Source organism: Parambassis ranga, chromosome 9 (genome assembly GCF_900634625.1).
Source record: "Parambassis ranga chromosome 9, fParRan2.1, whole genome shotgun sequence".
In the NCBI taxonomy this organism is placed as follows: Eukaryota; Metazoa; Chordata; class Actinopteri; family Ambassidae; genus Parambassis; species Parambassis ranga.
In genome coordinates this window covers 6,780,624-7,020,902 of record NC_041030.1, presented here as the reverse complement: position 1 = coordinate 7,020,902, position 240,279 = coordinate 6,780,624, and the positions used below count along the sequence as shown (strand labels likewise).

General features: G+C 41.2%; 11 protein-coding genes, 2 long non-coding RNA genes and 1 pseudogene across 19 annotated transcripts; 2 read left to right on the top strand and 12 right to left on the bottom strand.

Moving 5' to 3' along the window:
* Positions 1 to 9,072: 9,072 nt before the first annotated feature.
* Positions 9,073 to 87,278, bottom strand: cacna1ba (calcium channel, voltage-dependent, N type, alpha 1B subunit, a). The gene is made up of 51 exons (XM_028415224.1): positions 86,423 to 87,278; positions 83,984 to 84,089; positions 82,243 to 82,382; positions 64,675 to 64,766; positions 64,316 to 64,468; positions 63,498 to 63,685; positions 57,545 to 57,648; positions 52,673 to 52,788; positions 52,472 to 52,558; positions 51,322 to 51,409; positions 49,576 to 49,814; positions 48,999 to 49,111; positions 48,773 to 48,885; positions 48,478 to 48,609; positions 47,518 to 47,590; positions 47,327 to 47,444; positions 47,094 to 47,161; positions 46,257 to 46,363; positions 44,675 to 44,740; positions 41,650 to 42,435; positions 40,965 to 41,152; positions 40,762 to 40,882; positions 40,241 to 40,370; positions 40,025 to 40,084; positions 38,911 to 39,017; positions 38,415 to 38,426; positions 35,861 to 35,881; positions 31,621 to 31,717; positions 31,025 to 31,185; positions 30,767 to 30,904; positions 30,478 to 30,679; positions 30,169 to 30,333; positions 29,883 to 29,993; positions 29,721 to 29,804; positions 29,193 to 29,198; positions 27,896 to 28,012; positions 27,639 to 27,704; positions 27,429 to 27,520; positions 26,426 to 26,576; positions 25,853 to 25,980; positions 24,562 to 24,658; positions 22,661 to 22,766; positions 21,590 to 21,697; positions 20,196 to 20,311; positions 19,416 to 19,597; positions 18,861 to 18,996; positions 18,320 to 18,439; positions 16,285 to 16,323; positions 15,775 to 16,015; positions 14,950 to 15,167; positions 9,073 to 14,478 (listed from the first exon to the last, which is right to left on the bottom strand). Exons 1-51 carry the CDS (start codon positions 86,680 to 86,682, stop codon positions 13,924 to 13,926), a joined length of 7,224 nt encoding a protein of 2,407 aa, XP_028271025.1. The 5' UTR covers positions 86,683 to 87,278; the 3' UTR covers positions 9,073 to 13,923.
* Positions 87,279 to 89,978: 2,700 nt separating this feature from the next.
* ehmt1a (euchromatic histone-lysine N-methyltransferase 1a) lies at positions 89,979 to 101,102 on the bottom strand. The gene is made up of 23 exons (XM_028414906.1): positions 101,056 to 101,102; positions 99,871 to 100,238; positions 99,399 to 99,495; positions 98,870 to 98,952; positions 97,995 to 98,214; positions 97,725 to 97,870; positions 97,234 to 97,377; positions 96,499 to 96,806; positions 96,331 to 96,414; positions 96,134 to 96,222; positions 95,954 to 96,060; positions 95,255 to 95,377; positions 94,440 to 94,541; positions 94,229 to 94,333; positions 93,164 to 93,318; positions 92,828 to 92,995; positions 92,557 to 92,701; positions 92,302 to 92,379; positions 92,106 to 92,221; positions 91,591 to 91,677; positions 91,404 to 91,482; positions 90,565 to 90,740; positions 89,979 to 90,474 (listed from the first exon to the last, which is right to left on the bottom strand). The coding sequence occupies exons 2-23, from the start codon at positions 100,234 to 100,236 to the stop codon at positions 90,378 to 90,380; spliced, it is 3,075 nt and encodes a 1,024-aa protein (XP_028270707.1). The 5' UTR covers positions 100,237 to 100,238; positions 101,056 to 101,102; the 3' UTR covers positions 89,979 to 90,377.
* A 740-nt stretch (positions 101,103 to 101,842) lies between these two features.
* On the bottom strand, positions 101,843 to 110,063 carry arrdc1a (arrestin domain containing 1a). The gene is made up of 8 exons (XM_028414656.1): positions 109,902 to 110,063; positions 107,583 to 107,693; positions 107,241 to 107,291; positions 104,788 to 104,942; positions 104,461 to 104,643; positions 104,105 to 104,281; positions 103,461 to 103,992; positions 101,843 to 102,774 (listed from the first exon to the last, which is right to left on the bottom strand). Exons 1-8 carry the CDS (start codon positions 110,017 to 110,019, stop codon positions 102,737 to 102,739), a joined length of 1,365 nt encoding a protein of 454 aa, XP_028270457.1. The 5' UTR covers positions 110,020 to 110,063; the 3' UTR covers positions 101,843 to 102,736.
* A 1,434-nt stretch (positions 110,064 to 111,497) lies between these two features.
* LOC114441130 (P2Y purinoceptor 2) lies at positions 111,498 to 113,328 on the bottom strand. Its single transcript, XM_028413918.1, has 2 exons — positions 113,311 to 113,328; positions 111,498 to 112,524 (listed from the first exon to the last, which is right to left on the bottom strand). Exon 2 carries the CDS (start codon positions 112,506 to 112,508, stop codon positions 111,498 to 111,500), a length of 1,011 nt encoding a protein of 336 aa, XP_028269719.1. The 5' UTR covers positions 112,509 to 112,524; positions 113,311 to 113,328.
* A 3,057-nt stretch (positions 113,329 to 116,385) lies between these two features.
* Positions 116,386 to 121,895, bottom strand: nelfb (negative elongation factor complex member B). The gene is made up of 13 exons (XM_028414449.1): positions 121,612 to 121,895; positions 120,638 to 120,798; positions 120,458 to 120,557; positions 120,028 to 120,258; positions 119,688 to 119,873; positions 119,479 to 119,591; positions 119,301 to 119,403; positions 118,584 to 118,679; positions 118,258 to 118,400; positions 117,759 to 117,865; positions 117,525 to 117,666; positions 117,274 to 117,382; positions 116,386 to 116,749 (listed from the first exon to the last, which is right to left on the bottom strand). Exons 1-13 carry the CDS (start codon positions 121,711 to 121,713, stop codon positions 116,585 to 116,587), a joined length of 1,758 nt encoding a protein of 585 aa, XP_028270250.1. The 5' UTR covers positions 121,714 to 121,895; the 3' UTR covers positions 116,386 to 116,584.
* Positions 121,896 to 123,247: 1,352 nt separating this feature from the next.
* On the bottom strand, positions 123,248 to 128,622 carry LOC114442008 (ectonucleoside triphosphate diphosphohydrolase 2-like). Its single transcript, XM_028415242.1, has 9 exons — positions 128,418 to 128,622; positions 127,501 to 127,618; positions 126,612 to 126,762; positions 126,315 to 126,474; positions 125,588 to 125,815; positions 125,050 to 125,322; positions 124,093 to 124,212; positions 123,833 to 123,967; positions 123,248 to 123,741 (listed from the first exon to the last, which is right to left on the bottom strand). Exons 1-9 carry the CDS (start codon positions 128,532 to 128,534, stop codon positions 123,535 to 123,537), a joined length of 1,509 nt encoding a protein of 502 aa, XP_028271043.1. The 5' UTR covers positions 128,535 to 128,622; the 3' UTR covers positions 123,248 to 123,534.
* Positions 128,623 to 132,663: 4,041 nt separating this feature from the next.
* LOC114441754 (uncharacterized) lies at positions 132,664 to 133,746 on the bottom strand. The gene is made up of 3 exons (XR_003671277.1): positions 133,700 to 133,746; positions 133,465 to 133,589; positions 132,664 to 132,720 (listed from the first exon to the last, which is right to left on the bottom strand). It is a non-coding gene; the product is annotated as an uncharacterized LOC114441754 (long non-coding RNA).
* Positions 133,743 to 134,547, bottom strand: LOC114441755 (uncharacterized). The gene is made up of 3 exons (XR_003671278.1): positions 134,479 to 134,547; positions 133,888 to 133,975; positions 133,743 to 133,784 (listed from the first exon to the last, which is right to left on the bottom strand). It is a non-coding gene; the product is annotated as an uncharacterized LOC114441755 (long non-coding RNA).
* Positions 134,548 to 146,860: 12,313 nt separating this feature from the next.
* LOC114441129 (golgin subfamily A member 1-like) lies at positions 146,861 to 154,721 on the bottom strand (annotated as a pseudogene).
* Positions 154,722 to 165,498: 10,777 nt separating this feature from the next.
* Positions 165,499 to 172,182, bottom strand: LOC114441126 (golgin subfamily A member 1-like). Its single transcript, XM_028413914.1, is given in 18 exon segments — positions 165,499 to 166,222; positions 166,706 to 166,792; positions 166,889 to 167,113; positions 167,336 to 167,395; positions 167,549 to 167,707; positions 167,831 to 167,991; positions 168,147 to 168,240; positions 168,440 to 168,529; positions 168,699 to 168,773; positions 169,164 to 169,490; positions 169,769 to 169,864; positions 170,027 to 170,152; positions 170,255 to 170,338; positions 170,425 to 170,536; positions 170,629 to 170,786; positions 170,991 to 171,113; positions 172,026 to 172,058; positions 172,141 to 172,182. Coding segments are annotated over 18 exon segments (2,133 nt in total). The 3' UTR covers positions 165,499 to 166,141.
* An 11,357-nt stretch (positions 172,183 to 183,539) lies between these two features.
* LOC114440746 (golgin subfamily A member 1) lies at positions 183,540 to 196,945 on the bottom strand. 5 transcript variants are annotated; one of them, XM_028413225.1, is made up of 24 exons: positions 196,769 to 196,945; positions 195,778 to 196,078; positions 193,995 to 194,085; positions 192,823 to 192,897; positions 191,204 to 191,301; positions 191,089 to 191,121; positions 190,096 to 190,224; positions 189,737 to 189,906; positions 189,533 to 189,644; positions 189,363 to 189,446; positions 189,135 to 189,260; positions 188,877 to 188,972; positions 188,503 to 188,598; positions 188,298 to 188,393; positions 188,028 to 188,168; positions 187,619 to 187,693; positions 187,360 to 187,449; positions 187,100 to 187,202; positions 186,784 to 186,944; positions 186,502 to 186,660; positions 186,289 to 186,339; positions 185,842 to 186,066; positions 185,659 to 185,745; positions 183,540 to 185,175 (listed from the first exon to the last, which is right to left on the bottom strand). In XM_028413225.1, exons 2-24 carry the CDS (start codon positions 195,904 to 195,906, stop codon positions 185,095 to 185,097), a joined length of 2,508 nt encoding a protein of 835 aa, XP_028269026.1. In that variant the 5' UTR covers positions 195,907 to 196,078; positions 196,769 to 196,945; the 3' UTR covers positions 183,540 to 185,094. The 5 variants fall into 5 exon arrangements, with proteins under 5 accessions (XP_028269026.1, XP_028269027.1, XP_028269028.1 ...); XM_028413226.1 differs by having other exon boundaries at positions 186,289 to 186,336; XM_028413224.1 differs by having other exon boundaries at positions 183,995 to 185,175; positions 186,289 to 186,348.
* Positions 196,946 to 198,326: 1,381 nt separating this feature from the next.
* Positions 198,327 to 203,602, bottom strand: LOC114441544 (serine/threonine-protein phosphatase 6 catalytic subunit). 3 transcript variants are annotated; one of them, XM_028414521.1, is made up of 8 exons: positions 203,584 to 203,602; positions 203,035 to 203,142; positions 201,336 to 201,431; positions 201,173 to 201,238; positions 200,938 to 201,079; positions 200,447 to 200,526; positions 200,152 to 200,361; positions 198,327 to 199,209 (listed from the first exon to the last, which is right to left on the bottom strand). In XM_028414521.1, exons 2-8 carry the CDS (start codon positions 203,107 to 203,109, stop codon positions 198,961 to 198,963), a joined length of 918 nt encoding a protein of 305 aa, XP_028270322.1. In that variant the 5' UTR covers positions 203,110 to 203,142; positions 203,584 to 203,602; the 3' UTR covers positions 198,327 to 198,960. The 3 variants fall into 3 exon arrangements, with proteins under 3 accessions (XP_028270322.1, XP_028270324.1, XP_028270323.1); XM_028414523.1 differs by lacking the exon at positions 203,584 to 203,602 and adding an exon at positions 203,224 to 203,353; XM_028414522.1 differs by lacking the exon at positions 203,584 to 203,602 and having other exon boundaries at positions 203,035 to 203,292.
* Positions 203,603 to 204,534: 932 nt separating this feature from the next.
* On the top strand, positions 204,535 to 227,861 carry si:ch211-158d24.2 (multiple epidermal growth factor-like domains protein 9). Its single transcript, XM_028415208.1, has 6 exons — positions 204,535 to 205,210; positions 208,523 to 208,727; positions 216,486 to 216,625; positions 219,876 to 220,025; positions 224,708 to 224,977; positions 225,934 to 227,861. The coding sequence occupies exons 1-6, from the start codon at positions 204,646 to 204,648 to the stop codon at positions 226,476 to 226,478; spliced, it is 1,875 nt and encodes a 624-aa protein (XP_028271009.1). The 5' UTR covers positions 204,535 to 204,645; the 3' UTR covers positions 226,479 to 227,861.
* Positions 227,862 to 229,219: 1,358 nt separating this feature from the next.
* Positions 229,220 to 233,198, top strand: LOC114442093 (lymphotoxin-alpha-like). The gene is made up of 4 exons (XM_028415378.1): positions 229,220 to 229,889; positions 231,338 to 231,368; positions 231,475 to 231,531; positions 231,856 to 233,198. Exons 1-4 carry the CDS (start codon positions 229,695 to 229,697, stop codon positions 232,272 to 232,274), a joined length of 702 nt encoding a protein of 233 aa, XP_028271179.1. The 5' UTR covers positions 229,220 to 229,694; the 3' UTR covers positions 232,275 to 233,198.
* The last annotated feature ends 7,081 nt before the right edge of the window (positions 233,199 to 240,279 follow it).

Here is a 240,279-nt window from a genome sequence, read left to right as displayed (position 1 = left end):
TAATATGCACAGTCTACAGTGAGGGAGAAGGAGACAGAAACAAAGAACATGTTTTTCCAAAGTAAGGTGAACAGTCTTGAATAAAATACTTTATTCATCACACACGCTGGGAAATTTGATGCATGCAGGTGGAATACAGGGCATCTTGACTCCATGTGTTGAGATAATTCTGACTTAACTCTTTACACAGTTTCAGAGAAACATTCTACTTTTCCTCCTGCCTCAGAGGAGATTCAGACTGAACACATGAGGGGATACCTTGCCGTCTTCAATGCTGATACTTTTATTTAACTTTGATCTGAGCAGTGCACCTTAGGTTCTGCATTATTGGCACCTGCTGCTCAGTACATCCTGCCTATTTGCTACAAGTGTTCAACATACTGTACTGTATATCTGCTGGTACAAGACTGCTCAATTTTGAGGCCTGGGGGCCAAATGTGGCCTGCTTTTCCTTTGGCCCACCATGTCTATTGAAAAGTATTTATTTTGCCCCTGTACTGTGTCTACCTTGCATCAATGGCCAAACACAAGATAAAGATAGTGAGAAAAAATACTTTACAATAAATATAATTATAATAGGATATTTTGCTGATAAGTTCATATACCAATAAAGATTTAAGTGCCCCATCGAATGCATACATTGGAATGCCTAAGAAATACAGACCCTGGGTGCATTGTTTCCAAATCGATGGACGTTTTTCAACAATGCTGAGCCACCTGACCCTTATTAACACCCCTTTAGAAGTGCAAGAGAATATCATTCCATATGAAATAGGACAACATTTACACATAATTAATGGCTTAACAGTGAAACAAATACTACTTCATTGCAGGTTGTTGGGGGGAGGGCTATGTGCGGGGAGGAAGGGGTGAAGTTGAATTAGGTTTATTAACGATGGATATGGTGTTTTTAATGCAACTGCATTTCCTCAGTAACTAATGTAATGGCTGTTTCGGCAATTAAAAAATATTCCAAAATACAGTGACTTCTTTGTTCGGCCAACAGGATGGCCTTTAGCCTTTAGCCTAGATACAGGCAAATAAGCTTTCACTTTCACATTCTCCACATTCTCTGGCTTCAAGGACAGTGACCCCAAAATATTTTCTCATTTCCCTCCCCACAAGAATAATATTGAGACCTGTTACAGCAACCCAACACTTAATAGTATTAGCCTGAAACATTAGATATGACCCAATGGCCTACTTACTTCAGTAACACAATAATACTGGTAGGAATCTCCTTTACATTTTAAATTACCTGCACATTTCAGAAAAAGATGTAGTACACTGATCCTGTTCCTGCTTTGCTTCTCCATCCAGGAAATTCTGACAAAACAGAGGAACCTTGTTTGAGGCTTCTCCCGACTGTCATCTAGTTACTGTATCCTCAATAATAAAGGTTACTTTTAAACTGAGCACGGGTCCAAGCATTCTGGGCTAATTTTCTTTAGTTGAATGTGTTTGTTTTAAAATTTGTGAGACATACAAATCTGTACATTTATAAAATGATTTAACGTATGGGTACGTTAGATAATGCTCACATCAACTCAGAATATGTTTGGTAGACAGGCTTGCCCAAGTAATTATAAACAGCTCCTTTTACCACAGCCATCTCTAGATTTTGCTTGGAATGAATATAAAACTTCCAGTGAGCAGCAGTTTTACAGATGCCTTGTAAATGAGAGGTCAGAAGTGATTCACTTGCAAATTGGAGCTGAAAACTACAGTAACTCAAATAACCACTCTTGATAACTATTGACCAGAGAGGTAACTGAGCTTGTCTGCTGTTGAACACAGCAAGTTTTATTCATGTTACCTAAAATCTAAATTTAATGATGAAAACTGGACAGTTAGAGATAAATTGTAGCCTTGGTCCATATTTACGTGGGTTAAGATTTGGCAAACAATACTATGGACCTAAACCTTCCTTGGGACAGGCAGCGCAAAAGTACCAACTGCAGAAATGGCATGAAAGCCATTTGAATGTTGCAGCAGATAGAACTGCGAGATTGGGAATGATGGCACACACAGCTTTGCAATTCTGTGGGAAAATGTGCCTGCATATTTCAGCCTTGGTGCATTCCAAGTCTGTGAATCTGCCCAGAGTTTCATTGCATCTGGTGTTTGGTTCCAGTGTGCCGCTTCACCCAGTTAAGAATCATTTTAAATGTTATAACATGTTTGTCTGCTGTTGGGCTCTTGGAAAATTCCTCTCATATCAAATTGAACACTGGTACTATGCATTGTTTGCTGGATTAAAATGGTTTGCATGAGCCATGAGTTGAAATCTTATCACAGGCCATTCTACCTCATACTTCTCAGCCATAATAAAAAGAAGACTGGCTGGCGTCAGTGTGAGTGATGGGGTCAGTCTGGTCAGGCTGAGTGCTGACTGATGGGATCACAGGTAACCTATACAGTAGGAAGAAGCACATTCCTGTCTGTATGGGATACAAGACACTCCACACATGTATGTACCGTGACTGCTTAAGATCTGACTAACAGGAAAAGTGATAACAGATCCTCCCCAATGCACACATTTTAGGATATTTTAAAGCAACTGCTGAATTTCAGCACTTCTTATGATGAGCTAGGGTCAGCTTTCAAGGCTGAGAGGTGATGACAATTACTAGTACAAACTGTAAAAATAACAAATGAGGTCCTTTTTACAGTTTTAATGATGTAAAATAATTGGAAACTTTGATTCTGCAGTTGCTATTAAATTCAGAATGGATTTTCACCTAGTGCTACTGTGTATGTGTTTTTTGACAAATGGAAGTGGCAAGTATATTTGTGTGCTAACTGCAATAGCAATACAATACATACAGGTCTGAGCCATAACCTCATATACTGTGACTTCAGGTGCTTTGGAGAGGCGCTTATGTCAGGAAATGTTAAGAGTAATTAAACTACATTTATTAGATGTGACACCATATCCAAAATAACTGTGTTGTTAATGTTGATTTTACAATTTGAAGACCTTCAACTATTATAGGCAGGGAAGATTTTGAAAACTCAGTGAGTCAGCCAGATTTCGAAAGTAACCACACGCCCCTTTCTCCCGGAGCTCACCCCGAAGCTACGCCTCCAATCACATGGACGCACATTACCTGAAGACGAGCTGCGGTCTGTGACTTCGGCCATCATGCACGTACCTCTCTGGTGCACAGAGCAGGAAGAGAGTGACAACCAGCCAATACTCTGCTCAGGGTCGTCTTGGAGGATTGGCTGATGTTTTTAGCATTTTATAGCTTCCACGGATGATTAATATTCTTTGTTTTAATACGAAACTGTCTAACTAATTGGTTGCTATAGGATTGTAAAGAGAAGTTAACAAGTTAATTTAACAAAAAGTGCATCAGAATGAAATCTCCTACCCTACCTTTAAAGGTAGGTAGCATAAAATGTAGTATCTAGGTCAAATAGAGGAGACAAAAGGAATACAGGGTGGATGATTCTCAGTGTCAAGGAAGGATTATTTATAGAATGCTGTGTCATTAAATCCCAAAAAAACTGTTGAGCTTTGATTTCTTCATTTAGAGAATTTTCAGGGATGTTTGCGTCATTCATGAGGCCAACTAATTAAGTTTACATACATTTATTGTGACTGATCACATTCCCTTAGAACAACAGTGGTAACATAACTCATTACCCAGACCTAGGAATCATCCTACCAAGACACCATCTTAGTCAATACTAAAACTGTGATGGCCCTGGACAACTTTGGTGTGGGGCCAATTGCTGGCTTCCTTTATTTCAGCCCGATTTAAAAAAAAAAACAAAACAGAACAAAAACCCATAAAACAAAAGTACTGTTAGATGGGTTAAAATTAAATTAAATTACTAGGTATCATTGCAGGTTTTACAGACAGCCGAGTAAACTCCACCAAACCCAACTAGCATACTCTTCCACAAATTCCTTGTCTTACTGAAAGCCTACACTCTGTGACACTGATTGTTATGGTAGCATTAAACATTAAGAGAAATTATGTGTCACCTTGTTAAAGCCCCTCATGACTTTTACAGGGGTCAACTTGCAATGCTGTCAAGGAGCTGACCCTGGTATAGGAGTGTGTTAAGATGAGTTTTCAAGACTGGCTGCAAAAGCTGAGGTGCTGGGATCTCAGCTGGCTACAACCTGCTCAGAGCCAAACACTGCAGCAATGCCAATCATCAGGAGAGCAATCAGGCAAAGATCAAGGTCAGGTTGCCATGGGAGGGAGAAGACAACATAAAGCCCTCCTGATGCTATCAGCTCAGGTTTCAAAGACTGTAACTAAACACGTCGCTAAATAAAGGTCAGTCATGTTTAATGTATACAAGGTGTCCCGCAGCAAAGACAGGATATCCTCTTATTTTCAAAGTGGCTGACCGTGATTATAGACTTTGTATACTGGCCCAAAGATTGCTTCTCAGTTAAGATCAGAGCAGAACTGTAGATGAAGTAAATCTCTAGAGATTAAAGGACTCAGGGAAGCTCAGGTCTCCATGATTCTCTGAACTCACAAGTGTTAAATTAAGTCAGAAGATAAAGGACTGCTTAGAAATACTGGATGTTTGGAAAACATTGTTAACTTTTCCAACTAGTGTGACTTTAGGAGGCAAAGTTAGTGCGTATCAATAGAGTCAATCACTTAGTTTAAACTGAAATCTCTGAGCAATCCAGTGTTTTGATGTGATCACAAAGCTAATACCATTCAGCCTCACACAGAGCCACCACACAAAAGTACCAAACCACATCACAGCTGCAAAAGTTATATTAGCTGCAACAGAACAGCAAATTCTAAAACGGACAATAAAAGCTGTTACACATGTCAACAGCCAGAGTACTGCAGCAAAAGCCAGGATATAAAATTGTGATGTTTTGAGACATTTCTGATTGTAAAATGCACTTTATAAATAAAATTGAGTTGGACATAAAGCTGACTTCACAACGGCATAGTCTGTTTTTACAATTGTGTCACAGCCTTTGCTGTTGTGTTGTACTTTGTTGCTTTGCAAGGCATTTTGGATATGCAGTAAACGTAAGATGAAAATGATCTTTACATTACCAACTACTGTTCTGGTTGCAGTGTGACAGAGCCTTGCTGTAGGCTCTCCATCCTGTTCAACATAAAGACAAAGAGGAGGGTATTTTTTTTCCTAGTGCCAAAACTGTCACATTCTCATACAGCCACTGTGTAAGCAAAGGAAAGTGGTAAACCTTTCTCATCTGCAAAGAGATTACTCAAGGGGAATCTAAAGCTAAGTGAGCTACCCTGCTAAATTTGGTGGCATTTCAATTTTCTCTGTGTGTGTTAAGTCAGAGGTGGTCAGACCTTGTTTTTTTTTGACAAAGTGGCAACAAGCTGGCACAGTTATCACTTCCACCGGCCTCAAGTGAGCTACATATTTCACTTCACACAAATTTGCCAGATTAGGATGGTGGAGTGTGTGCCAAAGCCTATCCATTTGGTATTATTAAGCACAAGAGGTCTCTGTCAGCTTAAAGCCCTATTCAGCACCTTGGGTCAGCCCGTTGTTGTTCTTGGATGTCTCCAAACCTCGGCCTGTGGGCCTTAACTGAAAGCTTTGAGTGAAGTTCCCGCCTCATGTTTGGAAAGCCAATTCACTGACGTCAGGGTGGAGACCAGAAAACAGTGATAGAATGAAGGTTTAAATTAAGACTAGCACAAAACAAAGAAGCTCTCTTATGAGAAAACCGTTATCCAGCTCCATTAAACTTCTGTACCTATCACCCATCTGTTAAACATGTCACAAAAAAATGTATTTCCCATTCTTTATTTTTTTTCCCCTCACCTGAGGTTTTATTTACATCTGTTAATTCTTTTCTGAATCTTTTGCAAAGCTTGTACCAAACTGCAGTACGTCTAAAACGAAAAGTGCAACTACCACGTGAAGCGTACCAAACCGCAAACGCTTTGTCCAGTGGCAATAGTTTGTGCTTTGTATGCTGTGTCACAGATAGCCAGCATTACATGCTGCTGGCTTTAAAGATTAATTGATTTTAGGCAAAAATTATGTCAGTCTAGTCTAAACTAGACTATGTACAAAAAAACTGGAAAAAAGGGCTGTGTAATCCGTTTTTTGAAAAATAGAGGGACTGTGAGCTCATTTGCAAAACAAGGTAAAGGATAATCTTGGTGGTGTTATGTACAAACTGTACTGTCCTATGTATGACAGTAAATGATGCTGTCAGGGTTTTACAGAGCCACGACTCAAGATCCTAACAGTCTGAAACCTGCAGATGTGTTTAGTCAACACAGATTGTCCAAACACACAATTAGCAGAAAGACAAATTGTGCTGTACATTCTGCTTGTGCAGGCCAGCTATGGAAGCTGGGCGACTAATTACTGGCCGGCCGTTACTCAGCACTCAGTGCAGACTTGGACAGGTGCCCTGGCTGTCGGTGAGATGTACAGCAGGCACTTTGATGTGACATGAGAGGCGAACACAGAACCTGCAGATCAGCTTTCTGCCCAGCATGCATCATCAGATACAACACAGCTGAAAACGCCACACTGTCTGCATGTCATACATCAAAAGAAGGAATTCCCTCAGGAGGAGATAGCTCTGTTCATTATTTAATAAGCCTTAGAAAGATACTGCACTCATACTCAGCTGTATTCAGCAGGGGCAGAGTGCCATGAGCCCTGCTAGGCTGCTAGAGAGATGCCAAAGGGAGACTACCCGACATAGCAACAGTCTTTCAAAGTTGAACTATAAGTGACATGGTCATCAATACTTCACCTAATCATGGAATTGTGGAGTCACACTCCACACTCCAAACAAAATACTTTTAACTCGTAAAATGAGTTGTTTTCCATAAAGTTGTCACAGCATTTAAGGTATAACCCCATTGAATATTGAGCTGTAAAGTCAAACAAAATGTCATGTTATAGGAAATTGAATGGGCAAACAAAAAATGAAATTCTGATGATATATGTATGTATATGTATGACGGAGGTAGTAGGCCACATGCATACATGAGGACAGTACAAAACACATCTACCATAAAACTGATGCAACAATGTGTAAGCAACCATTTACTGCAGCTTCTTTTTCTCCAGTGATTTCTAAACTTTAAGTTGAGCCCCTCCAAAGGATGCTTTGCCGTTTGCTATAGTTGCTCAGTGTCAGTCAGGGGAGGAGCCAATGTTGCATTCCTTTAACACTTCTAATTCCTTATGTGTTACTTCCATTACAGGAATGTGCATATATTTGTGCATACAACTGTTACTGAATATTGTCAAAAATCTTATATCATGGGAGGATGCATGACATTGCACTATGCTAGCATAACTAATTTTTGCAAAAAGAATTGCAAAGAACAACAGTAGTTTGGTGTTAAACACAAGGTACAAATATTTAACATGGTATCAGATTGTGAATAGACAAGTGTAATCGCAGAGTATTGCAGTATCAGATGTACTTCATAACTGTAGTTCAAATCAACTTTTTAAGTACACAGCATACACTACGTACTTACATGCTTTTTTTTACTCTGTCAGATTATTGAAATTGTGTTTCAGAAAATTACAATTTTGGAGAAAACCTGATGCACCGTCTTCGGTCTTCTTATGAAATACACATGTTTAGGTGTCAAGTGGACCGCATGGAGCTTTAACGTTGCAACAGCGGCTCTCAGTGGAAGAGCCCGGTACTACAGGCCGGCGTCACTGCAGCTACACATTTTCTATTTAGTGAAGATTGAAGGAAGGCGTCTGGACTTGTAGAGTTTTCTCTATTGAGAGATTTTAGAGGATCTTAGAGAAAATGACTAAAATGTCTTCAAAACAAACTGGAAATAATTAACAGCAGAAATTATTAGTGAATGTGAGCTAAAATAGTCATAAAATAGCAGCGTTTCCCTTCAGGGCACTTTACAATTTGAAGCTGAATTTTAAGTACAGAGTGCTAATTAAAGGCTACTAGCTAGCTAACTAATTAGCTATTGAGTAACGTGTGGTATTCGGATATATAATTTATATTTGTATAGGTCTCTCCTCAGTGGATTTTTGTAATGATTTTATAGGCTTTATAGACTTTCTTACCTGTCCGCTGAAACCACCATGTGTCTCCATCTAATGGCATCACGTCCTCAACATGACCGAGAAGAACATAAACCAACAAAAAGTGTATTTTGAGAATTGTTAACATATCCAGACTTATATATTTCTTCCCAAAGGCAGCCAAAAAATCAAACTTCTTCTTCAAGTAATCAATTTACCCGCCAGGACTGTGTGATAGTTGATAAATGAACACCCGGGGGTTACATTCCCATCACAGGTGATGCACCGACTGCTTTTATCCAGAACTGCCAAGCTAGCAAGACTTCAGCGGACCACTTCCTGTCAGGACTTTCAAAATAAAACTAATACGGGACGTTCGTTTATAGCAACAAAACTGGATAAAAAGGAAATGTTTAATTTTCCTGTCATTTTCACTGTCAGTCACAAGTACAAGTTGAACAAATGACTTGAAAGAGAATGATTTAAATAGCTATACAAAATATTTCATATTTCATCAATCAGTATTATAACTTGGATTATTTAAAAAGATCTATCAAGACTGTTTTCTGTATTTTATAACACTAAAAAAATTGAAGACAGTATTTAAGCAGAAATATGAGTTTTTTGTATATTTTCTGCTTGTACAACAAGATAGTATTGATTTTCTCAGGTCACTTTTGCAAAACCTATGAAGGAGTTCCAACATGTGCTGAGCACATGTGGGCTTCTTTTCTCTCACTCTGGTTCATCTTTCCCCTCATATCAACATACATATCACAAACCACATATGAGCTGGGCTTTGGTTAGGATATTGTACAGACCATGTCATCATGACTCCATCACTCTGGCAAATGGTCAAACCTTACTGAACCTGAAGTCTGAGCTGAAGTCTGGATGACGGAACTATGGGTGGTAAAATAAAAAACACATTTGCATATTTTGGGATTAATTACTGCTGCACTCTAGATAAAACCGTTTCATTCTTTTTTTTATTTCAAGGAACTTTGCTTCATACAAAATGTTTAATGTAGAAACAACTGCAGAATTCAAAGTCTGGCCAAGAAACATAAAATCAGGCAAACAAACATTTCACTGAATCCCAAGACCCAAACAAAAGAAATGTTCCAGCTCTGCTGCACTGGGTGGAACTACCAACAATGTTCAATACTGTTTTAATAGAAATTTGTCTTTTCAACAAACCCCACAGTTTATATCAAATATTAAAAATCAACAACAAAAGAACACATGGTATCTAAAAGTACTAAGTTCTCTACATGCACATACATTGTTAGAACATGCAAACATTTGTATTTTCTCAGGAAAAGCCACGTCTATGCTGCAGATGGTACGCAGGAACAAAGAGTTTGGATCACTTTAAATGTGCGGTGGCTGATTGGTCCAGACTTCGGCACAGATACAATTCCCTCAATGCAATACAGAGGCCGCATAATTAAAGAAGGTAGCCTATTCTTTTTTCTTTCTTTTTTTTTTGCCATAGTGTGGTAAAACTGTTATGGATGTATCTATATGTAACTAAGAATATGTAACTGTCGCCTCCTCCCTCGTCAGCCACGGGATTTCCATTTGACATCGTCAAAGTGGGTAAATGTTATGCATGCAAATATATAAAGTTGCGGTAGACCTAAATATTCTGCTTCCTGTTTACACTTTGTGCCTTTATGCATTTTAAGTCTTTTTGCTTGCAAGTTTTTTATTTTGTTTTGTTGTTTTTTTTTTTTAGAAAACATTTGGTCACAGTCATGCTGAAGCCTGAATGTGAGGAGACCAGCATGGAAAGCTACAGAACAGGTGGAGAAGTGGGTTTGACTTGTTGCATAGCCCTACTCGCTTTTCTTCAGCTTGTGTCCAGCCCCTGTAGTGTGTGTCTGTGTGTGTGTTTACAAAAGGCCCCTGTTCCTGCCACACAACAACTGAGAGGTCTCAAAGAGAATCCCTCACAAACACCTTCTAGCCAATATTTCCCCCATAATGTAAAAGCACAGCAATAGATCGACGATCTGTCAAGCAAGTTGCATATAACAAATATTGTTTGTGTGTAAATCAGTATACAGATCCAGTTCAGAGCAGTTCCAGGCTTCAACAGATTCTACAGAAACAAATAACATAAATATCTGCAAAATGTCCTTCTGTCAATTGGAAGCAGAGGTCAGAGAGGCAGCAGGGCACGGACCACTTAAAGGAAAACTCCACCCTCTACATCTGTGGTGTTCTGTGTATTTCCAGGGTTGTGATTTAAAGCAGTGGATGCAGCTGAACACAGTCTTTCTGCTCTCACATAGTTTTACATGTTTTCAAAGGCATGAGGGGGGGGGGGGGGGGGGTAAACATTAAAACATGTGTGTGTGGATCTATTAGCTGAGTCCCAGCTCCTGCTATTAGCTAGTATATAGACTAATACAGTAGTTATGAATGAATGTCAAATGCCTAATGTGCAACTTGTATTTTGAACGTCTGTTTACCAGTAAAATGAGTTTAGGTGGTAGTTTTACTGCCATTCCTTATGTTGGCACATCACAATACAATTTTAAATTAGTAGTTAAATTATCTCGAGCTAAGGTTCTCTCACCAGCTGGGTGAACACCAGACCAATATTGGTGTTTTGGATGTTTTTGTCAAGGACAGAACTATGTCAGAAATGTATTGAAAATCTGTGGATGATTATTGATTATTTATTAATGTCTCCCACTTGAGGAGTTGAAGCAGTGATTTGATGATGCATACCAACAGCATCTTGTTCTTATGCACTATAGCCAACATATTCCATGATACTGATTTATCCATAAAAGGCTGATATATCAGCCAATAATATCAGTTGGGCTCCAGTGGCCAGAGTGTAATCGCTGCTACTTGTTTTGTACAGTCATGCTGGTTAACTTTAAAGTTTTCATTCTCATTATAACAGCAGTTTTTTTTCCATTTTAGCATAGGACTAGTTTCCATTGTGCTACATGAAATAGGAACTGGAACACAGGCAGTAATGCTGTTGTACTGTGATTCAGCTGATGTGGGTAAAGAAGTCACTTTACTGTAAACTAGCAATTCTGATTTTAAAAATGAATGCTGCTGCCGTGGATCAGTAGCCGCTGCAAATATCTTGGCATGACATTACAATATCCATTTTTTTGCCAGTTATTGTGAATGGATTTAAAGAAAAAACGTACACACACACACACAAAGAGGGTCCGGTCTAACCACAGAAACTGCACTTTTTTGCCCACACACCCTTTTTACACTCAGGTCAGAGCTGGCTGGCTCACACAATGACATCCTTACAAAAAAAAGCAAAATAAATAAATAAATAAAAATAAAAAAAGTTTTTTTGCTGCAGGTAGCTGACCACATCTAAAAACATGCACATGTATTACTGGCATTAACGTACAGTACTGTAAATGGACTGATATATTTATGCAGTTAAATGCTCGCATAGGTTTCCACAATGTTGATCCTTGTTCCCCCACCCAAAAGATTTGTTTGTTTGTTTGTTTTTCAAAAACAACAAAAATAATCTACTTTCATCAGGTCATATCTCTACTCCTGTTTACTGTAGGTATTGTCTCTGCTTGCAGATAAGGCTTTCTGTACAACATGTTTTCCTGCAGAGCTACATACAGAATGAATCAAACATCTACTCACGTCGTGGATGCATTAGAAAACAGTTGACATTGCATCTTTTTTTTTCTACAGTATATCTAAAAGGATAGGCACTTTGTCTTAAAACATCGCAAAGAAGTCTGTAAGAAATATTAGACCTGAAACGATGGCAAACCGTAAGCAGTTCACATAAAACACACCTTTTTCAATGTCATACAAAAAAATGCACACAATGAAAAGAGAACATCTATAGGAAACTTTATAGAAAACAAATCATTTTTCACTAACATGCAACGCTTCGTTCTTAAAGCTGTAGTGCAGAGCTGTGGTCTTCCATGTGTTACATGAGCACTGAGGACACGTGGGACTACAACGGGTCGCACACTGTGGTGTTAGAGCTGTGTAGCCATTTACTCTCCCTAAATAACTGATTATTTTCAAGGCTCATAGGTTGGAAGACTCTTAGCTCATAGGATGGTGGTGGTGAGTTTGACCACAATGTAAAGATTATCTGAAATTGAGACTTTTTCAGTCTGCCATTGTAATTTGGACAGCTAAAAGCCCGGCTTCCAAGCCAGCTGTAGTGTTAAGTTGTTTTAATGTCATGTTAATGGCAGCACTTTAGTAGAATTGACCAGTGTTGTGATGTTAATATTGATAATCACCAGCTATGACCATTGTTGCAAATGCTAGTAGCAGGTTTTAATAAATATTGTGTGAACTTGTTTGAAAAGAGTCTTGGATGTTTAGTCATTAGTCCTGCACTACAGCTTTAAAACCTCCCAGAAGCGCTCATTGGACGAAACAATCAGTGCTGACTGTGACAGCGCGCCAGCGGTTTCACTGACACTGAGGGAATGTCATAAAAGATTAGGCATCATCATGGAATGGTAGAGTCCTAAACTAAAGAACAACACAGCTGTTTGTACAGTGTCATAAAGTCTGAGGTTTTCCCAACAATTTAATCTTCATTTGACCTGCTTATCGTTCTCCTCCCACGACTTAGAGTGCATCACCTTTCCTTTAAACTGCCACACTAACACCCAAGCTTTAGCTTTGAACGGAAGGCTTATTAGAAACAGTATGTTGTGCTGTAATAGTAATGTAGACTAAGATCAGATGATTGCTGACCCTCTGGTGTCGGCATATAAAAGAAAAACGGCCTTTGCCTCTCGAAGCAGTGCTGTGCTGTGTAGTGTAAAAAAGGTGTGCATCACTGTAGCAATTAAACCACAATAAACAGTTTTCACATAAGGCATGCCAATTTATTCCCATGGTACATCATGGGTTATAAAAGTTGTAAAAAGTTAGAACCTAGCTTAAACTGTCAGAATCCCAAAAACTAAATGCTTTCCAAAAATCTCCACATAAACCACTTGCAACCAACAGTCTTGTGACAAAGGTTCTGTGATTGCACACCTGCAGACTTTATAAAGCTGATGTTGAAAGGTGGTTTGATAGGGTTGTAAAAAATTGTAAGTGATAATGCTGATACCATGTGGAGCCAAATTTGTTTCCACTATTGGTAACAGCTGTGGGTTCTTAGAAAAAAACAATCTGAAGATATCTGTCTTTCTGACTGTGTTATTAGTGGGGCAAGACTTTACGGCTGGCAGATGGTTGGGATTCTGAGGGTTAAAGCTGCACTAACACATTTTAAGTTTTTAGCATGCCCTTGGCATACAGAGCATTTTATCACCTTTTAGCCCATTTGTTTTGGTTTGGTATATTTTTTATGTTTTGTTTCGGTCTCATGGGTCTGATCTACCTTATGTTCAGGCAACTTTCTGTGCACTACCTGATGGCAGCATGCAGAGTAGCCGGTGAGCACTGCGGTGAATTAAACAGCTACAGTGTGTAAAATGCCAGATGTTTCAAAACAAAGCTGAGTGGACATACATGAATCCTAATGTTGCTTTGCTGGATCCATCCACCCTAAGAGTCTTGTTTGTAAGAAGCAATCATGTGAAGTGTTGTGAGATGCCGTTCGAGGGTCAGTGTGGTAGTGTCAACAAAGCACTGCAGTCGAAACATACCAGTAACATTCAGTAAGACATCTGACATTGGCAAGAACCTTACTCTCTCTTTTCATAATGCTACGTGCTCTTTGATAAAGAGGATACTTTTTTTCTTCACACCTAGTTTACCTTGTTCAGATGTCCTCCCTGACCTTTTCTCTCCATTAGAATACAGCATTAAACATACACAGTGACAATGTAAACTAAAGCCTTCAAAGAAGATGATAAAACTCATCACAATTCCTCAAAAATGCATTAAAAAGGTTGGTTTAAAGCCATGCTAGCACCATTCATCCTCTTCTGCCTCCTGGTAATACCTGGGTACCCTGACGCCAGAGCCTGGGCTGGTGCTGCCCCTGAAGCTTAAGTGGTACCCATTGGGCACACCAAGGTTCTGCTGTGGAGCAGGAAGCAGGGCTCCCATCATGCGAGGCAGTGCAGTCCGAGATGAGCGTCTGGCACAGGGGCTGGGAGACAGCGACGCAGCATCCTGGAAGACATCCAGCTGGTCCCGGAGGCTGCCATAGGGGCTGTCCAGGGCCTCACCGTGGCCCCGGGCCAGAAAGGGCTCGGAGCTGATACGAGTGACGGGGTAAGGGAATTGGCGCGAGTCGCTGTGACGGAGGGCGTTGTGCTCCGATAGGCCACGGCTCATCCGACCAGGACTCAGAGATGCCTGGCTGGAAACAAAGTGCACAGGGGAGGAATTGGCAGTCTTGTAAGCCACCCCTGGCCGCGGGGTGAGGGGGGTCTGGGGGAGCTGCCGACGTCCACGGCTTGGCGTACTAGAACTGGAGCTCAGTGCCACTGGGCTGCCTTTAACCCAACCACTGCCCTAGATGAAAATTGGACAAGCAATTTGAAACGGTAGAACAATGAGGAAAACATGTCAAAGAGAAAAGGGAAAGGGAGGAAAACAGGGACAGGGCCGTCCGAGGGAGGAAAAGGAAGGAAAGACACCAAAATGTGATATGTGATAACACAAAACATGACAGACAACACAGAAAGACAGAACGATGAGAGGGAAGGCAACAATGGACAGACCAGATGGGAGGAAAATGATGAAAAGAGAAAGTGGGAAAAGAAGTGAAAGGCCATGAGAGACTGCATTTAAAGGCTGACAGAGGAGAATGTTGTAGTAAGAGCATGCAGAGAGATCACAGTGACAGTCTGTTCTGTGCTGGAGTAAAGCTGCAATGCTCTATCAGTCATCTCACTGTGTCCAACAATGCTCAATTTACCTGTCAATATATGATATTTATAGAAATGACTGACTAGCTGTTTCTACACCTCCATACGGTCCCACCTGCTTGTTGCTGGTTTCCTGCCCCTCGCTGGGGGAGGCGGCACAGCTGGCGGTGGCAGATTTGGTGTGGCAGTGTTCCCGGCTGCAGTAACGATCACAGGAATAGTATCGCTGCTTGTCCGCAGAGGAATGGTGATGCTTCCTCTCGTGGGAGCGTCCGCGGTCATGTGCTCGCTCTTTTGGGGCAGCTGGGTCCAGCGCTGGCTCTCCCGGAGCACCTGTGGAGGAGGGAAATATTGCAATGTGAGAGGGGGTGGTGGTGCCAACAACTGTAGTTCCTCATGTGGCCACTTGAGGCTGGCTTCAAAGGGGAGTCAATCCTCATGTTAAATGGGAATGCTAAAATGTCCAACTAACAACTTTATTTTTAACCTGCTCATCTTAGTTTCATCACTTTATTTATTTATGTTGACTATAAAAAACTATGGTTCCACAAATATTGCCCCTCCTTTGTTGCACAGATGAGAGAAGGCTGCAGATGCATCCAGACCTACGGTTTGAAGGTTTTTTTTCCTCCTCTGCTGACATATTTGTCTCTTCACAGCCCACAGGTGCCTATAAATTTGTGGGTCGTTGGCTGTTCATGCCTGTCAGTCTCTTTTATCTGAGTAATAAGGAGCATGTGTATTGGGCTGCAGTCTCACCGGCAAAACGGAGCACACTGATTTCTATCTGCGGGTTGGCCATGATTCATGCTTTAATACATTTTAGAAAACAAGAGTCTCTGTCCACTTTTACTTTCTTTCATACATTAATGTATCTCCTTTGTGGCACAATACAAAAAAGAGTATGCTTTCTACACGGTCTGTATAAGTGCTCACTGACCTGCCGGGCTGGCAGGCTGACCACCCGGAGGTGTATCCAAAGACCTCTGTCTCTTCTCTCTGTCTCTGTCTTTATCTCTGTCTTTGTCTCTGCGGTGATGGCAGCGGTGGTGGTGGTGGTGATGGTGGGGTCGGTCCTGGTTGGGTTTCTCCAGGGTGTAGTCCTTCAGATTGACCTCCTGGTGTCGCTGTGGAGCCACAGTGGAGGCAGAGCGCTTCATCGGACTGGCATCAGGGACAGACTGCAGGAGCAGGGAGAAGCACTCACTGACATTCACATCAAGTAGTTTTCATACTGCAAGCTCCAGCATAATATGATCATTTCATACATGTATATAGGTATGGTGTTGGACTGTCCGACCTAATCCATGCTAAGACCTGGGTCTGTGGTAGTATTTTGGCTAACCTTATTTACCCCTCTACTTATATCAAAGACAATCTTAGCTACTTCTAGATAAATAGATGTATAAAAGGTTATAACAGTAATAAATGTGTCACAGTGTGTACGTACAGCTAGATGTGTCCCCGGAGACTGGCGTGAGTGGCTCCGCTGTGAGGCAGGGGGGTGGACAAAAAGGAAATGGGGATAAAGGATAACAGAGAAAGAGATGAGCAAGAACAGCAAAAGCTACAGTTACTGGTGAAAAGAGACACTTCCTGCCAAACTGTTTTTGGAATGGTGTTCTTCACTCTTCCTCTTGATCTGCTGCAGATGCAAACAGGTGCTCTGCTGGAAGAATGTTTGTTGCCTCTGGTTTCTGCATTATATTTTATTAAACCCTCGGGACTCCAAACTCATTTTTGGGCAGAACTGTTTGTCATATGTTGCACTCGAAACCTTGTAGCTTCTCTCTATGATGATTTTTCTTAAGAGTATGCATTTTAAACAGGCTTGTGGATTTATGGGTCAGCAGGAGGTAGTACAGACATGATCATCTCCCTCTCTCTCCTCCTGTGTGAGGCATTTCTCTAAGAACACATCAGCAGCTCCTTCTGTTCTCACCTGCCAGACCTGTAATCTGCACACAGCGTACCCAGGAAATTAAAATGGGGCTCTGCACATACTGTATTAAAAGGTGGTGAAACTGCAAATTCAGGATCTAATGTTCCATATCAGCTGAGTGTGGCCTTTGAAAGAAGGCCAGGCTCCCTGAGGTTTCCCATGTCACTGCAGCACAAAGAAGGACCTTAAACAGCAGAACAGGTCTTAACAGATCAGGTCATCTCCTGATCCTAGCAAAGCCGAGCTCAAATTAAGGAGGAGAAAAGCAATCCAGAAAGAGTGAAAGATAAAGTGCTGCAACAGAGTCCTGGAGGCCCCAGAGTTCAGACTGCGCCATGCAGTTTCCATCACACACCACCGGCAGCAGGCTATTTCCAAAAGGCCAGCATTAATTAAATTGGCTGAAGGATTTCCTGCCCTCCGTTCCAAAAGGTGACAAAAATAAGATAGCAAGTCAACAAGGCAACCGTCCGCCCCCGTTCCTTGCATCCTTTCATTAATCCCTCTCTCTAGATTCTCCCTCATTCACACTAACACAATTACGGCCTTCCTCTTCCAGTGAATCTCGGGCCCAAACCCATTTGGAGCCACTATCATCTTTTCGGTTGGCAGCAGGAGAAAAACAATACTGGACAAACAGCTGGCGGCCGGCCAGGGCATAATCAGATTACTGTAGTCTTCTCCTCTGCTGTGAGAGCAGGATCAACAACAGCTCTTCCCACTGGGCTGTGAGAGGAATGCACTTTAATGCATTAAATCGATCAAAATCAACATCACTCAGGAAATGAGGTGCTTCTTATATTTCTTAGAATCTGGTGAAAGATTTATTTAGAGCTCTTCAGCCTATCACTGAATGAATAGTAAGTCCTCCATGCAGTCTCAACACACATGTTCTATGGCATTTTGGGATGCACGTATGTGTGGAATCATACTGTCCAACCAATCCAACCAACATAGCTGAGGTATATTACTATACCTACCTCTACCAGGACAGCAATTACACACTAAATCTAATGATTTAATATGATAATTTAGACTAAGACTCCCATAGCATATCTTCAAATTCCAATTTTCAATTTTTAACGTCTATATTAGCTTGACTGAAAGACCACACCACAAAATGTAACATCATATGTGGGTGATCCAAGTGTTGCTGTTTCCTCTATGCAGAGGATATACTTTTATTTATTGGGTGAATTTTGTGATCGGTAAAGCCAAATATGGCAGCTATGGTGCTAGCTCAGACGATAAGCCAGTTAAATAAACCATAATTTCAAATAGTTTGTAATGTATTATTTTTCAACAATTGCGTTTCTTATACTTAAGCTTCAAAAGATTTTGTAACTGTTTCTGTAGTTACAGTTATCTGCCTTTGGGTGGCAGTGCAAACTAGGATTTACGTGACAAAAACCGGTGGAAAACACTTTTGCATTTGTACTTTAGTTTAGTCAGTGGGAAAGATATTACTGTAGGCATTTACTGATGAATTTATGCTTTAAGTATACAGCGCTAGCCAGATGCAGAACGTCAGCACAGCCGATACCTGCAGCCCGGCGTTGAGGCGAGGCATGGAAGCAGCTCTGCCCTGATTCTCCAGCCCTGAGCCAGGGATGGCAATTGTACTGCTGACACTGGTCTCCATCTTCCTCATCTCTACTGACTCCTGGACATACACAACCACAAAAGTCTTTAGTTTAATTGTGTAGTAACACACACATTTACTCACCCATTTTCAAATTAATTAATTAATTACTTGATTCATTTAGTGCTCACATAATAGCCACCATTAACAATTAAGTCCTGGAAAAAAACACAAACTGGTTGGACACTGTGCAATAATATGATCCCATGTTCTTTCTTTTACAGTTCTAATAGTACAGTACAGTTTTTTTTATTAATATTGTTGTCAATGGTTGATGTCAATGAAATGTTTCCTAAAGTAAGTAAACCTGCAAAGAAGAGAAAGGATTATGGAGCTTTTAATAATCAGAATTCCTTTATTTATCCCTGAGAGGAGATTCTTTAAAGGTTCCACATATACATATTGGCACATATACATATATATACATATATTTGCAGCGTACCTGAATGACGGCCGTGTCTGGTGAATCCTCTGAGGGGCCCCTGGACATGATTCTTTTAGTCTTAGCCCGGGGCACATCCTTGGGTTTCTCCATCACCCAGGAAGATGATGCCTTGATACTGTGATCATGACCTGGCCTGTGTGTGAATTAGTGTAATTCATTTTCATTATAATTCTGCAGATGACAGAATAGATTAACATCCTTTCATGGTGTGTCCAGACTGTGTGTGACAACGCACACTGACCTGTAATTATAATACTGGTTATTTTTAAAAGTTCTTCTTTCACATCTGCAGAATTTTTAAGTTATCACCAGCATCAGTCAAATAAATAGAGACGTAGGTATATTTTTGCCTCACACCATATTGATATATGGCTACGGTGTATATAATATGATGTACCAATACGACTATCTAGGGTCATCCTGGGACATTAGAGCAACTAGCTCACATCCCAGGGTTGGAGCTGCATTTCTGAATAATCTGAGCAATATCTCCTGCTTTCCATTCATGGAAACAAGATCATAACTTTAGATTTAACTTCCTGTTGAACTTACAGCGTGCCTCCATTGTTGAGGGAGTTGGAGCTAGGTCTGGTCTGTGGCTGGGACTTGCCATGAGATTTGGGCTGAGGCTGAAGCATGCTGGGAGGCTCCACACTGTTTAGCATCATGGGCAGGTCTTTCTCCTGCATGTGAGTCAGAGGCAGCAATGGCTTAAACAGAGCCCCGACCTTGCACTGTGGAGGAGAGACGGATGCCAACATGCTGAAGACGTTCAGAGGCAGCAGGCAGAATATTGTTGGACCCAGGTCTGACAGCGGGGGGCTCTGTGCCACCCAGGTGTGGAGACTTGGGGCAGAATATTCTTTTTTTGCAGTCATGCTTTTATGTGGTACATATGTGTGTTTCTGTGTGAGTGTGGGTGCAGAAAAAAACATGCACCTGTAAACGATGTGCAAGGTTGCTAATAACCACCTGCCAGCAGCCAAATGCAGGTTCATTGTTGACTGTGTCTGGTAAGTGTGCCTTTAAAACAAGGAACCATTCCAGAGGAGCTTTTACATTGAACATACTAACTGGGAAAGCAGTGGATGGCTTTTGTAAATCACCAGTGAATAACAAGTGGATACAAAAGCATCATACTTTTATGTGTGTATGCATGCAGGCATACAGTCAGAGTACCTTTCTGTGTGCAAGCATAACGTACTGTATGTGAGCACATGCATGAAGGTTTGCACCAATAACTGCATCCAATGTGTGTGTTTGTATGTGTTTGTATGTGTGTGTGTGTGTGTGTGTGTGTGTGTGCAGGCATGTGTGGTGTGGATGTTGTACCTGGGAGCCCGACACACTCTGCTGCTGCTGCTGCTGCAGCCTTCTTGCTCGATTTTGCTTATAATAGTCGAAGATCATCAGAGCCGCATAAACCTTCCCTACTGTCAGCTCATTGGCTGAGAAGGGGAGGAGAGAAGAAATGATGTGAGCGAGGGGGGAGGACAAAACAGGAAAAAAGCTGACTCATTCCTCCCTCACTGATCTATCACCATTGTCCTGCTCTTCTCCCTAATGGTTTAGTTTAAATAAAAGAAACTTCTCAGAGCGATTTGATTCATTTACAGAAAGTAATTAAAATAGATTTTTAAGGTAAACAAAGCAAGTGTCACTCTGAGCCTGCACTGACTGGAAATGCATTTACAATATGTGGTGAACACTTCTGATCAGAAGGTGGCAGCAACAACAAAGCTCACATCTGCGCAGTTAGCTTTGTTCAGTGCACACACTCAAGTGGACTAACACACATGTACCCACCTGTCCTTTGAATTTATCATTTTAATATCATAACAAAACATTATTTGATGACGCTTTTTTAACTTCTACTTCCTACAAAGCTCAATACCTCAGCCAAATAATAAGCTAATAACAAATAATAAACCAAACCAAATCTTCAGCTGGGTTTAAAATGCATCTTTACAAAACTGTAAAACAGGGATTGAATTCATATTTGGTTCCTTCAGAAAGTATAACTAAAACGTCAATGATAAATCAAATGTCATACAAAACAGTTTGTACTTGAAAGATCATGAAAATAATTCAGTGACTTTTGAAAAGTCTGCAGAGTTAAAAATGGTTTGTAAAGGCTGTAGCAAACGTCAGAGGGCTAACAGCAGATCTGCTGCTGTTCATCACAGCAAGAGAAAAACAGGTGAAATTAATAACATAGGTCTATTAAGTGTCACAGCATGCACTATAATTGCAGGTCCTCCATAAACCATCAGGCTTTTTCTGCTGTAATACATCAAATTACCTGCTGTGAAAAAGGCCAAAAGACATTATCAGCTTGTCAGAGCCATCCGTACTGAACATCACATTTTGAATTAAGGCATCAAGAGACTAAATATTAGAGTAAAGTGGTCCTTTTATCAATGTCCTACACTATTTAGTTTAGTATTAGTGTTGTTATTATTAAGTATATATAGCTATTTGTTGCGGTTACCTTGCTAGAAAAATGAATAGAATGTGCAGCAGTTATGAGTATGCATAATGGCTGCTCTGTCTATGCTAGATCTGTATTGAAGCTCATTGAAATCAAAGTCTTAATTCTGCAATTCTTAGATGACGTTCAGGATGACGTTCTCTCATTTAAACACAAGTGTCCACTGCTGCCTCAAAGTACGCATGTCAAAAATTCACAAAAAATGTTTTAACAGTAGCAGAAAGGCGATGCTTACGTTTATGCGGCGTCACCAGCAGGTCCATTGTCTTCTGAGAGAGGTTTGGCCACACTGTGGACAACTCCTTCTTTAACTCAGCGTCAGATAACCGCTGCGCTACCATCCCTAAAAATCCAGAGAGACACCAACTGCTTCATTAAAGCAAATAGGTCAAATGCCAATCACAGCACGGTATAAAAGGAGAGAAATAACTTTCAGCTAGTTCATTTCTAGTTTTATAACACAAAGCAATGCATGAGTTGTTCCTCATTAAAAGTGCAGCCAAGAGAGAGGATCCAGCACAGCACAGAGCCTCCTAATGAGTCCAAATGGGAGTCAATTTGCTCACTTCTAGCTCTGAGAACAATAAATAGCAGCTGACACACGGAACACATCTGTCAGCAGGTTTTACATATAGCAACACTGCAGCAGGTTAGAGTAAGACATCTGTTCAGGTTCATTTTTAAGGTACAGAATCAGCTGTTTATTTTTCTAACTACATAAGCTGTATGTATTGTAATGTCTTTTGCACATACATGCACTTTAGATCACTTTTGTGTGTGGTTCTGCGTGCATTTTATTTCGTTTTTATCTGCACCTGTTCTGTATTTTTGTTAGTAAAACTGCACACAGAGACCTCATCTCCATCACCTGTGTGTTGTGATCTGCACCAATGGGTTGCCATGGTGACGGTACCTGCAGCATTCTGTCAGACTGAAATTTTGGGTCTGAGCCCTTTACTAATGACTGCTAACTGAACCCAAACTCCTAGTGTCAAATTTTGTGGACTGTACTGCACAATCTCTGCTTTTGTGTTCCAAGTGAAAATGTGAACACAGGTGTAGGGTCAGTTCAGGTTTTCTGATTTCAGGTTGTACAACAGTGAACATGGCAGCCAGTGGTGAGGCTTCTAGCCCATGGGGTAGAAAAAACTGTGACAATGGACACTGCCTTATTTTACTGAATAAATATTCTTCATCCAAAGTAAATGAGTTGGTGTCTGGTTACTTGATTCCTGTTTTATGTGAAAGTACAGAACACATTTCATTCAGTGCTGTTTGTTATCTCCTGTTATAATGGCATTCTGACCTGAGGCAAGTTTGATCTCCAGGGCTGTGCGAATCAGCGCCATCAGGGTGGACGTGAAGTGAACCGTATTGTCATCAGCGATGGGCATGTTCATTTTGACGAGGCGCTGAAGAAAGGGTTAGGTGACAGACAAGATGTTAGATCAGCGAGTGGCAGTGAATCAGCCGACCAGACGATACAGTCCACCCAGAGAAATCAATCTGTGTGCTGCTGTAATCCAGCCCCTTTCGATGGATTCACTTTCTTTGAAAGGTTTGGTTTTGTGCATGTTTGGCCATATTGATAGAATGTTACTGAGACTCAGTTCAGCACACAAAAAGCCTTCTCTTACAAATACATACAGAGGAGACAAACTGGACATTCACATTCACTGCTACTGGCTACAGTATGCACTACGCTGCAAGTCAAAGTGCACTGGTGCAAGACTGACATTGACCGAAAAAAAGGTGAGAGAAGGCATGTAACGCATAACCATGGAGGTGCCTCAACAGTCACAGGAGCTCGACTCTGTGGTTGCCATCCTAACAATCGTCAACTTGGAGTTATGAAGCACAGTATGCTCTAAATGTACAGCACATGGTAGCTAGCAATAAAGAGTGTCCATTCCACCAAGCTTGGACAGCCTTAGCAGGAAGACTTGGTTCATATAGGACTAATGGTGCCACAATGTGCATACAGAATGCTGTGGGATTATTGCTGTAAGAGTTGAGCTCCCCGGAACACAAAAAGCATTCACCTACATGTGCTATCAGTGGCAGTGCAGAGAGTAAGAGACACCAGAGTCAAAATGAGACGGGAATGAAGAGCTGAGGGGCAAACACATAAACACACACCAGACACACACACCCTAATTTGCACGTGATAACATGCCTACCAAGCACACATACACTCAACCACAAGCTGCACATTCATTTGAAAAAAAAAACAGCTAGATAACAGAAACACAAAGGCTCCACCATAGATTACAATAAGGCAAATGATAATTTACATCTGGTGTTCTTTTCTTGATGCTGCTAACACTGAGCTGTTTTCATTCTGTGTTAGTACTAGCCTCCCCAGCAGCCATCTACTAAACTGTGCCTAAGTTTCTGATAGCCCAAAAAAGTATAACTTTACTTGTGTATAGCTCAATCACAAAATATTACAGATGAGAATTAAACTTAATGTTTGTTTGATTTAGTAAAGAATTAATAATAATTCCCAATTGTCCTTTTTTATGACTCAAACAAAGAACGCCTGTCAGCTCATGATCTTATTATAATGTGCATTAACAAATCAATAGCAGGTGGAAATTGTACATAATAAATAAATAAAATCTCAGTTTCATTTTTTTGGTCAAAGCTGTGCAGCACCTACATTCTAACAGATGCACAATCAAACACACACACACAAACCAATATTTCCCACAGTGGATAGATTGAGATGATATGAGAGGAAGAATGAAAAGGAATGAGCAGCAGAGACAGATTCACAAAGTGAAAAGCACATATAGAAAGTATTTCTCCCACAGAGAAGCAACAAAAGCTACACACACCTAAACACACTCAGAAAACTCTCCCATACACACATATAACACACTGCTCCACAAAATAAAACCCAAGCTAGGGTTTACCATTCAAAGGAGATAGTGACATATGGGAGCAAATTTCCTCCGTAAACATTATGTAAGACTTCTTAGTTAAGCTCTGTTATTATCAGTAGTGATGGGTATTAGCCCACACAAGCAGCTATGCTCAACCAAACAGTAAATATGAGGTAGGGGCTTACACCAAAAATATCAGAACAAAACAAAGTAAAGAAACAAGGGAGCACTGCAGAGCACAGACATTGGCTTGGGTTCACGCCAATGGGAGAAAGGTAGTCGAGCACAGGGAAGAAGGTTGAGGAAGAGGAGGGTCTACCTTGTAGGCGACTCTTGGCGGACATTTCTTTCCCAAACCTAAGGGTGGGGACATGTGGAGCAGCATCTGATACATATCGAGGTACTTGATACGGCCACTTCACAGGGTAGGAAATCAAAAATAAACAGAACGCAAATAGATAAGGATGGGGAGAAGGAGGAGAGAAACAAAGGGAAGAAATCAACCAAACAGGAGAACAATGGAAAGGAAAAACAGAAATCTGTGTTAATAGATTTCCTAGAGTGAGATGTAAGGTGGATGCCATCCTCGGCCGCTGTGCCGGGGCGCGGGGATGCATCACTGTGGAGCTCAGGAACCCTGAGAGGAAACATGGGATGGAAAAGAGTGAGTCTGGTGGAAAAGGGAGGGGGGAGGGGGGTGAGAAGAGGGGAGGATGAGTTGACTCAACACGCAGGATGCTGATGGGAGGGAAGAGAAATGACAGCATTGTAACAGGGATGTCTGCCTCGGCATGCTCACAGACATCCCACTGGTACTTCAACCAGGGTGCACAGAGACAAAGGTTTCAATGCCAGCCCGAGCTCTTCAGTGGGGCTTTTTTGCTCATGCGCTTGCTTTCTTCAGAAAAAATAAAATGAAATAAAATAAAATGTAATCGCATTCTGCTTTTGAGCTGATCTGGATGTAGTGATCAGATTTCCTTCAGGACCTCTCAGGCTTTAATCTGATAGAATGGGAAGTGTCTGCTGTCTAAACATTACAGACAGGAGAAAGCGGCATGGCAGACGGCATGTTGGGGCAATGCCGTGGCTTTGAAAGCTTTGTTTCCACTCCGGCATCATCAACCAAAGCCAGACAGTTTGGAGGGGCGGGTGCTAGTGTAAAGGCGATTTCATTGGTGCACAGCCATTCAGTTAAAAGTCTCTTGGCATAGAGGTACACAAAGCACCCTAGTGACGGAAATGTCTGGTATTTGCAAACCTTGTATGCTACCCTATTAGGGCAGTTCTTTCCTAAGCCAAGGGGGGGTGAGATAACGCGTAACAAATTGTACATATCCTTATAGGAAATCCGTCCGCTGCGGAAAAGAACAAGCACATAAATAAACAAATGTTCAGGACAGCTTCATGTATAACAATAATCATCAGTGGGCTGACTGCATACAACAAGGTTTAGAAGAGAGGCCTGCATATCAGGCCTCGCTCAGTCACCTGAGTCACAAACGGGAAAGAGGAGAGGGTTAGGCTGTCTATCCTACCCCCCCTACACACACACACACACTTTACTGTGTATGCTATTCTCTGGTGCCCTGAGGGAGACATGAACATACCACGCAGCTGGGTCGTACTCTGCCCAAACCCGGATAAACTCATCGAGGTGATGAGGCCCCAAGATGGAGGAGTCTCTGGTGAGGTACTCAAAGTTATCCATAATGACAGCCACAAACAAGTTCAGCATCTGGAACAGGGACATAATATGGTGATTTAGTCAGCGTGGCAGGTGGAGCCATTTAGTGTCATGTTGTCATCATTTGAATTAATACAATAAGTACCATGATGATAAAAATGCCAGATTTAATTATCCTATGAATAAATCAAAGAATAAATGGAAGAACAAACAGAATTGTCTGACGTTGAAATTTACTATGGTTCCTGAATGCACCTGTATATTTGCAGCAGTGAACAGCAGCAACCAAGGAGGTATTACTGTGGTGACGGACTAGTTGAGCAAGCATTGTGTTTGGCTAGATAAGTTGTTTACAGTTACCTGCAGCAGTTCACCTTTTAGTCATTCATTTATTGTGTCACTTTTGCAGGTGCAGAAAAAAACATTAATAACATGAATATATTTTTTAAAAGCTCTAATAATAATAAAAATAATTTAGGTGTGTTTAAGTACTGACCAGGAAGGAGCAGAGGAAGATAAAGGAGACAAAGTAGAAGTAGGCAAAATCACTGCCACACTCCTTCCCGTGGGTCCCCGATTTCTCGTCACAGGCTCGGTGACTCAGACATGACAACATGATCTCATGCCAGGCCTCCCCAGTTGCACTCCTGATAAAAACACACACAGACAAACAGAGGAGCTTTGATTGTAGAAACACAGGCTGCTATAGCCTCAGTTTAGCCTCTTAAACATGAAACACAGAGAGCTACTTTCATTATGAAATGATCATTCTGAATACACTTCGGTGACCTCGATGATAAAAAAACTTGATTATGTGGTAAGCATCAGCTAAAATAATACGTTCAAGAGTAAACAAATCAAAGCAACTTTGTTTTATTAAGACGTTTTAACCAGATCCAGATTAGATTATTAATCTAATTTACAAAAATGAAAGGATGACTGAGAATCCACCAACCTTTGGATCAACACTCATTTTTATTCAGTCATCGTTTTAGTATTTGGAGGTCATAATAATAATAATCTATTGTATTAAATGATGTAATGAGGCCAAAGCCAAACCTTACATCATGTCACTGATTGTTCAAATTAGAGTCTCTGGTGACTTGAGTCAACATCTCTGCTATTTTAAGCTACTTTGTGCTTCTTAACCTAGTTTCAGAACAGACTGTTGGGCTTTTTAATCAATTTGTCTATTTGCTCTGTTTCTATTGGCCTGATTGGAGACACGTGGGTCAGTGTTTACATAAATCTCCTGCAGCCTGAGCGGAGTTCCTCTCTGCTGTGCACCTTTATTTGTTTTCTGCCATGCATACACACACCTTCACTATTGCTGCATGCTTTTTCTGTGTTGTTAAAAAGCAATCATAGGTCTTTATTGTTGCAGCTCACTCTTTTTCACAGTTTTTGTGCCAGGTTGTGACCTCACTATTTGACAGCTGAGCTATGCATCAGCCAATTACAGAAGACTGTCAGTATTTGTTGAGAGTTCAAACAAGTACCTGAACAGCAGCATGAGAGCCTGGAGGAACGTGCGGAAGTTGTTGTGGTGATTGATAGCTGTGTCCTCATTTAACTCAATATTGCCAAACACCTACAGCAGAGACACAGTCAAAGAAATTCATGTATTTTGTCTTGCAAATGTGCAGTTTAATGTTTTTCCATTCAATGGCTAATTGCTAACTCTATGACCACAGAAAAAAGCCAAGCACCTGCATCCCAATGATGGCATAAATGAAGAACAGCATGGCAATCAGCAGGCAGACATAAGGCAGGGCCTAGAGGGAACAATAGGAAACCATAACACACTTAATTATTAATATCCGCTCTGAATTATTCCAGGCAAAGTGTTTGTGTTTGTGTGTGCAGGGAGTTGCAGTACGTGGTTAGGTGAGCACATGAAAGCAAACCTGTGTGAAGTGTAGGCTTTGATGATATTCCACATGTGTGTGTGAGTGTGTGTTATCACCTTAAAGGACTGGATAAAGGTCCAAAGCAGGATACGGATGGTGTAGCCCTGCCGCAGCAGCTTGATGAGCCGAGCGGCTCTAAAGAGCCTCAGGAAGCTCAGGTTCAGTAGCCGGTCCTGTTAGTCACAGAGGGGACATGGAGCTCTTAACAAACAAGTACCTTCACTGATACACACATCTGATGAAAGGCACTGCAGCTGGCTACCAATAATCAGCTGGAGATAACAAACATACTTGTCCAAAAACATACAAGGCCCGGGAAGGTGTTTGTGCCTTCTTCTTGTATTTATACATGTAAAATATGTGTAAAGTTTGTGAGATCATAAAATGACACACGCAAACATACTTTATACATTGACAAGATAACAGAGTACACTAACTTACTGTATGAAACAGTCTTTTCCTACATGCTAGATGTGTTGATCATGTTGGTTGTAGGTAGCCAGTTACAACCGTCCGACTCAGGGGAGGTATATCGACTCAGAGGTTATAGTATATTGATCTTAAACTCAAACTGACCAGGATCCACTTGTTCCACATGTTCCAACACATTCTGCAGTACGTCGCGCACATAAACACCTTGCACATTGCATATGTGTCCATGTACAGACAGCTTTCACAACCTGGGCTTTGGAGAGGCTTTTTCCAAGATGAAAACAAGCTGCAGTTCCCAAATACAGGCTCAGAAAGTTTGTTTTCCTACTTCAGACTGAACTGTACTGCTTGCTTAAGCAAACTGTGGTTGTCATGTAGTGAGGGTCAAGCACTATCAAGCATAAGATCAATTTTTAACCAGAATCTACCGGTATATATCATTTCTGTGAAAAGTTTTGGAGACATATTTTTACTGTTCTTACAGCTTTATTGACACATGGCACCTTTCAGCTTCAACAATGACTAAGTTAAAACAGAAATGTTGTTTCCAAATGAAACTCTTTAATAAATGTTCTTATAAGTGTTGTGAGTCATTAGGATTGAGCTGCCTGTTTTATGGAACATAAGGTAACCATTAAAAGACAAGCTGAAAGTGTTTAGTGTGTAACAGCCATTTTTTTACATGATGCATGTTACAATGCATTATATTGATCTTTTATTTGACAGAGGCTCCTGTTGGAGAGCATTTAACCAATCGACCACATACCATTTAAATGTATGCATTAGTTTTCAAAGCAATTCTAAACATCAAAACTGAGCACCTTGTGAGTTTAATTTTTTTCATTTCTGTATTATGTGTTCACACTGAGGAGAACACATAATAATGTATTAAATAAAACACAGCAACATAAAGTCACTCACCGTAGTCTAGTGATGTTTAGGACCAGGGCATGGCAACACCGGTGACGACAATCAACAACAAATGCACAGGAAGAGAGACACAAAAAGAGAGAAAGAGAGAGAGCAGTGGAGAAGAAAGAGGAAGGTAGGAGAGGTGAGACAACAGGAACATTTATATTGCACAACATAAACCACTACACACATAAATCCATCAACAGCTTCTTCACAATACACACATGTAGAGAGGAATCAACAGTAAAACACATAAAGCAGAGCAGAATGTTGCTCCACAGATTGATGATTACTCTCTGAGGTGCATTCAAGGAAGCTCCCGTGTCATTCTCTGTGATAAATCCATCCTATCAATCCTCCCCTCCCTTCTATGCTGAATCCATCAAGCTGCCTGGATCACTGCCATGTGACTGTCTTTGCTGATGCGGCTAATTGGCTTGTTTGCACAAAATCCGGTGTACAGACTGCCTCAACTCATTACCATGACAGCAGTGTGGTATGGATGTAGGTGGAGTGGGTGGAGAAGCGTGCTCTTACATTGATTTCGGTCACCAAAATATCAGTGATGCTGCCCAAAACCGTCACAAAGTCAAACACGTTCCAGGCATCCTTCAGGTAGTTCTGAGAAACAACAGTTGGATTTATTAGCTGTCACTCATTTTTCAGGAGCTTCACTGTTGCTGTGGGACTGATACACACCAGTGGACCAAAAGCAATGATCTTCAGGATACACTCCAGAGAAAAGAGGGTGGTGAACACTATGTTGAGGTACTTCAGCATTGCTTCATAGAAGTCTGGAGCACCATGGAACTGTAAGACAGGGATAACATCACCTTTACTTTGCACATTTTTCAGTATATACTTCATCTGTTGATAAGAATTATCTCAGATGATATATACCACTGTGAAACAACATAACAGAGACTGATGGAGTACCATTACTGGTTACATAAAATAATTCTGTACCTTATCAATGTGGCCTTACCTTCATCATGAGTACCACAGTGTTGAGTGCGATCATGATCATGATGGAGTACTCAAACGGAGCAGAGACTACAAACTTCCACATCCTGTACTGGAAAGACTGTGTGTTCTCAGGCATGTAGCGCGTCAAAGGTTTGGCGTTTATGGCAAAGTCAATACAAGCCCTCTGTAATACACACACAGAGGCCTCAGCTTCACTGTCTTTGCTATTTGAATGAAACTGTTTTCATATTAACACAAGCTGTAGACACATTTAGACATTTTTACTGCACCACATGACCAGAGAGATGCTGGTAACAGTGTGCTCTACCTCGTTCTTTTCCAGGCTGCACTCAGACAGGGCCTTGTCTCCCTGCTCCTGGAAGGTGATGATGATCAGAGCGACAAAGATGTTGACAAAGAAGAAAGGGAAGACCACAAAATAAACCACGTAGAAGATGGACATTTCTATCCGGTAGCCTGGACTGGGACCCTGGTCCTCAAAGGTGGCATCTACAGAGTGCTTCAAAACTCTGCACAAAGAGAGAGAGAGAGCAGGCAGGGGGTCAGAAACAGCCACATTTCTACTCCAACACCAACATCAGGTCAGCTGGACTTACGTTGGCCAGCCCTCCCCGGTAGAAACGGTGAAGAGGGTCAGAAAGGCCCATAACACGTTGTCATAATGGAACTCGTATTTCTTCCACTCTCTGGGCATAGCGGCTACCTCATCTTTGTCATAGTCCAGGAATTGTCCTCTAAAAGACAACGAGATCAGAGCACAGCTGTGTGAGGCTTGGCAGGAAGTGTATTTGTGGGTTTCCATGTACAAAAGGTTCTGCAATAAGAAATAGTGATGATGTGGTATTTAGACTAACTTGCAGTCCTTCTCCAGGCCTTTGGACTCGTCTGTGCAATAGAAGAACTTTCCCTTGAAGAGCTGGACTGCGATGACGGCGAAGATGAACATGAAGAGGATGTAAACGATGAGGATGTTTAAGACATTCTTCAAAGAGTTGACCACACAGTCAAACACCGCCTGGGAAAACACAAAAACAGACTCATTTTACTGGAATCTTCCAGTCCTCCTAAAGTATTCTCACTGTTAATGCTGGGAGAATTCGTTATGGAAAGATGCTACTGAATGTAATTAAAGGAATTAAAACAGATGGATTATACTCTCTCAAACAGTGACCTGTTTATGGGTGAATAAAAATACTGCTGCTGTGATATGTTCAGCACACCATGGTCATGCTTTCTATCACTACTTGATATTATGGTTTAGTTTATGTCTTGTTGAAAGATTTATTCAGAGAAGCCTGTTAACACTGTTATGATCTGCAGCAGGTTGGAAACCATGTACAGGAAAGCCTGCAACTGCATGGTACTGCAGCACTACAAATCCCAACTTCTGACTGCTAATCAGGCTAAATGAATGAAAATAAACCAGGAGACAGGAGCACAGGAGTGGAACCTTAAGTTTTGGCAGACGCTTGATGGTCTTGAGAGGCCTGAGAACTCGGAGAACCCTCAGTGACTTGATGGTGCTGATGTCTTTGCCTTTGGTCCCCCTGTGGATAGCAAACACAGTTAGAGCACATAGATATTAATGTACAACAACATACAACTAAATGTAAATGATTGAGAAGACTCGTTGGGCAGGATGTGAATCAGCTGAGCTTAGATCAGCTGCATTGAACAGGCATTGGGAAATAGGTCTCCCTGAGAAAGCTGCAGTTTGTTGGACATAGTCTTATGGGGTTTTGTATCTGACGTTCATACAGTAGGCCATAGTGGTCAGAGCATCAACACTAGAGTTAAGCTGGACTGACGTCAGAAGTTGATAATATCAGCAGGGTCTACACTCATCGCCATCATCAAAGAGAATTTGACCCAGCATCGCTGGATAGGATTTCAATGGGGGAAAAAGATGATGAGGAGTTTAGATAACCAAGGGAACATCATCCTCTCACTCACATTGCTGTCTCTGGATTACATGGAATTTGGAAAGTTGTTCAAATTAAAGCAACTGCTACAACTTTGCTTGAGTTGCAAGAATATATTTCACCTGTCATTTTGAAAAGCTTTTTTAGATTTACCTGAATGACCTGACAATCATAGTTTAGAAATATCTTACTGCACATTAGTAGGAGTAGAATCTTGTCATATTTGTGTAACACAGAGCTGGGGTCAGGCAGTGGTTAGCCTGGACAACATACAGTATGTACTGGAAGCTGATTTCATTTTCCCAGTTATGTTGGGGAGTGGTGTGTGTGTGTGTGTTTGTACTCTACTCGTAATGTTTCTGATCAGGCCTAAAAATCTGGGGTGAATCTTGAGACAGTGATGAATTTAAGTTTTTGAATTTAAGTACAGTAACATGTTCTACTGTCTACTGTCATCTAAGACTAAATTAAACTACTGTATATTTTCAGAAATAGATATTTTCTCAGAGTATGAGGGTTGATGTAACATTGTGACTATGTGAACCTGCAGGAGGATGGTTAGTTTTCACTGCAGTAAACAAGAAGGATCAAAGCTTAGAGTCCTGTGTTAGTGACAACATGTATTGCATAAATTAGGGTTGTCACAGTCGTATTGCTAATCACTTATTTTGTTGTTCATCATAGATAACTCTTTGCACAGAATGTTCCTCTGCACCTGAACTGTTTGTGTGTGTTCAAATGCCAAATAAAACCCCTTCTTGAATCTTGATTCTTTCAGTCTTTACGTTAAACTAGGCTGACCATGCTGCTCCTCTGGCTCTGCAGTAAACACACAAATATGAGACTGATATTGATCTCCTCATTGCAATCACAGAAAAACTTTGTATACTAGCCAAACCACTTTATGCGGTGACATATCAGCCATTCGTTACAGCACTGACTCCCCTGCTAGGGCACACTTTTACTTTATCTGCCAAATCTGTCTCTACTGTTATTTACCAGAGAATCAGATTGACTTGATCACACAAAAAGAACAGGGAATCTGTTAACTCTAAAGACCATTGTAAAAGAATGGCCTAAAACAGAAACAGGTATTGTACCGTATTTACATTGTAATGTGTACAGGATGAAGGGAACACATTTTAGAACACTTACTAGATATGTTGCACTCGATCTACCCAAGCAGCACAAACCCCACAATATAGACAACCCCACACAGCAACATGCATCTCCCAACAATTCAGTGTGTGTCATGTAATCCTGGTTTACATGAACAAGTTTAGTCTATAATATCTGTTGGAACTCATGCAATACAAACATGTTAGTTAATGCAAAGAAAGTCTCTCCTCGCCTGATGACTCCAACACATGCAAATGTGGTCACACTTTAAGACTGTGCGTTAATCCACAAGATGTCTTGTCTTGAGTGGACATCTCTGTGATTAAAATCTCAGGAAACTAAACAGAAATGTGTATTTCAGCACACACAACACACAAGAAGGTAAATGCGTATTCATTGCATGGTCATTGTTTGAAGCTGCTTTCTGTTGGGTTTTTCTTCCGCAGTAGAGTTTCTGGCATCTAAGCATTAGTCTCTTTTTTAATAACCTGACACACCAGATTCCAAAGGTGACATCTCAGAAGTTGTCCCTACCAACTGTTTGAAAAAGCCTACTTTCAAATAATACCTTGTGATCAGAGGAAGTACCTCTTTATCACATCCTTTATAACTTCAACCAATCAAACACACCAGTGACTTTATGTCTTTACAAACAAATCCAGTTTCACTTGACATGCATATGCATTACAGCTGCTTCTAGCACAGAACATACAGTAGGTGCAGATACAGCATTGCTTTGCTTGTTTTTTCTGTCCTCCTCAAGACTCCTGAAAGAATACAGCTGTATCAGAGATCATCTTATTAAACTGAATAATAAAACAAGGAACTCCATTTAACTTTTACCCCACAGACCATCCTCAGTTGAAAAACATACATTCTGCATGTGACAGTGATTTTTCTAATGTAGCGTCCTCAAAGAATAATTAATGTGAGAAGGTCAGAATCTTTCCACAGGCTCTGCTAAAACCTTTAAAGAACCTCCACAGCTGTGGGGTGAGACACAGCATGGCACCTCCTTAATATCAGGATGTCTTTCTCTAAAGCCTTATGAGGTCCCTTCATTCTTATCACAATAACATGCAATACCTTCCATGCTCTGATGCACATTAGTCTAGCATGCGTTTACAGTGGCAGAGGGCCAGAGGGGTTTTTAGACACTCACACAGTTACAATGAGGGCAAAATTTTCTGATAGCTTTCAAAGAATACCCCTCAGCAACCAGTTTTAGTGAGGGGGAGAAAAGTAAGACTGAACTCATTAAAGGTGCTAAAAAGTGACAAAACTCTGTTTGAGGCTAAGGGGGATCGTAAAGGTTTAACTGATAATGAGGACATCTGGCTCAGATGTGGCTGAGGTCACAATATTTTCCTGGAAGGAGAACAGTGGGCTGAACTGTCAAAGACTGTCTGCTCTATTTTTAACCACCATTTCACTTTGTCCCGCAGAGATAATCGCAGCAAGCTAGCTGCATTACAAAATAATTTAAAGGTTCAGATTCTTTTCTAACAGACTGAACATTAAGGCGGGGGAAAGACCCACTGATCCTACAGTAAGATCAAACACACACTGGACATCCTTACCCATTTTATGTCCAAAATATTTTCTATTCAAATGCATCCTCTCAGCCAAATTTTTAAATAAAATAATATATTTTTATTTTTATTTTTTTTTAACAGTTGGGCAGTTGTGACTTCACTAGGGTGATCTGTGCATTTTCCACTGCAGAAACAAGGAGATGGTATAGTTTACAGGAAACAGCCTCTTAATAAACCCTGCCGGTCCGTTTCAATATCTGTTTACTAGACTCATAAGGCAACGTAATTGTCCACTTCATCCTGGTTGTTGTTGTTAAGATGTCTTAACTGATGTCTCAAATAACCATTAGTTCCTGTAGTGGGAACATGTTTATGAAAAAAGCATTGTGTTCCTGTAGTTGCAGGATGCAGCTTTTGCAGTGGAAAAACACCTTCTGTCTAAACATACTAAAATCTTTTTTTAAAAAGCCTTACTTGAGAATACATTATTTTTTAGCACAGTGACTGGTTGCAGTTACAGTGTCACTGCTGGTGTCCTGTCCGCCATTCAAACAGAAAGACCCAGCTTTTTATGTCAATAAGTGGCACTTCCTCCTAATCCACTAATTCATAACACAGTGGCCGTCTTTTTTAAGGGTTTCACTTAACATTACTAAATTCTATACTCACCATAATATATTTATATAGTACTCAGGTAAACAGATATGGGGATATTCATAAAAATGGTACAAGTTTAAGTTGTCTTTAAATTAAATGATTAACTCCAAGTTGGATGCATACTTTATAAATGTATTGTTATCATATACATCATTTACATAGGTTATTACCTAAAAAATGCCAATATAGCACGTTGGAATGAAAGTGTTAACACTATCTGTGGGTTTGCTAGGCAGAGGCAGGTTTCAATTGAAAGCTCTCAGACAAAGTTTACTGTCATTAAAAAGGTATGGTAGGCCGGTGAGATCACTAGAAGATGGGTTTTAATATTTTATAAACAATGATGAGATGATCTTAGCAGAAGGGGGAAAATGGTAGTCAGAGAAGGTTGGATATAGGGTGGGGGTGGGGGTGGGGTTGAGGACAGGGGTTGGGGTTGCATAGGGGGGTTCCCCACCTGGTCACACCTTGTTGCGATCTACTTGGGGGAAAACAGTGGTAAAACAAGGTACAGCACATTTATGGATGCTTCACACACACAAACAAAATAAAGCATATGTTTGCATCAAAAAACAAATGACTTAGTCTCTACTAATGAACACGGGTGTAAAATTACTATATATATACACATATATATGTACTGTATATAAATATTTTGGTTGGTAGCAGACAACTAGATCCCAATTAAGACAAGGCTTCACAAAGGATGTAATTTTTGAAGTTAGACTGTCAATAATCTGTAATTACAACAGGCAGTTGCTCAGCCTTTGTTTTATCTGTAAGTGTAAGCTGCTACAACCAAAACATCAAATAAAAAGAGCAAATGCCAGCAAAAAAGGCCTATTTTTTATATAACAATACTAATAATTACAATAAAACAAATCATACCAGCCCTGAAAACAGGTTATCACTAGCATCTGAAGCTGACATTGAAAGGCACTGTTGCAGCTTGCTGCATCGCGTGTGAAATGCACCAAAAGGCTGCAGTCTGACACTCGAGTGGTTCCAGTAGGCGAGATGACAAGTTCACAGATTTTGGCTTTGATGGGGATGCTGTGGATTGCTGTCCTAGCTGCAGGCAGTTGATCAAATGACTAGCAGGCGGAACAAGCTTTAGATTCATGCATGGTGTGTGAGTACCAACTGTCAATCAAATGAGATTTAAATGTGTGGGAAATAACGTGTAATTTATAATCAAATGAAGATATATGTGTACAAGAGTCCAATATTAAACAAATCTGACACTATAAAATCAATATTCATAATTAAACTACAAAGTATTTTAGAGCAGAAAACATGTAGCTTATTGTAAGAGCCTAACTGTTCGATTTTTGGGACTGATAAGCAACATATTCCGATCAGGTTATTATAACCCCAGATTTTTATGTCAGTAAGTAGCATCTAACAATCTGCAAGATTTCTGAAGCCCTTAAGCGCTGTGTGATAAAAGTAGCAACCAAATAATGACATTTTTTGATTATATATCTAACGCTTTTATTTATGTCTTTCTATCTCTATAGTAGAATTACTTGGGTAAAGTAAAGTAGCACAAGGTTGCAACTGTTGATATTAATCTGGTAAACTCATATTATCAGACAAGGACTGATTCATTTAATATTGGACATTAAGTCTATTACAAAATGCACTCAGCAACCAGCGTGTGTAAAGAAATATGTCCCCATTTATGGTATTACACTGAGTAATACATACACAGGTTGAGCATGGTGGTGTAAATGGAAATGATGTGACAGTAAGGTCATAGGGCAGTCATTAGTAAACACCTATAGCTTACAGCACACATCATACAGTCTATCTAATGCATGCTTGGATCACAGAGGAGATGAGTCCTGCTCATGCCCCTCCAGCAGCAGCTTGCTCATTATTTTAGGCTCACTGCTGCATTAATAATAAAGATTGTGAAACGGATGGTATCATTCAAGTCCAAGCAGAGCTGAGGTGAAATGCTGATGAAAAACTCCCCAATTGAGAGGCTGATGGGCTTTGAAGATGATCAACACGCAGGAGACATGTCCCTCTGTGACAGAGGAGGACATGGAGGAAAGGACCTTTCCCAACATGAGGGTCTAGTATAGGAAGGTCTGTGATGGATGAGGAAATGAGAGTGCGTCCTGCACACAACGGTATGCACTGCAAAAATCACCCATCCAGCCACCACAACCTAATGCAAACTAAATGAAAGTAAAGTAAATTGAATTTGTATAATTTCATTTTACGGTGCTTTGAGAAAATATCACCCGCTCTTGTTGTTTTTTTCTGTTTTGTTGCATTACAAATTGCTTTTTTTCTTTTTCTACGTATTTGATCTAAACTGTCAAAACAAAATAGTTCAAAATGAAGTCAAATGACATAAAAAAAAAAAAAAAAAACACTGAGAAAAATTGAAAATGCGACGCCAAGCAGCATCATTAAGACAAAGGAGCTTTCCTAACAGGTCACAGACAAACTTGTATAGTAGTACAGATCAGGGCGGGGTTACAAAAAATACCCCAAACTTTACCCCAAAGCATTAAAGGTAGGGTACGAGATTTTGAAAACTCAGTGAGAGTCAGCCAGATTTTGATAGTAAACACACGCCCCTTTCTCTCGGAGCTCACCCCGAAGCCATGCCTCCCAATCACATGGACGCGCATTACCTGAAGACGAGCTGCGGTCTGTGACTTCGGCCATCATGCATGTACCTCTCTGGTGCGGATCTGTATCTGTTAATAGGACCACTATAATCTTTCTTTATAGAAAACTATGGATTATTTTTTTCAAATATCTAAAAGATAAATTTCATTTCCTTGTAAGGCAACAAAACTTTCACTAGGCAGTGAACTTAACAGAAACGAGATATACTCCTCGCCTTGGATACTTTTTTAGAAGAAAGACTCAATACGTGAGGAAATTACTTTTGTTTTTGCAGTGAAAGCCATGTATGTTGTCACATACGCACACAAACAGAGGAAAAGCACAGATAGGCATGATGAGAGAGGTAGAGGAGGCATTACCCAATGAAGCTCCTTTAAAACCGATGCGGGAACAGAAACAGGGAGAGGATCTTGTCAAAAAAAAATGCTGCACAACACTACAACACACGATCTTTAAAATGTCCAGTTCTGTTAAAGTTTTACACCACTCATCTGATGTCCTCTTCCTTATAATAGCTAAGCACAAATTCTCATTCACACACATCTGAAAGTAAAAGAAATTATGCTGCAAAATAAAATCAAAGATGTCATTAATGTGTCAGACATATAAAAACGCATACAGACAAATGAATACAAATACCAGCCTTCAGTCATTTGCATAATGCATGCTCAACCATCCAGGCCGTCAACATGGGTGCCATTAAAAGGGAGCGGATGCTGGAATTTAGGATACACTGTTTCAATCTGTTACACTAAAATCCTGTTATGGTCTAAACAGCTCTACAGTTCATACAACAACATACCGGCTGTAGATGTCTTATTTTAAGACAGAAAGGAAGGAGGTGTTAAAACTTACGAAAATGCAAAAGCCACCAGCGCCCCACTGACCACTATGAAGTCCAGGATGTTCCACAGGTCTCTGAAGTAGGATCCAGGATGGAGCAGCAGGCCCAGGTCCACCATCTAAATCATCATCAGATTTATTTCAGTTTACTTTGTGGTTTAATGTTTAGTTTTAAGTGATTTAATTCTGTTTATTTGAATGTATGTAACACCTCTCTATCACTGTATAAAGGATACAATGTGTGTTAGGTTATAGAAGCAGCTTCATATGACAAAAAGTGGGATTTGAATAAAGGCACAGTAATGTAGCCTGATATGCTGAGTGCACCATGGTGGTCACAATGAGGTGAGCTCCTGGCACTGACTGCCTCAGTCTCCTCTTCACATTCATCACTTAAGTACTTTCAGTAAGTAGACAATGTAATGAGTCAGCAACTCACTTATGATTCTGATCATAATAAAATACATAGTCATCACAGTTTAACCCTCAGAATACCAAAACCACTGGCAGACTTTCAGCCAGCTGTACAAACAGGAAGAAGTTAGGCACTTTCCATGGTCCTTAAATTCATCATGTATCTTATACAGTTCCATTGAAAACATTAAAAAAACTACTTCATTCTACATATCGCAATAGAAAAAGAATTATAACTAGAAAACCATTGCTCACTAGCAACCAGCCGTTTTTGGCTGATCTGCAGGATTTTTACAGTTGCTTTGTTAGAGGCTTTAAGAATGCAAATAGTTAAATAACATGGACTATGCTGTTTCTGTATAGGTGACTTTGTATTCCAGTCTACACTGAGCCCACAGTGACTAACAATGTGGGGCCAGATTGTTTGCACCACACAACCATCTGGAATGTCACCTCAGGAAACTGTTCAGAAAGAGACCAGCACTTTCAAAAGAATACATATGGGGTGCTTGAATGCACCATCTGCCAGTCATCATCTATTCAACCAATCGGAACAAGAATCTTTAAAGATTAGTCATCATCGCACCTGAAACATGTCCATTACTGGGAGTAACAGTACACCAACTATTGAAGTAAACTCAAAATATGATAGGAGCAAACAGCAGTCAGGAACAGTTCAGAGGGTTTAAAGGGCTATAGTGTAAGACCTCACCTTAATCACCATTTCAAAAGTGAAAACACCAGTGAATGCGTAATCCAGATATTTAAGCACCTGCAGGAGACAGACGAGATAAGGATGACACAGCAGAGCAGACAGTCTATGTATTAACACCTGATGATGCTGAAAAGACACTGGTACGAGAAAGCAGGTCTGTGATAAGTTCTGACTGTGTTCACGTGTGAACTTTGGGTGCATTGTGTGTCTCACGTTGTTGCGCGGGGCATTTGTCCAGACCGGGTCCTCTGCTGCCAGAGCAATGCTGCTCATAGCAATGACGACCAGGATAGACATCTCAAAATAACGCAGAGTCACAATGTAGTGACACAACCGCCTCACCCTGGGGAGAGAGAGACACAGGCAGCCAGTCAGCAACAAGGACTAAAACACTCAGGACGACTTCAGCTTGGGTCTTAAAGCTTGGGTGGATAATTAACATGCTATTTCTGATACATGTGAAGATCCAAATGAGCAATGAATAGGACACAAATTCACACCAATGGTTGTTGGAATAAGATTCTATGGTCTGTGGAGAATTTCCTGTAAAAAAACAGCTGTGGGAGACTTCACAGAAGCTTTGTTCATTGGGAACTTGAGATAAAACTCCAAACCAGGCTGCATACCTATAATCACTGCATGAGTGATTATAGGTATTCCCTGGACCCTTAACCTGACATCTGTAGTCTGACTGTTGGACATTCAGGTGAATTAGGGATCCAGAGGTAACTCACGGATTAGCCAGTCCAAAGATGAACATCGAACTGTAAGGCGGGATGGGTTTGGGTCCACTTTGAACCAGATCCTCCAGGTTCTTTTCATTCATCGGCATTGTTTCGCAGTCAATGCTGTTCACTGGAAAGACAGACATTCGGACAGTCATCATCTCAGAAACCGATGCTATATGTGCATTTTGTAGGCCTGTGTTGGTACTGACATTGAATGAGGGTGGTGTCTCCAGGCGGGGAGGTGATAGTCACAGGGGGGATCTGGATGGAGGGCTGGCCAGTTCGTCTTACATTCCTCTGGTTGTCCGAGTCCTCTGGCCGGTCAGGGGGCCAGCTGGTCCCTCCAGAGCCCTGCTGGGGGGAGATGGCTAAAGACTCCCCCTCTGAGTCTCCAACCCTGTCAGAGCAGCAAAGGCACCATCTTTGACAGTAATCTCAAATAATATCTCATGCCGCTAGCCTGAGGGGTAAACAACGATTGTGCTACTTGAAGTAGCAGAAACAGTTCCACTGTCAGTAACAGTTAGGGTAAGTTGTGCATCAGTAAGAACACAGCAGGTCATGGTGATCTAGGTCAGTGTTTCCCAACCTTTTTTGAGCCATGCCACATATTTTACATGTACGGCACACTGGTTGAGAAGCACTGACCTAGGTGATCCTTTAAGGTCTTTAAGCAGCCTGATGATACATGTTTTGCACTCCATTTAGTGTGCTCCTGTTTTATAAACCCCTCTTGCAGACCAACCTCAAAGTTTTATCAAATCCAATGAATACAGAGACGAAGAAAAACACTATTACTACTACTGCTTTCATAAATAAACAGTGATATTAAACAAATGTGAAAATCTGAACCAGACCCTAAATCTATACTTAATTATGAACTCCTGTTTTTACCTGTGACTGTGAGTCTTCTCTCTGTCATTGGATTCCTCTCCCTCTACGGTGGACTGCCCCCTGGATCCATGAGTGCGATGTCTCCTCCTGTCTCCGTTGGCACCACTCTCCCCTCTGGAATTCCTGTCCCCATCCCTGTTAGATGAATGTCCCTCTCTGTGGCGGGATCTCCGCTCTCCCCTCCCACCACTGTTTACTGTCCCATTGCCCCCTCGAGACTGCCGGTGTGAATGATGATGCCGGTGTTCTTTCTCACTTGTGACCCCGCCACCTCCACTGTCATCCACTGAGCTCTGATGGTGATGCTTCCTGCCTCCCTCTCGGCTGTGGGACCTCTCGCTCTTCCCCTCTTTGCCCCTGCTGCCGTCGTGGTCTTTGGAGCGGCTGTGATGGACGTGGTGTCTACCTTCCTTACCGGTGTCACCGTTATCATTGGTCTCGTCTTTTGTTCTGGCCCGGTCTCTGTCTCGGTGGCGGTGGTGCCGTCGAGGCTGGGAGGGAGGGGGAGGGTCAGCGCCAGTCTCTGCCTCCTCTGGCGTGCATGTCTTGTGGTGGTGGTGTTGGTGCACCCCGAGTAAAGGCCCATCACGAGGCTCGACAACCAGTGGTCGGTCCAGGTGAGTCTTCATGTCAGGCCGGATGTGGAGGGCTGAGGTCAGACGGAGACGCTCCTCAGGCTCCAGCTCGTTGTACAGGGCCTCGCAGCTTGCACGGTTCTGCCTCCTCAGCTGGTTGGCCCTCTGCTCCCACACCGACATCATCTTCACTGACTTCTGCTGCTCCTTACTAAAAAAAAAAACAGGAAGAAGAAGCAGACAAATCATAGCCATTGGAACATTAACATAACAACACAAAATATGGTGTGAGCGATTTTCTGAAGCCTCCACTTTGATGTCAGTGCCACAGTTTTATTAATATATAAGCATTTCCGATGGATACACTGACAGGCATGGTTTCCTTTGTGACACATTCAGTATGTATGTACCTTCACAGCACATAACACCAGCAGTATATTTCTTTTTACATCTCATGATGACACGTAGTCCCTACATGCTGAATGATGACCAGGGTGCAATGGAGCATTTCAACACAGCAACTGCTGATTCCATTTATCACAGTGTACTGTGGAGAGCTCCTTCATGAATATGCCTGTACAGAGGCCAAGCATGGCTACATTACCATGCTCTGACATGCTGCAGTTTGCTGCCAATGTCTGTGTGTGACGCAGTACTCTGAAATGGCTGAAGGCATGCACCTTTGACAGAGTGTGAAAAAACACACTCTCATTTCTTTATTCTTCTTTCTACAAATCAAATCCTGAGTTAGATGAACATGGCACTGGATTTACTGAATGAACAAGAAAACCTGTATAACATGACAAAATGTGAGGCAGTTCTGTTCTTATTATGGAGTCTTGCTTTTACAATGTAAACAATGACAACATGATTATGTATATTTTTGTTCAGCATCACTGCTGCCACCTTGCTAGCAGGCAGTTGAGTTTTTACCTCAGGTATTGATGGACTGGGGTGCAGACATAACTCCTACAAACACATAAAGGGAGCGACATTGAAACAAACACAGTGAGAGAGGGAACTTCAAGGGACAGAAACAGGTTACAGACAAAAGCACAGAGGGTGTAAATAAGCTTCAGAACAGTAACAGGCAGGAGGAACAAAAAATTATACAAAAAAAGCTAAAAGAAATAGTTATTGCTGAAAAGGCAGGGACATAATGGAAACAGGAGACAGAGATCCTCAGCACTGAACTCACAGTTGTGTTACTACAGGCCATATTTCCCAATATTTCAGAGGTATGTTAATATTCCTCAGAGAGTTATACAGCTCACCAAGTGTAGTGTGTTACTACTGTGTATATGCACCTGCTAATGAAATGCTAATGTGATTTTTTTTTACTAAGTCTGCTTTGGGTCAGTCTAAATAAAGATCAGTTTAATTATTAAAACAGTACCCGTCAAACAACAGTGAAAGTCAATCCTGCTTTAAAAATGCAGCATGATCTGATATGAGACAGTGAGACTCATCTCGCTTGCTGGCAATAAAGCCTGAATAACAAGCTCTTAGTACAGTAGCTGTCACTTAATAGGTGCTACAATAATTGGGGATGTAGTCTGTTGACTTGCAAGGAATCCAGTGTTGGTGTCAACACTATCAGCCAAAATCAGCTTATTATCAACACATCCTCGCAACATTCGCTAGAAATGACGCATAGCTACATTTACACCTGACGGCCACCTGATAGCAATGATTGAAATCTTCAAAGCCACGTTTTGTACTGTGGCATAAAGAGGAAGTGGAGCGACATCTCTGCTCTTTGTTGCATTGTTTTATTTTGATAGTCCTCTTTCTTTTTGTCTCATGGTTTGCATTACTTCCTTTTCCTTTCCCCTGTTGAGTCAAACAGAAGCTCATTTTCTCTTATTTTCAGGGGCTGATTACTCTATATTTCATAAAAAATAGTAAACTAAAGTGATAATGAAACATGTCAATGTACATTTAGGAAAAAAACTGCATTATTCTCAGTCAATACAAAGAATGACAAAAACAAAAACTCCTCAGCAGCTGTTTGTCCTTCATCTGTATGACTCATGATCATTCAAATGCTTTGGAAAAGAGTCACACCTGTTAAAAATACATTGGTCACACATGCACAATATAAACAGTGATCTGTTGTATCTGGAAATCTACAGAAGAGGAGGTGCAGTCACTGAAAAGAAATCAGTCAGACAGAAAGCTGTTGATCACCAGATACCATGATTGATGGCACACACACACAAACACACACACGACAATTCTTCAAAAAATCTTCATAAATAACAAACAATAAAAGCAGAACACACATAGTATCAAAAACACACACACACACAGCTCAGAGCACAGAGGAATCAACACACAACAGAATGATGCACTGTACGAATGGCACCAGAAGAAGACAGTGTTCAGTAACAGGGTGAGACAGGCAATGGGAAGGATTTCAAAATTGTAACAGAGAGGTAATAACTCACAGTGAGTTAACGCTGCAGATGGATGAGCTGCTAGAGTGCGCGTTACCTCGACTGCGTGTTAGAAAACTGCACATGCACAAAACAAAAATGGGGAGGGGGGGAAACATCATATAGGATGAAGTCAGAGAAAACAGCCAGACACCAATCAACATTTCTCTGTCTTCTCCCTTCATATTTCAATTCAATGGCCAAGCAAAGATCAGAAAGCCTGAACCAGAGAGGAAAGGGACCATTTACTGCCATAGCAACAGCACTAAAATCCATAAATAAGCAATATTTCACTACAACTAGCGGAGTGAAAAGCAAATGAAATTTTACACATACTGGAAGAGTTGCTCTGACAGAATAATGTTGTGGGTGGAGCTGTTTGACATCAGCACCATAAACACAGCGGACCACAGCAGCAAGTAATGCCACGTATTTACACAGGATATACTGGCCAATCACGTCACTTCAAACTAATTCAGATATGAACTTAACTACATTTAAAATTCAATCTGTACGGTTTTTGTTGAAAAATGATAAATAACTAATGATTATTGATGAGACTGAACTTAATGACTTGGGAAGAGCAGCATTGGTTGCTCAGTATGAGACACATGTGGTGTTGCATTGAATATATAGGATATATAACCTGGAAAAAGATCCAGGACTTTGTTGTGTAAAAACTTATACTCTTATATTCTTATACTCTTATAATCTAAAAAATTAAAGTGGGCAACCTGATTTTTTTTTACTGTAAAGTGACTAAATGTGAATTTAAACCAAAAAAATCAACAGTGTTTTTTCATTATATTTCCAGTTTAAGGTATTGGTTGTGATTTTGCTTTATGATGCATTTATAAAGTCACATTACTCGAACTCTGCCTGTCCACCGTGTATAAGCCACACAAACCCCCTTTTTTCCAGTTTGCCTTAGTGTAGTTGCCAAAACGTCTTCGTTCATTCCTCTGATTCAGCCCCACCACAGGCATTATTCATAACTTCAGAGCAGCATCACAGAGTGTTACAGGAAACGGATCAGTACCTTCAGGTGTTTGTTTTGTTTGTATATAAAAACTATAAAAGGCAGTAACAATACAGCACCTATTAAATCTGAATCTACCTGCTTGAATGAGTGAACCAATAAAATGATTTTAATATGCTACTGTTCATCCATTATAACACAAGCTACATGTTTGTAGTGCTGTGCTGGCATGTCTAAATTATAATAGGGTAAACTATCTGGCATTAAGCAGCACTTCTTACAGCAGCGGTCATTTCAGAGTGTGTGAGATGAACTTTCACTAAGGAGGTTAGTCAACATTATTTGTGTTTTCTGGGAAAAGTGACACAAGAGCTAAAGCCTGTGCAGACCATGCAGTGAATGAAGTACCCTTACACTGATTTTTTGTGTGCTTAGCTGGTTTGTATCAATGAATAGGCAATAGGGCAATGAATAGTGGTGCCACTTTGTGGTGCATACAGGTGAACTGCAGTAAAAAAACTCCCTGTGTGGCTTATTTTATAATTATTGGTCATCAATCAAGTACAAAAAGAGCTCTGACTAAGCTAGGACAAACATTAAAGGAGACTGACTTACGCTGTAATGGAAATGTTAGCGGCCGATATGGGGCTGACCTCCTTTACCTCCTTGGCCTTCTGGAGAGCAAGCTTCTTATTGATGGCCTCCTCTTGCTCCTCTTCATCCTGGACAGTTGGTACAAAAAAAGCATACATGCATGCAAACGTACATTCAACACTAGTACACTGTAAAAATCTGACCATATCCAAGATGTGAACATATATTACTCAATAATATATCCTGCATAGGCTGTTTCACATGTGCTGACCATTTTCTTGAACTGTATTAGTTAGAGGAATACTGCACCAAGTGTAATTAGTGATTTAAATCGGTAATCTGATACAGAAGTGTAAATCATGCACTAAATTTGGAGGCCTCATTTTGTACTAATGGCTTCGATATCTTGCTCTTTCATTTTGAGATCAGTGTTTGTTAATTGAGATGAAACTTTCATCACTATGATACATAATTATGAGGCATTTCTTCTTTAAAACAGGCACTTTTATATGTGTTGGTCTCAGCCTCAGCGTTGATTACTGACTATCAGACATTGGGAATACTGTATGTGTCAGTCCATTTTTCAGAGGGAGCACTGTTTGTGTTTATGAACTGACTGAGCCATCTTTACAGTAGTGACCAACTTATCATTGTATGTGGAGCTATCAGATGTGTTAATATCTCACAGGTGGTGGTGACACATGTTGGACCCTACGGTGTCATTTCGTGCCAATATTTACTGCCTCGTGAGGAAAAAGCTGTGTGGTGCTGGACTTAAGGTAAAGGATTTGATGGATGCTGTGGGTGAGACTGCCTCCATCTCCTATTGTTAACTCAAACCATGAAGAAATACTGTACCTTAGTGAGCTCCTGGGCATTTGCGAGGTTATCGACAGCAATGGCCAGGAACACATTCAAAAGCGTGTCTGATTATTTGTGGTGTCAGGAAAAAAAAAACATCAAAAGATTGATAAACACAGAATCAATATTTATAGTTGGAGCTGTTCTTCAAGTCAACCGTAAATTTCTACGCAGTGCTGCTGCCCAGCAGCAACAAGGGAGGATTGACGGGGATCAATGAGGCAGGATACAGTTTCCAAAGAGAGTGAGAACGATGAAATAAATGGAGGAGAACATTCCCCCGTGCACACCTCCCTGGGATTCAATGCCGTGGTACATGACTGCGTTCCAGTCCTCCCCTGTTAGGATCTGCGGGGGAGACAGAGTCCACTTCACCAGCAGAACAGGGACAAAAACAAAGCATAATGGAGCTGACCTTTACCTGGAAGACGGTGAGAATGGCTGCTGGGAATGTGTCAAAGTTGGTTGTCGGCGTTTCGTCTTCAAAATTAAACCTGCAGGGAGAAAACAGTCTTTAAATGTAATCAAGCTCCAAAGACACAGCACGGTCACCCGCACGCAGTCCTCCACCTCCTGCTGGATAGATCACCGGTCCTCTCCATTAGGCCCTTGCACATTACTCCAGCACAATACATGCCATTAGATCTGAGCTGTCTGGGACTGTGTGACCTTATGGCTGATCCCTGGCTGTTTATTCTTCTCAAATGGATGAGACGTGCTAATGCTGACATTTTGTATCTCTGTCTGTCTGCTGGGACCTAATTACATCTCCCCCAAAGTAAGAAATGCAGATAGAGAATTGTTTTATGCCAACTTGAAATCCAGGAGAACTTTTCTTAAGTCTGGATCTCATTAAAAGAAAACAGCAGAAAGCAGGGAGAGCTTCGGGAGCCTGTGAAATGCTCTCATCAAATTCTGCTTTTCCCCTTTTCCTTTAACTGAGGTGTTGTTATATTTTTACACTTGAGTGTTAACATATGAAGCCGTTTTATATGATGGTGGATTACAGCAATACAGCAAAACAGCAAAACAGCAATACGCCATTAGGAGGGTTCGTAACATTCTGAAAAAAAGAATTGTTTTTATTATAGTATAACTAATAAATATATAAATATGTATGATAAAATACACATTAAGCTATAAAATCATGATGAAAAAACGTGAAACTAGCTGGTGGATGTTTTTTTTTTGGCAGGTAAATGGAGCCTTCATTTGCCAGCGTGGTCAGCATGAAGGGATAGTAAACACACTCTTTTTTAAAAGGTATGTAGTTTGCTGGTTCAAAATGATTTTCCATTTTTGAGAACTCCCTGTGGTCCCTGCACCTCTGATCTCATCTGCTGCATCACGACATCTGCCACCTGAAACAGAAATTACTCACTGGCCACCGAACAGCTGCATGCCCAGCAGAGCGAAGACCACAATGAAGAGGAAGAGCAAGAACAACAGGCTGATGATAGACTTCATGGAGTTCAGCAGGGATACCACCAAGTTTCTCAAAGAGTTCCAGTACCTGCACACACAGACATGCTGTATAAGCATATGGTCTCTACAGTACTGCTTACTTTTGATTTTTTTATAAAGACGTTATTACAGAAAGACTGATAGAGTGAGGTAATGTATGTAATTAAAATAAAAATGAAGGCATAGCATTGGTCACATTACTGATAACTCACTTGGTGACTTTGAAGATCCTGAGCAGCCGTAGCGCTCGCAGGACGCTGATTCCGAATGAGGCCCCAGGTTTAATGGCAGCCCAGATCACCTCAAAAATACTGCCAATAATCACCTGTGAATTATTGTTATTATCTGTTATTACCATGCTAGCAACAGCATGTGTCCTGTTCTAAACAGACCTGTGGATAGACAACTCCCAACTCCCAACTGAACAGTACCACTCACCCCAAAGTCAAAGCAGTTGAATGAAGAGTGGAAGTAGTTCTGGGGGCCAAGGCCATACATCTTCATGGACATCTCTGCCAGGAACAGGCCCAGGAACACAAACTCGGCCAGGTCTGTCCAGGGAGGAAGAGAAAACACACAGATCATTGCACTGGGTTTAAACATGCTTCCCTGCTGCCTGTGCATCTGGGCCAACAGCAAACAAGGCAGAGAAAGAGAGCTATTGTTGGAGAAAATAATGCTGTACTCTCCCACAGTGGAGATGTGAGACGTATGTTTGCTCACATGGTATGCACTGCTACCTGTATAATGCTGGCACATGTGTTCCTTATTTTCCTCTTTCTATCTATAGGACAGATCAGCGTTTTATTTTGTTCTGAGCAGAGAACAGACTGCATGTTTTTATAGACATGACTGAATGTGTATAATATTTTCCACTATCCAGTGATGATAGCAACGTAAAGCAAAAGGTGTACATTTTCCCAGTGGTTAAAGAGATACAGTCGGCCTGAAGGCCCATTTTTACGGCCAAGCATTCAACAGATGGCCCTAAAACTTTGAAGGGATTTGTACTCACACAATGCATAGGTGAGCCACTCAGGCTGGTCATAGTGCACTATAGCTACACACAGCGTGTTGAGGCCAACGAGACACAGCACGGTCCAGTAGAAGCTTTGGGATTTGACCAGGCGGCGGATGGTGAAGCGAATCCTCTTCTCTTTCCTCCTGAAGTAAGATGAGTTCTCGTTCTTGCTCTTCACGCTGCCCCGGGCAAACGGCGACCCTGGGGGGGCAGTTGGAACAAAACATACAAAACTGCAATAAAGTTATCCAGTCTCAAACTGAGATCAGGTGTAGTCACCTTACGCCTGGGTCCAGCAGTGATTCTGACAGCACATCAGAAAAGACTTTGGCACTCATCCAAAGTGAGCACAGATTAACTAAAAGTACTGGGAAGAACCATAGGGACAAATGGACTGAACATGATATAAGCTTCTGACGAGCTGTGATGTAACTAAAGTCAAGCTGTTGGCTCTTTTAGATCATAATGCCATGCTCTTCATCCCTCCCCCCTCCTGCTTCCATTTAGCCTGTGCTATATTAAACCTTCTGTAACTTAAATTAAGCCCAAATGTCAAGTGGGACTGGACACCAATGGAGGGAGAAAAATGGTTCCATTACAATTTCATTACTACCACTGGAAGACTAGTGGGCTAATCATTTCCTGCTCTATTTTAATCCAGACCTCTGACTCATACTGTATCACCTGAAGACACTATCATACTATCTATGTTTCTACAGAACATTTCACCACTATTTTTTCTGTTTTTTACACCTAATTTATTCATCAAAACAATAGCTACACCTGGATTCTCACAACATTTATTTGATGGAAGGATCGACTGTAAGATGGTACTAATCACTACAGTGCAAATTTGATCAAACTAAAATTTTAGTACTTTTTTCATTTGTAAAATTGCCCAAGGTTAAGGGTGTCCATGCTTTTAGGAAGTATTCTTTCTATAGATTCTTTTCTTAATCGTGCAGTTATTTATTATATGATTCACTTTACAGTCAACATAAGTCTTTCCAAGTAGATAAGAATAGATGGACGTCAGATAAACGAATCTAAAAAATAAATAGATCTTCCTCTAGCTGGGCTGTGGCTGCTGTGTTCTGTGAGGTCAATAACAAGGCCTCAGTGACTGGGCTTCCACATTCCACACAGTGATTCTCACTGAAAAACTGCCATTCTGACACCTCAGAAAGTGAGACCGTCTGAGGAGTCATCACAAGTAACACATAAATGTGAAGGTGGTTCCCAGAACATGAAGATGAAAAGCATTTTCTCCTGTACAAAATGATGTTTGTATGCATGGGTTCTGTAATATTTATTTATTGATAACAATGTAAAGTATGTACTTTTTAACCTTTCATAGTAAACGTAGAAAATTCTGCCACCAGAGCAAGCTTGGTGCATAGCAGCAGCCAGGTTAAAACAAAAATTAATCAGAAGTTAGCTGATTTTAATCATGCAGGTTTCTTCTGATTTGTAGAATAGAGTTTGTAGAAACTGTAAAAATGCAAATATTTTAATACATGAGGAGTGATTTGTTCATGTTAATGCTGCTGATGAAATTTTTAAAGACATTTGTAATTTACCTTTAGAAACCAAGTTTGTTTAACTCAAAACTAACAAAATGATGCAACACTATAAGAGCACATATTGTGCCACTAGCAATGTGCCACAATCAGCCACACAATCAAACAGAAGCAGGTTGAGATGTGTAAAGATATGGAAGAAGTGTCACAGTTATTGAACTCACCAACAGAGGAGATGTCAGTGAAGTGGTCCTCCCCTTCCTCTGCATTGATGAGGTCATTCTTACTCTTCTTGGCCCTTTTTAGCACTGCAAATACAATATGGAAAAGGAAAATCATTACATAAATCAAATCTTAAAGCAGCTCCTATTCTTTGTGTTTGGAGTGAATTTCCTGTTCATTCAAACATACGGAGCAGAAATAAATCTTCAGTAAATTGGTACAGTCCAGGTTTTTCTGTGAGAGCTTTAAAAAACAATAAAACAGTGAAGAGCTGGAGAGCTGTGTGAAGGGCCCCTGTACTCCCACGCTGTCTCTGAACTCACGGTGAGCCTCCCTCTGTGTACTTCATTTTAATCTCATTACCCCCTCACCCCGGCACCCATAATCGCTGTGACTGTTACCCTAGGTGAGGCTGCAGACGAGAGCCACTATGGCCTTGAGAAGTGTGTGTGAGTAAAACACGCACACACACCTCAGGAGGGGATGCCGGTGGAAATTATCTGTATCAGCCACCTACTGATAACGCAGTTAGGGAGCTGCCAGATGGTGGTAGGTACAGACGAAGCCAGACATACAGACAGTAACACACAGTTTAAAAAAAAGTCACACTTCAATGACATATAAGTACATATCAATAGACACACACGGATCAAAATGAATGGAAAGCCACTTTGACAGAAGGTTATATATAATTGTATGTGGGAACAGAAGACAACAAGACAACAAGCACCACTATCAGGCCAGACTAATGTCATGTCACACTGGCCTCTTCCTAGTGTCAGTAGGCTGCCAGTATGGAAACGATGTGTCAAACATTAATGTTGCTTTTGTTTCTACTTGGTGTCATTTGCTGATAAAGTCCATCAGAAAATGTGATTCCTGACCTGCTGTAAGTCACCAATCTTTCATTTCCTGACATGGGACTGCAGTACAAATGATGTACAATGACATCAACAAAACCATCCAATTGCAATCACCAATATGACCTCATGTTTAGAAATAAAAAAGTGAACAGAACAGGTACTAAAAGGTAACACAGCCATTTTCTTTTCTAATAAACAAAAGATGTAGAGACTAGAGTAGTCAGTCTTTTTTAACCACTTTTTGTTTTACTTTTCACAGCTGATCATAAACATGGCATTCCTCACCAGAGTTGTTGTGTTTCCTTTTGTACCACGCACCATCCAGAGATTTCTCTTCTGCATTCTTATCTTCCTCAGCCAGCATCACCTCCTCTGCAACACAAACACAGGGCCACACTTTCAAATTAAAGCAGTCATAACTACATCAGATCTCTGTAATATGACATACAATAAATTTATTCAATATTTTGTGTGTGTGTGTCTGACCTGCTTTGCAGATCCACTCCAGGTACCCTGTTAACTCTCTCTCTATTTGCTGTTGCCTGCGGAGCTTGAGGAATTCTTGCCTCTTCTCCACACGCTCTCTCTCCTTCGCAAATTCCCTGTAGAACCCACGTAATCACACACACACACACACACAAAGAGACAAGAAGAGGTTATTAGATCTGACAAGTCGACACAGACCAGGAGCACTCCACTGTTGACAGGTACACAGCAAGCTGGCTTCCAGCAGGTGAGTTAGAGATGTTGTCCTCCCAGTGTGGGAGAGCTGAAGTTGAGGCCTGAGTCCGAGCCAGTACAACTGAGAATGTTGATACTAATAAGTGACCAAACATCCTCTAATCTGATGAAGGTGAGGACATCGGTTTGTCCACCACCTGACATTTGAAAGATCATGAGGTTATTGAGATCACTCTTTTATCAGGTCTCTCATCTATCTTTTACACATGTTAAATGCATGTTTAGCAGCACATTAGTATGTGACACTGATGGCAACACTGAACCACACCCTCCTAAGGTCACACAGTCAGTGACAAGAGGCAGGAGAGCCTCAGGGGTCGGCTGTCACAGTTTACATTGTGTCTGTTCCTGCTCCTAAACAGGTGAGTTTTATAAAAAGTTCACCTACGTGCTATACTGGGATGATGTCAAACAAATAAAACTCACATTAAAATTGCACCCCTGTACAGCTGTCATATCATATTGTCGTACAGCTGGACATTTTACCATGGAGGTCTATGGGAATTGACTCCCTTTTGGAGCCAGGCTCAAGTGGCCATTGGAAGAAGTGCATTTTCTTTTTAAATCTGACAACTCAGGCAATAAAACCAGACGTGCTTTTTTCTTCTTCTTCTTCGAATCAAACACATACTTTTACTATTCTTCCCTCACATCACCTCTGTGTGCTGTTCATAATGTGAAGGCATAGAAAACCAAACAAATATAACTGGGCTGTACACATATGGTACATTCATATCAAATGCATCACTGACACACTGTGTATTTGTAAGCATATCAAATGTTATCTTTGTCATAGAATAATACATTTCTTTGTACTGTTTTTGCCTTATACTCATTTGTTAAAGCTGATAATGTTGACTGTATTGCCTCGCCAGTGTAACGGTTAGGGTTATGTCATGCTAATTTAAAAGAGCTGAGAGAGAAATGAGATATGCAGGAGATGAGGCAGAGAAAGGGAGGGGGAATAAGTGAAGAAAAAGAGAGGTGGAGGAAGGCAGAGAGACCTTTAAGGAAATACAGAGAGGGAGAGAGAGGAAGACAGACTACTGAAATAACAGAGTGAGGGATCTCCAGTCCACCCCCACTGCTCAGTGATTGGTGTGTCTCCCACACAGCAGAGGGGGAAGCTCTATCCTGCATTGCAGTGGCTGTCTGCCTGCCTTCCTGAGGGTGTGTGTGTGTGTGTGTGTGTGCGTGTTTGTGTACGTGTCTGCCAGTGTGTCTAAATCTAATTTTGTGGATGCATTTCTTTCTCTCTATAATGTGTGTGCAGTCCAGCCATGTGTTGGCTGCAGAAGTGTACAGTATGTGTGTGCATACAGGGGTATGTTGTAGCAGAAAGGATTTTCCAGTGTCGCAAATTGCAGTGTACAGACAAACATGCTGTACATACTGATAAATATGTCAGCACAACAAAAACATTACAATACTACATTAGGTAGTTACAAGCTACTGCAAACACACACACACTTCTCTCCCACAGAAACAGGCAGGTGCATTAAAAGATAAAGAAGATTCTGACCAAAATGCTGCACAGTTGCATCTATTCTTCTTCTATGTAAGATAAAAGTGTTGCACTATTATACATGACAAGTGAAAGTACACACCTACTTCCTGCAACACCCCAGTGTCTGAGCTACAGGTGACGAAAAAAAGGGCACAAGAAAAAATGTCTGAGAGCCACGAGCGGCACAAAAGTGATATTGATCTTGGATTATCTTCTTAAGCTGAACAAGGAAGATAACACACCATCAGTTATATAGAGGAGGGTTATTAAATGGAAACTTTTGTTCCAGATTTTTGTTGGTAGGTGTAAATAAACAATGTCTCCTCTCCCTCCATGCAACCTGATTACACAGCTCCCAATTCTGCAACTTGTAATGAAAAAATCCTTATCATGGACTTCATAGTTTAAGGCCAGACTTTCATGGCTAATCATATAAACAATGATAATGGAAGTGCTTGAAGGCAACGAAGAAGTGTTAAAGTTCCAGTAGTGTCCACTTGAGGCTGAAAGTGAGTCAGTCTCCATAGATACCCAATTGAAAATGCAAATAAACATGTTTGCAGGCTTGTAAAGAATCGTATCATTAACTCATCTCATCTTTAGCAAATTATTAAGGCATAAAGGGTTTTGAGTTATGAAGGTTTTAAGCTAAAAAAACACTTTTTTGGATAACATCATCCCAGTGCAAAGCTGAGCAGGAACATGTGGGCAACACCCCCAAAAAAATCAAATCAGTGAGATATTAACGAGTTGATTTCCACCTGGAACCCACAGAAAGTTGTTGTAGCAAGTATCCAGATGTAAGAATCACTGTCAACTGGATTAAATGAAAACTGATACTGTGGGTTTAAACTTTGATCACAGTCATATCTCATCTCAGCCCGCCCACGCTGGTGGGATAAAAGCTGAGTGAATAGCCCTGACCTCCCCTGGGGGCCTGCAGCCTCTCGACCCTGCATGTATCTGCTCTCCTGCCTTCTCTGAAGCACAGATCGTGCCCTTTAAACAATGACATGGCCCCCGCACAGCCCTGCCAGACAGCATCAGTGACCTTCCACCTCCCCAGTAACTGTAAAACCATCTGACGACTTCTGTGGAGAAAGAGCAGGAAACAAGCAGGACACAATACAGAGGGGGCGGTTAAAGGCTAGCAGCACTCTAGAGCTTTCTCCTTGTTTGTACATGAGACAATAAAGTGATATGTATGATAACACACTAGTACACTGTCAGTGGCTGAATTTAGATCACAGGGGCTTAAATTAGTGGCAAAATAAATAAATAAACCTCATTGGAGACACGCCAGCAAGAGAAACCAAAAAAAGCCAATAATATAAACTCAGTGAAGTGAAAAGGAGTTTGACAAATTGTAAACTATTTGTTTTTGTTGCACAGTTGATTACGGTACTTTTCTGTGCTGCCAAGATGAAGCCAGCGATAGTAACATTTAAAACTGCTCCTCAGAAACCAAAGAGTGATTTCCAACCAAGCACTACAGCCTTAATAAAGAAAACTATGTTCAGGTTTTGTCTTGAGTTTTTGTATAAATCTACATCATGAGGCCTCCATAAGACTCATAAAACAAGCTGAGATTTAATTGTTCGACGAGCCCTATTATGTAATACCAAAATAAACAAAAGCTTTAGCTCACATTAAAAAAACTATGAGGATAATGACTGACATCAAAATGTCTGCAAGGTGAAATGAACACAATAACAATAATGGTCCGCTGAGCTGACTCTGCATTTCAGCATTCACTGAAGTCATCAAACTTTGGTCCCGGCGGTACCCGGTTAATTGCAGTCAAAAATTAAGCAAACAATATGAAAAGTTGAGACTAATTATGCATTTCTGCAAGTAGCTGCAGGAACTAATATTGGACATGTTCTACAAATTACATTGAGTCTTTGAGGAACAGTCTGTCTCACATTTTGACTTCGAAAAGAAGCACAGAGGGAGGAAAGAGATTTCACACCAGCACAGAAACATCACCTTATCAACCAGGGCAGAGCAGCCAGGTGGAACTGAGGCATATTCAAAAGTTAATGACTTTAATATTAAACAACAGGAGAGCGAAACATAAATAGAACCCTGTGTGCACCCGTTCGTCTGAATGAGTCTGATCAAAGCTTTAAGAAAATACACAGTCTCAGCAGCAGTGATGTGCTTAAGCCGGTTAATCTGATGTAACATTTCAGAAGAATCTTGAAATTCAAATTTGGATAAACTCTCCCGAACACCCTCACCACCTCACCCTTGTTTACTGGTGTCCTACATATGTGTGTACATCAGTCTCATGGCCATCTGCAGTTTTAATGCTGGATGAAAATCAACATCTACATACAAATTACCTGAACATGTGCACAGTGGTTAAAGCTGAACCTTAAAACACGTTTGTCTCCATCCACCCTTCCCTGTCGAACCAAACAACATTTCTATCTCAGGTTTGTTGTATGCATAATATGATGTTGCTCCTGAGTAGAGGATAGGGAGACTATTGCAAAGACAGATGATAATAACTGCAAAGCAATATTACAAAAGAGGCAATAAAAACACAGCCATCTCCCACGGTGCTCTCTCTAATGGTGATGACACACTTGCAACTCTGCTCATTGTGTTGCTTTATAAATGAGGGTGTGCATTCCACAGACTTACACTGGCAGGTTCTGAACACCATGTACAGTGAAAGAGCCTTCATGATGTGGCTGACTTGTATAATCTAGTGAATTTATGTTTTAATAAAACCTCATAAATATTATATTGGTGCAGCCACAGATGTGAAATTCACCTAAATTAGTAAATGCGACAGAAGTGCACACTGTGGAGGAAGGGAACATCTCTAAACTCAATAGATTTCTGTATTTCTGATGTGTGTTTTGGATGAAGAAATATTGTGTTTACAGTATGTTGAACTGTTTTGAACAGCCTGTGATATCCTTCAGCACAGTGTGGTGATAGTCTGCTGTAGTGCTCTACAGATTCACCCTGACAAACAGCTGAAGATAAAGACAGATAAAGAGCAAAGTACAGTTTTTCAGCTTTATCTCCAGAAAGGTTTTGTTTGACAGTGGGTTACAATAAGAAAGCATGTTGTGAACACAGCTTACACTCACCCTGACAGCACGCCCAGCACCAGGTTGAGCATGAAGAAGGAACCGATGATGATGAGGGGGATGAAGTACAGCCAATTCCACGTGTTCCCTGAGGCATCGTTGGCCTGAACACATAAACACACAGAGACAAAGAGCAGGACTGGTAATGCTGTTGTGTTGGAGCAGTGAAGGAACATTGCCATTTTAAATCTTTATTTTGTTTCTTATCAACAAATTGTCTGACATGCAGCAGTTAGCTACAGCATTTCATGCCACCTTTGTAAGAAAATATGTGTATAACAGGCTGTCATCACGAACCAAACAAACCAAAAATTGGTCTAAGCACACATGGTTTAGCTGAAATCACATAGCTCCTGAGACTGGCAAGAAATATCTGAGTGCACCTGACACCAATCTCCCTAGAATCCTAATGCTGTACAAGGGTAATGTACATAAGTTTTGTCATTGGAGCGTGAGTGTGAGCCTCTCTATGGACGTCCTTGAGAGCCCTGGTAAAGTAAAGCATTACTATTTATGGATTTTGTAATGTGTTCTAGAGCCAGTACTGTGATTCTCTGGATGTTTGTTGTTTTGTCAGGATGTGGATTGTCACTGCTGTTGCACTCAGAAATACATCAATCAAAAACCAATAATCTAAGGTTTAAATTAATATGTGATATGCCACATGTTGTGTAACTGTAGATAGAACTTAATTCCAACTTCACTTAAAAGAGCTCATAGATGGGACAACGTCATTTGACTGTGACACGATGCTAACAGTTTAAGCTGGGTTTTTTTACAAATCACAAGACTGCCTGGAGGTTAAAAATCCCACCGGCTCATGCTGTCCATTTAACTTCCACCCTTCTACTGTATGTTTATAGAATATCTTTGAGTGCTCACATTATTATACTGGGACTTTAATTTGATCGCAGGATTATCTTGTGATGCACTCATTTACCGAAATCCATTTGATGCCGCCCTCTTATTCAGTAGCGTCTGTTTAACTCTCATTTTGCAGCCATACATTGCTCATTGTTTTTTTTTTTTAATCACAAAAAGGAACACGGTACTGCCATTCTCCATCCACACAATGGTGGTGTTATGCAGCTTAATTAGAGGGTAAGCTGACACGAGAACATATGACAAGAGAGAAAGAAACGTTGAAAAAAGATTTACAAAGAACCATGAAATGCTTTCACGCTTCACATCTTCTGAACTAGCAAGGTATGATGTGAACAACAGAAGCTGGTCTGTTTTCATTAAATCGACGCTGCAGTCACCCTGCTACCACACTCCCAATTAGTAGCACAGAAGATATTAGAGCTGAGTGACAAATGCAAGGTGCAAGTACATCGACAAAACAGCTGCTCATCTATGTACTCTAGTTCCAATATATGGTAGGTTGGGCTAGGTCAGACAGCAAATATCCCCGCATTGAAGATCCCTGATGCAGTTAGCACAATAGCCATTAACATTGTCCATAAGCATGGTAGCAGAAAACAGAGGGCATAGTGCCACCTCTACCTGGCAGAGCCATGATCATAACAGATTGTGGAGCCATCTGAACACAATCTGTTCAGTCTTCTTCATGTATCCTACAGAAAGTTGCCTGAATCATTACACTCTATGTGTCTACTGAACTTCCACGAACATCACCATCAGTCAGTCAGAGGATGAATATGTCCACCTACAGGTTTGTGACATCTACACTGATGGAGTCCTCAGAGAGTAAATAGAATGTCTGTACTGATAGTATACCTTTACTCTCCTGCACAGTAATAATAGATCACGTACATCTACTTATATAATCTATCATTTCTTTGGCATTGAGTGCATTTTATATATTTGAATGGCCAGCCAACAATTTGTAAGAATGATGAGGAGCCACGACAAGAGTTTGTAGTAGCGCTGAATGACAAGTGGTTCTGAATGCTCTGCACTGTATCTTGTTGCTTTTCTCTGGCTACCTTGTAAACATCCATCTCCCCTGAGCGCTATCTGATAGCATCTGAAAGCCTGCTTGCTGTTTACAGGTGAGTGGATTCTGTGTCACTGGAGGGGGGCTCATGCAACTGACCCTAACTAGACCTGACAAGCACTGGAAAAGGCTGGTGAAGCCAAGTGCCCACTCTTGTGTTAACTGGAGATATACATCAGCAGCTCCCATCTAATTTTTGGACTTTTATGTGATGTGGTAGTTAGGCTACATACAGTACAATCAAGCCTTAACCTCCAGGGACACACTGCAGCTTTTCTACTGTCTTTAAAGGCAGTAATAAATCATGTGAAAAAGGAAGCCAACAGGAGCAACAGCTTGTGTTTTGTCTGCGTCTAAACAGTTACTATGGAAACCATTACATCAAACCAACCATCAAACTGTTGGTACAGTTTACCGGATGGGTTATTCACACCAAGTCGACTGCACTGGAGTACATGCCTTTCTCAAGATTTTGTAATGATGAATTAGTGTAGACTCCTCTCTGTCCTTGATTTACATGTTCAGAGAGCCCGCACTCGACATAAAAGGCGGCAGTGCCTGTCAGAAACCTGAGTTAATAGCTGAGAGGTCTTAGGGTTCTCCTAATGAGGAATTGACAGTCTGACTCTTGCCCTCCATCCCTATCAGAGTCACAGCTTTGGCAGAGACAGACGAGAGCCTTGCCTGGCTATGATGGATGGCCACTCTCATGAAGAGGACGCAGCATGGTCCCAGAGAGGCAGGAAATGAGACAGCCGTCACTCCTCCCTTGACAATTCAATCAGCAAATCCACCAATCATATTCAGTCAAAACAGCAACCCAGGCCCATGCGGTCTGTACACATTACCAGTCTGTCAGCGATCCAGAGGACAGGAAAAGCTGTCTAATGAAGGATGAAGGAGTGATCTTAACCCCCGACCCTTATGGAGCATACGGACTAATTCTGGATTAACACCTTGGTCTAATGGTGACTATTCATCATGTGAATGAAGACAGAAAAGGCCTTAAATCTTGAAGATGTTTAGAATTAGACAAAACCTGACCAGCACATAGACATAGCCTCCCTGAGGAATTTAACAATGTGTTTTCTTCACATTGTCAGTCTGTGATCATTACACTTATCTCTTTTTTATTTCTGCAATCTATGTCCACACTTTATTAAAAGCACTGAGTTATCATGTATAAGCAGCCCACATCATCACCTAGGATACATCGGATGACCTGTGAACACTGTTTTTAACATGACAGATGTGGCTGTGTGTAAAGACTAAACTGTTATGGCCAGACCACTATGTTAAAGCATCAAGACTGAGGCTTGTGGGTGTGTAACAAGCCTGAACCTTAGTGGGTTACTTTGTAACCTGCAGGAATAAGGTCACTATAAGGAACTATGCAGTCAGGCTAGACCCAAACATTCAGCCATTTGCGTCAGGCAAAGAAGATAAGTGTAGGCAACATCCCTACACTGATCTTCACACTGTGAGGCTGTAACAGCAAAGACTTCATGCTGAAGATCTCGGCTTTGTGGGAATAACTGACGATAAAGAGTGCAGCATGTGCGGTTTAAAACTGGGCTACCACAGGAAAGAAAAGTCACCTCAATGCTGTAGCAGACTGTTGTTGTTTGAAAGTGCTGTGTGAGGATATATTTACTCAGATGTCTGTGGTTCAGCTGCAGTGACTGAACTCATTTTATCCATTATTTAAGAAGATAAGAACATACTAAACAATACAAATGTGCATCACATCTCTGCATTGCATCTACAACAAAACAGCATTAACAAAACTACATGTAGTATAATGATGTACTGTCCAGTGCAGTCCTCATCAGTTATGACAGCCATGCTGAGGGCAATTGCAAGTCATTATCAAGTTGTTATCACCAGAAAAGCTTTGTTATCTCAACATCACACAATGAATGAACTTGTGATCTCAGGGTGTCCGAGTGGCGTGAGAAACAATTTCTAGAACTGCCATTGTCAGCCAATGTAAAATGAAAACAGAACACAGAGACCTAAACTAACAAAACCAAAGCTTTAGGTCAGCAACATAAAGCAGCTCTATTCCATCAAGTATATGAGCTATGGTTGTATTAAGGAGAAACTGGATTACAACATGATGCCTTGTTCATTTCAAAGAAAGCAGCTTAGTGGCACATATGCCAAGAAATGCTTCCAAGCATCCTCCATGGGATGCCCACATGGCCATGCAGCATGAAGATTAACAACCTTCTGCGTTAAGAAAGTGGAATAATACACAGATTTATACATTTATACATTGAACTTGCTTACAGTGATTCTTTTTCCAGTGATTACGCATAGGGAAAAAGCACTTTGGGTTGTTTACCCCAATGTGAAGCACTATTCCTGGAAACTTGGACTGCGGTTCATCTGTGTCATTTTGTTGTGTCCACTTGTTTATATTGGCATATTTCATGATATGTGACAGTCAGCATGTACTTTTTTTGCTCTGCTTCTTGCCCTAAAGGGTAAAACATAAAGAGTTGATTTGTACTCCTGCTGTTCTGTTGTCCATATTCCTGTGTCCGGTGCTACTGCACAGAGCTACACTGGGGAAACAATTATCTGACATCAAAAAAGCAACACTGCCATTTCTTGCTCTCAGCAACCACACTGCTATTGATTGCTTTAGTCTCTCCACTCCCTCCCTGACTCTGTGTTTGTTTTCCACTTTCAGGGAAAGTCACACTCCTAAATACACATTCTTCCCCCCTGCTTAATAATTTAACCTATTGAATAATTGTTTCTTCGTCATGATATAATTCGGACTCTTATGCAAATGGGGAGAACAGTGATTTGTTTCATGCCAGCAGCAGAGCTGTGGTCGTAATGGGAACTGTGGCTGCGTGTGAGTCATCCTCCACAGGCTCTTATTCGCATCTAATCATCCCCCTGAGGAAGGCCTGGGTTGGGGGGTGGAGTAGGAGAAGCACAATGCAGGACAGACTCGTCTGTACATCTACATTAGCAGACTGCTTTTTAACTCCTGTGGCTGGGTAGTACACTAAATATTTAACAACAATGAAATTCTAGTCACCAAAAAGCACAAAATGTAACCATTACATTTCAGTAGTGAAAGAAGATAACATAGGGTCGGACGGGCAGTTATGAGGCTTACCTTGTAACTATCATTGTTTCACATTGAACACAGACAAATCTATGGCTGCACTATAACACTGATATTTTTACTTGGTATAGCAGTTACTGTAGTTTACCCGTAGTAACATTCACATTAATCCCCAGAATAGCTGGACTTTGAATACTGTACCTGAATGCATCATGTTTCTATATGTATTTTGTAGAACATGTGGTTCTGCTGGAAAATACAACCAGATCTAAGCTAAAACAAAACTGCTTTATTTTATTTTTTCAAAATAAAGAATAAAAAAAACAACACACACATGACAAAAAATCAACATGTCTTTCGCTGATCTGCTGGCTTTCTACAGTTGATGAGCACAGAGAATCAAAAACTGGCATGCAGAAGCTTTAAAGTTTTTTTAATATGACTTTTTAACTGTGTTAGAAGACAAACACATTTTGAGTTCTAAAACTTCCAACAAAAATGGGATCCAGGTATTTTTGTTTAGGAAGACTCACTGTTGTGTTGTGTTTTATGTCAATCTGGGGATTGGATGAACCATCTGTCAGTCAATGTCAAAGCACTACCAATTCTCCACCGACACTTTTTGTTGTCTTTGTGAAAAAATAATGTACACTGCTGTCACCACAGGTTTTTGTCACATCCAAAACACACACACAGCTGCAAATACTTCCACAGAGGATGTGAATTGGTTACAAGCATTTTGATTGAACCCTGCCTTGTGAGGTAAGTCATTTGCCATCAACTACCATCCACGTCCAACAAATGTTTCTATGGTGAAACGGAAAGTTCTTTTTATGCAATCAGAGAAACGCCCATTAAGTGATCACAAAACTTCTGAAAGCACCAAACTAATCAAGGTGACTCACATTGTAGAGGATCTCCACCCATCCCTCCATGGTGATGCACTGGAAAACGGTGAGGATAGCAAACAAGATGTTGTCAAAATTGGTGATGCCAAAGTTGGGTCCAATCCAGTACTCCTTACAATCAGTGCCGTTGGCGCAGGTCCTCGCCGGAGCCTCATGGCCACAGGGGAAATCTGCTGCCTGCTCACCTACAACCACAAACACACACAAAAAACACAGAAACATGCAGAAGTATTTTTAGACTGGGCTGAGGATGTATTATGTAAGGGTCCCTCTTATGCCAAAGAGATAGAAAAAAAGAGGTCACTATGTGCATAATGTATAGCTTCAACTTTTACTATCATTTACTATGGCAACAGATTACATTAGACACAGTGATGATGATTACAGTTAAACAATAATAATTCTGCAGGGAGGAATCCATCATCACCAGAATTTTGCTTCACTTTGTTCTGATGCATTATTACTCAACTTATCCACAACAGCTGAACAATGGCTATAAGTTAAATAGGGTGACTGTCGATGTAGCATTGTTTTTAATCCACCAGATAAAAACATGAAATTCTGCCATTCTAGTGACCATTCAAGCTGAAAATCTCAAACATTTTCATAAACTAAAAAACTTTCAATATTTTTATTTTCCAGAACAAAAGGAAATTCTTACAGAAAACATCTGAGTTTTAAATAAATCCCAATGTCAGTAATGTTCTTCTATCTGATCACTGATAAAAGTTTGATGATAATAATACTAACACCATAAATGAGACTTTAAAGGGAAGCGTCTTCTCCAGTGTTGCCACACATCACAAAAAGTTTACCTGTGTCTGTTCTAAAGCAGGTGCGATGGAACTTTCCCATGTAGAAGTCGAGGCCAATAATAGCGAACATGAGGATGGCAAAGAAGAGCAACAGGCCGATCTGCAGCAGAGGTACCATGGCTTTCATAATGGACTTTAATACCACCTGAAGACCTGAGGACAGACAGGAAGAACTTAACACCTTGGCTGATCATACATGTGAAAGTGTCAGGGGAAAACATTTGAAAATCGAAGGCATTTTTTTTAAAGATAAGGTTAGCCTAGCTTAGTTGTGACTCTGTGACTTTCTCAACTGTATTTGGGGAGCAGCGCTGAGCATATAAGCTAAGTTGTTTTGTTAAAATGTGCAGGTTACTCACTTGGAATCCCAGAGACCAGTTTAAGTGGCCGCAGTACTCTCACCGCCCTCAGTGTTCTCAGGTCGAAGTCAGCCCCCACAGTGGCCAGGATCCTGCACACACAACAAAAGACTCCTTCATTTTTTGCACTTTATTGTTTGTTAGATGTGAACTTACTAACATATGCTTTATACCAGCCTGTTGGCTGTAGTTACAGTCTCAGGTAAGTCTCAAGCTTTGTGCAGTTTATTCCTTTTGATCTAGCGGATTCTCTCAACCTCTGATGGATGAAGTTCTCCAAACGGACTCTACAGGGCCTGTTTGTTTAAAACAGGGATGCCCAATTTAGGGCCCACAGAGCACATTTGTTTTTGCCCACCATTTGAAGAGCTAAATATCATCTTATCTATAAAACATACAAATGCATAGAGCCAATACCAGCCCCTCACTGCTGCAGCAGTGTGCATCAGTCAGGGAGCACAACATGCAGAATAGCAATGATCCCCACATGGCAGTGTGTTGGTATGCTGTGCAGCAGGAAGGAGGGCAGCACAGCAAGGACAGGAGTTCTAAGTGGAAATACAAATCATTCACAGAAGAACTTCTAAACCAAACACTGCAGTCTGTGTGAGACTGTGAGTTCAGTGACACTAACAGAGCATAGTGAATTCCTTCCTGTCTGGCAGTGAAAGCCAGTGAAATTTCCCCTTATTTACAGCCTGTAGAGAATAAAACGGCTCATTAACAAGTCACAAGTATTAAGACATGCATTAGTGACCATACTATAAATACTAAGGCTGAATTATGCTTACTTAGATCAACTCTGCCACAAAAAAAGATTAATTAAAACAAGTAACAACTAGTAAACAAGCTTTAAAATAAATATTATTGTTACATTTACTTTATTGCTGCCATTCACACAATCCTTTTTCCCCAGGTAAAACTTCTTGTAACTTCTCTTCAAGTAAAAATAATAAATTGCCAGTGCAACAGATGTAGTTTAATAGAAAACGCTAAAAGTGAACTAACACTATACACAGTACACACTGTGCTATGACAATCTGCTTCAGACCTTTATGTAATATGTTGCAGAGACACGAATTAGCAAGCAAACCTGCTAGCTGCAGCTTGTCCCTCACATGATACCATCATCACAAATCATGTAAATTATATTGCATCACCACAAATCACTGTATGCTGTATTCTCACATACTTTTATACAGAGGATCTCTAAAGTCAGGTGTGTGGGGAAGCAGAAAAAGACCAAAGTACGAATGCAAAAAAAAGAATGTGATGGAAGCAGTAAATGGAAGTTAGAGTTCCCTCTGCAACAGGGAAAGTAAATGAGAGAGTAATAGAGTAGTTGCTTCAAAAAGGAATAAAAAAGATGATGTTAAGGTGAGGGAAGATCCAACAAAAGATGCATATTGGTGGGAGAAACAAGGGCAAATAGAGATTGAGGTAAGGGATTAATAATGAAGAGGTGCAGGGATGGATCCGGCATTAATATACTGCTCCTGAGCTTGAGTTTGTCCAATCAGAGTCCTCTGCTTTGCCTTCAGCTCTTGCTGCTGCTGCTGCTGGCCCACAGGGAGCCACCAGCACCTCTACACTGGCACTCAGTGTTTACAACCACAGATGGCCAGCTATACATCTCACACTTACACACTGACACTTTCACAGGCACACTGCATGGACTACAAAACACTGCAACAGTATCCTTCACCATCAAATACACATTCACACATATTGGTGATGTGGAAAAATCACCACTGTGCTACGTGTTGTGTGAAACAAGGTTACAGGCCGTGTGATATTTTAACAAAGCATCTTAAAAATATTTTAGGGGTCTAAACAGCAACACAGGGACCAACATAATCCTTCCTATTTTATATGTGCTGCCATGTGTTTGCTTGTTTGCAAACAGCAGCATGTTGGAATGAGAGGCCTTTCTGAAAGTCACAGCCTCCTTTGTCTCTGCAGTTAATTATTCCAAGCTGAAGGCTCGTCCCGCTGGATCACCACTAACTGCAGAAGCAGAATGAGCAGAGGGAATATCCTGCTCTCATACAATACATGTGCAGGTGTAGGCTACAGAATACAACTGAGTGAAAAATAAATCACAGACCGTATCTGCACAGAGCAAATGATCCCAGCAGACTGTGTCTCCTCCTTTTCCAGCAGCCATGTGTTTATCTACACTCAGCAGTCAGCACATCCTCCTCAGTTGCTGACATGACGGACAGGCACGACATGAAGAAACAAAGATTTTAGATCCAACATCACATAAAAAGGACGCCGACTTACAAGTGACTGACAGCACTTATACTGAAGTGGAAAAACAGCAATGAATGGCAGGGTAGCCTGAGTGGAAGCATAGATGTGGCCAATACCCAACCTGTGAGAAAACTAGTTTATTGACATAAACAAAACTATTTAGTTGGGTTTTTGGTCAATTTGCCATACTTTAAATAGCTATCTGTTTTTACTCCACAAAACAGTATTTCATACTTGCATTGTAGATTTCAAAGTGTCAGTCATACTAGAGAGAGAGGGGACGATCCCACTTGTCATCAACAGAAACCAAAGGTCACTTGGTGTGACCTGTACAATCACACACAATGATAAAAGAGACAAAGTGGCGGCAGATAATGGAACACATCCTCATTTAATATTGCAGAGAGAAAGGTTGCAACTGACTGCTGTATAATTTATTAACTTTATCTCAGTCACTGAGTCACACATCCACAGGCTGGCTGAGCTGTGCCTATGACAGGCTACTGTGGACTCAGATGACACCGTCCTATAAAGCTTCACACTCCTACTTTAATATGCACTAGTGCGCTCCTAAGAGCATATATTGAAGTGGGGTTAAATGGCAACCTAGTGTGACTAGGATTAGTATGCTAGCTTAGCATACTAGCCTACCCCCCTTTAATGTATATACATTTTTTTAACCAATTAGTTCTTTAGAGCTAAAATTAATGATGATTATGTAGAAGAATATGGAGCAATAGAGGTGTGAAAAATAAAATTTATATCACATACATATATCCCAACCTCTCACCTCTAATCAATACTTATCAATCATTTCTCAGACTTGTATGTGTAACATAAACATAAATCCTTTACAAAACATAACTCCATGGATAATGTTATTATAACCATTTCACACTGTGGGTAAGTAAATCTTCTCTTTGTGTAAAGTGTTAAGAGGCTTTAGCTGTGACATCAGAGCTGAAATATTTGCTCTGGGGTGCTGAGCTGCTTCATCACCAACAGTGTCTATTATACCACTTCCAGCGAGCGTCTGCATCCTTCACACTCCATTAAAGATGCTTTTTAGTGGGCTTCACCTGCTGAATGTTTTGATACACACAACACTGCTGTGCTGGCATACAAATGCTAAATATGCGACTCGTTGATTTCATTTGCCAGTTTGTCCAACAAGTCATTCAACATGAATTACAAGGACTATTATTTGCATTCCTGGGGTGGTTCACTGACTCTGTAATTATGGATGTGTAGGAAAACACTCACTTATTCACTCACACACACACACATACCTATCTGGCCCTGAATTCAGTGATGCAGACAGGCAGTGTATATTCAGATAACTGTCTCACTGTGTCTGTGGAAAAGAACATTACACACGCAGCCAGCGTCCTCCTGCACAAACCCAACCTGGAAGCCCCATTAGCTGCAGGCTGCACCAGGCAAAGTGGAAAACAGCCAATTATGTGAGGAGACATTGGTCTCTGCGTGCATGAGGCACACAGAGTATGTTTGTAGGCATGCACATTTCTGTCAACACACCGTATCTGCTATCACCTGATTATTTTTAAAACAACTTTGTTAACAGTATGTCGCAGCTAAGAGGATAAAACAGAATATGAATAAGAACCCCAGGAAGCTTCACCATTGCATGAGATCTTGCACAATGGCAGCACTGGTGCGAACATCCCATTCCATGAAGCAAGTTGAAGGATGAGTGCAACTGAGCAAAGAGCTTCTTCTTCCTCTTACTGTTTAATTCATGACTTGACCGTAGATACTGAGCATCTCCTTAGGATTCTACTACAGAGTGCAGAGAGTGAAAAGACATGTGGAACGAGAATGTGATCATCAGTCCTGCAGTCATGTCTGTGTGTGGAGATTCTGTGAGAAAATGGAGCTAACAATGTATAAAAACGGGTCAATGTTATCTATGAATATTTTGGCAATTTAATTGAAAATATGCTCAGAGTGCAGTGAAATGTTAATCCATTATTAACAGATGTCTGGATTTATGAATAACAGTAAATAAAGGGAAGTGAAAGCTCTGTTTTATTCTATTCTGTTTGACTATGAGTTTAGTTAATCATGACTGGAACGGGTTGGTCAGTAGTTTACAAAAATGACATGCATGTGTACAGCAGTACACTTTTACTGAATTAAATATTCGCTGCTGCTGTTGCCTTCTGACAACTATCACTGAATGGGTGATGAAGGATGCATAAAAACCTGATGAATCTCAGCTCTAAAATGTGTTACTTAACATTTCTGAGCACCTTCTAAGGATTACTGTTATTAACATCAGAGATACAAAAAGTGGATTGGGGCAGTGAGGGGTAGGGGGCATGATGGTGTATGATGAGGGACAACCATAGAACAGTGTAGCAACATGGGACATTGAAAGTGCTGCAGCCAGGTTTAATACTGATGACTCTCTCCATCTAAAGGACCTGTGGCACCAACACTGCATGGATCACCATGTTGCCTGCACCCAGAAGTCAGAGGTATGTGCTAGCATCTACACAAAGGCATCCACCGAACACTGCAGACAAGGAGGACAGAGCAGATCATGTGTCCAGGGTTAAAGCATGCACCAGGGTTATTGCAGGTTTCAGTAAGTTACATTTAAGACCTTTTTAAGACCTTTCAAGACCATTGTGAATGAAATTTTAGACCAACACTACGCATTACCCGAAACAAGATGCTGCAAATATCAGTACAACTGTTTTATAATTGAGTGAAGAATCCAAAGTACCTCCGATTTTGATGTCTCAGTGGAACCAAATGTAGCTTGAAGGTCGTTAGTCGAAGTGGTAGTGACACTGTGCTGGAGTGCGGAGGGACCAGGCGCTAACAAAGGTGAGGGCGGCGCGGGTGATATACAAAACTGGGTGATAGTTTGAGCCCACTGAAGGCTTTTTACCGCAAGCTGGTGTTTGTGCTTTCACACCCAAGGTCCCTAACTGAAGGGCCTCTTGCAAGGTTTACAACGAGCTTGCTGGTTGCAAGGAACCGCTTGCAACAAGCGGCGAAAATCACTGTTATCAAGCCAAGCCTCATTGAAAACACACATCCCCATGTTTTTTACGACAAGAAGGCGAAGTGACTGAACACACAGGCATTTGTAGTGCCACGTTCCAACAACGGTATCCAAGCCCCTCAGAAAGAGAGACAATGCAAAAGCAGCTTTTGATTGCAGCGTTTTACTTTATTAAAAAAAATTTAAAAAAGTAAAAATTAAGACTTGACCAGATTAAATTTAAGACCTTTGGGTGAAAAAATCTGGTCATTTTAAAACTTTTTAAGGCCTTAAATTTAAAGTTTTCAATTTCAGACAGCCGTCTGACTTAAATATTGCTCTTGGTACTCTTAAGTTTTACATCATCACACTCTGGAAGACAATGAATTATTAGAGGTTCTCAGGTGTATTTTCCCTTGATTGGGTGTGATGATCTTTCTGACATGTCTTTGCCTCACATCTCTCTCTGCCCTGCTAAGAGAATGCTTCTAGGAAACGTCTAGCACACAAACAATGCTAACAGTACAAAAAGTGACCTACATTGTACAGCACCTCACCAAATCATTTTTAAATCCAAGTTAATAACAGTAATATTCAAGATCTGTCAACATTGCTGTCAATTCCTGCCCCCTTCCTATCAGTCTCTATCTCTTAGTGCTTTGTTTTTGTTTGTTTGTTTACAACCACGGAAAAAAAATCCCAGTTCGGCTGAAACCTGCGATTCATTCAGGCTGATGTAGTGTTGTGATTTCACCCGAGCTGAAACATCATGCTGCATTCCGACTGACCCCGAAATTTTATATTCTATTGAATATTCATGACAGCACCATACTTGGACTTGGCTCTAGACCAAGATTTAAAAAAAAAAAAACATCCCGGAGCAGCAGGAAGGAGAGTGAGGGCCTAAGGTTCCAACTGGGTGACAAATCAGATTAAGGGTGCGTTTGTAGCTTTGGTCTGACTGCGCTTATCTTTCATGCCCTGAATATTCCTCTAGCATTTGGTAGAAAGAGGAGGAAAGTGATTGCGAAAAAGAGAGAAAGTGGAGATGAGGGATGATGAAAGATATAGTGGAGGTTAAGAAATGCAAGCTCAGTCTGAGAACTAGGAGACAGACAGCTCTGAGTACAGGGCTGGTTGAGATATGTGACTTAAATTTTGTGTTTTTGCCTTGATCACAAAATCACGACATGTGTTTCCTCTGCTGTCTCCAGCCGTAGCAGTGAAAATAATGCCCGTCTAGCTAGTTGACAGCATGTTAATAATGGAGACAGCAGCAACAAGATAAGACCGAATAAAACTCACAGTACTACAGTGAAATATTTACCATGCTCTCAGATTCTCTACAACACATACAATCAATACGTATGAGCATAAATGAAGACTTTTTGGTTGATGTCTTGCCTTGAATTAGCTTGGCATCAAAAAAATGCTCAAACGCAAATTAGTCTCAGTCCTGTGCTCTGACAGAGAAGTCTGATTCCTAAGCTTGGCTTGAGTTAAAGTAGAAAGGACAAAATGTATTTTTAAATATATCTGTGAATGCTAATATTTTGAATGCTGATTGAAAATGAAAGGTTTTCTAGCTGCGAGGACAGACTGGACACAATAATATTTCTCTATGCATTAATGAGTAATAGAATAAGAAGAAGACAGAAACACTAGCAGACAACAGGAGAAAAAGGAAAAAGGAGATGTGACGCATTTCTTTTAGGCCTGTACTATGTAAGATTCTGCATTACTCACAACACTCCAAACATTAATGCATAGAGAAATACGCTGGCCTGGCAAAATACATGAAGTAACAGCCTGAGGCCCATGCAACAGACCTAAGGCTGTTTATGTTGAGTAGGCTCTAACTTGGTGAAACATTTGGTATGTGTAACATGTAAGTTAGGCCTCAAAACTCTCCAGCAATGTTTGTTTTTATCTTTTTATTCATGTCAGGGAGCAGGTTGCGAAACGAGAATGACCGTCGATAAATACTGCCAATGCTTGAAATTATGTTAGTTAATGAAGTATAATCTGAGACAAATGTATGCGTGTATTGGACCTTGTTATTGATCAACCTGCATTGTTCTGTTTAATGTGTCCTACAGGTGGCAGTAAAAACATTTGTTTTCCATCATCAAGTAATTACTTCTAACTGTAGAAGCTACCTCAGAAAAAAAATGCTCACGCTGGGTGGTAACTTTTACGCTGATGTCTTTTCTGCTGTAAGACAAATTCATTCTCATGCATGTCCCTGTGGGACTTGTATAGTAGCCTGATGATGCTGATAAAACAGCGAAGCTGACAGAGGAGTGGAGCGGCAGATGAAAAGACGAGAAGAACAGGGAGGACAAGAAGGATGCAAAGTCAAAGAGATGGAGAGACGAAGAAGGCGGGGAGGGAGAGGTGCTTGGAGAGGGTAAGCCACAGGAAAGACGACTGAGGTGTCGCCATAGAAACAAAGGAGGCTCCACTGATCTCATTAGAGACAAACAGCCAAGAGACCAGCCCTGGCTCAGACAGAGACAGAGAGAGAGAGAGAACAGACCCTGTTTCTTTACACATATTCACATCTCTGCATGTATAATACAGGCTTATTCAAACAATTTTGGTTCTTGTGCAACAATAAATTAGAATTTGTTTTTGTTTTTTAATGAATACTTTAAATGTTAACTCCAGTATTAAACTGGAAAGGAAAGGCAAAATGTGTCTATTTCTTTCCATTTCAGAAAACCAGATGGAACACTGCTAAAGACACAAATGGAAACACTTCATACCCTTCAAGTGTTGAATGTTGATACATAGGAAGGAAAGTCCTACAGGAAAATAATATGTAAACTGAACTATTAAAAGATTGCATCCTTTTGCAATATTTCTGTAACCAACTACTATGCCCTGCTATTCCCCATTACACCCCTGAAATCCAAAAACAATGGCATGGATGTGGAGAAGTGCTGTTTCTTTGCTTGCTTTGATCCTGAAGTAACCAGCTGGTTTCATTCCTCATTTAGATCTACAACAGATCCCAGAAGGTTTACTTCTGCTCTAAACACTCTATGTAGGCCTAGGCCTGTACCTCTAATGGCTGTTTTCCTTAGAAGGACTTGGGGATCATAACCACATATTCTGGAATTGCCCCAAACTACAGACATTTTGGAGAAATGTAGGAGGAAGTGGAAAAATGGTTGAGATACCCCTGGACCCTGTATTGTTTTTTTACTGGAAAGAACACCTAAACAAAATATTACCAAAACTCACCAAAGTTATATTCTACATATCCTGCTGATGATTGCAAGAAAAATCATTACCATTAGCTGGAGGCACCCTGACCCTCCTATGATAGCTCAATGGTTACAATATGATAAACATGTCCAAACAATGGAAAATATGACTGCCATGTTACAGTTAAAACTACCCTTATTTATTAAAAGATGGACTCCCACATTGATTAAGATGTATTACACCTGATATTCCTCTGTACCTGCATGATTGTTAATAACATAACAAGCCCGCAATCAAGGTGATTTTGTTTTGTGTTGTTTGTGTCTTCTTCCTTTATTTTTCTGTCACCTTATGGCTGGTATGTAATTGCCTGTAAGCAATAGTGTTAAAAAAACACAACAACAAACTGCTTCACTGTTGGAATTGGTTTTAAAAAGAATCCTGCAGGCTTGTGTGATTGCTTTGTTAAGCTCACCTGACTTGAGTGCAGAGTCAAACTGCTTTCATAGCAGCTGTGATCCCTCCTTTTTTTGTCTTTTTCCAAGTGCATGTGTGTTTGCATGTGTGTACTCCGACGCACATGTAAGCAATTCCCCTGCAGTCTCTTTGTTAACACACTTGGTTAAGGTGCCGTCTGTAGTTAAAAAAACATTCAAACTCTGTGTACTATGACCTCAAACACACAACTGAAGTAAACAAGAGAATCCATGGTAACAAATGAATCTCAGGCAAAGGTTTCACAGATGATGAATACTACTTTTGCTACTTTATCTCCTGCTCTCCTTGATATTATTGTTTAGATTGTGCTGGTACAATAAATGGAGACTAGAGCTTCTATGCGATGGACAGTAAGTGCAAATCAATGTTTTGAGTTCAGTCAGAGCTTGGGGCCAAAGCCAGTATTCATGTAATGGACATCAGCTTAACATAATGACAGTCCATGCTCAATAAACTACACTCATCACTGTCTGGCATCTAGACAAAGACATAACATGGCTGAATGGGGCAAAATAACCAATTCTAGAAAATGCCTATTCAAGATTTGCAATTTGGGTGTGGCTCTCAGCCAGAATACATTAGAGGCGCAGGTTCATTTGATCCCTCTGTATATAGACACAGCCATTCAGGCTTTGCAGCTACAAGCTGATTCTACCAGCATGCTTTTTCCTCTTGTGTAAGCAAGGCACCATGCAGAGATACATGGCTCGTAGCTGAGAGGAGACAGTAGCGCCTGCGGGGTCCTGACCCTCCCTGACAACCAGATCTCAGATCAATCAGCTCCCTGTAGGAGGTGGTGTTCGTGATGAAGGAGACACCTCCCAGACCATCGATCGGCAGCCTTAGACACATCAGTCCAAACAAAAAACAAAAAAACACAGTGCAGAGGTTGTCTGTCTGCCCCTGTCTCATTCAGCACCTCATCACTTTTCCTGGTAACTGGGCTGAGGCCGGTTCTTCCCCTCACAGTAATGAGGCGACACAGTGAGGCCCCATGTGCTGAGAAGGTCTAAAGTTCAATCGGCATTGGCTTTCTGCAGCTCATTTGTTAGTCACCGCATCTGTGAGGCAGACAGTGGGGTTTCAAACACAGTGACTGATGACCCTCTGGTTCATCAGTCCCCTAAAAATAAGACACATAGCGCTACAGACACCAGGATCTTCTCAATCAGTGGATTTCAACATTTTGGACAGGTCGAAGTATCCATCCATTTTCTTAAATTCTGTACTCCTCTTGTATACCTCTGTGTGCACACAGTAGTTGAAAACCCTACAAGAAAATATATGAGCATGGTCACAGAACCTTATTTGTTATCCCTAATTTGAAGTCTCCTAAAAAATATTTATAAAAACATTGAAGATTTTATGAATCATTTTCAGACTACGAACAATCCACATATGATTTATGTCCTGTGGCAGTCTCATGCCTCCTCACAGTTTATTGGTTGGTGGAGGTAGAGGTGGTGTCGAGGCAATGCTCACTCATTCACTCTGCTCATTTCCCAGCATATTCCTCCACTTCCTGAGAATAAAAGTCCATTTAAACAAATGGCTTGGAGAGTCACGTACAACATGGCTGCCAGTCAAGCACCTCAATCCCCTGCAGGCCTCTTTACCACTACACTGAGCACAGCAAATGTGGGCAGAGTTTCAGTACACTACAGTTTGACAGATGTAGGCTCTGGGAAGCTGATACCATTTATTTTAGGAGTGAACCTGCAAACAGCTGACATTTTCAGTGTCATTAAATCTAGCTTTTCTACCAAGAAATCCTCCTTCTGAAACTATACAAAGAGGTTTTATCACAACATTTAGGGTCTAACTAAAAAGCCTGAAAAGTGAAAAACACAACATCATGTGGGCGGTGGATACAACTTGGTTAGGTTTAGACATTAAAAATTGTGCATGGCCAAACAGTAAATGTCAATATGTCAATATGGGCAAATGTTTATAAAATACTGGTATCAGCCCCAAAAATCCAACATTAGCAGGGCTCAAATACAAAACGAAACATAGGCTGTCTGTGGACAGGGAGAGAGACAGATCAGGGAGATATGCATCCTGACATCTGACTGACATTACCTACTGGTTCCAGTATTTCAAAACGCAAGGTAATCACTATTCTAGCTAACTGTGTCATTATGACACTTTATTTATAGTAGGATGTACAACATGCCTCAAGTGAAGTGTAGTGTAGCATGTGCAGTGCTTATGAAAGAGACCAAAATGCACTCTCTAATCGGGCTAATTCATCCACAGTGAAACCTAATCAATTATTCAGTTATTTGTTCCAGGCCTTCTCTTCAGAGGGAGGCTGATTAGAGAGGTGCTCACTGTACCAATACCACGGTCTGGCTGCTCACAGAGATCTGTGGCAGCCTGCCTGCATTAGCCCCGACCACAGAGCCATTATCATCGCTGATAAACCCTCTCTGTATCGCTGAAGACACAGCACCTGATTGGCAGGCTGTGCACATTCAGTCACAGGTGAGCTGAAAATACACTTAAATAAACTACTATTAAACTAGATTACCTATATTTATACTTTATATTTAACAAATCAGTGATCTGTTAAATGAACTATTTTCTCATTTAAAAGTAAAATACACAGTATGGTAATATTTCCTATCTGTACCATCTGTAAACTGGAGGTGTACTCTGATGCTCTTGCCTTAGTTAAATCCAGAAGATCAGGATCTGATTCCTCTACAGTGCCTGATGTCAGGAGGCAGGGGAGCAGTTCAGTTTGTGAGGAAGTGAAGGGAATGCTAAGGCTGTCTGGGCTCAGTGAGTCCATTCGACATGGAAATACATGGACTACACTTCAGCAGTGGGATTTTAAGTCTGCTGCATCTTTGTTTGGGTTCTGGACATGAATATTCAGTTGCCTTGACTCGTGCTGCAGAAATGCAGCTGTGTGCTATAAAATTCACAGTGGTGGCTGGTGTGTTAAGATCATATTAGGTGTCAATACTTATTTTCCAGGATGACACATAGCTCTTTTTTTTCTTTTTTACTATTTTTCTTATTTGCAAGGACTCAAAAAGATCCGCATTTTCTTGGATGTGTGAGAACCCAGGAGCCACATAAGAAGCTACACACACAGCTTTATCAAAAGTGTCAAGCAGCGCAGCCTGAAGCCAAGTATAGCCTCATATTCCGATCAGTATGCCTTCCATCGTCTAGTTGTAAACAAACATCTTCTCCCTCTCTTAGCTTAAAATGCAGATCGTGCTCACACAAGGCATACCACCACCACCACCACCTTCACAAAGATCAAGAGATGTAAATAAAGCACTGGAGCTTATTCTAAATATGAATGCATGCTTCCTGACATTCCACATATTTTACATTATTTTTGGAGCTTCAATTTTAAGCAAATGATCAAAAGATATTGATTCCTGGTCTCTTGTGCTTTACTGTACTTTCAACAGAATCCAGCTACAAGCCTGTGTTTTCTCTTTGGGTTTCCTTCCTCTCTACAAAGGGTCTGCTGCTACACACTGTTACTACTGTTAGCACCGTGAGCCTGTTTGCCAAACACAGAGAGCCAGCAGTCCCTGGTATTGGTTCAGGGGGAAGTGTGGAGGCTGCTGAGAGACAGCCAGGATCCTCTGCTGATCACAAGACATTTACACAGCAAACACACAAACTGGCTCTCATCATAATCACACCAATATGCCTGCTGCTGACACTGTGCCAGTCCACAGTCCATCCAAGACTAAAGTGATTAAAGAAAAAGAATGGGAGAGGTTTAACACCTATTTGTTTTTTATTTCTTCTAACAAAACATGTTTTAACCCAAAAATATGTACATATGTACTGTAGAGGTGCTGAAAGAACTGTAAACACTGGACCTGAGGCACCTTCAAGGGGGTGCTGAGGGGGGGCAGCTCCTCAGAAGGAGTGCCCTCCTGTCATTCCCTTTTTCCCTTTTGGCTACAAGCAATTGTTTTTCTGTTGCATATTGATATTATGCTAAAATAGAGACAAACCACTAAACCCTTGTACTTAATATGTGGCATGAAAGAAAGCTTACCCATGCATTGAGTTTTCATATTCATAAGTCTGTCTGACACCGCTGGGACTTCAGCTGAATGTATGAGGCTAAAATGATCAGCACACCATAAGAATACATCTAGGCAAGGAATTAATATAACAAACAAATGTAACTATAATCAGACTCTGGGGCACTGGTAATAAAAGCACAATCAGCATCTTTTTTCTAGCTGCTAGCTTGGCAGCTGTGAATGTCATGCTTTTAGCCTGGATTATTAAGGTATGTACAGTATTTCAGTACATGTGAGATATGATCTCCAAGTCAAGGCAGAAATATCTTAAAGCATATTCTACAGGAAGTCAACATAGCAAGTGATGAATTAAAATAAACTGAACATGGAGAAGCAGCTGTTAATTAATCACTTCATCCCAGCCACATGATCTGCATGAGACTCAACCCCCACTACATTCAAATGAGGCAAAAAATGCTGAGTTGTGGATTTCAGGTTTAAATGCTGGAGAATGGCCTGATTGGAATGATGTGTAGAAGGCTGAGACAGTCAAAACCTAGTACAGCTATGATGTATTCATTGGAATTATGCAAAAGAAGAGCATTGATATTTCTATATTTTTATCATCATATGTATTCATTCATAATTCCACAAACATGTTTCTAATGTCTTGTAATCAATGCTGTATTCCTTCTGTGAGCATTTATATACACTTGAAAAATGAAAATGGCACTGTTATGCCATGCTGTGTTCTCCTAACATGCGTGGGGAGGGCATGCTATTCTATAGGAACAAGCTGCTGCAGAGATCCAAGGGCTTTGATCCAGCCAGCTATAAAGAGCAGTCCTGAAGTGAATCTATTCCCTCTGTGCTCAGCTCAATACACTATTGATCTAGGTAGAAGCACGGGGGAGGCAGATATATGCTCTTATTAGCAACACCCTACATCTTATTGGAACATGGTAGAAGCCGGGCTTGGCCTACAGGACCTGAATCCAGGCTCTTCCGTTTGTGCAGCCCACCGAATGACCTGATTAGCAGCTCATGAAAGATGGCTCAGAGAGCAAACACATGTGATGTGTTCTGGGATCGATTGATAGCATGTTCAAAATGGTGATGGCATAAGAATGAGACGGCTCACAAGTCTGTGGGGCAGACTTACTGTCGAAACATAAAGTGATGAGCGCCCATAAGGAGAACAGCTTCAAAGATTCAGGCTGTCTATTGATTTTTCATTATTTGATAATTAGCTGCAAGCTTGTCTCACCCTGTTTCTCACTGAGCTACAGTGCAGCCTGACAGCAGATGTTGTGTAAAACATCGGAAGAAAATAAAGAAGAAGCAGGGACACCACTTTGTCTCAGCCTCAGACAAATAAGGAGCATGACTGACTATTTCTCCCTGGTCCTGTTACCATGCCCTGACTGCCACCCTCTCCTCTTAGGTGTATAAATAACTGCTGATGCCCTGCAGAGTTCACCTCGCTCTCTTGAGATTCATTGAAAGGCATTCTGGGAAACACATTAATACACAAACTAAAGTAGACGAAAGGCAGACAGAAATAAATGGATGAGACTGAACTAAACGAAATAAACAATAAAGGTCATGTGACCAACCAAGGTAGTTACAACATCATTGGAATACTTAACATTAATGGAGTAGAATACCTTAAGGCTGTAAATTGTAGTCTTTCTTTATTGTAATGTAATGACTTAAAATGATCCCTAAACATTATATGAAATTATGTATAAACCTCTTTATACTATAAAGCAAACATAACCCAAGGAACTGATCCACCTCTATCAGTAACTAGAAACTGATTAAATGTAAACACCACACCACCACTAAGCTTTAGAAAACTCTACATTTCTGCTATGGCACAAGAACAATTAAGCCAAACGGAGTTGTTGGATGACGTCTGTAATAGACACTAGATACTACCTCTTCCTCTATTGTTGGAGTGACAGTAACAAGGCTCCAAAAATCAAGCCCACAGACCATAATATAAAGTCCAACTTTACAGCAGGTTTGGTCTCTGGAGATAATTTTGCCTTTCATGACAACTATACAGCATATAATATGATTATATTTCTTCTTATCTTATAATTAAGATCATGTTCGCTTTGAGTGATAAGCGGATGAGCCGTCTGACAGTGTTATAACAATCCAGCCATACATTACAGTTTAACCCTGGTTGCTATGTAACATTAAACTGTAAGTGTTCACATTACAAACAGCTGTCCATGAGTTGAATGCTGATAATGAGTGCGTCACTGTTAATGGCTAATTGTTATGGCTTTCTACATAGCACATCCTGCAGGAAATTGATACCATCATGAAGCAGTGATTTGTCAGCATGCGTATCCATGCATGTTTAAATACGTCAGCTGCATGCACTCTGTATAAGCGATACAGTATCTACCCAGACAACATGGCTTAGCCCGTCAGTGTAGCAAGCCACTGATAAAATGACCAGGCCGCTGCTGTAATGGCCTCTATCCCCCACCTGGCCCTACAATTACAGATATCATGTCAGCCTGCTCAGCTTCAATTCAATCAGGCCCTGCTTAGGCCATCCAGACACACACCCATACTCACACACACACACACACTGGACAGGCTCTGGCTCTTCCAAGCTGTCAATAACCATCACCTCTATTTATATAGAAATATAGGCTACACAGATGAGTAAAGGCACCCCTGTTTGTTTCATCTATCTTTTACACAGCAGGTTGCTCCAATGCAGTACAAACACATCACTATGCTGGATGTTTTACTCTACAAGCAGCAACAAATCCAGCTAAATAAGGAAGGAGAGGTAGCTACTTATTTATCTGCTATCTATGAAGAGCTTACTCCCAAGATACCCAAGATATTTTTGAGGAACCAACCAAAATGTTTAACTAAACATTACATGTAGAGGACAAAAATGTAGATGGAAGTTTTAAAATTATTATTTTAGGAAAAAAAAAAAAAAACTGTATCAATCCACATCTGGTGTTTGAAAATTCCTAGCAGCAGGATTTTGTGTGTGGAATTGATTTATCTACCTTTGTGTGTTTATGAAGGAACATGTCGCCCCGGCAGGACTGGATTATTGCAATGATTTAATGGTTTTTGCACAACAACAGCGCTGTGTGGCTCTGAGAAAATATCACTCATCAATCTTGAGTGAACTGATCCATCGCTCCCTTATACTGAAAATGTATCAAACTGTATGTGATATATATGTTTTGTATCAAATGTAATAAAACTTACAAAAAACATTGGTCCTACAACAAATCCCTGTAGATATATGTGAAGATGTACAGCAAAACCAGACTCACCCCCCCCCCCCCCCCCCACTACTTCCCGTTGTTTTCAGCCAACAGGAACAAAGGCTCAGTGACTTCCTGTCACTTCCAGTGGGAGGGGTGGAGGAGTTGATGAGCGGTTTGGGAATTGGCAGAGGCTCTGTTTATTGCAGTGAGGTTCCCGACACAAGTGTGAGATGGTCCAAATAAATCTAGGTATTATTATGTAAGAGAGGCCAGGCTGCTCCCCGGTGGGACCGGCAGGCACCCGGGGACTTTCACCAGCGTAACAGCATCCTCTGTCACTAGCCCCAACACTGCAGATCTCCACCCCCACCCCCCAACACCAGGAGCACTATTCCCATATTAGCTTTCTTATCCAACACCAAGGGATCCTTTCTGTTTACAACACATGTTTGCAGTTAGGATTTGTAAACTAAGGTTAGTCTGACAAATACACTAAATTTGGCAATATATTAAAAACATAGTAGATCAATTAAAATAAAGTTTGTGACTTGATTACACATATCAAGTTAACTGGTACAAGACCAACGGGAAGTGAACACAAAATATAAAATAGCCAGACACATTGGTGCAATGGTTGTTTAGTTAACTACTATGTCAGCACAAGGGGGCTTAAATTGTATTTAGCTGACGCTGACACAGCAACTCCACCAACCTGCCCTAAATATAAGTGAAGTATTTGGTGCTATGACTGAGAAATGTGAACTAAGATCAAGACTTTTTGGTCAACATATATTCAACTGGATCAGCAAACTCCAAAATGACATGGACATGTCAATCTTCATCTTCATGTTCAATATCAGCAAAAAGCGCAACCTTTCTCAACATATTAATCCTTTCAAGGCATCATCATTCACATATTAGTTGTTACACCAGTGTTTTACCAGTAGCCCGAGTAACTCAACTGTAGCCAAACTAACTCAAACTGTCTTTCTAAATGACACACAAAGAATTCCTTGAAATTCTTCTTCGTTTCTGCACCCTGAACACTGACTTCCTGTGGTTTCTCTGAACGCCTAATGCAGACAATGCCACCTCACTGAGGGTCTGTTTATTCACACAGGAAGAAAACACCCTGCCATCTGGAATGGCTCGACTCTACTGATCATTAAAAATGCAACACGCACACACACACACACACACACGCACACACACACACATGCACACAGCAAAGCTCTCCCCTCCCCTTGTTAATTGCTGCTGCCCATCAGCTCTGTCAGTTAGCAGCTGTACAAGCCATTAGGCCAGTGCTACTCACCCTGTTAGGACCACCACAAAGTCCATTACATTCCAGCCATTACGCAGGTAGGAGCCTTTGTGAAAGGCAAAGCCCAGGGCAATGATCTTGATGCCAGCCTCGAAACAAAATATTCCAATAAAGTAGGGCTCTGTGTCATCCTGTTAGGAAAAAGGAGAGCAAAGTAAGAGAGGATTTCTTAGAATTACAGACTTTTAGCCTTATTCATAAAAACAGGTCAGTTGCTATCATGCGATTAAATGTTAATTTCAGTATCAGCCTGAAAAGCCATCACTTAGGTTCATGTGTCCTACAGCTAAAGAAACACTGTGAGTCCAGTATATAATTCATTTTGATTTCTTCACAGCATAATTAGTTAACATGAGATTTTGCACCATTTCATCAGCATCAGCAGGAAAGACAGGTCTGACATCATATTTACCCCTCTGTGATGGTTAAACTAAATATAAATATTGGTTCAATACACCAAATATTACAATATATATTAAAAAAGAAGGTCATGCTCAGCAGGAGTAAACCACATTGACATGTAAAGACACATTATCACTTAAATGTAACCATAAAACAACTCCTGAGAACTAGCGTAGTAAAAATAAATATTCAGAATAAAATATGATAAACTATCAATATCTGCTTATTTTCTGTCAAACATTTTAGTATCAGTGTTTAACTTTAGTCAGGGTTTAAATACCACTTATTTTAATATTGCAGGTTTTACATTGGCACTGACAATATTCTGACATGATTGTGGTCCTTTATGTTTTTGGCTTTGAAAATCTGTTTCATTAATATAACATTAGTCATTAGTCAATCAGCAGAAAATTCAGTAGCAACTGTTTGGGTAATCAATAAATCCTTTAAGTTATATTGCCAGCAAGCCAAATGTTAGGATTTGTTGCTTAAATTACAGGGCTTCGGGCTTGTATTTATAAGATAATAAATGTGGCATGATGGCCAATTGAAAGATTACATTGGTGTAATAAAATTATTATTTCCAGATTTATTGATAATAAGAACGGTATTAGCTGCAGCCTTTGCACACTTGCCCCATTCTCCAAGACATGCAGACTCATTTTTTGTCTTCAAATCGATCTTTATGGCGAGATAGTGGCTGGGTAAGGACAGAAAAGCTGTATATGAGATTTGATAATTCAGTGACACAGACCTGATCATTTCATCATGAACTCTGTGGTATGTCTGTCAGACAGAGGTTTTAAACCATCTCATGGAGTGGATCAATGAAAGCAGGCAGCTGGGAGGCTCCTTGCCTTGGGGAGTGACATTTCATTCTTAAAACAGCCCTGCCCCTGCCACCGCCAACACTTTGATTGGACAGAAGGGCTCACAGCACGCTTGCTTCTTTAATGGGAAGACTTAACGAGAGCTAGTGTAGGGGGAGGGCACAGCAGGGGTAAACTGAGGTAATGATACACGGAAGGTATCAAAGGCGGCTCTGCAGGGTTCTGCTTAACCTGCAACGCGGACAAGGAGTCAACCCTATTTGATGCAGAGGAACATATGCAATGTAGTATAGCTTTGTCTGTAAAACTGGTGCTGAAAGGTTCAAATGCATGTGCACATGGACAGAAAAAAAGAGGACAGGCTGGGTAGCAGCAGTCAGAGAGGCTGAAAACAAGCAGAACCAGGAGGCAAATCTAGAATCACTCACAGAGAGATCTCAGCCAGAGCAGAACACATCATCATCATCATCATCATCATCATCATCTCCATTCATACTTACCAAACGCTCTGACATCGGAGTTTTGTCTGAGGCCGGTAGGTGTTGCTCCAAGGCCAGCACGATGCAGTTTGCTATAATGGTGGCCAGGATCATGTACTCAAATGGAGTGAGACTGTTAAGGAAGACTTGTGGAAAAAGGCATTCACAGACACTGTGCAAAACAACAACAGCACTTCCTCTCTTTTGGCCAGATTGGCGTCAGTGTTGGCTTTTGGCTGGTATCTCTCAACAAAAGAGCAGAACAAAGCTTCTTTCTGCCATACCAAAGAAATCAATGATAGTCAACAGAGCAGAACATAAAACACACAGCAGCCCCACATCCTACATTCAAGGGAACATTTGTGTGGAAAATTACACAATATCTCAAAACAGTGTAAATTAATTAATTAAATAATTAGAATTAAAATAATAATAATATGAATATTAATTACAATGTACAATAAGATATAAGATACAGAGCAGTTCAATAATACATGATATTGTATCAATTTTAAGGAAAATTGTCGGCTGTTGCAGTCATTAGCTTTGGCCCGTCTCAGTTACATTTTGTTATATGATATTATTATTATAGTATCTTATCTGCAAATGAATGCTAACATTACACGGAAGCTATGTTTACTACTGCCAGGGCTTTTTATAAGGCAGTTTTTCTGTTTATTATCTCCAAGTCAGTTGAGAAACATCATCTTTCTTCTGTTTTTTCCCTAAATTGTCGAGGTGAAGATGTGTAGATTTTCACTAACTCTGACCTCATAATCCAAGATGGCTGCCGCACACACCAACATATGTTATGTTATGTTATGACATATGACAGTTTGGGTATTAATTTCTCATCAAATCAGGCTTACACAAACATCCATGTACACTGCTAAGGTCATCTTGGTTTACTGACTTGCAATGCAACTTTAGCTAAGGTGTGATGGGAGATTCCCATCTCTCACCTCCACCCTCCACTGTAAATGAGACGCGGCTAAAAGTATTCACCCCCCACCCCCCACCCTGCCTCATTAACGCCGTCTTCTGTCAAACCTCACAGCCTTGATTTATAATGCAGACTTCCTGTTTAATTTTTTACTGCCACAGGACCAGACTCAGAAATGCTGATGACACCACCAGGAAGATTTTTTTAGGAACACTCCCATAGAAGTTGTTGCAAAGCTGTGAACTGAACCTAATGTGTACATTTGTTGGCGTGGCCCAGTAAAGCACAGTATAATCACCGTTCCTTATTGATGAGAGCCTCATCAATATGGAGCATTTCTGCAGTACTGAATCAGAGTTTCAGTTGCAGGAATTACACACAGATTCACACAGATTAGTGGGCGTTCCTTTTCCGATGCACTGCAATCTTGTTGTGTCATCGGCACTACCATCCCAACACCCCCTCAGGACTGCTACAGCTCTACCTGCAGGAGGGCTTCCCCAGGAGCCACTGGGCTTCCAGCTGCTTGGGGGCCACAATACATCATCCTGCAGTGGAGCCATAATTGCTCCGCATCAGGATAAAGGGCTCAGTAATGCACTGCGACATCAAAGCATGATAAATGTTTGCTCAGCACCAAGAGTAGCCAACCGGTCACTTAAGCAACGGAGGCCATTACACAACTTAATGTGAATTAATTGCAACACCTATAAACACTCATTAACATATAAAGCTGTTCAGTCTGTGACTCTTCCTCAGAAAGTATCTAAATCTGTGGCAGTGAGGAGTCATTGCAAGCTCAACAGGTGGCACTCATTCACTGCAAAACTATTAGAAATGCACCAGCAGCTGGCAGCATTTTATTGCTTGTTTTGTTGTTTTGTTTGGTGTCACACCCATGCAGGCTGCCTCCGCCTTACAGCTGGGGGGGGGGCTGTTGCTGGGAGTTCAGCACCCTGGACAGCACCATCTGCAGAGAGCAGCCAAACCTAAACATCATCTTCCAGCCTCACCTCCAAAGACCTCAATACATCATAACACCAGATAACACCAGAAGTTTCATAAGCCTCAACATAAACAACAGAACTTTCTCTAACAGAACAGTTGTGTACTTTAACGCATGTCAGAACAGCAAAGAACTCATTACTCTGCCTCCCAAAAATATAATCACTAATCAATTAAAGTGTTCTCATGTGTAAAAACAAGTATCCTTAAGATTTCCTTGTCTGCATGTTCCTTTTATGAGACAACCTAGCTTCCTTTTGTGGCACAGCCTGCTGCCCTGCCCTCTGAGGCTGTGGAAGCATCAATAGGACAATTTGAATGGAAATTTACATTTGGAGTATTATTGATTTATACTGTAAATGCCGAATTAGAGACCATAGTGTATTTGCAGATCATGCATCATAATGTAGATGTATGGTTCTTTCTGCTATAAAGCAAGGGACCTTAAACAGCTATATATTTCTATGGAGCTCGGCGTGGTGGCGGGCAGGAAGCCTGGACTGTAAGGATATGGCCATTCGGTGATCTTTTTGGCATATTTCCGTATAATATTATCCTCGCTGAAGATGAACAGAGAGCGGTTAACGGTGAGGCAGTTCTGTTTGACTGGAATAGGGTTGTAAATAGCCATGGTCCTGGCTCTCTGGGCCATCGTCTGCTTGTACATCCTCTGGACCCCCGGAGGCCCCGGCGGCCGGCTGGCCCCTCTGGCCGGACCCGCGGGACAACTGCCTCCATATCGGCTGGACAGTTCGTCTTCAAAGCGAGCCATTGTGGGATAGCACGGATCTTGTTGGAGAAACCAAAACTGACAGCAGAAAAGAAATGAAGAAGCATCACAACACACACTGTCGTCCCGTCCCCACGCAGGTCCTTCAGGTGCGTGAATCGGCCACGAACAGGAGAGTCAAACATTCACAAAAGAATCAGGATGAGGGGGGGGGCTTTTTCTCATCAGCCTGCCAGCTCCGCGCCGCTGCCGTGTCCCATGCTGTCACTGTCCCCGCCAGGAAATTGTTGCTGGAAGTTTAGACGGTCTCGTTACATGATGCATCATTTTCTCGAGTGTTCCTCCTTCGGTTGACTGGCCCGGTCCTCAGAGGCGGCTGCAATAGGCTGCTGCTACAAGTCCATGCCGAAGGACGCGCCTTCAAAACAGCCTGCACAGAAAAACAGCCACTTCAAGACGATTCAGCTCAGCACAGAGAACAGCCGCCACAGTGAGCAGTCAAGACGTGTTTTCCTCCAGAAAACCTCCGCGAACCAAAGCATTTTCTTCCCCCAGCAGACTCGTGCACGTCGCGAGTTTAACGCCGAATGTCTGTTCTTAAAAACACGAGAGAAAACAACAGTTTCTTTAAGTCATTCCTCGCGGAGAAATCACGGCCGCGCTGTTTGGTTTCCACGAACTCTCCGTCAATGTGACTGTGGAGACACCACTTTCCCCACCGCTCCTAGTCTACAGAGCTGCACGTGACCGACAAGACGCCAGCCAGTGGCTCCACCTGGACCAGCCCTGTTTCCATAGCAACAGAGGAGAGAGAGAGGGGAGAGGGAGAGAGACAGACTTCCGCAATCACTTTTATAAACGACACAAAACATTTCACAACATTTTGACGATAAGCCATGACTTACTAAATATCGGTGTGCTGAAATAAATATACAGATATGTATTAAAACCAAGTGTCAAATTTCCAGATCAAAATTAACAAGCTTCACATTATGTTGGTGAAGATTCTCAGTCATGCAGGTCATTTTCATTCAAAAGGTTGAAACGAGACAACTGGACTTGTAGAGTCTTCTTGAAGATGCTTCGCTGCTCCTCCGAGTGGACACTTATCAAAGCCACAAACTGAAGAAAAAGGAAAACAAACAGCAGAGGAAGAATATTATCTTCCCATATGTGTCAGGAGCATCAGAGAAACTCTGACAACCACAACATCCCGGTACATTTTTAACCGATGACAACACTGAGACAGAAACCAGTACACCCAGAGGACATAACTCCTAGGGAAAAACAAAGTAACGTCATACTGCAGTGAGAAATGCTCCGACCTGCACATTGGCAAGGCAAAACAACCACTCCACAGAAGAATGGCTCATCACAGGAGAGCCACCTCCTCAGGACAAGACTCAGCTGTTCCACACCTCAAAGAGAAAGGACACTCCTTTGAGGACAACACTGTTCACATCTTAGACAGAGAGGACAGATGGTTTAAAAAAGGAGTCAAGGAAGCATCTTGGTCTCAGACATCATCTTTCTACCACATACAATGCAGCTTCCATCCACTCCCAGGAAGTTTCACTCCAACATTAATTCTTAAACCCTAACTGCAGCTCCTATCTCCCTCACAATCGATTATATTTTGAGTTTTGCAAACTCTCAAATGACTGCTTAAAGAAACTAATAGGAAGCATTTAAGGGGAAAAAACATTTTTTAAACATATGTATCCCAACATATTTCTACAAAATAGTGTAATTTCAAGTTCATCATGTTAAAGATGTGGAATTGCCGCCAAGTTAGAAAAGAGGTTGTGTCATTTATGTAGCTCTTGATGGAGCTGAGATGAGAGTTTGCCTCAAACAGATGGCTCTGGAGTCCAAACTGTTGGGTTCTTTAGAAAGACAGTTGTGCCTTTAGAAAGGCAAAAGATTGTCCTTTGAAATGGTGTACAAATGATCCCTGTCAGAGCAAAGGTGCAGGCACTAGAACAGGATAGATTTTCTTCAGGGGTCTGCTGAGGAGTGATATCACCCACACTGTAAAATAACAGTAAAGTACTGGCAGCAGAGACGCCAGCACTTTACCGTTACTTTACTGTACTCATACTGTTGAGTACACAGTGAGTTAACACTCTTTTCAGTGATTAATTTACAGTAACATGGGAGTTAACATGGGAGCAGTGAAGAGTCTGTGGCTGGGGTGAGTGGGGTCACTGAGTGGGGTTTTCTGACCTTTCCTGAGGCAGCGTGTGTTGAAGATGGTTTGCAGGGAGGGGAGATGACAGCCGGTATTGCGCTCTGCTGTCTTCACCTCTCGTCCGAGAGACTTGTGGTCTGCAGCAGAGCAGCTGCTGTACTAGGAGGTGATGGAGCCTGTCAGGGCTCTCCCTATGATGCCCCTGTAGAAGAGGGCAGAGGTGCTCAGTCCAAACCTCCTCAGTCTCCTGAGGAAATAAAGAATTCTATGTGCTGTCTTTGCCACTGAGGTGAGTCCAAACCGTTTAGTTCTCAGCTTTAAATGTTGCACCGTTAGAAAGCCGATGGATATTCCTTCAAAACTACAAACACCCATGTCCTAGAAAAGCTGAACAATTTGGTAGTTGAACGTTTTTAGCACAAATATGCCAAGTTAAAAAGTGCTGAAGAACGTACAGAGGAATAAAATTATGGTACAAGAACAAACACTAAGCTATAACAACAAATAAAATAAAATTTAAATTTGCTGCAGAAATGTACAAGAATTTTGACCAATAATTAACTGGTTAAACTTACATAACCACATTTAACATACATTAAATCAGTTTTCTTTGAAGATTAGATGACTTTCTGAAATTAAAACTAATGATATGAGATGCCCTCTGTATTGTGCTTGAAAATACATTGCTGTGAATCATTGAATGACTGGATTGCACTGGACCCACGGCAGTTTTAGTTTAGGTTTTCAGTTAGAAAGTAAGACTACATTTAAGCTCTGAATTGTGACCTGTAATTTCATTATAGCTGTTCTACAGTTTATTTGTAAAAAATGCATAAAATAAACATTTTGTGAAAAGAAAAAAAAACACTCAAACAATTACTATTAAGTGATAGACTTACCTGTTCACTTAGAAGGAACTTTGTACATACCAATTCCAGAGTATTAAGAAATTTAATGTTGACTTCTCTCTACTTCCAGCCATGATCGTGCTTTTCACAGTACTGCAGGATTCTAATTGCAGTAAACAAACAGTCCACAGTGGCAGGATTTAAAAAAAATTCCCTGTAAACAGACTCATCACCCAACATGAAAGAAGTGGTCTCTTTTGACATAGTTGTGATTTTCATATTAAAAACAGGATGAAAAACAGCTTTAAAATATTTTTTTAATAAAGTAGACAACATAAAAAGTATGTTCATAGAAGAGATCCAACTACCAAAAACACTGCTATTAATCCATACTATTATCCTACTATAAGGCTTAGAAGTGAAAAAAAAAAATCAGTGAATGTTAAAATCTTCTGTTAACAATTCACCTCATTATTGGCTTGTTAAAACTAGTTCAAGTCATTCTGACAAACAGTTCTTCATACAGAGCAGTATCCTCATCAGGTTGTATAAATACATTGTATGTTTATCTTTTTTTGCTTAGAATTCAGACGATAACCAGAAAATCCCAACGTTTAAGTAGTCAACGCCTCACTCTTATTTGTTCAGGAGGCACCATTTCTGATGTGCGCAGAGAGAAAGAGGTCATTCGTTAGCTTCTATCTACCAACAGCTGAGTGCCGACATGTGAGAGACCCACACTGGCAGCTGAAGTACTTGCTCTTCACCCTCCAGTAGTGATCGCCATAGTCAAACCTAGTGAGGAAGTGGCACAAGACCGTTGATGTTAGCTATCTAAACGACAGCAGACAAATTGACCCCCCCCCCCCCACCCACACGACTCACCCGATCTGGTCTCCAGCTTTGATGGTTCTGCTGGAGAAGAAAGCTATCCTGGGGAAGCGTAGGTCCTGGTGCATGGTGAACACCTTCACAGCCAGCAGGTTGGGCTCACACAGGTGGTTGATGAAACGGCCGATGTTGCCATAGAGTCTTGAGTCAATGCAGTGGACATCTCCCACCTGAAAATAAACCAAAGGAGGCGCAGTCACACTGTGCTAATGTGTCCTCCCCCTGCCAACATGTTTGTTTTCAACCTTTTTCATGGTCTGACTGCTTATGTTTTTGACCTTGTCAGACTTTTATTGATTAACTTTTTTTTTTACTGATTCCCCACTTTTAAATACACTTTAGTATGTCACAGATTAGGCATCAAACATTCTTGAGTGGGAATAAGGTAAATATATATATATATATATATATATATATATATATATATATATATATATATATATATATATATATATATATATATATATATATATATATATATATATATGTTGTATATATGTTACTCACAATCTGTCTTCTGACAGACTGTGAGTAACACTACAGCACCACCTCCTGACACATTTAAGGGTCTGTTGGAGTGTGTATGAAAAGCAAATCCAACTCCAGAATAAGAAAGCAGTCTGTTCCACAAATCTAAAAATTGCAACAACAATTACACAATTGTTACAAACAATTACAAACAAACATCAGAAATCTTATCATTTATTTTATGGTTGGAAGAATGTCGCAATAACTTGGTTGGATTAAAAGGTCAGACAGCACACTGTTAGTGTTATTTCATCCAATGGGACGCTTCTCATCTGGCTGAAAACTGATGTGAACTTATTCATTACCTTATTATCAAGGGTGAAGAGGAAAGAGTCGTTCTCCCTTTTGTCGGCCTCTGCATCAGTGATGATTTCCCCTACATACCTGTGGAAGCATCAAGGGGAGGGAAAGAGCTCAGAGCAGCTCTTCTTCAATAATTCATGCTGTAAAACACTGAATTCAGTTGTTTCTCTTATAAGGGCCTCTCCTCACTCGCAAATGAATGTTCCTTGAGGGATATCCTGCATCGCCCTCACTCCCCAGCCCATCTTCTGTGTCCTGAAGAGCTGCAGCCGCACTCTGAAACAAACAAGGCAGAGATCTCATTCAACAGCACAGAGCAGCACAATCCTTAAAGGTTACTGTTATTCTTTGTGAATTATAACAGCTCACCTATTGAAGAGTGCTTCACAAAATCTTAATGTGTGTATGTGTTTTCTATTTATTGTACTAGCCACTATAGAACGATTCTTAGATATACACCACAGCTGAGGTATAGCAGAAAATCAGGTCTCTCCCTGCTCTTATTTTAGCCAATCAAAAACACTTACAATGTGCAGCCATGTTGAAGTCATAATATGCTGATTTAGGTCACAGAATGTCTAAACTAAAAAAAAATATCTAGATGAAGTAGCTTTAGGGAGGTACAGTATGTTTTGGACTAGCACCTTATCAATCAGTCAGTGAGGTGAGGAGCTGAATGCAGCATATTAAAAAACCTGTCTCACCTTAGTCCGTTCTGGACCACCCGGTTCTTGCAGCTCCTCCAGCAGGAGCAGGCGTGGTTACACTCAAATAGCACTGGTGGCTCTCGCTGGCAGAAGTCCAGTGGTAGCCGACCGTCCTGTGAGTACACACACAATATTTTACACCATCTTCCAGGATGTGGCACCAAATGAAACGATCAATGTGTGTGTTACTTACACTATCATACCAACATCGCAGACTGAGCTGACCACACATGCATGTACTGGATGAGCAGTCATCTCTACAGTTGCAGTGCTGTGTGACACAATCACTGAGCTGTTAGCAGCATGGTATTACGACATCTTCATTTTCAACATAAGATTATTGTATTATTTTAGTACAATACTGTAATATATTAGCCTCAGTGGAAAACAGCGATCTGTATGGAGCAGTTAAAATAAATGTATATTTTACAGAGTTCTGTTTTCTCACCTGCAGGTGGGTGATGTCCTTGTCTATGGTCAGTGGGGAGGTGACACAGCTGTCTGGTACGTATTTAAAGTTTTCAGGGCACGGCTCACTGTCCACTCCATTAACACAGGTGATGGGAACTGCTTCATAGCCCCGAGAAATGTCCCTAAGAGAGACGAGGCAGTATATTTTTTTAAAGTCTGATTTAAATATCAAAGGGGAAAATGAACCACAGCTCACCAGTCAAGCTAATAAAGCTTTAATTCAGAAACAAAGCAATATAATGGTCTACCTGCTGAGCACTCTTTCTCCGTGACTATCCCGTCCTCTCCTAGCATCTGTTAGCTTCTTGTTGGTGTTGAGGGCTGTCCATACCTTGGAACCACAGACACAGCAGTCCAGAGGCGTCTCTCCCTCTTTGTTCTTATGAGTGACATCAGCTCCACGAGACAGGAACAACCTGTGAACGGAAAACGTTTGACTTACAGGTGTAGAGCAACAAAATCTGTAGTCAATATGCTGTCAAAAGTCAAAGTCATGCTATAAAATCTAGACTTAGTTATCTGTATTTAACATCAGCTGCAAACTGTGGAACCCTGTGACCGTTGGTCCTGGATTTCACACTTACATTACACACTCCAGGTGGTTTTCTCTAGCAGCAACATGAAGTGGTGAGTCGCCATGAACATTGACAGCGTTCAGGTCACATCGAGCCTCCAGCAGAGCCTGGGCGATATCATCACACCCTGACAGAGCGGCCCAGTGCAGACACACATTCTCCTCCTGAACAAGAAGCAGATCAGAGGTCAAAGCTGACACGGTGCTCTGACTGCTGCAATTGAATAGGTCAGGCTCCCACACAAAGTGATGCATCAGCCACAAATATGATGACCAAATGAGTGATGTACTCAGTATGTAAAAGTAACTTGTTGAGTCACAGTCAGATTTTTGCACAGTGCTCACTGTCACCCTGTGTGTGTGAGCATAAGAGACTTGTATGATAGAAAAGGACAGGAGAAGCAGAATGAAAAAAAGATATCTAAGAAAGTATTTGATGCTAGCAAAGGACACAACAGACAGGTGTTGTTAAAATTCTTTCTCGCTCTGAAGCACTTGTTTCTGTGTTCCCTAAAATATCTCCACTAACACTGCCTGAATGAAATAGTAGTGGAAACAACTCAAAACACTGGGGTGTTATGTGACACCGGATGAAAGCCTGAACTTGCAAATAACTGCTCCTCAAATTCAAAATCCTATACTTCCCTCTGTTGAACAATGGGGTTCCGAGGGTTAAGAACTTAGTAAACCCAATGTAAAATACCTCCTTCAGCCATCATTGAGAGCACTCGCAAAACATTCCTGTTTTGTAATCTGAGCACAATAATACTACCTTTATTTGTATACATTTTTTGTAGTACTTTCATTGATGTGCTCTTTAAAAACACCTCTCAGAAGCAGTTAGCAGTTACTTTAACTTATATTTAATATTTAAGACTGTCCCTGAAGAAGTAATTATGGGTTCTCACTCCTCAAAAAGCACACACTGGTTTTCCTCTGCACTCTGCATACATTTCAGCTAAAAAATTGTGCTTCCCTTGAGGTCACACTTGGCAAAACTGTGTTCTGGTCTGTGAAAGATTGTGTGTATATGTGAAGCAGCAGTAAAATTCAGCACTGTGTCCTGTGCACTGACCTTGTCTCTGATGTTAACATCAGCCCCTTTGGACAGCAGCAGGTGGACCAGCTCCTTGTGCTTGTACTCAGTGGCCCAGGTGATGGGAGTCCACCCACCGTCATCCTGCACAGACACAAGCTGAGAAGCTTGAGTGAGAAGATTCACACGCACAACTTCTTACCCATACCACATAAAGCGACAGTTAGTAAATGAGGCCATGTGTTTTTACCTGACAGTTTATGTATTTGGATGCCTTGGAGAGCAGGTGATGGACGATGTCATAATGTCCCAGTTTAGCTGCCAGATGCAGAGAGGTGAAACCCATGATATCCTGGGATGACAACATGATTCACATTGAACAACACTGCACTGCTGCCACTGCTGTCAGTCTAAAAGAAAGTTTGCTTGGTTCCTGTTCTCTAAGAGTTGAAGTCCTGGGTTTAACAGGGCCTTGGAGAAAACATAACGAAGTCCAGAAATGTTCTGTATCTCTCCTTCTCCTCTCTAGAGCACAGTTGAGCTTTGAGGTTAATTAAATTTAATGAAAGTCTCCATTCCCTGCAGAGCAACCACATGCTTATGAGGACTCTTTATACCCCCTCCCTTCACTTCTAATGCCTGACATACAGAATGCTGCTCTAATCAAAGATACTCTGATCACTTATAGTCTGACACCTTACCTTTCCTACATTGTAGGATAGATTAAATTTTAAATAAAGCCCTGCATTGTTGTTTTCGACCCCAAAGTGACTGAAAAAAACTGTTGTGATGTCTTTGTCACCCAGTCACCACTTTTTATTATTAGCTGTCAGTCCTGTCAGGCCAGTCAGGGGTGTTGGTTGTGTCATCATGTCATGGTAAAGGCATAATATTTGTGACATGAACAGGAAGTAAAAACGATAATGTTGGTAATGATGTACAAAAGACTGAGTTGAATCTGCAGTGTTGATATCAGAGCATATGATTGATGAAGAAGCAGAATTTGACATGAGCACACATACGACCAATGGGACAAGTGGTCTGAGTGAATGTGTGCTGACCAACCTTGTGGCTGATTGATGCTCCAGCCCTGAGCAGGTACTTCACTGTCTCCAGATGGTTATTTTCACAGGCTGCCATCAGCGGTGTTCGCTGCTCCTCATCAAACATGTCCAGGTTGGCACCAGCCTGTGCGAATCCAAACATCATTAACTCACATACAAACACAGGATTTCTAAATAATATAGTCAGTGCAAAAAAGGTTTAAAATTAAAATTAAGAATGCACTGCAGAAAGCTGCCCACTCTCCTTCAGTCCATGTCAACCAGCTGGGCTCAGACTGAGCGTGAGATGGCCAGCTCCGAATCTGCAGCCACATTTGTTCATTTTATCTGTATGCTGCAAGTGAATCTGGCCTATCAGACTATGTGATGGTATTACACATGGTCAATGGTCAAATCTGCTTCTTTTTGATGTTTTTGACCATCTCTCTTGAGTTTCAGTTCTTTTCCAAATTCTTTCCCACATGATAAAATTTCATAATCTGCCCATCCACTACAAATTGTGTCAATATTATTTATATATTATTATTATTTATATTATATTTGCATCTTTTTATTTTAGTTAATCCATCTTTGTCATCTTTGTATAAACAGAAAATGAGAAAGGGACACAGAGACAAACATACACACTTACAGACAGAGTTAGATTGTTGTCATATATGAATGTATAAACTGCCTATATATATCAGCACACTCTGCTCACCTGCACGAGCATGTGGCAGATCTCCTGGTGACCCTCGGCAGCTGCTGCATGAAGTGGGGTGCGTTTGTTCTGGCCCTCCATCAAGAAGTTAGGATCCTTCCCATCAACTGTAAGTCAGAAACTTAGTTCTTACACAGGTTCTAAAATGCATAACCTGATTTGTGTACCTTATGTACTTACCTAGAAGATGAATGACTTTCTGAAGGTCTCCCTGCTTTGCAGAGATGTACAGCTGTCTGGTGGGGTACTTCACTTTCTTTGGTGTAAGGCTACAAAAAAAAAATCTTAATCAATTATTTAAAGTAAAGTGCACACGGTAGTCCCACACTGCAATTTTGTGGCAAAGGGAAGTCAAAATATTTAGTAGTAAACCTTACTTTTCATCATCCAGTGCCATCAGGATGCTCTCCAGTGACTCTTTAGGAAGTCTTTCTCCAGCATTCACTGGCTCACCAATTAACCTGAACAGAGATAGCAAGTAAGATTTCTGTCTGACCCAAGTCTGATGTGCAGTGGCCCCAAGAGCTGCAGTGGTGTTGTGGTACCTGCTCGGGCTCTCATCTCTGCCTCTTTGTGGCTCACTGGTTTTCTTCGCTCTGAGCACCTGTGGAACAGCAGGAGTGGTCGGCACTGATGGCAATGTGGCTACAGTGAGCATGCCAGGCAGTGAGGGCCCAGGGTTCGACCTTGGTACAGAAGGCGATGGATCAGCTTTAGGCACTGTGACCTCCTTTGCCCTGCTGGCATCCTCTCCACAGTGGGGGCAAAACCTGCGGTCCTTCAAGATGGAGGCACAGTCACGGTGAAAGCGGTGGGAGATGCTGTCATAAGGCCTGCACTCCATGAAGGTGCCCTGTAGAACATGGCCGCAGACACACAGCAACAGGGAGAAGAGACAAGAATTGCTTAAAAATTCCAAAGACATAGTTAGTGACATTTTCTTCTCCTCAGGATGGAGATAAAACAAGAGACATTTGAAGCAGCAATCCTAGACCTTTGGTTGAACTGCCAACAAGGGAGGAAATTAGCAACAAGGAAAACACATAGGGTCCGAAAGAGGACACGAAGAGAGCAAGGAGACATAAAAGGCAGAAGAGAAGGAAATAAAGGCTTTTACAGTATTTGTCTACCCCAAACTAAATTTCTACAGATAAAATCACACCAATTACACTAAACATGATATTCTACAGTGAGTATGAAAAACCACAATACCATACAATATAGCAGTGATATGGGGCCTCAATGTGTCTACAGAAACAGTATACCAAATGACCCCTCACCGCTCTGCAGAAGAGTCCACAGCCTGGGCAGCACTGGTGCTTGACCATGCCAGCACGGTGGTCCTCACACAGAACCAGCAGATTCACTGTATTGGAGGGTCGCATCATTTCCTGCTTCATCACTCGCCTCTGGCAACGACTTAGCTAAACAGACAAACAGACAAGCAAAAAACAACAGTTACCACACTGTGTGTCCGCGCAAAGCAGTAAGGTTGTGGTTCTAAAAAGTTCAGACCATAGATAGACCATAAGAATCATACACATAGAAGACGTTAAACAATGTGTAGTCCCAGCCTGGACTACAGTAAATGTAGAACGTGTGTAGACAGTTTGTGAAGCAGACATGACATGAATTGTATCTTTTAATTTCACTGAGCTTGTGTAGCGTCTACCCAATACAGCAGACTGTGTAAAGGTTAATATATACGTATGTATAGGAGCTTAATGGATTTCTTGTATAAACTCCTTGTTTTCCTGAATTAAGCCTTTACCATTCCATCTGTGCTTTCCATTGCCATGCAGGTCTGATCTACTGCAGTCAGGCTCCCTCTGCTGTTAGGAGTCTCCATGCGGCAGCAGCACAGTGGTAACTCCTCAGCCAGGTCTGTTTCTGTCACCTCAGCATCTGCTGCTACACCTGTACACACACATCACAGCAAGACTGACCAGTTCCACTCATAAAATGTATTTTTAGAAGAAAAAGTAAACACAGTCACTTCAGAATAAATCTTTTAAAGCCACAACAGTGATTTTTTTTCTACCTGACAGAGGAGGTGAGAACAGCTCCTGCTGGGCTTTCAAGTCCAGGCACTCCAGGGCCAGCTCTGTGTATTCAACGTGGCTGCCTTCTCCAAATTCCACCTGCTCCACTAGTGATACATTTCTGACAGCTGTCGGTTCTACAGCTTTTGCAGTCTCTGGAAGGATCTCTGTTTTGCCATCAGCTCGGTTTTTCTCTAACCTGGCTTTGGCCTCCTCTTTCTAAAAGAATAAAGGAACATTTGTTGACACACTAATTTGAGAGGTATCTACAGTTATCACTTTGTGGTGCATGCGCTGCTGGTGCCGATGCAGCAAGTGACTTGCATGGACATGGACACACACACATCCTAGTTTATGCTAGGCATGGAGGCCACTATGCTGTTGCATAAGGTGTATAAGGGGCCTTCAGTTGGCGAATTCAAACCAGTTCAGGTGCGTCAGGTCTTAAAAATGAATGGTTCTATTCTGGTGGATCAGTAGCAGTTAGATCAAATAACAGTTATATCCCTGGGTCCAGCAAAGCACAGCAGTAGATTCTCAGATGCACAGTAACTCAGTACAGTGTAGTTGACATTTTGCAGTGTTGCTGCTCTGTTAGCTTGATCTGCTGACGGTGTGCTTGTGAACGTTCCACTGTTGCAGCATTGGTTAAAACTGTCCCTGTATTTTAAAACCGTCTGTATATCCAACATATCCATAGTTTACTGCCAAGCACACGGATCATGACAGATCAAGAAAGGTCAGAAAAGAATTGTTTTATTTTGGATTCTCAATTGAAATGTAGGAACAAATGATGCTCAGACATTACATGAAGGCAGAGATGCTATATGTACCGTTTAAACTAGATATCACTCGGTACAATACATGGACCCACCTTCTCCTGCTGTTTCATGGTCTTGACTTTCTTTTTGGGGACCAAGTTATACATTCCCATCTTCCTCTTCTTTCTCTTCACAGCTGGAAAAAGCACAAAAATGGAGACCAAAGCTGATCACCTTGACAACCTAGAAACTTCTTTGTTAAAGTTTATAAAAGAGCACAAACTTTAATTAATTTGGCTCAACTTAATGTACTTTTAATACAAAGCCACTGTCAATGAGAAACGTGCTTTCAATTCTTTTCTTTCTTTCATTTATTCATTCAAACAGCAATCCCAGAAATGATTTACTGCAGCAAAAACTATATCCAAGCAAAGAAATAAATACTAAACATTTTGTATAGGGTGTGGAAGATATTACTAAACCGTCCCTGAGTGTAATTACAGAGACAAATTAAACACAATGGGATCATTATTGGTTTTGATGAAGCTGATGCTTGTTTCACATTCTCACTATTTCTGCAAAACTCTGATCTGTACAAGTTTGCCTCAAACAAAAATGTTTGAAAAGAATGGACCGACTTACCCCTCTCTTTGCCTTTGTGGTGGACAACTGTGTTAGATGCTGGTTCAGACCTCAGTGGTTCTGTCAGGGCTGACTTTGGTGGCTTCTTGCCAGCAGGCTTTGAAGGTAAAGAGAGAGCAACATTCCTCATTATGTTGACTGAGAATGGTGGAGACAAGAAGCAAGTTATTACACTCATTCCATATAACTTCACACTTCTGTTTTACAGTTGTATGAGGTTTTATGATTTTTCTATTCATATCAGTCATAGTTATACACACTACATTCAACAGACAGAATGAGGAACTCATTTGTCCCTCAGGCTGTACGGCTCTTCAACTCCTCCCTGTGAGCAGGACCTGAGCCACGTGTTACACCACCTACATATCCTCTTGATATGCTGTATATTGTTTATACAGTACTTTATCTATCTATCTATCTATCTATCTATCTATCTATCTATCTATCTATCTATCTATCTAAATCAGTTTACCTTGACAACAGGTAGACTTCCTTGTGCTTTTTCTGCTGCTGCCTTTGCAGAGTTTAAACTGGGACTTTGTCTCTCTGCGGCAGGAGCAGCAGGTCTTTCTCTGACAGATGCAGCAGTTAAAAATCCCGGCTTCCCCAGCAACAGGCAGCCAGATGATAACGGTTTTCCAGGAGCGGCTCCTGGTTGTTTGTTGCGTAAAGCTGCTTCACCACTGACTATAGGAGAGCTGTGAAATGGAGTTATCGTAACTCTGGGCTTCAGACCACTCTGTGCTGCTTGTCCCTTGGAACCCATTGGTGTGCTAGAAGCAGGACTGGAGGGTTTTCTGCCTTGTACAGATCCCTCAAGGGCTCGGCTGTGATCCATTTCTGCACAGACAGAGCTAAGGGTTAAAGCAGGTTAAATTATGGCAGCCTCAACAATAACTGAGGAGTTTAAAAACAGCAAGTCAAACATACACACTAAGCTCTTGCAACCCTACTCCTAATTTTGTTATGTTGTATTAAAAAAAAGTACATATACATACATTTAAAAATGCATCAATTATCTCACGCAGTGATGTTAAATTTTACAAACGTTTATAATAAGACATTGGTAGCATGACTGACAGGTAAGTATCTACAGGCCATATAAGACCTCCACAGAATCCTTTATAACACTTTATGTTGTCTTTATGTATTTCTTTTATCTTTTAAGACTCTTGTAAACACCCGGATGTAATAACATCACCACCAACAAAAATCTTAAACCAATGTTATAACAATACAAAAAGAGTCGTCGATAAATCAGGCAGCGGGAGTGCTGCATTGTTTTGATTCGGCGCAATCTGGGAAACAAGTCATATGAAGTTTTTTATTCCAGGGGACGTAGCCTAACAGTTTCCCCTCCGTGTGGTTAGAGGGAGTCTTAGAGGTAGATGGCTACCGACCGGTGGGTTTTTTCAATTTTTACCGTTTAACTGTCTTTACTATTTACCATTTAATTAACTTTTAGAGAAGTCAACAGTTAGCTATGTGAATATGCTAATGTACAAAGAACACAAACTGCGTTTAAGGCGGAAGAAAAGCGGTGGAGCAGCAGTTTAAAGCCGAGTCAGACAAGCAGGAGAGCGCTGAAAGGTTATAAACACCCGAGTTAAAGCAAGGTTGTAATGGAAAAAGTTATAGCAAGAGACTTTCATCCTACCAGCAGCAGTCGGTGTAGCTGTATCTGATCCAAGCTGAGGAGGGACAGGAAGATGGAGTCTGCACTTCCGCATAAGCACGTGATGCACGGTGCGCGCGACTTTCGGTCCTGCATGTTTGGGACTACAGACTGTCCGACAGAAGACTACCTGAAGACCACCTGCACATGTTACATCAGTGACCAAATTCAACCAGCGAGAATCATACGGTTAAAAAAGAGAGAGAAAACCAGGCAGTATTTCTGCTGGTTAAATAAAGGAAAGACGAACAAAAGAACTGTGTTTGTTCTTTGTCCTGAACCTGTTGTAGCCTGTTTATTGTCAATGATTTTACCTGTAAAAATATTTATATTTTCTTCCCTGTGGACAACATGTATTGCGTTGATACAGTGCTAAGGTGTGCATATTTAGTTTTATAATTTGTCTATACACATAATTCTTTAAGTCAGAAACCTACTTGTTACTCCAGTGCTTGATCAACAACACATTTGCTCACTTGCAATTAAAATTGGGTTAGGGTTAGCTTGTAAAAGCTCTGATGTTTTTTTGGTACCTTTTTATTAATTCACTTTAGTCTCTTATCTTTGTGCGATTGTACGGACAGCTACAGTAGATTTTTTTTTAAATCATTATCACGTTATAACATGATACTGAAAAACTATTTATACTGTGGCAGTTCAGCACTTCCGTATGACTGAAACGTAAACTATAACATGACTTAAAAGTACAAGTATGGTCAGTGAAATGCAGCCCAGTTGGTGCCAACACACACACAATCTCACACTGCCAAATATGACAACACATTTATTAGAATCCAAACAACAGTTTGAAGAAAAATAAATAAACACCATGTCTTTCTGCCAGTTCAATGATCAAAAATATGAAAAGTCACTCACAAATCACTATGATTAGGATAGATCGTGTGAACTACAAGAAGAATTAAAAGCTCTAAATTACAAATGCTAAACTAGATGTGAAGAGAGTCAACCAATAAACACTGTACAGAGGAAAACACTGAGTACACACTGCCATTTCTCTGAGAGAAGAGTACACAAGGACTGGATTGATGATGATTATTATGAAACTGATATCTGATAACTATTTACAACATGTTTCAAAACAAACCATTAGGAACTAGAAAAGCTGTCTCTGCTATAAAGGCTTGTATTTGTATAATTTGTATAAACATCAGACTAGATATTAGATGATATGGTTTACTTCACACTGGAACAAAACTGTCAAACTTGACATCACAGATGCCATCTAAGAACAATAATACACAACTAAAATGTGACTCCTGTTAATGGTTCAAAAACACTAGTAAAATCCTTTCCTTTCATTCAAAGTGCTAAAGATATACAAAAAAAAAGCTGCAGCTGGTTTGAAAGAATGTCTCCATTAGATTTGGGTGGGTACTTAATCACTGGCAGCAGGATTCAGGTTCAATTCCCTTTTACAATCAAAACATATATCTTCTTCCAAAGTAAAACTTCACTAGTTTATATTCACTCTCCTCTGTGTTTTCTAGTGTCTTTCCTCCATGTTGGTTTCAACTATTAAAATGGCAGGACTCTTATTTTGAAAATGCTTCAACATGGTACATGAATTGCACATTTACACTTCTACATTTTGACTGATATCAGTGAACTGATCCTCATCCTGGCTTCTGCTTCTTCATCTGCCTCATGTGTTGCAGCTCTCATCATAAGAAGGGGGAGCCTCTGTAAGACAGACACATAGTTAGGACTGAAAGGGTTAAGCCAACTAGAATACAACATAGTTAATGGCTGTATTTGAAGCCAACTATCAGGGAGACATTAGGTTAATTTAGGAGAAGTGGGGGAAGGGCTGTTGGATGAACGGATATGTCCTAGTACCATATATGATCTAGAAACCAGCCAACATGAAAAATTCAGGTTTCAACCTGTAGAGGGCAGTCAGTGTACATACTTATGACACAACATGTAGAATTCAATACTTTGTATTTGAGCTCAAATGGTTTATGAGTTCAGTTGAGTGTTTAAAGGGTGGGTGTGATACTGGTTGTTTTTGACTGTACACTCACAATTTTGCAATGTTGAATTTTTGGTGGAAAATAAAAGATTTATAAAAGATCTGAATTTTTGTGGGAGATGGACACTGACCAGAGACTTAAATTTGATCAGTTTGGAGATTTTCAACCAGAAGTGCTTGGAGTGGCTGCTCAAAAAGTAATACTGCAATTTTTTAAAGGTGGCTGTGCATGCTCTCTAATTGGAAACATTAAAACAGATCCAAAAATAACACAGAAGAAAAATGCTAATCGTCCTAAAATGTGACTGGAACTAAAACTGTATTTTATCAAAAGACTAAAACAAATTACAGCATCATCAAGTGCCAAAGTACAGAGTAAGTGTGTGTGACCCACCGTGTGGATAAGCAGAGGTATCATAGTTTGGAGGCAGGATCAGTGGTGCTGAGCTGGCATTATTCAAAGGAGGGTACAGCCCCGTCGCTCCAGCTGACCCAGTGAATGGGGGCCCAGTGGGTACAGGACTGGGCCCGTTCTGCTGCTGGCTCTGGGAGAAAAAGAGGCCTGGAGCATAGCTGAATGCGTTGGGAGACACGAGCTGAGACTGCCGCTTGTTAGGGAAGTCGTCGTTCACCTGTGTCCCACCCTCTGCGCCCGGGTGGTACTCAGCTGGGGGAGCGCTGGGGGAATTGTGGAAGGACGTCCTGGAGCGAGGGGCAGGCCGAGGAGCAGGTTTTGGTGCAGGGCGAGGGGGAAGCGTGGGCGTGGTGGTGGTGGCGGAGGCGTCTGGGGTAGTGGCTGGTGTATCTGGTGTATCTTCAGTGGAAAGAGGAGCTGCTTTTTTGGAAGGTTGCTGTTTTTTGTCTAGTGAGATGTTTCCAATGTGGATGGGTAAAGTCAGCGTAACGTCAGGAGATTTCAGACTGACCTTCATCAGAGCAAAACTGAACGTTGGTTAAATTTGCTTGAATGTACATAAATGACCAAGAATTCTGTAGTAACTGTATTATGTATATATAATATTGTTAATATTAACTTACTTTGATATAGTAATCAATTTTTATGAGGTCACAGCCAGTGAGAGCGGACTGAGGTAGAGCAGGAACAATGATCTGCTCCTTCCACTCCACCTCCTTGCCAGCCTTCACCACGCCTCCCTCCACTTCTGCTATTGTCTTCACATCATGGGTTGGCTTCTTCGTCTCATAGGTCACTCTCTAAAACACACACGGATATGGGGGATTCATAAATTGGACTGAATAGGAGGTATGTTTGGGTAAATCCCTATTATACATTACACCATCTCTAGCTGCAGTTTAGGCTGCTTGTCTTGTGTGTTTAGCCTCGGCTATAATTGGTGTATTCTTTGTGAGTTTTTGAGGGGGGTACCCCTGACCTGCATCAGGCTGGCTGCCATGTTGCCTGTTGTCTTCCCTGATTGGTTGTGGATGTTGGCCGTAACCTGAATGACCTGGCCTGGTGTGTAACCCTTCAGGTCAGTGCGGGCCTTCAGGACCACCGTGCCTGTTTTCATCAGCATGTAGGTAAACTGCTGCGTCACTGCAGATGAGCAGGGGCCCTGTATGGAGCAGAGAAAGTTGGTATGTGTTTTTTAACTCCACTGAATGACATATTGGTCTAATCATTCAAGGACTGACCACACACACACACACACACACACACACACACACAAACACACAAACACACAAGTATAATGTCTCACCCAAATATCTGGCAGTTCATTCAGGTTGAGAAGGCTGAGCATGTAGAAAGGCTTCTCGGTGCTGTAGTCCTTAGAAAACCGTGGCGTGTCAATAAAAGCCCGCACTCTATAAATGATCCGACCATAGTTGCCTTCAAAAGATGTTGGAGCCGTGGCTGTGGGACAAAATAAAAACATGTATTAGTTTCTTCACACAACAACAAACATATTTTAAAAAGTAGCTTAACATTACAGGCTTCAGTTTCTTTGATCTGATTTTTTATTTTCCTTTTTTTAAATATTCCAAAAATAAATGGCCACTTCTAGTTTTATATAAATGTGAAAACAAGATCCCTGATAAAGCTGCCACACAAGCTACAAATGACAGATTTGGATTCACTAGAGTGAAAAGACCGGTTGAGCTGGTTTTGAGTTTCTGTGTTCCAGGCTTCAGCCAAGAAATGTGACCTCTAGGAGATAAGTGGCTTAAACAAAGACTAAACAATGGATCAAGAGTATATCAAAACATCCTCTGCAAAAGCAGAGGATGAGACCTAAACTATATTTTACATGTAACAGAATGTCTAATTAAAACTACAAATAAAAAAATAATTACAAAAACATGTCCAAGAAGATTAGCCTGGTTTAACTGTCTAACTATCTTTACTTTGGAATTTGCTGACGTCATTAAGGAGTGCTCTCACAATCACACATCTTACAACGTCACCTGCTGACATCACTGTGGACATAAGCAGGTGATGGTGACAAATCGAGATCTTGAGGAGAATCTCATGCACGCAAACCCTCTCTATTATATACTGGTACATGCTCGATCAAAAACAACAGCCTTGTTGTAGCTTTCTGTAGATGCAAAGAGAAACAGTGTCCTTAAGCTGTTGAGTGCGGTGTCTGATTATCTAATGCCTGCTGAGAAGCGTCAGCATTATTTGAAGGAACTTGATACTTGTGAACATATGTTAGAGGGTTAATGACACATATATGCATGAACAGTGTCTGTTAAGAATGGGTTGGTTGGACTGGTGAATACACCTTTTCTGGATGCATATGACTTCCTGAAAAATCAGTGTATTCCACTTCTCTTGAATTCAGGCTACAACTCAGGTCGGTCAGCATAACAATATATTCATTTCATTAAACCCTGAGATGTGGGAGCACTCTGACATCAGAGGACAAGTATGTTGGGGTGAACAAAGCACCAGTTCATCTGGAGGAAACGGGGCACTCTGGATATCATATCAGTAATAACCCTGCACTGCACAGAAAAACTGTGCACACAATCTACATTATGTAAGGCAGGTGAAGTGTGGGTGTGTGTGTTTACAACACATTCACTGCCTACCTTTGTTTTCTCAGGCTTTCACAGACATGTTTTAAAAAAAGTGACACTATACATCTGATAAAGTCTATAGAACATTTATAGAACATTTCCCATTTAGAAACACACAGTATTGCTGTCACATAGTTTTGCGTCCACCTGATGAATGCAAGCCAAATACCTACTCTCCACTTTAGCTCTACTGTATGTTGGTTTCAACCAGCTCCACATAAACACTCTAAATGTGTCTGGCAGTGGGTTTATCATATCAATGATTAATCTACTAACAACAGTAACCTAGTGTCCTAGTCATGTCATCTATCAGCAGTAAAACCAAAACATGAGGCCAAAAGAGTCCAAAATGTTCTTTAGTGATGAGAGAAATAACAAAATTAGGAATAAATCTCAAAACCTGCCTATTTAAATATATTAAAGCTCTAGTAATGAAGTCCTCAAAGTGATATCAACTGAGTAAAAGAGCAAAGGAAATGCTGTCAATCGGCTACAGTACAGACTAGTTACCATGGTAAATGACTCAAAGTTGATGTAAACTCTGTCTGGGACTGAAAATCTTTTCAGAATATTTTTTCTGTGTTATCTCTGTGTTTAACTGGTGCCTTTGTTCACCTGTGGTGATAAAAAAAACACTGGCAGGACAGCTAATGGAGAGCAAAGACAACATCCCAAACTAGCCTCACACTAGCCTGAATGGCAGCGCAACTGCTAACTGATAAATGCAACATATCACACAGGTTGCAGTGATGGCTACTTATCACAGCCATCACTTTGTAGCAGATCACTGTTGAGATAAATGACAGGCAGACATACGGATAATCCTTTGCTTCACATGATGTGCCTGAGAGGTAAACTCTGCAGTGTTTTTCGGTTGTCAAGAGCACAGTGATTACATTCTAAAATACAAAAGATGACCAGTATAAGTAGAAAATCACTGCAGTAAGTCCCAGTTATTAACGGGATGACAGTCGCATCCTCACTGCTGCTGAACCACAGCAGAATCAGCGTTAACAGCAACATGCCAGAGCATGTCTGTCAGACACAGAAATATCAGGACAAAACACACTCAAACAGGAAAGAATGTGCAGTGACAAGTGCTCATCCCATCACTCCACGCTGCTACCTGGTATGAGAAACTTGAAGGGAAACGTGTGCTCTCCCTGTTTCACAGTTCCTGTATGGGACACAGAGCATAGATAACATCAGTGGAAACAGTAACAATCACCCTCCTGTTTCCCTTCAGGGCTGCGGTGGAAAATCAGAACCTTCATTTCATTGCAGTGTTCACAATTCACCTCACAAGTTCATTTTCCATCATGAACAAATGAATATGGTTCCATTGTTACAAAGTCTGTAAAAACGTCGGAGGAAAACCAGCTCACAAGGAAGTGAGTATGAGCTTCTATCTGTGATCTGTGCTGGTTAAACAGTTTGGATCTGATCTGTAAAATTTTCAGCAGCATACCTTTATCTGCAACAGAGATGGTGCTGTTGAAGTACTGCTCCTCCATTGTCCATGTTGTGTCATTTACCTTGCTGGTGATGCCACAGAAACCATTGCAGCTTACTTTGACGGCTGAGAAAAAGAAAAGACAAACATGGGCGAGCGGTTTAAGCCACAGAGGCCTTTGTTAGCACCAAGTAAGTAAGTTATGTAATAGAGTTGGTAAAGTCAGCTCCTGCATGGGTGTGAACACTGTTCAGAAGAAGGCATGAGTTAGGGTGTGCCTTCTAATTCAGAAAAACAAAGTGATTTCAATTGCAAAAAAATGTTACTCTAAACCTAAAGAAACAGGACATTATATTATAAAGCTTCTTATCATACCGTTCAATCAGAATAAAAAACAAAGGACTGCACTGTGATTATCAGTGCAAGTCAAAGAGTAATCCCTAGAATAAATCCAAAAGACATATCCTCATAATTTCATATAAAGTATAGATAAATGAGGAAAAAGGCCTGACTGGTGCACAACAACGTTGTTTCAAAATTTCAAGCCATATAAACAACTGCACTTAAATTATTTAAACATTCTGTTTATTTCATTCTACCTTATAATTGGATTTAGTTTAGTGTTTTATTCCTCTGATATAATCAATATATTTGTGAAATACTACAGCTTTAGATCTATTGTTCATTTACAGAATACTACAATGTTTAATGTATCGCAGCACAAAAACTCTTCATACAGATCACGCAGGTGGGGTGTTTGATTTGACTAACTATCAATTGCTCTTGTTTTCAGCATTGTAAAACAAGTAGCATCAACATTAGCATACTGCTAAGAACTTTTGGACTGTTTACTGAACCAGCGTGGTCTGCATTTAACAATACAACAAATCAAATCTGGATGGGATAAAATGATGAACTCATTTTATCCCATCCAGGCTACATGCAGGAACTCCTGGTCTGACCAGCTTTACATAAAAAGGAATGTAAACAGACAGGAGGTCCTGCAAGCATTCAGACACTCCCAAACACAGGGAGGAGGGTGCTTAGGTTCCAACACATGCACAGTGTCATTTTGAGTCTTTGTTAGAGTTACATTGTAATTGTTGTTGTATGATTTTAGAACAAAGAAAAAAAGGTGAACATTTGTCTTCTGTGCACTTTCTCTTTTCTTCAAACTGCTTTGCGTGTTAATGTGTTCTTTAAACTTGCTCTTATCTCTCCCATTCGACACAATGAAACCTTTGAGATCTTGAATATCAAAAGAAAAACCGTGTTGCTCTGAAGTGGTCTCACTTTCTCAGTTCCAAGTTGCTTTTTTTGCCAGCTTTCACTTTGTGTGTCAAACTTCAAAGATACACAAGTTGGAACAATCAAACCTGTCCTCACATTCTGCATTCATGTGATCTGAGAACGATCAGATGACAACATTTTATTTGTATTTAAACTTTTTATATCCGGCTTGATAAGAAGCTCATACAATCCGATACCCGATCATTGAATCAATTTAACAGCTGCTTTTCCCTGTCTCACATTAGAGTGAATTCATTCTCTCAGAGCTCCTTTGTTCTAGTTAAGGGCCACAGTCAACACCTGTCAGCCATCTGATACAAGATGTCTGACAAGTTTCAAACATACCCAACAACCTTCACAAGGACAACTCACAACAGAAAACCACCAACACAATGGACCCCACATAACCATCAGGCATTGGTGGTGCTTAATGTTTTTTCCTTATTTAAGTTCCCAGTAATCCAACTTCTTGAATACTCCACGATGTGTCAGACTTTAAATTCACATTGCTCTCAAGAAGACTTCACTACACTGGATCGGTTGATGTCTTGTACTTGCACTGTGGTGGTTTTGGATTGCTATTTTAATCGCCACAGATAACCTGACCAACCACAAATACACACGCTTTAATAATAACACATATTAAATACTTAAATTCCCTAATATTTTCAGATGTTGGTTGTTAAAATATTATTTATTTATATATATATATTTATATTATTTATTTATAAATTCAGTAGAAAGTATTGACCAGTGAAAGCCTTTCTTCTGGATAAGACCCTGTGTTTAACATCCCATTACTACTTTAAATCCTTTAAATGAATCAATTTTAGAACATCTTAGAAGATTATGTGAGTGTAGGTGCTGTGGCAATGACTAAAAAGCCCATTTCTATCACAGAATGCCACAAACTGACATTATAAGCAGCTGTGAAAACAAATAGGTCATTTCCAAACTGCTCCTAACGTAGTTTTACTTCCGTGTTAGGCGGCGACGCTGTTGTTTTTCCCACCAGGTGTGGGAATGTTAGCGGCTGTTTCCTACCTTTACACTGCAGAGCCTGGGCCAGTTTGACGGTGACTGTGCCGGTGATGGACTCTCCCGGACTGTACACCACTTTGTTATTGTCAAACGCGATATCGAACGCCTGGAGCTTCCCCATGTTCACCTCCGACCGGAGCCTGGAGATCACCTGTGCGCGCGAGCAGCGACATGCGCTTTTAGCACCTCCTGTCCCCGCCCCTTTCCGTGACGCCACGAGCTCGACTAATAGGTGAGGGCTGGTTCGGATCGGATTTATGGCTCCTCAGGTTTGTTTATTAATTAAATTATTTTGTTATCAAAAATAATCTAAAATTATTTGTGAAACTAATTACTAGTTTACAAATGTTTAGTATTTGTATGGTTTATTATACTCAACAGAGTTCTTTAGTTTGCCTAGCCCTTTCGTTACTGTTACCGACCCCTTTTTTAACCCTTCAAAACCTGTATGTTACAATGTCCAAATTTATATCAGAAATAAACATGTTTGTGATTTTGATTGTAATTTGTATTTTATAAATAATTTTAACTTTATGACTTCTTTCCCTAAAAATCAAAGTCAAATTTCTACATTGCAGATGGATTATCCTTGTTGTTGTGTGGATGACAGAATATAGATTTTTAATGTAGACTACATTATTGTCAATTAATGGTTAAGATAAATGTCAGAATTTCTGTCACTAAGATATGTTGGGGTAATTATATGAAAATATATATATTTGTGGTGTTTGGAAGATGCAATTTGACATAAACACAAGCAGTCACTGTTTTCCTTGTTGTATTTATACTTCTTTTACACATTACATTGTGTTTGTAGGCATATGTTCATGTGGATCATCAGTAATTTAGAACATTTTATTAACAATGAGGCAGCAAATCCAAAAGGCATTTAAGCAAAGATATTGCAACAGCACAGTAGAACTGGAATTATTTGATGCCATAAATAATTAGCTGGAGTTTTGCTAACCTAAAAGTCATCCATACATTTTTCAATTAGCTTAGTCCTTCAGGATTGCCATAGCAACAGGGGAAGCTAAGATGCCCAATCCTCCCTGTCTCCAGCAACCATTTTAGGTGCCTCTAGGGGGATCCTCAACTGCTCCAAGGCCAGATAGGAGGTTGTAATCTCTCTAGTCTGTGGTGCCCAGCGGTGCATCATTATCAGGTGCCTGAAACAACTCAACAGGCTCAAATCTGTGTGAAGGAGCCTTATCTGGATTGTAAAAAATTCCACCCAACCTCAGGTAGTAATGTTGTGAAGTGGGGACTGATTCCATCTTTTATTAACCACATTGTGACTTTGGTTTGTTAATCAATGGTTGTTTGGGAAAAGACTTATCTGGTTTGATATCATCTGACCTATTCTGCTCTACCAATCTACTCTGATGTGAACATATAATTACGCAGCAAACTCCCCAACTTTTGCTCCCACCCTGATCACCACATCCCCTAGAGGGTGAACACTGTGCCAGTTTGTTTTATTGATTGAAGTTAGAGTGTCCATGGAGTTAATAGTTCAATAGGTACAGTGCCAGTCTGTAGAGCCTGCAGGGAAGCCTTCACTCTGCATTCCCATGCTTTGGATGGTCAGCTCCAGTGTTACTGATTAGCAGTCACTTCTGATTCACTCCTATTCACAACATCTACCTTCCCAAACCTGAGTGACGAAAACGCATCTCGAAAATTTTGTGAACCAAAACAGTACAGTAGTGGATCCAGGCAGCTGTTCACCCCTGCTAGAATCAAGCAAGCGTAATACGCCGTCTCCAGATGCAGGAGAACCTGGCATTGCTCAGGGTAGTATTTTTTTACTATGACTGCAACGGTTCGTATCAGATTCAGAGGCAGGAAGCACACACCGAAGATCACCAGGCACATGCCTATCATCCTCTGAGATTTTACTTTGACCCTAAGACCTTTGGCTGTGCTGACATTGATGTGTGTTAAGGTGTTTGCCAGACAGCCATAGCAAACAGCAGACACAAAGAAAGGGAGCAGAAACCCAAAGATGAAAAGGATGAAGTTTATGATGAAGTAGGAGTCTACCAAGTTGCTCTGGTGGATGCTGAGACACTGATTATGTGTCCCTTCTTTAGTTGGAGGAAGCATAAAAGCAAAGATGAGAGACTGGATCAGCAGAAGACCCCAAACTCCTGCACAGAGCTTCTTCACAAACTCTTTCTGTTTCATGCAGCAGCTCTGGTTGAAATGTACCACAGCCACATATCGATGGATGCTGATCAGAGTGAGGAATATGGTGCTACCGTAGAAGTGTGAACTCAACAGGGCAATCTTGACTTGACACAGGAAGCGACCAAAGGGCCAATGGTTACCCATGGCAAAGTACACAGCCATCATGGGGGTGACCGGAGTGGCGATGGCATCACTGAGGGCCAGGTGGAACTGCAGCATGGTTCCACTGGTCCAGCAAAGGGACCTGCAACAGAACACCCATAGGCTAAAGGCATTAAGGAGGAAGCCAATGAAGAAGACGAGGCACAGGAGGACAGTGATGGACACGGGCTGGGTCTCTCCCAGGCATGACACTGAGATGTTGCTGCTGTTCCCCAGCTGTGAAGAAAATCCCTCCGCTGTCATGTTCTCCAGCATGCTCGGCTTTTTTTACCTGGGGGAGACAAAAGATATGTGTTTTATTACACTTACAAAGTAAAATCAATTAGGAGTCTAAATATTTCCCGAAATGCCTTGTATGTCTCTTTTCCAACCTTGTTGGTCACTTTAAACCCCTTCCTGTATTTGTAGGATGCAATGTGTCTTATTGTAGCTATAATTAATACACATCAGTCTCTATCTCCACGCTTCCTCAAATATAAGGTTTTCTGACATTTCACTGTGGTAAGACTAATGAGGAACACTGAAACCACTACGCCACCAAGAGTTTTTCTAAAAAAAAAATCCCTACATATATATCTATTTTTTATTTTGCCGTCCTTCCATATGTTCTAAAAATAACAACATAGATATCTCTTTATGTTGCTATTTTTAATCTTTTCATCTATTATTCACTTAGAATGTACTTTTTATACCTTAGATGAGTCGATCAACTACATGCTGCTTCAATAATCAAAGAAAAATAACAACAGGAAAAGAACACCAGTTGTGTCAGAATCATTTTTATAATATAAAATAATATACATATTTCTAAATCTACAACCTTTTTCAAATTATTTCCAAGTTTACAAGAAAATCTGACATTTTTTGTGATCTTAAATCTAACTGTCCAGTTTAGCTGTATTTATGTTTACAGTTCCTGCCATACACACAAACCTATACACAACCCCAAGCTTAAACAAACACATAACACATACGTATAAATACATATAAAAAGCTTGAGTAAATTTATTTATCGACTAATTGACATATGACTGTTATTCTTTTTTTAAGCCCTTACCAGACCTGAAGCTATCCTCAGTGCTATGAGCGGAGTACCACACTGCCTCTTTCACACTGTCTACATGTGGAGCTGCCAGGGGAGGAGTTACCCACAGAGGTCTACAGACATCCTCTTTTTCAGTTTTAGTGCTCTCACCGTAGTTTCTCACTGTCTGGATCTGCACAGAGGTGCTGCTCTCTGCATGCTGCATGTTGAGGGTGTGCATTCTGATGCTCTTATGATAATCATGTTTTCATTCTGGTTCAGCTGTGTTCATATTGGCATTTTTTTTACATAAAACAAAATTAATTTGTGGTATAAACATTAAAAAAAATCCCCTGTGGCTCAAAAAGCATTCTTCTGTGTCCTTCCTGTTTTGTTTTACTGTATGTTCTGCATGGTTGTCTGAAGCCTGTCAGGGAGACTCTGAATGGCTGTTTAGCTTAATGAAACATTGTGCAACAACAGAACCAGGTCATTTTTTTTGAGCTCCAAGTGGTCTGGGGGTTCCCCTCTTCAAGAACAAGTGTTTTGGGGGGAGCCTTACTAACCAAGTGCTATAAAAAGTGATACAAGGTGTTAGTTTCACAGCTGCAGTTCCTGTTTTGTCATTTTATGAAATCTCTCATTGGAATGCTAATCGGGAGATCCTTCAACTACATAATCCATCCCTGTAAAATAAAATACAATCGTAGATACAATCACATGTTCTCATTGATTACACATCAAATAATGAAAAAACATACGAGACCTGAGTTATTTAATATTTATATGTTCTGTATCTTCTATTTGTATGCAAGTATGAATTTCTCAATTCCCTTTTTTAAATGTTTTTTCTCTCTTACTATAACAAAATATAATGATGCTGCTATAGTTTAATGATGAGTTTTTTTTACTTATAATTTAAAATCATATCATTATATTTTTATATTTTAATATTTAAGGTATTTATTCAGTGCTCTTATTTTATTATATCAATTTAGTTTTGGGGAATTTGTTAAATAACTGATGGAATATTTTGGCTTTTTAAAACGAATATTCTTGGTTTTTTCATGTTTCTCAGTACCTTACCTTGGCTGTATTGCATCACATTCCAACATTTGCTGCAGCAAATAATTACAAAAAAATGTTTTTGTTCATGATGTTAAAAGGGACAAATGAAAACAAAGATTTGTGGTATTTAAAAATATTTAACACATATTAATTAACATGAAGTGAGTTGTATAGGTTGTGCATCAGACGGTTAATTTTGACTCACTCTTGGATCACATTCTCTTCAGCCAAAAAAAACTAAATTACTGTTCTTAGTATTGCTGAGGAACTGAAAAATTAACAGCTAAACAATGCAGTGCTAGTCTTAGATGCAGTGTGCACACTGTATTAATATAACTACAGTGGAAACACAGAGGTGTTATTTTTTTAAATATGATAAAAAGCCCCCAAAAGTATTTGGGACCTAAAAAGGTAAGACGTTCCTATAACACTGAATACTGATTTGCCATTATCATCATGCACTGACTGAAGATGTACAGAGGGAATGCTTTCTGTGGTGATATGAATAAAAATCTTCTGTATCGGGGTGTATTTTGGGTGTTGTTTGTTTTGGCAAATTTTAAAAGTATATACCAACAATTGTTTGTAACACAGCACAGACGGCACTCATTAGGGTGATATTCACCTAAAATAAACTTTTGTTTTAGGTTTGATATCTTAATGTTGCTTGACACACACAACACTGTTACAACACTCTCAGAAACTGTCCTCAAAAGGTTCAAGTCAAATCTTTAAGACAAGAAGTTCTTTGTTTTGATTGGTAACTGGAGTCTCAGACTGAACTGATGTGTCACACGGGGTACCACAAGAGTCTATCTTGGGTCCCCTTTTGTTTCTTTCTATCCTTCCATAAAACCAGATACTCAATATCACATACACCAGGTGGTTGTGGACCTTCTTCATGAACAGAGACAAGACTGAGCATGAACCATGCGAGAGCCCTATTGAAATTGAAATGAATTATACTTGATTGTTGCTGCGGCCACGGTATTGCGATTTTTACCCCCTGAATGTCAATTTGGCACAAAATTGTCCCCCAATGAAAATCGTGACTTCACACTGCCACATGCAGCAGGCGTGGCCGCATGGCTCTGCAGCGCCCCCTAAAGTGTGAAAATATTCACCACAACTGCTACAGACTTGAAACTTGGTACACTGATGTATCGCCTCGTGACAAGAAAAAAAGCCTCTTGGACGAAAATTCCACGATGTACAGGAAGTCTGCCATTTTGAAAAACCACGCTCCATTTTGTACTCCCCGCACTTTTGCAAACTTCCCCTATAGGGGAATTGCTTGATATGGCAGAAAATTGGTGCACTTGCCCTTAAGGGGTTAGGGACCAAAAGTTATAAAAAACACAGCACTTTGTCATATGGTCTGGCTGTGGCGCCGCCACTAAATTGACATTTCGCCAACACACAGGAAATAGATTTGTTTGTGACTCTATCTCCCACATACTTCATCCTATGTGGATGAAACACAAAGACAGCGGCAGCTCAAATATTAACTCCCTCTCTCTAAAAACTCCAAAAATCTTAGTGTCAGACTTAAATGTCTACAGCTATTACTATAATCTGCTTTTACCATCTAAAAAACATCACCAGAATCACAATAATAAATGTCAATGCAATGACAAAGACTCTTCTAGATTGTGGCAATAGTCTGCTCATGGGGTTATACGACAGCTTCAGTACAGGCAGAATGCTGCTGCTCAGAGGCTTTCCAAAACATAAAAATATGACCTCATTACTCCAGTTATAAAATTTCTTCACTACCTCCCTGTCTCTCAGAGAATTAACATCACATCAGCTGAAGCTGTCAGTACTGAGCACTGAACTTTTTTACACTACAGATGTGGCTTCAAGGGGAAATGCCCACTGTGCCATAAATGTCAGTTCTTCTCATCTAGCAGCCGTGTTTTGCAATGCTTGCTCAACATGTGTCACATCATGCAGTAAAAGCCGTGAGTATTTGTAAATAATTATTTATTTACAGTGTCCCTGCATTACTGACAGTTCAATAATACACAGACAGCCCAGTTACATATGAAAATACTGTATATGCAACAACACACAGTTTAGAAAAAACATTTTTTTTTCGCTTTTGTTTTTTGAGAATATCACCAGCAGCCAGACTACAGTGTCACAGCTGGAAGACAAACATCTAAAGAAACTAAAAAAAATAATCATACAGCTAACAGAAACATCCAGTCTTTATGAGCTGTATTTACAGTCTGTCTCAGACAGGCGCGACTGGGGTAGAGGGGGTGGCGGTGGCGGGCATAGTCACTGGGTGCAGCCCCAGGTCAAGAGATGGAGCTTCATCAGGCGGCGGAGGGCTCTTTTTCTGGGCCTCCAGCTTCTCCATCAGCTGGGTGTGCAACTCCTTCAGTGGCTCACTGCACTGTGGTCACAGCATCAAACAAAGCATCAGCACATCATCACCACAAAGCTTTAAACTAAGGGCACATTGTACTCTGTGTTGGCAATTTTCTATAACTTTGTGCTAGTTATTCAGCATTGTGTAAATGTTTTAGGATCTACAGCAACAATTTTGGTCAACAGTGGGTTACCACAAGCCCGTTGTTTCATTATCAACATAGCCTGCTTCAGACTAAACTTAAGTGTCATTTTATGTGCAGATTGTTCTTACGTTGCGGTGCACAAATTAAAATCAGGAACTGGAAATATGGCTTCGATGTATAAAACAAGAGTGTAAGAGAAACAGATAAAAAGAGAAGCTAACTGTGGCAGGGTGTATTTAGGCCAAAAGAAGACAGAGAAGACAACAGACATCAAGTAGGATTTTGTTGATGATCCAAACTGTGTACATAATAAAGTGTCTAAAAAAGGTGTCATTTTGAACATTCTGACTCTACATCCGCTGTTCATTTCAAAGCACAAACTCAACGTAGGACTGCAGCCAACCTGTTTAGGAGGTTCAAGAGTTTTCATCAAGGTTTCCATGTAGGATGGCAGCACTTTGTGGTGTAGGTGCACTAACATCCGCAGGGTGTGTCTGTGTACGTTTTCTTTGCTGGAAAATATTCAGAGAGAAACTGAACTCAGAGGGGTCCTTTTCGGTCCATCTTGTTTTTATTAATACTATCTAAAATACACTCCCTTAAGTATGGACATCTTCTTACCCCATACAACAAGCTCAGATTGAATCCACCTACCTGGAGAAAGAAGTAAGGAGGAAGCCATCAAAGACCACTGAACAAAACTCTTCTGATCCAAACTCGTCAGAGAGCAGGGTGAGGTGCCCGGTCAGCAGGTGCAGGAAAATGTCACTGAAAGCCATGTCATTGTAGGTCTCCACTGTGGGAGATACAAACAGGTGCAAACCACCTTAAAGTGACAGTTACACAAAAACTGTCTTAAAATTATTAACATTATGTTGCAACACTCACCCAGGGCGGGTATTAACCTCTGCAAGGCGTTCTTGTTCCTCAGTTTAGCAATGTGGAGGACGTAGTAGAGACCCATTTCACAGGCCACCCTGTTCTCCTGCAGGTATCTGAGGGGGAGCAAGCAGTCCTTAAATAGAGGAACACTGAAAATGGGTTCAGGTTGTTGATGAAGTTGTAAATTTGTTCTGTAAACTTCTCAGATTGCACTGATCTGCATTTTAGTGTTCAGTGACAAACAAAATAACATCCTCTACTTAATTTCAGAAATTATGTCTCTCTCACTTGTGTGTGTGTGAATTAGTGTATTGCCTGCAGATGTTGCCTCTTTCCTCTAGATAAGTCTAGATATTTTATCATGAACATTTGTTCATTATTTGTTGTACACTTCGACATAGAATCCTCCCACCATTGTTTTGTTACCTGTTAACCCTGATAAGCTGATCAAAGACTTCATGTCATGCCGGCCTCTGCATCCATGCCACTCTCTGCAGTGTCTTACCTGTTGAAGGCATCTGGCAGGGTGGTGGGATATGTTAGTGAGCTTTTTTCTTCACTGGGAAGCTTCTGTTCCACCATGAATGTGTGATCATCTACAACCACTGACATCATCGCTGGCAGGAAGCGAGTCACCACCTCCAAATCCTGAGATTACAAGAGACCAGAACTGTTTTGGTGTGTACCTTTTGATTTTTCATCTCTATTTCAACAACCAGATTTACAATAAAGATTTATTCAGATCTAACAACAATAGGAAAAAAGCTGACTTTACTTTAAACCATTTTCACAGACACTGGTTTTGAGCTGGGTGTATATGAGGTGACCCACCAAACGAGGCTCTTTAAAGACCTGGCTGTCAATCATGTCCCATGCTCCTTGACCCAGTGACAACATCCTCAGCAGCAGCATCAGGTCTGGACTGTCCTGTTTGCACACACAAATACAACCACATGAGAAGAAAATACATTCAATGAATCTTTATTTAAATATTTGTATCCATAACAAAAATAACATAAAAAAAACATACAAATAAAATGCATTATATTTTTAAACAGTCTAGTCTTAGATCAGGTCTAGGGGACACTCAGAATTCAAGGACCAATCTAGGTATCCTGGCATCTTGAGAACAGTTCTATTTGTGTGGGACTGGTTTTACTGGTTTTATCTAGTTGAACAATGTTCCTTTACAGTAACACTATTTGATCACTGCTCGTACTTTAATGTGCCCTCTGAGGGTTTTTCTGCATGTTAACACTCATCCTTTTTTGCATCAATGCCTTCTGTGCTGCAGCACTGCCCCCAGCTGTTAATCTGTAAAAACAGCACTGTGATGCAGCAGCCCTCTCACCAAGCACCTAAACCACTTGTAAATATTTGTATAGGTTTTCTATCCAAAGGCATTTTTTTTACATTTTCATTTATTTCTTTTTTGGGTTTTATTGGCAATAAATGTGAAAATCAAAACCGATGACTGTGAGTATGTGGGAGGATCCCGTCACAAGCACCCTGTCAACATTATTGTATGTTGTGCACACTCTGGCTTACTCTGGGTAAGGCATCCTGACTCAGCAGCTCCTGCAGGTTCTTCATAATACTCAACACCAGGGTGTTACAGGCAAATGGATCACACAGGATCATAGACAGGTCCCTGTAATGCAAATAAATAAATTCATCTGATATCAACAACTCTGCTGATTAATTAAACTACTTTATTTTCTGTTACCCGAGCACTTGCTCCTGTCCTTTCTTCACCCCATCCAGGAATCCTTGCAGTTCTCTAGCTCGCTTGCCGTCTACAAACTTCTCCCGGATGCAGGCATCTAAACACCATGTGAACTGTCACAGCACATAGGGAGGCAAAAAGGAAAAAAGCTGTAAGAAAAAGCTAGGACATGGAAACTAAAAGGACATTGTGATTGTTTGCTTCCTCACCTTATGGCACGGGTCCACAGAGCAGATCTCACTGATATCCAGGTCGTGCAGAGACATCAGCAGCTCCGCTCTCAGAGTGCAGTAGTGGACGTTCCGCGTGCGCAGGAAGAGTGTTCGTAAGAACTGCAGCACCATGTCGTACAGCTTCACATTCTTCCCAATCATCTGAGTCAACTTTAAAACCACCTACGGTATTTGGGGAGCAAAGGTCATACTCTTTAGTGGCCAAATATTTTTTAGTTTTTTACTATACTACTGTACTTAATAGAAAAGAAATGAGAAAAACAATCAATTTCATGTAAATTCAGTTTTGACATCTAACCTGACGACTGCGACTCACCTCGCCTTGGCGTCGTGTTTTGGGAGACGAACTGAAAAAATTATGGAGGATGGAGAGGTCACTGCTGAACAGAGCAGCTTCCTTCTCCACGATGTACTGCTTTAGGAGGGGAGAGACTTCATCCCCAAAAAGAGCCTGGTTGTCCTGCCAGATCTGTCTTTTCACCTCTACGGCACACACCTTGTACAGCTCTTTGTCAGCCATCACCATCTTCAGTTTCTTCTCTGGCACCTGTAGAGCAGAGCTTGCAATAAAGTTTGGAACAAACATTTCCCCACAGTAAGGCTCAGTTTAGTTTTACTGTGTTTTAATGGTAAGAAGACTAAGAAGGAGACCTTCATGGCCACTTGACTACTTATCATGTGAGCACATATGTTTTCCCAGCACTATTAATTAAATAGCAATATTCTGAATAACTGTAAATACATGCCTTGGGTAGATGCTTTAGAACCTGCATCACCACGGGCTGAATGGATGGCATTTTAACAAGAGGAAAGCTCTTCTCCAGTAGTTCTTCAAGCTTTCCATACCTGTGAAAAAAATGAAAAGAAATAGCAGTCAAGCTGGTTTCTTTGTAGAACATTATTCAGTTAAACAAACAGTCACACACCTGTCCTCATCCTTGCCCTCTGCAATGATGGCCACCCGCTCCATCAGGTTTTCTCTGAGCTCATCAAAGACAGACTGGTGGAACTCAAGCCGCGGTGTCCCGTGGAGGTCAAGAAAAGGAAGAGCAGACTGCAGTGTTGGCAGCAGGATGCCATTTTCCATCTGTGGCCATGAAAATGCCCAAGAGAACAATCAGCCTTAGGTGCTTTTTACAGACAGTTTAATATATTACATTTTTTTTTTTACAAAGAGCTGATATGGGGTACAATATAAGGGACCACATTCAGAGCTTTTCTGCCATATGCAAGGCCAGAGACGACAGAGGTGACTTTTGATGCAGAGCCCACCTGACATCCTGTCAGTCTAACCTCATGTCATGAAACATCAGTTTAACTCGCACCTGAAATTGAACTATTAGTATTATTATTTTCCAGGATTACAACACTTCTTTCCCTCATTGTCCTCATTGTCCAGAAAAACAATCTAATAAGTAAGGGACAGTCTCTTAGGGCTTCAGCAATCATGTGAAACTTTGTGTTTGTTTATTAACCTTTTTCCCTACACACGGGTGTGCGGGACTCGATGACATGAAAAGTAGCATTGCCTTTCCAAAGCAAATCAAGCGCAGCTAGCAACCGGGTGCATAACTTCCAGCCACTCTCCACTTATTACTTCGGTAGTTACACTGTTTTAACTATTATCATGATAAAAAAAGGCTTCTAAAACAGACAAATGAATAAACATGGCCATTTGTCTATATTTTGTATTGCACAGTGAGGGCTGCAAGTAGTTTTGCCTTTTATTGCAACGGTGCTACAATTAGCTTCACAACACAAACAGCTAGCTTAAATGGTAAATGGCTGTCTAGAACAGACGCATGCATCTTCTCTCATACAGTGAAATCACACATATACATGGAAGTATTAGGCTGCAGCCATGTGCTGCTCGCGAAGACGCAAATTACGTTAGGATTACCTGAAACTGATCAATGGCTTTCAGAGGCTCTGTGCAGTTGGTGAGAGTTTCTTTAAGATCCTCGCCGTTGGATATTCCGAGCTCAGGCAGCCCCCCGAACATTTTGGTTCCGTTTTAATCATCAATCTAAGAAATTACGTATGAATGAATTATTCTAAATTGAATTATGGGGCCGAATAGTGAGCTTGGCGCTTGCTACAAATCACATCTACACTTTTTGCTGTCCTGTTCTGCGTAGTAACATTGTAAACAGTCCGCCAGAAACAACAGGGTTGAAAATAGTTCCGCCTTGTAATCAACGGCATGAAACCAAGTAGCTGTATTTTCATCATTTAAGCACATTTATCTAAATATGTCTTTTTATTTATTGGCATAAGTGTGCACCAATCTGAACAGATTACCAGGAGGCATGTGAGACTAAAATGTGACAGATTTAGTTTGTGACCTTTCATAAATTGTTGCCTTAAGTGTCCTAAGGGCATGTGGGCTTTTTTCTGACACAAGGCCTGAAGTGAGGAAAACAGTATCTACTATTGTTGATGAAGATTCTCAGTCATCCAGGTCATCATACGTAGAGAAGATTGAAGCAAGGCGTCTGGACTTGTAGAGTTTTCTAGAAGACGTTTCGCTGCTCATCCAAGCAGCTTCATCAGTTCTAACTGTTTGGTGGGGAAACATGGTTTATATGTGGTTACAGACCTATGTGGGTGGGTCTGGGTAAAACTTTAAAAAACTTACAAACAATAGCACTAAATGTTTCCATACTTACCTGTGATGTTCTGGCTGACTGGGCCAGGTGTGTCTAACGACTGGCTAACGACTATGAAACTGCCGGAGGGGGACTGATTGACAGCCCTTTGTTCTTGCTGTGAGTATGTGTAAACTTCCTGGGAATGGATGGAATCACTGCATTGTATGTGGTAGAAAGATGATGTCTGAGGCCACCACCTCTGTTAAGGGAAGGTTTTTCCAGCTTAACATAGATGGCTTCCTTGACTCCTCTTTCATACCACCTTTCCTCCCTGTCTAAAATGTGAACATTGTTGTCCTCAAAGGAGTGTCCTTTGTCTTTGAGGTGGAGGTGAACAGCTGAGTCTTGTCCTGAGGAGGTGGCTCTCCTGTGCTGAGCCATTCTTCTGTGGAGTGGTTGTTTAGTTTCTCCAATGTACAGATCAGAGCATTCCTCACTGCACTGGACTGCATATATCACATTACTGTGTTTCTCCCTGGGAATCTTGTCCTTCGGGTGAACCAGTCTCTGTCTCAGTGTTGTCATAGGTTTGAAATGGACCGGGATGTCATGGTTGTTGAAGATCCTGCGGAGTTTCTCTGATACTCCTGACACATATGGAATGGAGATGTTCTTTCTCCGCCTGGTGTTGTCCTTCTTCTTGTTGTTGGGGGGTCTTGTTTTTGTGGCTTTGATGAGTGCCCACTTCTGGTAGCCACATGTTTGCAGGGCCTCTTCTAGAAAACTCTACAAGTCCAGACGCCTTGCTTCAACCTTCTCTAAGTATCTACTATTATTGTAGGACATGGATTTAATATTAGATAATTTATCTAGGACAAAAAATGTGATTTATTCATTGCTTTCCTTTTACACACAATCCCCATGATGAAATAGATTCACACAGGACACTGTTACACTGATTATTTAATTTGCACACACACAGACACAAAAACAACAGAATGGTGTTGTAAATTTCTTCTGAATTTTAAGCTCCTAGTGCAATTTTTTTCAACAACCAAAATTACACTGAGGGTTGAGGGTTCATCACAATCACTTTATCATACATATTGTAATTAAAATGACACAAAAGGGACAACATTCTAAAAAATTCCGCACAGAACAGGATTAAAAAAAACACCCCCAAAACTGTTTAGGATGCAGATGGTCAACAAATGTATGTGCCATCCTTGCTCTTACACCATGTCTTCTTTTGTTCTTTTGTTTCTGTAGATCATCACCAGATGTCCTACAGCAATCAAGAGAAGAGCAACAAAGATGAAGATTACAACAGCCCAGACTGCCAAGGGCAGAGCCGTCACCAGTCTAAGACTCTCTGCTGGCACTGTGTTGCTCACACTCAACATGTATCCCAGTGCCCAACCAACAGAGGCTCCTCCAGCCTGCAGAGACATGAGAGGATAGTCAGCCAAACCACAGCGCACGTATAAACTTCCTGTTTCCAGTGTAACACAAAGTTAATAGAAATGTCACCTTTTCCTTGAAAGAGATGGAAGGAAATGAAGTCTCATTGAAATGGTACCCCTTCATTAAGAGAACTTGGACGAAATTGGCGACAGCGCAGACATTCTTCATATATTTCTCTGGCTTCCCTGTCTTTGCCTTCATCTGTGAATGTTAATAGAGTGAGCTTAATACACAAGTCATCATTTCCATCCTGTACAGTCAACACATTTTGTTGGGGCTGACCTACATGTTTCAGAGTAATTATTTTGTAGTGCTTTGGAGGGTACCTGAGACATGTCCATGGAGCAGACACGCTTAACCGCCTCCTCCATTTGAGTGGGAGATGTAATGGAGATGTTGGTGAGCGTGTTGAGGTAGCTGTGAGTGAAGAAGTAAGCAGAGAATGCCTGTGGCAAAGAGAGAACACTCCAATAAATACAAGCTGAGCACTGTCATACTGTTAGACTCATACATGAATTATAAATCAAATGAATAAGGTGCATTCAAAAAATGCAAATCTAGATTTTACAAGCTGAAGATGCAGAGAAGTCATCACAAAAAGCTTTTTTGATGTGAGAAGATCTGCAAATAACATGTTAAATGTAAAATGTATGTATTTGTATAGACATAAGCATGACACATTCTCACACATACTCACACTATCTCACACAATCTTGTCACCCTCAGAGTCACATCATTGAGTTTCCTTGAATTGTTCTTTCACTTAATTTGAAATTTAAATGTGTCATGATGAACACAACAGATATATTTATTGCATACACACGAATTCTACAGTTGAATCATTATTATTAGTATAATTAGTTCATGCACACTAACTGACTGAAGGTTCTTATGAGAGACTGTAAAAGACCACAGCAAAGTGAACCTCAGGCGGTTGGGGGTGGGGATGGTGGAACCACAAGTATTGCTACAGTTTGACACCTCAGTTTTGTGTTTGCTGGCTCTTCACCTATACTTTATACAGTCGTTTTATACATTCACTCTCTGCTTGGTTGAGTTTAGGCATAAAATTATAGGTTAAGCTTTTAAAAAAAATCAAACATCATTGATTGGTTCTTGGGTACCAGCATGTCCACCCCTTATACAACATGATTTGAGTGGCATCGACTAATGATTGTGTCTTTCATGTGTGAGAATGTGCATGAATGTTCACCATGTAACAAAACGTATTTGTAACATTCGCTTTAGTGTAGGATGTTATTGTATATGAAAGGTTGTCTCACCATGAAGCTTCCTCTCACGCTGGGCTGAAACACTCCATCAAAAGAGCACTTGGAGTAAGAGCAGTTTCCAAAGGAGAACATCTTTGTCACATTGTTCAGGCACATTTGGTAATCTCCTGTTCCCACTACTGTCACGTCCATTTCAGGGTTAAACTGGGCTGGTCTGTACTTCTTAGTACATGGAGAGTCAAAGACATCCTCCCCCAGCTTGATGTGTGTTTGAAAGTTGGGTGGATAGCAGGGATGGGACAGTTGTGGCTTTATACCTTGAGTCTGAAAGGAGCAAAAATATAGAAGAGAAACATGACATGTCCAGTCCAGGCTATGTTAAAGGGACATTTTGCCCAAATACATCTCATTTTTTGTGTGTAGTGTAGCTTAACCATTTAGGTGTAAGAGATTTCTGACTCCATTAATAGAACAGATGGCAGACGTAATTATCTGATGTCCTGTTGCCCACTGAACTCACATGTGTTTAGGGAGATACAGAAACATTCAAACATATAATTAAAACCTAAATGCACCTTCTGAACTATACCTTAATAAGATAGGCCATCAGTCTCCTCAGAAACTGGTCTTGACCATAGCACAGGAAGCTCTGAGTGTAGAGTCTGTAGTTTTGTCCATAAAGCTTCAGCTCCATTAAATTACTCTTGTTCTCGATCTTCTCAGAAGTCTCAAAAGTTATCTGAGTCGATGCTCCACCCAAATCCAAAGCCCCGATGGTCTCTCTGCCCGGATTCAGCCAACGCCCCACGAAACCATACTGAGGAGCAAGAAGGGACGTGTCAGGACATTAGAATTCGCAAAGATGCTGGACAACGGATGGTATTCACTGTAGACAAAGGGGTTTTATGTTAAAGAAAAGCATCCGGCTAAAAGACATTTTTAGACTCTATGAAGGGATACTGTGTAGTCAGAGAGCAGTGTTGGCTGTTAGTCCATGAATTATAGGCCCGTGGATCACAGTTATTGGACTAAAAGGTTATAAAGGCAATTGCATATTTTTTTAAATTATTATTTTTCATTGTGTTCAGTGTGGATGGAAAAAAATGTGATTGTAATATGATTGTAATAAACACCTTGTTTTTGAAGCTTAAACGTTGACATAGTTGACTACGAGTGACAGAAATGAATGAGACAGACCCCAAGATCAGAGTTTAAACATGCATCACCAGGAAAATGTCATTAGCGACGATGCTTTACAAACTGCAATCAGTGTATATTTGCTCAGAGCTGGAGACTCAGAAAAAGTAAGAGCTCACCTTGACAAAGTTTTCCAGTAAATAGTTGACGGTGACCCAGCCATGTGCTCCCTCAGCCTGCCCACTCAGGATGACGGCCTCTTTGAATTTGAAGGGGTACGATTTCAGTTTGTTTTCTACTTCTTTTATCACCCGCTGGGACTCAGTGGCATTGACTTCTCTATCAAGAACAAATAAGAACGAAAGGAATCAATAAAGTACTGTATTACCTTTCATAATAACCTCTTCGGAGCTTATATTCATAATTGAGAGGAAGCCTGGTATTAATATGCTGTGTATTGGTAAACTTCTACTAACTCCAGCAGCCTCATGCCTGCCGTTGCTCCCAGACAGAGTGGAGTTTGATGGTGCCTGGATTTAGGGATGTCTTTCACAGCTTGGTTGAGGCAGGCTTCCAAACTCTTTCCAGCACCACCAGGAATACCCGCATAGCTGGAAATCCCTCCACCTGCCAGAAACAGAAAGTAACTGGTTCTGCATAAAAAGGAATTCTGACCTCAAAAATAGACTTCCTTGTTTCAGAATGATTGACTTTCTATGAGTTTCTAAGGAAACTCTGAAAACAGTTAGTCAGCAAGTGAGGAAGTGAACAATGAAATGCTAAATGTCTTGCACAAGACAAAGCACTGTTGTTGTCTGATGGTCTTATTGCATGACAGGGAAGTGAAAGCAAGTGTCCTTAGGTCCAGAACAGTCAAAGGTTAGGACAATGTCAGACAAAGGACGTTAAGGACATTCGTAGGTACGGCTAAAGTACATTTCACTGAGCACATCTCCTCCATGGCTGCAGCTATCACTGCTGCTGTTACTTTGCATTGCTGTCTTATTTGTGATCTCCTGGAAGCTCAGTCATGTGACATATCTTACTTTGTGCACAGGTTTGTGAGTGAGCCAGAAAATCTTGCCAACTTTACTACAGAATGCACCTGGATGTAGCAGAACTTCCTGCTTCCCCACTTAACAACAGAATTTTACAAACAGGTCCTGTGTGATTTCACAACCTTAAACATTCACGACACCAGTGCAATGGCTTGCTAGCTTCTCTTGAGTATATATTACATACTCATAGATTACATTATGTGTGGAAGTTAGCATCCCATGGGTTCCTCAAGAAAAAACATCTCTGAGACCAGCAAAGGTTTTTGATACTTCTAGCAACTACAGTATGTCAGTGTGAGGAACTCACCTTTTACATGACATTCGTTGTGCTGGGACACAATGCCGGTGCCATTTTGCTTGTCAGCCGGCCATTTGTAGATGAACATAGAGGTGTGAGATGAGCCTGCATCTAGGACGATTCCATACTGCAAAGACAGAACAGCCCATGACACTCAAAAGAATGTGAAGTACTGCCAAAATATAGCTGATACCACTGACCTGGGGTGGAATGGAACTTTTTTCATATGTTACCACTTTTGATCTCCAGTGTGTGTATGTGTGTGTGGTTTTCAATTGACAAAAGTTTAGTGATTTCCTATCATGAGACAATAAAGTACATATTTACGGAATCTTTTTTTACTCATCCTGCTGTGTTGACTTTGTCCTGCTTTTGTGCACTCATCTGAGATTACAGCTTCAAAGCATCTCATGCAAAGGCAGCATATTATTCAGAATAAAAACAAATAAACCATTTTTTGTAAACAAAAAGTATCTATGTTTCTTTGAGGTGAACAAATGGATGAGCATATGGAGCTTTAATAGACTGACAAAGAAGCAGACAAAGCACTTCTTTTATTATGCACGCAATGGTGCTCTGTCGCTTCCTCTTAACCTTTGAGGTTAAGGCTGTGTGTCAGCGGGTGCAGTAAGCATTGCAGGTGGTGGGGTTGACACACAAAATGACAGCAAATATGAAATTCAAAATGATTGTTTTAACAACCTACCCCACCACAGCTACACACAATACAATGATATTGCTGTGAGTACCTAAGTACTCTGCATCATTGAAGCACTATAATAATGCACTACCAGTGTGAGACAGAGTGCAAGTGAAATGTGAGTCATTGTAATAACATTACTAATGATAATTGGAATGAATAGTTCTGCATAAAACATACAGACAGGTTAACTTAACTTAGTTTAAATGTTATAATGTATCATCACCATGTTTTCTGCAGGCGCCTCCATCACTTTCGCCGGAACGACCACCAGGAGAATCCCGACTATTGCAGAAATCAACAGTAGAACCGCAAGGATGATTTGAGCGTACCGGAGCCCCATACTGGATGCTGCTGAGTCTGTGAGATGCCGTTGGAGACTCTGCGTGAAAGCTCAACCCACATCACACAGAAATGAAGAGCGCGCATTAAATAGCAGCTGCAGATGTGGGTTTGGTTGGAGCTTTGACGTATCATCGTGGTGAGATTTCCCGCTTTACTTCCTCTTGTCGATACTCACACAATGAGGTCAGGGGAGAACAAATCATCTCTCAACCTTTATTTTAAGCGAAGATGCACAGCATCATTTTCACTCTAAGCAGCATATTTTTGTCCAGTTTATACGTTATTTACATTATTACTCTATTAATATATGCACTGTTTATGAACCAGATATAATTGATCACATAATCAAAAGTTAGACTCGCTTTATGGATTGAAGTCGTCATGTTGTATAGCAACAACTCATTCAGATTATTGATTACAGCGTCTCCAAAAAGAGACTGCTGTGCGCATTTACGCACATGGATCAATCGGGATATAACGAGAAAAAGGCGTCGGGTAATGTTTCACTTCAGACATGTAATAAGCAGCGCCAACACCGCGGCTCATCAACACTATATGCATCCACTTAGCAGTTATACACCGGCTTCACGTCCCAGAACTTGGGCAGTGTATCCAGTTCTGTCAGATTGAATGGAAAACATTTGTGATCCATTGTTCTCATTTCACTGGGATGAGACTGTGTTGAGAATTTGTGTGTGCGCGCCACGGAACTTTATTTTTCATACAAACTTAATACTGTAGATTTCTATCTCGGCATTGCAGACAATCATGTGGAACTAGTAGAAATTAATCTGCATCAAAAATACAGTACATCTCAACAACAACCATGGTCTTAAATCACAAGAGCATATAGATATAGTTAAATTATATAATTTACAAGAACACAACGCATCTATTATGTTTCTTCAGGTCTGGAGTGCAAATCCAGACTAACCGTTTGAAGGACTCAGGCTTATCACACTAATCATGATACATATTAAAAGTATTATAGAGTAGAACTGTGTGGTGTTTTTGTAATAACTAATCATCAGACACTAAAAATGATAATAACCAGATGGTTTAATGCTATTCTACTATATCTACCATGATCACATTACTGAGCGAACACACTTTCTAACTTTTACTGAAAACAAATTTATTAAAGAAAGGCAGAGTATTGATCTTCTGGGCCATGATTATGACCCTGCAGCCACTGTGCAGCTGGTGAACAGTGATGCAGCAGGTCAGGATGCTCTCCATAGAGCACCGGTAGAAGGGTGGTGTGTGCTTTCTCCTCTCTTCTGCCTAAAGGATGATAAAGGAGCAGAACTGTTGATGACTTTCAGGGCCACCCGTGTGGACGCCTGCTATGGTAAGACAGATGAACACTCCTCCTTCTCAGCTCACTGAGGGACCTGGAAGTGCTGCATGTGGACAGAAGAAACTCTGTCCACACATTGGATGTGGGTGGATGCACTGTCTTCGGAGGTGGATGATGGTGGCTGGTCAATGTTTAAGAAGTGCAGAACCACCATACAAACACAGCAGAGGTTTTGTCTCAATAACAGTATGCAGGGATCTTCCTGATGATTGTAGTGATGACAAAGATTGAAGCAAGGCGTCTGGACTTGTAGAGTTTTCTTAACCGGGCCCAGTCAGCCAGATCGTATTATTATGACCTGGATGCCTGAGAATCTTCATCAACATTATAATGACAAATATGCCCCAAAGAAGTGAATGCATTAGTATAAAATCCTGTTATATTAATTAATTGCATGGTTATTAGTAACATTAAAGCAGAAATGACAATGAAACCTTAAGATCAAAGCAGAATGGATGCAATTTAGCCTTCAACTGTGTGTGTCTGTCTGGGTTACATGTCACATCACAAATTGGAAAAATAAATTATGTAGCCAGCCACCAGGGGGCGCGCCAGGCACATATAAAAATTACAAGAACTGAAGTTATATTTTTTCTTCATTGACGGTTGGTGCCAGTGTAGGTAGTTATTAACATGCACTGTTGTTTTCCTGACAACTATGATCCAGATCCTGCACATACTGATGACATCAGAACTTAAGTGACAGTAAATAACATCCTTTTTACTGTGTGAGATGACCTCTGGTGAGACCACAAAAAATAATAACAAAAAAAATTTGAATCTTGAATCTTTCTTCAGTCTGTGAGAAAACAAAAATACTCTCCGCAGATTAACAAAAAAAAAATAATTTCATAGAAACATCAAAGAGATACTGAGCGCTGTGTCGTCCTTCTTGTAAACTTTCATGGTCTTGTCAGCCTCTGCTGTCATCAGTCGGCTTTCTGAATTGTCAAACATGCAGGCAAAGATCCCTGACTGACTGTCCAGAGAACCAGGCTGCACAGCTGCATGAATCTGCTGGAAGTTGTATCCTGTCCTCCAGTCCCAAATGTGTATGCTCCCATTGTCAGCTGCAGAGTGAAATAATCAACTGTATCAACAACAGGCACTAAAAATGGTGAAGTATTTGCTTGTATTTACCTCCAGACACCAATGCACCATCAGAGTTAACAGACAAAGTTGATGGTGGCGTTGTGACCAGAGAGGTTTTGGGTTAAGTTACGGTCTGGGAACATCCACTGTTTGATGTGATCAGCAGAACCAGAGGCAGAGCGATGTCTTAGTCGAACAGCATCTGATATATGACCGACAGCATTTGATTGCCTCTGTTCAGACATATGATACGCCTCCTGGTGGGTGCTGCAGGATGTCACTAACGCTGGCTGCTATACGGCTAGCCTCCTGCCTAAAAATACACATGATGCTTGAGAAATATTGTCACTTGCTTAATTTTGTGTCTATATACCAAATTAGAACTAACTTTTAGAGCAAGTTGGGGAACAAAAGGTTTACCTAGCTTGTGAGGGTGGTAGCTATAATAATCACATATCATCTTGAAATTAAAATGGATCATGTTTAATGAACACAATTAAATTAAAAAATTTATTGTCATGGTTTCACATTTATCAAATGCACTCATACAAATTATGGTCAAACTATGATCAATATAAATCAAAATTATTAACCCATGGAGGTCTGGATTTGGAACCATATTCAGAATACAAGTGGAAAATCACATTACAGTCTGATCCAACCTGAGTGGAAGTTTCTCAAGACAAGTCAGAATGAGGTAAAATAGTGTGTGTGGCCTCCATGTGACTGTATGACCTCCCTACAACACCTGGGCATGTTCCTGATGAGGCGGTGGATGTTCTCCTGAGGGATCTCCTCCCAGACCTGGATTAAAGCATCAGTCAACTCCTGGACAGTCTGTGGTGCAACGTGGTGTTGGTGGATGGAACGAGACATGATGTCCCAAGATGTGCTGGATTGGATTCATGTCTGGATAACGGGAGGGCCAGTCCATAGCATCAATGTCTTCATCATGCAGGAACTGCTGACACACTTCAGCCGCATGAGGCCTAGCATTGTCATGCACCAGAAGAAACCCAGCATATGGTCTTACAATGGGTCTGAGGATCTCATCCTGGTACCTAATCCAGTCAGGGTACCTCTGGCTAGCACATGGAGGACTGTGCGGCCCTCCAAAGAAATGCCTCCCCACACCATTACTGACCCACCACCAAACCTGTCCTGCTGGAGGATGTTGCAGGCAGCAGAACGTTCTCCACAGTTTCTCCAGACTCTGTCACGTCTGTCACATGTGCTCAGTGTGAACCTGCTCTCATCAGTGAAGAGCACAGGGTGCCAGTGATGAACCTGCCAATCTTGGTGTTCTCTGGCAAATGCCAATCACCCTGCACGGTGTTGTGCTGTGAGCACAAGCCCCACTTGTGGATGTCGGGCCCTCATTCCACCCTCATGGAGTCCGTTTCTGACAGTTTGAGCAGAAACATGCATATTAGTGGCCTGCTGGAGGTCATGTTGCAGGGCTCTGGCAGTGCTCCTCCTGCTCTTCCTTGCACAAAGGAGGAGGTAGCCGTCCTGCTGCTGGGTTGTTGCCCTCCTACTGCCGCCTCCACATCTCCTGGTGTACTGGCCTGTCTCCTGGTATCTCCTCCATGCTCTGGACACTGTGCTGACAGACACAGCAAACCTTCTTGCCACAGCTCTCATTGATGTGCCATCCTGGATGAGCTGCCCTACTTGAGCAGCTTGTGTGGGTTGTAGACACCGCCTCATGCTACCTCTAGGGGTGAGAGCACTGACAAAATGCAAAAGTGATCAAACATCAGGCAGAAAGGATGAGAGCAGAGAAATGGTCTGTGGTCAGCACCTGCAGAACCTCTCCTTCATAGGGCTGGTCTTGATAACTGCCTCTCATTTCCACCTGTTGTCTGTTCCATTTGTACAACAGCAGCTGGAACTGATTCACAACCAGTGTTGATCCTAACTGGACAGGCTGATTTCACAGAAGTGTGGCTGACTTGGAGTTACACTGTGTTCCCTTTATGTTTTTGAGCAGTGTAAATTCGGCTTCACCCAAGGACAGGCGGGGCAGCCGGCCACTAGTATTTTAACATAATGATAATTTGTTTTTAACCTAGGAAATATACTTATTTAATTATGTCTTATTCAAGACAAATTAAGTTGAAATACAGAAAATAAATGATCCTCAGTAAGGCAAACACACCTTAGCCCCTTGTAGGAAGCCCCTTGTACGAGTATCGCACGTGTATCGTGTATGAGTATGCCTCATACCTCTTCCGGGTTTAATGCAGCTGAGTTGGTGCCTGTATCCCACTGTTGAAAGTTGATGCTGATTCTACACATACCCTCAATTGTTTTGGAAGCACTTTTCTGCCATCTAGTGGTCATAGTGAAAAGTACAGCTGGCTGACAAAAGCGGAAGTGATGCAAAACACATGACTTCGTACCCAGGTCCCACCAGTTGAAAGTGATGGCAGCCATTTCAGTGACAGTGATGATGGTGATGAAGATTACCAACCTACACCAGCTGATGAAACATGTCCCAAGTTGACCTACAGAAGACAGAACAGGAAGCAGCTGACCAAGCAAGAGACATCAGGCACTGTGGATGCTCTCTGAAGCACCAGCTGACTTGATGATTGCCTGACAGAGAGGAAGAGTTATGAGCAGCTGTGTTGGGATGAATACATGAGGATGGTGAGGAAGAGGAGAACACATTTAAAAACCTTAAGACATAATCAGCATCATCTTACTCTCTGCTTTCTCTCCCCGTCACAGTCTTCACAGGCAGACCACAGCGAGTGGGACCAGCCCCATGTCGTCCTCTATCACAGCATCCTGTCAGACAAAGAGATGTAGAAGGTCGAAGAGCTGGACAAACTGGCAGCTTGACTGTTGGTTGTGCAGATTTTGGATGAGGACCATCTGCATGAGTGCTCACCGTTCAGGTCTGTGAAGCTGATGGAGAAGCTGCTCTCTTTCTGCAGGGCAGGAGGCACCTCTGGAGTGTTGGCTGCTGCTGTTAGACTCTGTAGGAAAACAGTATAATAGTGAATTATCATTTAAAATATTTGACAGAAGCTACAGTTCATAGTTTAGGATAACTCTTGTAATGAAAGTAAGATGCATCCTTGATGTGAGATTGTTTGTCACTGTGATGACTTTTCCCAAGAGGATGCATGCCAAAATGACAGGTATGATATGTATGATGTAATGCAGAGCAGAGATTGATCCCACTCTTAGAGCTGAACTCATTTACAGCTGACACGCAGGCTGGAAATGGATGATCGCTCTGTACGTGTGCATCAGTTAGATGTGTGTAATGTTTTACTTGCATGGCGCACATGTATGATGAGCAGCTTATGTATGCTTAAGGGAATCTGCAGTGATCGCCCACAGCCAGCTCCAGCTGCAGTGACTTCACATCACAGTGTCACCTTATGCTTTTTGTGGTACTTGGTTTCAAAACAAAGCTGTAACCGGATAGTGTTCAGATCAGCCAAGAAAGCAGACAGTTATTTGTCCTTATTACTTTTTTTCTAACCCGTTTCTGCTTCAAAGCACTGATGGTCATGTTTTGAGAGAGGACAGGATCAGGAGTCATCTGGCCTGGACACCAGAACAAGAACAAGAACAAGAACAAGAACAGTTAGTCGAATTCTTTCACACAGTGGTCTTCAAAGGAGAATGAGTGCTAGAATACCGGCATGACAGATGAGACAACAAAAAAGGCGTGTTGTATTTACCATGGCCCACAGCTTGCATAGAGGATGGACAGTGGAAAAGTGGCAGAAGATTGAATTTTCTGATGAATCATCAATTGAACTGCATCCCAATCACCGCAAATATTGCAGAAGACAGTCAAGTTTGGTGGAGGGAAAATCATGGTTTCCACACGAGAATGCAAATTTGGGACAAGACTTATGTCAGCCAGTGTAGAATAATTTACAGCTATATGGCAACAGTTGACCATTAGCTGAGAATGACTAACTAGCTGTGGTGCTGCAGTAAGTTGTAACAGCACCACTTAGCTTATAATCCTGCGAACGAGTTTTAGCATAGCAGCTACGCACTGTTGCTACACGAGCTAACAAGCTACATTCATGAATTACTTACGTTTACATTCTATATTACGTTTTATACTTCCTTTTACTCATTTAGCAGACGCTTCTATGCAGAGTGACTTAGATGAACATGAAGCTGCAGTATGACAGGACAGCTTGTAGTGAACGTTTAGTTCTACGTCTAAAAGTCTTTAAGGCCCCGTTCACACTGGGGGAAAAAATGTGGCTTAAGCAGGATTTGGCCGCATCTAGATCAATCCAGATGTGTTTTTTTCCGAGTGTGAACACCTCCAATCCAGCTGAATCCAGTTTGATTTCAAGCCGGCTAGATCCACTCTCGAGAGGTGGATCTAGCAGGATTGGCTCAAATGTGGCTCAGGTGTGAACGCAAATGTGGCTAGCGAATCCGGCTTGCCACATTATTAGCCATATTACGAGGCGCCACCTAGTGGTTTGGAGAACAGCAAACACGCTGGATGAAGCCGGATTGAGTGCGGACACAACTGTGTGCTAGCCAGATTTGAAAATAGGTCTGAACGCATCTTTCTCCAATGTGAATGGGGCCTAAGTGATACGGTGTGAAAAGACGTAGACAGCGAGCGGTGGAGTCAGGTGAGGCTGAGCTGTGTTACAGACGCGCCTGTCTCTCCCGTCCTGTCCTCATATTCTTCCTTTGGCGTCTTCTCTTGAAGCCTGGAGAGTGTGTGCTTCATCCTTCAGTGTGAACACGCCGCTCCGCCTCTCTGCTTTGACAGCAGCGCTGACACGGTCCCAAGGTGCCATTGCGCTGGGCCAAAATAGTTGTAGTTGAATGGTGGGGCTGGCTGACCGTCCGTCTTGGGGTCCCTCTAATGCTAGGGGCCCGAGGCGATTGCCTACCACGTCACGGCGGCTCTGGGCGCCATACGCGGCTGCCTGGGGCGCCACCTCCTACAAATGTAGCTGCCAATTTAAGTTTAAGAAGTTAAGTTCCTGCAAACTTTTAGCCGCATTTCCACCTCCACAGACAAAACAACAACTTCTCCTTCATCGTAGCTTTAGTTCTTTAATGATTTAAATGCAAAATAATTCAAACTCAATCACAAAGATTTATAACCTTTAATACATTTTTAATAATATACCAGAGTATATGCCCTGTTTTTATCATTAAACAGTTACTTATATTTCCTTATACTTTTTGCACAAGAGAGACCCCCACATTGTTAAAAGTTTCAGAGCAGTAGAGTAACACAAAAAGCATAACTGACACAAATAATGGCTGGACAAATACTTTTGGGGGGTTTATTTTGATATATGTCTTTCCCATAGAAGTAAACGGCAGCACGCAGTTTGTTTGGAACTATTGAGGCTTACATGAACCACGTGATCACTGTAGCGGCGACATTAAAGCGTGACGCAACTCTCTCTCTCTCTCTATGGCTCTGGGTATTATTTTAATTGTATAAAAGTCCTGTTGCCTGGCAACCAGACAACACTACTGTTGTTAAAATGAAGCCACAACACCAGCCTAAATATTTGTCCACTTCAAAGAGGACATATCCGGCTCACCGTGAACAACCTGCAAGGCAGGCTCCTGCAGACCAGATGCAGCTTGCTATGACGGAAGAGATCATCGACCCTGTGGAGTCAGATGGAGTTATCAGCTATGTTAAAACCATGCTGAACAGGGTGTGCCCTGAAACATTACAGGGTTGGATGTCAGAAGTGAAGCACCTGCAGCTAAATACAGAGCACAGGTTGAAGACAGTTACCAGCCTGATCTTTGAGAAGGCCATGTCTTCTCCAGATTCACCTGCACTCTGTGCCACTATGTGCGGCTGCATCATGGAGGCCACCTCTTCAGGTCCTGTCAGCTTCAAAAATCTGATGATCCAACGGTGCAGGGCAGAGTTTGAAGAGAACCATGGAAACAGCAGGATTTTCACGGAGAGACAGGCACGGCTCAAGGCTGCTAAGGCACAGAAGGGAGAGCTGGAACGACTCAGAGCAGAGCTGGAAGAGGTCAAAGCTTCCTGTCGCTCTGTCAACAACATCAGGTTCATCTGTGAGCTCTTTAGAGCTAATGTTTTCAGCTCGGCTTCAGACGGTCATACACAGCTGTATCAAGCGACTGTTGGACAACAGGGCCGAAGAGTCGCTGGAATGCCTCTGTGAACTCTTCACGGTTATTGGCAAGCAGCTTGAGAGGGACACACTGAAGAACGTCATGGACTCCTATTTTAAGAGGATGGATGGCTTTATGAAGGATGGAAGGACATCTTCCAGGGTGTCCAGCCTACTAAGGAGTACAGTGGTTTTGAGAGACAGGAACTGGTGTGCTGCAAAGACCTACAAACGCTTTGCAGTAGAAGACCATTCAGTCCAGCAGCCAGATGCGCCTGTGAAATGCTTAGACCAATCTGACTTCCCAGTTGTTCAGAGGGGAGATGCTGCAAAGACAGACCATCACACTGCAGTTTCTCAGGATGAGGATCCAACTCCCATTTCTACCAGCCCAGGCACACGAAAACAGCTGGGTGTTTTTCTGCTCCAGCATTACATGTCAGGAATTCTGTCAGTGGAGCAGATCTTCCAAAGCCTGAAAGACATCTTGGAGGACGCAGTCTACATCACCACAGATGTACCTGAGATCTGGGTCAGTGTAGCCGAGATCATCAGACCCTTGGTAATTATGGGAGGCCCCTCCATGATGCACCTGGCCATAGAAATCAACACACTGCTGCCAAACAATGCAGGTCTGCTGGCAAAGGCCATCTTTGACTCATTCACCCACCTACCATTCTTACTCCATTACTACGTCCTCCTCCCTTTCATCCACTGTTTAACCCATCCTAGGTGTTAACCTAGGCCTTCAACTACTTTTACCACATTCCCATAAGTAGCCGTTGAAGCAGTACTGAACATGTTAATTATAGTATTGTCTCCAAGTTATGAGTTAGTGCTTTCATGGTTTAAAGACAACACACATTTCAATCTTTAATATTTTATTATTTCAATCTGTCGTTTTATATTATTAGGTATATTGAATCTGTTTCACAATTATATTAATTATTTGACAGATTTCAGTCAAAAAGGTCATGTATGAGATTCAAAGGTGAGAATGATGGAGGGTGGCTAGCATGGACAAGCTTCTTTGCCCAAATATGAACCACGCATTGCCCTAAAATCTGCCTTCTAAGTAGGTCGGAGTTCAGTCCTAGAACATGTTCTGTTTGGTTCTGTAGCGCCGCGCTCTGCTGCGGCCTCAGGTGAGTCTGTTTTGCTGCTCTGGGCGCTTACCCAATTAGAGGGCGGGGAGTGGGGATAAAAGGAGCCTTTTTAAACCGTTGATTTTAATGTTTATTCATAATAAAATTGTATTCTTGGACTTGGAACCTTATGTCTTGCCTCCCTGGGTACCGAACCTGAGTGCCTTTCTCCTTAAAATTGTGATCTCCTCACTGGAGTACTGGAGTACCTCTCCCGAGGTGGCGTTGTTGGTACTTTGTACGTGTAATTAATTCCATTGTCATTCATTGACAATGGAATGGAATCTGCCGAGGTGCAATGTGCTGTTGCTGAGAAAAGATCAAGAAAGCACCTTTAAAGGAATCACAATAGCAGCTGAAAGGCTTCAAAAAGAAGGAAGTGCCTATTTTCAACCAAATACATGCTCCTGAAGATCTGTTCCCACACAGGTCAGTGCCTTTTGTCTGCACATTTGAAACAGCTGTTGCCGCTGGCGTCTTCAGCCTTTACTGTAATTGAAAGGTGGCTCAGCTTTCAAACACTGCTCACCAATCAATCCATTATTGATCAGACCAACCCCTTTCTCTGGTTAGCAGTCATATCTCCAGTCAGACCATATTGACTGACTGTGAGGTGCTGCCCTCTTGTGGTGGAAGCACAGTTTACAGTGATGATGCAAATGGCAGCCGCATAATTTTAAAAGAACCATGTGGGTATGAAGAAATATATAAATAAAATCAAATAATGCTATAGTTTGAAATGTGTGCTTCTGCACTGCAGAGCCACTTTAGCCCTAAAGCCCACCAGCTGCTCATTATTTCACTTGGATATGTCATTACCACCACTTAATACTACAAATCTTAAAATGTGCTCAAAATAAAGTGTTTACACTTTCAAAATTATGTTAAAAAATAATTTAGATATTACTATTTCAGATATAATTGTTTTAAACAGCACGTGCATTGAGAGAACAACACTTTTATATATTCAATGATATTCTCATATTTAATTGACAGCATCACATATTGCAGCAAAAAAGGTCAAACATAAAAAATAACAATTAAAAAACTATGTTCACAGGCTCCTACGTACAGTTATCAGGTGTGTGGCCTCTTTCAGGACGTTGTTCTCCTCTCCCCCTCCAGCAGCTGAGATGAGGCCTCCTCTTGAAGGGACTTGTTCTTCTGCCTCTCGGCCTCCAGCAACTGTCTCATCTGCTCCAGTTGTGCTTTGAGGGCGCTCTCATTGTCAGCAGAGGTTGTGGCTTCGCTCTGCTCCTTGTAGTATTTGTCCCGAAGATGTTTCTTCAGCGTTTTGTTGACAGCCAACAGTCGGCTGTTTTCGTCCTCCAGATCTTTGTTCCGGCTGGAGAGGGACGTGCTCCGGTCCTCCAGCTCACGGACGACCTCCTGGTGTTGCTGAGCTTGGACTCGCAGGTCTGCCTCAAGCTTGGCGATCTTTGCGTCCTTGGCAGCGTTGCTTTTGATGAACTCCTCGGTCTGCTGCTTGGAGTGTCTTCCACTGATCTCCAGAAGCTTCCTCAGTCTCTTGGAGATGTCCAACAGTCTGCTGTTCTCATCCTCAACGTGGTTGTTCCTGGCCATGAGGGAATTATTCAGCAGGCCAAGCTTGCGGATGATGGAGTGTTTCTCTGGAACCTGAAGAGGACCCTTGAATCCCACTCTTGTGTTTTGTCTCTGGGCCATGACAGCAAGAAGCAAAGCCTGTGTGGAACAGTAAGCAAAGTTATACAAGAAGAATAGACTAGTTTGTGCTGGTGTTTGAAGTTGTTCTGTAGACTTACACTATGCGAGGTCTATTCCCGATGTGAAGTGACCGTAGATCCGTGTGTCGCGGTGAACCGTGGATGTATAGTCAGTAACTGTGTGAATGCCTCAAAGCTCCAAATATATAGCAGGAAGATCAAAGGACACCACCAGCTGTCATGACAACACCAACCGTCATGTGAGCAGTTTTTAAATTTAAAATTTAAATATCAACAATTTGACCAGTCAGCATAACAAGGGCACAATACACTGAGAACAAAATAATATAAAAATGATCAATGTGTCAGCACCTGCAGAACCTCTCCTTTATAGGGCTTGTCTTGATAACTGCCTCTTCTTTAAATGTTTCCTTTATTTATTTGTTTTTTGAGCACTGTAAATTTATAGAGGCTGGAAACATGTAAACAGTTCAATATCTATGGAGGTGGGGCTCGCAGTTTTTGGTGAGAATGGCAACACCTCTGGACAGCTGTAAAAATATTGTTAACATTTTACGTTTTTAATTAATCAAACTTTATTTATTGTAAATTTACCATTTTACTGCAGAAAAACATGCTTGAGCTGAGCTGAGTCCACACTAATTAAAACAACAACAGATTCATTTAATATGAATTCAGTCTGCTTTGTAGCATTATTTTAGTGTCACTCTGGATTATCAGTATTATCACACATTTGACAGTTTTCTATGTTTCTATTTTTATCATATTGTACACATTAGAGCGATGAAACTTTTTTTCACCCTGACTGCAAAATATTTAACAACCACCAGGGGGCGTTGTCAGCCTTACACAGTGGTTCCACTGAAGGATTGGACTTTGCATGAAGTATTGATTGCTTTCTGCTTTTTCTCTCTTTGGTCACTTGACTGTGTTTCTTGGTGTTAAGGTACTCGTTTTACTTTCCTTTAACTGCCTGGCATTTCTACACACACATGATAATATTAGGTAGATTCAGTCATTCAAAATAAGACATCAGAAACGTTAGATTTAGTGATTTCTGATTTATTTATAATAAACATGGGAACGCAAACCACAGTAGTGGCAGCGATCATAAAAATCAAAGACAAAAAGAAGAGCTGCAGTGATTGTACAGTTGTTTTTTTTTTTTTTTTTTAACTTAAATTTTTATTGCGTTTTCACAAGTGTTTGGTACATTACAATAAACAAGGGGGAAAGAAAGAAAAAAAAAAATACAGTAACAATAGTAACATTGATAAGTTGTCTGGAGGTGGTTTACCTTTTAGTCCACTGTAGCAGTCAGGTTTGATCAATTGGTGTCCGATCTCATATAAATATTCCATTTCTCCCAGCGCTTTTCAAATACACTCTCTTTAAGTCTCAACAAGTATGTCAGTTTTTCCATAACACAGATTTCCTGGATAATTTCCAACCACTGCACCTGTTTTGGAGTGTTCACATTGAGCCAGTTTCTTGTGATGCCTTTCTTACTTGCTGCGAGCAGTACTTTAGTCAGGTACAGATCTTCTTTCATTACAACCTTGTCAATATTTCCAAGATACATTACTTGGCAAGTATTTGGAATCTCATATCCCAAGATGTTTTTAACAACTGTGTTAATGTCTTGCCAGTATATTGCAATTTTTGAGCAAGTCCAGAAGATGTGTGCGTGATCCGCCTCCTTACTTCCACATAGTCTCCAACAGCCTTGCTGTATAGCCAGTTGCCTAGATTTTATCTTTGGTGTGATGAAATAACGAGTTAGATTTTTCCAGCAGAACTCTCTCCATATTAATGAATTTGTTGATGTAGACTGTGTCTCACACATGTGGTACCACTCCAATTCGTTAAATTGGATTTTTAATTCTGCCTCCCATTTTGCTTTGATATAAAGTGTTGTTTCTTTCCTGCTTTCCCTCAAAGCTTGATAGAAAGCAGAGGTGGGCCGAGACCCCCTCTGCTTATATGAGTCAATTATAACTTTAATCACCTTATTTATAGTTTCATTTGACCTGATCTCTTTCATGAAATAGTTTCTCAACTGCAAGTATCGATAGAAGTCTTTATTTTCAAGGCTGTACCTTGTCTTTATATCTTGGAAACTTAGAAACTCTCCATCCTCCGAAACTGTGCACAATGCTGTCATACCTTTTGTGGCCCATTCTTTGAATGCTGGATCATATATCCCTGGCATAAACTTTGAATCATACGCGAACCACTTCAGAATGCATATGTCTCTCTTAAGTTTGTATTTCCTCACTACAGTACCCCATATTTCAAGTGTAAACGCTACTATTGGATCCATATCATATTTCAAAGCAGCTATCAAATGTTTATCCCCCACCAATATCTGGACTTGGTTGCATTGTATTTCCCTTTCCATGTCTTTCCATTTAGACTTGTAGTCAGGTCTACACCAACAGGCCAAATATCTAAGTTGAGCTGCGTAAAAATATTCTGTGAGGTTAGGCAATGCCAGTCCCCCCTTGTTCTTAGGTAATTGAAGTGTTGTATATTTTATTCTTGGTTTTTTACTGCTCCAAATGAATCTAGAAATCATCTTGTCCCAAGCAATAAATTTGTTTTGTGGGATATTAATTGGAAGAGCTTGAAATAAATATAACAATTTGGGTAAAATATTCATTTTAACTGTCTGTATTCTATCACTGAGATCTAATGGAAGGGTGGACCATCTATCAATATCTTTTTGGATGCTTTTCTCAATCTCACTATAATTGTTTTCAAACATGTCAGGGAGTGTTTTACTTAGAGTTACACCAAGATACTTCATTGTTTTAGAGTTCCATTTCAAATTATATGCTTCTTTTATTCGCTGGGATGGAGAATAATTCAAAGAGAGGATTTGTGTTTTTGATATGTTCAATTTATATCCCGAGTAATATTCAAACTTTTCTAGAAGAGACATTAGGTAAGGAAAACACACATCTGGTTGTTCAAGAAAAATAATGACGTCATCCGCAAATAGACCGATGATATGTTCAGTCCCCCCCACGGTGACACCCTGCAGCTCCTCACTCTGCCTTATTGCCTGTGCTAAAGGCTCGACATACAAAGCGAAAAGAGTGGGAGACAGACAACAACCTTGTCTTGTCCCCCTCTCCAAGTGAATCGCATTGGTCAGGCTTCCGTTAACTCTAATTCTAGCTGTGGGCTCTTGATAAATAGTTTTAATACACTGAATAACCTTTTCATTGAAGCCAAATCTCTTTAATACCTCGCACAAGAATAACCAACTAACACTATCAAATGCTTTTTCTGCATCCAAACTAACCAGAATTGTACTTATACCACTTTTTTGGGCACTATCTAGAATATGGAGTGTTCTCCTAATATTATCATGAGTTTGGCGTCCTTTAATGAAGCCAGTCTGGTCCTCATCAATCAAATCTGGTATTAGGGCTTCAAGTCTCTTGCAAATAATTGATGTAAATAGTTTGTAGTCAACATTTAAAAGGGAAATTGGTCTGTAATTTTTGCAGTCTTCCTTATCTTTGCCTTCTTTAGGTATAACGGTAATAATTGCTTCCTTCCATGATGGAGGAGCCCCTCCCTCCCTAAGAGTCCAATTAAAACAGGACAGAAGCAAAGGTGTTAGCTCCTTCTGGAAAGCCTTATACCATTCCGAAGGGTACCCATCGCTACCTGGTGATTTGCCAGTCTTTAACCTACTGATTGCAGCTTCTAACTCCGTACATGTGAATTGTGACGTAATAGTACCATTCTGTATCGTACCAATAGATGGCAGGTCAAGTTTATCAAGAAAGCCCCTTATTGTCTTTTCATCAGCTGATAATGGTTTAGAATAAAGTTGCTTGTAGTATTTTTCAAATATTCTTTGTATTTCCTCTGGTTCATGTGCTAGTTGGTTTGTTTGAGGGTTTCTTATCTTATGAATTGTATTAGCAGCCTGTTGTTTCCGCAGGCGTCTAGCTAAAAGCCTAGTTGCTTTTGGGCCTGATTCATAATATGTTTGTTTTACAAATCTCGCCCGCTTTTCTATATCCGTCCGGAGTATCTCATTTATTTCTTCCCTTACCTTCTGTATTTGCTGTAATACAGAGCGATTTTCTGTATTTTTATGTGTCTTTTCCAGTTCTTGCAGTTGTATTACTTTGTGTTTGTAAGCAGATAGTCTGGCCTTTTTTTGTGATGCTGTCAAGGCTATTAACTTCCCCCGAATGACTGCCTTCATGCCATCCCACAGAATCGCTGGGTTTACTTCCCCATTATCATTCTCTGCCATATATCTTTTCATTTCTCCTCTGATCTGTTCCACATGTGCCTTATTGTTCAAGATGCCTATATTTAGCCTCCATACAGTATTTATTTTTCTATTATTCAAGTGTATTGTTAAGTTGATCCCACTGTGGTCAGATACATCTGCCGCTCCAATTTTACATTCTGTGACCCTGTGGATTTCACTTGTATTAATTAAAAAGTAGTCAATTCTAGAGTAGACAGAGTGAGGTACTGAATAGTGTGTGTAGTCCCTTTCTAGTGGGTGAAGCTCTCTCCACACATCTATTAGTCCCATTTCCCTGGTTGTTGTATTAATAAACTTGGTCAGATGCTTTTTGCTTCTTTTGGAGCTTGTTGTATCCAAGTTATGATTCATGACCACATTGTAATCCCCTCCACATATCAAAATACCTTCAGATTCTAGGGCAATAGTGTCAAACAGAGTTTTGAAAAAACGTTTAGTGCTCTCCGGAGGAGCATAAACATTGACCATCGTGACCATTCTGTTTTCTAGCTTTCCTTTCATTAGTATATACCTCCCTTCATTGTCCCTAACCTCTTTTAAACATTCAAATTGAACTGCATTTGCGATAAGGATTGCCACTCCCCTCTTCTGACTCGGTTTGTAACTGCTGTAAAATGTATTCCTATAACCAAAGCGTTTCAGCTTTTCATGTTCTAGTTGAGATAAGTGAGTTTCTTGTAAAAACAATACTTGAGCCTTTTCTTTTTTCAATTTAGCCAGGACCTTGCTCCTCTTAACGGGGTTATTCATCCCATTCACATTGAGTGACACCAATTTTATGCTATTAAATGGCATTTAAAGGATCCATTTTTAGTTTACATTCTTCAACCTCCAGACAACTTAAAACTGCACAGATCTGAACATCTGGACAACATGTGCTAACAAGAATGAACAAAGACAGAAAAAAAACAGAAAAAACAGGTAGTTCCCAAGTTAGGGTGATTCGTTGCCACCCTAAGTCCCCGTTGGTAGGCAGAGGGGAAATCCTCCTCCAGGAGGGCCCCACACTAGAGGTGAAACACGCCATTTCACACATCCTAGCAGTCCAACGTCATCTGATAGCAAGTATGTTGTATTCCAAATGAAGTCTTTAGCATTGATCTTACCTATGTTTGGCCCCTTATACCAGCGTAAAGAAAAATATAATGATAATAATAATAATGTTACTAATAGTAAGAAGAAAAAAATATAAATAAATACGAGTACAAATAAATAAAATAAGTTCCCTGCCAAACCTTCTCCTAAAAAAGGATATCCCTCAGCACTAAAATCTATTTAAAATAGTTCTAGGAGTGACACGCGGGTAGTTAAAGGCTCGCATCACGGGCAGAGATGATAAACCAGTCATTCAAACATTAACTTCTTGCAGCTGGTTTTGTTGACGGGCCAACCAAGTTTTACATACGTGACAGGGGGTTAGTTAGAGGGGGTTCGCTCGAACTCCTGCAACCTTTCCTTCGCGCGGCGCGCGGCATCTCCTGTGCTCCTCTCCTCGGCTCTCTGCCATGTAGGGGCTTGAAGAAGCTGCTCCATCTCCCAGCTCGTATCCACCGAGCCGCCTGGCGTTTCCACTGTGTAGCCTCTCTTCCTTAACTCCTGAGCTGCGTCTCGTGCGCTCTCATAAGTACGTGTCCCCGTGTCCCAGTGGATGCGCATCCTGTCCAGCGGGGTCTGGAAACGTATTCCTTTCTCTTTCAGGACCCTCTTTATCCCCGTGTACGCCTTGCGCTTCTGAACAACCTCTGCAGCGTAATCATGATCAAATGACAGGCGTCTCCCTTCAATCATTATTTTCTTTCCCCAGGCTTTTTTCAATACCGCCTCTTTGGTATTAAACTCCAGAAAGTTTACCACTATAGATCTGGGTGGCTGGTTTGGCTCTGGTTTACGAGCTAAAGCCCTGTGAGCGCGCTGAATCTGCAGGTTAATGTCCGCTGTCAGTGCGAGTTCACTTTTTAGAAGTTGCTCCACAAAGTCAGACACGGAGTTTCCTTCTTTCCCTTCTGGTACACCATAGATGCGTATGTTATTTCGCCTAGACCGCCCCTCCATGTCTGTTAACTTTACCTGCATTGTCTTCTGTCTTTCCATGGACTTAATGAGCGCCTCCTTCATAGCCATGTTAGCCAACTCAGTCTCGTTGATCCGTTCTTCTGCTTCATTTAGCCTGGTCTCATTAGCCTGGATCCGAGCGGAGTTAGCAGATAGTTTTTGGTAGATGTCCTGCTTGAGCTCTTTGAGTTCTTTCTTCATATCTTCCTTAAGTTCTTCTTTGAGAGTGTGTAAATCCATTTTGTGTTCAGTCCTAAAGTCGCGTATTTCCTTGCTTATACTTTGAAGCACCGAGCACATGTTTCCCTCAGGGTTGTCTTTAGCACGCGTGTCCTCCATCTCCCGTGATTTCTTGTCTTCTTGTGTGCCACGTTTCGTTTGACTTCTAGTTTTTACTCCCCTACTCATACCAGAGCAAAATGACTATGAATTGCTCGACACTTAGTGAATTTAGGGGCCCAAATTCTAACTTGCTATCGGGAGCTCAAGCTTATGCAGCCATCTTGTCTCTTCCCACCGGAACTCGTACAGTTGTAGTTTTAAGGTTTTTCACAGCAGAATCAATCAGGTTAAAAAGTGCATTCACCGTTCTCATGTTTCCTTTGTTTGATTCTCATAGAGACAGTATATAACCCAATGGAGTCTGTGCGACTACATCAGTCTGCTACCTGTTGTTAGTAACACAAGACGATGACAGTTCTGCATATAAAATGTGCTCCTGCATCCCGATACACAAAGAACAAATTAAACCAGTAAAATTTCAAATGGCCGAGAAACTGTCACATGTGTTGTGACTTGTGTCACTGTCAGGAGTGGGCATTGTGATGGGAATGACAATCTGATGATGGTGGTGATAAATACTGCAAACCGATCACATCAAACCATTTACATCCACTGATTTATAAAGTTCTCAATGCATACAGTATGTACATATTCCTATATATAAATAGACATGTGGAATGTAATTACATTTATATTAGCAAAGGCAGGTAAAGGTAGAGCATGTCCTCCAGTCATTTACATAGCATTCTCTTATTTTATCACATCGTTAGCATCCATATCATTCACACTGATGTTAAAGGGCCTTAATGGTCCATAGATCATACAACGTTATTTACATTTTAGCTGTTCAGGTCTGTGCAAATTCTATTCCCAGTGTTATATTTTAGAAGTAACAGGTAGGATGAGGGCCTCTGTGATTTTTGTTGACATTTTTTTTAGTACGATTACATTTCACTGTTACGTTTGTGAAGCAAATCTGTCTGTCAGCCTGGAGTCCCTTGATCCTGAAGATCTTTGTAGATTTACTAGCTTAACTTGTCTTTTGAAAGAGGCAATTTGGTCCTTCGATGCCAGTGTGATAGTTATAACCATTTAAAAGATACCATTAAATAAGCTCCCATTGATACTTAAGCCAAAGTAGCTTCAGTATCCTGTACAGGTAATTAAAATGACACATTTTCCTTAGAGAAGCCCTATGTGCTTTTTAAAATAAAGAATAACTAAATCCTTCAGTAATTAAAGGCTCTACTATCTGTCCAGTAAAGACTCCTTCCAAGTCATGTTGATGTTCCAACAAAAAAAGAGGGCACGAATGAGGCAGTCCCACGTATAACAGTCAACTCTTTTTACTATTTTTTTCCTGATCTCTTTTTTTTGGTTTTTCACCATATAGAAAACAGCAGAACTGTATATGTTGCAAGAAAAATGTGACTTATGACAAACTCCGATCTCCCTTGGCAAGAAAATAGAAAATCAACTGATTATTAAAAATCACTTAAAGATACTGCACAGGCCCTTCTCTGTTCCCACAGAGCACAGATCATTAGTCCTTGCCACACACAGCTAGACAAAAACTGCGAGAGGCTGTTCAAAGTTTAAAGCTAGAGTCCTGCTCAGTGATGGGAGCCACACAGGAAGGAGGAGGTGGTCCATGGTTTCTTTTCTCTCCATCCCTTTCAACTCTTTCTGCTGCTCATCAGCTCCAGTTGGTTGAAGTGCCTGAGATTGAAGGCCGGATGGTCCCCTTAGGAGAGGGCTTGGATCCAAACCATGACATCTAGAGCACAGAGAACATATGAATTAAAAGAGAACATGTTATAGGGCCTGCACCTCTGGTTTAAGGACAGCGGACCACACTGGCAATAAATAAATAAATTCCACCTTTTTCAAGTATTTCCTCTCATTTAGAGGTCAAGTTGCACTAAAATAAGTTATGTATATTAATATACTAAACGGTTAATTGACGTTGATAGAAATAAGACACAGACTGTTTTGTTTTGACATGTTATGTACTGAAGATAATCAGATTTAGGGTTAGGGTTAGGGTTAGGGTTAGGGGTTAACCCTAACCCTAAATTTGAGATAATAGTCTGTTGGTACATCGTAGATTAAGAATCTGACTAAATAACAAAATAAAAGCCCATCAACCTTTGAATCCCACTGTTATTATTCAGAGTTATTTACAGAGAACACAATCAATTCATTTCGTTCCTCTGAGTCAGAGATAAAATTGCTCATTATTATATTCAACAAATGAGCTTGCTTGCTGATTAGGAAGAGGTCTCGAAGGATAAAAGCTGATCACAGGGAGTGTTAGGACTGACCTTGTACTCCAGGGTTTGCTTCAGCATTTCCTCTTCCTCGCGACTGAAGTTCAGCAGCACAGCTACAGCTCGAATGAGCTGATAAGCCTAACAGGGTGAGACACAGAACAGATTCAGCCCAACACTGCCAACGCATATCAATCGACTGTAGTGTTCCAAAACCAAACAGCTATGATGCTTCACCTCGGCATCTCTAGATGACATGAACTTGAGGACAACATGCTTGAGATACTCAAAGTTGATTTCCCGTGAGTCGTTGAGGTCTGAGGTGTTAGTCGCTGTGGTGTTGGAGGTCGGGGGGCTCGGAGTGGATGCTGGTGGAGGGTCTGGACAAACCTTCTCTTGTTTCTCTGCTCGGCTTTCTAACAATTTCTCCCTCCCTTCAGCTTCTGGCTCAGGCTTTAGTTTCTGCAGAGGACAAACAGTATGAGGCACATAGACTCTTCAGCTCTCAGTGAACAGAAAGCCTCAAAAATTCACTAGTCATTTGATCCTGCGTTAACAAAAAGCCTATGTTGACATGCACACCGCATTTTGATTAAAGTCATGTGATTACAGCTCACATGACGATTACAACTCAGAGTACTGCTGTGCATGTAAGCGTAGTCCATAAGAGACTTGCTGTCTTACCAGTTCTTTCTGCAGAGTCCTCTTCAGTTCTGCCAGTCTCTGCTGCAGCTGCTTGATGGTCTGCAAAACAACAACAACAATCAGTGTGTTGCATGAAATTGTAAATGCTTGTGTGCATTTATCTGTAGAGAATTTCTCCTTTGTTGGACTAATAAAGAATTATTTGATCTTGTCCTATGTGCTTATAATGTTATTCATTAAAAAAAGGCTGACCCTGTTCTTGTCGCTGAGCTGCTGCTCCAGCTCTCGGTTTACTTTCTGGACATGATCCAGGTCGTCCACGGTCACACTGCCATTTTGATCCTCCTCACACACTTCAGGGCTGTGAAGCTGTTCTGTCAGGGTTTCCACCTCCACCTCCAGGTACGAGACCTGTACAACACATACCAAACAGTACATGCTGTAAACCAATCAATGAGAATGTCTCTTTACACTGCATGTAAATTTGCACCAGCAGAAGCACAGGTGTTTCTTCTATTGTATATAGTTGCTGACCCGTGCCTGGCAGCTATCTAGCTGCTGTGTTTGACTGAGCAGCTCCTCCTTCAGGCTGGTCAGCTCGGAGTCTTTATCCAGCTCCATCTGCTTCAGCTGTGCTCGCAGCCGCTCGGCTTCCTCCTGCAGCTGGACAAGTAATGCCTGCCGACTCTGCATCTCTGCAACACACAGAGGCACACTTTTTCACTCAAAATAGAGAACACAAAAATGTTTTTCCTCCTAATTGTACAAATATGAGAAGATGTATTCATGTAGGATCTGATCAAAAGGAATCTCTATAAATCCAATCTATAGTTGGATTGATAGTGTTTACCTTTCCGGAGTGTTTCAGTATCTTCCTCTCTCAGCGCTAGCTTCTCGGTGGCAGTGGACAGCTCCCGCTGTGATGTCTGTAGGTCTCTGGTCAGCTCTCCAACCTGACAATACACACACACACACACACACAATACACACACACACACACACACACACTCACACACACTCTTACACCCACACAGCTCATGTCTGCTCTCTTATGATCTGTGACTGGTACAAAGGTCCAATTCACTGGTTGTTGTGTCTGGTACTGTCCATCATTGTGGGGAACCTATGTTAGGAACAGTATCGTGTTTACCCACAGACCTGCATTTGCAGCTCCTCCTTCTGTCGTCTGGTTTCTTCCAGAGCTTTAGCAATTTCTGTGCTCAATGTCTGCCGGCTGTTCAGCTCTGCCTGGAGGGAACATGCCAAGACAGGGAGTGAGGACTACAGATAGCCTCTGTTTTAATCTCCTAAAAACACCTCAGCAGGGCTCATCATCTCATCAGTACTGTATTTTTAGACCAGCAGTCCTATCAAAAAATGTGTAAGCTCATGTTTTGTGTGAATACGTGTTTCTGACCTTACAGTCCTCCATCTCTTCACTCCGCTGCTTCAGAGTGGAATTTGCCTCATTCATCTGTTTGTCCAGATCAGCCTGCCAGTACAAAACAAAGACGATAAGTCAACACATCACACAACGGCATCCTCTCCAAAAGCTGCTGGCACACTTTCTCTTCTCTGTAATCAGAAATACTTTATTAATCACAGGGGGAAATTGCTTGCATTCCAGGTGCTCCATGCATACTCAGAAACAGGTTAGAACTATAAAGTAAGGTAAAATTCATTAGTTTTATTAACAAGTTAATCTTACTCCTTCAGATGCTTGACCAGGGATTAGTCCATTTCATGACTCGTGAAAACAGCCATAGTGATACTTGCAGTTCAAAAGTGACAGTAACCATATGAGGTTAATGTCAGAAGTACCTGCTGCTTAATGCTGCAGGATACAATTAAAATAGGTGAAAGTAAGGTGTAGCAAACATACCACCCTGTCCAGCAGCATCTGTTTGTCTGTCTGTAAAGAGCTGATGCTTTCTTCCAGCCGACTGGCCTTCTCCTGACTCTGCTGCTCTAACAAACACACCTGCTGATCCAGAAAGGCTTTCTCTGCATTCCACTCTCCTTGCTGGGCAAAACAAACAGAGATGCAGAACATTTATTTCATTTCATTTTAGGCAGATTAAATCATTTTATTTTCCATGTTAGAGTAATGTAAAATGTAAAACTTGCAACTCACAACTTTGTCCATGTGTTGCTGTTTCTCTGTGATCTGCTGTTCTGCACTCTTCAGCCTCTCAGTAGTCTCTAGGACCTGCAGCTCCAGGTTAGCAATCTGAAAAGGATAGACCATTCATTTTATGAGTTAAAGGCATAAGTAACGATGTATTGTGAACATGCAGGGTAAATTTAGTTAGATTTTTCAATCTTGCAGCAGTCTTTCTGGCATCTTACCTGTGTGTCTGTTCTCTCTCTGTAGGCCCTGGAGGAGTCTTCTTTGTGCCGGAGCAGAGTCTGCAGCTCAGTAATAGTACAGCTCATCCTGGATACCTGAGGGCAGAGAGAAGAGACACCGATTGACATTAAGTCCAACGTAAGAGATCTGAGGAAATAACAAGACTATTGTGCAATTTACTGTCAGCACTTAGACCTCAATCTGGAAAAGAAAGCTGAGGTGAATAGACCGAAGTGGGAGGAAAAACCATGCAAGCAATAAAAATACATAAAAGGAACAACACTCTCGAACAACTTAGGCTCCACTTTGATCCTAGTTTCATCATTACTTCAATCCCTCTCAACTGTTTGTGCTGTAAAATGCTTTTATTTACCTGGGCCTCCAGAGAGCTAACAGTATCAGCATGGTTTGTTCGGACAGCCAGCAGCTCTGCTCTGGTGTCTTTCAACATCGTCTCCACGTTGGACTTCTGAAAAGGCATCAGCAGCACTGATAAGTAGGTATAAGTGCTTTTATCTTACCAAAGTAATCTGTTAAAAGTGCTACAAGGCTGGTGATGTGTTCTAAATTAACAACCAAAACTGACATAAACCACCACTGGCCTGATCCAAGCTGACTTTACCTCCTGAAGAAGCTCCTGTAGATGCTCATCTTGGCTCAGGTTCCCTTCCAACCGTCTCTCCAATGAAGATACTTTCTTCTGAAGGTCCACTAACAAGCGCTCCTTGTCCTCCTCGGTCACAGCAGCCTAATGGCAGAGAGCATGTTTAACAAAATAAACAATATTCTATTAATATTGCTCGAAACTACCTGGATAATTTATGTTTTCCAAAAAGATTTATGTTCTGACCTTTTGTTGCTGCAACTTCAGGGCATCGTGTTCAGTCTGCAATTCATGGAGTGACTTCTCTAGATTTGAGACCATACTCTGGGACTAAAAAATAAAACATTTTATAATGTCGAGAAATAATCAATAAATGAGCAGTGTGGAGGAGTGTAGCAGTTTGGGTTTGGACTGACCTTCTGGAAGTCTTCAGAAACTTGCTGGATGACAGACTGCAGCTCCTGACATTGTCCCTCCAGCTCACTTGTCTGCCTCTCTGAGCAGCAGCAGCTCCTCTCTGCACCAACCCAACAACCCAACAACAATTCCAACGTGACCACACAACTAATTACAAGAAATCCCTGTTGCATTTCTTCTTACCTCTCTATTTCAAGCTCAGAGTTGAGTCTGCAGCTCTCCTCGTGCTGCTGTTCCAGAGCACGGAGTTTTCCCCTGGCCTCAGAGAGCCCTCGTTTTGCTGACTGAACTTCACCGTCCTTCTGCTGCAGCTCCTGCTCTCTCTGGCTCAGTAACTCCTCCTTTCTTAGCAACTGATGGGCAGAAATGGGAAATAAATCCCAATGAATGAATGCAGATTACATCAAATCACACCTTACATTTAAGGCCTGCCCTGTCCTGTACGATGGCAAAATGTGGTCGTCTTGAAGACTAAACTGGGTTATTTCTAATGTTTAATCTAATTCACTTCTGCTATCAAACAGAACACCACATGTACGTACCATGTGTTTCACTTTAGCAAGCTCCTGCTGCTGAAAGCCCTCCAGTTCATCCAGGTCATCCCTTTTCTGGAAGAGTGCTAAGCTCTGTTCCATCATCTCCTCTAGGCGAGCTGACAGGTCAGCCTTTTATTATAGCACCATTCATGCTGCTCCATCCATTGCAGGATTCCAGGAGCTAATTTTAAAGGATCCCTGTGGAGTTATGACCTGTGTATACAGGTGATAATACCCGTAGTATGAATTAATGATGAGCTATCCTCTGTAAAAATTAATAGTAAGTATTTCTGCAGGTGGTAGGAGTAAAGTAATGCATCAACATTGACCAGAGAAAAGGCCACTAACAAAAGCCTGGGATAAATAGCTGGAATGCTTGCAAATGCATTGCATGCAATTGTTGGAGCTCAGGATTCTGCAGATCTTTTCTTTACTCCACAGGGCACCTTTATGTGTGCTTACCCATTTGCTTGGAAGGGAATTAACAATATGTGGTAAATGAACGCTGCTATCTTGTGTTATTGTGTTGGGAAATGTGTGTTGCAGGGGTTACTTATGTACAGGGTTAATGAGTTGGCACGAAGCTAGCTGGACAGCTATTAGTTACTGATCAATCGATCAGTCTAAACCCTGACTGCCACTGGAAGACTAACAAAATAGATGTCTGCGGTCAAGAGGTGGAGTTGCTTGTGGCTAAGGTGGAGTTTGTTTTTGTCACAAATAAGTTCAGATTTTTGATATGATAAACTTACCTGCTTTAAACATTAGGACTCATAATGTGGTTGTGTATATGAAAGCCTTGTGGTTTTACTTCAACACTAATTGATGTGGTGTTCTGCAATCTGTGTGTTAGGGTTTATGGAAGAGTTATGGCTCACTAACACAAATACAACTCTCTAAGAAACATAGTAATGTGAAGGGAAATCAACAGTGTCAAAGGTCACTTCACAATTTGGGCTGCAGGTTTGCCCATGTTGAAAGAATACAAATTAGAGGAGCATACGCTGAACTGAACTTGATACTGTCTGACAGATAACGACTTACCTTTTCCACACTGCCCAACTTCTCCATCCATTCCTGCAGGTAAAGGATTGAAAGATGTAAAAACACAGGCCTGATGTCAGTAGTGTACAGTAAGGAAATACAGAGTGACCTGTCATATGCTAATTAATTTACATCATCCAAAAATATTCAACCACTTTGAGGTGGGCATTGTGGAAGAAAACGTCAGCGTCATACTGGACCCGCTGGATGAAAAACTCCTGTGGCGTCCATACAACAAAACCACAGTAACTCATGGTCACAACATGCATTTGGGCTTGTACTTGGTACATACTTGTGGTCCATCTTAAACAAAGTGTAAATCAACTTTTTTAAAAACACAATGTGTCATTCTACCCAGAATCACTAATAAAGAAAAAGTGACATAGACGGGTATTCTTCCTTTTAGCTTCACTCACCCCTATGTTTCTGTCAGCAGAGCCTGTGACAAACCAATTGAATACAAGAAATCACACCTTAATCCAAATGATCCTGGGGTGGACCTTCAGCTGTCTCTGCTTCACAGAATATAACCAATAATGTCCATCTCCAGTAGGCCTCCTGTATCAATGGGTTTTGGCCCCACAAACCGCCAGAATGCCACAACATGAGTTGAATCTCACTCCAAGGTTTTTGGAAAAGTTGGCAGCTCTGCATCAGCCTGTCCAGTTAGGATCAACACTGATTGTGGAACAGTTTCAGCTGCTGTTGTGCAAATAGACCAGACAACAGGTGGAGATGAGAGGCAGTTATCAAGACAAGCCCTGTAAAGGAGAGGAATACACACACATGATAATATTCACCACACTACAATGACTACGGTGTGCTGCATTTCATCCAATGATGACGCTCGGACTTTTCAATGAGTTCATGGAAATTGAATGGAGTGGATGATCGTTCGCTTTGATGGTTGTATGGACATTGACAAGCTGATATGAAATGTTTCTGTTTGAAGCGGCACTCATAATTCATTGACAATGGAGGATGAGCAACATGCTGTGGAACCTGAATCTGCCGAGGTGCAATGTGCTGTTGCTGAGAAAAGATCAAGAAAGCACCTTTAAAGGAATCACAATAGTAGCTGAAAGGCTTCAAAAAGAAGGAAGTGCCTATTTTCAACCAAATACATGCTCCTGAAGATCTGTTCCCACACAGGTCAGTGCCTTTTGTCTGCACATTTGAAACAGCTGTTGCCACTGGCGTCTTCAGCCTTTACTGTAATTGAAAGGTGGCTCAGCTTTCAAACACTGCTCACCAATCAATCCATTATCGATCAGACCAACCCCTTTCTCTGGTTAGCAGTCATATCTCCAGTCAGACCATATTGACTGACTGTGAGGTGCTGCCCTCTTGTGGTGGAAGCACAGTTTACAGTGATGATGCAAATGGCAGCCGCACAATTTTAAAAGAACCATGTGGGTATGAAGAAATATATAAATAAAATCAAATAATGCTATAGTTTGAAATGTGTGCTTCTGCACTGCAGAGCCACCTTAGCCCTAAAGCCCACCAGCTGCTCATTATTTCACTTGGATATGTCATTACCACCACTTAATACTACAAATCATATTTTTTATGTTAAAAAATTATGTTAAAAAATATGTATTATATTATGTATTATATATTACTATTTCAGATATAATTGTTTTAAACAGCACGTGCATTGAGAGAACAACACTTTTATATATTCAATGATATTCTCATATTTAATTGACAGCATCACATATTGCAGCAAAACAGGTCAAACATAAAAAATAACAATTAAAAACTATGTTCACAGGCTCCTATGTACAGTTATCAGGTGTGTGGCCTCTTTCAGGACGTTGTTCTCCTCTCCCCCTCCAGCAGCTGAGATGAGGCCTCTTCTTGAAGGGACTTGTTCTTCTGCCTCTCGGCCTCCAGCAACTGTCTCATCTGCTCCAGTTGTGCTTTGAGGGCGCTCTCATTGTCAGCAGAGGTTGTGGCTTCGCTCTGCTCCTTGTAGTATTTATCCCGAAGATGTTTCTTCAGCGTTTTGTTGACGGCCAACAGTCGGCTGTTTTCGTCCTCCAGATCTTTGTTCCGGCTGGAGAGGGACGTGCTCCGGTCCTCCAGCTCACGGACGACCTCCTGGTGTTGCTGAGCTTGGACTCGCAGGTCTGCCTCAAGCTTGGCGATCTTTGCGTCCTTGGCAGCGTTGCTTTTGATGAACTCCTCGGTCTGCTGCTTGGAGTGTCTTCCACTGATCTCCAGAAGCTTCCTCAGTCTCTTGGAGATGTCCAACAGTCTGCTGTTCTCATCCTCAACGTGGTTGTTCCTGGCCATGAGGGAATTATTCAGCAGGCCAAGCTTGCGGATGATGGAGTGTTTCTCTGGAACCTGAAGAGGACCCATGAATCCCACTCTTGTGTTTTGTCTCTGGGCCATGACAGCAAGAAGCAAAGCCTGTGTGGAACAGTAAGCAAAGTAATACAAGAAGAATAGACTAGTTTGTGCTGGTGTTTGAAGTTGTTCTGTAGACTTACACTATGCGAGGTCTATTCCCGATGTGAAGTGACCGTAGATCCGTGTGTCGCGGTGAACCGTGGATGTATAGTCAGTAACTGTGTGAATGCCTCAAAGCTCCAAATATATAGCAGGAAGATCAAAGGACACCACCAGCTGTCATGACAACACCAACCGTCATGTGAGCAGTTTTTAAATTTAAAATTTAAATATCAACAATTTGACCAGTCAGCATAACAAGGGCACAATACACTGAGAACAAAATAATATAAAAATGATCAATGTGTCAGCACCTGCAGAACCTCTCCTTTATAGGGCTTGTCTTGATAACTGCCTCTTCTTTAAATGTTTCCTTTATTTATTTGTTTTTTGAGCACTGTAAATTTATAGAGGCTGGAAACATGTAAACAGTTCAATATCTATGGAGGTGGGGCTCACATTTGTTCATATTGTTAACATTTTACGTTTTTAATTAATCAAACTTTTTATTTATTTATTGTAATTTTACCATTTTACTGCAGAAAAACATGCCTGAGCTGAGCTGAGTCCACACTAATTAAAACAGCGACAGGGAGGATTCATTTAATATGAATTCAGTCTGCTTTGTAGCATTATTTTAGTGTCACTCTGGATTATCAGTATTATCACACATTTGACAGTTTTCTATGTTTCTATTTTTATCATATTGTACACATTAGAGCGATGAAACTTTTTTCACCCTGACTGCAAAATATTTAACAACCACCAGGGGGCGTTGTCAGCCTTACACAGTGGTTCCACTGAAGGATTGGACTTTGCATGAAGTATTGATTGCTTTCTGCTTTTTCTCTATTTGGTCACTTGACTTTGTTTCTTGGTGTTAAGGTACTCGTTTTACTTTCCTTTAACTGCCTGGCGTTTCTACTCACCAACACTACACTGCAAGAGAACCTCTTTCAATTCAAATGTCTGAATCTCAAAACATGTAATACAGTGCTAGTAGAACCTTTCACCCTCATACCCTGCAGTAGGCCGTGCAGAATACAGATCCCAATAGAGGGCAGTAATACCCCAAGTCTGAACTCACAGGAAATCAATCAGGTTGATGTCATGGCTGACGACATAAATGACTCCACGTGAGCTGCTCAGAAGTCACTGGTATCAGGCATCCACAGAATTAAAATCTCAGTCTGTGTCAGTTTTCACAATTTATATAATACAATATATAAATGTATTGTTACACTCATATCAGGGTCTATGTTGTGCCATCACAACCTTGACTCATGTTCTGTTCGTTGTATGTCTTGTAACGTCATATGTCAATTTATAGCCTTATTTTTTAGATTACATTGTTTTACTTTGTTTTATCTTTTTTTAACCCATGCATGCTTCTTATTAAATGTGAATTGTTTTACGTTTTATGTATGCACTAATCATGAAGGCAAATTCCCAGTAAACCAGTGAGTGAAACCTCTTCACTTCCATGGCAATAAACACAAGTCTGATCTGACTGAAGGCATATGTGTTGTAACTAAATCTAAGCTTAGAATCAGGGAATTCAAAACATTATGTTCTACCTCTCATGCAAATAAAAAAATTCAATACATACCATCTGAGCTAACCTTCCTGTTGACTTGTTGACTCACTTGTGACCAGCAGTCAGGTAACAAATAGTTTGAAGCTGATCTGCAGCATCTACAATGTCTGTAAAGAGTTAAAAGTAAAGACTGGTTAGTAAAGGCTGCTAAACACAAAGATGTAAATATCTAAAGCATGCAGAGGTGTTGACAGAATACTGTGTATGCATTAAATGTAATATATAACAATAAACTGCCCATGGTCGTTTGTTTACTGTTGCTCCTCCTCACCTAGTAGAAAGGCTGTTCACCTGTTGTGCTTCAGTTTCTCTTTCCAGTGTTGACTTGCAGGTGGTGGCTGCTGATTGGACAGAAGACTGATGCTGGACTTTAAATGGGCCTTTGCAACTTTTCCAGCTTGGAAAGGATCATGCTGCACTGGTGTGGGATTGACTTTTATCTTGTGTACTTTCTGTTGTTTTTTCTCCTGTTTGTGGGTCAGTCATTCATGTGACATTACTGAAGGTTGATTCTACTCATATACACTGTGTGTATTTAGAGCCCATACCAAGAGCAGTACTTTGCTTTATTTGCACTAAGGCCAAATGAGCTGGACTACACCTTAAGACCTCTGTGGCCCCTCCAGACACAAGCTCACTGTTATGGAGTTGTCACTTCACTACTTTTCTTCTGTTTATTTGACTAGAGTCTACAAATGAGTCTTTAGTGTGAATAAAGTGACGCCAAACCATCTTTTAAAACAGGCTTGTTTGTTGTAAGTTCCAAGGGAAGTGTAAGGACGACGTGTGGCCGAGCAACAAAATGAGTGACCTCAGCTTCAGTCATTTCACTAATCTACTTCATCCATCACACAACTGAACTGAGATCAGCCTCCAAATCTCCCGACCTGATGAACATGAACTGCTTCATGTCACACTGACCAATACATCAACAGAGAACTGACTAGTAATTCACTGACTTTCTGATTGGCTGAGCAGAAGTTCTAGTTATGAAAGAGGGATTCATCTTTTTCATTATGATGTCTTGTTATGATCAGTCCTTAATGTCAGAGGCCTGTGGACACAGACTTCACTGATGGATGGACACATTATGGTGTCACACTTTGTTTGTGTCTCTGCTACACATTAGTGAATCCCTTCCAGTTCCTTCCAGGTGATGATCATCAAATTAATTGATGTGTAATATGATGAACCAATCAAATCCATTAGATCATTAAAACTGATAACCTTGATAACAAATGATGACAGATGGAATAGCAGTTTTATTTATTCAGATTTACATTCAGTGAGGACGGTGCTTTTACATGGTTTTTTTTTCATTTTTTTTTTAATCCTGTAATTCTAGATATAATATCCACAAGAAACAAACTTTGTTCCACATAAGCTCAGTTCTGTTGCATATTTTGCTATGAAAATAACTTGTTACAGCTTTAATGGGACCAAACTTAACAGAAGAGAATAATTAATCTGTATTGAATCCTTTACAGAACTGCTCGCCTATAAAATAAAGTCATTGAAAACAGTCGTTTGTAAAGTGTCCAAAAATTGTTTTAATATGACATGATGTCAACTTCCAAAGTAAAGGTTTAGAGTTTGATGTTGAAATACAACAAGATATGTGATTGAAATGTTTTTTTTTGTTGGATTATTGATGATATTACTTTGAATTAAATTTATATATATATATATATATATATATATAAAAATGTAATTCATTGTGGAAGAAAACGTCAGCGTCATACTGGACCCGCTGGATGAAAAACTCCTGTGGCGTCCATACAACAAAACCACAGTAACTCACTGTCACAACATGCATTTGGGCTTGTACTTGGTACATACTTGTGGTCCATCTTAAACAAAGTGCAGCTTTTTTTAACACAATGTGTCATTCTACCCAGAATCACTAATAAAGAAAAAGTGACATAGACGGGTATTCTTCCTTTTAGCTTCACTCACCCCTATGTTTCTGTCAGCAGAGCCTGTGACAAACCAATTGAATACAAGAAATCACACCTTAATCCAAATGATCCTGGGGTGGACCTTCAGCTGTCTCTGCTTCACAGAATATAACCAATAATGTCCATCTCCAGTAGGCCTCCTGTATCAATGGGTTTTGGCCCCACAAACCGCCAGAATGCCACAACATGAGTTGAATCTCACTCCAAGGTTTTTGGAAAAGTTGGCAGCTCTACATCAGCCTGTCCAGTTAGGATCAACACTGATTGTGGATCCATTTTAGCTGCTGTTGTGCAAATAGACCAGACAACAGGTGGAAATGAGAGGCAGTTATCAAGACAAGCCCTGTAAAGGAGAGGAATACACACACATGATAATATTCGCCACACTACAATAACTACAGTGTGCTGCATTCCATCCAATGATGAGGCTCGGACTTTTCAATGAGTTCATGGAAATTGAATGGAGTGGATGATCATTCACTTTGATGGTTGTATGGACATTGACAAGCTGATATGAAATGTTACTTCCGGCGCTGGTGGAGACCGGCTGCTGAAAGCTGAAAGGCTTCAAAAAGAAGGAAGTGCCTATTTTCAACCAAATACATGCTCCTGAAGATCTGTTCCCACACAGGTCAGTGCCTTTTGTCTGCACATTTGAAACAGCTGTTGCCGCTGGCGTCTTCAGCCTTTACTGTCATTGAAAGGTGGCTCAGCTTTCAAACACTGCTCACCAATCAATCCATTATTGATCAGACCAACCCCTTTCTCTGGTTAGCAGTAGTGATGTGTTGCTCGTGAACGATTCGTTCAATATGAACGAATCTTTTATATGAATCGGGGTAACGAGTCCCCTCAGTGAGTGATTCGTTCTTTCGCTACATGGCAGGCAGCCGCATAAAGCTCAGTTGGCAGGACAGGAAACAGATATGATTCGTTCCTGAGTCGCGGTAGCCCCCGGATCTTCGTTCTGTTGTCACGTGACGGCCAAGCCACTCAGGCTGTGTGCCAATTGGCCAGCAGCAAATGATCAGCAAAGGAACTTGCGACTCGTTCACAGATCGTTCATACGAATCGTTCATACGAATCGTTCATACGAATCGCTCATTTGTCACGCGAGAGCTGAAGCTCAGCTGCGGGGCTGTGGACTCAGAAACAAACAAGGAAATGAATGTCTGATATCTGACGCTCCTCAATTTGTCACGTGACACCAGGCAAACGCTATGTATTCATGAAATTATAATTAATGGTCTTTGCTTGTTGTTGATGTGTAGTGTTATTGTGTATATAATGTAAAGTGTGTTTGTAAATAAATGCTTTCTAAAATGACATCATGTTTTGTGTTATACTCTGCCATTAAATAATAAATATAATAGTACATTATCCAGTCATGAAATCATATGTAACCAAGGCTGCTCAGGCTGCACGGATCAGAGCTGTAGATTCGTTCTCCTCCTCGTTCTCGCTCATCGTTCATTTGTCACGTGATAGGCTGCTCAGGCTGCACGGATCAGAGCTGTAGATTCGTTCCCCTCCTCGTTCTCGTTCATCGTTCATTTGTCACGTGACAAGCTCCACAGGCTGCACAGATTCGTTCTCGTTCACAACTCATGTGTGTGTGAAGCAGTACACTCTCGTTCATTTGTCACGTGACAGCTACCTAGTCACTGTGGCACTGTTAAACAACACTGGCAGGGAGGATGCAGGACAGAAGTCACTGTACCGTGGTGTGTATTTGCCCTCTTATGTTTTCACATGCTTTGAATTGCTTGTGGTAGTTATACTTATTATACTTTGTCCCATATCAATGCGCGGCACTATACTACAGAGGGACACGGCGCCACCGGCTGTAAAAATGAACGAAATGAACGAAATGACTCACAATAAGATTCGTTCACGTGAGGGTTCGAGAGTAACTGATTTGAGTCAGTAAGAAGAGTCGAACCTCCCAACACTAGTTAGCAGTCATATCTCCAGTCAGACCATATTGACTGACTGTGAGGTGCTGCCCTCTTGTGGTGGAAACACAGTTTACAGTGATGATGCAAATGGCAGCCGCACAATTTTAAAAGAACCATGTGGGTATGAAGAAATATATAAATAAAATCAAATAATGCTATAGTTTGAAATGTGTGCTTCTGCACTGCAGAGCCACCTTAGCCCTAAAGCCCTCCAGCTGCTCATTATTTCACTTGGATATGTCATTACCACCACTTAATACTACAAATCATATTTTTTATGTTAAAAAATTATGTTAAACAATATGTATTATATTATGTATTATATATTACTATTTCAGATATAATTGTTTTAAACAGCACGTGCATTGAGAGAACAACACTTTTATATATTCAATGATATTCTCATATTTAATTGACAGCATCACATATTGCAGCAAAACAGGTCAAACAAAAAAATAACAATTAAAAACTATGTTCACAGGCTCCTATGTACAGTTATCAGGTGTGTGGCCTCTTTCAGGACGTTGTTCTCCTCTCCCCCTCCAGCAGCTGAGATGAGGCCTCCTCTTGAAGGGACTTGTTCTTCTGCCTCTCGGCCTCCAGCAACTGTCTCATCTGCTCCAGTTGTGCTTTGAGGGCGCTCTCATTGTCAGCAGAGGTTGTGGCTTCGCTCTGCTCCTTGTAGTATTTGTCCCGAAGATGTTTCTTCAGCGTTTTGTTGACAGCCAACAGTCGGCTGTTTTCGTCCTCCAGATCTTTGTTCCGGCTGGAGAGGGACGTGCTCCGGTCCTCCAGCTCACGGACGACCTCCTGGTGTTGCTGAGCTTGGACTCGCAGGTCTGCCTCAAGCTTGGCGATCTTTGCGTCCTTGGCAGCGTTGCTTTTGATGAACTCCTCGGTCTGCTGCTTGGAGTGTCTTCCACTGATCTCCAGAAGCTTCCTCAGTCTCTTGGAGATGTCCAACAGTCTGCTGTTCTCATCCTCAACGTGGTTGTTCCTGGCCATGAGGGAATTATTCAGCAGGCCAAGCTTGCGGATGATGGAGTGTTTCTCTGGAACCTGAAGAGGACCCATGAATCCCACTCTTGTGTTTTGTCTCTGGGCCATGACAGCAAGAAGCAAAGCCTGTGTGGAACAGTAAGCAAAGTTATACAAGAAGAATAGACTAGTTTGTGCTGGTGTTTGAAGTTGTTCTGTAGACTTACACTATGCGAGGTCTATTCCCGATGTGAAGTGACCGTAGATCCGTGTGTCGCAGTGAACCGTGGATGTATAGTCAGTAACTGTGTGAATGCCTCAAAGCTCCAAATATATAGCAGGAAGATCAAAGGACACCACCAGCTGTCATGACAACACCAACCGTCATGTGAGCAGTTTTTAAATTTAAAATTTAAATATCAACAATTTGACCAGTCAGCATAACAAGGGCACAATACACTGAGAACAAAATAATATAAAAATGATCAATGTGTCAGCACCTGCAGAACCTCTCCTTTATAGGGCTTGTCTTGATAACTGCCTCTTCTTTAAATGTTTCCTTTATTTATTTGTTTTTTGAGCACTGTAAATTTATAGAGGCTGGAAACATGTAAACAGTTCAATATCTATGGAGGTGGGGCTCACAGTTTTTGGTGAGAATGGCAACACCTCTGGACAGCTGTAAAAATATTGTTAACATTTTACGTTTTTAATTAATCAAACTTTTTATTTATTTATTGTAAATTTACCATTTTACTGCAGAAAAACATGCCTGAGCTGAGCTGAGTCCACACTAATTAAAACAGCGACAGGGAGGATTCATTTAATATGAATTCAGTCTGCTTTGTAGCATTATTTTAGTGTCACTCTGGATTATCAGTATTATCACACATTTGACAGTTTTCTATGTTTCTATTTTTATCATATTGTACACATTAGAGCGATGAAACTTTTTTCACCCTGACTGCAAAATATTTAACAACCACCAGGGGGCGTTGTCAGCCTTACACAGTGGTTCCACTGAAGGATTGGACTTTGCATGAAGTATTGATTGCTTTCTGCTTTTTCTCTCTTTGGTCACTTGACTGTGTTTCTTGGTGTTAAGGTACTCGTTTTACTTTCCTTTAACTGCCTGGCGTTTCTACACACACATGATAATATTAGGTAGATTCAGTCATTCAAAATAAGACATCAGAAACGTTAGATTTAGTGATTTCTGATTTATTTATAATAAACATGGGAACGCAAACCACAGTAGTGGCAGCGATCATAAAAATCAAAGACAAAAAGAAGAGCTGCAGTGATTGTACAGTTGTTGTTTTAAGGTTTTTCACAGCAGAATCAATCAGGTTAAAAAGTGCATTCACCGTTCTCATGTTTCCTTTGTTTGATTCTCATAGAGACAGTATATAACCCAATGGAGTCTGTGCGACTACATCAGTCTGCTACCTGTTGTTAGTAACACAAGACGATGACAGTTCTGCATATAAAATGTGCTCCTGCATCCCGATACACAAAGAACAAATTAAACCAGTAAAATTTCAAATGGCCGAGAAACTGTCACATGTGTTGTGACTTGTGTCACTGTCAGGAGTGGGCATTGTGATGGGAATGACAATCTGATGATGGTGGTGATAAATACTGCAAACCGATCACATCAAACCATTTACATCCACTGATTTATAAAGTTCTCAATGCATACAGTATGTACATATTTCTATATATAAATAGACATGTGGAATGTAATTACATTTGTATTAGCAAAGGCAGGTAAAGGTAGAGCATGTCCTCCAGTCATTTACATAGCATTCTCTTATTTTATCACATCGTTAGCATCCATATCATTCACACTGATGTTAAAGGGCCTTAATGGTCCATAGATCATACAACGTTATTTACATTTTAGCTGTTCAGGTCTGTGCAAATTCTATTCCCAGTGTTATATTTTAGAAGTAACAGGTAGGATGAGGGCCTCTGTGATTTTTGTTGACATTTTTTTTAGTACGATTACACTGTGTCCCTTGATCCTGAAGATCTTTGTAGATTTAGTAGCTTAACTTGTCATTTGAAAGAGGCAATTTGGTCCTTCGATGCCAGTGTGATAGTTATAACCATTTAAAAGATACCATTAAATAAGCTCCCATTGATACTTAAGCCAAAGTAGCTTCAGTATCCTGTACAGGTAATTAAAACGACACATTTTCCTTAGAGAAGCCCTATGTGCTTTTTAAAATAAAGAATAACTAAATCCTTCAGTAATTAAAGGCTCTACTATCTGTCCAGTAAAGACTCCTTCCAAGTCATGTTGATGTTCCAACAAAAAAAAAGGGCACGAATGAGGCAGTCCCACGTATAACAGTCAACTCTTTTTACTATTTTTTTCCTGATCTCTTTTTTTTTTTTTGGTTTTTCACCATATAGAAAACAGCAGAACTGTATATGTTGCAAGAAAAATGTGACTTATGACAAACTCCGATCTCCCTTAGCAAGAAAAAAAAAATCAACTGATTATTAAAAATCACTTAAAGATACTGCACAGGCCCTTCTCTGTTCCCACAGAGCACAGATCATTAGTCCTTGCCACACACAGCTAGACAAAAACTGCGAGAGGCTGTTCAAAGTTTAAAGCTAGAGTCCTGCTCAGTGATGGGAGCCACACAGGAAGGAGGAGGTGGTCCATGGTTTCTTTTCTCTCCATCCCTTTCAACTCTTTCTGCTGCTCATCAGCTCCAGTTGGTTGAAGTGCCTGAGATTGAAGGCCGGATGGTCCCCTTAGGAGAGGGCTTGGATCCAAACCATGACATCTAGAGCACAGAGAACATATGAATTAAAAGAGAACTATAAACATGTTATAGGGCCTGCACCTCTGGTTTAAGGACAGCGGACCACACTGGCAATAAATAAATAAATTCCACCCTTTTCAAGTATTTCGTGTCATTTAGAGGTCAAGTTGCAAGTTATGTATATTAATATACTAAACTGTTAATTGACATGTTATGTACTGAAGATAATCAGATTTAGGAAGAAATTTCCTAAAATTGAGATAATACAGTCTGTTGGTACATCGTAGATTAAGAATCTGACTAAATAACAAAATAAAAGCCCATCAACCTTTGAATCCCACTGTTATTATTCAGATTTATTTACAGAGAACACAATCAATTCATTTCGTTCCTCTGAGTCAGAGATAAAATTGCTCATTATTATATTCAACAAATGAGCTTGCTTGCTGATTAGGAAGAGGTCTCGAAGGATAAAAGCTGATCACAGGGAGTGTTAGGACTGACCTTGTACTCCAGGGTTTGCTTCAGCATTTCCTCTTCCTCGCGACTGAAGTTCAGCAGCACAGCTACAGCTCGAATGAGCTGATAAGCCTAACAGGGCGAGACACAGAACAGATTCAGCCCAACACTGCCAACGCATATCAATCGACTGTAGTGTTCCAAAACCAAACAGCTATGATGCTTCACCTCGGCATCTCTAGATGACATGAACTTGAGGACAACATGCTTGAGATACTCAAAGTTGATTTCCCGTGAGTCGTTGAGGTCTGAGGTGTTAGTCACTGTGGTGTTGGAGGTCGGGGGGCTCGGAGTGGATGCTGGTGGAGGGTCTGGACAAACCTTCTCTTGTTTCTCTGCTCGGCTTTCTAACAATTTCTCCCTCCCTTCAGCTTCTGGCTCAGGCTTTAGTTTCTGCAGAGGACAAACAGTATGAGGCACATAGACTCTTCAGCTCTCAGTGAACAGAAAGCCTCAAAAATTCACTAGTCATTTGATCCTGCGTTAACAAAAAGCCTATGTTGACATGCACACCGCATTTTGATTAAAGTCATGTGATTACAGCTCACATGACGATTACAACTCAGAGTACTGCTGTGCATGTAAGCGTAGTCCATAAGAGACTTGCTGTCTTACCAGTTCTTTCTGCAGAGTCCTCTTCAGTTCTGCCAGTCTCTGCTGCAGCTGCTTGATGGTCTGCAAAACAACAACAACAATCAGTGTGTTGCATGAAATTGTAAATGCTTGTGTGCATTTATCTGTAGAGAATGTCTCCTTTGTGGGACTAATAAAGAATTATTTGATCTTGTCCTATGTGCTTATAATGTTATTCATTAAAAAAAGGCTGACCCTGTTCTTGTCGCTGAGCTGCTGCTCCAGCTCTCGGTTTACTTTCTGGACATGATCCAGGTCGTCCACGGTCACACTGCCATTTTGATCCTCCTCACACACTTCAGGGCTGTGAAGCTGTTCTGTCAGGGTTTCCACCTCCACCTCAAGGTACGAGACCTGTACAACACATACCAAACAGTACATGCTGTAAACCAATCAATGAGAATGTCTCTTTACACTGCATGTAAATTTGCACCAGCAGAAGCACAGGTGTTTCTTCTATTGTATATAGTTGCTGACCCGTGCCTGGCAGCTATCTAGCTGCTGTGTTTGACTGAGCAGCTCCTCCTTCAGGCTGGTCAGCTCGGAGTCTTTATCCAGCTCCATCTGCTTCAGCTGTGCTCGCAGCCGCTCGGCTTCCTCCTGCAGCTGGACAAGTAATGCCTGCCGACTCTGCATCTCTGCAACACACAGAGGCACACTTTTTCACTCAAAATAGGGAACACAAAAATGTTTTTCCTCCTAATTGTACAAATATGAGAAGATGTATTCATGTAGGATCTGATCAAAAGGAATCTCTATAAATCCAATCTATAGTTGGATTGATAGTGTTTACCGTTCTGGAGTGTTTCAGTATCTTCCTCTCTCAGCGCTAGCTTCTCGGTGGCAGTGGACAGCTCCGTCTGTAGGTCTCTGGTCAGCTCTCCAACCTGACAATACACACACACACACACACACACACACACACTCACACACACTCTTACACCCACACAGCTCATGTCTGCTCTCTTATGATCTGTGACTGGTACAAAGGTCCAATTCACTGGTTTACAGTCACAGTATGTGTCTGGTACTGTCCATCATTGTGGGGAACCTATGTTAGGAACAGTATCGTGTTTACCCACAGACCTGCATTTGCAGTTCCTCCTTCTGTCGTCTGGTTTCTTCCAGAGCTTTAGCAATTTCTGTGCTCAATGTCTGCCGGCCGTTCAGCTCTGCCTGGAGGGAACATGCCGAGACAGGGAGTGAGGACTACAGATAGCCTCTGTTTTAATCTCCTAAAAACACCTCAGCAGGGCTCATCATCTCATCAGTACTGTATTTTTAGACCAGCAGTCCTATCACAAAATGTGTAAGCTCATGTTTTGTGTGAATACGTGTTTCTGACCTTACAGTCCTCCATCTCTTCACTCCGCTGCTTCAGAGTGGAATTTGCCTCATTCATCTGTTTGTCCAGATCAGCCTGCCAGTACGAAACAAAGACGATAAGTCAACACATCACACAACGGCATCCTCTCCAAAAGCTGCTGGCACACTTTCTCTTCTCTGTAATCAGAAATACTTTATTAATCCCAGGGGGAAATTGCTTGCATTCCAGGTGCTCCATGCATACTCAGAAACAGGTTAGAACTATAAAGTAAGGTAAAATTCATTAGTTTTATTAACAAGTTAATCTTACTCCTTCAGATGCTTGACCAGGGATTAGTCCATTTCATGACTAGTGAAAACAGCCATAGTGATACTTGCAGTTCAAAAGTGACAGTAACCATATGAGGTTAATGTCAGAAGTACCTGCTGCTTAATGCTGCAGGATACAATTAAAATAGGTGAAAGTAAGTTGTAGCAAACATACCACCCTGTCCAGCAGCATCTGTTTGTCTGTCTGTAAAGAGCTGATGCTTTCTTCCAGCCGACTGGCCTTCTCCTGACTCTGCTGCTCTAACAAACACACCTGCTGATCCAGAAAGGCTTTCTCTGCATTCCACTCTCCTTGCTGGGCAAAACAAACAGAGATGCAGAACATTTCTTTCATTTCATTTTAGGCAGATTAAATCATCTTATTTTCCCTGTTAAGAGTAATGTAAAATGTAAAACTTCTCTCTCTGTAGGCCCTGGAGGAGTCTTCTTTGTGCCGGAGCAGAGTCTGCAGCTCAGTAATAGTACAGCTCATCCTGGATACCTGAGGGCAGAGAGAAGAGACACCGATTGACATTAAGTCCAACGTAAGAGATCTGAGGAAATAACAAGTCTTTTGTGCAATTTACTGTCAGCACTTAGACCTCAATCTGGAAAAGAAAGCTAAGGTGAAAAGACCGAAGTGGGAGGAAAAACCATGCAAGCAATAAAAATACATAAAAGGAACAACACTCTCGAACAACTTAGGCTCCACTTTGATCCTAGTTTCATCATTACTTCAATCCCTCTCAACTGTTTGTGCTGTAAAATGCTTTTATTTACCTGGGCCTCCAGAGAGCTAACAGTATCAGCATGGTTTGTTCGGACAGCCAGCAGCTCTGCTCTGGTGTCTTTCAACATCGTCTCCACGTTGGACTTCTGAAAAGGCATCAGCAGCACTGATAAGTAGGTATAAGTGCTTTTATCTTACCAAAGTAATCTGTTAAAAGTGCTACAAGGCTGGTGATGTGTTCTAAATTAACAACCAAAACTGACATGAACACTCTAAACCACCACTGGCCTGATCCAAGCTGACTTTACCTCCTGAAGAAGCTCCTGTAGATGCTCATCTTGGCTCAGGTTCCCTTCCAACCGTCTCTCCAATGAAGATACTTTCTTCTGAAGGTCCACTAACAAGCGCTCCTTGTCCTCCTCGGTCACAGCAGCCTAATGGCAGAGAGCATGTTTAACAAACTAAACAATATTCTATTAATATTGCTCGAAACTACCTGGATAATTTATGTTTTCCAAAAAGATTTATGTTCTGACCTTTTGTTGCTGCAACTTCAGGGCATCGTGTTCAGTCTGCAATTCATGGAGTGACTTCTCTAGATTTGAGACCATACTCTGGGACTAAAAAATAAAACATTTTATAATGTCCAGAAATAATCAATAAATGAGCAGTGTGGAGGAGTGTAGCAGTTTGGGTTTGGACTGACCTTCTGGAAGTCTTCAGAAACTTGCTGGATGACAGACTGCAGCTCCTGACATTGTCCCTCCAGCTCACTTATCTTCTTGTCTGCCTCTTCTCTGAGCAGCAGCAGCTCCTCTCTGCACCAACCCAACAACCCAACAACAATTCCAACATGACCACACAACTAATTACAAGAACTCATAGAAATCCCTGTTGCATTTCTTCTTACCTCTCTATTTCAAGCTCAGAGTTGAGTCTGCAGCTCTCCTCATGCTGCTGTTCCAGAGCACGGAGTTTTCCCCGGGCCTCAGAGAGCCCTCGTTTTGCTGACTGAACTTCACCCTCCTTCTGCTGCAGCTCCTGCTCTCTCTGGCTCAGTAACTCCTCCTTTCTTAGCAAGTGATGGGCAGAAATGGGAAATGAATGAATGAATGCAGATTACATCAAATCACACCTTACATTTAAGGCCTGCCCTGTCCTGTACGATGGCAAAATGTGGTCGTCTTGAAGACTAAACTGGGTTATTTCTAATCTTTAATCTAATTTAGCTATGATAGCTCTGCTATCAAACAGAACACCACATGTACGTACCATGTGTTTCACTTTAGCAAGCTCCTGCTGCTGAAAGCCCTCCAGTTCATCCAGGTCATCCCTTTTCTGGAAGAGTGCTAAGCTCTGTTCCATCATCTCCTCTAGGCGAGCTGACAGGTCAGCCTTTTATTATAGCACCATTCATGCTGCTCCATCCATTGCAGGATTCCAGGAGCTAATTTTAAAGGATCCCTGTGGAGTTATGACCTGTGTATACAGGTGATAATACCCGTAGTATGAATTAATGATGAGCTATCCTCTGTAAAAATTAATAGTAAGTATTTCTGCAGGTGGTAGGAGTAAAGTAATGCATCAACATTGACCAGAGAAAAGGCCACTAACAAAAGCCTGGGATAAACAGCTGGAATGCTTGCAAATGCATTGCATGCAATTGTTGGAGCTCAGGATTCTGCAGATCTTTTCTTTACTCCACAGGGCACCTTTATGTGTGCTTACCCATTTGCTTGGAAGGGAATTAACAATATGTGGTAAATGAACGCTGCTATCTTGTGTTAATGTGTTGGGAAATGTGTGTTGCAGGGGTTACTTATGTACAGGGTTAATGACTTGGCACGAAGCTAGCTGGACAGCTAGTTACTGATCAATCGATCAGTATAAACCCTGACTACCACTGGAAGACTAACAAAATAGATGTCTGCGGTCAAGAGGTGGAGTTGTTTGTGGCTAAGGTGGAGTTTGTTTTTGTCACAAATAAGTTCAGATTTTTGATATGATAAACTTACCTGCTTTAAACATTAGGACTCATAATGTGGTTGTGTATATGAAAGCCTTGTGGTTTTACTTCAACACTAATTGATGTGGTGTTCTGCAATCTGTGTGTTAGGGTTTATGGAAGAGTTATGGCTCACTAACACAAATAAAACTCTCTAAGAAACATAGTAATGTGAAGGGAAATCAACAGTGTCAAAGGTCACTTCACAATTTGGGCTGCAGGTTTGCCCATGATAAAAGAATACAAATTAGAGGAGCATACGCTGAACTGAACTTGATACTGTCTGACAGATAACGACTTACCTTTTCCACACTGCCCAACTTCTCCATCCATTCCTGCAGGTAAAGGATTGAAAGATGTAAAAACACAGGCCTGATGTCAGTAGTGTACAGAAAGGAAATACAGAGTGACATTTACCTGATCCTTCTTTTCTAAAGCTAAAGCCATCCCCTCTGCCATTTTGGCTTTGTTGGCTTGATGATTCTCATTCTGGTCTTGAAGTTTCTTTATGGACACTGAGCAGTGAAAGTGACAAAGAGAAAGAGAAAGATGGAAACCATACAGAAACGTTTGTATTTTGCATTTTCTATTTCATATTTTGTTGCATTTGCACGTATTGCATTTTCAGAGTGATGTGAAATGGCTGCTTCAGTTCACTCAGAATTATACTTGGGGAAACTGATTCTCAGAGACTCATCTTGCCGGATGGGCTTCCAGCAACTGTTCCTGAACTTGTTGAGCACATCAAGAGGCAGTGTGGAATCCAGTCTGACTCCAGGCTTCAATTCATGGATGCTTTTTGGATTTGGCAATGAATTTACTAACTTGACTTCTGTATCAGAGGTCGAGGACAAAAGCACCATAAAACTAATCTTTGATTGTGGCCTGCCTGGCACTCCACCCTGCCCTCACTCAACTTCTGCTACATCAGGCTGTAGTGATGAATCATTACTTTCATGTGCCGACATTTTGTCATCAAAATTAATTAACCATTTACAATATACCACACTGAGGATTCACAACGTTCAAAGCAAAGACGGTGTAGCGTCCTGGCTAACGCAGTGAATTTAGCTTTACATGACTGCTATGGCTAGTTAGCCTGCCGCACACATTATTATATACATAGTATTGCGCAATGTTTTCATACACTAACGTTTTCGCTTGGTAAATGTAGTTTGCAATAACTGCCACATTTGCTGTTCATATTTGTTATTGTGGAAATACATGGTCAAAATATATGTTTGTTTGCACATATGGTAAAAGTGTATGGTTGCTCATAGATCGAGACCTCTGACTGAGGCCATAAAGCATTCTGATGTTCAATGGTTAGTTTAGAAATTCGAACTGCAAACCCCTTAGTTGACCCAAAGATGAAAACACAAGCTTGCCAAAGAGATAAGATATACTCAAGGTCGTAACAGGAGGACCTGACACACACTCACATCAAAGATGTGAGTGGGAGAACTTCAATGTCTTTTAGTTTCGTATACGCCCTCCACCTTGTGATTATTGAATATGCATGTTTCACTGAAAAACATTACCTTTTATGCCTTTCTATGTAAATGTAACCACACCTTGTTGTCAGATTAATAAAACGAGCCTAATGCATGGGACAGACAGAATGCAAATGGTCAGCTGCAGGAGCAGATCGAGGGGTCTGTATTGAGCTGTGCATTCTACCTTTATATAAAGGCGAAACTGAAACTGATCAGTACTGGTTTTCATTCAATGTTCTGTGCATCGGGGACAGAGTCTGGGAATCCGGGGTGACCAGATCAGGTCACAACAATTTGGGGGCTCGTCCATGGGATCAAAGGCAAAAATCATCCTCAGATCCGTCAATTGAACACAGGGGCCGATTACGAACAGACAGAGGACACGTGCCGGCAACAATAAGGTAAGCAGACCTTTTATATCTGCATTGACTACTCTAAAATGTAACGTGTCCCGAGTCTTAGTAGTAATCTGTCTGTAAAAGTAAAAAAGAACATTGACTGAATGAATTTAAGAGAATAACTGTAAGTGAATGAATTATGACTACAGTGAAATAACCGTAAGTGAATGAATTATGACTACGGTGAATGAGTAATGACTACAGCTGTTTAAGAGATAAGTAAATGATGCCTGCAGAGGATTAAGAGAATTTAAGAGAAAAAGCGGTAGCAGAAAATCCTGAGTGTGGCGACTCCACCGGTGCTCTGACGAGAGGCCGGAAAAGCTGGGTTTGAGGCCCGGGGCTTGAGGAACCCTAAATCACTACAAAAAAGAAAGAAAAAGGAACAAGACCAGGCAAAAACACATGGTATGACTGTTGGACTGACTGGAAACTGAAACAATGACCGCACTAGTTAGGCGGGAGTTGTAGTAAGTCTACAGGCTTCCAAATTACAGATATATAAGATTCTGGTGTCACGGACAGAGGCTAGTCTCGAATCCATTGGACTGAGTACCAGGGACACAGCGTGCCATATTTCTCAGTCGGCCAGAATCTAGAAAAGAAAGGAACTCTGAGACTCATAACTGTGAGTCGTCTGAGATAAAGACGACAAGACCAGAGAGTAGAGAATAAATAATGAAATAACTGTGAGCCGTTCTTACACTGGATGGCAAGACCAGAGAATAAGTCCTGTGAGTTCATGAAGCACCCCTAAAGAGAAACAAAGAGAAGTGAAGATACAGTACTGACACACACACAGAGCTCGCAGTATAAATGGGTAAAGCATGAGTGTGGAATGTGTATGAATGCCAGAGACGAGGTGAACTGAAGCAGCAGCACTGCTGGAAACCTTAATTGGTGTAAACGTAAAGCAGTGGCCTGTTGAAGTAGGTTCACTCACGAACTGGATTAGTGTTTTTGTTGTGCACATACTTTTGTATATATTTCTGATGTGAACATAGTTTGTGAACTTTTCTAACAATATAGTTTTGTTAATTCTTCTGAGCACAGTTTTGCGAATAACACAAACTTATTAAGCTTTAGTTTTTAATTTTCACGTAATCACATGACTGAGACTTTGAGCCCAAGAGGCAGCACAAGCTGACAGTAAGGATGTCCAGGATTTGCAAGCACAATTATTGAAACTGCAATTGACTGAGGCCAGACAGAAGGCCAATGACAAAAAAGAAAGATAAAAATAATAAAGTCATGGTTGTCACTGAAAGCTCTGACGCACCTCCTGTCACACCTTGGGTGCCTCCACCACCTTATTCTCCTGATTATCAGCAGCCTACGGGGTCCTACAGGGGGTACGGATCAGGGAGGGGCAGATGGAGAGGCAGGCGCGGAAGGGGTGGAACACTTAGGGGACAGCCGAGGGGAGACCCAGGTCGTGACCGCTGCTATTACTGTGAGGAGTTGGGACACTGGGCCAAAGACTTTCCACACAGACAGGGACAGTATGCCCGAGGACGTGCAGCGTCTGGTCCACGGAGGGCTTCCTCCCGCCCCCCAGGACCTCCATTCACTGGACAGTTTCCTGTTTCCGGCTGGGAACAGTGGGATTGTGACTTCTCACAACAATGACACACCCCACAGAGCAGCTCAGATTACATCGTTACGGCAGATCCGATGTTATCTATGCAAGTAGAGGATGAGACACTGCCTTTTCTGGTGGATACTGGCGCCACCTGTTCTACATTGTTTCACTCATCTTCTATGGAATTGTCCAGCAACTCTATCACTGTGATGGGCTTCTCTGGGGATAAACAGACTCTGCCTATAACCACTCCCATGACTGCTCAGCTGGGACATCAGACTGTTTCACACTGTTTTGTACACTCACCTCTTCTGCCTCTGAATATACTGGGGAGAGACTTGCTGATTAAGTTTGGAGCATCTATTTTGTGCGGCCCAGACGGGCTGACAGTGACACTGCCGGACGGCACCATGTTCCACTGTAATGTTGCAGACACAGGCGGACAATATCTGATGAGACCTGTGACTGACCCATGTGCTGACATCTACTGGGGCATGTTACATCCTGAAACTCCCCAGAACCCAGGAATCCTCTCTGCCTACCTGCAGTGGAAGCCCTGGATAGCGCAGGTCGAACCATATGTTTCTCCCCCTGACCCCCCTCATGTGACTCTATTTTATGACAGGCAGCAAACTGATTGGTACCATGAGAAGTTTGCGCACTCCCTAGAGGGACAGGACTGGTTTATTACAGTCCGAGACATTTTTGTGGCACCTGAGGGCGTGGCAGCCGGTGTGGACCTCACTCCAGAACAAATGTCTTGGTACATGATGAGTGACGAAGGGCATCCCCACGTCTCATTAGCTGTACATCCAAACCACCAGGCCAAAGAACTGGGTGGCATGGTTAAACGTGCCATGGGGCAATCAGACTGGCAACCCACACCTTTACCTCAAATCATGTATTCTCCATCTGCTAAAGCATACAAAATAACTGTTTCAACTATGAACACTGTCACTCTGGCACATGAACTGCTTGCTAGACATCATGGTAGAGAGAAAACTGATCATCCTCTGGCACAGGCTGTGATTGACAGCTTGCCACCACATTTATGGGCAGACGGTCCCACTGATGTGGGTCTGGTGGACTGTGAACCTGTGACGTTTCAGATTAACACACCAGGCCCTTTATGGATACCACAGTATCCCCACAAGCCAGCAGCCGGAGCTGGCATTGCAGATACTATTCATGGACTCTTTGAAAATGGCGTGCTGGAACTCTCTCACTCAGATTGGAATACTCCCATCCTACCTGTAGAAAAGAAAGGGACAGGTAAATATCGCATGGCACATGATCTGAGGGACATTAACGCTGCACTGTCAACCCCCACGGTACCAGTTCCGAATCCATACGTGGCATTGGCCCAACTGGATCCTTCACAGAGCTGGTTCACCTGCATAGATTTAGCTAATGCTTTCTTTTGTCTCCCTCTGGCACCTGAATGCAGAGACATTTTCTCATTCACATATCAGGGAACGCAGTATCGCTACACCAGGCTACCTCAAGGTTTTGCGCTCTCCCCCGGTATTTTTAATCAGGTTTTGAAACAGATACTCAGTCACTGCACCCTCCCAGAAAACACTACACTCATTCAGTACGTTGATGACCTTCTTATCGCAGCTCCAACGGCAGCAATCTGCCTGGATGCCACGCAGGCTGTTTTGCAACATCTGGCCACAGCTGGTTTTAAGGTCAGCAAATCTAAACTCCAATTAGTCAGGAAACAAGTTGCTTTCTTAGGACGCATTGTTTCACAAAAGAGAGTCAGCATATCGCCTTCACACAAATCTACCATTTTGCATCATCCACGTCCTGATAAAGTGAAGGACATGCTCTCATTTCTCGGTCTGACTGGCTACAGTAGAAACTTTGTTGCGAACTACACTGGCCTCACACAACCTCTCAGAGACCTTGTCAAAGAACATGGCATGCGTAATGTGTCAGCTCGCCTAAATTGGACGCAGGCCGCGGAACAAGCATTCATTGCTCTTAAACAATCTTTGGCCACTGCAGCAGAACTAGCCACCCCTGACTACACTTTACCTTTCTATTTGGATGTCTCTGGAACGGATGCCTGCATCAATGGCATCCTGTTCCAGAGAAAAGGGGGAGAGAGACTAATACTGATGTACATCAGTGTCCCCCTGGACAACATGGAGAAAAGACACCCTCAGTGCACACAACACGCAGCAGGAATAGCTAAGCTAATTCAAAAAACCGCACACATGGTCATGGGACACCAGCTGTATGTACTGACAACACATAGTGTAGTGGCATACGTGAACTCAGAGACATTCACACTCACCTCATTGAGACAGAGGAGGTTGAGCAAGATTTTAGAAGCACCAAACATCACCTTCACACATGATGGTATAAACATGGCAGAGCAGATAGGAGCTGGAGAGCCACACACATGTGTAGAGAGGGTAACCAGAGAAGAAAAAGTCAGAATGGATTTACAAGCCACACCTCTTTCAGAGGCCAGAAATCTGTTCACAGATGGGTGCTGTTTTAGACATGACACAGAAGGACTCAGAGCAGCATACGCAGTTGTTGAAGACACAGGGGAAGAAATGAGAACACTGAAAGCAGAAAGATTAGAGGGACAGCAGTCAGCGCAGAGAGCCGAGGTGAGGGCAGTGATTGAGGCACTAAAGATAGGTCAAGGACAGGACATCAATGTTTTTACTGACTCAGCATATGCGGCAGGAGCAGTGCATGTGGAATTAGGGCAATGGCTGAGAGCAGGTTTTCTCACTGCAACTAACAAACCTATACGGCATGAGGCTGAAATGAGAGAGCTTGCTGAAGCTCTGTTGTTGCCTAGCAAAGTGGCTGTGATTAAGTGCAAAGGTCATGGAGCAGGAACTGACAGGGTCACAAGAGGAAACAATGCAGCAGATCAGGCAGCAAAACAGGCAGCAGGCTATGTTGAGCGAATGATTTTTATGTGTTCAGAAACAGACTTGCCTCCCCCTGTTGATTGGACTGATTTGATGCAATTGCAAAACAAAGCTTCTCCACAGGAAAAAACACTGTGGAAAGCTAGAGGGGCGACTGACACAGGAGGAGTATGGAGAGGGCCTGACGGACGCCCCATACTGCCACCTGGACTGAGACAGACTGCCATGGAGGAAGCGCATGGGGTAGGCCATGTGGGGTGTCGTGACAAACTGTTATTAAATTTCTGATTAACACCTACATCCCTAGACATGGTTTTCCGAAAAAAAAAAAAAAAAAGAAGCATGCTTTTGGTACTGTTTATCATTCACAGTCTCAAGGAAAGGTGGAAAGGATGAATCAAACCTAAAACAAAAATTGGCTAAAATCTGTGCACAGACCAAATTTATATGGGTTCAAGTATTATCTATTGTATTGATGTTCTGGTAATAACGCCATATAATCTACACCCTATGAGCTTCTTACAGGTCGACAGTTTCCTGGACCAGCTGGCCGGCTGAGACTGAAGAAGCATGCAGTATGGTATTAATATAAACCATAATATAATGAATTTGAAGCTTTGGTGTTAGAATTTGTATTACAGGAGAAAGGAGAGATGGTGAGTCCAGAAGGAGCCACACACAGCCGAGTGGGTCCTCCTGAAGGTGATAAAAGGAAGTGGTCGGAACCAAGGTGGACCGGTCCCTATCAGGTGACGGAACGCACCTCTCACGCGGTTCGGCTGAGAGGAAAGGGGGACACCTGGTATCACTGGAGCCAGTGCGCAGGCGCAGAGGAGCCTCAACGCTCTCTACAGGACGTCCAAACTGATCTGAGGGCACAGAAGTCTGAATCGGCTGATTCAGACACAGATCCTGTCACAAAAGGGGCAGAATAATCCCCTGACAGAGATCAAGGATCCCGGGTAGTCTAACCCCAGGGATCCGAAGAAAGACACATCCTGAGGACGAGAGGACCAGAGAACCAGGCGGGGCGCTGGATGGACGAGGCAGACGGACAGGAACACATACATGAACTGATAAAAACACAATTTTGTACATTCTAACTGACAATTGTCATTATATTTGAGCTGTTAGGAGTATCTGGGGGCGGGAACGGTGAAAGACCGACCGATTAAAATACCCCCACATACTATGATGTATAACATGTTTCGTTTTATGCACTCACATGATATGTTTTTTAATACACTACATTTTTCACAGAGTTTTTCTTTTTTTGCACCTTCCTTTATGGTTTTGACACACATACGCACACACCAGGTGTTTGGACATTTACTCACAGTGTTGTTACATATAGATGTCACTTTTACCCATAGTTTTGTTTGATTACACACAGTGTTTTCCTATTTGCTGATGTGACCGTTTATTGTTTCTTTATATTTCTGAGTGTTGGACTCTTAGTAGAGTCCAAAAGGGGGAATTGTGGAAATATATGGTCAAACCTGGTCAAAATATATGTTTGTTTGCACATATGGTAAAAGTGTATGGTTGTTCATAGATCGAGACCTCTGACTGAGGCCATAAAGCATTCTGATGTTCAATGGTTAGTTTAGAAATTCGAACTGCAAACTCCTTAGTTGACCCAAAGATGAAAACACAAGCTTGCCAAAGAGATAAGATATACTCAAGGTCGTAACAGGAGGACCTGACACACACTCACATCAAAGATGTGAGTGGGAGAACTGCAATGTCTTTTAGTTTCGTATACGCCCTCCACCTTGTGATTATTGAATATGCATGTTTCACTGAAAAACATTACCTTTTATGCCTTTCTATGTAAATGTAACCACACCTTGTTGTCAGATTAATAAAACGAGCCTAATGCATGGGACAGACAGAATGCAAATGGTCAGCTGCAGGAGCAGATCGAGGGGTCTGTATTGAGCTGTGCATTCTACCTTTATATAAAGGCGAAACTGAAACTGATCAGTACTGGTTTTCATTCAATGTTCTGTGCATCGGGGACGGAGTCTGGGAATCCGGGGTGACCAGATCAGGTCACAACATTATGATGATGTTTCGTGTTTTTTACGCTGTGAATGAGGACTGATGCCACTTGTTGCGCTCGACAAAACTCCTCTTCTGTGAACACGTACGGGTATTCTTCCTTTTAGCTTCACTCACCCCTATGTTTCTGTCAGCAGAGCCTGTGACAAACCAATTGAATACAAGAAATCACATCTTAATCCAAATGATCCTGGGGTGGACCTTCAGCTGTCTCTGCTTCACAGAATATAACCAATAATGTCCATCTCCAGTAGGCCTCCTGTATCAATGGGTTTTGGCCCCACAAACCGCCAGAATGCCACAACATGAGTTGAATCTCACTCCAAGGTTTTTGGAAAAGTTGGCAGCTCTGCATCAGCCTGTCCAGTTAGGATCAACACTGATTGTGGATCCATTTTAGCTGCTGTTGTGCAAATAGACCAGACAACAGGTGGAAATGAGAGGCAGTTATCAAGACAAGCCCTGTAAAGGAGAGGAATACACACACATGATAATATTCGCCACACTAATGACTACAGTGTGCTGCATTCCATCCAATGATGACGCTCGAACTTTTCAATGAGTTCATGGAAATTGAATGGAGTGGATGATCATTTGCTTTGATGGTTGTATGGACATTGACAAGCTGATATGAAATGTTACTTCCGGCGCTGGTGGAGACCGGCTGCTGCTTAATGTCTCCTTTTTTCCTACTTTTTGCTATTCTTCACTTTTGTTTATTGGTAGTCTATTTTATAATGTATATATCTTTCTCTTAACTTATCCCTTGCTGTCTGTATGCCGTTGCAAAAATGCAATTTCCCCATTGTGGGACTAATAAAGGTTTCTTAATCTTAATCTTTCTGTTTGAAGCGGCACTCATAATTCATTGACAATGGAGGATGAGCAACATGCTGTGGAACCTGAATCTGCCGAGGTGCAATGTGCTGTTGCTGAGAAAAGATCAAGAAAGCACCTTTAAAGGAATCACAATAGTAGCTGAAAGGCTTCAAAAAGAAGGAAGTGCCTATTTTCAACCAAATACATGCTCCTGAAGATCTGTTCCCACACAGGTCAGTGCCTTTTGTCTGCACATTTGAAACAGCTGTTGCCGCTGGCGTCTTCAGCCTTTACTGTAATTGAAAGGTGGCTCAGCTTTCAAACACTGCTCACCAATCAATCCATTATTGATCAGACCAACCCCTTTCTCTGGTTAGCAGTCATATCTCCAGTCAGACCATATTGACTGACTGTGAGGTGCTGCCCTCTTGTGGTGGAAGCACAGTTTACAGTGATGATGCAAATGGCAGCCGCACAATTTTAAAAGAACCATGTGGGTATGAAGAAATATATAAATAAAATCAAATAATGCTATAGTTTGAAATGTGTGCTTCTGCACTGCAGAGCCACCTTAGCCCTAAAGCCCACCAGCTGCTCATTATTTCACTTGGATATGTCATTACCACCACTTAATACTACAAATCATATTTTTTATGTTAAAAAATTATGTTAAAAAATATGTATTATATTATGTATTATATATTACTATTTCAGATATAATTGTTTTAAACAGCACGTGCATTGAGAGAACAACACTTTTATATATTCAATGATATTCTCATATTTAATTGACAGCATCACATATTGCAGCAAAACAGGTCAAACATTAAAAATAACAATTAAAAACTATGTTCACAGGCTCCTATGTACAGTTATCAGGTGTGTGGCCTCTTTCAGGACGTTGTTCTCCTCTCCCCCTCCAGCAGCTGAGATGAGGCCTCCTCTTGAAGGGACTTGTTCTTCTGCCTCTCGGCCTCCAGCAACTGTCTCATCTGCTCCAGTTGTGCTTTGAGGGCGCTCTCATTGTCAGCAGAGGTTGTGGCTTCGCTCTGCTCCTTGTAGTATTTGTCCCGAAGATGTTTCTTCAGCGTTTTGTTGACAGCCAACAGTCGGCTGTTTTCGTCCTCCAGATCTTTGTTCCGGCTGGAGAGGGACGTGCTCCGGTCCTCCAGCTCACGGACGACCTCCTGGTGTTGCTGAGCTTGGACTCGCAGGTCTGCCTCAAGCTTGGCGATCTTTGCGTCCTTGGCAGCGTTGCTTTTGATGAACTCCTCGGTCTGCTGCTTGGAGTGTCTTCCACTGATCTCCAGAAGCTTCCTCAGTCTCTTGGAGATGTCCAACAGTCTGCTGTTCTCATCCTCAACGTGGTTGTTCCTGGCCATGAGGGAATTATTCAGCAGGCCAAGCTTGCGGATGATGGAGTGTTTCTCTGGAACCTGAAGAGGACTCATGAATCCCACTCTTGTGTTTTGTCTCTGGGCCATGACAGCAAGAAGCAAAGCCTGTGTGGGACAGTAAGCAAAGTTATACAAGAAGAATAGACTAGTTTGTGCTGGTGTTTGAAGTTGTTCTGTAGACTTACACTATGCGAGGTCTATTCCCGATGTGAAGTGACCGTAGATCCGTGTGTCGCGGTGAACCGTGGATGTATAGTCAGTAACTGTGTGAATGCCTCAAAGCTCCAAATATATAGCAGGAAGATCAAAGGACACCACCAGCTGTCATGACAACACCAACCGTCATGTGAGCAGTTTTTAAATTTAAAATTTAAATATCAACAATTTGACCAGTCAGCATAACAAGGGCACAATACACTGAGAACAAAATAATATAAAAATGATCAATGTGTCAGCACCTGCAGAACCTCTCCTTTATAGGGCTTGTCTTGATAACTGCCTCTTCTTTAAATGTTTCCTTTATTTATTTGTTTTTTGAGCACTGTAAATTTATAGAGGCTGGAAACATGTAAACAGTTCAATATCTATGGAGGTGGGGCTCACATTTTTTGGTGAGAATGGCAACACCTCTGGACAGCTGTAAAAATATTGTTAACATTTTACGTTTTTAATTAATCAAACTTTATTTATTGTAATTTTACCATTTTACTGCAGAAAAACATGCTTGAGCTGAGCTGAGTCCACACTAATTAAAACAGCGACAGGGAGGATTCATTTAATATGAATTCAGTCTGCTTTGTAGCATTATTTTAGTGTCACTCTGGATTATCAGTATTATCACACATTTGACAGTTTTCTATGTTTCTATTTTTATCATATTGTACACATTAGAGCGATGAAACTTTTTTCACCCTGACTGCAAAATATTTAACAACCACCAGAGGGCGTTGTCAGCCTTACACAGTGGTTCCACTGAAGGATTGGACTTTGCATGAAGTATTGATTGCTTTCTGCTTTTTCTCTATTTGGTCACTTGACTTTGTTTCTTGGTGTTAAGGTACTCGTTTTACTTTCCTTTAACTGCCTGGCGTTTCTACACACACATGATAATATTAGGTAGATTCAGTCATTCAAAATAAGACATCAGAAACGTTAGATTTAGTGATTTCTGATTTATTTATAATAAACATGGGAACGCAAACCACAGTAGTGGCAGCGATCATAAAAATCAAAGACAAAAAGAAGAGCTGCAGTGATTGTACAGTTGTTGTTTTAAGGTTTTTCACAGCAGAATCAATCAGGTTAAAAAGTGCATTCACCGTTCTCATGTTTCCTTTGTTTGATTCTCATAGAGACAGTATATAACCCAATGGAGTCTGTACGACTACATCAGTCTGCTACCTGTTGTTAGTAACACAAGACGATGACAGTTCTGCATATAAAATGTGCTCCTGCATCCCGATACACAAAGAACAAATTAAACCAGTAAAATTTCAAATGGCCGAGAAACTGTCACATGTGTTGTGACTTGTGTCACTGTCAGGAGTGGGCATTGTGATGGGAATGACAATCTGATGATGGTGGTGATAAATACTGCAAACCGATCACATCAAACCATTTACATCCACTGATTTATAAAGTTCTCAATGCATACAGTATGTACATATTTCTATATATAAATAGACATGTGGAATGTAATTACATTTATATTAGCAAAGGCAGGTAAAGGTAGAGCATGTCCTCCAGTCATTTACATAGCATTCTCTTATTTTATCACATCGTTAGCATCCATATCATTCACACTGATGTTAAAGGGCCTTAATGGTCCATAGATCATACAACGTTATTTACATTTTAGCTGTTCAGGTCTGTGCAAATTCTATTCCCAGTGTTATATTTTAGAAGTAACAGGTAGGATGAGGGCCTCTGTGATTTTTGTTGACATTTTTTTTAGTACGATTACATTTCACTGTTACGTTTGTGAAGCAAATCTGTCTGTCAGCCTGGAGTCCCTTGATCCTGAAGATCTTTGTAGATTTACTAGCTTAACTTGTCTTTTGAAAGAGGCAATTTGGTCCTTCGATGCCAGTGTGATAGTTATAACCATTTAAAAGATACCATTAAATAAGCTCCCATTGATACTTAAGCCAAAGTAGCTTCAGTATCCTGTACAGGTAATTAAAATGACACATTTTCCTTAGAGAAGCCCTATGTGCTTTTTAAAATAAAGAATAACTAAATCCTTCAGTAATTAAAGGCTCTACTATCTGTCCAGTAAAGACTCCTTCCAAGTCATGTTGATGTTCCAACAAAAAAAAAGGGCACGAATGAGGCAGTCCCACGTATAACAGTCAACTCTTTTTACTATTTTTTTCCTGATCTCTTTTTTTTTGGTTTTTCACCATATAGAAAACAGCAGAACTGTATATGTTGCAAGAAAAATGTGACTTATGACAAACTCCGATCTCCCTTAGCAAGAAAAAAGAAAATCAACTGATTATTAAAAATCACTTAAAGATACTGCACAGGCCCTTCTCTGTTCCCACAGAGCACAGATCATTAGTCCTTGCCACACACAGCTAGACAAAAACTGCGAGAGGCTGTTCAAAGTTTAAAGCTAGAGTCCTGCTCAGTGATGGGAGCCACACAGGAAGGAGGAGGTGGTCCATGGTTTCTTTTCTCTCCATCCCTTTCAACTCTTTCTGCTGCTCATCAGCTCCAGTTGGTTGAAGTGCCTGAGATTGAAGGCCGGATGGTCCCCTTAGGAGAGGGCTTGGATCCAAACCATGACATCTAGAGCACAGAGAACATATGAATTAAAAGAGAACTATAAACATGTTATAGGGCCTGCACCTCTGGTTTAAGGACAGCGGACCACACTGGCAATAAATAAATAAATTCCACCCTTTTCAAGTATTTTGTGTCATTTAGAGGTCAAGTTGCAAGTTATGTATATTAATATACTAAACTGTTAATTGACATGTTATGTACTGAAGATAATCAGATTTAGGAAGAAATTTCCTAAAATTGAGATAATACAGTCTGTTGGTACATCGTAGATTAAGAATCTGACTAAATAACAAAATAAAAGCCCATCAACCTTTGAATCCCACTGTTATTATTCAGATTTATTTACAGAGAACACAATCAATTCATTTCGTTCCTCTGAGTCAGAGATAAAATTGCTCATTATTATATTCAACAAATGAGCTTGCTTGCTGATTAGGAAGAGGCCTCGAAGGATAAAAGCTGATCACAGGGAGTGTTAGGACTGACCTTGTACTCCAGGGTTTGCTTCAGCATTTCCTCTTCCTCGCGACTGAAGTTCAGCAGCACAGCTACAGCTCGAATGAGCTGATAAGCCTAACAGGGTGAGACACAGAACAGATTCAGCCCAACACTGCCAACGCATATCAATCGACTGTAGTATTCCAAAACCAAACAGCTATGATGCTTCACCTCGGCATCTCTAGATGACATGAACTTGAGGACAACATGCTTGAGATACTCAAAGTTGATTTCCCGTGAGTCGTTGAGGTCTGAGGTGTTAGTCACTGTGGTGTTGGAGGTCGGGGGGCTCGGAGTGGATGCTGGTGGAGGGTCTGGACAAACCTTCTCTTGTTTCTCTGCTCGGCTTTCTAACAATTTCTCCCTCCCTTCAGCTTCTGGCTCAGGCTTTAGTTTCTGCAGAGGACAAACAGTATGAGGCACATAGACTCTTCAGCTCTCAGTGAACAGAAAGCCTCAAAAATTCACTAGTCATTTGATCCTGCGTTAACAAAAAGCCTATGTTGACATGCACACCGCATTTTGATTAAAGTCATGTGATTACAGCTCACATGACGATTACAACTCAGAGTACTGCTGTGCATGTAAGCGTAGTCCATAAGAGACTTGCTGTCTTACCAGTTCTTTCTGCAGAGTCCTCTTCAGTTCTGCCAGTCTCTGCTGCAGCTGCTTGATGGTCTGCAAAACAACAACAACAATCAGTGTGTTGCATGAAATTGTAAATGCTTGTGTGCATTTATCTGTAGAGAATGTCTCCTTTGTTGGACTAATAAAGAATTATTTGATCTTGTCCTATGTGCTTATAATGTTATTCATTAAAAAAAGGCTGACCCTGTTCTTGTCGCTGAGCTGCTGCTCCAGCTCTCGGTTTACTTTCTGGACATGATCCAGGTCGTCCACGGTCACACTGCCATTTTGATCCTCCTCACACACTTCAGGGCTGTGAAGCTGTTCTGTCAGGGTTTCCACCTCCACCTCCAGGTACGAGACCTGTACAACACATACCAAACAGTACATGCTGTAAACCAATCAATGAGAATGTCTCTTTACACTGCATGTAAATTTGCACCAGCAGAAGCACAGGTGTTTCTTCTATTGTATATAGTTGCTGACCCGTGCCTGGCAGCTATCTAGCTGCTGTGTTTGACTGAGCAGCTCCTCCTTCAGGCTGGTCAGCTGGGAGTCTTTATCCAGCTCCATCTGCTTCAGCTGTGCTCGCAGCCGCTCGGCTTCCTCCTGCAGCTGGACAAGTAATGCCTGCCGACTCTGCATCTCTGCAACACACAGAGGCACACTTTTTCACTCAAAATAGAGAACACAAAAATGTTTTTCCTCCTAATTGTACAAATATGAGAAGATGTATTCATGTAGGATCTGATCAAAAAGAATCTCTGTAAATCCAATCCATAGTTGGATTGATAGTGTTTACCGTTCCGGAGTGTTTCGGTATCTTCCTCTCTCAGCGCTAGCTTCTCGGTGGCAGTGGACAGCTCCCGCTGCGACGTCTGTAGGTCTCTGGTCAGCTCTCCAACCTGACAATACACACACACACAGCTCATGTCTGCTCTCTTATGATCTGTGACTGGTACAAAGGTCCAATTCACTGGTTTACAGGCACAGTATGTGTCTGGTACTGTCCATCATTGTGGGGAACCTATGTTAGGAACAGTATCGTGTTTACCCACAGACCTGCATTTGCAGCTCCTCCTTCTGTCGTCTGGTTTCTTCCAGAGCTTTAGCAATTTCTGTGCTCAATGTCTGCCGGCTGTTCAGCTCTGCCTGGAGGGAACATGCCGAGACAGGGAGTGAGGACTACAGATAGCCTCTGTTTTAATCTCCTAAAAACACCTCAGCAGGGCTCATCATCTCATCAGTTCTCTATTTTTAGACCAGCAGTCCTATCACAAAATGTGTAAGCTCATGTTTTGTGTGAATACGTGTTTCTGACCTTACAGTCCTCCATCTCTTCACTCCGCTGCTTCAGAGTGGAATTTGCCTCATTCATCTGTTTGTCCAGATCAGCCTGCCAGTACAAAACAAAGACGATAAGTCAACACGTCACACAACGGCATCCTCACCAAAAGCTGCTGGCACACTTTCTCTTCTCTGTAATCAGAAATACTTTATTAATCACAGGGGGAAATTGCTTGCATTCCAGGTGCTCCGTGCATACTCAGAAACAGGTTAGAACTATAAAGTAAGGTAAAATTCATTAGTTTTATTAACTATTAGTTTTATTAGTGATACTTGCAGTTCAAAAGTGAGAGTAACCATATGAAGTTAATGTCAGAAGTACCTGCTGCATAATGCTGAAGGATACAATTAAAATAGGTGAAAGTAAGGTGTAGCAAACATACCACCCTGTCCAGCAGCATCTGTTTGTCTGTCTGTAAAGAGCTGATGCTTTCTTCCAGCCGACTGGCCTTCTCCTGACTCTGCTGCTCTAACAAGCACACCTGCTGATCCAGAAAGGCTTTCTCTGCATTCCACTCTCCTTGCTGGGCAAAACAAACAGAGATGCATCAGAAAACAGAGGAACAGAACATTTATTTCATTTCATTTTAGGCAGATTAAATCATTTTATTTTCCGTGTTAGAGTAATGTAAAATGTAAAACTTGCAACTCACAACTTTGTCCATGTGTTGCTGTTTCTCTGCGATCTGCTGTTCTGCACTCTTCAGCCTCTCAGTAGTCTCTAGGACCTGCAGCTCCAGGTTAGCAATCTGAAACGGAGAGACCATTCATTTTATGAGTTAAAGGCATAAGTAATGATGTATTGTGAACATGCAGGGTAAATTTAGTTAGATTTGCAGCAGTGTTTCTGGCATCTACCTGTGTGTCTGTTCTCTCTCTGTAGGCCCTGGAGGAGTCTTCTTTGTGCCGGAGCAGAGTCTGCAGCTCAGTAATAGTACAGCTCATCCTGGATACCTGAGGGCAGAGAGAAGAGACACCGATTGACATTAATTCCAACGTAAGAGATCTGAGGAAATAACAAGACTTTTGTGCAATTTACTGTCAGCACTTAGACCTCAATCTGGAAAAGAAAGCTGAGGTGAATAGACCGAAGTGGGAGGAAAAACCATGCAAGCAATAAAAATACATAAAAGGAACAACACTCTCGAACAACTGAGGCTCCACTTTGATCCTAGTTTCATCATTACTTCAATCCCTCTCAACTGTTTGTGCTGTAAAATGCTTTTATTTACCTGTGCCTCCAGAGAGCTAACAGTATCAGCATGGTTTGTTCGGACAGCCAGCAGCTCTGCTCTGGTGTCTTTCAACATCGTCTCCACGTTGGACTTCTGAAAAGGCATCAGCAGCACTGATAAGTAGGTATAAGTGCTTTTATCTTACCAAAGTAATCTGTTAAAAGTGCTACAAGGCTGGTGATGTGTTCTAAATGAACAACCAAAACTGACATGAACACTCTAAACCACCACTGGCCTGATCCAAGCTGACTTTACCTCCTGAAGAAGCTCCTGTAGATGCTCATCTTGGCTCAGGTTCCCTTCCAACCGTCTCTCCAATGAAGATACTTTCTTCTGAAGGTCCACTAACAAGCGCTCCTTGTCCTCCTCGGTCACAGCAGCCTAATGGCAGAGAGCATGTTTAACAAAATAAACAATATTCTATTAATATTGCTCGAAACTACCTGGATAATTTATGTTTTCCAAAAAGATTTATGTTCTGACCTTTTGTTGCTGCAACTTCAGGGCATCGTGTTCAGTCTGCAATTCATGGAGTGACTTCTCTAGATTTGAGACCATACTCTGGGACTAAAAAATAAAACATTTTATAATGTCGAGAAATAATCAATAAATGAGCAGTGTGGAGGAGTGTAGCAGTTTGGGTTTGGACTGACCTTCTGGAAGTCTTCAGAAACTTGCTGGATGACAGACTGCAGCTCCTGACATTGTCCCTCCAGCTCACTTATCTTCTTGTCTGCCTCTTCTCTGAGCAGCAGCAGCTCCTCTCTGCACCAACCCAACAACCCAACAACAATTCCAACGTGACCACACAACTAATTACAAGAACTCATAGAAATCCCTGTTGCATTTCTTCTTACCTCTCTATTTCAAGCTCAGAGTTGAGTCTGCAGCTCTCCTCATGCTGCTGTTCCAGAGCACGGAGTTTTCCCCAGGCCTCAGAGAGCCCTCGTTTTGCTGACTGAACTTCACCGTCCTTCTGCTGCAGCTCCTGCTCTCTCTGGCTCAGTAACTCCTCCTTTCTTAGCAACTGATGGGCAAAAATGGGAAATAAATCCCAATGAATGAATGCAGATTACATCAAATCACACCTTACATTTAAGGCCTGCCCTGTCCTGTACGATGGCAAAATGTGGTCGTCTTGAAGACTAAACTGGGTTATTTCTAATCTTTAATCTAATTCACTTCTGCTATCAAACAGAACACCACATGTACGTACCATGTGTTTCACTTTAGCAAGCTCCTGCTGCTGAAAGCCCTCCAGTTCATCCAGGTCATCCCTTTTCTGGAAGAGTGCTAAGCTCTGTTCCATCATCTCCTCTAGGCGAGCTGACAGGTCAGCCTTTTCCTAAACAAACAGCTATATTATAGCACCATTCATGCTGCTCCATCCATTGCAGGAGCCAATTTTAAAGGATCCCTGTGGAGTTATGACCTGTGTATACAGGTGATAATACCTGTAGTATGAATTAATGATGAGCTATCCTCTGTAAAAATGAATAGTAACTATTTCTGCAGGTGGTAGGAGTAAAGTAATGCATCAACATTGACCAGAGAAAAGGCCACTAACAAAAGCCTGGGATAAATAGCTGGAATGCTTGCAAATGCATTGCATGCAATTGTTGGAGCTCAGGATTCTGCAGATCTTTTCTTTACTCCACAGGGCACCTTTATGTGTGCTTACCCATTTGCTTGGAAGGGAATTAACAATATGTGGTAAATGAGCGCTGCTATCTTGTGTTATTGTGTTGGTAAATGTGTGTTGCAGGGGTTACTTATGTACAGGGTTAATGAGTTGGCACGAAGCTAGCTGGACAGCTATTAGTTACTGATCAATCGATCAGTATAAACCCTGACTGCCACTGGAAGACTAACAAAATAGATGTCTGCGGTCAAGAGGTGGAGTTGTTTGTGGCTAAGGTGGAGTTTGTTTTTGTCACAAATAAGTTCAGATTTTTGATATGATAAACTTACCTGCTTTAAACATTAGGACTCATAATGTGGTTGTGTATATGAAAGCCTTGTGGTTTTACTTCAACACTAATTGATGTGGTGTTCTGCAATCTGTGTGTTAGGGTTTATGGAAGAGTTATGGCTCACTAACACAAATACAACTCTCTAAGAAACATAGGTTTGCCCATGTTAAAAGAATACAAATTAGAGGAGCATACGCTGAACTGAACTTGATACTGTCTGACAGATAACGACTTACCTTTTCCACACTGCCCAACTTCTCCATCCATTCCTGCAGGTAAAGGATTGAAAGATGTAAAAACACAGGCCTGATGTCAGTAGTGTACAGTAAGGAAATACAGAGTGACATTTACCTGATCCTTCTTTTCTAAAGCTAAAGCCATCCCCTCTGCCATTTTGGCTTTGTTGGCTTGATGATTCTCATTCTGGTCTTGAAGTTTCTTTATGGACGCTGAGCGGTGAAAGTGAGAAAGAGAAAGAGAAAGATGGAAACCATACAGAAACGTTTGTATGCAACCAAAAAAGACAGAAATATTGAACAGCACAGAGTGGCACCGTTAGTAAGTAGCTGTGAAAAGTTAGAGTCAGATTAGGAAGTGTGTTCATCCCAGAAGCAAAACAGGCAAAGAGAAGCGATGTATAGCAACTGAACCGAGAAAGCTAAAATGCAGTAAAGCTAACATAAATAAATATGTGTACAAAGAAATCAAATCCACCCAGAATCATACAACAAACTAAACTAACTAAAATGTTCATATATGTACCGGACTGAACCAACAACAATTTTCTGATAAGTGAGGGAAAAACCCACAGTCCTTGTAAAGTGGTTCTTGACTAACAGCTCTGCAAGGGTGACACAATAAAGACGTTTTTGAAGAAGGTTACAATTCTATGAGCCTCTTCACACGGTTTAGTTTTCTGCTGCGTGTTTGTACAATCACACTGCAAAAAGCGTGCATTTATCAAGAATTGTACTGTCAGTCCAAATAGGAAACTTGTTACAAAATTTTGACACCAACTGTAGGTTCGGTCATAAATCAAGATCAAATGCTGCGTTTAGTTTGAAGAACAACCTTGTTGTGGTAGTCTTACATATGAGCAGACTGACTACATAACTTGCCTACTGCTGTTTCCTTTTTTGTCTATTTGTCTGATGAAGATGGCTGGATGTGAGGGCAACACCTCAGATCTACAGACACACCTGGGGCTGCCAAAACAGGCCCTGCAGAAAAAGCACTAGAATAAAATAAAGGGAAATAAAGATCTAACAATAAAAGGTGCTGGATTTTTACAAATATCTGAGTGAACATTTTTAGGCAATCAACTAATATTTTAAAAATTGCAGCAAATCACTGTCAACCTGGACAGATTTTTCTCATGTAAAGAGCTGTGCAGAGCCAACCTGGGTAAGCCAGCCAGATCGCATACCACCATAGAGTGGTCACTAGGATTTATTGCGATACGCCTTGCATGGAAGTTTAACCAAGATTTTTAGGTTGGGGCGTTGTTATAAGCACATTCATCCTCATATAATCTATATTTAGTAAATCCCACCTATATTAGACAGTCTCACAAACATCAGAAAGCCCAAGGTATTATAGGTGGATATACCAGTCTTTTCAGTGACAAACAAATGAGAAAAGAAAACAGCTACGCAGATATTTAAATAAAAGGTGTGCCTACAGTTGCTGGGTGCACACATTTGTCTAAAGTAGCTGTCAATGTGTTTTTGAAACAATCGCCACATCTGTTGCCCTACTTTTTCTAGAAATGTTAGACAGGGTGGATTTTTACATTAAAAGGAAAACACATCCAGCTCCCAAAGCAAACACCTTAAAGCCCATGATATTAGCATCTGGAATCAAAAGCTGTCATCTTGACAGGAGCTGATGGCGTGCTTAGTGATGGTTATTTCAGCAGACAGACAGGTGAGAGAAAGGAAGCTAATTGGGAGGAGAGTAAAGGTACGTACAATCCTGATGCCTTTCTAATGCAATTTCAAGCTTGTCCTTCGTCTTCTGCATAATTCGTAGCTGCTCAGCGTAGTCTAGTGTGGGGAAGTAGGGTGATGGAATGGGGTTTCAACCACACAAACATACACACACACAGCAACAAGAAGACGGAACAGGCACATGACAGTCAAGAGAGGAAGAGAACAAAAGGGGAGGGAGAAAACAAAAGGGAAACATGATTGAGAAAAATAATGGAAGGAAAAACCTCTAATGATTTTCTTATCTGAGAAAACCATGCTGGCTTAAAGGCTGCATGGAAATGTGCAACCTTTAACCTTTTCTAAGGGTAAGCCACCGAAGCCACCCAAAGGAAAGATGCACTGTGCTAATAAGAGTGGGGTGAATAACTCTAGGACTAAAAACATTTATTTTCAACACCAACAATCAAAGACCAACAAATATTAAATATATTTAATCGTTATACATATATCATTATTTGGAAGAAAAATAACAGCAAACACTTTCAACTCAGCATGTATTGTAGAGTTTGGTTTACAGAGTGCAAAGCCATTCTGCATTAAAAAAAGAAAAGGATACTAAGGCAGACACAGCTCAAGTTTCTTTTTGGTCACCGGTCAGTGACAGAATCGTTTTATACCTCAGGGTGAAATAATCTAGTTTAGGCTGAAGCATTCAAAGCTCCCTACCCTAGCAAGAGATCTACTTATTATAGAGCTTGTTGTGTGCATGTTTGTCAAAATGAGTCTGAGTGTTTGTTTGTTTACATAGGTGTTTGTCTGGGTGGTTCTGTGCAGTGAAAATGAGTTTGTCTGTTTTTTTCCTAATAGATTACCCTAAAGAAACAGTTCACTGCAAAATCAAATATGATACATTTACTGTGGCTTGCAAGTGTCATTTACTAATACAGGAGCTTTTTTGTGTACAGTGCAGACTTTAGGAGGTATCCCCCTTCTGTCGTTTATTATTCTCAAAACACTAAAATATGCAATTAAAAACAAAAAGTAGAGTGAGAGAGTCTAGAAATCATCATGGCAACAATTATTCTAGGAATTCAACAGACTTCATTGTCATCTTGTTCTAGTAGGACAGATATATAGAACGATAAACAGCCCCACAGGCCTTGTATAGCTGTGATTCCGGGTACTGATCTGGCCTGAAAATCTTGACCTACCTGATAGCTTGGCCTCCAGTTTCCGAATCTGATCATTTCTTCTAAGGAGCTGGGAGGGCAGGTCATCCCTGGAGCTGCTGCCATCAGACGCCTGAGGATACAAGAACACCCACCATTACAAAGCTGCAACAATTAGACAAGCAACAGAATATTCTACAGCATTTTACAGCTTTCTATGTCACAGGCAAACGCCTATAGACCAAATGATTATTTGCCAAAGTTCTGTTTTACTAATAGCAAGCAACACCGCTCAACATGTTTACAAAGCACTCAGTGTTATGAAAACAAGCTGAATAAGCAGAGGTACACAGGCTACCAAAATTACAATGTTGCATATTGGCCGGTACAATTGCTCCTTAGCCACTTCACTAAATTATTTAGCTGAGTGCAACTGAGATGATACTATAGCCTCAGGAGTCTGCCCTCTCTTTGTGAGAGATGACACCACTGTAAGCTCCAATGACTGGAGCTTTAATGCTGATTTTGACGGAAATATTTGTCCTGGAAACAACATAGAAAAAGACTTACAAAAAGTCAGTAATGAATGTGTGCTATTGACATGAGAATTAATGGAGTGGGGCAGACCGATTAGCATGGTATCCTGTGTGCAGGTTCGTACAAAAGAGACAAACCCAATTCACTTTCCGTCACACCCAAGCCCTGCTACCTAAAATAATGGACTTGTGGCCATTTAAAATTCTTTAATTCAAAGCCCTTTCTGTGGTGTTCCAAAATAATCTGTGGACTCATTAAGTTACTGTTTATTGCTTTTTGATTCTGATGAATCCCCACATGAGTTTAAATATTGTTTTCTACTTTCTCGTCTGTCAACATAACTGAGAAGGGAAATGTGATACTACTCACGTCTATACATTGGTAAAGGCAGTAAATGGCTGTCTCTGTCTGATGACCACTGCCATCAACATTAGCTGCCAGAGAATCTCTAGCTTCAAAACAACTGGCCTAAATATCACAAAAGTATCGGTCCAGTCCAGAGAACTCGGTAAGGACACACCAGGCCAAAAACAGATTAGATTAGATTCTGAACAGCTTAACTTTGACAGAGGGAGCACATTAAATTGATTGGCTACAGTTTCTGCTGTTAATAGATCTTCTTGTGAGAATCTGGTCAAAGCAAACCCTCTGTGTTTTCTCCGTCTAATCCACTATGAAGATTTTAACTTGGAAGGTTCTGGTGCTACAGAGAGCAGAAATCAGCGAAGACAAGCAGCTGTAGTGACTAAGTGGTAATTCACACAGAATCCATTTCCATAAACATTTTTTAAGGAGTATGGCTCTTCCTTGTTTTCCTGTGGTTGGGGTTTATGTCACCTTGGACTCACTACAAATGTATGACAAACATGAGCTTTAACTTTGTTAAGGAAATTCACTGAAGTATGTGAAATACAGGACCTCAATAAGCCTGTTGTTAAATTATCTACCAGTCCACAAAAAGAGGCAACAGTGATAACCTGAGAATTGCTGCAGAAACACTTCAGAGTATGTGACTGAGGTGATTATTGTATATGCAAAACAAATGCATAATGATATTTATTTAATTGGGTAACATTGCTTTGACCTAATTTAACTCAGAATTACCATATTATACCATCTTTTTAATAACCTACCCTACAGACAGATTTTTATTGACGTGGTTATTTTTTATCTGCTTGTGGAAATTGTTTTACTTTCCCACTGGGGGTTTACATAGCATAGCTTTACAGAAAAACCCACGCAGACACACAGCTCTTGAGCCAGTCACCAGTGATTCCAAATTACTTACAAAGTCATCCCCAGAATCTGCCCCCACGGAGGTGATGGATTCCTTGCTGATTGTGCGGGGTATACGAACACCACTTCGAGGTGCTGTGGCCGCCTCCTCTGCAATCTTCTTCTTCAACTTGGCAAACATGTTGTGCCTTTCAGTGTCTCTTTTTGCATGCAGTTTGCAGTTTCTGGAGAGTAAGTGATGTCTTGCAATGCATGGAGTTTATGGCTCCTTTATCCAAGGGCCAAAACAGAGCTGCGTCCTTATGCGGTACCACTTGAAGGATGTTAGTGCTGGTATTTCCATTCTGTTACATCTAGAAAGGGGAAAGAGACTATTATTAAAATGCAAAGACGGACAAGGACAATAGTGGGCACATGGTGCAGCAGTCATATGCCACATAGTTGTAACAACCCAAACAACATGTAGCTGTGGTTATTAAGTGACGAGAATCCTTTAAACGTGTTTTATTGATATAAGATAAAGTAAAACAATCTTCGATGTCACAGTGGTTTAGAAGACAAACTGTTGCCAACAGCTGTCCTTTGATTTTGGTTACTCCATGCAGATAGCAGCCTACTAAAGGTTTTGGCTGATTGTAAACTGCTGCAATAGACCTTCAGACTTCCATGTCACTTCAAGACGTGCATTTTCTAAGGCTAAAAACACCAGTCCACAAAAAAAAAAACCCGCAGATGAAAGTAAAGTCCGATTTTTTGAGGACACCACGGACTTAGTAACTAAATTTATTTCCAGTGTATCCTTTCTAATTCAACCTTCATGCTAAAATGTGACTAAGGTACAAACTGATACACAGCAAAATCTCAGTGTCTCCTGTTCGCTTTAATCAAATTAGGAAAAATAAAATTACACTCCCAGACTATGTTTTGACAGACAGCTATCCAGCTAGCTCATCTAGCCACAACAATGAGAGTTAACGTTACCACCACCGGGTGAGGTTAGCTCTCGTTAGCTTGCTTGTTCAAAGAAGTCGCCTTTTACTTACCATGTTAAGTTCGAGCAAATATCCGTCCGTAGCGTTTTCAGTGCTTAATGACTGTGTTTTCTTTTTCCTCCACAGACAGTCAAATAATATCCACGGCTGTGACAGTTGGTGTGTACATGAAGTGGCTACAGCAGTCTCGTCGGACTAGCTAGCTGTTGCTAGTTGCTGAGCTACACGTAATCACCTCAACACAGATGACTGGACACGTCACGGTCAGGCCTCTTCTGATAGGCTAGAAGAACTAAGAGGTGTGTAATTCCAGCTGGAAATGTGCGACACCTACAGGCAGGAAGAGCAACAACAGCAGCTGGAGAAGTCAAGTCATACAAAAATCTAATGGTCTTTAAATTAAAATGCTCACAATGGCATGTTTAAAAGAAATAAATATATTGCTCATTAAATGTCCCTAAAAACATTGACTTTAGGATACATTTCTTCACTGACGCACGTAATAATGCAACAATAGCCTGATATGTTCATATTACATGTTCAAATTAAATATTTACAAAGCTGATTAATATGCATGTGATTATTAACCCATTGGCTGTATAGAATTATATACAGTCATCAGCGGTGTTCAATTTTCAATTGAAATGCTGTATTTGTACTGGAGGCTCAGCCTTCATCAACTCCATATGCTTCTTAGTTGATTGAATGTGTTTTATTGATAAAGGCTGAGCCAAAAGTTCAAATGCATCATTTTATATTAAAAACATTCGAGTTTACTACCTGTTACCCCGGAAATATGTTGCTAAGATGTTAGCCTCCTCTGCAGCTGTGTTTCTCCTTCTTCCTCTCTGATCCTCCTGTTCTCCGCGTTTAGTCCAGTAATCACGCTTGAGATTATTTTCCTTTAGGACGCCTGTTGCTTTGCACTTCAGGCAGGTTCGTTTCCACGGAACTCCCCAAATTATCCTGCTGTATCTTTGGAACTGTTCACCAAACACCTTTATTGCTCAGAAGTTCTGAGCTGCGCTCTCGCACCTACAAAGGCCTGATAGGAGCGCCTTTGATCTTTGAACATACATTTGCCGTTATTTTCAGTCATGTGACTCGAGTCCCCCACTTCTGAATTTACGCTGTCTTGTTAATAATTTATGTTCAATACAATAAAATCAGTTGTAGTACAGATGTTTAGTTAAATCCATGAAACTATAATTAACCCAAATTAAAACTTTTTATCCTTTGAAGATTAATTTTATAAAAGTATGTGCCTAAAATAATTTTTTCTTTCTTTTCTCTTTGTGATTTGTATTTATTAGCTAATATTTTAGATGACACCTGTTAATTATTTATAAGTTCTATTATTATAAAGATTAGTTTAACGTTGTGATGTTACATTTTGCAGTATATTACTGTATACTTAGGACACACACACACACACACACACACACACAAACAAGGGCAGCTGCAGCTTCGTGCATTTGAGAACAGAATGTCCAACGAGGAATTCTGTGGCTTGTCATTGCCGTTATATCACATCAGTGTCCCTGAAGAACACTCTGAGTGGCGTAAACACCCTGTGACCTGTTCCCTTCAACCAGTTATCAATGTCTCATTTAACCATTTTTGAATTGCTTTATTTAAAAACAGCATGGCAACACACATAAAATAATAATTACAAGAGCTGATTCCAAATCTGGAGATTTTTAAAGTACCACAGGTTTAACAGTGCTGAACTTTCCATAACAAACTGGATTAGAGTACATTTTGTACAGGTACAGGGTATTTGTAAGATCACATAATAAACACTAGGTGTATATCTCCATTGAATAGATGTATTTTTTTTATTTTTGTGCAGTGCCTTTAATATATTACCATAACAAAATAAAATGGAACATTCCACATAACACTGCAAGTGCAATTTGCTCAGCAGTGACTTCTTTTGTAAAGTACAATGAAGATTTATAAATACAAATACATTTTACAAGGGTCAGCCTGTTTCAGTCCTTCCTCTAACACACCAGCAGTGATGCTGCTCAGCAAACTTATTTTGTTTTAATGATTGAAGCTGCAGAATAATAGCATTATATGCACAGAGCAGGAATAGTGATTGACAGTTGGCACCAAGAACTGCACTGTAAATACTCTAAATATCATACAAATTGTATGAGTTCACAACTGCTGATGCCACTGTTTCAGTTAGTATCTGTGCACTGAACAAATGGCTACGCTACATAGTTTTACTGTGCTTACAGAAAATATGGTGTTGTTGTTCGGGGTGGAATGACCCTTTCAGAGTCAGGCACTGCTCTGAAGAGCTTTGGCTCTCTTGTGTTGGCGTCTTTGAAGACCATGATGGAGGCGATGTTGCCGCAGCGATAGCAGTAGTTGGGAGCTGACCACACGGTGACCAGCTTCTCGTCAAACATGAATTTGTAGCCTTCGTGGACAAGTTGATGCGCCCTGCAGATTAGTTTCAGGTTGTTGATGTGAACAAACTGCAGGTTTAGAGAAGAGAAAGAAAGAGGAGAGTGAGAAAAACTAATGAGATATTACTCTAAAAATCCAATAAATTGGCTGCCATGTTTGTGACTGTATGAAGCATTCAAAGTGTTTGTATGCATAGCTAAGCTGACACACATGGTCCCACTGATGCAATTAGGACACAGCTACGTAATAATGTGCCACCAGCCACTCATTATAACAAATGTATTTTTGATGGAAGGATCTTTATCACCAGGGGTTACATGGCTACACATGGTCTCAATTATTGCATGGCTACTTGCAAACAAAATCAACAATTGAACAAAAAATAGATTTAAAGTGTGGATTATCAGACATTGTCCTTCCCAGTGTTTAGAAGAGCAGCACATCCATGTGTCACACGTAGCAACAGGCTGTACTTAAGAAAAGACATGCTGAACATTCAGTATGTTGTAGCTTAAGCTATCAACATGCCTATAATAAAAAACAAACAATATATAATATAAAATAAAACATAGATTAAAATAGCAAAAAAATTGTAAATTATTAGGCATTAAATGTAATTTAAATGTCAACCTGACGACAAAAGCCACTGCTCAATTAGCTTTTGTGGTTTAGTAGTGCAGTAACACAGGTTAAACCAGTGTGTGTAATTCCAATATTTAACACAGTCAGTGACTCAGTCACATGACTCTTAGCTTATCATTTAATCAGTGACCTCATCATTTGCTGTTCAGTGATAAGCTATCATGCTAATTGGGGGCCATTCCTATGTGGAGAAGATAATTATTATTACTGTAGTTATTATTTGAGTATAATCAACTGGGTTAACAGTGTCGCACACATAGTCAGTATGCACAGATGAATGTAGTCTACAGTCCCAAATCAGGTTTATTCTAAGTTCACCACAAAGTCTAATGTGTATTTCCTGTGTAATCAAGGTATTTGAAACCTACCTCATTTGTGACCTTTGCACCAAAGAGCCAGCCAGCTCCTCTGGGGCTGATGGCCCATGTATCCACATCTTCAGGGTCAGACCACACTAGATCACAAAATGCTCCTTTGTGGGGGATCTCCTGATTCCGCTCAATGGTTCGAATCTGGTCTAGGGTCTTTATGTCTGGAGAGAGGCCTCCGTGCACACACAGGATCTGCTCATCCATCAGCTGACAGAAAACAACACATTGTATTTATTATCTCAGCCATTTGGCACCATACATATTTAGAATAAAGTAAATAACTGGTACTTACAGCTGCAACTGTTAACATATCGAACACTTTGGTGCAATAACGCCAGGCGTTTGCATTCCCATACTTGGTCTGGCACTCATCTGTGAGATGCAGAAGTGAGGTTGGTGAAGAAGTTCGCCAGAGAATATTGGCTTTAATATATTTCACTGTATATACTCACCATATGTAGAGAAGATTGAAGCAAGGCGTCTGGACTTGTAGAGTTTTCTAGAAGACGTTTCGCTGCTCATCCAAGCAGGAAACATTTGGAAACATTTAGTGCTATTGTTTTTAAGTTTTTTAAGTTTTTTAAGTTTTACCCAGACCCACCCACACAGGTCTGTAACCACATATAAACCATGTTTCCCCACCAAACAGTTAGAACTGATGAAGCTGCTTGGATGAGCAGCGAAACGTCTTCTAGAAAACTCTACAAGTCCAGACGCCTTGCTTCAATCTTCTCTACGTATGATGACCTGGATGACTGAGAATCTTCATCAACATATACTCACCATAAAAACCATAAACTTGGGTGATCTGCCTGCTTTCGTGGTTTCCACGTAGAAGTGTGATGCGGTCGGGCCATTTGGCTTTCAGCACCAACAGGTAGGTAAATGTCTCCAGGCTGTAATATCCACGGTCGACAAAGTCACCCTGCAGATGAAAGTGTTATTGTTATAGAAGCTGTGCCGGAAGAACACAAGTACAGACGTCTGTCTGGTTTTAAAATGATGGAAATAAACAAACCATGAAGATGTAATTTGTGTCTGGAACCTGGCCGCCAGTTCGGAAGAGCTCACAAAGATCATAAAACTACAACATGGATGTAAAGATTTGATTATATTTGTGAGGCAGACAACACAAAAATAAATCAAGTTTTGTATGATGTGTTCTGAGGCAGTGAGTTTACCTGTCCATGTATGTCTCCACACACTGTTACAGGGGTAGAGACAGGCTGAACGTTGGACTCCTCCAGCAGAAGATCACACACATAGTCACATAACCTCTGTATAGACACACACATATTGTGATAGGGTGATAAGGGCTCTGTCATTTAGGACTGGTGCTTTTATTGTGAAATACTTCATGATAGAACGACAATGACTGACACCCAGGGGTGTTAAACCAGTTAACCTGAAACAGATATTCCATTACAATGTGATAAGAACAATGTCTTTAATCTTGCAGAATAAAAAAATATTGATCTTATCAAGGAATTAAGCAAGTACAAAAACACTGTTCTGCAGAGATTCTCACACTGGCTGGTCCAGAATCAGAACCTCCTCAACAGAACTTATTTTGTCCTTCAGACTGTCTATAACTTATCTATTCACCCACCTATTCTATTTCCTCACCAAACCTAATGTTTACCTTGATCGCCTAAGTTACTCAGTTGGATCTTGATTCATTGGTTCCATGCAAATGGTGGAACCACATTGTTATTAGTACTCCATATTATTATACCATATTATTAGTTGTCGTAGTAGCAGTAGCAGTAATATTAGTAGTGGTGATAAACAACCTCCCGAAATGCGAGTCTGTGGTGGCCAGTGCCATCATGCATGCTGTTGTCTGCTGGGGCAGCAGTCTGAGGGAGAGGGACATAAACAGACTCAACAGAATCATCAGGAAGGCCGGCCATGTGGGAGAGGATCTGGACTCTCTGACAGAGGTGTGTCAGAGGAGGGTGTTGTCCAAAATAAAGACTATACTGGTCTGTCCCTCCCACTCACACTGACCAGCTACAGGAGCTCGTACAGCAACAGACTCCAACTTCCACGATGCACCACTGAGAGACACAGGAAGTCATTCCTGCCCGTCTCAATCAAACTACTGAACTCTGAACTGTAACAGACACTGTATATTTACTATATAAAGGTTTTTATACAGTAGTAAATATGTTCTTCTTCTTTAGATACATGTTAATTTCAATTTCATATATAAATGTATCTTTGATTTCTATTTGTCTGTAACAAAAAAGGAATTTCCCCTCTGGGATAAATAAAGTAATTCTGATTCTGATGAGGACAACATTTCAAAAGCTGTTTAAGAATCTAACGTTACTGTTTTTTGTTAACTTAATCAATCAGCTAATGCAATAAATAAGTCTACCCAGGAATACTTTACCATTGTATTTATTGTCTAAATTATACTAAATGTGACCAGAAATTTGATTTGAAGTTGTTAGAGTTTAGATTTATTGTATTTATGTAAAGTTTAGATTTGTTTTTAATAGCTGCCGAACAGCTACTGAGACTTTCGGGCTGTGTATTTACAATCCACACATGTTATAAACAATCAGCTGTCAACCCAGCATCATCACAGCTGGCATCCAACCACATCACTGCTGCTGTGTAGTGATTTTAATGTTGGTATGTAACCAAACACCAAGGCAGGCTAAAGGCGAATGTCGGACAGCAGCTGAGCTAAATGATACATTTAACGGTTTTGAGTTTCTGGCCAAGAAGTTAGCAGTGTAGCATCACCAGCTACCTAAAGCTAACGTTAGCTAATTAATTACGCTGTTACAACATTAAACGGCAGCGAGCTAACGCCACTGTTACAGGGCGCACCCTTCATTATAAACACTTCTTTAAAGTCGCACTTACCTTAAGGTCATTCTCTGGGAGATATTTACACTGTTTCGCAATCTCCGCATATTTATCCAAATCTAGAGGCGCCATTGTACCTCGTACCGAGTCTTCATGCGCAACTTCCTGCAACAGTTCAACAGACATATATATATATATTTATATATATATATTTTATGTATAGACCAAAAATAAAACTCAAATTACCGATAAATGACAAACAACGCAAATACAAAAGGAATAACAGGCCTCCGCCTATCTCATATAAATATCGCAGATGTCTGACAGCAGGAAGTAAAACAACCGTTTTACCAAAATAAATACGGAAGAAACCAACATGAAAAAGGCATTAAATAAGATCAAACTATAAAAAAGGTCAAATGATGATATGAGAACAAAGTCGTACATTTACGAGAATAAAGTCGTAATTTTACGAGAATACAGTCGTTTTATATTGAATTTTAACAGAATGAAGTAGCAATATCGTTTTATGAGGATAAAATTGTAACATTTTAAAAGTCATAATTTTACTAAAACAAAGTCGTATAATCAGAATAAAGTCATAACCACTGAGTCGACAATCAGAACCATCCACAGTTTCCTGTTACCCTTTCAAAATAAGAGAAAAAACAATCTTTTAGTTGCGTATCATGAACATAGAATATGTTTGTTATTTTATATATGTTTCAATCTTATCTTTCCCGTTATGCAACAGGTCTGTAGGCTACATGTTTCAGATTACTACCATGCTTTGACATCAGAATGTGGAAATGCAAATAAATAAATGTGCATTGAATAAACTTGTCTTTAGGCCAAGGTACCACGAGAGGGCAATAAAAACTCATTATTCGAAACCAAATGTCAGCAAGCGTGAACAGAAGTCAAAGTAGACAACGCAAGTTGCACTTACTTCCTGTGAAGACCTTCAAAATAATACATTTAATCCCAGGTGTTAAAACATCAAGACAGTTGAACGCTCAGAGCGTTATAACGTAGAATGACGAGAAATGTGTCAGATATTTAGTACACGCTAAGGGGTAATTGGAAACAAATGCGTAATAAAGCCGGTTTAACTTGCTATTAAGCATGCATAAACAAAGGTCAGGTAATAACGAGATATTTCTCTTATGTATCATAAACAAGCCGTCACTGGCTAGTTTCATGACATATGGAGAAGCACCTGAGCTAGGTGTTGTGACAAAGAAAACCACATCCTATCCAGCTAGGAGTAATATCTGTATTTTTTTCTAATTACATGACCTTTACAAAACAATCTGCCATAAGAACATCTGTTTATGAATGAAACTGGTTATGTTTTCATAATATTCATAAGGGGGGAGACGTTTGATAATTTATAACATATTGTCTTCATGCTGAAGCAGCCGTCCAATCAGCGTCTGTATGAGCAACCAGCGAGCCTCTTTCTGCCCTCCAATTGGCTCACAAGCACGTCAATCTGGCGCTGACTCGCGGTAGGTTGCAGCGCAGGTGAAGTGTTGACTGTGGTTCATAGGGCAACAAACAGCAGCGTACTCCGCTGGGAGACATCAATGGTGGAGTACGCGTCCATTCAGGGAAAGGTCTGAGAGAGACCATTACTGGGGCTTACATGGAGAGCTGAAAGTGAATATGAGCTTAACGTCCTTAATGATGTACATATCTCCGGCTCTGCTATTTATTTTGTATGTATATATCGGATTTTCTGAAGCTGCACCCCGCATCAGTCCCTACGATGCGTCGCCTATTGCCAGGAATCCCGGCTCAGCCTCCGACACCTGGGAGACCTTCCTCACCGATATGCCTCGTACTTTATCCGAGAACAGCTTCGCTCTCGGGCCTCTAGCCGGACTCACGCCGTCGCCTGCCATTGTTTCACCCGGGCCGACCACCACCACCACCACTACTAGCCCTCTCTCTAAAACTGCAACCACCTTCCAGCCTCCAACGGACCCGACAACCACCACCATCACTACCACCACCACCGGCCCCGACGCTGGAATAATCGCATCCACTAAAGAACAAATTTCCAGGTTAACCGGCACACGCAAACGATCTACCGATGCACAAACATCACTTTTTACGCCGGAGAAAATGCTGCAGACCATGGTGTCTATGGTTTCCCAGCGCACTGCTAACGATGCATGGGCTGCAGATAATATTGGCACATCTGTTACCTCAATAGAGAATAGTCAAGGTGAGTGATCTGCAATGAAATATGTACACAGAGGAAAATCTGTAGCCTAAAATGATGCTTCGCAGACAGAAAACTGAAAAAAAAAAAAGTGTAATGCAGGCTGCTGGATGGTGGCACTGTGCTTTTGACGCAGAGAGCGACCGAATAAACCAGATTGCCACAATGGGCAGACCCCTCAGATTGTACTGAACCCCTACAAATAATCATCACATCCTAAATACAGCCAGTGTACAATTTAGTCAGTGTCTTCTTCACTGTGTGACATTTATTCTATGCAAACCAAACGCCTTTTTATTATAAGATGCGAGCCCCACATTAGACTGGAAAAGGGGGGGCTGTGAGGGGGTGTAAGGTTGATCCTGTTGTTGTTCAGTCAGTTTTTCTTTTCCACACAGACACATACTGTATTGCATGATACCAGCCATGTTTGCTTCTGATATGGAGTTACAAGGAGCTGCTCAGATAGCTGCTCCATCTAATCTATTGTTGTATTTTGCATTGCACATTCAGAACAAGGCCATCCAACCAAAATGGCCAGGCAGGCCAAGCCATGAATGAGCAGTGACAGTAGGGGCCCCTCCTCTTTCACACACACACACACACACACACACACATCCATGTGGATGTGTTAGTCTCTGGGTCAACATGGCTGTGGAGGATGCAGAATCTTGTGGTTGTTTGTGCCAGGCAGAGGTGTGGGACAACATCTCTCTTTGTTGTTATTGTCTATCATTAGCTTCCCTAATTGAATCTCCTCCTGCTCCATCCTGTCTCTGAATGATATGGCTTCATGTGAAGTCTGAAATCCTCCTTATTGTCCACAAGACCATTTGACTGTTTTTTCTTTGTAGTGCCCCCAGGCCTGAGCATAAAATCCAGACTCACTGAATTACATATTCTGACTGATATCACCCTCTCTCACATCAGGGAGTCCAGACCAGTCATGCCTTTTATATTAACCCTTTGTTCCACACCCTCTGTACTACCTGAGCAACAGTGATGGAGGAGGATAACAAAAATCGATCATGGCTTTGTTGGTGTTCTAAAGTCAGAAGCAGGAGATTTGTTTTTTAAGGAAATAGCGTCAGAGAAAAGAAGCAGGATCGGGTTCTGATTAGTCTCTCATCGGACAGACTGTTAAAGATTTACAGTGGCGTGCTATTGAAGAAGTCATTGTTATTCTGAGACACCTCGGTGCCTCACATCGGCACCCAGTAAACAGATGCTGTAGTCCTCACTGCAATCCATGTATTTCAAAAACTAGCATATTGTCAATACACCTGCTCAGTGCTGTAGACATTCTGACAATGGCGCTGTAATAAGGATACAGTATTAAGTTTTTGCTGATATTACAAGTATTCCTGTTCATATTAGCTGGCTATAATGCCAATACACATTTTGTTTTGTAAAAATAGAACCACTTTGGTTGTATCCTGTGACATAGTGACACATTAGTCAGTGTCCAATTCTCTGCTGATTTCAGTTATAGCTGATAGCCTGTCCCAGTGCAGCACTATTATCTAGCACATTTTACTTTCATTTTCTGTGGGAAAATGTTTTTTAATCAGAGCATATTGACCACTGTGATACGCCAATATCAGCCAAAAATACCATCATCCGTCAGACTACTGATAATTAATGTTTCATTAGTAGTTTTTTCTTTTTCTTTTTCATTGGTACATCAAGTTACTCAGTTATGCAGATCAATCAACCTGCACTTCTTGCTTCTTTTGTTTGTGTAAACAGAGCTGTGTTGTGTCTGTTCATACCCTGAGGTCAAAATGAAATCAGCCCTCCTGTGTGAGGTCATACATGAAAGCTGATTGAGATCATCTTCAAGCAGCTCTGCACTGTTCTAGTGTAAAGGCACTCATCGCACACTCACACAGCTACCACCGGACATTTTCTGATGGGCCAGAGGCCTCTGCAGAATCACTGCAAGGTAGAAATACCTTACTAGGTTGACGCTTGAACTTGAACAGCAATTGTTCTTACCATAGTGAGCGGTGAATTGGGCAAGAGAGGAATTCTGGAGACATGATTTGTCCTGAACAGCCTGCTGCTGCCTGCGTCTGGAAATACCAGCCGTGCTGCCACACCACTTCGCAGGAAAGAAGAGAGGTGGCCTCCCCACCTTGTCTCTTCCCATGCTACACACAGATCCGATCCAATCTACATCAAACCTGTTTTGTGGCTTCCTAGAATCACCCCACAGGGCCTCTATCCCACACCTTTAGAGGAAGCTGTGTTTTAAGAATGAACTGCTCAGGGGATATGCATTCACTGGATCTCACACATTCTCAGGCGTGATCAGGGCTGACAGTTCTTCAGTGGATGCCGCTGTAGCAAAGGCCATGACTGTAAACTCCTTGCATAACCATAGGTCTTTCTTAGTCACATTAAAGCAGCAAAGCAGCAGTAAAAAAGGAATCCCAGGAAGGAATGCATTAAAATTCAGCTGTCCTCAGCCTTTAACTGCAAGCTGACATACACCACATATCTAAAAATCATTGTCTTCTGAGCACAGAATGAAAACATGCCTAGACTTCAGTCACCACACCTAACCTAGGATCAGATAAATAATAGATAGCCACTCTGTACTCTACAGGGTCACATGCATATCATTATAGCCTCTGTTTTCAGGAAGGCCACCAGTTTAAACTGTACATATGCAGCAAAACATGAATACACAAGAGCATAAATCTTAAATTCTAAAGTGGGATCAGGAATGAAAAGCATTGAGAAGAGATATCTGAACAAGCAAAGTGAATTAGCAGCTCGCCCCACTCCTTTTAGCACCTTGTCCCGGACAGCTCCCAGAGGCCAATGACACCAGCAGAATGTGAATGCACTCGGCAGCTTTAAGAGGGCGATGGTGAAAGGTGGAATAGTGTTACGCCTAGCCCTCTGTCAGATGAAATTATCCTGCACCTATTCCCCACAAAGGAGGATATCAAATAGGTGTCATTTGAACTTAAATGCATCAAAAATGGTTTCATCAAATAGAATTTATGTGTCAGAAACTAATAGCAAAGGTGCTGTTTGCTTATGATGGTTCAGCAATTAGGTAACCATCGTAATATGGGGGTTCCAGTACAAGAAAAAGGCTCTTTGTTCTCTGCAGTTAGATGGAAAAGAAATCTGTGCATGTAGCTGTAATCAGTCAAAATAAATTCCTTCCTAAATTTCATTTTTTGTTTGTTTTTCACTGCTTTGTACGCCTTTATGATCAGTGACATGGTGCTGACTGCCTAATAAATAGATGGCTTTTTTCTTTGTCTTTGCCCCTCATTGCACCACCTTGTCCTTCAGAGGGCCTGTGTAACTGCACCAGTGGAAGTGAGGGGATTTTGGATCCGGACGAGTGTGACCGGACTACCGGTCAATGTTCATGCGTTTTGGGCTACATCGGTCTGCAGTGTGAGGAATGTGAGGAGGGATACTTCACCAATGGCACCAGCGGCTGCATGCCCTGCTCCTGCGACTCCTTCGGCGCGGTGAACCACCTCTGTGACAGGTCAGAGTTCTTTTCCTACTTCCCCTTTAAATAAATAAATCTAAAATCAGGCCAGCAGTCTGATAAAGTTATAAGTTATAAGTATCCCTTATACATTTGATCACTTAGTGTAAATCTCATATGCAGCCTGGCTAAAACTGAGTTTTGGCTTCTGGAAGATTTGTGATGTACCAACAAAGTGACTTCTGCTTCTGACTCTCCTATCTTTAGCAGCACTGTGGTAACAGCCTGCCAAGCCCAAACAGACTGTGAATTAGCATTTGTTATCTCTTAAAGACTGAGCCGAGATGTTCAGGGGCTCAGCTTTGTTCAGACATTATGTTCATCATAGCCCTGCAGAATCATTATTCCAAGTATTGATCCCGGCCATCATTCCCCAGGCTTCCCCAGAGAGAGCGAAAATGTTCCAGCTCTGCTTAAACCTCAAATCAGAGCCAGCAACATCAGCAGCATCTCCACAAGTCACAGAAGCTGTTACTTGTAAAAGAAGCCGCATGTGTATGTGTTAGAGGGGCTCGGCTGTCTCTAACCATGAAAAGGAATGCTAATGCTTGAAGACCTGAGATGCTGTCCACAGTATGTGTGGAAGCTTTTTGTTGACATGCTCTGACAAACATGCCGCTGTGCTTATGTAAGCTTAATCCTGGTAGGTGTAGTCCTTTAATGGAAACAGGGGATGTTTGAATGTTCATGAATATATTGTCATCTAGAGAGCTCAGTGGGATGTAGGTGAAGGTGGAGGGTTTTTCAAGGCCTCGGGCTTTCACACGCCTCATACAATCCTTCTCAGACGGTCTGAGCCTGCCCTCTGTGAACCCTATTAGCCTAGCCTAGCCCCCTTATGGAGCTTACCAATGTTAGTTACACAGATTAGCTAGCTTTGCGACCCCCCAGCCTGCTGCTTTAGGTATCTTTCCCATTAAGTAATGAACAGAGATGAAGGCAGTCTGTGCATTGCTCATGTAGACTGTTACATAAACGGTGCAATGACCAGGGAAAGCAGCAGCAGGTATGCTGCTTTTAATGCAATCGTATATTAAAAATAAATCTACCTTAATAGTAATTTTAATACACATACATAGTTATATGTATCTATAAGTGAACAAAAATACATACAGAGAATGAATGCCAGATTTTATTATCTAATTAAGTTGCTGTAACAATTTAGTTAAAAAAAAAAAGCTTCATTTGCTGCTTCCGTTCTTGCTCTTGCTCTGTGTCTTCAAGTGCTTTACAAAATTCCTGCCAAAACGACGGCTCTGCCTTCTGTACACACTGCTGTTTCACTAGTTGGAACTTCACATGTAAATTATTGCCAAATTATGGCTGTAGTGGCTTCCAACCCTTTTCTCCTGGAGCTCCCCCTACTTGCATCTACAAAAGCTGACTCCACTCAATCATGGATGCACAATCTAGAAGTGAGTCATTTCCTCCCCCTTTGCTTAAATCTAGAGGGGCAGATATTATTTAAATTCTGTATTTAATTTTAACAACCTCAGAGCAGACAAACCCTCCTACTACCTCTTTTATCTCAGGAAGTCCCCCTAAAGTGTTATTGGATTGACTGATACCTGCTTTTTAGGCAATATTGGAGGCATTTTTCAATACAGGTATTGGATGCGATGTAAATCAAATATGTACCTTCCATGTCTGTGAGCTTCACTGTCAATATCCATGTATCCACCAACTGTCTGCAAGTTGGAAGGTATGATCTGCTGATACCCACATTTGTAAAATATGTCCTTAAAAGAATAACAACAAGCAACAGCTCAAGGGTAAGATGAAATTGTGTGTGGGAGCACAGACTATACAATCTCGTAGATGGAACACAGACTTTAAATAAAAACACCTACGCACAAGTATAATTTCAGCCTTAGTGCCATGCAGTGTAGGTAGCATTTAGCTACCTGCCTTGTTGACTTCCTAGTGTCACAGAGACGTTTTCACTCATCATTTGCAGCTGTCAGGAAGGATGATGACTCCTGTGCCAGATCACTACCCGACACTCTCAGAGCTGATTAACTGTATAGCAGGAGTGGAAAAACAGGAGACAAACGCCAACAATCACACATGTACAGTTGAGAAGTGTTTGCTGAGAAAACACAGTTCCACAGCCTGTCTGAGGCAGCATTATGTAATGAGTGCAATATATAGCTCAAAGCCAGAGCTCAGACAGAGCTCTCCTCTATCAGGCTCTGTGATGGGGTAAAGATCTGTGTTGGTTACAATGATACTGACTCTGCTACATGTTGACTAGTTTAAGGAACATCATCTGCATTTTTGAGTCACCAGTGGATTTGTCTGAACAGCTTTCTAAACATAGATGACATGACATCACAGTGAGATATTTCCAGTGTGGAGGACTGACTGTAATAGAGGACCTATTTTCAGCTTCCTATATTGCACAGTCACCATCAGGAGGAAACCTTATATGTTCAGCTTTAAATGTGACTCAGGATCGTGACTAGTGAGTGTTTACAAATGAATAGCACTTAATTTATAAAAGGATACACTCAACTTCCTGTGTGTTGCATTAGTTCTTCCCACTGTTAAATGATCTCTTGAATAGCATTTGTTCCACTTGGTGCACCAAATGGGGAAGTGAATATCCTTTAGTACAAACAAGCACTGAGCTCTTTTTTTAGTTCCTCAGGTTGTTGATTAACTCACCTGACTTTTGACCACTGCTTTCATGATAGAGGTTCTCCATGTGTGTGTGTGTGTAAAAGTTGTTCCACAGTGCAGGAGTGCGTATGATGGGTGTGTTGTGGAATGACAGAGAAAGATAATTGCATGACAAACACACACAGCAAATCTAAGGGTGGTGTTACGGCTTTGAAGAAATATAATGTGTTGTCTGACGACATATGAAAACAAAGGTGTTTGTTCATGGAAAGTGACATCAATGTTTGTTGCACGACTGGTCAAACAGTTGGTGTATGGGGTGTGCTTGTTTCTTTGTGTAGTAGCTGGATTCTTTTAAAAATTCACAGACACAGTCTCAGATTCATCTTGCCATGCCCCTGAACTATCTGCTTGCACGCTCATGCTTCGGACAGATCAGTGTCCTCTGAACAAGTATGGACGTGTATGGCCTATGGGAACAAAAGCAAGAACAAACTGTTTGCCTTTTATGCACATATTCATAAGATGGCAGAAATGTTCTGTTGACTGTTCAATGAAAAATCAGAGGATGACTACACTCGTCATCCTAAGAGGGCCACCAAAGTAAAAAAAAATGGTGGATGATTAAATCAAGTCAGTCCTGGATGTTGGTACAAAGTGAATTATATGGAGAGGTGCTGTAAATATTGCCACTTGATTGTCATTTGTCAAATTGATCCCCATCCTGGGACACTAAACTTGACTCAGACCCAGATTAATGAAATTCCTTTAGGGTTAGCTGCTCTTTAAAGCCGACTGACATCTGTAATTGCATCCTTATTCAATGTTCTTAACAGCCCTAATGAGATTTTCTCCTCTTGCTCGCTCATAATGTGGCATTCTGTCTGCAGTTGCTCTCCAAATCATGTGATTTCAAGTGGACACATACTGTTACCCAATGTGCTGGGCAAGATCAAACCAATATTTGACAAAAGTGCAGCATTTAACCACTTGTGTCTGTCATAACAGTTGTATCAGTGGTGTATTTAGGTCAGCTCCTGTGGGCATTTTCTGTAAGGCATTTGTTTTGGCCATGAGAGTGTAATGAAATATTGACTGTGGGTGCAGATGTTTCTGCCTCTGGGTCATGTCACACTAACATGGATCCATGGTGATGTTGTGGGGATATTTCATTCTATGTGCAATAAATTGACAGAGGAAATGCAAATGTTGTTTTCTAGTGTAGTTTCATTCATATTTTTACCTCTGGATAAAAACATTGAGTGAGCTTATTCTCAGCATCCTGCTGTGTGTAGGCAGCAGCAGTGGACTGCAGGACTGCAGGGTTAGAGACACACACACACATCTGTGGCCTGACTGACAGCCACACTCAGGAGACCTGCAGTCAGAGCTTCACTGCACTGTCCCATCTGTGGTTGAAGTCTCATTGCAGGACTGATACTGGAACGCACTTTAGCTTTTTAGTGTAGACACTGTAGCACTGTAAGTGAAGTATTTTGTTTATGCTGATTTGTTTGAAATGCTGTTAATTCCACAAAGTTCATAAGAAAGAAGCATTAAACAGTTCTTTAGTATCTCTCATCTCAATTTACAGCCTAATAAGCCAGCTTTGTATGAGGTCTTTTTTCATGTTCCCTCTGTCTCTTCTACCTTTTTGGAGATCTTGGTGTTGCTTCTGTCGGGCTATTATTTACCTCTCAGTTTGACTGGAAAGTAATCGTTCTGTTAAGTTTACCAATTAACGCTGAGCTATGAACATATCTGTGGATGCTCTCATTCATCCAGGTCAAATTCATTTCCAAGAGTTTAAATCGAGGCAACTGGAGGGATTGGTTTTTGAATACGTTTTTGCCACTCCCCCAAGTGGCAGTGGCCCCAAGCAGAACTGAAGAAGCCACTTGGGGGAGTGGCAAAACGTCTTCAAAAAACAATCCTTGAGTCCAGTTGCCTCGATTTAAACTCTTGGATATGAACACTGTAGTATGTACTTGTTTTTCCAAAAACCATCTCTCAAATGGCCCAGGAGATCATGCTTAATTCACTGTGGCATGCTAGAAATTAGGGTTAGGAACATTTGGAAGAAGCTTGGAAATACTTGACCAGGTTAGTTTTTTTTTTTTTAAATCTTCCATTCAAAAACATAAACATTTGACACAACAGTGGTGCCAACCAAAGCCAACCAGACCATAGTGGGTTTTATGAAATAGGCTTTAGTACCGGTTCTTACATAGCGGCTCCCCATTTGAGCTAATTAATGAATTTAGCTTCTAAGCTAACAATATCTTCACATTACATCATATTTCATATCATGTGCTGGAGCTGGAAGGTTGACTGGTTGCTAATATTTCCCCTTGCTTCCAGTCTGTGCTAAGTTAGGCTAAAGCATTTAGCAATGCTCTGTATTTTAAGCTGATGAAGGTTCTCAGTCATCCAGGTCATTTATTATTCAAGAGAATGAGAACTTTCTCTCATAAATAGTTGGACATGTCCACACTTGTGTTGGGGCCAGCAGGCACTGGCACAAGCAGGGACAGCAGATCAGAGATCACAGCTTCTACTGCTCTGTTGCTTTTTAACACACCCTTTCAGGATTTAGATGCGCACCCGGCAATGCAGCTAAACCTGCTTAGTGTAGTTCCTTGTTTATGTTTTCCAGCCACCAACGTCACGGTGATTAAACTGGTGACCACTTCGCTCTCGCAGAGAAGATGTTTGCTGCTGTCTGCCCTGATCCGACACATGTAAGAGCGCTGGCTGGCGCGGCGGCCGCAGAATGGGGTTAAGCTTTGTCGCCCATGTAATACTGACCTACTTAACATACGGATCTGACGGAGAGCGGCTGGGCTAGTGCAGCACAGGGAAATCACCACCAAAAACAATAACAAACCCCCTCCTCCCTGCCAAGAGGGTGCAAATTATCAACAGGATTACAGAGCACTGAGAGAGGACTTTACATCTCACAAACCTCCAGTTCATCCTCTGCAGACGTGAGCCTTGCAGTGTAACATCAAGGCTCAATAGATGACAGATTGTGTGATTGTGTGGATTGCCACAGATCAATGTATGACTGAATGATTGCCAGCCAATCAGAACGGAGCATTATGTATTATCTAATTAAAATTATTCATGGTGTTTGTTGCAGCTGAATCACTGGAACTTCCATTAAACACTGTATTTTCCAGTCCTGTGACTGACATGGCTTACTCTTCTTTTGTTTCTCCAATGAAAGAAATGTGCTGGTATGACTGGCGAGAGGTTAAAGGTTGTATTGTGGACATGGAAAATATGCAACTCAAAGCCAGTAGGCCATCTGGCGTTATTGGCATGCTGCTCATTTTATTCAATTGGCAGGTTTCTCATCTAGCAGATAAACTAACATTACAATTATTATTTCTTTATTTACCCATTAAAGGTTAAAAAATGCTGACAGATTCACAAATATATTTTCCTATAATGATCAGTGTATCATATGTAAATATATCCTAACACAAAGCATCCATTACCGGCAGCGAGTACTTTCGGCCTGGCCAGTATCTGTTGTCTGGTACATGCGGCTCTATGTTTTCTTGTCACACTCAGCATGTGCTGTTTGTATGGTGAACATAAATTTTGTCGACGCCCTGCCCATCTGGCACAGTGCCGTGACAACGTGCCTTTTGGGGTTTAGACTGCCCCCAGACATACAGGAAGTAAATCAGTGCTCCTACAAAATCATCTCCATCTTCTGAATAACACTTTTGTCTCCATTGTAACTAGGCTGGTCTGCAGTCTAAAGCTCTGCACTCAAGTGTATTTTTCAATCTGACGAAGCTTTATTGTGAACAGAATGGTTTTAATTGTGCAGAACAGTAAATCAGCCACAAAGCATTCATGGTGAAATTTTATGTCTTCTGTGATGAAGCCTGGATCCAATATGGAAACTAATTCAAATTCCTTCTTTTCATGTAGCCTTTAATTTGTAAATCATAGCAGGTAAAACATGTCGTTGGGACATTATCTGTATTTTATGTATTGTATTAAGGTCATGATGCAGCATGTGGATATGTGTGTGTGTGTGTGTTTATCTGCAAGAATGAGCACTGTTGATCTCCCAGCCTTTTTTCGGGGTGCCCACGCCCAGCTAAGCATCGCCATGGGCCTCTTCATTTGCATTAAGTGCAGTTGTTTTAACAAAGCCCTGATTGTATGAAGCCCCCCACACACGCTCATGGAAAGTGCTCCCAGTCACTCTTGATTTACTTCAGTTGTTTTGAAGTCATTGTTTGCAGATTATGATTCTAAGTCTATTGTCTGGGTTGAGGGGCTGATCAGGCTTGACTTAGCACTGTACTCCTCCTGGGGAAATTACCTCAAGTGTGGGTGGATCAGAGCGATGTCTCTCTCTCCCCGTCCCTCGCTCTTCCCTCATGTATAAATGAGCATTTAGCAAGTTAGCAAGAGCACTGATCCAACCCGAGAAAGACACATTAACAAATTAAATGACTAATTCATGAGTGTATTATTGCTGAAGAGTTAATTGGATTTAACTTTGCAGGAGCATTCTTAGAGGAACTTTCTCAGCTGAGAGCAATCAGTGTCTTAAGTAGAACACAAGAAGCCCATACAGGTGCTGCACAGTGCTGAGTTCTGATTATAGGTTGACTGCATGTTTATTTAAAGCAGATTTCTAAAAAAATATAAAGTTTTGGTAATAATAATTTATAGGAAAACCTATTTTATCTGACAGTTTACACTGTATTAATGTACTTGTAAATGCACTCTAGTGACATCTTCTCTGAGTTACCCTAGCAACTAATTTTGCTTTCAGGATGTGTTCCCCCGTTTTATGGATGGGTGTATTTGGACTTAGAAGGTTAAAATTTACAAAAATGTGGAGAAGCTTAAATGGACAGTCTGGACAGCTCAGGGTGCTTTCCCACATGCCTCATACCTGCAGCAGTCTTATAGGAAGCAGATGGATGTGTGAACCTGCAGGAGTCTGCACAGACTGGATGTCAGCTGTCATGACTGCAATCCAAAACACACACACACGCACACACACACACGCACACACACACACACACACACACACACACAGGGTTCAGGTGGAATTTCAAGCATTTCATTTTCTGATCTTCTGCTCTGCTCTTGCAGCTCAGGGACATGTGAGTGTAAGACAGGAGTCTACGGACCCAAGTGTGATGAGTGCCACCCGGGTTTCTTCCACTTCAGCAGCACTGGCTGTCGACCCTGCCAGTGTAACAACCACACCAACTACTGCCATCCACAGTCAGGTGAGTCTACAGTTTTTGCAGCTATACTGTGTCTACTGCTGTATTACTTCTTAACCTACAGCAAGAGAGAGAGAGAACCGCCTCCTCCATTTGCTTGGTTACTATGGTGATGAGATGTGCCCATATGATTGGTTATTTCAACCAGCCAGACATTAAGAAGCACTTGGAGCAGCCACACAAAAAAGGGGGAGAATGCTTTCCTCTAAAAAGGATGTTATGTAGGTAAGGTGCATAATACTTAAAAATAAGCTCCAGCTAAAAAAGCTGGTTACATGCTGCTTACAAGTTGGTACAATACAGTCATATCAAATAATAATAACAACATATCACTCTGAAAGCGTCATACAACACAATTCATTTGTGACCTGTGGGTTATTTAACTTGTGATAGGACATACTGCCACAAAACGGCAGTCATTTAGTCATTTTAATTTTTTTTTGTAGAGGACCAACAATGCAATCAGGCATATTTGTGTCAATGGAGTGCAAAGAACTGTTGTCCTCCTGGTATGCGTATGACTTTCTCAATAGCGTGATTGCACTGGTGTATCTTTACATACCGACAACATGTCTGTTGCAAGTGAATGTGATATTTCTCCTGATAAGGCTGCAGTCACTTCTGGGTTCCCCTCTTTAGGTCATTAATGAGAGTTTTTATGCCCTAAATGTGTGTTCTGACTAGTTTTGCACTATTAGAAAAAAACAGAAACACAGGGGCTTCTCAGTGGGATACAAGTCCTCTGTACTACCCTAACAATAGCAGATCTGAGCCATTGGTTTGTGATGAAAGAAGCAGCTGTATCTGCTCCTTTCAGCGTGTCATTTCTTTAGTTAATGCTTAACTGTCCAGTCTTTGCTAACACAAGGCTCATTAGGGACCTCATACATTTAACTTGTGCAGGTTCTTCATGCAGGTTCACACCTTGGTAATATATGTTGATGTTAAACTAAAGCCTGATGGCAGGACACAAACCCTTCAGGTTTTTCAAAGTAAAATACTGTAAATGATGTTTAGTTGGGGGATTTGGGGGATGAGGTAACATGTACAGTAAATGTGTGAGTTATTCTGTTTTGTGCCCTTGATCACATTTAAATGAGGATTGCTGCTCACCTCCCAGAGACAGAATAGCACCAGCAAGTGACAGGCTTTAAAAGGTAGAGGGGGGGGGTCTGTGTGTGTGTGTGGGAGGAGAGCCATATGCCTTTCCATTATAATGCAGGGGACAGATGGAGTGATAGTCTTTGCTTGGGCTCAGTGTTCACAGTGCTATGGAGTTTTGACAGCTCCCTTTGGTGGTCACTCCTCAGGGCTGTGTACATGAGGACAAACTGTGCAAATGCAAATTATACAGTATCCCAAACACTGTGTGCCTTGAACACACACGACTGGGACTCTGCATTTTAAACAGGACAGAAGAAGAACCACCTTTATTTGGCATGATGCTGCAATTTAGCATTATAAAGAACCTTTTACTTAAAAACAAACGTATTATGTGAAGCTGTTATTTTCGTATGTTGCTGTTTGGATTAATGAAACTCTTCCTCCTTTACTCTCTCTTCAAAACTATTTAAGCTATTGAGCAGGGTCTCTTTGTATATTTCACTGCTCACACGTGAGCCCACAGTTATACAAAGATCCAGCAGAGCACTCAGACAGGCTGAGTCATGTCCACATAACCCCTGTCTGTCATCATACAGGCATAACAGCTTCGAAACGTAACGACAAACAGCACAGTGGTGGTGATATATCTTCACTAATATTTACATGAACAACAGTTATAGGCTCCTAATATGAGGAGACAGTTTATAACTTAAATACACCTAATACATAACAACATCATTGAAAGGCTATAACAGCATGTTAGAGGCACAATTCCTTCTTAAATGTTGTATGCGCCTGACAACAACAAGGTGCTTTTGGCTTAGTCACGATTCACAAGCCTTATTGCTAAATGTGATTGTTAAGTATAATTTGATTAGGTCATCCACTGTAAGCATATATATGACAAGCAGTGGCTCCTGTGGTTGATGAGGCAACTGTGCAAAGTGAAGCAATGGGTTTTTTTTCTTCCTGTAAATACTACAGTGATAATTTAATAATAAAATAATAATAACACTATTCTTACTATACATAGTTTTTATTTTACAATAAAAACAAATTGACACACTGCATTTAACTTCATAATATACTATCTGTTATCAGTGACAACTTATTTAATATTAGTGTTTACAGTAGATCCTCCTAATGTTTGCTTTAACAGAACATTGTTAAAGTAAAGGTCAGTGCTTTGTAACTGTATAAATACACAGGGCTGTAACCTTATGTGCCCCCATACAGAAGTGCCATGGATCACATTAACTTTGGTGTGCATTTTTGTCTGCTGAACTGAGCAGATCATGTGGTATTTGGAGCTTAAAAATGACGATGACTCATCTAATTTATTTGCAGCATATTTTCTCTGTGACATAAAATTCAGCTTCCTTTAGCCAGTTTTATTGTTGTTCACACCACATTTGTGCACCTCCAACATGATTTCGCTCTGTTGCCTCAGTTGCCGTGTCTGAACACGGCTGCATAGAATCCCTGCTGCTGACTGATGTTTAGTGTGCTATGTGGTGTTGTTATGTAGTTGCAAAGGCCATGATCTGCATAGGTGCAGCAGTGCATAATAAGTGGGGCTGCACATCTCATTTGCAAGTCCAGATTCTTGCAAATGATGTGGTTCAAGCTTTAGAGTCGAAAAGAACCATAAAATCAATCAAAATTTAAAGAACAAGCTATAGTAGGAGAATGCATTATTATTTCCTGTAAAAATTAAATAAGGCTAGAGGTAGACTTTAGGTCTTCTAAGCAAAATAACTTTAAAAATAACTTTAAAGGTCTATTTCTGTTGCCCTGGCTGCTGTAGGCTATAATCTGATTTGAAGATTTTTTCTGTGTGTGGTTGCTTGCTGTCAGGAGATGTGTCAGTTCTGCTGAGCAACTCTTTTTTTGTGTGTACTTTTCACACAGTGTCAATACTGCTGCTGCAGCAGGGGAAGCATCAGCCAAGATTTTAACCAAAATACACACCAAAAATAAGCTGATGTCATTGTTTGGTCAGTGTGACCAGTTCTGAAACCCGATAAAAAAAAAAAAAAGAAAATAGTGCTGTGACTTATGTAAGCAGTTAATCTGACTCTGTGATGTAAGCAGGCCCAGGAAGAATAAAGAACAGCTGATCATGTGACCTTTTTGTTCTGTCCTCCAGGAGTGTGTCTGAACTGTGAGGGCAACACCCAGGGATCCAACTGTGAGGAGTGTAAGCCTGGTTTCTACCACAGCCCTACAGCAGCCCCGACAGAAGCCTGTGCGCCATGCCCCTGCTCCAACTCCACCTCCACCGGCACCTGTCACACCGGTCAGTCCCTGCAGATGCATTCATGGGTTCTTTGCATAAACATTTTTTTGTTTTAATGGCTTCATACACAGTGCTTTCTACCAGGGAATTCTGACTCTGTATTTATGTAAGATACAAAACAGTTCTATAGCTGTGCTGGAAATAACTCTTAACGTCATGCTTTGTACTTTTTAATATTTACCCAAGATAACATTTAGAAATACAGTCGAAGAGAGATGTGATGAACAGGACATCAGCTGACATGTTAATAAAAGCAATAAGTCTCAAAGATGCATGTATGTATGAGAAAACAAAAAACACAAAACAGTATTAGTATTCTAAATTCATATCTCTCAATGAGAAAAAATATAATTCAGTCTCCCCTTCAAATTACTTTGACCCCACCCTGAAAATATATGTATGTTTAGCTAGCTGCTAGCTTCCAAAGCTTTGCAGCAGTGTTCTTTTCCATATAAGTATAAGTATAAGTATTTCCTGGATGTCGCGTCAGTTTGTCCACACATCCAGATCTCTGTGTTACGCTATGCTCATCTCCTTATTGATTTGATGTATGTAAATGAGTGACATCGGTCTGCAGCCAGTAAACAAAAGGAAAAACTCTGTTCCATTACTGAACTGGATGACCTCTGTTCCTTTTAAGTACATTTATGAACATGAATAGTTTATTATAGTTAACACATCTCCAGCCAAATGCAGCCATTAGACCAGTCTCTATTCATGTGGAGAGAGGTGCATTAGCATGTCTGCCTCTCCATCAGCATCGATTCAGTGATCGATACTATATGCATTCCCTAATATGAACGATCTGACTATATTTGACTACACAGTGGGAGGCCTAGTAGATGTGTTATTTTACTGGAAAGTGGTTGTTGTGTGTGATTGTGTGATTGGCTTTCTGACATGACTTTGATGCATATTTAGGGGGTAATCTACATATTTTACTGACAGTTTTAATTTTGCAGATAATGATTGGTGGTGATTAATAATCTCCCAAAGATCCAGATCTTTAAAGCGGAGTGTTTTCGATCTCTGCTTCCAGACAATCTGGGATTAATGCTGACCTTCCTGTGTGACCCCACTTCTTTCACCTCCAGGCTGCTGCTGCCCTACTTACACAACACACCCAGAGGTCTCTGTTGGCCTGAGATCTGGGTTGAACTGCAGTCACTGTCATGTTCCCAAAGCACCTCAGATCTGCCTGAAATGTGATGCATTTGCTTACAGTACTAAAACCGTTTAATGTGAGACTGAAGAACAGATCAAATCACTACAGCATCACCGTGTGTGGTGTGAAGGTGGTTGGCTTCTTAGATGCATGTTACTGCCTTCCATTGGCATGTCACAGCACACAGAATCCATCAGAGCAGACAGCTGGTGAGAAAATGGCGTACACTTGAAGCTTCTGGTGGCTGTGTGTGAAATGCCGCCCCTCTGCATATAATTAATTTACTGAGCTGCTGCACAGTGTTTGCTAGAACCGCCCCAGCAAGAAGTCATTTTGGCTAACACAATGGTTTTAGTTAGACAACGACTACACTCCATATTCCTAACTCACTTATCAAGTAACATGCTTCATAGCATATTTATATGAGCTATAGGTTGACATCGCATTACTCTTCTTTCATACGGGTTAATGTGCAAATAAACTATTCATCATCGTGACTTCTTCCACTTATTTAAAAAAATTATAACAAATTATACATAAACTCAGGGGAAGCAGCATTAGAGCCTGCAAACAGACTGTCAGCTTTGAAACAAAACATCCCCTGACAGTGCTGACAGAACAAAACTGTGGCATTGTCTTTGGAGAATGACAATGCATTTAACAGACCAACACTAAACTCCTGTTTCAAAGAGGAGAGCTCACTAAAGTTGCAATGATAGATAAGTTGATCTAAAAAAACAAATAAGATATGTTTAAACAGTTACAGATTAAGTATGAGATGGAACAATAGTGTAATCTGGATAAAATGAAGAATAACATAGCTAAAAGCAATAAATAAATAAATGTAAATGAATTATTAAATTCCCAGTCAATGCTAGCAAATAGTCAAGAATGTGTGCTACTGTACTACTGAAGCGCTATACTGTTGTCAGGTGATATCAATCTATTAATCAATAATACTCAATAAACATAGATAGATATCAAGTATTATAATTAATAGTTCATAAAACAAAGAGCGGTAGGCTATGTGCAATTAGCATCTTTATTTTGAAAAGTATACTGGATGTCAGAAACATCCAGGCTTTGCCACTTGTAGTAAATGTTAACAATACTAATCTTTATATCGTAGATACTTATCTAAACACACAGAGTACCTCCACAAAAATGTTGCCAATTTGTTTTCCCTGGACCAATCTGCTGACTAATCATTTTAGCTCCCGGTCAGATGTGTCCATATGGTTTAACTTGACTCCACAGGTGGGCAGCAATTTTGTGTCACCTGCTATGTTTGTGGAACACGGTGATTAGGTAAAGAGAGATTAACTCTAATTCAAGCACCTTAATTATACTATGGCCTGGAGCGATGTTATGTGTATTGTGTGTGACATCAGCCTTTAATGGTCATCAGACCAGGATTAGATCAAAGCTCACTCACACCAACCTGCACTTGACCGCTCTCTCCAACCTGCCTATCGCAGTTTTCATTAAGCACTCTGCTCTGTTATTCACGTTCTGGTACCTTGCGCTTCTTTTTTCTGGACCAATCATAGACAGCACAGCCACATCTCGATACCTGCCCTATTGGCGTGGTCTGCATGGCAACAGCCACGTATAGATGCACTTAGTTTGTCAGGTTGACACCCCCCCTCCCCCCTTGAGGCCCACAGCGAAGGTTGCACCACGTGGGTGGGCAGGAGGGGAAGGGACATGAACCAGGCTGCGCTGAGCTGGGACAGCATGAGCACAGCTGGGCCATTTCAGCGCCAGTCAGGAAGGAGCACACATGGTGGGTGTGTGTGTGTGTCAGGGGGAGTGAGTATGTCACATTCTCATCAGCATCACCACAGAGGATCAGAGAGATGCTCAGGATTGTGTGCACATAGAGACAGTATATGGTTGTGTGTGGAGTATGTCACAGCAGCTTTAATGTAGAGGTTTCCCCAGCAACGGTGAGAAATGAGAAGATGCCAGTATCATGGCTGCACACGGAGGAGGGGTTAGATGTTCTCTAAATGTGCTGATGAGTCCTGTTGCAGTAAACGTATATCCCTCTTTACTGTCACACAGAGAGGTGAAATGGAGCATTGCACCAGTTCAGAATGTGGGTCACACATATTAAATCAGCCATGTATGATTGCATCTTCACTCAGCGGTGTAGGACGGCTGTGCTCTTTCTGTCCGTTCCAATGATCATGGAATATTTTCATGTATTTCATCAACATCTCTTTTATTTTTAAAGTGTGTGTGTCAGATAAAAAAAGTGCCAGTCCAATGTTTAGCAGACCCTGTCGCGCGCGTGTGTGTGTGCATAGGACGATGAGTAAACGGGCAGGTCAGGTCCTCTGTCCCTGTGCAGTCCAGCAGAAAGCAGCTCGTGTTTCTTCCTGGTTATATAACGCAGCAGGCCAACTGCCTTTGAACCCCAGCAGAGGTTAAATCAAGCTTATCAGGAGCAGCCTGCTCAGTGCTGGAATACAACACAGTCATGTGACTATGTACACTAGATGGAGACTAACATCTAGGCCAGTGGAAGGCAGCTATCTGTGTTCAGCTATTCAACACTGACAGCTCACTTCCACTGGAAATGCACTACATCGTTTTTCTGTTCCTTGCTGAGCAACGTTTTTTTCTAGGGCCCAAAACTAAGCTCGGCTTCAGTAGTGGCACCTGGTTTTCCTAATCTAGGTGATGTGAGGCAGCTGAGGACACAAAAACTGCTCTTTATAAGGCAGGGGCACATGGTGCTTTTATTTTAATGGTAACAAAAAGTTTTGCTGCTACACAATAGCTCAAAGAGTATGGCACTACTATGAAACAAAAATATTAATTATTAATTATTAAGTATTCATTTCTGTTTCTTCAGATGTTCAGATCTTCCATGTATCCATCCTGTGTGGATGGATCTTTGAGATAATTTATGCTCTTTTCTGTTTCATTCATAAATAAGACAGGATGCAATGAGGAGTTTCCCCTTGGGGACACTATACTGTAGAGGGTAGCATACTGTGATACTGCAGTTCCTGTCTGACATGCCAGAAGGTGTCGGGGTGTCATATTACTGGAGGCTGCAGGAGAAAGCTGACACTCAGAAACAATATACACTTGTTGCTGATGAACAATCATGGTCCTCATGCAGAGCTGGGATCCATTCCTGATGAAATCCAACTCCACCTGAGCTTTAAACATCCACTCTATTTATAGACCTTATCTCTCAGATGTCTAATGAGAGTAATATAGTGAAGGACCTGGGTGAGACATGACTTGCAAAGATACAACAACAGTCTGTGTTTCCACTGTGTCCCACTGGGGCTGCTCCCTCTCATATACTGTCATCTTGAGCCACCTAGTGGCTGAACACTGGCTGTTTCACTTGATGTTGAATTAAAAAGCATGAACATTAACTGAATATATATTAACTGAATATTATATTTGTGATTTAGCCGAAAGTGTGTTCGTTGTGTGAGTATTTAAGGATCGTTGTTCAGAAGCTGATGTGCATCTTTGTCTCCCTGTGCAGACCCCGGTGGATCCCCAGTGTGCGACCAGTGCCTTCCCCGGCACAGCGGTGCACACTGCGACGAGTGCAAGGCCGGCTTCTACAAAGCATCTGGGGCCTGCATCCCATGTGACTGCAGTGGCAACGCAGACCCTCAGGGCCCCACCCAGCTTTGTAACCCTGACAATGGCCTCTGCCTCCGCTGCATCAACAACACCACCGGGCCGCGCTGCCAGCTCTGCGCTGCTGGCTACGTGGGCGATGCCCTAGCACATAACTGCACCCGTCCAGGTGAGGCCACAGAGAGTGAGCAAATACACAGAAACCCTCTGTGGCAGATATGAGGGTGTATTCTGTTGTTTACTCAGACATGTGCCAGTCTGCAGACTAACCTCAATCAATTATTAAGTTGGGTGTTGTTGGAGATCCTCAAAACTGGGCAGAGTAGAAACCAATAGACTCTTCTGTCAGCAGACACTTTAACACAGGTTGCTCAGGTGGAAGTAATCTCATTAGATGGCTCAGCAGCCGCACGCTGCCACAGGTGTGTTCACTTATTGTGTCTGATTATGGCTGACTTAACATTGTCAAAAGGGAGAGCACAACAAGTGTCAAACTCTAATAACACATTTACAAACAGCAATCCAATGAGCAGTGGAGGGCAGTTATTATTGTTAGTTTTTATTATTTGTATTATTTTTATTTTCATAGAGCCTCTCATTATGTTGTGCATCTGTTTTAACCATTTTTTTCTATGTAAAAAAACATAATATCTACATTTTTGTGATACACCAATTCGAAGAAAAGCCTCTTAAGAATATGCTGCAGGCCCGCATACGGTTTAGGCTTTTCTGACCCACAATCTTTTATACACAGAAGAACAGAGAAATAACAACAGCAGAACTCCATGAGCTGAGAATGTTATTTTGCAGCATGTAAAGAACTTAAGAGAAGCTGCTTATTAGAGTAGTAACTGAGGTATTCACAGCATATATACCTGTGACCAGAGTGAACATGACGCAAACCACCACCTCAGAGCAGAGGTCAGATGAGCATAATCAAGAACCACAAAAGATAACAGAATGGATTACTGTGAATGAGAAAAATGCAGAGTGAATTGTAGTTACATCTTTTTGCCACAAGGTGTCACTAGTTGCTTATATGCCAATGAAGTCTGGGCTGATACTGTGTAGCTTGTGAGAATAAGAAAATAAATCTTCAATTACGTTTTCATTTTTTCTCCTCAGCTCCCCGGCTTCTTCTTCCACCAGCAGACGCAACCACAGTCAAGGCCCTTACCTCCAGCACGTCCTCCACCTCCACGCCTGCTGGCAGCACCACTTTGACCTCCACCAGAGCAAGAGGCATCCCAGCTTCTACGTCCAGCAGCAACACTACTAGCACCTCACTGACCACTGTCACCACTACCATTACCACCACCACCCAGGCCCTGCTCACCAGCCTGAGCAGCCCCACCGACAACACCACAGCAGCCCTCACCGAAGTCTCCTGGACACAGTTCAACATCATCATTCTGGCTGTCATCATCCTGGTGGTGCTGCTGCTGCTGGGCTTCGTGGGAGGCGTGTACACCTATCGGGAGTACCAAAACCGCAAGCTCAACGCCCCATTCTGGACCATCGAGCTGAAGGAGGACAACATCAGCTTTAGTAGTTACCACGACAGCATCCCCAATGCCGATGTGTCCGGCCTGCTGGAGGACGAAGCCAACGAGGTGGCACCCAACGGCCAGCTGGCACTCACCACGCAGGGAAACTGCTACAAGGCTTAGCGCTCCATCCATCAACAAAAGCTAGATTTACAGATGACACAAAAGCTGCTGGAAAGCGCCAAATCCAAAGCTCATTCGTCTTATTCTGCGACATTCACAACACAAACTGGACAGGAAATAAGAAATGTTTTCCTTCTTTTTGAAATGATTTTTGTGTGCAAAAGGATTCCAAAGAAACTAGTTTGCGTTGTGCCTGCGGAGGGGTTTGTTGTGCAGATCAAAGGAGTTGGCACGACGCTCTAAAACAGGTGCATACACCTGCTTGCTGAAACAAGATGGCACCAGATAAAAGACTTACAGGAGCCTAGCATTTCAGATATTTTTAAAATGGACTTTTGACTGTTTTAAGTTATAACTCGATCACTCGGCCAGTGATCTTAATCTAAGACAATGATTGTTATTTAATGAATTTTTATTCAGTTCTTATTTATTGGTTCATTCTTGGGAGAAATGCTGCACATGTATGATGTGTTTATTCATGGTGTTTTATCTTACGTGCTGTTGAATGGTAATTTGAATTGGCCAACATGTATAGTTATAGTGTGTTTTGAGAGAGAGAGAGAGTCCTGTGGGGAAGAAGATGTAGGCTGCTGGTACAGGCTGTTTTAATGACCTCATCTTTTGTTTGTAGTTTCATCTCTTTTGTTGAAGCCTACCAGCTCAGCCCAAGTATCTAAGAGGAGTTTAAGTACAAATACCAATCATTCACTCTCACCATTTAGCTGTGACACATACTGTAATCTTAAAAGCTCATCTGCTCTTTGCTGCCTACCTCAGCAAAAGTCGAACATCCGAAAAATGTGCGTGGTATTCTGTGACTCAGAAGAGAAAGACGTCTAGAATATAAACAGTGTTTTACTGTTCATACCATTGTTTTGGAGTGAAACCAGCCTGCATAGTGTAAAAGAAAATCGTCCAGTTATCGCCTGCGATCAGGTTGCATCACGACGAGCAGTAAAAATTGCTGCACTTCCCTTCAGACCCTTGACACGCTGATCCCATCGGTTGGGTGTGCTTCTTTTTACCATGGTGAATGAGTAAAGCTAATTATGGGACTAACTCCTCAGGTACCGGCTCTTTTCCCCAATGTGATTTCACTGTAAATATTATTATTGTACAGATGAATGTGAATAGTAGCACTATTATTGTACAGGTAGAATACTGTGTGTACACTGTCACTCAACAAACCCCAAGTCCTTTCACTCTCCAGGGTGTGATGTTGCAGTCAGCCTACAGATTTTTGTATTTTTCCTTTGGTTTATTATTCTCAGCAAACATCGGCGTATACACAGCTGCAGAAATCATAATACAGAAAAAGATGTAAATAATGGCTCAAAATCAGAGCTCAACTCTCAAATAAAAATGGGTTTAACTGTTAAATCATTTGTGTTTCTCATGTCTAATCAACTTTTAATTAACCCTTCTGCATATTAACAGATGCAGAATGTGCTGATATCTCCCTATCATGGATCGGTACCAGTGGACCAAATGTCAGTCTATTTTGGGATCCATTTTTGATGAAATCCAGCTCCACCTGAGCTTTAAAAATCCACTCTATATATCTGATGACTAATAAGTGACTAATAGTGAAGGACCTGGGTGGGACATGACTTGCTATGACAACAACAGTCTGTGTTTCTACTGGGGCTGCTCCCTCTCATATACTGTCATCCAGACTTGCTGTGAGGCCACAGTGCTACTCCCGGACCCCAGGACTGCAAACACTCCCTGATAGGTGCAGCTGTGGAGAAGCTTTGTCCAGACCATTGTTTCCCAACCAGTGTGCCGCAGGACTTATCAAATTTCACCTAATTGGTCTGAAAAGTATTATTCATTCGCTGTAAATAATTTGTCTTAGTTTGTCTATGCCATCAATGTTATGTATAGTGACAGGTAGATGAGTGAACGGATGTTTCTGTCATCGCATGCATTGTGTTGTTCTGGCATCATGACCGATTCCTGAACTCAGTGCAAGTCAGTCAGTGCGAACTCTGCTGTGTGTGACACAGAGCAAAGAAGTGCACGACCATGTCTAGACCGTAGAGGAGGTCTCTGTGATGTGCCACAGGATTTTTTTTAACTGTAAATTATGTGCCGGGGCTCTATAAAGGTTGGGAAGCACTGGTCTAGACATGACAATTAAATGAATACTTGAATTACTCGCAAATGGTTTGTGAGAGGTGTCTGTGAACTTTGGGAATCAAATCAGTTCATTGTTGACTAAATTTTATCCTCTATGAGTTCAGTTATGTCAAAGAAAAAACATGTCAGCTGATGAGTGACCTTTGACCTTGAATTAACTCTAACTCTTAACTCTTAATTCTATGCCTTCCCAGTATGGACAGCTGATGTGTATGAGGACAAACCTGACTTCGTACTCCACTGCTCCAGAACAAGGTTATCATTACTTCCCTCTGTGCTCTTGTGCTTATTAGGTTATTAGGTTGCCCTTTTCCCTCTTTTTCTCAATCACCGGCTGCCTTCATTTCACCAGTAATAAATTGCTGATGCCAGCAGTTGTGTGCACCTTATGAACCAATGCAAGAGGGGTGTATGCTTATTTAGCATTTTTTTAGGTACATCTTCTGGGAATGACCACGTTGTCATGTGAATTTGAGTGTGTGTAAATGATTCTCCAGACACCACAGCTTGTGAGCAATACAGGATGTTATGGCTTTGTAACTTGATAAGGTATTGCTACACTGTAGATCATGACGTTTTTTGTGAGTGTAGAGTTGAGGCTATTGCATAATCTGAGGCAAATATATGATTCAGTAATCAGCTGCTAATGATTTATTGTAATGATTGCTCATTGTTAAGTCTTGCATAGGAAACACATGTGCACACAGGTTTTGGGTGACCAGAGACTTTGTGCAGGAGAGACAGTAGTTTCTGGAAATAGGACAATTATGTCTGATGTATAAGGGAGAGAGATAGAGCTGAGAGAGTAAGTGTGTGTGTGTGTGTGTGTGTGTGTGTGTGTGTGTGTGTGTGTGCGCCCCTCTGTTGGACATTGTTTTGGTATCTACAGCTACACTCACTTGGCACAAAGAAAGAGGAAGTTCGCGTCTTGACTGGGTGAAACTCCTTGAAATCGAGACTCCCTGCCTGCCAGTCCTGTCGCTTTTAACGTGGGCGACGCACAGCACGCTGATAAATGGCAGCCGCCGGCTGATAGACGGATGGGAAGTGTTGGAGCACCACAAACCTGTCGGGATGGACGGAGACGACAGTTGCAGCAGCTGCCGCTTAGAGAGTGGAGAGGCTTCTTTGATTATGCGTCGGAAAGACCGGCGACTGTGGCGAATGGCTCCGCTTGTCATCGTGCCGCTGCTCCTGCTAACTGCAGGAGTTGTGGTTTTACTGGTGATTGGACTTGGAAGACAGGGTGACCTGTCACCGGACGGCAAGGTAGGCTCAGACATCTACTCTTAGCCTACTCTCTGTCGTTTCTGATGTCAAACGTCGAACTTTGAAATGAAGACACAGAGACGCGTGATTTGCGCATGCTTTGCCACCTGATAATACCTGCACATCTCTATGATCTCCATTTAGGGCAAAGCTTATGTTTTTTAGTGCAAATTGGCTGAATTAGCTGCTCATGTTTGACTTAAGTTGAGTGGGCACTTTCACTTGAACGGGACTGATCCAGAAGTTTAACAAAGAGGATCTGTATCCACCAGGACGCATGGCGCATAACACTCTGATGCGCCAGCGCGCACGCCACTCGCGACACACCTCGTGCCAGGGAGTGTTTCTTGTTTGTTTATGAGTGATTAATCCACACAGGATATTTTCTGTTGTTAACTGACATCAAAATGATTCATACTTGCGCAGTGTGTGGTCCAGATGTGGTTGTCTGGTGTCCCAAAGCAGAGCTGTGGCTTCTTTATTTTCTCTTCAAAACACTGCAGCCTCCTAATTGCTTGGATAGCAGGCCTACATTAAAGCCTGCAGTTTTACCTGTTCTAATTCAAAAATATATACATCATCTTTTTTTCACTGATAAAAGAGTACAGCAATGCAAAGAGGAGCATGTGACACACAGGATAGAGCTAGAATGGGGTTTGTGAGATTCATTCACAAATAACAGGCACCAGCTGCCTCCCTGTCCTGTATGTCTTGTTAGGCTGCTTTAGGCAGAAAATATCACCACTGCTCATCTAAAACACATTAGATCAAAAGATCAGATGAACGGCTGCTGTAAAACAAAACAAACACTCACACAGAGATCACTTGTTTTACACAGAGCCCACTTAATGCTGTCATTTTCTGAGTCATCAGAACATGGTTACACTTAAAGAAGTGAAAGTAATACAGTAAAGTGGTTTATCTCTACGAATGCTTTGAAGTTGAAACTTGTTTGTGATTTATGCAGCAGTGAACACCAAACTCTTCCGGATTTTTCTTTCGCCATTGTCAATAAGAAACAGACAGACAGCTAAACCTGGCCACACCCTGTCATCCATGTTTGTGACAAGCCGTTTTGAACTGCACACATTTTGGCTGTTATTGCTGTGTTTGCAGTGTCTGGGTGGAGCATGAGTGCAGCTGCAGTGGGTGGGAAAAGTTAGAAGCTCACTAGTTCCAGCCCCAAGCATAACTGCGTCACTGTATTTTAAAGTGATGAGTTATTTAAACCCTCAGAGTACAGTTGAAATTACCTAGAGAGGTTCCATTGAAACATAGAGGTCTGTGGGGGATTGACTCACATTTCAAGTCACCATCAATTGGCCATTCAGGGAACTGCAGTTCTTGGCACTTCAGCACTGACTATACAATCGAACAAGATAGCAGATACTCATGCTAAGTTTCTTGTGTTCTAACATCGCTGTTATAATCAGTTTGTTTCCTTACAGACAGAGAAGCAGACTGACCGCAATTCATCAGGTAAATATTCTCTGTTGAGATTATAGCCTGGGTTCAGAATGGAAATCCACATGAAAATGTATGTGTGAAAACACACTTTGAATTATTTATTTTTTTATATTTGCAGGTGTACACCCAGAGACTTCAGGACCTCCGTACCAACATCCAAGCGCCATGCTAACAGGTAGGTTAGTACACAGGTGTTTTTTTTAGAAAGCACTACACTAGAACATTGTTTCCCATTGTGATTTTTTGTCTGTCAAATATACTTTGCAGTCATTCTTACAAAAGAATTATTAACATAATATAAAATAATATAATAAATAATAAAAAAAATAGAAAAAAAATAGAAAATAAAATATAAAAAAATTAGAAAATAAAATAAATAAATAATAAAATAATAGAATAAAGTTTCCAGGCTTCTGACTGGTGTAAATGTGACTGCTTTAATGATATAAGGGGAATCAGTTCATGACCTCTGGCTTGTTGTTGTTGTCATCATCCTCAGCTGGTAACAACAGTTACCTCATGGCCAGTGACTATCTACAGTGGGAGAGCGTGATTGGGAACGTACACTGTCATGGAGGTTTCAACTACTCCAACGGGGATCTCGTGGTGCCAAGGAAAGGCATGTACAGAGTCTTCCTGCAGATCACTTTCATAATCGAATGCAAAGAAGATTCTAAAACTGAGAGGAAGGTCTGGAACAATGTGTACGTTTACTCTGATGCTTACGAAGCTGATACCATACTCCTGTCATCAGTTGACATGGTGGCGTGCAGAGGGCACTTGTGGTATAAATCCATGTACACAGCCGGCTTGTTTTCTCTGGATGCAAATGACAGACTACGTGTGAAATCGTCTGACCCAAAATTAATTGCCAGGAACGAACACGAGGTGCTCTTTGGTGCTGAACTTTTACAGTAACATAATCAGTGATTAGCCAACTCCAGGTTGGGTCTCTTTACCGATCCTGAAAAGTACACTCACAGATGAATTCAACAGCAAAAAGCTATTTGCTGTCTTTTCAACAGCAGGTTTGCTTTATCTCATTTAACATATAAGCTGTCTTTTTGTTTTGTGTTTTTTATCCATTTATAACAGCTTACATAGACATAGTGATGCTTAAGAAATGATTTAATTCTAATAGACTATCATAAATAGCAACTAACACTATTGCTAACTTCCTGCTGATTACTGTAAACAGATCCTCATATTTACTTTGGAATACAAATGAACAGTAGAACAGGAAAAAAAAAAAGCTGATCACTTGATTATCAGAAAATATATTAGTCACCACATTGGGTTACTGAAAATAAACGAGAAAATAATCCTGTGGCTTTACAACTTCTCTTAACAAGAGGAGGATAGGAAAGTTACAGTACCTTCAAGGCGTGATTATGGAATGTCTTATTTTCACTGATAGACCTTCTCCCTGACTTAACCACATTTTTATACATATTTACAGAAGAGGATTATCATCAGTGTAAAAGTACAGAAAGTAAAAGTACATCATGTCAAAATAATGTCTTCTGAAAGTGATAAAAAGCTGTAAAAAAACACTGTACTGTAAGCTCTGTATAATGGTGACTCACAGCGGTATGTTTGTTCCTTTGCTGTAATAATATATTGTTGATTTGTTTTTCTTTTTTTTGATTTATTGTAAACATGCATATATCTACATACAAGGTGCTGTTGTATGTTATTTTATTTTTAATTTAATTCATTGTTTGAAAAAAAGTTGGTACACTAGTACATGATGTTACATATTTTTACACAGATTGTACCACTGTACTGTAGTTAGATACACTGTAACAGTGACACCATAAAATAAAGTGTTACTGAAGACGATTGTTGAATTTTGTGTGTTACTATATTGAATGATGACACATTATTTCATCACATTATTTGATCACATTTTTATTCTCCAGAGAAAAAATATGTTCTTTCAAGCACATTAATGTACTCGTGCTTATATTTTCCAAAAAAAGTCCCAGATCACAGAGATCTTGGCTGAAACATGGTACTTTGTGTTAGAATGTTTACTTCACTGATTGCAGACATGACAGGCTCATGCAGGGTTATGCACCAAAGGGCCCGAGCTGGTCAACATCTTGCCAACACAGTGCACAAACTGTGTTTAAATCTTTCAAGCAGAGGCTGCTTTGAGAAACTGAACATAAGAAACAATGATCAGATTTGATCTTTTTAGCTGGTGCTATGCATTAAACTAAAAACCAACCTGCCCCTTTCTGTATGCAGTGGTATACAGAAAATAACCACCGCAACAAAACTACTCCAGCAATTTCACTAAACTACTTCAACCAGCTGCGACAATGTTGCAACAGAACACTGACTCTTTATTGGTGTTTTGTATGTATATATTTGAATATTAAATAGTACATATTCATCTTGTTGCTTTTATTTGAGAGCTTTGCTTTCATGTGGGGAATTTGGGCCTGTATGTGCGTAAAGAATGTCAATACTTCCTCCACCACTGAGGCTTTGGCATTGCTGACGTGCTAAAACATGATCCCATGTGTCATCTCCTTCCTATATTCTACCCACACACTTTCTTTTACACATCCCTTTATCTTCTTTTATCATCTTCTATTACATTCCTTCACATCCACGCACATTTTTCTGAATTAGGTTTAGACATTCAAACTGGTTAGGTCCTGTGATAGACTGGCGACCTGTCCAGGGTGCACCAGCTGGGATAGGTTCCATATAAAATATTATGCCTCTCTTGGCCCCAGTTCTTCAGTGTTCAATAATAACATTATGTGTGCAACAAGCGAACCAGACCATAGCTTCATCGCCACCAAAATGAACCAGATAAACCACAACTGGCCACTAGATGAAAGCCATTAGTGCCAGCAGTGGGCCACATTTGCTTGCTACCTGGGAAACTAAAGCACTTTTAAAAAAAACCAAATCTCTGCAGATGAATGAGTATGAGTTTACTCAACAGCTAGGGTGGAAGTACTGAGAGCTGGTTTCTCACCGCAGCCACAGTCTCATGACTTAGACATGGGTTTCAGTGGTAAATACTTTTTCCAACAGGGTGATTTAACAGTACACATGTGACTTACTTCTTGCAGAATACATGCATTAACAGATAAAGTTTAATAATATGAATGCCAGCCTTTTTGCTCATAATTTATATTTTTGTGCAAAATCAGCTTATAAATAATGGTAAGAGCTAAGCTGAGGCTTCTGAGGTTGTTTCTGCCTGGTGTAACGGGCCAGGCAGGAGCAGATGAATATTCAGGATGGTAAAAACAACCGCAAGAGAAAGGTACAAATCTTTTTGTACAGCTCTCATGTTAATCCTGCTGAACCGTGGCCAGACGACACTGACTCACTGGTAAAACTAATTAGGAGATGATCCAGTCTAGGCATATTCTCCCTTTCCAGTCCAAGTTTCTAGACATCCAAGAGTCTTTCACAGAGAGGCAGGATCTGAGTCAGTCAGTACATGTGTGGGTGTGGGAAGAGCGTGAATAGAGTAGAATGGGAAAAAATAAAATAACAACATTTTTTCGACTAACAGATAAAATTTTATGGATAGGAGGAAGCAATATTTTGTCTTGGTCTGCACAGTTAACCTTTCTATCTGCAGCTGCAGGATGTGAGCAGACCATCTTGGATGATAACTTACTCCACCATGAAAATGTGGTCAACCGTACCGCTTCCTCTGTTCAACACACACTGAATGGTGCAATCCTCGGCAGGGTAAGTAATCATGACACAACAACACTTTCAACTTCCACATTAATTTCTTCCCAGCATTATTTTTCCACTTGAACACGAGTTTTCATATTTGCGGTGCAGGTTGTAAACAGGTTGCAGTTCTATTCATTCATCTTTGTGCACTGCTTGTTTGTGTGTGTCTGTCATCTCTCACCAGTACATACTCCTGCCATCCATAATTCAATTAAAATCCAATTCACATAACAAATGTTTATTTCTGCCGCTTTTTTTTTCTTTTACATGGAGTTCTGCTTAGATTGACTCACTTTTGTAGCCTGCCTCAAGTGGCCATTCGGGGAATCACAGTGTTATTGTAAAATGAATGTTTTTTATTTAGAGAAGAGGAAAAGCTGTCTGGATAAATAAGAGCTACAATGTTGTCAGGACACTGAAAAGAAGAAAAGAACGATGTGAACTGATTTTACATGTCTTACAGATTATTTAAAATCTATTTTTTAATCAGATTAGATTAACAAATTATCATGAATGTAGCCCTTCAGCCAATCAGAACAAAGCAGTGTCATCACAGCTCTACAGGCAGATACAAGCATCTGACAAAAAACTAAAGTCAATGTGACGGCCTGCAGCACCTGCTCCAGCCTGTTGCACCACAGAGGCCATCAGCGGCTCATCATCACAACAAATTAATAATCCCCCATTTAGCTCTCTGCCAGATTGAGTTTGACAGAATTGATTGGTGTGTTTTGTTCTGAAAGGTTTTAAACTGCTTCTGCTGCCTTCAGAACTCACCAAACAGCCCACTCCTTTCTCCTGCCTGACCGAAAACCTCTCTGTCTCTGTTTACTACCTCTGGAAAAACGCTCCTGCTATGTTTGGCACAGGTTCCTGGTATCCTGTCTCTCCCCTGCACCATGCCCCGCTGTGATACAACTTTATGTAGGCACATTTCTCCCTTTTTCTTTTTGGCTGCCCCTGCATTAACACATAAGAGCTGCGGAAAGGTCGCATGTTTGTGAACGAGCTACAGACCGTCCTCTGTGAGGAACCTGGTCTCTGTTGGTAAACCACACACTGCACTATTTGGATCCACAGTAACAGTTGCACAGAAACAGAGCTTCAAACACACATGTGAAGCCACCCTGAAGCTAAAGCTTTAACACAACCCAGTTAGTACTGCAGTCCAGAATAAATGACTCAAGAATTCTTAAAATTCATAGCAGACCACCCAGGAATCTGGTGAGAATCAAAATCACTATGCAGCAAGGGGAGTGATGGAGACCGTGGGAATGTGTAGGCTGCTTGGGGGTTGTTCTGACTCACAGACTGCACTGCATTTTTTTATAATCACAACAAAAAATGAGATACACAGCCCTCCAAGGATAAGCATGTGACAAGATTGAAAACAAGCAGACAATACAAACAACTAACCAACTACATAGGGTCACCCAGTGAGCGGATCAAGTTTGACAGAAAGACGCTGGACTTACCACCCTAAAACCCTATAGTAATGAATAAAAGAGAGGGGGCATAGAGAGCTAAATTGTCCTGCCTAAACTAATAAGGTAGGCATCCCATTTCAGATGGAAACTATCCGTTCTGTCCAATAATTTAGAGACGTTTGCCCAAATTATTATGCCACAAGGACTTCCAGTGGGAAGTGATGAGTTTACACTCTATCATTAAAGCAGACTGGACCCATTCAGCCACATGTGAGGGAAAGCTGTCAAGAGGGGAACATTGTGCTTTACAGCCTGTGTGACAAAACAATGCATTTTCTCCCATCTACAGCAATCTGCAGACTATGCAAGTTCCACCCTGTCTAATTTGGTGTCCAACAAAGTCTGTCTTGTCCAAGACTGCACTGCCTTCTATGTGACTATAAAGGGGTCCCGCTGCATTATTTCCTACCATGCAACTCCATCATGGTAGTCTCCATCATGGTAGTCTATTTTATAATGTATATATCTTTCTCTTAACTTATCCCTTGCTGTCTGTATGCCGTAGCAAAAATGCAATTTCCCCATTGTGGGACTAATAAAGATTTCTTAATCTTAATCTTAATCATTCTCCTGCTAGATAGAATAGAATAGAATATACTTTATTAATCCCTTTGGTAAGGTCCCTCTGGGAAATTTGGGATATCAGCTCTTTAGTCTTTGCACTGACCTGTTTTTCTGGAAAGTGATGAGCTTCATGCAGCAAAGGCATGACAGCGTTGACGCATGTACACGTAAATGATGAGTCAGCATATCTGATTTAGTGGATGGTTTTAGCAGAGGTTTTCTACATTGAGTTCAACATTGAATATTAGATGCAGTGTTTCAGAAAATGAACTGTTAGTATTTCCTCTTATCATCTTATAGGGACTTTACAGCATCTTATAGGGACTTTACAGCATTTCAGAGAAAAAAAATCATTACATGGCACATCTGATCTGACAATGGCGTAACCAGATTTAGGGAAGTGATTCCGTGCAGTGTCCCATTGGAAACCATTCTGCTCCAGCTTTTTAATTTCACTGGTGTTTTATCTCAGTATCAGAAGTCATTTTCTTGTTGTTTTTAGGAGAACATGAGGTTGTTTCCTCTTTATGTAAGTAAAGATGGGTTCAAAATATAATAATCTAACTATGTTGTTGGCAGTTTTCTGGTTCTCCACATCATTCTTTTGGGCTGATTTGCACATTATGATGAGAAAATGAGCGGCAGCGACGTTGAAAAAATAAGCAGGTTGTTTTAAGAAGAGGTCTGTTATCTCAAGATAAATTCAGTTGTTTCTTCTGTTAACACGAGATAACACAGCTTTTTTGTAAATTTGATGAGAGAATAATTACCTTGTGATTTCAAGATGAAAAGAAAAAAAATCATAAGGAAGTCCGTTCTTGGCTCCAAAAAAGATGGAAGTGACTTTAATTTTACTCCTGCAGAGATTCATTAACTTAATGTTAGCTTGAATGACTCAAATGTGACTTATCTGTACATCTGTGTGCACATACATGTGTAATTGACAATTTCATTTTGGAACCCTTTGCCCATTTACAAGTGCTGAGCATTGTTCCTATTAACCTGCACTGACCTGCACGGTCTCACATGTCTGTTGTAAAGGGGCCATTTCAGTGGATGTGATGTTCACATTCACATGAAGAAAGACTCATGTCATTGTTGAGCCGTGCATTCTTTCAGGTAACTGTAATGAGTTTTTTTTGGCTGTATGCCAGCCATTGTTGAAGAATTTACTTTTTTTTTAATATAACCTGGTTAGCACACAGAATTTCCACTAAGCTGTTTGGCTTGAAACTATTTTGACTGCCCATGGTGCTAAGTAAGTAAAATTACTCTAATGGTAACAAAACTGATGATCCATTTATTAATTATATCTCCTTAAAATATATTGGAAAACACATACTACACATACACTGATGTTTGATCACTTTTGCATTTTGTCAGTGCTCTCACCCCTAGAGGTAGCATGAGGCGGTGTCTACAACCCACACAAGCTGCTCAGGTAGTGCAGCTCATCCAGGATGGCACATCAATCGGAGCTGTGGCATGAAGGTTTGCTGTGTCTGTCAGCACAGTGTCCAGAGCATGGAGGAGATACCAGCAGACAGGCCAGTACACCAGGAGACGTGGAGGCGGCAGTAGGAGGGCAACAACCCAGCAGCAGGACCGCTACCTCCTCCTTTGTGCAAGGAGGAGCGGGAGGAGCACTGCCAGAGCCCTGCAACATGACCTCCAGCAGGACACTAATATGCATGTTTCTGCTCAAACTGTCAGAAACAGACTCCATGAGGGTGGTATGAGGGCCCGATGTCCACAAGTGGGGCTTGTTCTTACAGCCAAACACTGTGCAGGGTGATTGGTGACTGCCATTAGGTACCAGGATGAGATCCTCAGACCCATTGTGAAACCATATGCTGGGTTCCTTCTGTTGCATGACAATGCTAGGCCTCATGTGGCTGAAGTGTGTCAGCAGTTCCTGCATTGATGCTATGGACTGGCCTGCCCGTTCCCCAGACCTGAATCCAATCCAGCACATCTGTGATCAACACCAAGCCACGTTGCACCACAGACTGTCCAGGAGTTGGCTGATACTTTAATCCAGGTCTGGGAGGAGATCCCTCAGGAGAACTTCCACCGATGCCCAGGTGTTGTAGGGAGGTCATAGGCACATGGAGGCCACACACACTACTGAGCCTCATTCTGACTTGTCTTGAGGAACTTCCACTCAGGTTGGATCAGACTGTAATGTGATTTTCCACTTTTTTTTGAGTATGGTTCCAAATCCAGACCTCCATGGGTTAATAATTTTGATTTATATTGATCATTTTTATGTTATTTTGTTCTCAGCGTATACCACTATGTAATGAATAAAGTTTATATATATATATATATATATATATATATATATATATATATATATATATATATATATATATATATATATATATATATATGACTGCATTACTATGGCCTCCATACAGGCATAAAAAGAGAAAATAGTATCGCTGCTTTTGATTGCTATTCACTTCACGCCTACTCTGTCTGTCTGCCCACATGTGTGGGCTTGATCAGTTACTCATCAGTCAGCCTCAATGCCTGTAATAATTCTTTAATTCTGTGGGATCACACAGTTTGTCTATTACACTTTCTTTTTTAACAGTGAACATTTCAGACAAATATACTTTGCTGGGCTAAATGCACTTGCCTGCAGTCATCATATTTGTGACACCACTTCCTGGTTTTGGGTCTAAAATCATTGCATGGTTTTCGCTGTGTTTATGTGGTCTTGACTCACTATTTGGAACTTGTGCTGGATGCTTTCACTTGTTCAAATGAACTGCAGCAATGGCGTCGATTAAATTTAACCAAACCTGCTGAGCGTAAACACACACTAACAAACATCCAGTCTGGACATGATTTGATGCCAAAAAAGGTGCCATAAATAAAATATTATGACTTGCGGCTGCAAGTTGGTGAGACAAGTCGGTTGGAAACAAATTATTGTTATGTGTTTTTTACATATCTAGTATTTATTAGCTGTGCATGACGGCATACTGTATAAATGTTATTCCCCACTATCCTGTAAAAAATTAGCTCATGGTTTTCTAAAATTAGAAGGTGGTTCTAAAGTACACGGTTAATTGTCGGTTCATCTCAGCAAAACCAAAACGGACACCACCTATAACTGATCAGGTTTCTGTTTCCTCTGAAAG

Bases quoted from the DNA above. Each gene is read 5' to 3' on its own strand.
- cacna1ba (XM_028415224.1), bottom strand. From the start codon at position 86,682: ATGGCTCGCTTTGAAGACGAACTGTCCAGCCGATATGGAGGCAGTTGT. The intron at 41,153-41,649 runs GTAAAAACAGGA...CTGCTCTGACAG, and splicing joins GAGAAGACTCACAGTCACAG to GGTTGGAGACTCAGAGGGGG. The intron at 21,698-22,660 runs GTCAGAATGCCA...CTGGATTTTTAG, and splicing joins GGAGATCAAACTTGCCTCAG to GGATGGTAGCGCAGCGGTTA.
- ehmt1a (XM_028414906.1), bottom strand. From the start codon at position 100,236: ATGGATCACAGCCGAGCCCTTGAGGGATCTGTACAAGGCAGAAAACCC. The intron at 97,378-97,724 runs GTAAAGGCTTAA...TTGTCTGTTTAG, and splicing joins TGGAAAGCACAGATGGAATG to CTAAGTCGTTGCCAGAGGCG. The intron at 93,319-94,228 runs GTCAGTGCACAG...CTTCTTGTTCAG, and splicing joins ATGTTAACATCAGAGACAAG to GAGGAGAATGTGTGTCTGCA.
- arrdc1a (XM_028414656.1), bottom strand. From the start codon at position 110,019: ATGGGGAAGCTCCAGGCGTTCGATATCGCGTTTGACAATAACAAAGTG. The intron at 104,943-107,240 runs GTAGCAGCGTGG...TTTGTCCCACAG, and splicing joins CTTCAAGTTTCTCATACCAG to CCACGGCTCCAACATCTTTT. The intron at 104,644-104,787 runs GTGAGACATTAT...TGCTCCATACAG, and splicing joins ATGAACTGCCAGATATTTGG to GGCCCCTGCTCATCTGCAGT.
- LOC114441130 (XM_028413918.1), bottom strand. From the start codon at position 112,508: ATGCTGGAGAACATGACAGCGGAGGGATTTTCTTCACAGCTGGGGAAC.
- nelfb (XM_028414449.1), bottom strand. From the start codon at position 121,713: ATGTTCGGGGGGCTGCCTGAGCTCGGAATATCCAACGGCGAGGATCTT. The intron at 118,401-118,583 runs GTGGGTCACCTC...TTGTAATCTCAG, and splicing joins TCTTTAAAGAGCCTCGTTTG to GATTTGGAGGTGGTGACTCG. The intron at 117,667-117,758 runs GTGAGTGTTGCA...TATCTCCCACAG, and splicing joins GAGGTTAATACCCGCCCTGG to TGGAGACCTACAATGACATG.
- LOC114442008 (XM_028415242.1), bottom strand. From the start codon at position 128,534: ATGGGGCTCCGGTACGCTCAAATCATCCTTGCGGTTCTACTGTTGATT. The intron at 126,763-127,500 runs GTGAGTTCCTCA...TGTTTCTGGCAG, and splicing joins CAACGAATGTCATGTAAAAG to GTGGAGGGATTTCCAGCTAT. The intron at 123,968-124,092 runs GTACCCTCCAAA...TAACATTCACAG, and splicing joins GCTCCATGGACATGTCTCAG to ATGAAGGCAAAGACAGGGAA.
- LOC114440746 (XM_028413224.1), bottom strand. From the start codon at position 195,906: ATGTTTGCCAAGTTGAAGAAGAAGATTGCAGAGGAGGCGGCCACAGCA. The intron at 187,203-187,359 runs GTCTGTGGGTAA...GTGTATTGTCAG, and splicing joins AGGAGGAGCTGCAAATGCAG to GTTGGAGAGCTGACCAGAGA. The intron at 186,349-186,501 runs GTCAGCCTTTTT...GTTGTTTTGCAG, and splicing joins AGCTCAGCGACAAGAACAGG to ACCATCAAGCAGCTGCAGCA.
- LOC114441544 (XM_028414522.1), bottom strand. From the start codon at position 203,163: ATGTCTGTTGAACTGTTGCAGGAAGTTGCGCATGAAGACTCGGTACGA. The intron at 200,527-200,937 runs GTGAGTATATGT...TGCATCTCACAG, and splicing joins CCAAGTTTATGGTTTTTATG to ATGAGTGCCAGACCAAGTAT. The intron at 199,210-200,151 runs GTAGGTTTCAAA...CTAAACCTGCAG, and splicing joins GTGCAAAGGTCACAAATGAG to TTTGTTCACATCAACAACCT.
- si:ch211-158d24.2 (XM_028415208.1), top strand. From the start codon at position 204,646: ATGAGCTTAACGTCCTTAATGATGTACATATCTCCGGCTCTGCTATTT. The intron at 216,626-219,875 runs GTGAGTCTACAG...TCTGTCCTCCAG, and splicing joins CTACTGCCATCCACAGTCAG to GAGTGTGTCTGAACTGTGAG. The intron at 224,978-225,933 runs GTGAGGCCACAG...TTTTCTCCTCAG, and splicing joins ACATAACTGCACCCGTCCAG to CTCCCCGGCTTCTTCTTCCA.
- LOC114442093 (XM_028415378.1), top strand. From the start codon at position 229,695: ATGGACGGAGACGACAGTTGCAGCAGCTGCCGCTTAGAGAGTGGAGAG. The intron at 229,890-231,337 runs GTAGGCTCAGAC...GTTTCCTTACAG, and splicing joins ACCTGTCACCGGACGGCAAG to ACAGAGAAGCAGACTGACCG. The intron at 231,532-231,855 runs GTAGGTTAGTAC...CATCATCCTCAG, and splicing joins TCCAAGCGCCATGCTAACAG to CTGGTAACAACAGTTACCTC.